At 38.3% G+C, this 288,358-nt stretch overlaps 4 protein-coding genes and 2 long non-coding RNA genes across 27 annotated transcripts in view; 2 read left to right on the forward strand and 4 right to left on the reverse strand.

The window, feature by feature from the left end:
- Positions 1-1,607: 1,607 nt before the first annotated feature.
- On the reverse strand, positions 1,608-19,144 carry LOC310893907. Its single transcript, XR_014579405.1, has 3 exons — positions 17,499-19,144; positions 14,186-14,220; positions 1,608-1,735 (listed from the first exon to the last, which is right to left on the reverse strand). It is a non-coding gene; the product is annotated as an uncharacterized lncRNA (long non-coding RNA).
- Positions 1,730-24,713, forward strand: LOC310893906. The gene is made up of 3 exons (XR_014579404.1): positions 1,730-3,167; positions 22,325-22,423; positions 23,999-24,713. It is a non-coding gene; the product is annotated as an uncharacterized lncRNA (long non-coding RNA).
- A 57,942-nt stretch (positions 24,714-82,655) lies between these two features.
- On the reverse strand, positions 82,656-170,151 carry LOC310894294 (uncharacterized protein). Of its 10 annotated transcripts, none has more exons than XR_014579742.1 (4): positions 167,418-170,151; positions 162,920-163,044; positions 120,829-120,894; positions 82,656-84,994 (listed from the first exon to the last, which is right to left on the reverse strand). XR_014579742.1 is itself a non-coding variant. In XM_083824218.1 (3 exons), exons 1-2 carry the CDS (start codon positions 168,139-168,141, stop codon positions 162,950-162,952), a joined length of 819 nt encoding a protein of 272 aa, XP_083680344.1. In that variant the 5' UTR covers positions 168,142-170,151; the 3' UTR covers positions 82,656-84,994; positions 162,920-162,949. The 10 variants fall into 10 exon arrangements, 5 of the variants coding, with proteins under 5 accessions (XP_083680344.1, XP_083680341.1, XP_083680343.1 ...); XR_014579744.1 differs by lacking the exon at positions 82,656-84,994 and adding an exon at positions 85,005-119,768; XM_083824218.1 differs by lacking the exon at positions 120,829-120,894.
- IL7 (interleukin 7) lies at positions 161,763-183,429 on the forward strand. The gene is made up of 5 exons (XM_083824219.1): positions 161,763-167,350; positions 170,501-170,643; positions 174,297-174,383; positions 175,183-175,335; positions 177,187-183,429. Exons 1-5 carry the CDS (start codon positions 167,341-167,343, stop codon positions 177,337-177,339), a joined length of 546 nt encoding a protein of 181 aa, XP_083680345.1. The 5' UTR covers positions 161,763-167,340; the 3' UTR covers positions 177,340-183,429.
- On the reverse strand, positions 180,977-224,864 carry ZC2HC1A (zinc finger C2HC-type containing 1A). 2 transcript variants are annotated; one of them, XM_083824213.1, is made up of 10 exons: positions 224,396-224,641; positions 224,224-224,287; positions 210,279-210,352; positions 209,533-209,649; positions 209,162-209,297; positions 204,404-204,552; positions 202,942-203,038; positions 201,862-201,970; positions 187,408-187,515; positions 180,977-186,739 (listed from the first exon to the last, which is right to left on the reverse strand). In XM_083824213.1, the coding sequence occupies exons 2-10, from the start codon at positions 224,231-224,233 to the stop codon at positions 186,559-186,561; spliced, it is 981 nt and encodes a 326-aa protein (XP_083680339.1). In that variant the 5' UTR covers positions 224,234-224,287; positions 224,396-224,641; the 3' UTR covers positions 180,977-186,558. The 2 variants fall into 2 exon arrangements, with proteins under 2 accessions (XP_083680339.1, XP_083680338.1); XM_083824212.1 differs by lacking the exons at positions 224,224-224,287; positions 224,396-224,641 and adding an exon at positions 224,648-224,864.
- A 30,715-nt stretch (positions 224,865-255,579) lies between these two features.
- Positions 255,580-288,358, reverse strand: part of PKIA (cAMP-dependent protein kinase inhibitor alpha) — a 43,036-nt gene continuing 10,257 nt past the window's right edge. For 3 of the 12 annotated variants that reach the window (XM_083822649.1, XM_083822650.1, XM_083822643.1), the window contains exons 2-3: positions 262,720-262,897; positions 255,580-257,596 (exon numbers count right to left, since the gene is read on the reverse strand). In XM_083822649.1, coding sequence (XP_083678775.1) covers positions 257,517-257,596; positions 262,720-262,870 — 231 coding nt within the window. In that variant the 5' untranslated portion in view covers positions 262,871-262,897 and the 3' untranslated portion in view covers positions 255,580-257,516. The other 9 variants (XM_083822648.1, XM_083822651.1, XM_083822641.1 and 6 more) reach the window with 9 other exon arrangements.

Consider the following 288,358-nt stretch of genomic DNA (forward strand, 5'->3'; position numbering starts at 1 on the left):
TTGTAAGGAAAAACACCAGCAGGGAAAAGTTCGTCTGTGATCTCCAGCTATTTATGATGAAGTGGTCTCTTGTATTTCTTTCACACGTGGAAGAGGTGTTTGTAGCTCTTGTGTAGGTATGCTTTTTGCCATTCCTTCAGAGAAGAGGGAGGTGGCAGAGGGAGATCTGACCTCAGTCATAGAGACCATGTAGCTTCCTAGAAGATGTTTCACTGACAGCTTTGAAAACTGATGATGGAAATATAGCCCTCTTATGGCAACCTTTTAGAATTTCAGGATAACTGCGGTATAAGGATGAAGAGCTTGCACTAAGAGCAAAGCCATGAGTTGTGCTGGTAGTCCCTTTACCCATGAACACATACAGCAAAGGTTTTAAGACGAGACCTTTATCTCAAGTCAAGACAATTTCCTGTGTTTTCCCTCACTTCAGGAACACTTGTCCAAAAGAGGTTCTGTACATGGGACGTTTCAGCTGTTCGAAGATGAGCCCTTGTCTGTTGCTTCATAAAGCTTTGGAGGAGACCATTAATGGGCTTTTAAAATAAGCTGTCCAGACAGTAAGCAATTTTATTAGCTGAGGACTTCATTCATCCTTCAAAGACTAGAACTCCTATTGACTTGGGATCCTACCTGACTAAAAATTAAGCTTTGAATTCTGACTACACTTCACAAATAATAATTGCATAAATCAAAAAGGGAGTAAAATGATTTTTACAAAAATCTGCAGTACGTGCAAAGTTTCATCCCTCCCTGTGATTTTAAATGTACACACACATTTAGAGAGACCAAACACACAGACACACACATGGAGAGAGGAAAACCATCCGTAGTAATTTTCTGTAGTCATTGACCAAGTACAGGAAACTCTTTTTATGGTTTTAAATGTTTCTGGGGTCTAACATCTACCTAGGGAGGTATCTACATCTATATAGCTGTTAAATGACAGAAATACACTTAGGTAAAATGTAGTATAGGACTGCTGTGAGAGAACAGTGAGTTCTGATGGAAAAACCTTCCTTCCAGATTTCACAAAGGAGTTATTTGTCTTTATATGTTATAGCTCTGTTAATACTGGAAAGTACATGCTCATGAATTGCTACTCCTGTATGATATCTCACTGACTTCAGAGAATATCAGAGAAAATAGGTTTGGAGTGAGGTCAACGTGCCAGTGAGTCTCTCTCTTGCCCAAAAGCAGAAGCGGCCATACCGTAAACAAACAGATTTTGTCTAACCTGACAGTTCTTTAACCCATCTGAACAATCTACCTCAGTTCTTAATAACCTTTATTGGTAGAAACTTTCTTCCTACGTTTATGTTTCCCTTGGTATTAATCAAGTCTATCACTTCTTTCAACACTGCATATGGAAAGTTATGCTTTTCATACTTGCAGCTCTTTTTATTTATTGTTTTAGGATTATCATACAAAAGAAAATTGACCCACTTCTTTCATTTCAGAGCACTATTTCCTTATGGAAACTGTGAGTATCATCTTCCTCATTACCTTCCGCTGAATTCCTCCAAATGACACATCAGGGGAACCTTGGGCTTCATGCGGTGGACACCCATGTCTGCTCATGGCCCAACAGAATCAGTACAGAGCTCAGAGTAGATCAGGTCACAAAATCTACTTCTTTTTCACAAAGGTAGGACGCAGCCTTCATAATTTTAATAATGTGGGGTCTTAAAACTATTTGTCGTCTTTTATGATAATATCCTGTGCATATCAGGTCACCCTGTGGGTAGAAATAATGAGATTAAATTAGGATGATGCCTTGTTATAAGCAGACATGTAAAAAACACTTCAGGAGGCATGGCAAGCACATGCAGTATTATGTGTCAAAGGATTTTTTTTGAAGAAAGAAAGACAAAAAGGCAAGAAGACAACAAAAAGAAGGACAAAAAATTATTCTGTGAACATTAATTAACAACTATCAACTTTTTTTGTTTAATCGTGGTTGCTTTAGAGATTCTTTCTCAGTCAGCTAGATATTGACTGGGCATTGTGAATAACTGTTATTATTGAGTAATGTGGGTTAGAGGTGCAGATGCAAATAAGCAATTCGTTGTTAAATTATATTTTTTTTTCAAAATAAAGACTTGTTATCTAATATCCAAGAAACATCCTGTAATTTCAATATATATTTACCATTGGTAGGGAATATTTTCTTGCCATATTCGTAAGGGTAATATAGGATATGTGAATATTGTGAATATTTTGCTATGTCCAATGTTTCGGCACTGTGAGCCTAGAGACAATGGCTGATATCACTGAAGTAGATTTGATCTTGAACAACAGGTGTAATTACCCCCTGGTACAGCATGGATGTGAATGAGGTTAGAAAGCTTATCCATTTTCTTACGCTACTCTTCAGGACAAGAAATGAAAGGGAATGGTCTAAGTGTTGATAAACTGGAAACTTGTTTGCTGATATTATGTCAGACATTTATTTTGTAATGAAGGAGTTGGATTTTCTAGTGATTGAAAATGGTACAACACCATCAAAGTCTGTAAGGGAGAGGTCTTACATGGCAACAAGGAATTTCTCCCTGTATTTTCAAACTGGGCATGTTCCAAAACTGCTAGGTTTTGATTCTGAATATGCCGGATAAGGGCACTCGGGCACTCAGTTCTTCTGAACTCTTAATATCTTTTCACTGCTCAAGGTGAGCTCATACCCTGTCATCATGCTTGGTTCAGTGCTGTGGTATCAGGCAAACTACACAAATAAATAAATAGAGAGAGAGAGAGAGAGAGAGAGGTATTTCAAAGAGAAAATATGAAATGCGTTTTCTTCCTGGTCATAAAATGTAATGTCATTGTTTCTTCTGTGTTCCCTATCTTATAAAGGCTAATATGCTTATTTTGTTGCCAAGAGAAGCATTATGTGCAGAAGACACATTCAGTTTTTAAAAACTGAATATTTATTGTCATTCTGTTTTAGCAGCTGTTTGTGCATTAAAGTCTTTTAGCAGAATTCTGATAATGCACTTCAGAAAACATTAATTGTTTAATTAGGCATCAAGTTTGGCTGACAGTTATACAGGTGATTTTAATTGTGTTGTGTGTATAATAAGGGAGTTCTCCTCTTGACAATGCATATCTCTGACAATGGAGGAATCTATGTACCCAAACATATTTTCTACAGTGATGTTGAAACATTGTAGGTAAGTGAAATGATTGTTGGTTTTACAAGACGTTGAGTCACCAGATATCTTTGCAATAGTACGTTCTATCCAGATGAAAAACACTGGAATGAGCTAATATTCTACAGCCAATATTGTTATAGGATGATCTTTTAATAAGACATCAAAAAAGAAACCAGCTTTTTATAGTTATTCAGAAAAATTCATAATCCTTTGGGAGCAAAAAGTAAAAAAAAAAAAATAACAAAAAGTTGTGATTCTCTTATGAATATAAACATCTTTCTTATAACCATGATATCTTGGTACATCTAGACAGCAGTCAGTTTGCAAATCAACATATAAGTAGGGAGAAGCAATATATAAGATTGGGAGAAGCAAAGTAGGCTGAGATATTGATTTGCTGGCTATCTGAGATGACCAAATATGCCTTTCCATAATGTAACTTCCCATAAATTGCTCGTAAAACTTGATCTTAAAATCTCTCTTTATCCCCATTCACTGTTCCTACATAGAAAAGTATTTACATAACTAAATTCAACAACAAAGTTCACATTGCTGTTAAGACTTCTACATTTGGATTGCCTGAATTATATCTTCAGATTTTCAGTGTTTTCCTATCTATCTGTCTTTTAATTGTTTTTCATCTTGTGAATATCCATGAAATGTCCTTATTTTTAACCTATATCTCTGCTCCTCTTTCCCTTTTTTTTTTTTTTTTAGTGTTTATGTATTGCTCTTCACCATTAGCATTTGAAGATTTTTCTGCATTAACTTTTAAATGAAATCATAGGTCATTTATCTTTGAATGCATGCTGAGAAGTAATCAATTTTAACATCACTTTATTGATGGTTCTTTGAAAATCTTCCAGAAAAACTCTTTACCTTGTTCTGTAGTTCATTATGATTGGATTAATTTATTCTAAAAATATTTCCTTGGGTTCCACAAAAGCTGCATTATCATGGCTGGCATCTTACTATCCTTCATTGCCAATGACAATAAAAAAGGATAATGTTGCTCATGAAAATATTACAGCCATTAACACAATTTAATTATTCAGATAAGTACAACTGAGTCACTAATAAGACTCTATCATGATGTCAAATACAACCCACAAAATAGGAACATTCTGTCTTATATTCCCATGCAGATTCAACAGACTGAAGCCTTGTTTGTAATAATTAACAAAGAACAATATTGAACACAACAACTGCTTAATTATGAAATAAAAATGATTTCAAATTAAGAGAGTCAATCCAACTTCTGAAACAGGCTAACGTGGTAAAATATTCTTTTTGAATTATTTTCTTTATAACTTCTCTTAATCCCATAGCAGAAAAATCCCCAGAAGAAAGACAGACTCTTATTAGTTTCAGGTTAAGTTTTCATGTGTTAGAGGATGAATATCAATGAACTTTTAAAGAGATAATTAAAATAATCAATATGCCAAAGCAAATGTATGCAGGATAGCTGCAAATGGTTTATTAGAATAACAGCGCTATTGTATTTATAAACCTACAGACATCTTTGAGGGGATGAACGCGTGTCTGATGTGAAAAAAAGCTAAATTGTTTAATATTTTAAGTATTTAATGAAAGCTTTCATTTGAAACAGGCTTTCTAAATTATTTATTGAAAATCTAGTTAGTAAGTTTATCTCTTGGAGTTTGGATTTACTCTTTCTGAAGTGACTGATACATATCTCATACAACAGGATATCAGAAGAATTCCAAAGACTGCAGAAATTGCTAGGAGGTGTTAAAGTAGCAACTTCATCTGTCCATGTAGTAACAACTGTACAATTTCATCTCATTTCCATTAAACAGAAAGCATTAAATGTAGTATTTTAAGAGACCAAAAAAGCAGTAATTTCTCATCTCCCATGAAAGCCCATATTTTTGCACTTCATGAAGGACAAAGTGCCTCCACAAAACCAAAACTATGGGCTGCTGACATGATTTCCTTTTTTATTTATCAACATTTTGATATCAAGTAGTGTTTCTGTGACTCAAATTTGTTGGAAAAAGTTTTTCGTTTTCTGAAAGCATGAATTAATGCAGAGAAATACAGCAATGGAGAACTTTCACTGGTGATGGAATCAGTTTTCTAAAAGGTACTGTGGTGTGTGTAATGCCAGTAGAAGAGAGAGTAAAACTGTTATTAGTCATAATATCTGGAAACATCAAGTGTTGCCTGATAGAGGATTAGACCTGAGCTTAAAGAAGGTTATTTTCCTCATGAAAACTAAACTCAATATTTTATCTTTTCCATTCTCTCTTTTTTTTTTTTTTTTTACTTCATGGGGAAAAAATATGTATATGTTTATGTGTACATGTGCTCATGTGTGAGAGAGAAAGGGAAAAGGAGGAAAAAGGCTAAAAAAAGGCAAAAATTAGTTGGAAGAAAGTAGTTATCTGTATTTGTCAGAAGTAGTGAGTTCTGGGAAAGAATCTGGAAAAGCATAAGTGGTCAACAGGATTTTTTCTCTATATTCATGTGGATGCATCATTTAAAGCATTAATTATCATCAAGAAAATGAAACAATAGGAAGAGAACACGATTAAAGCACTGAGTCATAGTCAAACATCATTAACACTGACAGATCACTGGTTCAAGAAAATATTGAATTTCCAAGATATCTAGAGAGGCAGACATATTATTTACAAAAGATATTTTTTTCTTTTTTTTTTTTTTCTATTAGGTGTTCACATATTGTAAGACTATAATGTCTTCCCTTAGCAAACTATATTTCACAGGGAATTTCTTTGAAAAATGAAATACATCATGGAATAAAATAAAATCCTCAAAAAATCTGAACTGGATTTTCCCAGCAGTTGCAGAAAGCTGTTTTACTAGCCTAGATTAAACAACTGTAAAGAACAATCAGTAGTTTGCATCTAAATACATACTTCTCTCGAAGAATATAAACCCAAGGGTTTTGAAACATAAACTCAGAGTGATCTGTGAAGGGAGGTATGGGCTGGAGGCTTAGGTCTCTGTGGTTTCTCAGGCAGGAAACTCAGATGAAAACACATTGCACTATTCTGAAATCAGGCAGCAATTGCAAGAGGTTATCTGAGAAGGAAGGTAGCTGGGAGTAAGAGCAGGGAATGGCCTTATATCCCTTGCCTGTTTAATACTGGTCTTCTTAGATGTTAGCATCACCTAATCCTCAGCATTGCTAAATGAGGTCTGGGGTAGTTAATGTATGGTGGTTGGAAAGGGAAAATAGTTTCTAGTGCTCATGTACCTAACCCCTTTTTGTGCCTGTGCTCCCACAGCTCAGGAGAGGAGCAGAGGAGATGTCTGTGTTTCTGGAGGCCATGCCTGTGTGCAGCTGGTCTGAGAAGGGAATGGAGCACATGCCACTGTGGTACAGAAGGTTGGAGAGGACAAGGCAGACCCTGTAGCACTTACAGGAAGTATACCTGTGTCAGAATCTAGAGATTTTTCAGAGAGAATATATGTACTTTTAGAAGCAAGATTCGAAAACATTAACAGAGTAAGAATGTGCTCTCTGCATGCTAATGCCAATGGGCTGTGTTACAGACCAGGATTTGTTTTTATTTCCCTGTTGTTAGCTATTGCAGGTGTTTTGTTATGCCTGCATTTTCATATCCTGCCTTTAATATCATTTATCTGTTTGGATTATTTTTTTTTATATTAGTCCCAGGAAATGCATTAACTGCCCTGCTGGTTTAATATTTTCTCCTTGCTTCAGGAAGATAGTTTTCAATATTTTTTGCAAAGATTAAAACATTCAGTCAAAGTGCTTGCCTTTCTTGTATTTATTAAAGGACAGTATTTATCTTGCCTGTACAGTGCTGAATTTTTTTTTCCTAGAAATACATCTTCCATTTAGGAAATCTTAAATTCTAGTACAGTAAATGCAATAGCAGCAACCACAGAACATAAGCAAGACAGACAGATACAAAGTAAGGGAAAGCTAGAAGAAGCCAGGTATTGTTTTATCTTATGGAGACATGTTGTGGTTATTAACAGCTTCTAAATCCCACTGAAAACTCATTATGTCCAGTTAGTTATAGTGCAGCTCTCTCTCCATTCTCTCCAGTAATACAGTAAGCCAGGTAGTAAAGGATCCGTCCTTCCATGTGCTGGGGAAGTGTCAGCAAGAGGGCTGATGGTTATTAGCAATAGTGTTACCATTTAAGAATTCAAGAGGCTCTCTGAGGAGCTGAACCTGTGTCAAATGTGAAAGAAAAGGGTTTTGTGAAATAATTTCATCCTTATAATGAAATCGCTGACATGAAATCTCCCACTTGCTGAATTATTTAGAGGACGAAAAAGTAATAAGTAAATTTCTCTCTCAGAATCTGCTTTTGTCTTTTCTAAAATAATTGCTTCAGTATCTTCTGCTCACATATTTCTCCGAAGACTTTCATCTAGTACAGACTTTTAACAGTTTCTTTTAAAATAAATCCTACAGTAGGAAACAATGAAGATAAGTAGCTTGTTTATTAAGCTTGCTGTACAACACCCAGTAGCTGCAACTAAAGAATCTTTTGGGGCATGGAGACCTGCTAGGAGATCTCACATTCAGAAGCATGGGGTTTCACCCAAAGATCTCTCCCTTCCAAGTTTACATAGGCTGAGTAGACCTTGCTAAAGGTCTTTCAAATGAGATGCAAAAGTTCAGGTCCTGACTAGAGTGGGTTAAAATGTCTAAGCAGTGTTCATGCTCTTAAATGCCAGTTTATCTTTTGGATACTTTTTTCACTTGTTCAGACTTTGTTGGAATGCTGTTTGCAAACTGAATTTCTTTGTGGAGACATGGTTAGCACACAGGCACAAACTGCAGAAGGCTTCTCCTCTGCACCTCTTCAGGTTGGGGAACTGAGATCACCGTAGATGTACATGCTGAAGTTCAGCTGCTTTCCAGAAACACATATTACTGCAACAGTCCTTCTACACATAACATAACATGAAGGGTAACAATCACTTCTGCCAATATGCCTCTGTTACTATTGATTGGGTATTTGACTTCTGTTTGTGTTTAGACATCAGTGTTTTTGACTCATTCAGTTCTTTGCAATTTTCCTTTACACTGTTATGCTAACACATTTAATCTGTGAGGTATTGCAGAAAAAATCTTTTCTAATATGGTTTTCCATCTCCTGTGCATCATTAAACCTTCAATTCCCCTCAAAACTCTCAACTTTTTCACTTCACACCCTAATTATTCATCTTAGCAGTCTGCTGATTTTTACTCAGTCTCTGAACAATGTGATTGCGCTTCTAGTTCATATGGTGTCATTTCTTTTCTCTGGTGGTTATTCACAGAATTTTCAATGGAAGTACAAAAAATAATGACCATTAAATGCTTTTGGAAATATACTGGAGGTACAGCTATTTACATAGGATTGCATATTCACAGAAGTTGAAAGATAACTATCTTGCTCTTTTATAGTATTCTTATTTTCTTCCTCCATTAGAATGCAAGTATAGTGATTATACTGTGGGATAATCTTGTAGAAATGTTGTTGGAACTGGAACAAGTGAGCTTCATCTCTCGATGATAGTGAAGTCTCATTAAACCCTTTTTATTTCTGAGACAGTTAGTAAGGGCACTGTTTAACAGTGCTGGAGACCATGATCACACTTTCTATTTCATAGGATATTTGTAAATCCATGATGTGTCTTTTAGACACAAATGAAGAATTCATGGTTTAAAATAGCTGACAATTGGCTGGTTCAATTGCATCTTAGAGATGATACCATAGACACTGAAGTATGTGCTCAGGTTTAAGTACAAGCATGACTATATTGGTTTCAAAAGGAGTATTATCGGGATTAGATACACATTTATTTAGTGCAATGAAAAGGGCAAGGAGATTTTAATCCCCCCTTCAAGCATCTTCCCATGCCTGTTTCTCTAGATAAAGCTAGTATCAATGAGCGGGGAAAAAAAAAAGTGCACTTTTAAATTATAGGTTTGCTTTTTAATGAGGGAAAGAATGGGGTACAAAGCAACATTCCAAAGAGAAGGCCATAGCAGAATAAACAGTTAACAACAGCATACATATAGACTGAAAATGGTTCCAGTGCTCAACAGAAGGGTTGATATTGAAAGGAAGATAGACAGAAATTATAAAAAAATGGACATTCTCTTCAATTAGCCTAGCCTGAAAATAAGCTGTAGAAGTTCTTGATGGAATTAGGACCAAAAATTATCCAGTCTTTGGTTTAAAACATCATTGATGGTTCTGCAATTGACTTTCCTTCAAAGGTTAGGGAAAAAAATACTTTCAGATGGAGATTTATAAATTCAGAGAAGAGATTTAGAATGAGACTGGATTTGGCGACCCAGGATGCCCTTCCCAGTCCTGTTTTGGTTTAGAGCTTCTTTTATATTTATACTTATTTCCTTCTGGTTTAAACAGATATTTACTCTCCCAACAAATATTTCTTCTTTGTTCTGTGGAATTAAGGAAAATTACTTGAGTTCATGTCTTTAATTTTCATGTCTTAGATGAGGGACACATGTAAACTCTGAAAAGTCCTCAGTATGTTCATGAATCTAAAAGGCTTTTGTAGAACTGGGAGAGCATTTCTTTTTCTATTTCTTCCTCAGGTGCTGTTTGAAAATTATGATTTATAAAAATGAAGTCTAAATTTGGACAGTTTTTCTCTTGTTATTTATCTATTGGGCTATGAACATAAAGGAGTATTTATGAACAGTCTCTTTATATCAGTGTGCAGCCTCTCATTACCACTAGGCTTTATCACAATGTTTGAGGTGGTGAAGGTTGTTCAGCTAGGTCAGTATATGTTTTGTGATTAACTGCCTCTTTTACATCAAAGTGATATAACAGGGTAATCCAGCATAGCAGTTACCTCAGAGAAGACCATTCCTTGATTTAATCATAGAATTTTATCATAAAATCATCAAATCACAGAATGGTTTGGGTTGGAAGGGACCTTAATGATCCCCTAAGTCCCACTCCCCTGCCATGGTCTGGGACATCTCCCACTACACCAGTTTGCTCAAAACCCCATCCAACCTGGCTTTGAACACCTCCAGGGATGGGGCATGCACAGATTCTCTGGGCAACCTGTGCCAGTGCCTCACCACCCTCTGAGTGAAGAATTTCTTCCCTACATCTATTCTAAATCTTCCTTCTTTTAGTTTAAAGACGTTCCCCCTTGTCCTATCACTACACTCCCTGACACAGAGTCCCTCCTCAACTTTCCTGTAGGCCCCCTTTACGTACTGGAAGGCTGCTGTAAGGTCTTCCTGGAGCCTTCTTTTTGAGATTTTTAGTTACTTATTTCTTATAGTTCAGAAGCTTGTACAAAGAAAAGTCCTCTACACTGAGAACAGCTGATAGACTGGAGGAAATTACAGTTTGTTTACCCACGTTTATTTGCGGTCCGTGAGGACTTCCAGGAGAGCACCTTCCCTCTCCCTCACATTGGTTCTGGAGCACCACCTATTCGTTTAAAAACCATCTTCTATTTGAGGCTTCATCATGGCTAAATGTTAGTCTGAGGTGCGCCTTTTTTTTATTTTTTTATTTCCTGGTCAGTACTCTTGACTGCACTTCACTTAGGCCAGTAGGGAAAGGCCCTTTCAAACTCTGTACAAACCAATGACAGTTCAGAAATTCCCATTTGTTCTGCTTTTCATCTGCTGCTTTTATTCCTTGGACTTACACAACTGACTGGGGCATCCATAAACCATGGTAGTAAGCTTTCGATTATAGGCTTTGACACCTCTGTTGACAAACACTTCTGATCTTGCTGCTGTGTCATCATTCATAAGAATGTGGTAGTTAAAATCTAATATGTGTTGCCATATTTCAGTCTTATCTACTTGACTCTCCAGGACTTTTTTACAGCAGTATTACTTTTGAAGCTGTCTTTCACAATACTTGCTGACAGAAATTACACAGATTTTTGGGACACAAGTAGTGCTCTCACCACAAATGAAGAGGAAATCCTTCCTGTTTATACCTGCACAAGTCAAAGGTAAAAATATAAGAACAGTATTCACTAAGGACCCAAGTCCTCCTTGTAAGCACCCTGCTTGCACTGATGTATAGAAGAGGAGATCATACAGTCTTTGGTTAACTTTATCCAAAACCTCTTCAATGATAATTGTAAAATGATTTGGAAAATTTCTTCATCTATAAGTGTCCCCCCATTGTAAACCATCATTACAATCATTCCTGGATGACACTCATAGTGTTATGCTAGGCTGATTCCCCAAACTGGAGGAGACAAGACACCAACCTACTTTCTGGTTTTAAAAAGTGGTCCTTTTGGTGCAATACTGACATAGTGCAGTACTACAATATTGGTGTATGTCTTTGGTACCTCTGTATCTATTAGCTGCACAGAGAACACATGGACAAATGGACAGAAGACACGTTATCTAACAATTTTTTTGATTACTAAATCAATAGGATTTAATAGAGAAAAAAATGGTGTTGAAGCAAATGATAAATGTTGAAATGCTACACATAACATTTTCCTGTATTTTACACATGAAACGTGCACACCGTCATTCTGGAGTTTGTTAGTGGATGATATTAGGTTTGAATTTTTATGATAATTTAACAGGCTCTCTTAAACATCATATAAAAACAACAAAGCTATGTTGTCTGCTTAGTTGTTGTCTTTTTCTGGCATACTAACTTCTCTAAAATCATACATAACATATTGATAGATTTACTGTTCATTATAGCCTAAACTACACAATAGTCAGTCTGTGATATTCAGGAGTTTAAAATCAAGTTTGACATTCTCTTCCGTATTAATGCATCACATCAGGTGGCACAACTGCTTGTATGAAATTTACATGTATAGGTTTATACTAAAGCTCAGCAGTCAATACAGTTTGAGTCTACGATGCAGAGCATTACTCAGCTGTTCTCTGGTGCTTCACTGTTAATTCTCTGCTTAACACATACCATATATGTTACAGCAGCTGTAGAGGTAACTTACTAAGCTTTTTTATTCTAATCTAATCCTTCACCTTCAATTATTTTACTTTTCTTAATATTGTCCTTTAAGCTTAGACTTCCAAGTCTTAATGAGCTTTTGGTTGCAGTAATTCTGACTTTCAAAGGTTCTGCTATTTTTTAATGCAAGTAAGAAAAATAATGGACATTCATCTAATTTGAAAAAATATGCCATTATTGAATAAATTCTTACAATGCCTTGCCAGAACACTGATGCAGAGGTCATTTAGATGAATAATGTTGTTTCTCAAAGATGCTAAACAATTCAGGGGCTCCATTAGATTCCAGAAAGAGTCTGCACCAAAGGTCTCTCACCTGATTATGAGAGATGCATTATTTCCATGGGCAAAAAGAGGCAGCAATGTAAGTGTGGACTAAGAGGGAAGAATTTTACACTGTTGAAGACAGTAGACAAAAAAAAAAGATATTTAGGTACACCTGCCTTGTCAGTTCAACACAAAACGGCAGGAGAACTGGAAACCTTCAAATGACAGGTTCTATCGACCAAAGCAATGTCATAATCTCATTAATAGGAATGGCATGGGAAGATGCAAAGCTGCCCAGGGGCTTCTAACTGTTCTAGTGATATTCGTTCACCCTTTATTTAACACCACCATTAGAAAGCCTAATGGACTGTTTATATCACACTATGAGACATATGGCAAGATCTTTAGTAATTGGAGTGTGATATATAGTAATGGGGAATCGTTTGCTCAGTGCTACCTACAATAAGGCCACTGCTAAATACTTATTTACTGCATGATCCAGATATAACAGCAGAGGAGATAGGCTGCCAGAAGTAAATTTTAGGGTGGGAACAGGCTTTCCTGAGGCCCTAGAAATGGAAACATTAGCTGCTTCTTTTATTTTGAGATATTTTTATTTATTTATTTATTTACACAGCACATTGTGTTATTTGATAGTATCAGCCTGAGGCTATGCTTAGATCATATTTCTTCAGAAAATTGTCTGGAATGTTATGCCAGACAGCAGTGCCATTAAATATATATTACAAATGCTCCAACAGATTAGGTAATTAATTGCAATTCATTTCTATAAGAGAGGCCATTTGATATTACTATTTTTCTTATGGAAGATTAGGTTTGATGATATTGTATTATGATATTCCTTCTGAGCCATTAAGACCTATTACTGTCTTTGGAGAAAACATACTTAAAAGCAGCGTATTTTTTATCACGTTTCAAATATGTTTCTGAAGTAGTAAAGACATTAGCAATGTTAAATTTGCTATTGTTTCTTCTGGAAACCAAATACCAAATTTGCATGACTGAAGGTAAATCAATAAAACCATTGCAGGGGAATTTATTTAAAAAAGAAAACACTCTTTTCCCTCCAAAAGCCCCATTTCTATCAGGGCAACCTTTGTGCTTCTCTAGAGTATGAGCACATCATAGGTTTTAACTGGCCATTTATTTTGCTGTAGCACAGCAATACTAACCAGCAAAATAAGAAGGTCATCTAAACTCCACAACTAGCTACAATTATTAACACCCAAATAACAGTTAAGATTTGTTTTCTGGCTTTTGTAATGAATTGAAATAATGATGTCTACATAAGAGAACAAAGCTCCATAAGGGCTTTGTGAGACCCATCTCTGCTGGGGGGCTGCAGGGGTGCGTTTCTGCAGGAGAAGCTCTGGGGCTATTTATTCTGCAGGGTGCAGAAGCAGCTGTATTGCTCTGGGGAAGACCAAGGTAGGTTGCCTGCACTGATGGCTGGTGAGTTAGAAGATCACACCCTGACAGAGGAGCAGCCCAGATTTTTTTTTTCTTAAATTAGTTGATGACATTTTCTATCTGCTGAGAAATGGAGAAAAGTAGAATTTTGAACATTATCTTCAAATTATCCTTAATATGATAAGGTAATATCTGTACAGAACAATAGGTTGTCTTTAGATGCCATGCTTTGGTATCAGTGACGGCTATGACCTGTTGAACCTGATTTTTCTTTCAGAGCAATTTAATAACATTTGTTGCCCTAAGTGTTCAACCAATAGACATTCAAGTCATAAATAATGAAAAAGTCACATATGCTTACAGATTCCTGAAGTATAGCATCCGTAGGGGTTTTACCTAGGAATGAAGGACAGCAAGGCAATGAAAATGATTTGCTTGAAAGTGAAAAATACACTTTTTTAGTAATCAATGAACAGGAGCAATCAATATCAAATTTAAAGAAGAAAAATCAATAGCACTCAGAACACGTTTCTCTTTCTGCATAGGTTATTCTACTATAATGCTTCCTTATTTTGTGGCTTGGAAAATTCCAGTATATCTGCATATAAATTTTCTTCCATCAGTGGGGTTCAATTGCCTTTTCCAGACATATTATTAGGAGACTTTATGGATATGAATTGTGAACAAAGATTGCAAAAATCTTGAGTCCTTTGTCTCCATTTCTATCACAAAATTTAGAGGCCTGCCTGTTCATGTTTTTTTTTTTAGTAGCAGACCTGCTCCATAGCAACAGTTACTCCAGCTCTTCGTAAAAGGGTAGTATAAATGTTCTTTTGCTTAGTTCCTTTTTACTCAAATAATGTTACATCAGAATGCCACAATGTGGCATCAAAATGAAAATTACTTATTTTGAAAATGTTACAATAAAAATAAAAACTGTTAAATTAATGGACAAGAAAATGATACTAAGTAATTTGCTAAGTTTTGTTAAAAACAAAAAATAAAATCCAGCAGTATTATATGGTGTAGTTAAACTGAAGAGTTAGAGAAGTATCTTATAATGCTGAATTGCTGAGCAATAAAATAAGATGAAAAGCAAAATGCTTCATAAAGAAGAAAACTAGTCCTAACTATATATAGGAAAGGAAGGAAATTGAAAATGGAAACCAAATTAACCAGATTTTTCTTAAATGATCTTCAAAACTGTAAGTCAGTTTTGGAGTTTTGGGTTTAAAAAAGCTTAAATGACCAGGGCTATTTCTCAAGAATTAGACCAACCATCTCATGCCTCAGTACCTCTCTTCTTGTCTGCCTTTATAAATGCTTCAGATCATCACTGACAGCCATTTATGGTCATATAAAAATATCCCAGGACTGAGGCAGTAGATATATAGAATACTGGCTGCATTGGGGAAATGGTCTGTGTCAACATTTTATTCTGGCAGTAGATAAGAGTGATGTATGCAGGTTGCTAGCCCTTGGTGACTGATGCTTTGTAAATTCATGTTGTATATCATCCCATGGAATTTGTCTGTGTGACCAAGTTTAAAGATTCTCTCCTCCTTTGCTTAATTAATTTCTCCTGAATGTTGACTTATGTATAGGAATATTTTCAATGAATAAGTTTAATATGTTAATATGTTCAGAGCTTCTCTAAGAATTTAGTCACATTTGCAACACAGTCCAATGGTACTGAGTAAATGGAGACAACTCTTTAGGTTTTCTGAACTTTCTTTGCTAGAGTTCATCAACACAGTGAAAATGCCATTGTGGGTCTAATTAACATGAACTGAAATTAATTGTGTACCTTAAAAAACGGTTGCAATTGTGATATATTTCCCTTCCATAAAGACAACATTGTGTGCGGTTTTGTCTTTATAAATGCTTTACTCTGCAGCATTTCATGTTCTTGACAACTGAAGGGGCAGAAGGTGAATCATGAAAAGCAAATTCAGATTACTACTACCAGACAGTGACAGAATCATTCCATCCCAAGGTTAAACTAAAATTCAAACCACATCACTAAAGGTCCACACTCAGGACAATTTGTTTTCATCACCATGCTTGTCTTCCCAGTGAAATGTCTGGTAAAACGTAATTACATGAAGGCAAGAAACTTCTCAGCCTTCTGGATAGACAGTTCTCAGAAACGTAATGCTGGTCAGGGTAAAGTGGGTCAATTATTCATAAAGTGTATAGTTCTCCTAAGAAACCTCCAGAAAAGATCTAGAATTTCATTTCTAATATCTGAAATGAAACCAGGAACTGAAAAGACTCAAACATTTTCAAAAGATGGGATTTATTCATAAAAATGTCATTTGACAAATAAAAAAACAATTAACCTAAACATTTTGATATACACTTTACAGCATATATCTAAAGAGCAAAAATACTGAAATGAATGTTGAGAATCAGGGAAGTGTGTGAAAATACAGTACTACAAAGTGAGAAGTATTTTTGAAGGATTTGTATTTAATCAATCTGAAAAACTACCTTTGAAGTCCATCGCTATGCAAATAATAGCCGCTAACCTACCCTTACCATAAACATTAATCTATCTGCTGATTCATTATTGTTTTTATTATGCACACTCTTCTCTTGCTGTTTGACCATGCTAGATCTCAATTCTCAGTTGTAAAGTGCAGTTAATAATAGATTTTTTCTTTCCTCTGCCTTTATTCTGTCTCATCCTTTAAGGTTTCAGTTCTCTAAGAGTCTGGCTCATACTGTGCGATCAATACTTTGGATTCCTAACTGTAGCTTTTGGGCGTTTACTTCTGTGTGTGATAACTGTGGATAAGTGGATAACTATATGCTTACCAAAGCAAGGCAACCTACCTATCTGTAATATGACAGTCTCACTGACCAAGTTCCTCTCATGTCTTGCATTTGCCCAGTGCATGACTGACAGCAGAAGTAAATGTGTCTGTGCTTCACAGTTCATAACTACACAGATAACTCTCTCCTCTCACTGTGCAGCATATTAGCATATTGGAAAAGAGGGATGAAATTTTCTAGCCTCATCAAATTTTTGGTGAATATTACTCCGATTATGAAAGTGATGAGATATTTTGGGGGATAGGGTGTTCCTGATTCTTCCACAGGCTTCAGGTTGCCTCTTCTGTCAGACAAGCTGGGATTTTGTGCACCTTCAGGCACTGTCGCTGGAAGTCACAAAAAGTTTTGGAGATGGTTCTGGAGCAAATGGAAATAGTGAACTGTAGTTACACGGGAAAAAACAAAATCAATGGCTGAATAGGGTAATATACACCTGTATTACTGATATTAATGAGAGCACCTAATCAGATTGTAGCTGGAACACATCTGAAGTCATGTTCCCATGCTGGCCACTGAATATGTCCAGCCATCTCTTCTGTAGCTGCTATATAGGTCCAAAAATTAGTATGGATATATAGCTTCTGGTGTCTGTTTGCTGCTGCTGCTTTATGTGTCTTCCTCACTACGGCCACTGTTGTTACTTGTCAGTAAGTAACAACAAATACATGAGAGTTAGCAGGATCAGTAATTATATTTGTTTGCTAATATTCTTCATTCTTTACTTGTGATCAGGATGTTGTATTCTTTCCAAAACTGCACCTTACTATAATTAATCTTGCCTTTGCCAGCTCAAGATACCTGCAATGGACTTTACACAAAATCAACTATTGACTCACCTGGAAAAGGTCCAGTTTACATTCTTATGAGAAGGAAGTTGATTCCAGAGACACTTGATTGTAAGTTATCGTAACTAGGTAAGTAAAAGTAAATTGAAGAGCATTTATTTGTAAGTACTGAATATTTATAACAGTATTAGGCTGTAATAGTGCATTCCCTCTAAAACACATAAGCCTATCATTAATGATTAAAGTAGTAATCCCTCTTTTCATTTAAAAGAGGCACCTTTTTCATTAAAAAGTCATGTTACTTTTCCTTTTTCAAAGGAATATTTGAAAATGTGAATCAAAGACAGTAAATGGGATGTCACTTCCCTGAGTCTACAGAGAATGAAATAATAGCCCTGACATCAACTACATTCCCCAGGCAGCTCAGTATAATATGAACTGCAATACACTTTTCAAGGAAATACAACAGTGGGGACAGTGTGTGTGTTTGGCAGTATGGAGTGCAGCAGGCCTTGCTCTCCCACACAGCCAGTGCAACTCACCTGCAAAAGCTTCTGTGGCCTACCTGTTGCCATCTGTACCTCTGTGGGATGGCATGTAACAATTCAGTTGTTCAGAAAGGTAGATGGATGGCTTGCTGCCCCATTTGTTGACAAAGCAGTCCCATGGGGGTGTTCTTCATCTGAGCAGCAGAGAGAGTTACAAGAACCAATAAACACTTTTATCTTTAGAATATGTCACAGGATAGCATGTGGCTTCTTTGTGGCTCTAAACAGAAAGTTGTACCACATGCCCAGGCAGGATAAGACAGCCCAAAAGGCAAAGGAACCTCTGCATGACAAAACTTCTATCACTGATCAGGAGAACTGAGAAATACAGAAAGAAAAGTATTTCATAACCTGTCAGAGATTATTAAGAAGGTACTTATCCAGACTATGTGTTAGGATTGTGCCAAACCACACGCATAATAGATATGTTCATTTATATGGTTGTCTAAAGTCCAAATTCTTGTCTGAGCAGGGACAAGCTTCAAGGTCAGAACCTGGGCTGGGAAATCACTAGAAGACAAAAAAGCCTATGACATGAATTATGCTCCCTTATCCCCAAATTGTCACAGATTTTTTTTTAATTGCTGTAATTATAATTTGTTTATACTACTTTTATATTTGAAATAGACTATTATTATCACTGCATTCAAAACTAGGTATAAGTGTTATGCAAGGCATACCTTGGAATAAGTGAGTCATGTTGACATTTCAAAGTATCATAGACCCTAGTATTTAGCAGAAACAAAGGCAAGTGTAAACTTGTATCCTAAGCAAGGCAGCAAGTTTTGAATTCTTTAAGTAGAATTGTGGAAAATAGATTATTTATTTATTTATTTATTTAATTTGTGTTTTGACACCAAAAAGTCTGAGTCCTATGTACATTGATTTTATGAGTGCAGTTGGATGGGATAAGTAGTAGCCCAAAGATGATACCATCTGCAGCCAGGGTAGATGGGCTATGACAGCACAAGAGTTATACCAGCAATGAGTGAAGTAGAACAGAACAGCTTTTCTTGCAGAAAGCAATTTATCTGCAGCTTTCATGATGCTGACAACCTTGGACTGGCTTGCAGGTTAGGTGTACATCCAAACTCGACTTCTTAACATAGAGCTCTTTAGACTGAGGCACATGTGGATGGAAAAGGGATGACTTGCTGAGTCTAACTTGACATGACAGTAGACTTTTAGGTGAATACTCCTCTCTCTGTCTTCTCTCTTAGTCTGCACATAGTTGCTCAGGTTTTCTGGTTTCACAAAGGCTGCTGACTGTATGGTAAGTAATAAAGAATGTTTAGAAGGGTTCAAATTTAGTTGTTCAGATTTAGAGATGGTTTGCTCAGTGAGGAGCTGAATCATTCGATTTGATATAGAAAAGATTCCTCACGTAGACTGAATTTGACTATTTCTGCCATTAGAGTCCAGCACATAAACTGTTCCTCCTTCTAATCCCCAATTTATTTGTGCACATGAATTCTACACATAACAGTTGTTAAAATGAGAATTATACATAAAGTCTTTGTCCGCTATTTATGGCGTGTCCTCTAACTGTGAGTAAAACTTATTTATCCCTAGTTGGATTGTAACAATAAATGTGAGTCAAATAAACCATTCTGCAAAAAGTGGTGGTGCAGCTGTGACTAATAGAATGCAGAAGACATATTTGCATATTTATAGGGATCATTACTTCTTGCTTATGATGGTTCAAAATTTCTGGTTGCATGTAGAACAGTACAAAATCAGTAGCATACTTCATAAGCCAATGAGTTAGACCATAGCAACCACAAAAAACAAATGCCTCTCTCTGCCAAAGAGACATTACATTAAACTTATAGCAACGTGATGACATTGTGCAGAACGCACCAGTCACATTATGATGGAATTACATCCAGTGCTCGAGATGCAAGAACAAATAGAGATTTGCCAGGAGAGGTAACACAGCTATTTGACCAGAAAACTGAATTGTATCAGCTAATTAATACTAATGCTCATTTATGTCACCTGTCCGCAAGCATACTGATAGGGTGTTTACATTAACATTTGCTGAAATGACATAAAACAGACTGCAGGAAAAGCTGTGGAAAAGAGTCTGGTGAAATGATGGGAATGCTAAGGAGGTTGACTGATTTTGTATGCAGTAAACTGTGCTGCTCCAGCCTGTAGAAAAGCAAATGTTGGACTGAGGACTTGGGCAAAGAATAAAACCCAATGGCCTGAGAAGTCTGCAACAGATTCCAGGAGCTGAGAGACAAGAGAAGATGTACACAGGTTGATCTCATCTACATTAATAAATATATTTTTGTGTTAGTTCTGTTGTAAGGAATGATTGGCATTCTTATCCATTATTTATTTGCATCTGACAGAGGATATCAAAAAGTTAGTTTTAAAAGCTATACTCATTATTATTGGTACATTATTCAGTCTGGATTTATTATATGTGTGGGTAGTATTTTCACTTTGTTTTTAATGCACTTTTAGCATCATTGGAGATTCACATACTTCTTCCTAGAAAAACAAAGTAGGATTTTCCTTTTCCTTCTGTATTTTGTTACCTCTATCTCTGTACTAAACATGGTCGAAAGAAGACTGCTAGCATACCCTCTTTAATGTGATCTATAGTTATTAGAACATGTTGTTTTCTTCTGTATAAGCCTTATTCCTTATTCAGTCAATTCACCTGTAGTACTGTAACAGCTTTTCACAAACTTTGATGTCTTCATAAGGCCTGTACACTTTAAAATGCAGTTCAAATTCTTAAATACACACCTAATATGCAGTCTAAATTACATTTTTAAGAGAAATGTTACACTTCTATGTTAAAGAAGGACGTGCTCAGAGTTTTATTTTAGGATTTGAAATGAATACAGATAATTCATTTTCAAGTTCAGCAAAATAGTACTGAACAGTGATTTTTAAGTGTTTATTATTGCACTTTCACCTAGCCATAGGCTTTTTAGATCTTCCTGACTCTTTAGCAAGTTTTGAATTCACTAGTAGGTTTCTTAGTCTTAGCTCCTTGAATGCAAATAAGGGGAAGGGAGAGATGAGATGGTAGGTCATTCACTTCATTCAGAGAGTCTCTCTAAATTAATAATATAATACCTAAATTTCACAGTTTCTGAATAGTTGCACTCCTTCTGGGGGTTCTCAAAAAAATATGATTAACATTTCCCAGAGAAAGTCATGAAAAGCTCTCTGCGTCAAATACATTTATCATAGGAGATGTGCAGAAAGAAAGGTAGTGCCTTTGTGAAAGTAAAACCCAATTAATAGCAAAAAATCAAGAACACACAATTTTGCAGTTAACATACAGCTTTGTTTCAATTGCATCACACGTGTAACAGGAAGAAGCACTCGCTGAATTAGCAAGAACATGGGAAAGACAGAGGTTGGGTCCATCCTTTAAAACACCTTCAATGAGCAATGAAAATAATCCTTATTCATGGGGGAAGGAGAAATGGGGCATGTGGGAAGAGTGGCCTCCGTAACACACTGCGATGTTTCTTCCTGCACTGAATTCTATGGACTCATAAATTTAATTTAATTACAGGGAGGAAGGGAGCAAAAAAGCTCTATGATATGTAGGGTAGATCCTTTTTTTCTTTCTTTTTTTTTTCCTCCTTACTATAAGAGCTTCTGTCTTAGAGTGCATTATTCCATACACTTCAGAAGACAATCAAAACAACTTCATGAAATGAAACTTCAGAAAATATCTTACCACGTTCAAATGTGACAAATTTTAAGCAGGGTATTCATGTGGCTCTCCTCTGTTTCTCAGTGGTGACAGTATTTTAATATTTAAGGTTATGATGTGCTTTGTGTTTGATATTTAACAGCACAGGGCATGTTCTTGGAACTGTATGTTAGTCATCTGTGCTTTTGGTTATCATGAGTCACATTTTCATAGCAATTCAATTGTAAGTTATTTCTTTGAAGAATATGAATGTTACTCAAGCTTTTGTTTTTCTACTGTCTCTGCAGGGCTGACACAAGTATCCTGATGGCATTTCTTATATCTTCATTTTATTCCAGTAGAGGCAAACTAGTTTCTTTCTAGGGAATAATTTCAGGATCTAGATGGAAAATCTTATGAAATGTATTGTTGTTGCTTTTTCTGTCCTCTCAATGCACTACAATATTTGGCAGAACAGTTAAGTCACAAATTTGATTTAAACTGAGATCAGAGAGTTAGCTTGTCATGTAAGTGTTGTACAAGTGCCATCCAGGCAAGAAAACATTAGTTGTTAATTTCCTAGGAAATAACCTTTGTAGTAAATCAGCTTCGTATTAGGTGTATGAGGAAGCCTGCATAATAATGTAATCTCTTTGCAGTTAACTGCTGTTTACTCTACCATGAACCTCAATCCAGTTTCAAGTACAGATCTACTGAAATTTGGGAAGATGTTGCTTGGCTCCATGCTCAATTCAAAAGTGAGTTAAAAGTAATTCTGTGGATGCCTTGCATGCTACAAGGCAATGATATTTTTCTCTGTCAGTATTATTTTCCAACCAGTGTGACAGGTATCTAAAATTCATAAGTGGTTTTTTTTTTGGTTTTTGTTTTTTCTGGCATGGAAAGACATTAAAAATGTGACAAAGTTGGATTAAGACCCTAATTTAGATATTATTTTTTATTAACTTGCCCAGAGATGTCCAGTAAAATGAAAAACCTGTTGCAAAGTTTATATGCTCCAACCAAAGCATAGTTACTGGGACTGGGAAATTGCATGAAAGCATACATTCATTAGCCAACTTGAACACACAGAAATCTTAAGGAGTGAAAGAAGCCCATCACATTTCTATATATCATCTTCCTTCTGTTATTGACAGTCTTGTGTCAGCTTTTCTTGATAGATGCTGTGTCTTCAAGAGTTGAACTGCAAAACTGCATGTCAAATCCTTGAGGATGTTTTTCTGTCACTATTCAGATTTTATTATTTATGAATCTTCTGAAATTGCATATTTTTGTCTTCTTTTTATGCAACTTTTAAATGCCTTCTCATTATAAATATAAGTTGTATTAAGGAGACTGTTTTGATAACTTCAGTTTTTTTCATTTGTGTATAAGCCAAGCAGATATGGCCTGCGTTGGCCACAGCAAACTGAACTGTTAAGGAAAGTGTATTAAACAAAGCCCACAAAGAAAGAAACACTGGATTTTTTGATAATCCATGTTATTTAGGCTCAAGCGAAACATATTTGTGCCTTCACAAGTCATTTAAAATGTTGTATTTGTTTTGGCTTGAATTATCCACACTGGCTTCTACACTCCAAAAGCCGAAGGAATTGGATTTTGTACTTTTGCAGGATAGAAGATATTGGGTTCACCACTTTACTTCAAATAGGAGAGTAGTCATGTACCTCATATCTCCATCTACTCAATGTTTAGGCTAGAAAAGGTACTACTGCTTTTCCATGCATTTCTCTGATAGGGCCTTTGGATCCAAGCTGGTCAATGGGATTTTGACATGCATTATGCAAACCAATTTTTCTCTTATATCTTATATTCATTTCACTGTTCATTGGAATGTATTATGCAGCCCCTATGTCTTTCAGAAAACTCTTGATTTCAGTTCACTGAGTAGGTTAGATAGAGCCTTGAGTTTCCCAAGCCTTTGTAACAGTAGATCCAGTTCTAAATCTTCTCTAAATAAAGCTACAAACAAGCCAGCATGATGTGTGAGTTCATTGGTGCATTGTGGGGATTTTTTTATGTGTCAAAAACACAGACCTGTGTAATGCCCAGAGACAGGGAAATATGACAGCCCTTTCCAAGCTCCTCAGATGCCATCTGAACTTTGGAAAATGCAGTAACTCATCAGGAATTACAGAAACTACCCATAGGGAAACATTAATTAGGTCATATCATAGCTAAGCGTATTTTATAACCCACTGATGGGTGTCTTGTCACTTCAGAGGAGGGGAAAATGCTTTGTGTTTGTTGCACATTATTTTCCCCTTCTATACATTTAATACCCTTTCCTCTGCTTTTTTGGTTGACTGCAGAGCTGGCTTAAAGCTTCTCACCAGACTAGCCAAAATGGAGGTCTGCTGCCTCAAGGACTGGAATAAAGGCAGGAGCATGCTGACACAGGAATGAGAAGTTTTTCTCCCACCTTCTTCTCTCCATACCTATACTTTCCAGAACTATAAGCATTATATTTCATCTGATCTAAAAACATGTCCTAGATCTGGTCTTCCTAGATTTGATCTCCCTGCTCACTCTCTGCAGCCAAGAGAATGCCAAGCCTTTGTCATCAGAGAGCTCAAGATTGACAACTCACTACCCCAGAGACCCCTACCAACCAACCAGCTATCATCTATCTGGGGAAATCTTGCTTTTCAGTACCTGATTTTGATGTCCTGTCAAAAAGCTGTTTATGGCATTTTTATTTCCTCTGAAAGGTATCACCTAAAACTATTATTTCCTTCCCACCCCAAGACATTTTCACTGTCTACAGTGGCAGCTTCCCAAAAACACCCCTCCTTACCAAGAGCTTCGGGCTGCCTTCTTTTCAGACTCCAAGAATGAAATCCTGCCTTGCATCTTGCCTTTACAAGCACCAAGACTCTGCCCCTTATCTCTTGCCCAGCACACATTACCCAGCTGCCTGGCTACCTCTCTCCCTTGCTGCTTCATGCATCCTACCCAATCACTTGGTCTCTGCAGAAGTGACTGGAAACAAGGAGAAGCCGGCAGCAGTGGACCTGCCTCCTCTTGGTTCCACCTGTGCTCTGATTCTGCTCCATGAATTTGCTGCATACCCTGGGGAGGTCTATGGGCCTCTAGCTTGCTGTAATAACACAGCTGGTCTTTAGTGCTCGGCAACGAGTACTGCACAACACCAGCAAGGGATTTTAAGATTGAGCTGTGTTTAAAAACTTCTAATGGATAATTTGTTAGATACTACAACACACTGTGCCCTGAAGTAAGAGAAATATCACCCTTTTGAATCTAGTTTTGACAAAAAAAAAATATTATGAAGGTAAGCTCTGAGTGGTTTCCATGACTACCATCTACTGTACATCAGTATTCTCTGTGACCAGCATTTTAAAAGGCCCAGAGCGAGTCCTCAGTCCATAGATTCTCACCTGTGACATATTGTGTGTCACATTTTAGAAGCCATTTCAGCTGCTGACTGTGACATTGAGATTTGTTATTATAATATATTGAATAAATTAAATTCCAAACAAACATTATACTTGGATTGCAGTGCAGTCAGCTGAACACTGAAGTTAGAAAATGTCACAGTAAAGAATGTGTGATCCCATCTGCCTTTCTTTCTAGTATAGGTAATAAACAGTTTTTTAACAATACAGCTTTTAATGATTATGATGTGTGCTCAGAGGAAGGCGCTGTAGTACATTGTTCTTGTAAAGTTAGGCATGCACATTTTCTTATGAGTTACAATATAGACTCTCTTAATCATAACAGTTGAATCAATCTCTGGTGATCTTTTCCCATAAAATTCTGTCAATATGAACACCTGAAGACTGTTGTCAGTATCTAGGTATCACATATTTTGTCATCACACACCTCCATTCCCTTGGTGAGACAGTGACTATTTCTTAGAGTCTGAACTACTAGAACCTTTAAAATTTATTCATTTGTTTTTCTGTTGGCAAATGTTTTGAAATGAAAAAGAGCAAGCGATATATTTCTTAAAGTTTTCTTGTCTTACGGTGAATGATGAAGATCATTTTGCTGAAGAGTTAGTGGGCTACCCTCTCCATTAAACGCTGACTGAATAGTTGGTCCACCAAATCAGTTCTGGTGCAATCCTCCAGAGCAGCAAGATGAATTCAGGTTAGCATTTATGCGCATGTTCAAAATTGTATCCCTTTACAACTAGGAAAAATAGTTCTTTTTCTCCCAGTCTTACTATCTGTCCAGTTTTGAGGAGGTCTCTAATGTTCCTCTGGTATTTTGCTGTGCTTACACAAGCAGAAAGAAGAGTCTTAATGCTTACTGCTTGTTCTAAGTAGCTGGTCATTATGAATCCACTGGAGATTCAATACAACAGGACCACATATAATGAATATGCTCAATATTCAGAGATGTCTGAAGCAAGTGTTGGGCAGTTATGTGGCACTGGCTGAGCCATAATAAGAAAATTATTTAGGTGAAATGTTGCACAGTAATGAACTCTATATCAGACAAATCAGATGTTAATGTTAACAGGATTTCTTATTATTTTTTTTAATATTAAAGTCTGCAATAAACCGCCTCATTTCTTTTTCAGTTTTGAAGATCTTTCCCATCATGGAAACATCACATTTACATTGCTTTGACCTTTGTATGTCAATTAGTTTTTACCACTTTTTCTCTTATTAAGTTGTGTGTAATGCTTCCAGTTCATGAAAAATGGGGGGCAATGTCATCTTAAATGACTTGAAAAAGTTTTTACCTGTGATTGGACACAGTGGGCATTCACAGAAGATATTACTCCCCAGCCTTTAATATCCCAATACTCTTAAGTTTTCTGTGCACTTATTCTTGTGTAAAGGACTGCCTTTAACTATTTCACTCTTCTCTATCATGTACTAAACCCCTCGTTCCTGAAGTGCATTTATAGTGTACAACTCCCAATTTATTCCACACAAAGAAGAACTAATAAGAATATGATGAACCTATCCACGTGGGCAAGTGATAAAATCAGTAATTATGTTAATTACTTTAAGGAATTGTAACTCAAAATATTTGGCAGATTTTTTTTTTTTTCCCAGACATCTGCAAATCAATAAAATGGGAGAAAAGAAGAGATTCAGTGCCATGACCAAGGCCATGTTTTCCCTGTCAGATATGCTTCGTGCCAGCACTGGCTCCTGAGGGCCCCAAGAAGAGGCAAGGGTATGTGTCCTGTTTCTTTTCCCAACACTGGTTGACTTGAACTTTTACCCATTGTAACAGCTGCTGAAAGCTGCAATAGCTTTCTGTCTTCTGCTACAGTATTTGGAAGGAAAGGGCAACAACAACAACAACAACAACAAAGTTAGTTCCCTGATCAAGGGATATACCACATGTGTGAGGCTGGTTTGCTGCCACCCTCTTCTCCCATTACATGCATGCAGAGAAAATCATTAAAAGGACACCCGTCTTTGTCAGAAAGGTTTAACACAGCTAAGCTCGTTGAGACAAAATAACATAGAGCTTTGTTAAAAATCACAAGGATGACTTGAGGGCTACAAGTTGTCAGATGTAATGACTATGAACGAACAAGTTTGCCCAGAGCCTGTAAACCCACAGCAGAAGCTTTTTGGTCTTACTCACCGTAAGGTTCCAGGCAGTTGCAATTCATCCAGGCCAGCATTTCTGACAGGCAGCCAGATACCTTCACACTTGCACTGTGAGAGGCATTCAGAGGCTGAACGCTAAGCAGTGAGTATCATCGTTCCACAGTGCATTTGACACCAACATCCCCAGTGAAAACACTTAGCTTTGAATAGGAATAAAGCAATAGACAGGGGTGTGGAGAGCAGTTCAGTTAATTGCTTTGATCAAGACAGAATCTGTCTACTCACAGGAAGAGATGCAAAGACTGACATAGTAATGGAGGTGGGAAACTGCCTTTATTTTATTACAAGCACACCAGCAGTCTGTAACCCTGACAGTTGCGCAGCTATCCTTGGCTGAAGCTTTTGTATCAGCCAGAGCTAAGGGTCATCTAGATGTGTTTGCTAAAATGGATTTATCAGTCTCCACAAGTAGTTGTGGGTCTTGTCAGATCTACTGGTGAGCAAGTGTCCACAGACTACAGTGTTACTATTTGCTTAATTGATTGTGTCTGGGAGCACTGTTCTTAGCTACTAAAAACTAGAATCATATCATCATAGAATTATCTCATTTGGTGTTACTACATGCAGTGGTAGTGTCTAGACAGACACTTTAGAGACAAGTCTATCATATTCTTTTCCAGAGTCTCAGATCAAAAATCAGAAAATCCTAATTATTTTTGTTGTTGTTGTTGTTACGGCTTTTTATGTTTCCACAAGTAGTAGACACTCCTTAGATACCAACCAGGGAACTTGCATCTTCAGCTCATATAACAGATGTTTAAAAATGCTAGGAAGCTGACAGCCACTTAGAGAAAATGCAAGAACTTTGCTCATTTATATCCACCTGAAGGAAAAAAATAAATAAAAATAAAAGGTACATTTCTCAGCTATGAAAAAATGAAAATGAAAGGCACAGGTCTTACTGGAAGTCTTTCAACTCTATGCATGTTTCTCAGATGCTTCTAAAAACCTTTTTATTTTTATAAAATCTGTCTAAATAAGTCACTAAAGAAATGAAAATAAATAAATAAGTCAGTGGCTAAACAGATTTTAGCCGTCAGAGGGGATTCATGGAAATTAATGTTATCTATGGGATAGCAAGTAAAATAACTGCAAGAACGTGTGTATGCATAATACATGTATGACTGTCTATACATACACACATATATGTAACATGTATAAAAGAACATCTTTTAGGGGAAGTAGAATTTTGAATACCTCTGTTATTAGTTACATGCTATTTTACATAGAGAGATGAAGACACTGAAGCTAATAGCATGCTCCCCATTGAGCTCAGTGGACTTTAGATCAGGATCTAAATTATTGTAGTGCTGCTTTTTTCCCTACATATTCTGTGAGCAGTAACTCAGACAGGACATTTGTCCAATAAATTTCAGAAAGAAATAGATAACAAATATTATGCAAAGCAAAACAGGGGCAATAGCTATTTTAGTACTGTTATCAAGGCAAAATGTAAGGTTGTTAATGTATCTGACTAGGTTTTATCATGCCTGATAGTAATAATTTACTTTCAATAGACTTAATGGCCTAAGGTATTATACTATTATCATGTCAGTGCTGTATTAAGAGAGAATGCTAGTTTTAGTGCTAGCAGCAGTTTAGTTAGGAGAGTTTCTTCAAAGACCATTATGTTGTAAGCTATAGAAATTGCTATAACATTTTTATTTATAAGGGCATAAGAAGAAAGAACTTATCTAGTGTGTTAACAGCCATTGTCCTAATTCATGGTCTCTAACGTAATAACACTGAATATTATAGTGAGTGGGAGAAGATTAGCTTTGAAATGAGGAAGAATAAGAATTTATTTTAGATAGAGAGGAAGAAAGAACAACTGAAGGCAGATTGTCTAGAAATTGCTGGCAAGTTCTTTTACAAATATGCTGAAAGTTTTCATTTTAATTTTTAAACAAATTGATTTTTGTGTGTATTTATTTTGTATTTCAATCTGAGAAATGTATGATACACAGTATGATTTATGTTGAAGATAAGGAGTTTTGTTTATAAGCCACTGTGCACACTCACATGATGCCAATACTAAAAAGAAATTTGCATGGGCTAATTTTGTGTGAGCTGCTGGCTGCCTTGCAGGGAAGCATTAAACCTTTTAAAAGGCTGACATTCTGCATTACTGTCCAGTGGCAGTGGCAGGGGATGTTGTCAGTATGGGCTTCCTAATAGACAAAAGTGGATGCAGAACCAGATGTGGCCTCCTAGTAATTAGGAGGACAACAAAACAGTGCAAAGCAGCATTTCCTATCATGTGACTAGTGCATGTGGCACACAGGATAATGCTAATAGGGAGCTACTGTCCCCATAGCTCTTCTTATAAATTTGTTCCTGCTCACAGACAGATCTTCTCCTTATGTTAAATTTACTTCCCTTGGGTCACTCTGGGATCTGTCATGCAGGTTCCTATCAGGCATCAAGTGTCTAATTAAATCAATTATATCAATTTCTAAGGCTATTGCCAGACATTTTCTGCCAGCATTGAGAACTTATAAGAAGGATCCCAAGAGCTTAATCATCTCATATACAAAAATCAATAATTTAAAATGTATAAAAGTAAAATCAGCAAGAGCTTATTTAAGTATATAGTTTTTATTCACTTCTTATGGAGACTTTTAAAATTCACATGTAGAAATTTCCATATTTAAACTGGAGAACTATCAGCTCTTCAGCTTCTTCTTGCTACTATAGGAGAGGTGATATGGTATGGCTTAATATTGTCTTATTTTAGCTTCATATCATCTGACAGCCCTCCTAATCTGCAAGGCTTGATAGCATTGTCTTTCTATAAATACATATTCCCTGGGAATCTATTGGGATGGGACTCAGGTGCTCTATCTCCTTCAATTATATTGCTTGATACAGTATGTCTGTGCACTGCCTGCAACAGCTGAGGTACCTGCAACGTCTTCTCTCCTCCAGAGAGGATCAATGTCCTGCAGATGGTGTCTTCAGGCTGTGTAAGGACCAGGTGCATGGGAACAAAGTTAAAAGTCACAGGTGATGACCAGAGTGATGGGAGTTGCAGCATAGGGTGGGGAAATCTGTTGTGGAACCTTGACATTAAAAACCTTCTGTTGTAGGTTCAGAGATGAACCTTGAAATTAGCTTGCTACAGACATGTAACCTGGTGTCTTATCTTTGGGTGGTTGTGCTCATGCAGACCTGTTACTGACTCACTTATCTTTATGAACAGAGTCTTTTTGGTTTTAGCAAGGCTTCATATAAACAATTAAACAGAGGTATTTATGCATAGTATAGATGAGTATCCTTTGGGGTTGACATGTTTTAGAATAGTCTCAGTAAGTAATAATCTCAGTCAGTAGAGATAGTATATGCATAAAATTTTGGAGATATAGATATGTCTGCATATTGGTCAAGTATAAAAATATTAAAAATATCCTGATCTACCTTTCAATCTGATTTTAATAATTTTCAGTTAAACCTATAGCATGATGTGTTTTAGATGTAAGTTATCTTGTAGTAGTAAGATAATTGAAGTGAATGAGGAAAAATGTACTTTATTTATTTTTTGTGTACGTTAAACCTCTTACTGTTGCATTTAGCACAGAGAAAATAAGTTATCTGCCTCCAATGTAAAGTAATTTGCCCTACTAGAGTGATAGAGATATTCCCAAAGGTAAGCTACCACTCTGAAAAAAGAAAACAGCATTAGACATTTAAGGCTTCAATGGTTAAAACGTTTACCTCATAAATATTAAAGCCAAGCCGAAGCTTCTAACTCTCCCACTCCTGTAAAGGATGGTGTTCAATCACAGCGAAGTGGAGAGGGTGTCGGTGAAGATGCTGGAAAGGATCAATACAGTTCCCTAGCAACAGGGCTACGTGCCTGGGGTTCCTGCATCCACAGAGACCTTCTGACCCACTAAATCAAGGCAGCAGCTTTGCCTCTGCTTTCATTGTGTAACTTAGAGCAAACATTTCCACTGCTCTGTATATCTCAGATCAACCCATAGATAAGAGAAATGAGTAGCAGTGGGGTGGGAGGAAGCTAATTATATCACTCTTAAAAAGACGAGCACATTGTCTGTTAGGATAATCCTTGGGAGAGAGGTAGCTTTGTGAAAGGGAAGAAACCTCAAATTCTGTGATACAGCTATTGCGTTCTAATATCAAATGACGGACCTAATGTTAGTTTTATTATAGAGCAATCACAGCCCGTAGTCATGGAGTATAGCTTCTGAGCAGAGGTTATATTAACTGTGTTCACAGGGCTGCATAATTATTCTCATCTGATGGAAAATGCAGACAGTGAAAAAGCATACACAGCTTTTTTGTTTTGCTATCCTTTTAACATTGTTGAACTTCATAGTTAAATTGTGGGTGAGTGGTAGCTTAAAAATAACTTAATTTCCTATTATGAAACAGCATTTTTAGCATTCTTCCATTCTCTATGAGAAAGCACTGACTCAGTATGCATGTCTTTTTTTTTTTTTTTTCACTCCTTCCCATGTGCTCAAAGCCAATGTGGGGTTCATGTGAAATATCTGTTTTGGTTACAAATTTGGTTCCCTAACCAAAAAAAGACACCAAAAGAGGAGAAGCATACAGTTAAATGTCAACTAACTTAAAGTCAGAAGCTTCCTGAGTTCATTATTTTCCTCAGCACATTGCAGGAAGAAATGGGCTACATATGTTTCCTATCAGGATAATGAACATTTTACTATGGTTATCATAGAAGTATGCATTATTCTTGATGCCTTTGACAATGTTTAATGTGACTGCATTATTCTTCTTCATATACAGTATCATGAGTATATTGTCTGTATGTTTTGACGGCTTCTCGCTTTCTGTCTCTCCTCCTTAAAGAAAAAATAAACAAACCAAACAAACAATCAAAACTCTTCCAGTGTTGGATACTTGAACAGCCTGTATGACCTCTACATGAATTGAGTAGGCCTAACAGTGACAGAGATGCTAGATAGTGAAAAGAGCTAATTTATTCAGCAAGGCTCCTTGACGCTAAACCCAATTTTCAAAATGCTATGAATTGCTTGTGAGTTGAGACTTGTTTTTGTCCTGACATTAGATTTTTCTTTGTTGTGATATATATGAAAAACAGTAGATAACATTGGGATCCTTAACTGATTCCTTTGACTGGTTATAAGGATGATCTTATACAGACTGCTTTGAGCCAACTTCACAGGATAATTGTATAAAAATATTCATATTGCTTAGAAGTTCTTCAAAATCTGGTGAAAAAATGCACTGTAGATATATCATTCATTCAGAGTATTGCCTAAATCAAACTAGTTAATATATACAGAGTTCTCATTTTCCCGGCACTGAAGTAATTCACTATAGTATATTAAAAGCGAAAAAGACCAAAGGTTGTAGTGGCAGTGTTGATTATCCCGTTGTTAATTGAATTGTACACGCATAACTGAGAGCAGAATCAAGTGTTCATTCACAGAGGAAGACAAATTTTTAATCTTCTGAAGTCTGTGGCCATAGGCCACTAATTTTAGAAGGAAGTCTCAGGCCAGCACCCCTGTTGAGAGGCTAAATGGGGGTAACAGCAGTTGAAATAAAAGACCAAAATCTAATGATCCCTGAGTTTCCACATATAAGTATATATTAAATTACTGTTGTAATGGCCTGGGCTAGTAACAGTACCCCATGTATAATTATTTTTTAAATTGGTAATTAATACCCAGACTCATTAATTACTGTGCTATCTGTGTAGTATAGAGCATGCACACTTCACATTTATCTTTTACTGTGTTAGAGGGCAACCCCTCCTCTTTTAAGAGAGACGAAGGCCAAAGCAGCGTCACTCATTACCCTTCCTGTTTCCATGTGTGCTGCATTACTGTGAATCACCAGCATCACCCCACAGTGCTGCAAGGCAGATGTTGTCCCTTCTGTCCTCTCTGTTATCCAAAGAATGAGGTTTTATGCTTTGGTTCATGGCTGCAGGATGATTTTTGTCACAGAGTTTTATTGTTGTAAAGGTTGATATAAAGAAGTTCCTTAAAGCTCTGATCTGTCTCTAGCCTGTACAATGACCCCCTGGTATCACCTTGGTGGGACGAGTCCTAAAAGTATCCTAAAGGACAGTAGCCTTGGCCTTAGGAAAATTTGGCGTTAGCAAACTCCCCACCTTAACAAAGAGACAGGCTAGAAACAATTATAAAAGGATTATAGCTTGTCTGTTCCTCACCATGGGATCACTCCAAAGATGTCTGACATTGTTCTAAGTTATGGTGATGGAAAAAAGGCTTTCTCTCAGCTTCTACCAGACAGGAAAAAAAAATGAGACAAGAAAATGACCTTTTCCTCCATTTTAGTCATGTTCCAGATAGTCTTGTCTGGACACCCATGTCACACTCTGGATAAGGGCTCCTTGTCATGGTCCATGCTCTACACATAGCCATCAGCTATGGCCCAAAAAGAAAAGCAAGACCATTTCTTATACAACTTTATCTGAAAAAATATATACTCTGTGATAGGGAAAGGCATCTGTTTTGACAGCTAAGCATCTTGACAGATCCAGAGTGAAAGATGGAAAAACCTTCCATGCCTCCAAAAAGCTACAAGAGTAATTGAACAATTTGTGCTCACTGAGGTGTGGAGGGCACAGCTAGGGAGCGCTGGCACAATTCTTCAGGGCTTGACAGCTTCTCAGGAAGAGTCTATTTTTTAGTAAGTTGCTCATTAATCAGGATTCTCTGTAACACTTGGGATAGGCCCAGGGCATTAATCAATTATCTTTTTTTGGTAGGAAGCTAGCAAAATGAAACCCTGATGACCCCATACTAGGACCGGGTTTTGTATTTGATGGGGTGGGAGGCACTGCATGGGTGTTATATGCAGTTAAACTAAATGTTTTTTTGAGGATAACAAACAGTCAATAGCCAATAAAACATTATGGACTGCCTATTCAGAAAAAAATAATACCTAAATTATGTCTCATTAAAGTACTTCAGAGCCTAATACAGTTCCAAGGAGTCAAAGGAAAAAGGGAAATGAGGCACCTTCCTAGGGTTTCTCAGTGCTCTCCCAAGATCAGAATCAGCTGCCAATATCGCATCAGCAGAAAGCCATAGCCATGGATGGGGACTGACCAGGAGTTTCCTCTGTCACACAGCATCTCCTGGGTGCCACCTGTGAGCAAGAGACCTCAGCCTGGTTCCCCTGCAGCAGCCCCAACTCCCTCTGCCAGCTGAGTGGCCTAGGACCCAGGCACCCCTCCTTTTAATCCTCCCTTTAGACTATGGTGCTGAAAAGAACAGATTTGTAAGAGTATCTGAAAGAAAATGAGAAGGGCTCAGTAATTCACTGATGACAGTCTCTTTGGTGTTTGTATTTTATTCAATGACTTCCCTTCCAGTAAGTGTAAGCAGACCCTCCTGAAGCTACTAGTGCTCCAAACCCTCAAGGGACCATCTTCATACAGTGAGCTATAAAGCCTTTGAGATATATGAATGCAACTGTAAAACAAATGCTTCCCGAAACCTTGGACATATGCAAGAGTAGAGGCAGCAATTTTATCTGTGTTTGCTAGACCCCATAAATCCTGATTATCTGGTCAAGCCATCATTTATCTTTTCCTATCAACAATTTATGTGCTTAGGAAATAAAATGTAATGAGAGATGTAAGCTTGATTTTACTGAATATCCTGGGGTCCTATATTAGAAATTAAGCACTGCTATTATTTTCATATGTCAGCATTGCATATTTTTATATCATTAATCTATTACTTTTTTTTATGTAATTGTAATTTTAATTGGTAGAGATTCTTCATTTTTTTTCAAGACTGTAAAGCATATTTTTTCACTGAAGGCCTACATTGTTTTAATTCTGAATCCATGCTGGTTATGTAAAAAACTGGTCGCTGACATTTCTAAATACAGGGCTCAGCTTATTTGCTCAAAACTGGAATAAACATTTTTATATATGAGTAAATTCCCATGAACTCTTGGGTTAGAGACTCAAACATCCTTGTATGACTAATACAAGGTATCATTAATAACTAGTGAGCAAGATCTGTTATATTCATCTCTTCTGGAGTTTTGTTGATGGATCAACAAATCCTACATTTTCTTATTCCACTGCTGTAAAAAAAATATAGAACCATTCCACACAAACTGTCCAGTCTTGTCTTTGTTTGTTTGTTTGTTTGTTTGTTTTCATAACCAAGTGACCTACTCCCTTGATAAGAAAATGAAAAACAGGTTCGCTCATTTAAGGCCTTGCTTGTCTCAGGTTAAGATTTTTGGGAAGCACAATATAATTTCCACTCCATTAAGATGTTTTTGGATTCATGCAGCTTCAGGCAACTTCAATGAATTCTATAGGGAGTGAAAGTCAGCCACAGCACAAAGACATGTCATTATAGGATCAGATGGAAATAGTGCAAATTAATGTACTTATAAAAACTAAAAAAAAAAAACTGCTAAGGAGGTAGAGATGATAATAGGTGCACTTGATAAAGGAAAATGTTAATGGAATATATAGAAAGAAAATTTAAATTTTATAGTATATTTCTTCAAGCTCATCTTGGTCAGGGACTGGGCAAAGAGTCTTCCTCCTGTTTTAAGGAGGAAGAAAATGTTCTGCTTGTGTAATTTATTTTTGGTTAGACTTCAGCTAGCTGAACAGTAAGTAATAAAAGCAGGACTTTCCTCATATTGTGTTTGGTGGCAACTAATGTGTTTTCAGGTATTTCACCATCTTGTGCATGATGAAGCTGTCCGTGTTTTCCTTAATTAGGGAATTAGTTTTGACCTAGACATCTACACATCTATGAAATTCTAAGTAAGATTTTGATAACTGTTTGTATGTACAGCACAGAGGTTCTCGTATAACACTTGGAAATCCATTTCAGAGGTACAGACATAAATGGGACATCTCTGAAGTAATCTAGTTTGTTTTTTTGTCTTTGACAAAATACTTTGATTTCATTCAGAAGATATTTGTTTTTATCTGTTAAGTACCATGGCTATATAATACATTAATTGGAGTGGAATGTGTTTAGATAGATGATATGGGAGATTTGACTCTGAGGCATGGAGTATATTTCAGGAAGATATATGTTGGTTTTGGCTACTTTGTCATCAAAAGTTTTTTATAAAACTCTCAAAAAAATTTATGTCAATTGTTCATAAAGGTGTTTTAAGTACGGAACTGAAGAAATTGCAAATGTGTCATACAATAATTCAGTAGCATAAAGTATCTCAAGTGAATCACTGAATACATGCAATCAAATAAATTGAAATTTGGAGGCTATGAAAGAGGCTGTTAATGTAAAATGTTTCACAGCTTTATCCAAGATGATACCATTAGTACCTGTTGGTAATTTTCTTTTACAAATCCAAGGAACGTTTACTATGAACAGTATAGGAAACCACTAATGCTTTACTTTTGATGAGTGTTCTTTAAGTCTTGTAATAATTTTAACTTTACGTTCTAAGTTTGTGATAAAATAAATGAATGCTTTCTGTACCACAATGTGGTGGTCACAAATTCACCAGCAAAAGTGGCAAAGCTTACCTAGGTGCTCTACCATCTAAGTTCAGTCAGTAATGTCTTCCTCTCTATGCTCAATTACAACTGTTTCAGGCTTGTCAGATTTATCCCAGCTCCTTACATAATACATTAATTTATTATTATCATATGGATTATGTATAGGTAGCTATAAAACAGCAGTTGTTTTCAGAGGTAACATATAAAATAATGTAGAAGAATATAAAGTGTTACTTATCTAAATGGTAATAAAAGACTTCTTGTGGAAACCCCTACATATGGCCTGAATTTACAATGCACGAGATCAGAAAACAGATGAGCACAGTGCTGATTTGTTGTAATGCTACCATCCTCTAGAAGAAGCAAAGTGCTGATAGGAATGAAAAAAATATTAAAGGACATTGCTTATTTCACATGGGATCTGGTATTACCTTATAAGAAGTAATGTATTTAGCATTTCAAATAGATTACAGAAATGTAAGTAAAAATACAGATTAGGGCCAATAATCTTCATGGTCAGGTTAAGATTGTTCCTGATCTTCTCTTTTCATTATCTACCTGAATTATTTCATAGCTTTGCTCTAGAGATGATAATTCAGTCCTTTTAGCATTGGTCACCTGTCAATAAATTAGGGGAGTGAGATAATGTTGGAACCAAATGACTGTAGACTTCCCCATTAAAGAAAGAATGACTTTTCATTATTATTTTTTTTTTGCTCTAAGGGCAGACAATGTTACCACTATGTCCTATGATTATCATCCTATAATCATCTGTGCTCTTAAATCTATGCCATAAATCCAATTTATATGTATGGATTCATATAGTGTGAGATTTCAGTGGGTCTGTAAGCAGTGGCAAAGAGCAAAGAATGCAGCCTTCTATTTTAAGAAATCTTGATTTATTATAAATACAACTTCCATTTAAAAATCAAGAGCATTTTTTCTCCCATCTACTTTGCAATCAATCAGTTGCAAAATCTAAAATCTAAATCAGTTGCACAGACTACTCTGACCTAGAGATTTTACAACATAAAGCATAAATAAATTTGTTGACATGAACTAATATCTTATACAGTCTGGTTACTCTTCACCTTGGTACTCCTCTCACTGCAAGGTTACATCCCAGGCTAAGGAATATAAAGGAAAGGCTTATTTTTGTTCTTGTTGTCTATATTTTCCATGCCATTTCCTGGGTTTGTCCAGGCCTTGAGGAAGTCTGTGCCAGAAACAAACTTTTTCATCAAACGTAGTAATTTTTATAACTTTCTTCATAGCTTTTAAATTAAATAACTGTTATTGGCCTGTAAAAACATGAGGGAGTAAATGTGAAAAATAAACTTAGCAAAATGTTTTTGTTGACTATGGCAATGTGTAAATTTGTTTTTTGTATGTGATTTATAAGTGGTGGAAACCAACATTCTGGACTTCCGCTAATTTAACCTATGAAATGGGCCAAAAAGGGTGAGCCAGCATGTACAGCAGTGAACCTTGACTTTCCTTGTGTTTATTTTTAAGTGACTTAAATCACAGTGAGTGTCTAACTCTTTCTTTCTTATGGAACAGTTCAGGAAGGTTTCAGCAAAGCTCTCACCTAAAGTCTTTCAGTAGGGATAAATCAACACATACTTCATGCTTTGGTGTAACATTAAATGCAAATTTTCTGGAAACTCACAGTAGCTGTCAACTGTTAATCATTTACAATACTGTCAGTCCAAAAATACACCCACTCCTGCACACATGCTCTTGTGATATTAAAAACAGGGAGAGAAAATCCAACAAGAATGAAGAGAAATTTGGTTTTCTACATCTATCACAGATCTAGTGGAGCTTTCTCCTTCTTCTTCTTTGCTGACTTTGCACTACCAACTATTTAAATTTCATGTTTTCCTTGTACAGTAAAAAGATGTAAATTTAAGCATGCATTTCTATCCTTACTGAAGGTGCTAACTAAAAGGCAGACAATATCAGTAAATGTCACAAAATGTCTTTACTTAAAAGCTACTACCTGGGAACAAGCAATTAAATGCTATTTAGAACTGGTTGAATATTCGTCATTTTTATCTTCCTCATACTGAGACATATAGCTATTTCTGTCCTAGGTTTCAGAGAAATGACTTTAGAAACAGGAATAACCAGATACTTTTATGCCTTATTTTAAAAGTGCTACTAGGATTAATTGCCATGAGAGCAATACCATCTGTCAGTGTCCCATAACAGCATATCATGAGAGCATCCAATTAACAAATTCAGGATGCAGTTTAATTAATCAAATGTAAAGCTTCAGATTTAAGACGCCTTATCTCTCTATTCACTTCAATAATCCCTTATTTCATTTAATACGGAATCATCTCAGCCCTCTTATTTTTTCTTTTTTTTTTTTCTGTTTTCATTAGCTCACCTAGAGTTTGCATCTCCAAGATGCAATTTGAAAACAATATTTTTTCATGGTTTTATGCACTTTGCCTATTACATATATCAAGAGCTAATTTAGAGCTATGGAAAATACTCTTTTGATTCAAAGTAGTACCTAACTAAAAAGATTAATTATATATTTGACCTTCACAACTGAAAGATCAGAATATTTCTGGCTACTGCTGCCTAGGCTTTTTTCACTTATAGGTTCCAATGACAGGAAATAGCATTAAGCACAGAAATAATGTTCAGTAGTCATCTTTATTCCACAAGAAACAGTCTGGGGGACCTGTATGTTTGCATATGTACATTTGTGATTTAGTGAATGTCCATAATATTGTGGTGGAAGAGGATATTTTGAAAATTGTTTTTTAAGCTTGGATTATTTATCATTTTGTAGTAGAAGATGTTGTTTCATAACATTTGACAAATAACTTAGTTCATAAATAAATTTTATTCCTATAAAGCAGCCACAATTTGACAGACTATTTCCAAAGCTCTTATTATTACTAGTGGTGATGGAGGAAATTTTAGATATGCTCAGTTATTTGAACCTGCAAGAATGAATTTATAGTTTCTCCTTTTGTTCAAATGGTCAGTAGCAGATACTAATTCTGTCTCATTGTTTAACCCTGCTCATATCTGAATGATCACAGTGGAAAATATTTTTTTCTGAGGATGTCATGCAAGTATAGACACAGCATTTTATGACATCTGTTTTGAATGGACCAGTGGAGATTCATTGTGAGGTAATGACCAGTAAGCACAGAATCACAGTCTAGCCCCCAAAGCAGGATGGTATATTTTTGAGTATTATGGGGAAAGTCTTGCATTTTCATTTTTGTTTACATTGGAAATTGCTCTTCTTTTTCATCAATTGTTTGAAGATAAATCCATAAATAAATACAGAACAAGAAATATAGAGATTAAAATGACCTCTTGATATTTGCAGCTGTCATTCATCACTCTTTATCTATTATTCCTAAATGTTATTTATCTGTCTTAGCAACCATGGCGGAATATGGTTTGTTTACATTGCATCCTGAAATTAGGGCTATCAAGACAACAGTTATTTTAAAGGTCCTTTGACCCCTTCTGAATATGTACCAATTGCTGGGTCAGTATTAAAAACAAAACAAAAAAAAAACAAATAAACAGAAAGAAAAAAAAAAAACTAAAATGATGCTGAAATGGTTCTCATAACCCTGAATGTTGGCACGATAACATCAGTGACCGAACACCTAAATCTTATTTCCACGCTCTCCCATATATACATGTTCTTCGATCCTTTCTGTGACAGTGGCTGTGAGTAGTAATGAAATTACAGGCTATTCCATACACCAGTTTGTTTAAGACAAAAGCCAAGAGTGATGAATGACTGTGGGGAGAGCTGACCTAAATTCAGTTCTGTGATCAATATTACAAATCAGGGTTGGTTTAAAAAAAAAAAAAAAAAAAAAAAAAAAAAAGAAGCTACAGATGTTTAAGAAATAGAGCTCATTGTTAAGAAAGAATTAATTGTAGTTCTGTTTCTTCCCTGACGTTTCAGAGCAGGCTTTTCAGTACAGAGAATGATACCTTCTATTTCTTGCTATTCCATGCAAATCCTCAGTTATCAGTGAGCCTCAGCTCTTGACCACTGTTCCCTTTATCCTGAAACATAAAGATCAGATTTTCAAAAATGATTCCTTAACTTTTGAATGCAAAATTGTATTTTTCCCTATGTTACTGAGAAAGACTTCTTCCAATGGGTACACATTAAAAGTAGCTGGCAGGAGAACAGCGGGATCAGGCCTAGAAATTGCCCAGCTGTTTATAAGCACATGAAAAAATGAATACAAGCTATCCTTTCAATTACAGAAAAGAGCAAGCTTTTTTTTTTTTTTTCCCTATTCAACTTTTTCTCACAAGTTTTTAAATAACTACAAGCTGACAGTGCACATTAAAGTGGTCTGGTACTCACACCTGCATCACCAGTCTTTCTCCTCTTCTCTCTCCTGTATTAGGAAGGGTCTATATTCAGGTTTTCTCAGAAAATTTTGTATTCACTTGTCACAGTGTAAAATCTATTCTACAGTGCTTTGATATTTCTCATAAGACTAGCTATAGGAAACAATGGGGAATTTTAAAGGTCCTTTTTTTTTTTTTTCTTTTTTTTGAATGGAAAAGGAAACTTACCAAAAATGATAAGCCACCTGAGTAAGGCAAGGAGATTAATTTACAAAGTAATGTATTCGTGGCAATTAGCTGCCTCAAAAGGGCATTCAGGTACGGCTGCAACCTAAAATCAGTCACTCAGTTGCAGTGCAGTCCCACAGGACCTGTCACACTTAGGGCTGTGGAGAAGTGTTTATGCTCTTGTCCACATGGAATTACTGATGTTCATATGTCAAATCATTCATGTGCCACAGACAGTCCTGTAGCACCCCAACCTGCACAAAACACCACCGGGGTGACACTTTTGGGATAGGAAAACATGTTCCATTTTTTTCCAGTGGCTGGGAGGGAAGTGGGAAAATTGATCTGAGGTCTACCACTCGGATACAGATCACAAACTATCATCCCATCCAGTGTCTCCTGGAAATTCAGCCTGATATACCTAAACCAGAGGAACTCTGCAGTCTACTTTAGCGTGAGGACCATCACAGCTACTCTGCCCAGTCTCTGAGGGATTTTCAGGTGAAGACCTGGTCTGACAGGAAATCTGAGGGACAGTATCTGAGTGGCAGCATCAATAATTCAGAGAAGTTCTGGCTTCACATTCCTTTTTGTGCTTGAAAAAGTCAAGCCATTGTGACACAAAGAGAACAGAGGGCAAGTAAAGCAAATATAAGTTCCCCTGTCAGGGAAGAACAGACTTCCTGCAGTCTATTCCTGCTCGTCTAGTAGCATAAGAGATATTACCTTCACCCTGTCTTCAAATGTTCAAGCTGACCCATACTCATATTCTCTATCTCCTCTTGCCTCCTCCTCCTCTCTGCAGAGCCCATTGCTCGCACGTCACAGACCTCCCTCAGCAGGCCCAGCACAGACCAGGAGCTCCTTCTCTGCCATCGAGAGGCAGGGCACTCCACCTCACCTCCTGAAGGACTTATTCTTGTATTATCCTATAGGGCAGAACATACTGGGCAAATATGCAGTTGCCTGTACTTAAACATAGTCATGAAATAGAGGCTTAAGCCTACCAGTGTTGGATTGCTAAATATCACAAGCACATACCTGATCAACCTGATCTAGCGGGAGGTGTACCTGCCCATGGCAGGGGAGTTGGAATTAGATAACCTTCAAGGTCACTTCCAACCCAAACTATTCTATGATTTCATATGAAGTCAGTTAAAAGTGAATAGATTGTCTTGTGTTTGCTGGGGAATCCCATTTCCAGTAGATCTGTTTTCATAATAATCCTAATATTCTGCATCCAGACAAGCATGAAATCTGTTATCTGGCTTTCCCAGAGGACCCACGTGACTCTGCCAACATACTCAAAAAAGTGTTTTTTTTGCTAGCACACAAGTATGTTTTCATTCTATATACATATAATACCACAGATAAGAATAGATATTTCACAAGGAAATTTGATAGGGAGATGCTGACGATCGGATTACCTTTTAGTAATGGGAAAAAATGGAACAGACAATAGTCTTAGGAAGAAGAAAGGTGACCCAGCAAAATACAAGACAGAAATAAAGAGGGGAAAAACAAACAAACAAACAAAAACAAAAACATAAATTTAATGACAAGGGATATGAGGAAGCGGATAACATTAAATCAGCTGTACCAGTTGGTCATAACTTAAGTTTTCTGTGGTGTGATACTATGCTTCATTGATCACATAGAAGTCAACACAATGTTTTGAGGTTAAAGCAAAAATTAAAAACTTGCTTAGACCTACTATGTATACATATGAAGATTAAATAGATGATTAAATTGTTCACTATACCTAGCAGAAAACCAGGATTATCTTTGAAGTAACTATGATTAAATCAGACAATATTAATGTTTAACATTTAAACTAAAGTTTTTGAAATCTATTGATTTTTAAATAAGGTTCAGAAGATTATAGTGGTCCGTGTTTGCCAACAATTTGCAATGCTCGATTTTTATGTCAGTTTTATAATCTATGCACTGACGTAAGAATAGGGATATATCTGCTTCTGTCAACGCAGTGGTAAATGTCATAATATTTGTTAAGACTGAATTCTGCCCTACTGACCGCCAAATAGCTGGACTGACTTTCCTGACTGATTGGAGGATCAGTCTTGGATGGGTGAAGCCTGGTTTGGGTGCAACCTTTCTGAAGGTCATTTGCTTATTCCATGCAAATTGAGATTTTGCAGTTCAGCAAAGTTTGGAGGGTCTGGCAAGCATTGCTTGGTTATATAGTCTGTGATGGACGTGTGGTAACTTCTAGAATGAAAGGCAAAATTAAGTGAGAACTACTCAGAAAAGCAAGCAAACAAAAACGAAACCCACAAACTATAATGATCATCCATTTCTGTACCACATGCATACCAAGGTACCTACACTATTTTATATTAAATGAATAATGCAAGACCTCATGAACAGAGCCCTTTTCCCTATCAAGCTAAATGTAAATTTGAAATGGAAATATGATTGGTTCTTAGGAGAAAGGAGAAGGAGGAACTCCCTCTAGTAAAGCAGTGGAAAAAGATTGCAGAGATACCACAGTCTGGGTGCTATACTTTATTTTATATTATTTCTGTGTTTCAATTTATTGTTACCAAATACCAGTGAAACAGTCTGACTTATAGTTGAAGAAAACTGGCACTGCTAAATGACTGTGATGACTACATTTCATGTTATAACATGTAGATTTGCTTCCCATCAAAGGTGCAAATACCAAAGGTCATGTAAATACCAAACATAAAGTAAATTAAAATATTTTATGTTGAAGCCTATGTACTTTATCCCAATCAGAAAACAAAACCTGCTTTTATATCACTAGGTAGATTACTGTATTACTAGATATTATTAGATTACTATTACTAGATTACTATTACTCTGATTTTTTCCCTACTTATCTGAGAAGCTAAAAAGAAATTTGAAATTTGGAAATGTCTGTCTGTGGATGTATGCATAGCAAAAGGTTGTTAATACAACTATAACCGAAGTTTACTGAAGCTCCACGCTTCTTCAAATACCACATAAACAAAGAGGTCAGAACGACACTACTGTTTTGTTGATGGACTCTACACTTTTATCCCTCTAGGCTGTAGCTTTTCTACAGAAAAACTGCCAGCAACTTGAAAGGATATGTATTTGTCTTGTGTTTTCCACAGACAAGTATTGGGATTATGGTCTCACCATGTCATAACTGCATTGGTTTCAGCTTGGATCAAGAAAGAACACATTTATGCTGAAGTGATTCTAACGAGAAGTTATTGACTCAGTGCTCTATAGTCAGCATTAGAACAGCTCTCTTTGCTTCCTTTTTTTCCCTCTCTGTGATGTGTGCATTTTGCAACACTCATCCTTATTTAGCTAGTTTTGTTCTTTCTCACTTTCTCTCCTCTTCCCCTCCCTTTTTCCTTTTTTTTTTTTTTCTTGCATAACTAAGACATCACTGTGTTTTAGTTCTTTCACATTCAGAATAGGCTACCCACAGCACAAAACATTAAAACAAAGAGCTGAGAAACATGATAATGGTAGGATAATATCCCGCTTTGGACAAGCATCAGAACAAGCTCTGATATTTAATGAATCGATATATAGTTACCATGGCAACCTTCACTGATCACGTTTGACCTTTCAGCTGTGGAATCCTTCTTCTGAGAAAGAGACAAACAGGAATGTTTGCTGCATGAACCTTCACCGCTCTGATTGAAACCATGGGCAGAAGTGGCTTTAGTCACAGAGTCCTAAGCAGCTTGGAAGTATCTGCAGTGAATTGTAAGAAAATACAATGCATTAAGTTGTATCTCCATAACATAGCTCTGTATTTGGAATATTTCTTTGAGGTCATATGTATGGAGGCAAATCGGAATTTGATGTACTTTGGAATCAGATTCAACCTGTATAGAATGAGTTGCAGAAAACAAAACAAAACAACAACAGAACAAACATAGAAGATATTGTCTTTCTGTTTCTTTGGGATTCTACTGTGCTTATTGTAATATCTTCAATCATGACTTTTGTAGGAAGGATTAGCAACCACAACAAATATTCCTCATGGCTACTCTTGGGTTATATGATCTTATATGTCAACAAGAAGCAGAGCTGATGCCAATTATTTTATTCCTATCTTGCAATAGTTAAGAATACATGGTAAAATATGGTAAAAACAAGCAATAAGGAACAAGACCTTCTGGGCGTAACATCATTACCTCCATCGATGCACAGAGGCTAATCAATACCTCCGTTGATGCTTTGAGGCTGAGGGGCTCATAAAAGTTTAAGCTGCCCAAATGGCATAATGACTCTTGACTTGTTATTTTGTAATATTCACCATATGCAGGCAACAGAGTCCCTTCTTGTTTTAATAATGCAGCTCTTGATATATAGCTACTTGTTATTTTCTGATGGTTAATTTTTATGGGATTTCTTTTTTTTTGACTTACTGACACATGGAATGTTATGGCTACATTCTCTTGCAACTGTGCTGTTTAAACACATAAAAAACCACAAGCTTGTACTATCCCTTGGGATACTTTAAAACATCATCTAATAAAAATCTTTAATATGTAGTTCTTGCTCTTTGGGGAGGTTTATGTACAGCAGCTTTGTGTTCTGCTCCCTGGTGAGTCTTGCGATGGAACTGTATCTGACCTCAATATCAAGCAGTTTAAATTATTTGTTCTTTTTATTCTATCCAATTTTGGTTTTCTTTTGTTATGAAAGGATTGTACTATACAGATGCATTAGGCTTACACAGCAAGGTTTTGATAGTGGTGGGGACTGCAGGAGTTTCCTCTGTGACCAGAGCCCAGCAGCTGCCCCATGTCAGACAAGAGCCAGTTCCAGACGGCTCCAAAAGGAACGCGCTGTTGGCCAGAGCCGAGCCAGTGAGTGATGCTGGTTGGGCCTCTGGGAGAGCAGATTGAAGAAAGGAAAGAAATGCAGCTGGGAGAGAGGATTGAGAAAATGTAGAGAGGATTGAGAAAATGTAGAGAGAAACAGCCCTGCAGACACCAAGGTGAGTGCAGAAGGAGGGCAGGAGGTGCTCCAGGCACGCAGCAGCAGTTCCCCCGCAGCCTGTGGAGAGGCCCCTGGTGGAGCAGGCTGTCCCCCTGCAGCCCATGGGTCCCACAGCGGAGCAGACTGTAGGCTGGACCTGTAGCTCATGAAGATAAGCCCACGCAAGAGCAGATGATCTGAGGGGGAGCTGCTGCCCATGCGGGACCTGTGTTGGAGCAGTTCTTGAAGAGCTGCTGCCTGTGGGCAGCCCCCACAGGCTCAGTTCGGGAAGGACGGCATCCCGTGGGAGGGACCCCATGTGGGCAGGGGCAGAGAGTGACCGTGAAACAGTGGCGGAGACGAAGCATCAGGGACTGACCGCAGCCCCCATTCCCTGTTCTCCTGCAATGCTTTTGGGGAGGAGGTAGAAGAGGGTGGATGGAGGGAACGTGTTTGTAGTTTGCTTTTAGTTCTCGCTTCTCTACTCTGTTACTAATAAGTAATAAATTACATGATTCTCCCTTATGCTGAGTCTGTTTTGCTTGTGATGGCAATTGGTGAGTTATCTCCCTGTCCTTATCTCAACCCATAAGGGTTTTCATTGCATTTTGTCCCCATGTTCTTCCAAGGGTGGGGAGTAAGAGAGCGGCAAGGTGGTGTTTAGCTACCAACCAGTGCTAAACCACCACAACAGAAAACTGTAGCCGACAGCTGGAATCAATGCCTCTCCCAGCTGAGGAGAAAAGTTCGTGCTATCGACCTGCCAGTTTACAGGGTAAGAGCAGGTACATGTCACAGCAAAACTGTATGGGTATGGGTTTTCAAATATCAGGAGCTAGTAGGTGATGGAACCTGTGAAATTTCATAAATATGCATCTTTCTCTGCCCTTACTTTTTCTAGATTTAACTCTAAACTGGACTAAATTTCATTAATTTTACTTTTTCTCCTTTGGGAAAACTCCTTTCCCTACAACATAATTCATCTTCAGGCTAAGATAGCCATAAATTTAGAGAAAAAATCTTTGATTTCTAATAAAATGTATGTTTCTCAGTGATTTGACACTTTTGTAAATTTTACTTATAGTGTTTGTTCTATTAGGAACAGGGTGCTAATAGGGTGCTGAGTGTTACACATTATGTAAGTTGAATGCATTAAGACATTATAGACACTTTGCTGTCATTACATCTTCTTTACGAGTAATAAAACTCTTTTTTTAAAAAAAAATTAAAATTTCATAGGTGTAAGAAGAATCTTCATGGTGTCTTTCATTCCTTTTGTGTGCACACATTCTATCAAATTTCCTACCGGTTTTCACACCAGTTGCATTTCTTCAGAGTCACTATGTATTTAAATAACAGTGTGCTATTAATGTTAGCCCATGTGTGTTTTACTTTGTTTATCATTGAACTAGTAATCAGTAGTACAATAAAAACCCTTTTCTCTAACAAATAAAATAAATCACGAGAGCAAGCATCTGTAAAAATTATGTGTCATTGTAGTAACAAAATTGGGCTGTTATATGCAAGGTTTTTAGACCTGTTTAAGTACTACCAAAAAAAAAAAAGTGTTTTTTTCATAGTTTTCTTCCACAGGAAGTTAAGTTTACGTTTTGACACTTTCCCCCATTTTATGGCATTAAATAATCCTCTGATGCTGGTTCATATTATGGTGCAATGCTTTGTTTTCGGGTCCTCACCTTTTTCTCATTAAAATAATGTACGCGATATGGCTAGAGTTACAGTATTTGACCTTCCAAATGACTGTGCTCTTTCCAAAACTGAGTGCAGTTGGCAAGAAGAATAAGGCTTTGATTCAACACCCATGTTTTATGTCAGACTGCTTAGCTTTGTGTGGAGCTAGCAAAGCCCGGCCAGGCTGGTAAGCTCCTGTCAGTATGGAGGCTTCTCATGTGCTGTAACGTTCTGCTTTGAATTTTCCAAAGGCAGGAAGGGCTATCAAAAAAAAAAAAAAAAAAAAAAAAGAAGGAAATGAGATGAATATGGCAAACAGTTTCCTCATTCAGTATTTTTAACACGTCCCAAGAAAGATAAAAAGGCACAAAGATGCACAGAAGGCAGCATGAACTTTCTCTGTTCTATAAAAACCTCTCATGGGATCTTGCATCTTTCTTTCAGTTTATATGAGCACACTGGACTGCTTTTATCTAAGTGCTAGGAGACCTTTACCATGCTCCTCTGCTCCACCCAGCAAGGATTTCTGGGAAGAAACTGAAGTGCAGAACTGTTCTCCAAGAGCTGCTACCAGTTTTGCCAGAAAGAGACTTGCTTTTTCCTTTCTTTTAAGTTACGTCTGGAAGGAAATACTACACAAGTAAGTTGTATACTTCAATATGCTAACCAGTCTTTTGCAGGAAAAAAAATGTTCTTGCCACAAACAGACCACAGCCCACAGAAAAAAACTGAGAATTTTGGTAGTCAGTAGAAAGTAGGGATAGGAAAAAAATCCAGGACATAACACTTGCCAACACTGAAAACTGTCCAGAAAATATGAGTGGAAAGACACTCAGTTTAGCTCAGTTTAAATACAGTGGATCCAGAACATTACTACTTTCAGAGGAGACATGAGAGCACCTCAGAACCCTTATCCACCTGTGCTGTTCTTTGCTGCTATGGATGTTTCCAAACCAAAATGGTGTTAAGTTGAAATGATCATGCCAAATTTGTGCACAAACATAAAACAGGCTCCTGACACAATTTGTAGCATGGAAAACTTGGACTAGAGAGACAGAAAAAGATCTTAACAGTGATAGTGGTTTTTGAGGGCTGAGCAGATGAACTCCAGAGGTCCTTTTCAACAAAAACTTCTTCTTGGATATATATTTTTTCTTCTTTAAATAGAATAAGTACATTCTGTTTCTGGTTTAGTGCTAGTAAGTGTCTTGGCACACTGTTTCTTGATACAAAGCAGTATATCTGTTGCTAAAACTTTGATGTGATAAACCTTTAATACTTAATTTTCATTCATACTTCTTCCATTGATATCAAAAATGTCAAATCATCCCTCAATACATGTTCCCTGTCAACCAAAACTGCTACTGCTTTGAGGTCAATTAGAAACATCTCTAAGGCCATCTGTAAGGTCTCCATTCCTTAGGCTTTCAAATTCTGTGCTACTGATCAGGGTCATTTAGCATCTTAAAGCCTGCTTGGTAATAGGCATTCATATTCTTCCTTCTTTAATTCCTTGTCTGTATTCTTTTATTCTCTAGCATATAATTAGCTGGTTGCTTGCCAACATAGAAGGGTGCTTGGGTCAGTTTAGTGTCTAAGGGAGTGATGCAGATGTGGAAAGGCTGGCTAGAGAGGAAAACATGAGGTAGGAAAAGGAAAATTGAAGCAGCCAGGGAGAAAGATGCTGAGAAGAATGAGCAAGTAAGGTAACTAAATTGCTAACCTGTCAACACAGTAAGAGCTGAAGGTGGAGGCAACATCAACTGTAAGAACTGAAAGGAGCCTTGAAGCCTGTTCAGGTTGCAGGAGCTGGAGGGACTAAGCACATGTGATGGTTAAGACAAGGAAGTAGGAACATTGGAAGCCAGGGAAAACATATTCCAGCCAGAACAAAGCATTAAATAGACTGGTTTTCAACATCTCTTTCTTTCACATAAGTCTCATGTTACACTCTTTTGGGATGCTGTTTGTCAGTGCTGAAGTCCATTAGAATGACACAAGTTTTGCTCAGTATTTTTGTGGTGCCCTGGTCACCAGCATTCACGGAACTCTCCCATCTCCCTGCAGGAACTCCCCTCATGCTTCCTCTGCTCTTCTTCCCCTTCTCACAGCAGGGCAATCCATGCCCCTCATGCTTGAAGAGACATTTATCCTGTTTACACGAAGACAAGTTTAGACATGACACTACTCTTGCTTTTCACAGCTGTATTTTATTCCTTCTGATAGCTTTAACACAGCCAGATTTGTTGACTGTCTTTTCTTACTCGTATTATTATTTTTTAACTGGCAACCTACAACTTAAAAAAGCCAGCCTCGCACAAGGATAGGAGGAATGTTTCAGACAAGCTCTTATTTTGGCTCAAGTCATGCAGCTTTGAGCTGAGTCTATGTTAAATTTGGTCATTAGTTTTACACAACCTGCCCACAAACAAAAGATATAAAAATGTTTGCTCAGTAGCTGTCCTGAGAGCTGAAGAACAGAATATGTAAAAGTGTCTGAACACTTGTCTGTCTTTACAAATACTGCCCAGATCCAACAGATCTTTAATCTTGGTTACAAGCAGCAGGCCTAGAGCTGGAAGTCACTCAGGTCACAGACCACTGGCTGTGGACAGTTTCTGCTTTGCTTTCATTTCTATTGGCTACTCGGCAGAGTGGTTATTTCCAAACCCACCGTCTTCTCTGGGGCCTGAGCCTCCCAGGCTCTAACATGGTGATTGGGGCAAGAAACACCCTTCACCTGACAGTTTTTCTTGTGTTTGCTCAAATCATTTGCAGCAGATTAAACCAGAATGTCACAAGACCTATTTTAAGAGAATGAATCCTCTCTTGGTAAAAATATCAAAAAAAATCATAACATATTATATTTGAAGAAAATGCAATAATTTGCATTAGCCAACTAAATAAAGTCCACTATTATATTGAGATAAAAAGGAACCAAAAATGTGCCCTACAGGTTTTTCATCTATTTTTATTGCATTCAGCAGCTAAATCTAATTATTGTTATTAGGCATACAAAATGAGACTGTGTGCTTCATGGAGAAAACCAGGTGAAACAGCGAAATCCAAAGTGCCTTGTTTCTTTCATTTTCCTTTCAAGCCTCTTCTCCTAAGACCTCTTGTGAAAAGAAGGCTGAGGAAGCCATTTGCAGAGCATGACAAGATTGCTGGTTCTTAGGTAGGATCAAGGCTGTGCATTCTTGAGTGCCATCTACTGGCATTTTATTGACCATCTATAAACACAATCGGGAAGCACTTCTGCAACCTCTGGTGCTAAGCAGACAGAGTGTCAGACTTTGTGCTCCCAGGTATGTCTCAGTATGATGGCTCCTGTGTTAAAAAATAAATGCAGCAAACAGAATCATAAAACATATTCTCAATATAGAACGTTAGAACAACAACAACAAATTTAAAACATAAAGAGAGAAATTAGATACATTTTGCTATTCTTAAATATTATTTTATTTCCTGCTATCAGGAAATAAAATGTACTCATTACATATGCATTTGCCTCCTGACACCAGGAAAAATAATTTTTCTTTAAACCAAAGCTGAATAGTGTTTGTTTGCTTTTCTAAACAAAATACCAAATGTGTTTTGTTTCTATTTTGGTTATATTATACTGATTTCTGAAATATTCTGTAGAGTAACTGAATAATATAATTTTTGCCTTTTTAAAAGGAAAATTCACATAACATTTTAGACTGAGCTGTCACTTTAAAATGAGAAATGATTTTGCTACCACACAGTATTAAACTTATTAATACTGAGAATTTTCAAAATGAAAAAACTGAATTTTATTTCACTAATATGAGACATCCTGAAATTTTCTAAAAACCAACCCTTTTTGTAGTAGTTGTTTTTTTCTTGGTAAATGAAAGGACTGTGTTTTACTCTGCAATTTTTTGCCCAGTCATAGATCCATTGCTCTATGTTTGTTTCTATGGGGAATAAATACAATTTAGCAAAAATTTTGTTGTTAAACATATGCAGACAAAACTCATGTGGTCTTCTCCAAAACAAACAGATAAAGTTCATTGAATCTGATGAGAGCTTGAATCTTTGCTGCCACTTTAGTTTTAGTCTGATTTGTCTAACAGATAATAAAAAATGTAACTGGGAAAAATTTTCAGATCCAATAATCCAATTTTTCACATCTGTGCTCCCAGTTTACCACCACCACTGAGAAGACGTGACAGTTTTATTACAAAGCAAGAACTATCAGAGTAATGCTCTTTTAGCCTGCAAAGCATTTTCGAACAAAAACTACCATCCAAATTTTAATCACCTCCATTGCAGTACGATGCTGGACTTGTCAACTCAGAGGCCAGGGCTGATGTCAGAAAGTGTAATGCTTTAAATAGAGTGCAAAGCATTTTTTTAATATTCTCTCGTCCTATCGTGAAAACTGGGAAGTTGAACTGAAGCTGGGACAAATTCTTTCACTTCTAAACTGATTGAGTGGGTTGGAGAGAGAAAGGAATAAAAGATATAACACTTTTTTCCTCCTTTTTCCGTGCTACCACTGTCAGACAATGGATCCCCAGGATATATAATGCCTTCAGGTTCACAGGTATGTAACAAAAGACCTGGTTCTTATAGTTACTAGGCCACAGGAGAAATTAAATATACTTTAAAAATGTATTTCTATTCCCTCATTGGTGGAATAGCAACAGACATCTTTAAAACAAATGAGAAAAAAAAAAAAGATATAACATCATAAGCTCTTGAAATCAGAGTCATCCACAGCACAATCAATAGCAAGCCTCTACTTGTAGCCCTACTAATATGTCTTTTTTGGCAAGTCTGTAGCTGGAAACCCAAAGAGGGGATTAAAACAGCAGAAGCTACATGCTATGTTTTTCTCAAGGCTTATTTTCTCAACGCCTTTCTGCTCTCCAGCCACCCTGTAGATCTTGCAGCCTCACCTGTCTTGCATATGCGAACAAGTCCCAGTTACAAGAAACCTCTTCTTCACCTTTTTTTTTTTTTTTTTTTTATAATGAAGGAAGTGATTTTCCATACATGGTGCTTAATCTCAAACCCTGGCAAAGCAAGGCAAAACTCCCTTCAGCTTTTTTGCAAGGCAAGCCCTGGCAAAACAAAACAAAACTCTCTCCAGCCTTCCCAATACCAGTGGTCTGCCCAACATACTGTTTTCCAAGATTCTTTGAAACTGTTTGTCTAAAAATGTCATTTCATTTGTCATTGTTGAAATTTATGATGATTCCCCTTGACAGTCTTTTTTGATTTCATTCCATAAAGTTTCCCATCATTAGAAATTGCATAAAACATCCTCTAAATCATTTGTTTAGAGTTTGTACTGGAGATGAAAATGACATTTTAGTCACCCTTTATATGCTCTCTTTTCAGAGAACCATCCTGAAGCTGAAAAGTTCTGTCCCTGGGCAGTTCTCTTCTCCATGGTAGCTTATTACTTGTGCTTCCTTGTACAAATTTTGAGATTCATGTGTTTTACAGCTATCCCCATGATGCTCATTTTGGTCTCTCTTCTTATAAACTGTCATGTGTTTCAGCTTTCCTGCTGTTAAATCTTGTTGTTTGGCAGTCTCACACTGAAAGCAGTTAAGCTGTTTTGCATGAGCAGCAATTTTCTGCAATAGCTTTAAATATATATCCATGTTTGGTGAGTGTGTAATGATTTTTTGTCTTTCTTAGTGCTGCAATCCTGCTTTTATAATAAATTGCATTTTGCTGATTAAGGAGGATTTGTTTCACAGCAGTACACCTTGAGGGAAGCAGACATCCAGTGACTGACATTATTTCAGGCAGTACTCTTTAAAGGCAGGTATGCTATCCTTTCAAGGTAGCAGGTAACAGTCCATGTGACTCAGGAAGCTCTTCTTTCATCACGGTTATTTTTCTGTATTGTAAACTACTGTTATGGATCTGATGACCTCACAATTTAACTTTGCAGTCAGCATAAATGGGAAGAAGACCGAAGCACTGAAACCCCACTTGACCATCATCCCCGATACTCTACATCTCCGCTCACCAGCATATTGACTGCATAGCAATTAAACTTGAAGGCTGGTTAAGCCAGTGAATGCTGCAATTCAGCACATTTGCCTTCCAATCATACTAATTTGGGATTAAAGCCCAATGTACATCTTGTTGGGTTATCCTCATGCTCAAATCCATTGTGAGGCTTGTCGTCTGCCTTTTTTTTTTTTCATTCAACTTCATAAGGACTCAAATAAGCTTCTGCAGTGGTAGTCACGTAGTAATTTATAGTGCTTCTAGCCAAGGCCCAACCAATTTCTTTCCTACCAACTGAAACAGGTTTATCAGTAACATAAATATCATTCAGAATTCAGTTCTAGGAGAAAATGTCATTCCTTCTGCAGCTCAGAAGTAAGCTGTATTTCTCCATAACAGTGCCAGTATTCCAGCACTAAAAAGCCTGTAGGTCTATCTGATTTATTTGGACAGAAAACTTAACTTAACCAGGCATATTCTTAACCTGCTTCTCATGACCCACAGGGGTGTCAGCAAATAGCAAATGGTTCCAAGATTGTCTGAAATGCCCATATGACCTCACTAATGTAAGAAGATAATGTTCATGTTGGAGGTTTTTGCTTATTTGTCAAGTTTATTTTTTATATTAAGCCATTAGGTAAAGCAAAGAGGCTTGGGGGCAGACGTGTTTCAGTCTGTTTACTGTGCTTAGCAGGTGGATTAATTTCCTCCTACTGAAATTTCAACTTCAGGACCATCAATCTTTCTACATCTTGGAACATTAAACAGATTGCTGTTCATTTTCAGCTCCCTTTCTGTGTGTGACTCAAATGTTTTCTTGAAATGGAGCTGATTTCCTGCAGCTCTTGTTGTGGCATAAGGCACTACCAGATTGCAGAGGGTGCTACAGGGTGGTCATCTCACGGTAACCTTCCAGCTGGACGGAAACAATAATGTGGAAAAGTGGCTGATGTCTTTATTGTTTAGCTAAACATTCACCTGCCATCAGCAGCGGATAAGCTGCAGATGACTCCGGTAGATACAAGAGTAAGGAAAATAATTTATCCTTAAAAATAATGAATAACCATTTATTTTATTTTATTTTATTTTATTTTATTTTATTTTATTTTATTTTATTTTATTTTATTTTTTTATTTTATTTTTCACTAGCCCAATTATGGAATTTAGAAGTGCTGTTTCACCTAAATAGGACACTATTCTCAGGAAAAGCAGGGACAAGCCCTGGGACATCAAAGTCTAAGATTGTACTTTAACATAACATATACAAATTTCTGCTCTGCACCATTTATCCCCAACAAATAGTAGAACTGGAACAACAGCTATTAATAATATTTAGAGAATTAATTGCAGTCAATCTGTAGAGTCAATCCATAAAAATTGCAACAAGGAAAAAATGTTAATAATTTTAAATAATGGATAGATTCAAATAAAGCCTAATCTGCTCATAGATATTCTGCAAGAACATATGCCTAAACTGTCCATGTTAATTATTCATTATAAATTATATGTCTACTATTAGATCCCTGTGAATTATTACAATATGGTTTATGAACAACCTAAGTGTTCAGTGACATTTGCGGTACTGTAAGGTATCCTGCCTCCAGCTGCTGGTGCAGAACACAGGTGGCCTTATAGGTGTCATATCTGACAGCCCCATACGGATGTCTCAGACAGCCTGAAGCACATCAAGGGGTATTAGATGCCTTCGTTTAGATCTCTGAAAAAAAAAAAAAAGATATCCCATTTGTTTTCTACTGAATTGGCCTTCAGGAAACAAGTATCCCTAAATCTTGTGCCACATCTGCCATATGAATGTCCTGGAGAGCTGTATAGTGTCGCAGATGATATGAGACACCTCAATGGAGCATGCTAGACCCCTCCTCAGCTCACTGGAGCATGTGGAAGTATTCAACTCATCAGCCACGTTCTTAGAGGAAGAGACAAATCTCCCACTGAACTCCAGACAGATTGTCTTTTTTTCTTCATTGCCTGTAGATTTCTCCAGTGTTTACATGTTATAAGTGAACATAATATACAGTAAAAATGGGCAAAATTGTGTTATGAACTTAAACAGTCATCCTAAGGTATCCAAGCCTTTAAATTTGAGAATATGTTTTTTCAGTGTTAACTCAACGTGAATATTGTGCCATCTATATCACATTAGTCCTGCAAATCTTGTGGGTTTCCTTCCTTCCTTCCTTCCTTCCTTCCTTCCTTCCTTCCTTCCTTCCTTCCTTCCTTCCTTCCTTCCTTCCTTCCTTCCTTCCTTCCTTCCTTCCTTCCTTCCTTCCTTCCTTCCCTCCCTCCCTCCCTCCCTCCCTCCTTCCCTCCCTCCTTCCCTCCTTCCTTCCATTTTCAGAGTAAAGACTGTCCTTCTGCTTGTTGGTATTTGAGGTGGCCAAAATGTTGTGATGCTCTGCAATTTCTACTTCCAATTTGGCAGTGAATGAGATTAAAGAAGGAAGTATGAATGTTGCTGTTATTTCACAGCTGATTGCCTTCCTGTTTTATTCTTTGACTACCCAAAGTAATGCCCATCCAGTCATAAAACATGGCATTTTTTTATAATGCTGCTACAGGTACCACATTGAGCGCTTAAATAAACGAGTTTAAAGTGTATGTACTACTGTATTGCAAGAAGCTGAAATTACCAGTTGGACAAGCTGGACAATAGTTATTTAATTGCAATAGCAAGCCAGGAATATTAACAACACAATTTGTAACAGGTAGTTGATTTCAGAACCTTCTATCAATGAGAACAGCTCTAAGATAGGAACATTATCTGAATTGCTGTTGTGAATGAGTGACAGTGAAAGGACGTCAACTTGCTAGGAGGAGTTTAAAATGCGTTTCAAACATGAAGATGGTCAGCACTCCACAGGTACTTTAAAGGAGGCTGTAGCGAGGTGGGGGTTGGTCTATTCTCCCACGTGCCTGGTGACAGGATGAGGGGGAATTGGCTAAAGTTGCACCAGGGGAGGTTTAGGTTGGATGTTAGGAAGTACTTCTTTACTGAAAGGGTTGTTAGGCATTGGAATAGGCTGCCCAGGGAAGTGGTTGAGTCACCACCCCTGGAGGTCTTTAAAAGACGTTTAGATTTAGAGCTTAGTGATATGGTTTAGTGGAGGACTTGTTAGTGTTAGACCAGAGGTTGGACTAGGTGATCTTGGAGGTCTCTTCCAACCTAGATGATTCTGTGATTCTGTGAGAATGCTGCTATGGTTGCTTAATTAACCACAATGGAGTTCCTCATGACACAAAGTCCATGGCATATAATAAATATTCTACATTCAAGACTATTTCCAAATATTATACTTCTCATATCTGGTATAACACGCCTTGTTAAAAGTCTATTAATGCAACCACAGTCGACATTGAGAGAGTCTCAGCAAATTTAATCGATGTAGCAAGAATGTGTGTCCTTCTAGATTTGATTCATTATTGCATTTCAGTAAAAATACCATTACCACCTGAGGGCAAAGTCTTTTTTATAATAAAATGTTAAAACTTTTTATTTTCAGTATTTGATTGTATTGTAAATTAAGCTTTATTTTGCAGATTTTTTGATTGTGTTTTTATCCCAAAATTATTTTCATTTCACAAGTCTCCAGGAATTATTCTGGAGTTCTGTTTATGAGGAAGTATCAGTAGTTGCAATCAATGTAGCTTAATTTAGTGATTAGAAATTTATCACATAGCAGCATAAAGATACAGTTTCAATATTTCTCTAAACCTATCATAATTTCTACCACATTACATACTTGTCTTCAGTTCAAATAATGGATTCTCCTTTCTCCTTTCCTTTCACTACCTGAAGGGTAGCTCAAGTAGTTCTGCTGCAGTTTTAAGTTAATTTATTTTTTTTTCTATTCAATCTTCATTTCCATCGTATGAAAGTGAAGAAATCTGAAGAGGAATTTTTAAAAGTGCCCCTACAACATGGGAGAACAATTTAAAGGTTCCTGCACTCTTAGATCTCCCAGCTGCCATCAAATACTAAATCTGTGCATGTCAGAAATCAATATGCAGAACAGAACATGACCATCTTTGTAAAATGCAGACACAAAAGCAGGTGGGTATAATCTAACCTTCAATAAATGCATGGATGTTAAAGGAATGTTTCAAATATGCAAATCCACACAGAATTGCCACCCACCACAGTGTAACATGGGATTTGCTTTAACAAAGTGTTCATTCGACTCAAGAGATCATTTCAGACCTCTGATACTCTGAGACCATCAAACTTAATTCTGCCTTTAAGAAAAAACTTAGCATGAAGAAATACATACTTCAGAGGTGTATTGCAATACAGCAAATGGGCCAGAGAGTTTTAGTGCCCTTATAAAATGTGGAGCAAGTAACGCACTTTTACTTTCTAGATGGGTTTGCCAAAACTTCTCCTGATAAACAGCAACTTGAGTTTGGTAATTTTTCAGGTTTCACCATCATTCTGGCAAAGTTTTCAGAGACCTACCACCTATGTGAAACATGTTACCAGATATATATACCAGCATATAGCTGTACTAAATAGCAAGTAAAGCCAGTATGACTTCTTGGAAATACAAAATATAGTGTTTCATACTAATGATTTGGGGCATATAATAGCTCTGTGCACCCAACAACTTCACTTCCAGAGTGCTGGTGAGCCACAGATAGTGATCTATGTGCAAAGTACCTGTAACCATTTTTTTTTTAGCACAAGATTAAACAATGGAAAATTTGTTTTATGTATTTATTTATTATTTATTTTCATGACTCAGAAATCTGTTCAGATAAATCCCTTTTTCATTCTAGCCATAGTTTACCAAAACTTGTCTCAATGCATCCTCTCATCAGATTTAAATATTTGCTTGTTCAAATTGCTGTGCTGACATGTCTCTTCTAATGTAGTCTTGCAGTTCTAGGCATCAATTAGCCACTCAGCCCTCACTATCATGCAGTCAAAGCTGTGCTTATGGGTGACTGAAGCATAGCCAGTAATCAGCTGGTTTCAAATGAATATAAAAAAAAAAAAATCAAATAATGACAACAGGAGGAGGCAATATCTGGAGAAAGTGATAACTTCAAACTTCACTTACCCACTATATAAAATTGCCAGCATGCTGCTGCAACTTGGTACTTGACGAATTTTTTTTTAAACCTCATTACCACACTGCCCTGTACTTTGATTATAAATTCTTCAGGATGTGTTTGCACAATAAAAATTCTGTCTTCTACAAAGCTTCTATTCTGAGAATAGTTAATGTCTCAGGAATATGGATCAATATACTAACTAATGAAAACCCAGACCTGACTGGTCAGTGTGTCTGTGGAGCACATAAGCTTTATGGTGTGCACTACCTACTGGATTCCCAAGGGTCAGGTTCAGGGACCTGACCAAAGTACCTCCAAACTCCCTTCGAAACAATGAACCCAAGTTCACTTTGCAGGAAAGGGTCATAATCGGGTTGAATTAAATTTAGGGTACAATGATGATGTATTTGGAACTTGGCTGGAAAAACGCATCCATGCTCCACAGTGCAGTCTGAAATTTCAGGACACACAAATTAGGCAAGCATTGGACTGCATTTTTATTATGCAATATTTTCAGTTTGGGGTTATGTAACCAAAAATAAACATGTCATGCGATATATAAATTGTAGATTACACAAACTTCAGCAGGCTTGGGTAAGATGTATATGGTTGCATTGTACCAATGAAGCCTCTGGTAGTGTAATTCTTCATCAAAGAAAAAGAAAAGCATTGATTCCAACCTGATTCAATGCAAAAGTGAGATCAGGGGAAAAAAAAAATTAAAAATGCGAGAGCGAGAAAGCGAAAGAAAGAAAGAAAGAAAGAAAGAAAGAAAGAAAGAAAGAAAGAAAGAAAGAAAGAAAGAAAGAAAGAAAGAAAAAGAAAGAAAGAAAGAAAGAAAGAAAAAGAAAGAAAGAAAGAAAGAAAGAAAGAAAGAAAGAAAGAAAGAAAAATTTAAGAAGCAATAAAGCAAACCTTGCTTGAGTTAAGTACAACAACTCAGCTCTAGTGTGTGTGAAAGTAGCAGATAGATGTTCCTCACTAGAAGGGCGATGAATCTAAACCTTCTCAAGTAGCCAGCACTGTCGGCACTGTATCCAACAACTGCCTTCCTGGGTTAAGCGGACAGCTGGTCCTACAGTGATCAAGGGAAACAGAACAGCTTTCCAGTGGTTTCTCATGACTCTGAAAACTTCAGGGTATTCATTAAGACCTTAAAGTAATTACCTGAATTGCCAAGGTGAAACTTCCAGTGTCACAGGTTCCCAAAAGAATTCAGCAATAAGCGGTGTACAAAGAGATAATTTTTCATTTTTGTTGGGCTTATCTTTATATTTCACATGTTCTAGAGTTTTTAGAATTCTTTTTTAAAAAGCAGACTTGAAATAAATCTGTCATGTCTGAATTCAGCAACCAGAAACTGACTGAATAAAATAAATTAATATGTACCCTTCCCAGTCTAGCAATGGGACTATTCTCATTAAGGAACTTCTCAATGCTTCTATATTCCACTGGTGATTTCTTTGGAGAATAATTCCTGCATAGTATTTTCTCATTCCATATACAATTAACCTTGAGAAATCTGACTGGATGTAAGTCAGAATCATTCACAGTATCAGTGTAATTTCTTTCCTGGTTTCAGCTGAAATACAAACCCTCATGAATGACTTTCTGTTCTTGTCTTTTGGCAATATATTAAATAAAATTGAAAGGATTGACTATGGACTTTTGCCATGGTTAACAGGAAATAATTAAAAAAAGAAAAAGACAATCATGCAAAAACAATAAAACTATAAAAACTTTTTTGCCTGTAGCCTTGAACATAGAATGATATGCAGTCTGGTTCACTGGATAACACTGAGAATTTAAGGCATTCTATGGATGTATGTACATAAGCATTTCAGGTCTAATCAGTGCATTTTTTAATTTTTTTTTAGTAAATTGGTGTACCACACAGAGTGGTCTTTGAAGGCAAAATCAGAATTACAATGGGGAGAAAATTCATTCAAAAGATGTACCACAAGTTCCCATTTCACTCCAGCTGTTAATGTGTCTGTTCATGAGACTAGATTAGTCCTCTTAATTAAACATCCTGAAACGTGTTTTAAGTGGATATATGTGATAACCAATTTTTTAACTTTACAGTTCTGCTCCTATTGTACTGAACTAATAGCTAATGTAGACATAACTAAGACATTATTTATTCTTGTAATTTGAAAGGATATTTTGACCTTCAACAAATGAAAAGGAAATTATTTCTGAGATTAATTTTAGTTTTCCTTCTTTCACTCTAAAAATATAGATATTTTCAGGAAAAAAAATAAAAGGAATGGAAGTCATTTTATATGGAAATATTCTGGAGTACAAAGTCCTTTTGTATAATGTATCCTAGGAAATACAATCCTCTCATTTTAAGAAGAGGAGAGGCATTCTAGTTCAGAGAGGAGACTGGAGACATGCCAGAGGGAGATAGCAGGCCTGCAATGGGTTGGTAATTGGCCAAAACATTATTTTTTCCCTTGGTTTTCTGTTTTTGTAAGAAAATATAAATTCTAGGAACAGATACTTTGAAAACAGTATTCAGTGTTAAGCTGGAATTTTCTGTTGATACAGAGTGGCATTTTTTTTGAGTATTTCTGCACATTTTTGTTAAGTTCTCTGACCGTAGATGCTACATCTTTGGCTTCAATAACCACACAATTCAGAATAAATAAATAAATAAATAAATAAATCTCCCGTTAGGTAGAAATAGTAAGGAAAGTTGTCTTTTATTTATATTTCATAGAATCATAGAATATCTGAGTTGGAAGGGACCCACGAGGATCATCAAGTCCAACTCCTGGGTCCGCAAACGACCACTCAAAAACAAACAAATAAATGAGTGAATCGGATCATGTGTTTGTGAGAATTGTCTAAATGCTTCTTGAACTCCAACAAGCTCGGTGTTTTGACCACTTCCCTGGGGAGCCTGTTCCAGTGCCTGACCACCCTCTCTTTTTCCTGTCAGGAAAACAACCTTTTCCTGATATCTAGCATGAATTGCCTCTGTCACAGCTTCAAGCCATTCCCTCAGGTCCTATCACTGGTCAGAGAGCAGAGATCAGTGCCTGCCTCTCTGCTCCACCTCATGAGGAAGTTGTAGATTGCCATGAGTTCTCCCCTCAGTCTCCTCTTCTCTAGGCTAAACAATCCAAGTGACTTCAGCTGTTCCTCATACATCTTCCCCTCTAGACCATATACCATCTTTGTTGCCCTCCTCTGAACACTCTCTAACAGTTTTATATCTTTCTTATTTATACTGTGGTGCCCAGAACTGCACGCTGTACTTCAGGTGCGACTGCAGCAGCACAGAGTAGATCAGGACAATCCTTTCCTTCGACTGGCTAGCTATGCCAGCATTCTTGATGCACCCCGGGATACAGTTGGCCCTCCTGGCGGCCAAGGCACACTGCTGGCTCATGTTTGGCTAGCTGTCAATCAGAATCCCCAGATCCCTTTCTGTGGGGCTTCTGTCCAGTCTCTCATTCCCCAATATGTACATATAGCCACGGTTGCTCCTTCCCAGCTGCAGAATCCCACACTTGCTCTTGCTAAACTTCATATTATTGGTGATTGCCCAGCTCTCTAATTTTGTCCAGATCTCTCTGTCAGGCTTCACCACCCTCGACGGAGTCAACAGTTCCACCCAACTTGGTATCATCCGTGAACTAGCTCAAAAAACCTTCTAGTCATACATTCAAATCATTTTTGAAAGCGTTGAAGAGCGCTGGTCCTAAAATGGAGCCCTGGGGAACCCCACTATTCACAGGTCGCCAGCCTGAGGTAACCCCATTTACAAGAACCCTCTGGGCCTGACCTGTCAGCCAATTGTTTATCCATCTTATTATGCTTTTTCCTAACTGTATTCTGGTCATTTTGTCCAGAAGGATACTGTGAGAGACAGTATTGAAAGCTTTACTGAAATCCAGAAATTTTACATCGACTGGCTTCCTTTGGTCAACTATCTGGGTGATCTTGTTGTAGAAGGAAATTAGGTTTGTTAGACATGACCTTCCCCTAGTGAACCCATGTTGGTTCTGACCAATGATTTCGTTGTCCTTCAGGTGTTTTTCAATACGTCCCAGATAATCTCCATAATATTACCAGGCACTGAAATGCCTGGTAAATATGTGAAATTATTTTTCACCAGTAAATGCCAACCTATCTGGGCTGCAACATATCATGGATAAAGAACTGTCCTGTTCTGTTGGTTTCACAGGCCAGTATGCAAAGCTATCTGTACCATACAGAGAATCCCAGTGTCTCTGCTAGTGCTTGGAATGCAGGAAACTCAAATCTGCATTGCAATTAGTTCTGCAGTTGCCATAGTGCTCACACCCACGTCAGACTTCTCTCCTTCTGGATCAATAGGTTTGTTATTCATTGGTACTGCTGCACTAGTGTAGCCTGGTGGTTTGGCAATGGAGGGAACATCTGGGTCAGTGGTAGATGCAGTCCATAAATCATTGTCTGCTGATGGGGTTGGTGCTCCTCACAGGGAGCAGATTTCTACTACCTCTTCAAGGAACAAGAAAGGGTTACTAGGTAGAGATGGGAAGCGCTTGACAAAGTGGTGCAAAAGCATCCTTACTAACAAGCTTGTTATCCTTATACTGGTTTCCATGAGGGATTTCTCTCCTTGCTTTTATAAGGGGAGAAGTAGGAGGTAGATGTATCTAGCACATTGTGACAAGAGAGGTTCCCATACTCCCATGAGAGAGCAGAGCAAAAGAGGGTTCCATCTCGTGTCTAAAAATTAATTCCTAGGAAACACTGCCTGGGAAACAGGCATTGGGTTTAAAAGATCATGTACAATCCCAGCAGTATGTAATAATTGGGTTTACAAAGACATGGTAGGTAGTTTACAAATGGAGAACTGCACTGGCTAAGTAGAAGTACTTTAGGAAAGACAGGCTGAGAAGATGAGCACTGAGATTGTATTCTACACAAACGAGTAGCTCACATGCAGAGATGTATTGAAAACTTATAGGTCAAGATCAGAGCAGAGGACAACAAGGGAATGCTGTAGCTAGCATTTGCTACAGGTTGTACAAGTAGGGAGAGAATGTAGACACACCTTTAATAACTAGAAAGATCCTCCCAGCTGCAAGCTTGGACTATCATGGGGGACTTTAATCACTCCAATGTCTCCAGGGGGTAACAAGACAGAATATAAGTGATAATTTTGTGGTGTAGGTGTGATAGGCTGACAGGGAAAGATGTTCTGCTGAACTTGCTACTCATGAACAAAGAAAATCTCATTGTCCAACCAGTGACAGTCATTGGGAGCTTAGTCTGCAGTGTCCATGAGTTGAATTTAAACACCAGAGGGCAATGAAGAAGACAAGCAGTAGAACACCATACTAGATTTCAGGAGGGTAGACTTTGGCTACTTTGGGACCTTGGTAGATTGGCTCCATTGAGAGGTTGCCCAAGAGGGCAGAGGAGGCAGGGGAGGTAAAGGCAGTCTCTTTGAGGCACAAGAATAGCCTATCCTACTGGTCGAGAAACAAGGTAGGCAAAGCAAGAGACCAACTAGACTGAACAGATTACCCATGAATGCTTGTGCTAACAGAGTGCAGGCACAAGTGACCAAGGAGGAATGTGAATGCTTTATCCAGGCATATATGGGATGGAGGACCTAGAGAAAAAGGACACCTCTTAGAAAACTTGTCATTACCATGGGAGATTCCCAAAAACTGGCAAAAGCAAATGTCATTCCTATCTTAAAAAAAAAAAAAAAAAAAAGGCAAGGAAAATCTGAGGAACTGCAGGTTGCTCAGCCTCACCTCTCCCTGGAAAGGCTATGGAGCATGTCTGTGTGTCCTGACACAGATAAAAGCCAAGAAGGTGAATAAGCAAATTCACCAAGGGCAACTCATGCCTGAGCAGCCTGATTGACTCCTGTGATGGCTGGATCAGGGCAAGAGGGAAGAGGACTGGATGGTGTGTACCTCAAAACTGGCAGGGTTTTCAGCACAACACTACTACTGATAGCCAAAATGAGGCAAAATGCCCTAAACTGATAGATTACAAGGTATGTGAAACACATGGCTGGACTGCTGTGCCCAGAGAGCTGTGGCCAATAGCAGCCAGTTAGAAGTGGCAGTCCTCAGGTGTCAGGATCTTCAGGCCCAACCTTTTTCAATATCTCCATTATCTACCTGGATGATGGGATGAAATGTACCCTCACTAAGATTATCCATAATAATGAAGGAACATTTTTATAAATGTAGAACTTAAAGTAACCTAGAAAATTAATCCATCCTTACCTCTACAAAATTTCTGTAACATATTATGCATCTACATCAATCCATACGATCATTCTGAAAACAAATACAATAAATAAAATAAAGTAAAATAAAATAAAATAAAATATAAAATAAAATAAAATAAAATAAGATAAAACAAAGTAAAAGAAAGTAAAATAAAATAAAATAGATCCTCAAAGAACCTGAACTGTGCTGTAAAGTGTTGGGGTTGCTAAGATTTTTTTTATCAAATCAGAATTTTTATACTTCATAAAAAAATTAGAATTTATTTTCCTGCATAGATAGGAAAATTATCACTACTTCTGCTCTATGCTGTCCTTTACACTCTTTCATTTTGTATAAGAAAATGGCATAGTAAACTGGTACTGTGTTGAAACTGGAGACGCTCTTGTTTTTTAAGAGCTTTTCTGAGAACTGTCTACTCTGTGCCCAAAAAGCTGTACCTCATTAGTTTTAGCTTTTGACTTTTGCCTTGAGATATGTTTGTCTTGGCTTGGGAGAATTGTGCAATCTTTATTTGTATCGAATTTTTACTGCAGCATACATTTCTGGGGTTGGGGAATATTTTGATAAATCATGATAAATCATTTAAATATTCTGCTTTAGAGGTCTGGGAAACATTTTTGCTTTTTGTTGTTCTGTTTGTTTTGTTTTGTTTTGTTTAGGCAGTCTACTGTGTACTTCATAAATTATTCTTTCTCAGAACCAGAAGGAATAAGAGTTGGAATAAGAGAATAAGAAGGAATAAGAGGATAAGATTCCTTCACATTATGGCAAGCTGGTATGGTTTAAAATTTGAGTCCTTTTTCTACAGCCCCCCAAACAAGAGTTCTGAAATAGTCACACAATTTTTATTGTTCGTGTTTCATTTTATTACTGTTTGGCACAAGAGATTGTTTGTGTAGTGTGAGTTTAAAGTGTGCTTTTAAAATCATAGTGTTCTTGCCTTTTACTCTCTGTTGTAAAGGTTTATGCAAAACCACTTCAGCAGATACTTCTGAGAACTGACAAGTACATAAATGTAGTTCCAGGACAGCCCTGGGAATGAGGTTGAGTACGGTTAATCACCATCCTGCCGGGCCCAATGCTACTGCCTTTGCATAGTGCCATGTATACTCGCATACATGAATGTCAGTTTGCAACAAACGTGAGAAGATATTTATGACAAGTAAATGGCAGATACAGTAATAAAATATTCAAGTCTGATTCCACAGGCTGTTTGGGTACATACAGAAAATTGATGGGGTAAAGAGGACAAGTTATCCATCCTGATTGCAGATACTGAGACAGGATATTTGCCAGGAATTCTTTGGCTCTGTGACAAGATGTCTATAATCCTTGATATCTGACTAGCAGCAATTTTCAGTCTCTTGCCATCAGATATCCTGTGTAACTCTGTCCTAACTCAAGAATAATCTTGGGAAAAGTTCTTCTAAAATAAGTCCAGGTATGTAAATTTTGTCAGGGAAGCAGGGAGGACCTGAGTAGCAAAGGCCAAAGTTGAGTAACGGCTGAAGGGTGGAGGTATGCTTGCTAACTGATCACTGCACCAGCAGCAGATGCAAGGGATGCAGTGCAGACGTGTGCTGAAAACATCTCTGGAAGTGTTTGCTTGGAGATACAATGCTCACTGCACAAGCAAAACTGGGAGAAAGCTTACAACCTTATGTGGAAACACGTGTTTTTTCACAACAGTTAGATACCACTTCTTCTCTAGAGCAAGGACATTTCTTCTCATTATGGTGCTAAAAAATTGGATAGTGATTTACCCCTTATCCCTGTGAGTAAGATGCCTTTTCTGTTCACAGACTGTTCTCCTTTCAACTCAATTTAAATTTTGTTGTCAGAAAAGTTACATTTAATAGTCATTAAATACTAAACTGAGTGGAGTAAAACAACTTGCAGACTTCCCAGTTGACATTTTATTCATTTTCTTTTTAAAGTAGCAAGAGCCAGAACAGTTTGTTAATTCATTCTTCCTGCTTGATCAATAGTCTATGTATAAAACTCTCCAACAGACAGAAAATCTTTTGATTATAATTCTTCAACACTGTTAATCTCCCAAATTAAACTTCACCTATGCACAGATGTCTCATCCCCTTGAGCACTATTTATCACAATAAAAATTAAATATAAGCTTGGCTCACAACAGGACCGTAAATTGAACTGCCTATTAGATACTTTATGTCCCATTGGTTATAAGCCTGTTCACAATCCTGCCTATAATTACTAAAATGCATCACTTGAAATTTTTGCTGAATTTGTGTTTAAAATATTGTGTCTGATGTACATATAACTCTGTGTGTAAGTTAAACTGCACCTTAACTTAAGAAAACGTAATAAATTGCTTCTGTTTCAAAAAACACCAGAAAGTGTCTTCTTCTTCCCTAACATCTGATACAGATACTTATGGATCAGTTATATGAAAAACTGGAACTTCCACCAGACCATTGCTGTCAGTCTTATACGTTTTGAGTGCTATCTTATGTCTCCAGCAGACATTTTCTCTGAAAATAATATGAGGGTAATAAGCTTTTAAAAACCTTGGGCTCAAATGAAAATGTCTGGTTGATAAATTTATACTGTCATTTTAGCTTGGATTTGAGCTCACCCTTGAAAATGAACTCTCTAAATAATCTTCATTCAGATATTAGCCCTGCAGTCACCCAACCAGCTTGCCATGTGAGGAAAGGCAAATGCATGATGGGTTCTGGCTCCAGCTCCAGCCCTGTCCCCGCCGTTCCCCATGGACACAAGCAGCTCAGGCCATGATGAATAGGAACTTACATCCATATGTCTAAAAAAAGGGATATGAAATAAACACATTGAGACCTGTCATTGTCAGTGTGCCTAATTGGATGACATTGATCACATGCCCCTCATTGTAATAATCTTTTCCCCAATGCTTGATAAATTACCTATTGTTCCGTGAAATATTTATTATAATGATAAATGTTAACCAACAGATTTCCATGAACATGATATAATGTGAGAATTTGTTGTGATGTTACTGCTTTACGGAGGAAAATATGACACAGTTCAAATTTGTAGGAATGGGTCCTTAAGAATCAGTATACCATTATAGAAACTAACCCATGCATTGTGATGTTTGTAATGAACCCTGTAGATCATGACTTTCCAAAGTGGCAGGGGAGAATACAGTCTAAACCGTGAAACTGATTAGACCCCCACCAAGATACTGACTGTTCCAAGCTCCCAATTTTTTATGAATCCCACAGTTTGCCTGTCCAGTTATCTAAGTGACTCTGTGACAAAAAGCCATTATAAGTTTGTCTGAGTCACTGAAATTCAATGACGTCTGGAAAGTACAGTCTAGGGAATGAAGCTAAGAGCCAGAGTTTACAAGTCCTCACTGCTCATCTGATTTTACTGCACACATATTGTATATCATTAGGTAAGCTATTTAAATGCCATGCCCTGGTTTCCCATGCTGCACTAATGGAGCAATAAGTACCATGGAACCCAGCTAATTAGAGCACTTCACAGTCCCTCTGCTGCTCAGGCTGGTGAAGGTTTGCTGTACTACAGCTACTAGCAAACATACACTCTTTAGCTATGCTACAGATTTTTTGAGTGAAAATTATTTTTCGACATAAGATGAAACAAAATAAACAATAATTTTTAAGTGCTTGTAATAAACATATTTCTTACAATAATCATTGCAGATAACACAGAAGTTAGCATTGAAAGAACTCAATTATTTACATTAGTTAAAATCCAGAACGAAGATTTTTTTTCTGAGTCTATGCTGCTGGGCATGTTGAAGTGTAGCAAGTTAATACATTCTGCAAAGCACAATTGCATATAATTTTCTGTCCAGCAGCTTGCCTAATATTTTTATGCAAATATTGCTATTAGGAGGAGGCCCAATGAACATGAACACTTCTAATTACTTCCATATTGTCATGTGATTTAAAACTGAATTTTCTGTTTAGTATTAAAACATTTTTCAAACTATAGCACAGTCTGTTTAGCTGCTTTAGCAGTTTTCATATGGTTTACAAAGGAAACAAAAATGATAAATGTGTCATGTGCTGGATGTGTGCAAGCAAGTTGTAAATGTCATGTAAGGCTGTAATTAGGAGATATAACCCACCCCCTCCTCCTTAGCATTACTTTTTCAACCTTTTTCTTTAGCAAGGTCAATGTCCTGCAGATCCAAGACTGCTGCCACTGCTCACAATCATGTCACCTTTACCCTTTGGTTTTCCATCCATCACATCAGGCGTTTTGTCTTCTTGTACTTAGCTTATTAGATTTATAAGGCAGAGACCACCTCTTTCATTTTGCTTTCTCTAAAACCAGTTGGGGCTGATATATTGTATATTCATAAGTCACATTCACCACTTAAATATCATTTATATGTTGCTTCTAAATGCTTGTATGTTATAATTTTCCATCTTGGTTAAGTAATGCAATTAATCAGACTACAGCAATCTAGATTAAATCATATTTAAGAAGAGGGTGGTTGTATTCCGATGTTACAATTTCCTGTTTGAATAAAAAAACCTCTCCTGATTTTTATGTACAAAAGGGGCAAAAATATTTCTGTTTCACAACCAGAAAGGTTTTTTAGCTGTGAGGACAAGAAATTAAGGAACCCCTGCACGTGTGAACTATGGGGCAGTGAGGGTGGAAGGCAGACTGGTTACTGCTGGGAGAATGCAGAGTTGTACCTCCTGGGCACAGCTGTCAGGGGCTGCACTGTCTCTCTGCATGGCACTGGCAATGCTTCTGCTCCACAGCTTTCTGAAGGCTGGCATGTGTGGACCCCTGGCTGATAATTTTTGTCCCCACAGATCTATTCTGAAGAGGGAGGCTGGTGGAAGGGAGTCTCAGATGTCACTTAAGAATAATATATCTAATCAAGAAGACAGAAATTACTTTTCTCTCCAAAACAGGGACTCTGATCATTTCTAACGCATTAGAGTTCTATTACCACATAAAAAAAAGAAAAAAAAAAAAAAGTGTCCTAAGCTACCCTGCCATCTCAGAAGGATGACTGCCTCCATTTATGCCTGTTTTTGGCTTCTTGTCCATGCACGGATGCAAGATCAGTGTCTCGAGCTCAGCCATTCTGGCATTTCTCATAACCATCTCCAGGGAAAGCCAAGTGTACTACCCCGATTCTTTCACAAAGAGCTCAGCTAGAAAGCAGGTTGCAGCATGAAGTTGGTTGAAAGTTGGTCCCAACATGTCTTAGTCAAATATGTCCTATGGCTTCTTCTGGATGCTCCATCTCCACCGTGACACAGTCTCCAGCATTCCCTCTTACCCCCCACCCCAGCACACACACATGCACCACAAGCATAAGCAGTACAAAATCAGCATTCATGTGGAATTCAAAGCAAACAAGCGGAATCTTTGGGACCAAATTAATAACTTAATCCTTGTACTGTTCTCCTGAATTAATGGCATCTGAGTCTCTGTATGAAAAATACTCAAATTTTAAAGAAATCCAACAAGCTACTACATTAATTATTCAAGATAGTCTGCCTTTATTATGTTAATACTTTAGTTTATGTGTTTTTATAAGTTTGTGCTGTCGTCATTTTTCATATTTATGGTTTAATATGAAGGTTTTTTGATGAATTACTTATAATACAGCTAATACTATGTGGATGAGAAAATGTTCTTATTAAGAACTAATGAAAAATTAGAGAAAAATGTTGTGCAGAGCTATATGGGCAATATTTTGAGACAGATTAAGTTACATACACTATCATATTATATATGTAAAAAACTTTTCTGAATTTACATTAAGGTTTTAAATTAGATAGTTGAATACAGACAACTAAAATTATCTATCATGAAAAGACATATACATATATAAAAACTAATTTACAGAGATTTTGCACTGTACCAACCATCAGCAGGTGAAATTTTCAAATACACTCAGGCCTGGTTCAAAGCCACATCACTGAAGTTAAGTTGTGACTGCAGTATAAGATGGATAAGATAAGATACAATTTTACAGGATTAGGATTCTGCAGGATAAGATATATAATATAAGATATAGGATAATATATGTAACATAAGATATATAATTCACAAAAATACTGCACAGCAATTGAGTTCAGGCCCTAAATATGCTCTGCAAGGATAATAGGATATGTTTTATTATTTCACAGTTTATAAGGAGATGTACATAATCTTCAGGTTGTAGCACACATTACTAACAAAACAATATATCTAGAGATTTGGCCACTGTTTTCACCAATGCATTAACACAGAGTGGTAGGAACCAAAAAAAAAGTGCTGGGGAACATTTTCAAGAAAGGAAGTCCTTCGTCCTTTGTCTGCTTGTTGGTCCTTGGTGTAGGTTTGGCCCAAGCCAACGAGTGTTTCCAAACAGTCCCAAATACAGCTCAGGAAATAAAACCATTGATTCCCAGCAGAGAATTTGGACATGGACAGGCTTTTTAGATGGTCCTACTGCATGCATGTAGGTTTTTCCTTGACTGTTGGCCTCCAAGCCAAGAAATGGTATGATTCCATACTAACATAGATGTAACTATATGGTTCATGATAAACCACAGGGAAAAAATGATGTCTTAAACAAAAATTTCATCACAAGTTCCTATGCTATCAGCTCTCATTTTATTGTAAGTACTTGATGCTTGATGTTTTACTTAAAACCTTAGTTTCTGGAAGCGAGACATTTAAATTTTATCTTCCTTTTGAAAAACATCTTGACAGTTCTTTTTTACTTTTATTTTTATTTTATTGGGTGGGAAGAGGGGGGAGAGAGAGGCGGGATGCAGAGAGCCGATTCATACTTAATTAATAAATTCCCCCAAAACACCACTTTGTTGGGGAAGTCAGTACTATGGTGGAGCTGAAGATCACTTAACACATGGGCCTTTGGAAGAACTCCTATTGATCTTAAAAGCCAGATACAACTTTGTGACTCCTTCCAGGTTCTTTAAAAGAAATCTCATTTCATTCAAATTCAGTTCTTGACCTTAAAAGAACTGTGATTTTACAGCAAAAATTTCTGTTGGGTTTGGTGTTCTCATTGACAAACATCAGTATACATGAATTTCAGTGGCTGTCTACTGACACCTACTAAGTGAAAACTGTTTCCAGAATTCTCCCATGAAACATTATATAGTGAAAACTCAGAAGTGAAAAGTGAGCTTGCAACAGGTGTATGATGTTTCTTATGGAGACATAAGAATAAGCTTTAAATATATTTTGAATGTTGATGCTTTATGATATAAGATGCTTGTGAAAATAAGATTACTGTTTTAATCATATCTTTTATTGGCTTTAGCCCAAATTATACTAGCAATAAAGATGAATGTCGCAAAGAATTAATTTTAGTCCCATGTTTTATGCTGACCCTTCCTGACATCTGAGCTTCTGCAACATTGGAAGCTGACATTATTAGTTGTTCAGCTCTATCAAACTGGAAATTTCACCTTATTAAAATGCAGTTGCTATGGAAACACCATAGTTCTGTGATTTTTGGTTGCAGGCAGTATAAAAAAAAATCTTAGTACCAATATACAAGTCAATGCACGTCATTTTAAAATATCTTCTTGATGCTCTGATGCTTTTAAAATGAAAAAATACCAATAGGAAATGTAAACTGTAGTACTTTATCTTAATGTACTGGAAGACTGAAGGACACTTTTCAACAATAATCTCAGGTATATGCCACAGTGAAGTAATACCTAGACAGACAGTGCTTCTGAAATTGCAATTTTTAATGACTTAAAGCTAAGGACAAATTTCTAAAGGCCCAGTTTTGGTCTCTTTTTTTCTATTCATATTTTCTCATTTCATTTGAATATTTTTATTTTAATACCACTGTTCTTGGTGTTGGAAGGCCCCACTTCTTTACTGAGAACTCTGAAAAACTTACTTTTCAAATGTGTGTCTTACATCCTTTATGACGAGAGGAAAGGGGCTTTCACAGTTAGTGAAACACAAAACTCTGATAAGCCATATGCCTAGGATGTACAAGAAGTCCCAAGCAGAGCAGGAATCAAATTGTGTGTGCAACACTGTATACTAACCTGCATTCACTTTAACATGTTAGCGTTATTTGTTTTATAGGCTTCTTTTAGTCTAGTTCTATCTTCTTATTCTACCTTCTGTCATTTAGGTCAAGAATATGTATTCACCTTATCATATTCTTTGGAAACACAAACAAACCAGAAGGTAGCAGAAAGAATCTGGCAGTTATCATTGATGGTGCAAAAGAACTGGACAAAAGCTGGACAGTTAAGGTTTTATTCATGCCTTTAGCACAGATTTTCTGGATATGCAGTAACACAAGGGAACACCTGCTGGGCCAGGGGAAAGGTTTGTGTGGTCATTAGTAGATGTCTAATGACGGCAACAACTACAACAACAAAAGGACAAATATTATTTTTCTGATATTCCTGCACAGCCTCCAGCAACCTGAAGTTCAGGGTCCTCCAGGATCTACTAATGAACTTTTCCTTCCATAATTTAGACTAACACATGGTTCAGTCGGGTATATTTCATATCGTCCAAACTACCCAGAGTTTGACTGGAGACTGTATGAAGAACCTCACAGATTTTGAATTTGTCATCTGATTGTCTCACTTGTTCCTGAATGACAGGAGCCAGTAAGTAACCATGAGCAAGGTGAGTAATCCACCTTCTCCACATGTTCGTGATTTCATAAACCTTTAATACATCTTTTCCAGGCTACTGCTTTCAGGCAAACAACTGCAATTCTATGCTTTTCTACATTTCCCTTTGAAATGGAAATAATGAGAGCATTTTCTTTTCAGAGAATACTTCTTAATGCATATTAAAGAAAGCACAATATTAAACTTAAAATAATAACTATGATTATAGGAATGGATTGGTATTGAATATGTTTAAGTAAAAACAGAAGCATCTCAGACCCTAGCATGCTTGTACTGTGTGTGGTAAAGCAGGACAGGCTCTTCCGTATGGATTTTGCCAGATGCTTTGGGGTACATATAGCCAGGAAAGATGGGGAAGACTGGTGTCCTTGGCAGAGAGCTGATTGCATAAATTTGATTTCTCTGAAAGCCTTTTAATGCAAGAACAGGATGGGCCAACACTAATAGCTTATACCTGAAGTCTCAGGTATCATCTGAATATGGCTTGACCTGTGATGTTTTGGAGATAGGAAGACATTTCCTGGAGTATTCCCCTTTACCTGCCTCTGATTTACGTGCGGCCACCTGGTCATGAAGAGTGCCCTCTCCTCACCCCAGGAGCAGGGTGCTGGTGGGATGCAGATGAACCAGGGAAGCCAGGGGCATAAGGCAATGCACAGGGACAAGCAGAGGTGCAGGGATAAAGCCCACTTCCCCCTGTACTTTCTTGCCCATTGCTGAGGCCCTAGGCCTCCACTTCACACAGCCATGCCTTCCCTTTGGAGCAAGTCTGCCTGTAGGATGCAGTGAATGAGTGAGCCTGGACAGGAGGAAATTCAGAGCAATAAGCCCACATCAGGGCTTTAACAATCTGCTCTGCATTTAGATGTGTACACAAGGACTCTATTTTTTATGTTGTAATTGTCAGCAGCCCAAGGCAACAAACAAATTAAAAACAGCTATGATGGAGCCCAGTGGAAGGGAAGGAAAGCAGCAGAGGGAATACCAGATGTGTGAAGGTTTTGTGCAGTCAAAACAGCCTACAGGGCCATCTGAATAAAAAGAAGAAATTCAGAAGAATATGCATTCAGAATGGAGAAAGTGATTGGAAATGACTAAGAATTTGGAATTTTAAATATTTCATATGATCAGGGAGAAAGGTGACTAAACTAATTTCATCTTTACAGATATTTTTACATTTTGCCAGTCAACCAGCACTTCAGAGAGCCTGACAAGGTCCTCATGTTATATAATGCACAGTATAAAAATTAATCATAGGATTTATTGCCTTACCCATCTTTGAGAGTATCTGAATCTTAAAGGTAGTCAGAAAAGTAATAACATATTACTGTCATAAAACACTTCTGGCATGGATGGGAAGCAAATTTTTCTGCATTCTGTACCTATTGGTTTTATTCATGGATTATGATGCAGAACCATAGGGTCTAGGGTCTTGATTTATTCACCTTTACAAAGTATAAAAGATAATTGATATGAATACTTCATTATACAATATTTGGGTAAAAGTCACTATCTTAGGTATTGTGCTGTTCTGAATATTAAGATAGTCCAACTAATTATTTGACTAAGACCATATAATGCAACAAAGATCCATTTTTTCTATGCAAGTAGTTTTTGATCAAAAAACTAAAGCAATTTTCTGGCACAGAATAAAACAAAATACAACAAAATAAAACACAACAATTGAAGAAAAGTGGGAACATTACCTAGAGAAGGAACACGTAATGTGGGTAAACATCATTCAGTGAGTCCTAAAGGTTGCCTGGCCCAACGAGAAAAATAAATGAAGGCTCCACTCCAGGAGAAGTAGCCTGTCTGCAGCTTGGTTATTCTGGACTGTCTATTTTCAGCTGCCCCTTGGCAGCCTCCACCAACACTTCTGTTCCCTTACATCCTCTGTGGATGTCTATCATATGCCCATGTTTGCTTGAAAACGAGACGTAAGTTTTCATTTGTTATTAGAACTCATTAACTTTAAAGACTACCAGATATAAACCAATCTGTGATTATCCTGCTTGTCTTATTATCCATTTTCTGAAGGACCCGCGGTTTTGTTACACACATTTTCTAATATATCTTGGACACTGTATACACTTTGATAATAACTTCACTATGCCTTGTTTTCTGCTATAAAGCCACAAGACTTTTTCCACAATGGATCCACAGTCACTGACTTGTTAAATTTCCATGCTACAGTGAGGAGATTACTGGACTGGAGAACCCACTTCAGGTAACAAAAGAGATCATGTTTATGATGGTGTTTAACAATAAGCCTTAACAATAAGCTTAACAATATTACTTGCTATTAGCAGTTTTGTAGATGCAGCGAAGCGAATACAGACCCTTCAAAGTGTATGGGTTACATATTAATAATATACACTGGGAATTGCTAGTTTCCTACATTCAGCTAAATAACTCTTTGCTGAAATGAATACAACAGATGCAGGAAATACTCTTAGCTATAGACTTAAGGAATTCACTTTATCAAAAGCTTCTTTCTTCATTTTTATGTTTTCAGCTTGACACCACATTGATTCTCGTTGCTTCGAAGTTCATTCTGATTAATTTCATAATGTTCTATTTTGCCAAATAAACAGCCTCCCAAATATTATTTCTATTCTTAAAGTTAAATAATACTGGCATCTATTCCACAAGATTTCTGAGATTTTCCAATTTCCTTTTTCATAATATCCATTTTTCTCCAGACTGTTGAAATGTTGTCTTGCAGAAAGGAAGGCAAGGCAGGCTTTCATATCTTAATTAACTACCTTAAGCTCCGGATTCTGAATTAAGAAGGGAGCTCTTTCATCTGTGGCCTAACAAAAAACAATAGTGCTTCAAGGGAAGAATCAGAGCAGTGACCTCTGAATTCAAGGCAACGCTGTTCCAGTCTAGGCATGATACACATCCATACGTGATACTTAAAAAACACTACTTCCCTTGGCATTTTCTATCAGATGCATTGTCTATTGATCCACAGGCTGATATCTGTGGATGTTACATTATTATCCCCTTGTTTTGCATATGGAGTATAGATGCTTCTCTGTTATGGATTTTAGGGAGACAAGTGCTTGTGGTTGGACACAGTCACTGAAGCTTAGAAATGCTTGTTTCATTTGTCAGCTTAGAATCACAGAATGGTTTGGGTTGGAAGGGACCTTAAAGATAATTTGATTCCAAACTCTATGCCATGGGCAGGCCCACCTCACTAGACCAGGTTGCTCAAAATCCCATCCAACTTGGCCTTGAACATTTCCAGGGATGGAGCATCCACAGCTTCTCTGGTCAACCTGTGCCAGTGCCTCACCACCCTCTGTGTAAAGCATTTCTTACAAATACTAATCTAAATCTGCCCTCTTTAAACCATTTTTAAACCATTCTCCCTTATCCTATCACTGAGCTCCATGACAAAGAGCCCCCCCAGAGCCTTCTCTTCTCCAGGTTGAACAACCCTTACTCCCTCAGCCTGTCTTCACAGGACAGGTGCTCCAGACCTTTGACGATCCTCATGGCCCTACTCTGGTCTTGCTTTAATAGGTCCATGTCCTTCTTGTGCTGGGGGTCCCACAGCTAACTGCTGCACTCCAGATGGGGTCTCACAAGAGTAGAGCAGAAGGGGAGAATCACCTCCCTCACCCTGCTGGCCACACTGCTTTTGATGCAGCCCAGGATATGGCTGGCTTTCTGGGCTGCAAGCGCACATTGCTGGTTCATGCTGAGCTTCTTGTCAGCCAACATCCCCAGGTCCTTCTCCTCAGGGCTGCTGCTCAGTCTCCACCCAATCTGTATTTGTGCTTGGGTCTGCCCCAGCCCAGATGCAAGACCTTGCACTTGGCCTTGCTGAATTTCATGAGGTTTGTACAGGCCCACCTCTCAAATCTGTGCAGGTCCCTCTGGATGGCATTCCTTCCCTCCAGTGTGCCAACTGCACCACACAGCTTGGTGTCATCGGCACACTTGTTGAGGGTGTACTCCATTTCACTGTCCATGTTACTGACAAAGATGTTAAACAGCACTGGTCCCAACACTGACCCCTGAGGAACACCACTCGCTACTGATCTCCATTTGGACACTGAGCCATTGACTGCAACTCTTTCAGTGCAATCACCCAGTCAATGGCAGCCTGGCAACTTCAGGCATCAGGCATTATAGTGATGCTCACTTCAGCTCAAAAATCTTACATACACTTTTGGAGCTTAATCCTTGATTTAGGCTACCTCAGGAAGATTTTGGTTTTTGTTTAATGTTCAAACATTTGTTTGTTAATGCATACTCCTAATTTAGTGTCATGACAGATGGGTTAGCGTTGTCCTCTCTGGCCCAGTAAATATGGATTCAAGTATTTGTACAAATGGAGAAACCCTAATAGTGAAGCTTGCTACCTAAGCACACTTTATCATTGTGTGCTAAGAACGCCTTGACAGGAAATGGGAGGCTGTTATTCAAGGTCCTTTTCCTCTTCCCTCAGAAAAATGGATCTAAAGGTAAGAAAATTGTAGATCCTGGTCTGACCATCCAATCAAGAGTAAAGTGTGGCCTAAAGAAACAAGTACCTTAACAGTGTCAAGGCTTCGGGTGGTTATGTGTGTGCCAGACAGCCAAAACATCACAGTATTAAATGGCAGCTAAAGAGGGACAAAAGGTGTTTCAGAGGGATAAATTGTAACTGCCTTCGTTTTGCATATTTACTTTCTCTGTGACTATAGTACTATCCTTTTCTTACTGGCCTCTTTACATTGGCAATTTGGAAGGAGTCAAAATATGATTTTATTCCTTTTCTTTAACTAACAGGTGCTAAGCCATACAGTTCATTTGTTTTTAACCCTCCTTTTCTGGTGATCCAGATCCAGGACTCTGATGCAATCCTACAGATAATTTATTTCTTATGGTTTTATTGGTTGTCTGTGCATTGACCTTGCACCTCTGCTAATGCCCTCTATCCTGCTGTACTTTTTGTCCCTTTCCTCATATACATTATTGTCTGTGCATATGCTTGTCTCTTACCTCTTGTCATGACATAAACATATCCAACCACTACAGCTGATCAGTTACCTAAAGCAGACCACAGTTTCTTAGCTTTCTACAACATTTCCTAGCCATTCCACTCTCTTCAATACTTTCTTTTGCCCTGTTATTCCATTGAACGGTTTATACACTGTAAATTTCTTCCTACTTCCCCTTCTATTAAGCTACCATCTGTTATGCATTATCCTCAAATGTTATTTGCAGTCCAACAAACTTCCACTGAAGAATATGGGTAATTTCCCTTCATTTTCTTATTCGCTCCAGATCTGGCTCTTTGTAAAGTGTATGTGCAGCTGTTCAATGCTTTCTTAGAGGTTTATCTGCTACCTCAAGGCTTTATCTGCCATTTCATTTATGTCACCCTTCCTCAGTTTCTTGTTTTTTTTTCATTCTCCGTTTTCTTTCTAGGATGAAAAAACAAGGAATAAGCATGCCCACAGTCTCTCTACAAGGATCTGCAACCCCTTCCACCCTCTGCTATTTCTGTCAAGTCAGATGTCAGAAAAGACATCCTTCCAGCTTGTGTTATGAACTCACTTGCCCACTCAGATACTTTCATGAAATGCGACAAGTTGCCAGGTGAAATATATTTCTGTATTTTAACATTTTCTTGAACAGAACATTTTCTTCCCTTGGCAGTGTGACTTTTCATTTGATCTTGAATTGTGGTAAATACCAACTTTCCTGTAACATTTATCATCTATCCTGATGATATCATCATTTAACAACTATCCTGAAAGTTTTCATTTTGCCACTTCTAAATGAATACTACAAAAATCCACTCAGCTGTGGTTTTCCTCCTGATGAAGGGTACAGATGTGACAATGCCTAACATTGTCTAACAGCGTTTCTGCAGCCAGCCAGACATCAGGAAGGATGAGCACTGTCATCCTCCCTGACTGTCTTTATTCCCATTGCTATTACATGAAAATTTGCTTTTTCACATCTTGCAAAATCTTGTTTACAACTGGTATAACTATTCTTGTAGAATCTGTTCAGAAGCTTGTTCCTTAGACCAGGCTATTTTCTGTAAGCTATTTGTATCCTTATATTGCAGATGGTATGCAACTTGTTCACTGATCTCACTAAAACAGAACAGCTTTCTTTCCCTCTTTTAATCTATATATGGTTCGTTCTTGGCTTTTTAACCGTAGCCTGAACCTCAAAGTTTTTCTCATGTTACCTTTCTCCATACTTTCCTGTTATACATTTTATCCCTTCTCAAACTTCAGACCCAATCACCCTTGGTATGGACTTTTTTTTTTTTTTTTTAGACAACAGGTGGATACATATTACAAGAAACAATGATTCAAACTTAGAGTTGTAGGGGAGATTGAGGGCACTACATCATGCAGTTCGGGTTTCCCCTACCTTATGTGATCTGCAGGCAGATTTGAGGACGTTTGTGAGAAGTTCACCTTGCCCCTTTTCTTCAGGGACTATCATACTGCGAAACCTGCCCATTTAAAGGAATTATCAAAAGAAAACTTTTGAATTCTACAGACGTAGTTCCCCTTAAACCTCACTGCTCGTGTTCCGAGCACAGAGAAAGTATTTATTTTACATGTACAAAATAAAATAATAAATTGCTACGTTACTGTGTCCCTGATCTGGTTCTGTTGCTGTATCATGATTATGTCTGAAACGCATTCCTTTTCTTCCTGAAGTGAAATGTGTTATGGAAAATGTGTACAATACCAATGATATAGATGGTAAAGGTTATGGGCTAAAAGAAAGTAAAACCTTCACAATTATGACTTCTTTCTAGTTATTTCTGGGTTTCCAAAGACAAATGCTATTGAAAACATTCTAAAAATGTTAGCTGCCTATAAAATTTTATATTATAAAGTGTACTATCTTAGATAGAACAATGACAATAGAATAAAAAACAAGAGTAATCATTTGAAAGCAGTAATTCATCTAACATTAGGAAACCTTTTATTTTGTCTTACTTCAGTATTTTCAAAACATGTCTGACATACACAGTAAGTTTAAAAATCCCAAAAGATATAGCATAGCAAGGAATTAATATGGTTTTATATTACATGGTTTACTTAATAAATAAATGGAATTAGAAGTATGATTTCCGTAGGTGGGATTTTGAGCATAGATCCCAGGAACTGCAAGAAGCCATTCTGGCTGCACCCTACTTTATAGATTGGACAAATTAAAATCCTCATAAGTATTCAAGCAAGCCCTTTTCACCCCTTTACTGAGTTTTCAATGAATTTCATAGAAATGCCTCTTCTCACAGTATTCTTGCCACACTAGAAAAAATAATAAGGCTCCAACAAACTGAGAGTTTCTGTTTCTAGTGAAGTTAGTGGCAGAATTCCAGTGTTTTCAAGATGTGTTGAAATGGAGTACAAACATAACACCTTTCAGCAGATCTGTTTAAATCCAGCACTTTCATATTGCAAAACTTCTGGTCCTAGGTTATACTACAGAAAATAAAACAAAATCAAAATTAGCCATCATCAATTCTCTATCTGCTGTTTTGGCAGAACCTGCATTGCTTCAGGTCACAGTGATTGTGTGAAGCCAGAGTTTGAGGTGGCAGGTAGAACACTGCTTTGGCTAGAGAGTGTGAAAGTCTGCACTCTAGTCCCCTACGTGTTATTCACTGGTAGATTAGAGTCAGTCCTTCAGCACACCATAATTTTCCTTAGAGAAATGCACCGCCTAGTATCACTTTTATGCAACACGAACGCAACAGAAAATACAGAAATTGCAGTCCAAATGTTTAAGGGAGATGAACAGTGAACGCTGGTGTTACTGAGTATTTAGTCTTCACTCCAGTGAAATCCTTCTGTAACTGCAACAACACTCTACAAGACAAAATGCAGGCTCTGTTTACTTCATGCTTGAAGGAATGTACATATATGAGTTGGGTATTGACTGACTTTTTGCTTCACTGTTATGTCTCACTAGACCCATGTTTTTTCTCTCTTCCTGATTACCTTTACATATAAAAAAAGGACATGTTCTGGGAAAAGTTACTTAGCAGAGGTAAGGGAAAAGTTTTAAACAACTTGCTTGAGCTGACGCTGCTTTGAGAAGAGGATTTGGACTCAGTTCCCTCCAACCTCAACTATGCTGTGACTCTGCGATTCAGTTCTCTAGCTTGAAAACATCCAAAGTATTGGAAAAATGTCTTACTTCCAAACAGGGTGAAAATCCTATGACAATATTCCATAAATCAACAAAACCAAAGGGAAAAAAAATGTTCTATTAAAGCATTGCTGTCTAACTGAATTTCAGTCACTTGATATAGTTTCATTGTAGTCTTAATATAAGACTTAATATAAGTCTCCAAAGAAAAAGTACTTCCAGAGAAGGAACCATCCTTTAAAGGATGTCCATATATGGCAATTTCAAAATGTCTCTTTTACCTCTCCTCTCCTCTCCTCTCCTCTCCTCTCCTCTCCTCTCCTCTCCTCTCCTCTCCTCTCCTCTCCTCTCCTCTCCTCTCCTCTCCTCTCCTCTCCTCTCCTCTCCTCTCCTCTCCTCTCCTCTCCTCTCCTCTCCTCTCCTCTCCTCTCCTCTCCTCTCCTCTCCTCTCCTCTCCTCTCCTCTCCTCTCCTCTCCTCTCCTCTCCTCTCCTCTCCTCTCCTCTCCTCTCCTCTCCTCTCCTCTCTCTTCTCCTCTTCTTCCTCCTTTCTTTTGAGTCGTATTAATAAATTTCACTTTAAAAGAACATATTTTTGCATTGTAAAACATGTTTTTAAATAATTTCCAGCAATCTTGTCTGCTTTTAAGCTATGAGCATGTTCACATGAATGTATGCTTAGGCTTGCACTGAACATCGTGACATCTTCATTTTGACCTGAGGCAGGAGAGGGCAGGGTGCCAGAACGGTTCATATTAAGGTCAGTTCATGCTATTTCTGATGGCTGTAAAACTATCAAAAAGAACAAAATAAACAGATTGTTTCAGTAGACACTATTGGCGCTATAGAAATATATCCCTGGAGACAGAAATCTAGCTGTGTTGCTTTTGTGGATTTAGTGTGCTAGGTCTGGTCTGCTATAGGTGAGCTCAAACCCAGACCAGTAAATTATCATTCAAATGTGTTGTAATCTTCTCAAAAAGAAAAAATGATGAAGTGAACTGCACTGTTTAGGCTTCCCTCTTGACTTTTTCAAGAAGCATGTGAGTTAGCACAGTCTTTCACTAAAGAAAACTGGTTCCCAGTCCAGACAAATATTTAAGTGTTGTCCATAGTCTCATGTTCCTTCTTTTATTCCTGGTATCAGTCACTTGCTCAAGACTAAGTAATTATGGGCAACATATTTCTGCTCCAACAGAACCTTGTCGTCAACAGTGGTATCATCAGTATATTTACCCAGGTCCCCAGCACCATCTGACACCAGAATGATCAGCTGCAGTCTCATAGCCTTTGCTGCTCTCCTGGCCCTATCCCAGCAGTGAGGAGCTGGAAAATCTGGAAGTAGGCTACATGCCCCTTCCTCTTTTCTGCAGCCAGTGGTACTTCTGCTCTTCCTCCTCATCAGAGTGCGGAAGCAGGGCATAACAGCTCTAAGTGTGGTGTAAGCAAGGTTTAATACGTGGAAAAGAGAAAAGGGAGCACCACTGCTTGGCTAGGTGTTATCAGTGCATTGCTGAAGCACTTCACAGCACAGCCTCCCACAGAGCTGAGTGGAGTCACCCAATGACAGGTCCTGATATCTGACTGATGGGGAGAGGCATTAGGGATGTTTTAAAAAGAGCAACAGAGACCTTCATGAGCAGCCTTACAAAATTTTTCTAGCCCCATACAGCAAGACAAGCTTCTTAGCTAGTTTGTGGCAACCGTGCTATTTGCAGTACTGTGAGAGGCCCAGTAGCGTCACATCACTGACTCAGACAGGATGCTCTTACAAAGGGCCAGACATGAAAACAGCAGGATTACAGTCTGAGTTCACTGAATGAGGTCCAGCACTTCCCAGCTGAAAGGCAGCAACACTCCATTTAATATGAGTTGCAGCATATGAAGCATTACTGTGCACTGTCATTTTTTTTTGGAGGGTTTAACTACTTTGATTTTTTTCACAAATATACAGCTCTTTAGAAGCATCAAAACAAAATACATGTTTGACTTTATCATCTCTGAGTCAGAAGCTCTGTAGGAGCTAGCTCATCTCACAGGTAGAACAAACACCTTCCACCTCCTCTTTGACCATGTGACAAGCAACCAGTTGTTTTCATCAATTAAATCTTTTCTGCTTTCCTTGATGTCTTGAGGGTGTCTTATTATTAAACAGAGTCTTTGCACTCTCCTGAACTATAGGTCCATGGCTGCTCTGTATAGCCTGCAGATGAAGGTGAAGACTCACAGGCTACAACTCTGCCTCCTGCACCAATGTCCTGATCCCAGAAATGGAGTCTGCAATGGGGATTGGTACCCACTAAGAGCTGTCTCTGAGATGTTTTGCATCTTATGAGGCTGCTTATAAACTCTTTCTGACTTTACAGTAGATCATGTCATCCGGTTTTTTAGGATACCCAAGGCCCCAGAAACTTTTTCCAGGGCAGATGGGATAGCTGATGGTACAAGAACTGTCTTTTTTTTTTTTTTCTAGGTTGTATATCCATGTTTGTGGAGCTTTGGTTTGCTACTGAAAACACCATTCTGTTTATCCAACTATTTGTATGTGGGCAGCATAAACAGGCTGTCTACTTAGTCATATAGTCAGGATCACTGTAAATGCAGGTGTAACGATATCTTACTTCCACAGAATCCAGGTATAGTTAGGAAATCTTCAGGTCAAAACCGGAGCATTAGGCATGCTAATGTGTCTAGGAATATTTCAGCAGAGGAATTAAGCACTGCCTGTTCACTGTGTGATGAAAACTTATCTTTGGCAACTTCAGGAATTCTTGAAGATGGTACTTGGCTTTTCCAGTGGCACTGTGTTGTGTCTCCTGAGGCAAGTGTCCCCCAAGGGATCTGCTGCTCCATAACACAGACCTATTACAAAAGAAAGAATTTTTGATATATAGCAAAGAAGAGGTTCATTTACTGGTGATACAGCAGAGGTTCAGACAGGCATATACAAGCGGATTAAGAAAAAGGGTAATGCATAAAACAAAATAAAGCATGGTGGAGGCTGCAGTTACAAGCCTGCTCTCCTGCTTGCTGTGCTGCACCCCATCTTCAATTCAGTCTTTGGGGAGCCCCTGGCCAGTCTTTGTGGAGCAGTCTATGACCCCCTCTTCTTCCTGGATAATCTCTTCTGTCTCTTCATCTCACCTGCACTCCTCCGAGGTCTCCTGCAAGTGACGACATAGACCTGAAGCTGATTCTCCCAGTGATCACATCCCCTGGGTATGACCTTCCTCTGCTTCATTAAAGCCTCAAAAATATTTCAATTTCTCATGATTCCATGTTTAGGGGCCTGATGCAAAAGTATAAGACTTTGGAGGTCCACAGCTTTCTACACATTATGTGCTATGAGAAATATTCAGCACAATTTCATGTTAGCAGACCTCTGCCATATTCTAACTTTTCACACAGAGACTGCACAGCACCCTGAAAGTTTCAGAAAACAGACATCAGACATGCCCATGTCCCTGGGGACAGGCTTCTTCCCTTGCCCATCTTTTGTCATGTCTGAGGATTTCCAGCCTCAGACAAATGCTTAGGAATGATGGGTTGCAAGTAGGGAGCCTAAATTTCACTTAGTTTGTGCAGCTGTGAGCAAAAAAAAACCCATTGCTGGTTTACCCAGCCTGTACACATCCCAGATGGTGCACATTTATTATTATATCCCATTTGTCTTCCAAAGACAGAAATGCACCAATAAACACGTGTATTAAATAGGATTGTTCTGAGGAAGAAAATCAGAAAAACATTCTTCACTTATATGAGATGCTGAAGGCAACCCATGAGGAAACTCTGAGAAAAATGTGATTATGGTGTTTTACAGCATGTACTGTGATAAACTTCAAAATTTAAAAAAAAAAAAAAAAAAGGCAGCTGTAAAAATTTGCAAACAACATTGTCCAGAAACAAAAATTTGGAAAGGGGTTTTTAGAATATCTGGTTTTACACACAGCTCATGACTGAGCTGCTTTGATGCAAATTTATGTTATCTTTGTCAACACAATATGTTTACAATCTGAGCACATTTACTAAACAATTGATTCATCTGTAAAAGAGGATTTTTGAACAAAAAGTCACAATGCAAGTGGATGCAACCAGGATGACTTCAAAGGATACGTGCTTTCTTGTAGGAGAAGCTAGATTGCCATGGTAGGTCTGATTCTTGTTTATGTAAGACCTTTTTATCCCACTCTGGCAATATAGAGAGGCTTTAAGTATAAATGAGTTGCTTTTACATCCATTTTGAGACACATTCACAATCTTTTCTTGCTGTTGCTACAGCAGCTTGCAGATAAAACCCATTCCACCTTTTATTCTCTACCTCTATCTTTTGCTGAAGCCCATCCTGATATCTGAGGAGCTGCGGAGGTGGGAGAGGGGCACACAGGAGATATTTTGAAGGTTTCCTTGCCAAGGAGGATGAAACTTCAGAGTTAGGGCTTAGTGATTCAACACATCACTGAATGGCATCAGAAATCTGCACAGCAAATGGATGGATTTTGGTTTCAAGATGAAAGTAGAAAGGATAGATATGTTACTTATCCCAGGCAAAAAAAATGTAGAAGAAACCTTCAAAAAAAAATCACGAAGTTATGTCAAATTCAACTTTATATCTAAATGCATTAACTTTATATGCACAGCAGCAAGAGCCCTTGCAAAAGGCATAATGTTGGTAAGGATGGGCTCACAATAGCCTCCCATGGACCATTCCCTACCATGAAAATGACTGTATTGCAAAGATTTCCAGAAACTGAACTCTATAGTGGTGGCCCATCCAGGGGATATCTCAGTGTTGTCCTGAGTGCTGCAAAGGAGGATCTCTCATTGTTAGCTCAAGGATGTTAAGCAATTCAAGAATTTGTAGCAGTAACAAGGCACTGCTTTACAGGGAAGCTCTGGCTCTTCAGAATTCTCTGCTAGAAGAAAACTTGAGATTCATTTCTTCCTTTAAATGTGACCTTAATATATATATATATATATAGTTTATACCTGAATCTCTTACTCTGAAACATTTGGGAGACTGTGAGTGAAGATTACTTTAGAACATACAAATGAGAGTGGAGTACATTACATTTTATATGTATTTTACAGCTTTTTCAAAGGAAAGAAATCCAATCTCCTTAGCTGACTGTCAACAGGTAGTGTTATATAAGGAGAGTTTCTCCTTATAATAGGAGACTGTAGTTTATGCTACACATCGTTTTTTATTTTATTTTATTTTATTTTATTTTATTTTATTTTATTTTATTTTATTTTATTTTATTTTATTTTATTTTATTTTATTTTATTTTATTTTATTTTATTTTATTTTATTTTATTTTATTTTATTTTATTTTATTTATTTTAATTTATTTTAATTTTATTGATTCTGTGTAGAATGGATTCCAAAAAACTGTCAGCACAATATCAAAAATAGGAAGGTGGCAAACAAGGCCTGTACCTAGGACTGTGTGGGTTTTCACTGCTCCCAGCTTGGAAATTCTTTTCCATTTTCTGGGCTACCTGTATGTGACAGGTCCTAACTTTGAAAACATTTGGAAAACTCTGCCTCTGCTTCTCCACCTCCCACTCTGGATTTCACTGTAATGTGAATATAACCACCACGTGGCATCCCTAGTTGCCTTTAGCAAAGGTGAGGAGGAAGCTGGTTTCCATTAGGCTCAAACTCCCTATTGCAAAAGATATATGAACAGATTTTGTTCGGGATGTTTCAGTTTACTTTCCATGGATGCAGAATGTGTTTTGCTGCAATGTGGCACATCCATATTTCACAGGCATCACAGGTACATCCCAGGGACACCAACAAGCTGCATTTCTGGGCTTCTTTATGCAGTGCTGACAAGGTTCTCACAGACCTGCAACAACCCGGGCAGCGCTGCTGCAGTGTTGTTGCAGGCAAGAATTAAACTGTCTAAAAAATCACAGACAAATGTAGTAGCAAAAATGGTTTATTGAAGTAAAATACTGTAAAAGTGATTCTTAACAAAGTCCCATGGCAAGGTTCAACTTACTGCTTACTGCACAGAGGATATGATAATAATTCAAATTTACCAGTACAAGGTCTTAACGCCCTGTGGTACAAGTTTTACCTGGTATCAGTGACTTACTAAAGATCTGCACCTGGTAAGGGGGCTCGCAGCTTGGAGGAGTATCTTTGATGTACTCGGGGGGAGATAAACACCATTCATCCAGCTCCTGAGGAGCAAGACCTCAGAAAGCTCACTCAGGTGGTCAAATTTATGGAATGAAGGTTGGTTCCTACTCAGACAATGACAGATGAAAAAGGTAAGCATAAGACTGCTGGTGTCCACAAGTTCTTTTTTTCCTTGATTAATTACTCTTGGAAGACCCTCCTGCTATTCATGTGGTAATTCCATGATCAATATCCTGGTGTCCAAGCTCTTGAACATCAAAGCACACAATATCACCTTTTCTAGCACGCATTTTCAAAAAACAACTTGGAATTTAAAAAATTTATGTTCCGGTCAGGGTCTGGGTCTTTACTTTCTTCAGAGTCCCTGAAGCAAACTACCACTAGTTTGGTCAATGAGTTGAGTGCATCCGCTGCAAACACGCATATAAAATGAATAGATAGACAGGTAGATAGGTTGTACATGTCCGTGTTTGTATTGGCATGTGCATGTAGCATACACAGAACACTCCCCAAGACTTCTCTGTTAAATGTGGATGGAAGTAAACCTGAGCTTTCTTACAGGTGAAGGTATTGATTTGCTAAAAATAAAAAATGTAAAAGGAGTGGCTTGATTTTAATTGGGGGTGGAAAGTTGAAGTGTCATATTTTCAGCATTTTCTATTTGAAAAATGTAATTCCTAAGTTTGAGACACATTTTAGTATAAGAATTTCACAGGAAGTTTTATTGATTTTTTTAAAAGTTGGCCAAAAATGGCCCTGGTGGACCTGAGTGGATAATCCCCCCTTTTTCACTTTACCAACTCCACCTCAGTGCATCAGAATAGTTTCTTAAGACCTCTAATATATGGAGGATAGATTTCTGCCTACCTTCCCTCTTTATCTATCAGTGCAGTCCAACACAAGATGCCCATGAGAAGGCTTAACCTCTCCTATGGTCTGCAGATTCTGCTTAAAATATAGTGTCCTTTTCCACCCCTCTGCATTCTCAGAACTCCAAGCTGTAAAAAATAAAATAAAATCTGTGAGTGGACCTGAGGAATTAAGGTGCTCCCTTTTATAGACTTCTAGTGAACTGGAAATAGTTTTCTCAAGCAGTAGTCTCTCTTCAAGGGAAATAATCAGTTTACTGAGGAAATCTTGAGTGATTTCCCTCAAATACATTTTCTAGATAAAATAGATGCTATGGAACCCAGCAAATGTAACTGAAGCTTACATTTCTCTTTTTAAAAAGTGGAGATTCACTTGTTATAAGTGTTTACAAGGGGAGTGAGTTATCTGCACATGTCAAATTCTGCAATCCTTTCTTGGATTTTATTTAGTCATTTCTCAGTCAGAGTTCTCATAAAAGTCAAAAAGATCTTTGATCAAATTAGGTTCTTGATAAAAATTGCTAAATAATTTAGGTATGCTCTATTTGTCACAAGGGAACATTTTAACTGTAGTAGAGCATTCTTCTAACAGCTGCAAAATAGACGTGTTATATTTAAACAGAATTCCAATAATTTTTGTGCAACATTTGTAAATCCACTGTCAGTAAAAAATCCCTAAAAATTAAATGTGTTTCAGATATTATTTTTAAGTTCTCTCTGACTTTGTGAGACATAACATCCATCATCAGTTTAAAAACCATTTCGTTGATTCATCTGCTTCTTGCAGTGAGGTTACAGCAAGATAATTGCTCATCAGGAGTCTTTATTCGGTATTTAAATGAGTTCAGTTTTGCTTTGCCGGTGTGTGTAGATCCTTTTCAGTATCCTGTGCCTATTCTAGACACCACTATTCCATTGCAGAATATATTCATCTGATGTAATTTTCCTTGTTCATTGACTTATTTTCCTGTGCAAATGTGAAAATATGTTTACTTATTTATGCCTAGAATTAAATGTGGATGTGATTTAAACTGCTGATATTTGAAAGTTTCATCTGTTTCTAAATTCTTCTGTAAAGCTGCTTGAACCTTGAGCTGAAACATCCTATCTGTGTCCTGAACGGTAGCCAGTCACAATGTAGAAAACCTGAAAGGCACTGAAACCTCAAAAGCCCACAGAACACCTAAGTTGCATCTCTTGGAAAGAACAAATCACAAAGGTCTTGCTAGCACACTGTGGCACAGTTTACATCAAAAGATCACAAATAAAATATGTTTCCTAGAAAACATAAGGGAGATGGACATACAAGTCCATCTTTAGCATTCTATATTCAAGCAATGACACGTAAATTGTCAGGTGAAAATCCCCTTCCCCATGTGATTACAAAAATTGTGTCTTACCCCATATTACAGGGGAAGGCTAAAAAATACCCTATCAACAGTTTCATCCAGTTTGTCCTGGGGTAAATTTCTGTTTGATCACCATCCATGTCAATGAACAGTTTAAACCAAAATATGTAAACAAGATCCAAGAATCAGTACAGAAGAAATAGTGCCAACAGGAACACCAGTGCATTTCAATTCACCTGTCAAGCTGTACTTTTTTTCACCTTCTCCTGTGCTTTAAAGGAAGATGAAAACATACTTCAAATATGAAATTATGTAACAGAGGGATCTAAAAGCACAGAACTCTGGAAACCATGGAACACAAGATTAATACACTGGATTTGCAAAATATTGTACAAAACCCATGAACATTAACAGTCTTTCAAATCCTGTTTGAAGATCACTTGCTTGAAGAAACCAGTTGACACTGCTGTTCCCATGCTCTTTGGGTGCTGCTTTTAGCCAGTTGTAAAGTAATCTGACTTTCCAACATTTCCAGAAAACAGGTCATGACCATCCGAGGCAGACATGAGACAGATTCAAGAATCTTGATTTTCTTAGGGGCACAGTTTCACATCCTAACCAAGATATTTTTTTCCAGCTAGTTTTATTTTATAACTATTTCCTATGGGCCTCCCCAGTGAAAAGTGATATCTTATTAGGTGCTAACATTTTTCACTACACACCCGCTGCTCTTTTCCTTTGGACTAAACGAGTGTTTGGCCACAAGCCCTCTGACCCATTATTTCTTCTTTCTTTTCTTGCATTTTGAGCCAAAACAGCATCAGTATAATTCAGAGTGCTGCCTGAGGCAATTTTCCTAATTTCTTCCTTCTTTAGTCCAAAGTCAAAAGTCACATTTCATAGAAAACAGTCACCTTTTTTAGAAAAGCCTGTTACCTCTGCAGTGCTACTAGAGATTTGTTAGTGCATTCTGGTTCATGGCTAGGATGGCCCTAGGGACCATGAAGGATTTGCAAGAAATAACCATAAAAATGATGTTAAACAGTAGTAATCTCCAGGGAAAAAGAGTAGATTTCTTCTTTATTTTTGACTATTTTTAACAAGTTTCCACATTAAATTGAAGACATAGTTGAAATAGTTGTGGCTATCTCTAAGAGCATTTTACTTTTGTCTTTCTCAGAATGGCCCAATGACTAATGAATGTTTGTTCTTTACTGCAGTCAATTGTACTAATCTATCTGCAGAGACTAAGGGGTGGAGTGGGTAGTTAGATATTAACAATCAGCAATAAGAATACATTATTAATTAGAGGGGGTTGTTATTAGCAGGTGAGAAGATACCTATCTCATTAACCAGCATAAAGAGAGTAACCTTCTCAATACATAAATCCCTGAAAATTTGTATTTTTAAGTTCTGCCTACTAAAAGGAGTAATCAGAGCTTAGCTTATTTATTGCACTGTTGAAAGAAACATATCACTCATTCTTAAAGTGACATTGGGAGGTAAAAATAGTTATATAAACAAGTCTTTTTTGCTGTAAAGAAAACACTGAACTTCAGTCTTGCTTCCTACTTTTTTAATCAAATGTAATTTTGTTGTGAACCACTATTTCAAGATAAGTTTAGGGACTGATATTTGAGAGAAGGAAAAAGCATTACTACAGGAAGAAGTAAATACTTCAGAAAGAGATAAAACTGAATCGAAGGGGTTCAAGCAGCCACCTGTAAGATAAGAAAGAACTGATATGCATGCTTTTTTGAAAGCATTTTCTAGATTTAATAATTATTCTCGGCATAAAATGTGAACTAAGATTCTAATCAGGGATTGTACAAGAATGTGACTGCATACTGAATGGAAAAAGTGCTCAGGAGCCAAGGTAAGAAGGGCATGCAAAGCAAGAAAGCAAATAGTAGTGAACTGTGCTTTGTGGTGATGAGAAGTACTTCCCTGTGGTAGCATTGGTTGGAAGAGTCAAGTTTCCCCATATCCCTTCCTTTTGAATCCTGTTATGCTGAAACTGCTACTGTACTCCCACGCAGTATTCTCTATCATGTCACAGAGGTCTCATTTATCCACAGTGAAAAATGGGCATGATGGCATTGTTGTCAGTTTAGGCCAAGCTGTAGATCACTTCTGTAGGTTTTTAGCTGGCTTGTTTTTCTTCCCTATTGGCTCTGCTGTGTAAGTTGCATTTTTGGCAAAGATACATACTATTTGAAACAGCAGAGCAAGCATCCAGTGTGAAAAGTGTCAAAATTATCTCTCTTTTTAAAAGAAGATGACTTTCCATCTGTGTCACTTGATGTCTTTATTTGGCTGCTAGGAAAGAAGTCTTCTCCTTGCTTTCAAGACAGTGAACATGGCACTTGATCTCCTTGTGAGTATCACTCTTGTACCAGAAGAGCAGAACAAGAAAGGGAGGTTGTGCAGATGTTACAGGAGAATACTAAACTACCTTCAGCAAAAGCAGTTTCTGATTTTTCAGTTGGCCTTACTAAAGCTTTTATTTATGTTATATCCAAGGATGACAGAACAGGTTCTGATAAGGTAAGTAATAACTCATGGGATGATATCTCAGCTTCACAGATAACAGTATATCTCCTCTGAGCTGGCAGTCATCCAGGAATTGTTTGAGAGTATCTGGCTTGTCCTGGTTTTGCAGGATGTAAGATGACATAGGAGAACTGCTTTATCTAGCCATGATTCTCATTGAATCTCTTACTGTAGTTTATAAAATTTTTATTTATAGGCAGAAAACACTGCTACACACAGGTCTCAATTTTTATGAAAAATAGCAATTTCCAAGTATAATTCAAAGATAAATTGGTGGTTTACTCTCCAGAGTATTTAATTTTCTACACTAGTTACCATTTCCACCGTAGAGAAGGCATTTGTACTGTAGTAGCCGTAATGTACCAAAGCTTCTCCAGTGTAACAGCTTGCCCTTGTACCTTAATATATACCCATGTTTATTTTCATCTGTGCAATAAAGACCAAAGGAACAGACCAAAAGGATACTTTAGAGTTTTGCTGAAATAAATAGATCTGATAATAAGCATGTGTTTAAAATTTTTGCTCAGGTTAGAGATGACTAATTCCAAAGAAAGCAGAAGACTGTGGGTTTTATTACAATCATTTTAATGTAAGCTAAATCACTTGGGTTTAATGTTTTTAATCAGTGGCTTTACATGAAATCAATAAGAAAAAATAGATTTGTGACCTAAACAAGAAAACACTAATAGAATTGTATCACCTATGACCTCCTCTCTTATTGTCTCAGAAGATGAGCCAGAACCATGCTATATAAAGCTATATTTCTTTTTTATTATGTGCTGTAGTGGCACAACAACAGAAAGGTTACTAAGAAAGCAGTCAAAGTTTCCGAAGCAAAAAATATGGCTGTATTTCAACCTGTCCTAGGAACAGTGATCTTCTAACTAAGGTAGTTTGTGAGCACTCAAATATTTCTATGTTTTATTTTAAGAATTTCATCCAATGTAATTTATAATAAATCATGAAAAATATATTTCAACATCCTGCCCTTATGCATCGTTTAAGATTAAATTTCTAGCATCCCTGAAAAAGTATTTTAATGGTCTGTTAGCACTGGCCTTCCATTGTCAGAGCCAATGAGAGAAGTAAAAGTTAAGAATGGTCTTATAAATAAACTCTAAACCAGGATTTACTAAGTCTTAAAAGCTGATGCAGCATGTTAAATTTTAAATGCCTCTGTCAAATCCAGAGTGCAGTTTAAATCCTACCTGCCTTTTACTACATTGAATTCTTTGGTCCTGAGCAAGTCCAGTCAGTATTTTAAATTCTTCAGTTGAATCTGATAGGAAGAATGCTTTCCTGAATGATAAAAAAGACAGCGATGTAGTATACAGCATTCTAAACAAATGTGCAACCATCATACTTTAGTACCTTTTTTTTTGTTTTGTCACCTTGTATGTATGGAAGATGGTAAGCCAATCACTTGGCTCAGCAATTGAGTCAGTCATAAATTTTGACTGAAAAGATACAGAATTCTTTTATTGGATTTCACTCTCAAATGGCATCAGAGTATGGAAGTGAGAAGACTTCACATCTTTTACTTTCTAGACATTGAAAACTGAAAATCTGTTTTGGGGAGGCAAGATGAGGGAGTGGAGAACTGCACTTCAGGTCAATTTTTCTAAAATCAGTCCAAGACCTAGAAGCAGTTCTGCAATGCAGCAAGTCTTTGTTTTCAAAATCAGGCATGTCCAGTACAAGCATAACAATTCATTCTGTCTGTGTACAAGCAAATGAATTGCTAGCAGCATGATTAAGTTTGGAGCTACACAAACACCAATAATGTTTATACAAACCTTAGCTTGGGTTTGTAACCCTCTGTGTTCCCCAGAATATCTCCAGTTTTCACTAAACCTATATTTTTTTCTACCTGACAGGAACTTCCGAGTAATGTACTTAATTTTTAGCTATATTTCATCAAGAAAGAAACTGCAATCTACTTTTTGAATCTGCTGTATTTTACAGGTGGTCCTTGAAAAGGGGAAGAACATGATTTTACAACTTCAGATATAGGCCAAGAAATATCCATTTTGATTCATAAATTCATAGTGAAATTCACAGCTTTCCACTTCACATCAGCTTCATGGAGGCTTGCATTTCTTTCCTTTCCAGGACAACTGTGATGAGCTCTACCAAATGGACTCTCCTTTGCCCATTCACACAGGGAGGAAGAAATATGAGCCCTTTGGCTCTGTATAATTGAAACCAAATCAATTAAATTTCCCCACAAAATGGAAATTCTGAGCTGTTTTCAGATTTGCAACCGCAATGAGGTTATCCAGAGGCACCCCTTAACATAGCTGTCAGCCTTGAGAGCACCAGGACCTCTGTCCCAGGGAAAAAAGCCACAGAAAGCTCCCCCAGGACTTCAGCAGGAGGATGCTTACTACAAGGTGTTTTCATTGAATTATTCTGTACCAAATGAGTAAGCTTTCTCCAATGAATCACTTTCATCACAACTTTCACAACTGTAGGTGAAGTGCCCAGATCATTATACTGTGAAGAACCACACAATTAAGATGAGAAGGTTAAGATATTTTAAGTTTTAATCCCAGACTCCTGAAGCTAAATCTAAATTCCTCTCTTTTGTGCTATCCCTACAGGGCAGAAGTTTCTTAGCAATGTACTTCCATGCTTCTAAATGTTTTCATGCTGGCAATAACATTTACTCTGTACTGTAGAGAGGTAGGTACCCTCATTTTTAATTCCATTTTAACCTTTGATTTCTTTAGGAATTTCTTTTCTTTCTATTAAGATTTTGCAAACATAATAAATAAGAAATCTAAAGACAGTGTTGCCATATTTATTTTTGAATTGCATAAATTCAAAAATTCCTAATCACTCAGGAATAGTTAAATGCAAGCAGACATGATAGCAAGCAATACTACAGTCCCTCAAGTACCTAGATCATGTATCACTTTTTCCCTCTGCAGCAAGGATTGCCTTTTCTTTGCCTTCTTGTTACACAATTACTATTGCCCACAAGTATATCTGTTTAAACAAGCTTGTAAAGTATAGCTACAGGACTGGAAAAGAAGTGTCTAAAGGTGATGATCACTTTTGCTGCTGTTGTCAAAGCAGCTATTTGACAGCAAAAGCTGCTGTCCCTTGTGGTGATGACATGTCTAATAAGAAGGTGCTGGATGGCAGCAATGACCATATTTGACAAGGAAAGCCTCTGCCTTCGTTCACTCCAAGTAGAATGGGAGGTAGAAGCTATTTTATACACAGACAATGTCTTCACTGAGTTTTTTTTGACTTTGGCTGGAAAAGATGCTTGTCTTCCTGAAGAATATTCATTAGTTCATTAAAATTATTCCAAAGTAGCCTGCCCATAAGGTAAGGCAGTTACCCATGGGCAAATCATGGGTTAATTGTATGACATATAAACAAACATTTTAATTGACTTCAGATGAATCAGCTTGGACCAGAAAGAATGCAACCATCTTTGCAGGTCAGTACTCGCAGCAATTGAATCTAATGTTGGATCCCTCTTTTTTCTTTTTTTTTTCTCTTTTTTTTTTCTATGGCAGCATCATTGGTGGAATAAGTATCTTAATATAAAACAGTCCGCATTTATTCAGTCTATGCCTTTCACACATTATCTCATCTAATTGAGATTTGACTGTGAATGTGTTCCTGGAATACCTAAATACATTCTGTCACCGAGGGTTATATTTCTCATAAATTCAATTTTTAATTAGAGCTAGAAGCCAAGACTGTTTTTTGTGTTTTTTCTTTAAACATTAAAAATAGTAAACAGAAATGAAGCAGGATATGTTTCCTGCATAGGGACAAACTAGATAAACCAAAAATGCATTTGCTGTAAATAATAGCTTAAGGTTGCCATCATTAACCACCATTTAACTATTTCTTTTTCTATATATTTCATGGAGGAAAATAATATGATAATCAAGATCCATTTTCATCAATACTAACATTGAAGACAACTTTAAATGTCTCGATCTCTCAGCATTTTAACAATACCACTTAGACAAGCACTGTAAGTTTTGTTGGTAGTAACAGCAAAATGATTTTTTTTTTATTCCTACAGATTACATTCTAATATATCTAAGATTTCCTCTTGATTTTTTTTTTTGAGTATGTCCAATCCACTTTGTTGTCTGCTGTGGTCTAAATTCTATTAGAATGGAATTATTTTTGATATAGAGATTTTGCTTTCAGAATGTACAATGTCTCAAAAGGGTGGGAACAGAGCATTATCACAGACCTTAAAACATGTACTGATGGATTTCTTCCATTTTAAACAAATAATTCTGAGAATACTTTTCAAAGAACCTGGTGCAGTTCCTAAGAAAGTCAAGCCTTTGTGAAAACTGCTCCTTAATCTTTTGGGAGAGACATTTTTGTTCTTTGCTAATCAAATAGAACTTTTCTTAATACTACTTTTATTGTCTATGCTAAATTGGGAATGACAAAGCCAATGTGTTCTCTGTAAACAAATATGACATCTGAACATCTGCTATGCTGTTAGGTCACTTAGTCCAATAGTAACTTGTTTAAAACAACATATTCTTGGTTTCGGCAGTTGTCCTTTGCTCTAAAACTGCCTTTGATAATAGTGCTAATACTGATTTTCTTGTGGCTACATCTTAGCTCTCAAATCCATTCTAAGACCTCCATGTTAACACGTTGCTTTGGCTGACAATCCTGGTTGTTGTTTGAAAAAAAAAAGCTTAGTTGGAAATATATGCCCTATATAGAGATGGAGTGTTTTCCTAGGAAATGTAAGTCTTTGTCGATAGTTAATGTTCAGTGAATAACATTTTTGTTTTGATTTTGTTTTGTTTTTGTCTTTTGTTGCTTTTTTTTTTTTCAAATAAGCATTCCCAATCTACATGCTTTAAAATATAACCTCTGATCTCTCTTTCTCACATGGAAATTCTATTAATCTTTAAAAATATCAAAAGTTATCATTGTTCTTCATCCCACAAATGCTCTACCTCTGTCATGCATGCAGATTCCTCAATGAAAATTTAAATATTTTTATTGTGCTTAGGTCCCTGCCAACAGAAGTTTGGGGTGAGTGAAAGGTGTCAAGCTCTTTTAGGAGATTAGTACATTTCTGGAGTTGCTTTTGTAGCAGCTTATGAATAAGAACTAGAAAAGGCACTTGCCAGTTTTGTGTAATTTGAATTTCAGCCTGGACCCATAATGGCCATTTTTCCATCCAAATCCAGGACTCCATTTAGAGTCTATGACAGAGTGAGCAGCCTAAACTTTCTCCAGACAAGCTAGATGTAGAGACAATGTTCCACCTTGCAATTTCTCATAATAATTAAAAACAAACAAACAAAAACACATAAATACATAAATATTAGTGGAACAATATCAAGGGCACAGATATCAGCTACCTGTCTGTCTCTATTATAAGAGATAATGAGTGACTGAAAACAGCAGAACACAAAGGTTGTAATCATAAATGAAGAATAATTTTTTCAACATCAGATGAGGGTGAAGGAAAGATTCTCAACAGGGACAAGGCTGGCTTCCGCTGTTGCATCTTACTTTTTTTTTCAGATTTTTGGAGCTTTTTATTTATTTATTTATTTATTTATTTTTCAGAAAAGAAAACCCCAGGGAGCAAAATAGTATAAAATAACAAGGCTGAGAAGAATTACAATTCTAATGTAGATTTGACCAACTAGCCCACAGCAGCCACTTTGTTCTCGCTTTGGCTTTATTTTCAAGTTTTGATTTGGATATGCAAAATTTTAAAAAGTTAATAAATCTTCAAGAATGCATTCCCTTTATATATTTTATTTAAGTCTGTTTCTCAGAGTTGGGTCAGATTTTTATAGCCCCATCCAACTTTTTCTTTACTTGAACATTTCCTGAATGGTGGCAGTATTTACTGCTGGAGATTTGGTTCGAATGTCACTTTAAAAAAAAAAAAACAAAACATATTAGAACAGTGGTCATTGAGTGTATTACCATCTGGTTACTCAAACGTCTGCTCTAAGTGTAAGTCAGGCTGGTGCTGATCACTGAAAGGTTCTCTCAGACCTCTTTGAGCATGGAAGTAGATATCATCAGGACACAGTCCATCCTAGATCTTCATCCTAATTTCTGGACAGAGGATTATCTTTTTCCCATGGAAGGACTCTTCACAACAACCTGCTGTTCAGACACTGTGAAGCACATGTACATCTTCTGCAGGAATGACTGCAGTATCACATGTTCCTGCTATGCGTAAATAGACTCATCCTGGTTTCCATGCCATGAATTGAATTTGGCGTCTTTCTGGCAAGTTATCCTGGTCCTTTGTATCTTTTCAAAGTAAAACATCAAGACATGACATGAAAATAGTGGTATGGAAGTTTGTTTTTGAAATATTTTTCTGTCTTTATTTAAGAAATCAGGAAAAAAAAAAAAAGAGGTTTTTCAATTGAAGAATTTGTCTTTCACCTTACTGTTTAACCAGTTAGTGTTTAATCTCTTCCCACAATATTTTGCTGTCCTGTAGCCAACCTTCCACATTTTTAATAGGGCAGACCAGCAACTATTTTTTGTCTCTCTCCCTTTTCCTCTTTATGCTAGTAATATGACTGGAGAGGAAATACAAAGAAAACAAATACAAAACAAAGCTTAAAGAAAGGGTAAAGATGTCATTACAAATGGAAATGATGATCTGTGAATTACTCTGAGAGAATCAGTAAACATACAGCTTGGGTAGAATTTTGTTCTGTTTTGAAAGGCTTAATTCAAGTCCTTACAAGTATAGAACACTGCTAAACTTACAATGCCTGTATAATGCATGTAGAAATGTTACCCCTCTCACGAGGGATAAATACCTTGTTCACATATTGTAGGTAATTTTCCCAAGAAAAGTAATGCAAATACATATCCTGATCATTTTAAAGAGGAGCACAAACTTGGAGAGGAGATCAGATGTTTTGGATTAGTGATTGTGAAATGGAATCTGCAAAGATGTCCTTTTGTGTCTCTAATCCTCAGAATTTATCCTTGCAACACAATTTGATATGTATGTGACTTATTGCAGATTGGCACTCGGAGCATCAGACATTTAATGCAGCTTGTCTTTACTAAGAATTAAAAGACAAAAAGAAAAAAGTAATTTCTTGTATGAGTGTCACCCTACATATTTTTTACTATAGTCAGGTTCTAATATGATTATCTCACATATCAGAATTTAAAACTTGTAATATGAAACGATGAAGCAATTAACACTTTTAAGGGTTTAGTCTATAAAACATGTAACTTGTAAAGAAAATAAAATTAAAAACAAGATAAAATTATTTTTTGCTTGCTCCAATTAGTAAGAATTGAAAAGAGTTGAGGAAATAATTGGGATTGCTAAATCCCAATGTTTAGATGTCAAGATCCAAAAGAGGCTAGAAATTATAGCTGTTTAAAAAGTGAGTCATAAGATCAGCAACAGCATGCTTCCTGTCTCTCTAGCTAGATTCATTGCAATTGCATGGACCCTACATCAACATGATACTACATAAGAGATGTAACTTCCTTTAGGTTATATGCATCTCGATATAGATTAAAAAGAAAATGTTATTTGGCTTGAACAACGTCAATCTTTTCTCCTTTGTAACAACATAATGTTATATAGTACAAGATCTTAGATGGTAATCTTTATACTCAGACTAGAAGTCACACAAGATTCCTTACATGATCCAAATCGTTTGAAGCTAAGTAGTTGCACTAGAGATTTCAGTTTTCATGGAACTGAGTACAGGATTGAGCTCTTCATATTGCATACTTTTGCCTTTTGTACAACAGAAAATATTCAAGGCTCCCTTACGTATCCACTAGAAAATGCTCTAAACTGGACTGCTACTGTTGCCAAATTTAGTACAGAGGTAGAAATGCCCTCTTCAGCACAGTCATTGGTCTTGATGATTCTTGTTCTTAATGCAGAAATCATAATTCAGATGTAGGCTCAGCTTCACAATGCTAGCTCTGCATTCTTACATAATTCATTGTTTTTTTCAGTGCCACAGGACGAATAGGATTCCTGTGGGTCTTGTTTCTCATAATAATTTCATTAGAGAAAAATATCTCATTAAAAAAAAAAATCATCTAAGAGTTACCTATTCTTTTATCCATTTGCTCTTTCATGCGGAGCATGACATAAGCAAAACTAAAGAGGACTGTAAGATGAACGAGTGAAGTGAAGAAGAATTAGATGTTGGAAGTAAGCAAAGATGAATGTGTTTTTTTAAACTGGCATTACCACTCAGAAAATGTTAACATTAGACTGGAGCTCCAAACTCTCACTGAATGTGTGACCCACAAAGGTCAGCATACTGTACACAGATGCTCCTTGTAGCAGATAGGGGAGTTGGAGAGACTTGCTTTTCTCCAGGTTTTGAATACAAAACTCTGTGTGGGAAGGAGACACCTTCCCCTGCTCAGGCTTTGAAGGCATGGACCAATGGTTCTGCACATCAGCAGGAATAACACCAGTACACTCTGGGGGCTGCCCTGCTGGAGAGCAGCCCTGCAGAGAGAGACCTGGGAGTCCTGGTGGACAGAAGTCTGACCATGTGTCAGCAATGTACCGTTGTGGCCAAGAAGGCCAACAGTATCCTGGGGTGCATGCGGAAGAGTGTTGCAAGCAAGTCGAGGGAGATGATCCTCCCCCTCTACTCAGCCTTGGGGAGGTCACACCTGGAGTGCTGTGTCCAGTTCTGGGCTCCCCAGTACAAGAGGGACATAGAACTGCTGGAGAGAGTCCAGAGGAGGGCTACTGAGATGATCAGAGGACTGGAGCACCTGTCAAACAAGGACAGGCTAAGAGAACTGAGCCTGTTTAGCCTGGAAAAGAGAAGACAGAGGGGAGACCTCATCAATGTGTATAAATATCTGAATATCTGGTGTCAGGAGGATGGATTCAGTCTCTTTTCAGTTGTGCCCAGCGAGAGGACAAGAGGCAACAGGCACAAACTGAAGCACAGGAAGTTTCAGCTGAATATGAGGGGGCACTTCTTTACTGTGAGGGTGACAGAACACTGGCACAGGTTGCCCAGAGAGGTTGTGGAGTCTCGTTCTCTGGGGATATTCAAAATCCACCTGGATGCCATCCTGTACAATGTGCTCTAGGTGATTCTGTTTGGCTGGGGGGTTGGACTAGAAGATCTTTAGAGGTCCCTTCCAACCTCAGACATTCTGTGATTCTGTGACCTCCTCACTGAGGTAATCACTTTCATCTTTTTGCTTAAAGCTCAAAAGAAAGAAAGATACCTGCCTTTATACAAAACAGTTCAGCAACTCAAATATTCATTCACAAGTGGAAAAATCCAAATTCAGGTTTCTCCTGCATTTGCTAAGGTAGCAGCAAACTAAACCAAAATCTCCTACTTGTCAGAATAAGGCACTAAGCTCTGGGGTAGAAGGGTGTCCTGTCCTGGACCACCCTCAGTTGCTCTTGTTAAAGCCCTTTATTTACTACAGATTTCCACTGGAACAAGGGATGGATCATGAGTCATATATACAACTGGATAGCCACCAGGCTACAAAATTCTTGACCTTTTATATTTTTGGCTCAATATTTTTGCCACATGATACTGCTGAGAACATAAAAACTGAAAGACATAGCTTCCCACAGCATCGTAATACAGAATTCCCACTACTTTCTACAATGCTTATCATTACAATCTTAGAGAAAAAGAACTATTTTTCCCTAGAGTTTTCATCTGACATAAGAGAAGAAATACATTGGTCTTAGTACCTAGAGGACTAAGTGGAATTTTACTTGTATCTGTAGTTCAGAGTTAGACTCACAGTGCACCATTTTGAAGTCTTGTATGTTGAAGATCAGACATTTCCTAGAAGATCCAGGGGAGTATTCAGTGGCTTCCCTTGTGTTTTCTCGTCTCAACATCTACTACACAGGTTCTTGTGACTGTGGGGAAGTGAATACGAAGATTCAGGTGGCCCCTTTCAGTGCTACAGTCCTGAAGGCTTCACTTTTTAAAAAAATCTTATTGGAATATTTTCACAACCTATTGGACAGTGAGAATCACCTTGGCTCAGAAAAGCAGCCAAACAACTTCTGGCAACATTGATGGATTTTATTAAGCTTGATCAAAATTTCATCTTGCTGTTTGCATTTCCAGCTCTGTAAAGTGTTTGTATTAATTGCCTGAATTCCAGTGTCATTTATATTGTAAACAACAATTGAGATGCAGTTGTATTATCACTCAGGATATAATAATGCTTCCAAACAATAAAAAATAAAAAGGCACAGGCTTTATTATTGCATTTTCACTGAGGGTATGTTGTTGGTTTTAATGATCTTTACAACCTTTCAGTATTAAATAAAACATTTCCACAGAACCCATGTCAAATGATATTAAATATCATTATCTTTAAAAAGGAGATTTAGGAAGCTAAAAGGAACCAGTTTGGGTTTTCATTCACTTCAGTCTCCAGTGCAACAAAAATCTAAAGAACAGCAACTATTTATAAGAAATGACAGTGGAAGTAGGATTTCTTATCCTTGAAAATGGAATGCAAAGTAAACGTCCTTCTGATGAACTCTTGTTCATGTTTAGATGCATTGACTGCAATTTGTATATAATACCTTTTTCCCCTAAGATAGGTCTCCTTCTGTAGGTTTGGGTTTTCTTTTGTTGTTGTTTGTTAGTTTGTTTTCCTGTGAAATGTGTTCTAGTCACCATTTCTGTTACAAAGGTCTGTATCTACAGCCACACAGAATTATTAGCGATGCTCTTTTTAGTGGGGAAAAAAGTGTTTTGTCCACTTAAATAAGATGCAAAATTTTGCAAAAGGGTTAATTGCTTTGTTGCCATTTGTTTTGGACATTTTTTGTAACCTTCCTCCAAGACCTACCATGTCTCAATATCAGCAAACATTTCTGCCTATGTGCAAGATTCCCTGAGATCCTCCTGGAGAAAAGGTCATCGTACAATCCTGTGGGAGACATGGTTCCATGCTATTGTTCCCTTGCAGAGAATTTCTCCTGCTCATTCCCATATCACGTCACAGATAATGTCCTCACCATAGCATGCCTAGATGATATCCTTCTTCGACTGGAAGTGCTCGCTTCTCTGTCGATCTGTTTTGTTGTTGTTTTTGTTCGTTTGTTTGTTTGTTTGTTTTAACTTTGCTTTTGATAACAGGTCATGTTAACACACTTTGTTTTGCATTCATCTCCAACACACGAATTGCTAAAGAAATAAAGTTAATCTGCAGTGAACATCACAACAGTGCTGTCAATATGTGGTGCGCTAGGATGAAAAATTAATCTCCAGTTATGACAACTATTGTGGATAAATAACTTTCAAAGCTGCTTTAATGATAATTTGCAAGCTACCAGTTTTTGCTTGACTTTAGCTTCTGAATAGAGTTAAGCTCCTCAGTCCATGTATCTTTTGGGTCCCACAGCAATTTAAAATCAAGGTGAGAGAAACATGAATAACAGAAGTAATCTGAACAAATGGTTGCAGCCTCCTCGTCAGTTAATGTTGAAATGTTACTTTCTGGTAACTATTCCCCCCTAATTACCAACTAAATACTGAACTAAAGCCACTTTCGCCTGTTTTCACGTAATATAATATAATTGCAACTACAAAATCCACAGGTTTAAGACACAAGAGGGGAATAAAAACCAAAGACTTTGCATCCACAAGTAATCAGTTTCTAAAGTTCTAAGTATCAAATATTCTTTATGAACTGCCATGGAACTAAAATATCAAACACCACAGGTGAGAGTCCACATAAGTTTTGTTTTAACTTTTCCTCTCAAGCTAGTATCAAATTTTCACTGCGAAGTTCTAAAACAAAGTTCCACTTCCTAAAACTTAGTTTCCATTCACTTGAGTATGTTTTTACACCTTTTCTAACCCTTTTCTCAAGAAGTATACTGTAGGATAATTTTAATCATGGATGCTTGCCTCTGATCACCAAGAGAACAAAAGCTTCACAGGGAAACAAATGAGGAATATGCATTATTAGGTTTAAAACCAAACCACAGGAGCATCTCACGTTTTGCAGAAATGTTCTTTTTTAACTTATTTCCTAAAGCTCTTTATCAATTAAATTTGCCAAAGGAAGAAAATCTCAACCATTTAGGTTTTTGAAACATAACTTAAATTTCCACACAGCACAGAAAATATTTAGGTAGATCAAGAAAAATGTCACTTTCACAGTAGCTTAGTCTCAAAATTCTAGGGTCCTACATCATGTTTGCAAGTCCTATGTATAGGTATTCATTGCTTGATACTTCTTTCTTTATTTTTGTTGAGCACTGATGGAAGACCTTTATGTAATTTTTAAGGCAATTGTTACTTTTAGAAAAGCAATAGATTACAATTGGCTCAAGGGAGACAAAAGTTTGCACCAGATCTCACCTGACACTACCTGTATTTACCGATCTGGAAAGCTAGTTAGAAGTCATACATAAAGCAGATGCAGCACCAGAACCAAATGAAAAACGTACCAGGATTTTCTTTTTATTAAAACAAACAAAAAAACAAATGTACAGACAGAAGTATTTGGCATAGATGGATTTTAATTGCTGTCAAGGAACAAGAAAATATCGAAGAGGCTGGAGAACGAATCAAAGGAAGCCACGTACACTATTGCATATATATGTATCATTCTTCAACCAAAACAGGTGAATCTGTGTACAGTAGAAATATTTAGAAATATGCAGAATAACAGACAAGTAAAAATTTAATAATAATAAAAAAAAAGGCAATGTATTGCCAGAGTTATTTCTTAATTTATTTGGAATCAGGAGACAAAAGTGGAAACAAAATATACAGATATGCAGGAAAAGCTCTGCCATGAAACAGATGGGTCTACCACTGTGACAAGTAAGGTAGGAGAAGAGACCTTCAGGTATGAATTAAGAAACAAGCTCCATAATGGAAGCAGAACACTGTTGAGGGGGTAGCACTTCAGGGTTCCAGAAAACACCTTGTTTGGCTTCAGTATGATCATCTTTAACAGAGCAAAAAAGTGAACACAACATATGCAAAAGACATTTGTGCTCTGTTAATCTTGGTCTTCTGACATTAACAACTTGCTTCTGTATCTAGTATTGAAAATGGGTAGGGGGAAGGAGGTAGTGTGCATGTGGGGAGCTGGGATTTATGGTCTCACACCATGGCAGGCTATCTCTAATTGTCTTCTCTGGGCAGTGTAGAGGCTCTTGGATCCCGGTGTGTTCCCAGGAGCACTGTGGTGTAACCTGGTCACCACTGAGCAGGCACAGAGCTGTGCCCTGTTCCTGCCCCTGTCCAAGGTGCCAGCCCATCCTAGCTTCCTCCACAAATCCCGTGGGAACCCTGGAGGTGGGAGCCCCTTTTTATCTGGAGAGGCCATCTCTGGCTCCATGAGCAGCAGATGTTCCCACTGATTTCCTACAGAAAACATACAGTTGCTAAATAACAATAAATAATAATTAAAAGGCAATGCAGATATTTTCAAATAAATCATAGATTAGCTCTAGTGTTATTAGTCAATATATTTGTATGATATGAAGGAGTTTATGGCAGTAAATAAATAGTCACAGATATGTTACAATTAATAGAATCATAGACTCATTTAGGTTGGAAAAGACTTCTGAGATCATCTAGTCCAACCTTTAACCTAGCACTGCCAAGTCCACCACTAAACCATGTCACTAAGCACTACATCTGCATATTTTTTGAAGATTCTGGGGGATGGTTACCCAACTGCTTCCCTGAGCTGTCTGTTCCAATACTTCACAGTGATGCACACAGTAACTCATAAATTTAATGTAATATTCCTTAAATAACTGGTCTTGCATGACTATGTTACTGAGGATAGTGTTATTAATTAACAGAGCTACCTATTAACAAACAATGGTAATCTCTGTCATATAATACATCGCTTACCAAAAAAAACAAAAAAAAAAACAAAAAAACCTACTGTTATGAACTAAACTAGAGCACACTTCCAGTAGTTCAGAGTATCTTTCCTTTAGGGAGAAAAATTTGTTCAATAGAGGTGAGTGGAAATTTGAGAGAAAAAAAAGTTCTGTCAGGTTCCTATCGACAGTACTGTGCTCTGTAATTACTTTTATTGATCAATGAGAACATTCATGCAGTAATGTTCTTTGTGTAATGGAACAAAACTTGCTCCATGTAAATTCAGACTCAACATGGTTAAGGTGTACAATCTGGCTCATTTGTTTTGCAGCTACAAGCCACTAGTTTTCTAAATTTTTATGGAAGTATCAACAGCTGTTCTCTCCACCCAGCTATTTCACCTCAAGCTGGAACGCACACTAATCCATCAATAATCAGAACCAACTCCTTTGCAGAATATAAATAAGCAAAGAAAATCTCATGGACAATCTGGATATATAAAAACATATTCACAGCCCCAAATATCTTTACTGTGTCCTGGAGAAAATAATATATAAAAGATTCACGTGAACATTCACCTCTGTGAAGAGGAAAAAAAATGCAGAAGGAAATTTTGTGTTTCTGCACTTCATGTTTGAAAATATTTGATGAATTTATGAAGACAGGTTCATACATTCTGACCTGGTCTGTTCACCAAATTACTCATTCATGTTACAATGAAATGGATCATTTATAATACACACAATCAATCAGATCTAAACTTTATTCATTAAGGTCAGAAATATTACATGAGTCCATCCCCAGGATGAATTGCCAGAAGTAGAAAAGGGGAATCACGAGATACACAAGAGGATGTCTGTGAGAACCTCAGAAAGAAAGGAAAAAAAAAAAAAGTGGTAGCAACAGTCATTTTAAAAACAAGCTACAGCCAGGATTGAACTAATTCCTCCTGAGATAAATCCAGGACTGGAAGTAGTGCAGACACACCCAAGATCACCACATGGAAATGTCCACAGACATATCATAAATGGCAGGGCTAGTCAGCTCACAGACATTACAATATAGAATCATAAACTCAGCTACACTGTCAGGGATGTGAGTTTTTAAGTCTACACAGTGCTACACTGTCTGGACTCCATTGTCAACATCATATCCAGCCCTTCTACAGATCTATTTCATGCTGCAGACAAGTCAGAAATCTTTCTAGGAACTGCTTGTAAGAGTTTCCTCTTCTCTTTTCTAGATCTCTACTAGATCAGGATGCCCAAAGCCCTATTCAACCTGAGGTTGGTAGGAAGAGATGACCCTGCCCACAGCGGAGGGTTTGGACTGGATGATTTTTAAAGGTCCCTTCCGACACCAACCATTTTTTATGATTTTATGATTCAATGGTTGTAAATAATGTTTCTTTACTGTATTTTTATTGCACATATAACATTGATTGATATGTGGTCATAGTGATTTCTTTTAGACAGTGTTAGTTTTGCATTTACAAATAAATTATATTTGAAGAGAACTGTTTTTCAGTAAAAGACTTCAGATTTTGAATTAGCACACTGGTGTGAGTTACTATGGACTTACAGTAGCTAAGTCATGAAAGTGTATTTTTTAGTTAAAAACATTACTTTCTTAGACGTTGTATATTTATTCTACTCCAAATACATAAATAAATAAACTTTCTAATTAAAGTGGTTCAAGTTGTAACCCATTTCTATATAAAAATGTATTATTGCAATGAAAACTTCTAGTTCAATTTGTTATGGTTTCCAAAATATTATTCACTATTCACAGTTTATGTCTCTGGGTTCTAATGAAAAATATACAAACTAGCTACTCACCTATCAGTAAACTTCTGTAATACATACTGAGTTGAGGAACAGAAGCAACATTGCATGATTTATGGTTGTACTGCTTACAAAAATTTTGTGTGTATAAAAGGTATCTGATTATTGCAGTTAAAGTATTTCCAACCTGTTTGCAGACCATGGAATAAACATATATTGGAAATATATATATTGGAAAATTAAAGAGTAACTATTGTCTACCTGAATCAGAAGGATATCCTTGCACCACATAAGACAGATAGGTGTAGTTAGTTGTGTAGCATGTCTACTTGATACTGGCGAAAGGCTATAGGAAGAAGTAAGCTAATACTCTCAAGACCTCTAGGCTGTGATTTGAGCAATCCTGTGCCTGTTCTTGAAGCCAAACATCTCTCTTCTTCTCCATGACAGAATCTTTAGCTGATAATTGGAGATAACAAAGGAGAAAATGTGGATCCCTGATGTTTAATGCATTCAGGCACTTATATTTGAGAGGAGTGAGAATGGCATTATCCAACTGTCCTGATGATGGACAGAAATTTGGCCATGTACATTTTTCTAGAATTGCCCAATCCTGCAAACTGCCAGAGCAGTGGATTTTATTGCCATTGCAAGCTCAACTGCCTTTGAATAATACAAGGTCATAAGTGCTCAGCTACAGTTATCAGAAAACTGTCAATGTGAGTGCAATGAGCTATACTAGCAAATAAACAGGCACTAGCCCAATCTATTATCCAGTATAAAAAGATGGACATGCAGATGTGGTCCAGATTACCACTGCTTATTCTCCATCATTGCTATCAAAATGAGAAGTGCTAGCTGCTCTCTCGTATTCATTGAGTAGAGGATAGATAGCAGTGGATTACCTACTTTTTCTTATTACACCCAGATGACACAGGGAAAAAAGAAATGAACCTCTCAAGCCATCCAGAGTCAGAGGAAAACTATTTCTGACCACAAGCCATGTGTGGCTGTAACTGTTCTTTGAATAGAAATTTTTATGAAACATATTTGAAATTACTGAGTAGGTTAGCAAGGTTATTTGGCCTTAGTTTTCAACAGAGGATTTTTAGCTGAATCATGAACTGGTCTGCAAATTTACTTATTCCATCCAGCATTTCAATCCTCAGGCATAGTCCAGGTAATGAATACCCAATGTGAGACAGGCAAACAAACACCAACAACTACAACAACAGACACAGTAAAATGAAAACAGGAAAATAATCTAGTTAGAGAAGTAGGGATTTCTTGCAAATTGTGTTCTAGTCCTAGGAAAAGGAAGAGCTTCAAAAGACCTAAGATACCCACTGTCATCATTTGTGCATTCTTGATACTCTCAAAACTGCCCTTCTGTGGCTGGCAATGCCAAACTGAGGGAAGTGTGCATGCTGTCTCATAGCTCACAGTCTGCTCTCAATTATCTCCCTGGAGTAGGATGAGTTAAAACTCTTTTCCCATACTGTCCAACATTGCAAAATATGGTCTTGTTCCAATGCAGAATGAAACAAATTATCTTCAGATTTTCCTGTGAAATGAACATCCAAAAGTATCGGGGAAGAAAAGATTCATTATAGATCTCTTAATTTTGACTTTTTATTTTTTAATAATTTCTGTCATTTGGCATCATGTCTCTCAAGCATATTAAGCACATAATATATTAGAGGCTTTTTACTGAAGTCAGTAAAAATGCTTAAAATATTCCATGCTTTTGCTGTTTAAAAAAGAATAAAAATCTTTAAGACAGCTGCTACGTAACAGTGACTGAAACATCTTTTCTAGAGCAAAGTGTCTTCGTGTCAATATTGAAATAATTGGCATAAGCAGAAAGCACTTTAAAGGTAGAAAGCAACTAACCAATTTTTAAGGGATAGATATTGCAACATAAAACAAAACCAAAATGATGCATAAGTTCTTTGAAAATCTGAGCCCAAACTCTTAACGAATTAATAGCTTAACAATGAGTAGTGTTTCCTAAACATACAAGAGTTTCTTTTCATCTTCACTTTGCAAAATTAAGCAAAGGTAAAATATTTGTCTGTCAATAAATTTCTTTAATTTTTGTTATTTGTCAAATTAACAGTTACATAGTTTATAACTGTCATGTGATAGACTAGCAATGTGTATTAGAGTAAGTCAGTTGCTCCTCCCTTCTTTCACTCTGATGCGTTGATGTGACTTGATTTACATTATAAACTAATGATGAGCGTTAGGGTTTATTAAGGAGGGACTCTGAAGATATCTTGCATTTCTGTATTTTGTGGACTATGGGGCTGCTATAATACCATGTAATTTGATGCACTGGCTAGAAACCAGATAATAATGTCAGAGAAAAGGGATAAAAACATCAGAAGATAGTACACATTCAAAACATCTTCTGGTCAGTTATTCCACCCACAGTCTGTTGGTTTATTTCTTTGTGTGGTAGAAAATAATGCAGTTTTTATGTCTTTTTCTCTCCTTTTGCACGCACACAAACACCCAAGCACAGCCACACCCACATATGATTTATAATACTCCTCTTATCGATCTTCATTTTAGTGTCCTCTAATTCAATATATTGCTGAGTTTCACAAAGATATGACAAAGTAAAAATATTTTTTTTCTGAGTCCTTCATCACTTGCTTTGCCTCAGTCAAGTGTTTCTGTGTTCTTTGTTCTTTGACTGTCAGATTTTTCTGTTTCAAGCTAGATATTGGCAATTCATTTTCATTTTCTCATTGTAATATAGTGGAATTTTCCCCTACAGAGACCTATAATTCCTCTGTTTTTCATCCAGACTGTTATCCGCAGGAGATTTCTTTCTTAACCTGAGAAAGAGGAACTGTTTTTGACATAGCTGATATTCAGTATTTGTGATTAGATGTAAAACAGATCAATGCAGAGTTTAGAAATGGTTAAAATGACACTTTTTTTTTTCATAACAGAAGTTCACTAGAAAAGCATGAAAAAATAATTATTTCCTTATTTGTTTCTTGGAATTTTTGCTTGCCTCTGATAATAGGAAAAAAAAAAAGCTACTGGAAACTAAAGACTGAGGATGATATAAAGTCCAGCCCTGACAGTGCTGTGACTGTACTTTCATTATTTCCTGTCTTGATGGTTTTAATCAAGTGGCAATCACACACATTTACATCTAAATCACTCAGAGTTTCTAAACTTGATCCAATAGTACCATGTCCTCATGGCTGTCCTATGAGTTTAATTATTCCATACTCGTATAACCAGGGGCAACTCTGGCTATATATACAGACAGGGAGAAGAGAGGCTGGAGAGCAGCCCCCCAGAAAGGGATCTGGGGGTTCTGGCTGACGGCAAGTTGAGCATGAGCCAGCAGTGTACCTTGGCAGCCAGGAGGGTCAGCTGTACCCTGGGGTGCTTCAGGCCCAGCACTGCCAGCCGGGCAAGGGAAGGGATTGTCTCGCTCTGATCTGTGCTGTGCGGCCTCACCTCAAACACTGTGTGCAGTTTTGGGTGCTACAGTATAAGAAGGACATAAAACTAATAGAGAGTGTCAAAAGAAGGGCTGCAAAGATGGTGAGGAATCTAGAAGGGAAGACTTATGAGGAGCAGCTGAGGTCCCTTGGTTTGCTCAGCCCAGAGCAGAGGAGGCTGAGGGGAGGCCTCATGGCGGCCTGCAGCTCCCTCACGAGGGGAGCGGAGGGGCAGGCGCTGAGCTCTGCTCTCTGGGGACAGCGACAGGACCCGAGGGAACGGCATGGGGCTGGGACAGGGGAGGGTCAGGCTGGGGGTTAGGGAAAGGTTCTGCACCCAGAGGGTGGTTGAACACTGGAAAGACTGACGGAGTTCAAGACAGTTGTCTGGACAACGCACTCAGACATATGGTTTGGTTTTTGGGTGGTCCTGTGTGGAGCCAGAAGTTGGACTCAATGATGCTTGTGGGTCCCTTCCAACTCAGAATATTCTATGATTCTGTGAGTGTCTTTGTAGACGATTGCAACATCTAATCATGCTTGCCTCCTTTGACTAACAGATATGTCATGAACAACACATAGTAACCAAAAGAAGCAAGTCATCTGCACTGGGTATGAGTGTCTTTTTCCACCACACAGTTTGAGAAGAAGATCACAAATGCAAGGCTGGCCAATTTTCAGGCCCTAATGAGCCAAGAAGGAATCCCTACAGAAAATGTGTCCTCCTCCTCAAGCAGAAAACTGATAAAACCAAACCAGACAAACCATGGGTTGGAGAGAGATAGATATATGTTTTAGAGCATTTTACATGCCTGGGAAATAAAGAAATTAACAATTTCTGTGACAAAAGGAGCAAAACCCTTTTCTGATGGAAGAGGTTGTGGAATAGGTTAAAACACATCACATGAATAAAATATATGGCTCATGTCTGTGATGCAATATTCTTTGATGTGTTTCAGCAAGATGGCTGAATCATAACTGGGAACTGTGATGAATAACAAAGTAACAGCTAAAAAAGGTCATGAGAAAGGGAAAGAAATATATGCCCAGCTCTGACAAAGTATTAATTTTCTCTCCCACTGCAGGCAACCTCTACCTGCCTGTTCCTGAGGGTCTTTCACCCACTATGCAACTAGCCACTTATATCCTTCATTTACTCCATACAGAGCACATGTAAAAGTATTTTCCTGAACTTTGAAAGTCTAGTTTGCTCTGTCTTTGATATGTAGCTACTGACTTTAACCCAGATTATTGTTTTATAAAAGAACCAGTATATACTGAAAGGTGTGCGAACTGTTCATGACATTTTTTTTTTTTCAGTAAAGTCAAACACTGCTATGGATGCTTAGCCTGGTGAATGATACCTTGCAACATGAGTTACAAAAATACTTTCATGTACAGGACACAATCTGCACTCTTCCTCAGTAGATTTGACAAAGAAAACAAAGCCGTCACTGCCAAAACACAAGATCTGCATTGCCAGTTCCTTACAGAGTAGCCAGGCATTGATACGTTCATTCACCATGTGCCTGGGGGGATCACAACCAACAGCATGTATCAGACTGAAGGGTTGTCCAGATGTGAGATAAGTGCTTCTGTTAACACAAGACAGCAGAATAACTGGTGTATGATGTGTATGATTTGCATCAAATTACTACAGCGGTTGCTTAATAAAAAATGTAGAAGTTGAATGGGAAACCACTGTTTACTCTTTTAAAAGTGTTATTCAAAACATTATTTTTAATAGATTATTTTCTTGCTAACTTCCATAGTAATCTATATCTTCAAGCCAGGGCCAAAGCAAAGCAGAGACTGATTTATTCATGAATCAATAAAAATCAGGTGTTCTTATAAACCATTTGTCTTGCTAGAGAAAAATCACTTTCAAATTTTAAAACCTTTTTGACAATATTAGTTCTTGCAACAGCAGAATACAAATGCAGATACTCAGAGTTTTACATTGTACTAACTCCCTGAGCTCTACTTTCTTCTACCTATGGCTTATTTATAAATAGGTCCAAGAGTCAAAATATGGTATTTGTATGAGAATAGTTTAGTCCCACATTATGATGCAGCTCATCAGTAAGAAGCTGATGCATCTGAATCAATTTCTTACATTGTAGGTTTTGTTTCTTTGAGCAAAATTCTTCTTTTAACAAAATAATCAGTGGTGATTTACTATCCCATTTCTGTCTCAGCAGGTCTCCCCAGTAATTTGTTAGGATTACTTATTTGGGACCTCCATCAACTCCAGAAAAGGAGTGGAGGAATGTCAGAAAGGACGAGAATGCTTTGCAAACTTACATAATCTTATGGAAGTCAACAGGGACTTTCATACTCCCCTTTAAGATGCCTTAAAGTTGACACAAAGATTTCTCAAGCATAGTCACCTGCAGCCATGAAGGATTTCACATGCAGATAACATGCAAATTTGTATTCTTAAAATTTGGTTGCATCCAAACTTGAACAACTGAAACTGCATTCACTGATTCAGCATTGTTTTCAGAAATGTTTTACAGAATCACTGCACAGGTGCCATTTAGTGTTTCTAGAACTCAGTCGCTGTTATTGCTAGAGTATGAACTTGGTTTTCTTGCTGACAGGCAGAGCCTTTTATCTTCCTCTGCTCTTGCCATTCATTCCTCTCTCCCTTGCACATTTTGGCTAAACACCATTCTACCATTACTTGCTCATCAGTTCTCATCATTGCTCTCTCATCTCCTTGTCTCAGTTAACCTTCCTTGTATCCCATCGAATGAAGCACAGTGTCTCAACAGATCTGTCAGACCCAAGGCCATCCATTAAAATAAAATTAATATTTTATATAATATTTCATGCTTCAAAAACCCGAATTAACTTCTGAATTGTACATATATATGGTAATATATTGTAATACATAGCAGCTGGTTAAATGGCATGTTAATAATGCATTTTGGGGTGGAATTGGGGAATGTGGTAGGTAATTAAGGCATCTCACAGAAATAAGGCATAAGGCAAAAACGTTTTATTGCCTGATGTAGCATTTGGCTGTCGCTAGTGCTCAGGATACCTGCTACATTAAAACATTCTCCATAACTATGATAACTGGCCCTAAAACATATTCTGCGCCTGTGGTGGTTAACTCAAAATTTGCTGATTCTCAGACAATGAAAACAAAAAAGTTAAACACTACTTTGTTTATCTCATAAATTTGGGGAAAAAAATGCATCTGCAGAAAGCAAAATATCATAGTTTCAGAAGCTTTAGGCTGGGACTTTCTGGTTTATTGAACATAATAATAATAATTTAATTTAACAATTTAACAATAATAATGATAATTTAATTATTAAGGTAACTATTGTTAACTCATTTAATTTAACACTTAATGAGCAGAAGTGGCTTTGTTTTATCTCATTTATCAAAGAATCTCGAGCAGTAACATTTTGTTTAACACTGTGCTGAACTGCAGATGTGCACTATTTTAAGGTCTGATATTGAAATGACTTATGTCAGTCAATGGGAATCCTTGCTAATTGTTTGCAATTACAAGTATCTAAGAGTCAGAGTAAACAAGATGGTGCAGGGATGACTACTGCCTTCCACTGCAGGAATTACTTAAGCAAACATACTTACCTCATCTGGACAATTTTACAAATATTTTTCAAATCTTTATTGCTTCTATTTCTTTCCTATCAGAGCATGACCGTGCCCAGTATAGCAAATTATGAGCCAACACAGCAGATGTTCTTCACTGGATTTGAAGCCCAGCTTTGATCAAGCAGCATGGGTATTGTCAGAAGCAGAGTAAGCCTTCCAAAAGGACAAGGTTAATGTGTAACATCACAGGCACAAGCCAAAAGGAACAATTTTATTCTTGCCTCCAGACCTCAGCAATCTGATTTCCCTTAATAGTTATAACTGTCGTGCAGAATCTTAATTACTGAACAACCGGATTGCAACATCACTAAAGGAACACATCCAGCTGATTAATTTCTCCATACAAAAGTTAATAGCTTACTTATTGCACAAGTAATTTTAGGGCAGCTGAATACATAGATTGAAATATTTCATGAACAAGGGCCTGGCTGCTATTTGTGGGATGATTTTTATTTGCAGTCATTGTGACAACAGCTATTCACAGGACAGTTTGTGAATCCTCAGCAACTTTAGACAGTCTGTATAAATGCTCTTAATTCTCAATTACAAACAATTCTCTGTTATTGAGTTATGTCCAAACCCCAGCAACTGCTGATAGCAAAATATTTTCAGCCTCGCCCTTCTCTACTTGCAACTGAAGACCTAGGGCTGCTGCACAGCCTCTTGCCAAAACTGCCATGGTCAGGGAGGCAAAATGAGACCCAGGTTGTGATTACAATGACAAATGGGAGAGTGAGGAAGAGACTGAGATATTCATATACTTTTGTACCTATCTGTTAACACACACATTGGAGTTTTTTGCCTGTAAAGCAATCTCAGATGATTTAGTACTTCCAGGTTACATATATTTATCCAGGACTTGCGTCACTGAAATTTACTACTGGCAAAGGGACGGAGTCTGGACAGCACGAAAGCATAGTCCTAAAGCTGTTATGCTCAATGGCATATGCTGTGTGCTCTCCACAGTCTATAATTGTTCCCAGGGCTTCCTGGGACATACTCTGTGTTAGAATGCAAGTTGCTATGGGCAAAGTGTACATGTACTCGGCCATACCTACAGCACCAACATCCTGGCATGGGGCTTGATTGTTTTTATTGTGAGTAATTCGCTATAAAATTAATCACACAACCCAAGGAAGCAAATACAACTAGGCAGTTCCTGAACAACCTGCAGGTGGGAATTATCAAACTATTCAGCAAGCATTCAGTGATTTAAATATGTTCACAGAAATCAGATGTTTTTCATGAAATATTTGTCAAAAGTGAAAAGGCCATATATGTCCATAGCTGTTCATGGCATTGAACTTAACCAGCACTCTTCTTTGTGTGATAAGACTTATAATTTTTCCAAATGTTAAGTTTTATATGAAAGTTTTCTGTTCTACCTATCACGTGAATGGTATCTATTTTCCTCTAATGTTTCTGTCCAACCAAATTCTGTCCCCAATATTCCAACAATTTCTGAGGATGGGAGAAAAAAAAAAAAAAAACACTGTTTGATCTCAATTGAAAATATTTTAACACCTTTTAGGGTTTTGAAATTTGAAAAGGAACACCATGCTGTTTATCATGATCAGAAATGGAAATAAAAGACAATTCTGTTAAGAAATGCTTCAATAAAACCTGTGTGCAACATAAATATTCCTTGAATGTGTTTGTTTAATTCATATTATTTCTGTTAGGACATTTAGCAAAGCAAAATGTCACATATTTTCTGGTTATTGATAAAAGAAGTATATACAGCTTGCTAATAATAATAAAAAAGAGGAGATCCCAAAGCATCTTGTTAGATCTTGTATGTTAGTGACTTGTGTGTTGGTGACTACAGCATATATTAAAAAGATCAAGTACACAAGAAATAATTGTTCTTTACCTATTTTCCACAGAAGAAATTACGTATTCACAGTCTCATTGAAAAATGTGGGCAAATAAATTTGTCTAAAGAAAAAAGCAAACTCTATCCTGGTGGTGCTTGCCTAGTTGCTTACGAGAAGTGTAGTGCAGTTATGAAAAAAGACCTGTCTTCTGTAGCTATGGCCCTCTGGCAACCTGTTCAAAAGTGAAGGCATTTCCATTCCTGAGGAGGGATTCCCTATAAAGTTCATTAGGGTAATTGGCAGCAATTATTGGATTTTAAATATTGCTATTTATGAACTTGCTGAACTTGTTTCTTGTACCTCTTTCCTAATCAAATCTTACATTCAAAGCAATCATTTCTGTTAATCTCTCATCATATCTGGCTGCTCCTCAGTAGGACAAAATACAAAGAGGGCTGAAGTAAAGTCTGGAGCTATAACGACAACAGTAAATACAATGAAGTGCAAGCAACACCACAGTTTACATCCAAATGGATGCAATGTTTTTTCCTTCCACTAGCCCATGCTATTCCTGTCCATGCCCAAGCAGAGATTTTCAGCATAACCATGGACTTAAACTGTTGCTTGGAGAATGCTAGGAATTAAAGAGAATAAGTGACTATGGGTAGTGTTTAAGTCCAAGCATGAGCTATGTGTGATGGTAGAGATGTAGAACTAAATTCAATCTCGGCACTGAGATTTCCCTTTTTTTTTTTTGTCCTGAGCATGAGTGTAGCCCAAAACAGAAACCACACTCAGTGAACAGTTTCTCACCTACACCACATTTCTCTTCAGAAAGAAAGACACTAAAGCAGTGTATATACACTAGGGCACAGTATATATTTATAGATCTATTGTTTTCCTCTGTGTTATTTACAACAAGGTTTCACTTGCTTCAGAAAAGAAAAAAAAAAAAAAAGGTCCGTCTGCTGAACTTACTGAACATGCATGTCCATACATTGCAATAAGATAAAATTTCAAGACAACAATTTCTAAATTTCATTTGAGAAAATTTCTAGAAATGTTAATGAAAATAGAGAATAGTAGGACTAAAATTAGCATCTAAAGAGAGAATTGCAGAATATAATCAAAGAAATCTGAATCCTGTGTTATATTCTTAATATCAATGAATGACAAAAATCTGCAACATCTTTGATAATAGGTTTCTAAACTCAATTTTCTTCATGCAAAATATCATGAAAAATCCAACTTATATCATCTGCCACTGTGATGAGATGAGGAAGTAGTTGGCTCAGTTTTATGTATGTTCATTTAGTGTACAATTTACTGTCGAAAGAGACACTGAGTCTATGTTTAAGGCGTGGCAGAGCTGGATCAAGATCTAATAGTACTTTAAAGTCAAACTGTATAGTAGAAGACGAGCAAGGGATGCACAGCCCTGAAAGGAACTTTAGGTAAAATCTCAGTGCCTCACATCCTCTTTAAATCTTAGGCTTAGTCCCTAGCCTTAGGGACAATTTTATCAATTAATTTTTAGAGGACTCACTAGAGGTATTATAATTGCACTAAATGCTAGCAAAACAGGTACATAACACAAATGACAGAACTTGTAGACAAGTAGCCCTTCAGAGAAAAGAGGTCACAGGAAAAGTAGAACATGCATTTTATTCCTTAGCCTAATAATTCCCAATCAACAGGATGTATCATGGGAGGTGATTACAAAGGCAGTGAGGATTACATATTTTATTACATTTCCTTTTAGCAAAAATATGTTCCTTCCTTTTCTAGTTGCCAAATCACTCTAGCCTTTGATATTCATGTATTCTCTGCCAAGCATTCAGAATACACAGGCTGAAATATATATCTCTACAAAACTAATCTCCTATTTTACACTCTGATATTCACAATGAGAAAAAACAACAACAACAAAAAAATTAGGACATTTCAAACAACTTCCATTTCTGCCAATGGGACCAACCACAGAAAAGCTTCAAAACGCAACAATTCCCTTGGATGTTGCTTGCTCTTTGTAAAGGTGAGTGCTCAAAAAGATAGTTCATGAACAAGCCCCAACTCATTGTCTTCAGCAAGACTTCCAAATTTTTTAGGGCATTTTTCAGCTGGATTTTCTTGTACTTCTACAAAATTCTGAAGATAAGAATAAACAATAACTTTGAATGTAACAGACAGGTGTCCAGGTTTAAAAGAAAACAACAACAACAACAACAAACAAACAAACAAAAACTAAGGAATTTAAAATATTCTGTTTTGTTAATATTAACATTAAATTGTAATGTTAAGAACCGCCCGCATAATATACTTTGTCATTGGAAAGGTCTATTATTATCATTAAACAGCATATGCAGTGATACTCAGCATTTCTGAACACCACAATTTTTTGATTCAGGGTAAGATTGATGCATATACTCAGTAGGAGAAAGCTTGAATGCTTTGCTGATTGGCACTTCATTAAATTTGACTATAAGTGTAACCTGCTTTTTTTTTTTTCCTTCAAATTCAAGAACTGTGCTATGAAAATAATTTTCTATTCCTTTAGTTGAATTGAGGAAAAACAAGCCTGACCTCTATGGATTACAATATTATCTCTTTAAGCCTAAATGCATGAAAAGGCTAGGATTTTCCTAGTTCATATAAACTGTAGGTGAAAATGTAAGCTTAATTAACACCATATTCATCTATTCTAAAATATTTGAAGAAAACCATCTACAAGTGTATTGCTCTCCCTTTCTTTCCCCTCCTTTTTGCTTCCAAATACAATGTTTCATTTAGGAGGTCTTTAAAACCTGCCATAACAAATCCTTTGGGGCTGGTGATGATTTGGCAATGGCTGGAGTTACCCACCTGGTTCAGCCTTATATAGGGAACAAGAAAGCTGCCTTTTTTTTAGTATTTCAGAGCAGAATAACTACTATAATTTTCATGGTATGGCTATTGCTCCCTGAGCACACTCTGACAATGCATATGTGGCTAAATGACATATAATACACTTAGCAGATTTCAAACTGCAAGAACTAAAGGGATTTAATAGCATTTATTGCCAATTTAGAGTCCTCCTCTTCTGTTTGTTCCCTCTCTCTAACCTTTTTCTCAAACCATAAATCTCTGCAGGATTGATGGATTGCACAATTTTCCTCAGGATTATATCCATTGTTTTAGGAAAAAGAGTGTTATTTTTCAAAGCACTCACCCAGAAACTTGGCTGAGAGAGGGGCCCGATCTCACAGGGGTACTGTATGTCCCTTAGGATGCTTCCCTTTTGTTCAAGGAGGAAAAAAAAAAAAAACAAAACTTTTTAAGAAATAACCTTATATATGGCAATGAAAAGGGAATATTCCTTTTGTGAATAATTACAATCCTGAATTCAGTACAAGTATGCTAAAGAGGGCAGTTGAATGCTTGACTAACTCTGTGTGTCCCAAATTAATGTTTTATTTTCGTTCAGGAGTGTACTGCTGAGAGGAGTCTCCTGATCATCACCACTTACCAGCTTGATTCACACAGGGAGCAGACTTTCAGTGCTCAGCCTGAATTCATAGAACCACAGAATGGCTGAGGTTGGCTAGGACCTCTGGAAGTTATCTGGTCCAAACCCCCTGCTCAAGAAAGGACACGTAGAGCTGCTTGCCCAGGACCATGTCCAGATGGCCTCCTTTAACAGGAAACCATATCCAGACAGCTTTCTTTCAGATGAAACAAACCTGAAGATGTGCTCTCAGAGAATGCTCTTCCAACCCCTAAAATATTCAGCCCATAGACTGTAAAACTGTAAAGCAAACTTCCCCTGAAATGCACATGGTATGAGTGCCAGGCCCTTAGCATTCATGGTTGCTAATAGGAACCTTAATTCTGTGGCCTCTTTATGGTACGATTTGTGCACACAGACATGAAATCTATTTGTGCAAATAAGAAAGGCTTTTGCCTATGTCCTTTCTGGGAAACTGAGTTCAGTGTGTGCTCTTTGTCCAAAACACTTACTCTTTAATTGCTGTTCATCAGTATTTGTGAGTACATGACAGAGACTATACATGAGACCGATAAAGGAAGAAACTTTTTGTTTGTTTTTTAAACTCTTAAAATTAAACTTTTAAGACTAGCTTTTTATTTGTACAGGAGAATACTTCTAACAGAAATTACAGTGCTGAGATTTTCAAAAGATGCCATCTTTATCATTCTTTTCATTGTTGTTATACTGCCATGAGTAGCTGCATACTTACAGCTGTCAACAATTGCAAATGGATGAATGGCATTATCTGCAGCCACCAACCCATTTGATTAAAAATAGCATTTGCAGACCCACATTCGCTGTGTTTCCATATGCCTACAAAGGGAAAATCATAGCAATTACTGCAAAATAATTATTGCAAAACCTCATCTACATCTCCAGAAGCAGTCAAACTTTTCTTTGTTGCCAATACGTGTTAACCCAGACACAAGGCACCTAAAGAAAGCATTAGGGACAAGCATATGTTTGTGAACATATGAGGATAATCAGATAAAGCTGGATGAATTACTCTATGAAAGCAGCGGTAGCTAATTATGTAAAGAAAACACAGTTTGGCATAAACAAATATTTCTGTGTATAATACAAATGGAAGACGTGTGAGTTGTTTCAAAAGATGAGGTCATGGTATCATGACAGTATTATATGTTATATGTTATTTTTGTGAATTATATTTATGCTGCTCTTGGGAAAAAAAAAAGTCAGTAAAGAAGAGTCCATATTTTCACCGTCCTTGGGAAACATACAGGTAACAGCTAAATATAGTTACTAATGAGGAAAGTTTTGTAAAAAGACTGTTGCTCCTCATGAAGCACAGAGATGGAAGAAAGAACAGTATGGCAGCATACCAACATACAGAGCTACTGAGGAGGCATTTTTAAATCAGGAAAATGTCCTAAAGAGTGGGAGGAAAAGTGTCACTCTACTGCAGAGATTTCTCAGAGTTGTAAAGCTCTGGATTTTTATGCAATAAATTATGGAGCATGAAATTATTATATGGTAGATATGAACCCGCATTTTTAAGAGGTTCATCATGAAATAATCTCATAGTGTTTTTTTTTTCTTTTTTTAATCCATATATGGTGGACTTTTCTTTGCAGAAATCTATTCTGTAAAACAGGTCTATAAAGCAGTCTCTGCTATGCTAGTGTAGTGAAGTGCTGAGCACTGTTTCAGAGCCAGAGCTACAAAACTCAACAGAGTATGGTATCATATATGACCAGGAGGCTAGTTTAGAATAAAAGAAATGCTATTTAATGTGACTGGCTTCTCAGTTCCTTTTCAGAAGGATATGCTGAAATATTTCAGACAAACTATAAAATATGAAAGATCGTAATGCTGAAATATTTTTAAGGATTTTTTAATTATCTTGTTTCAGACATCTCATACTCCTGACAAAGACTACATTGAGAATTGAAAAACTCCCATATTAATATTTCTTTCAGAAAGTACTATGGGCTGAAGTGAGACATTAAGTTAAATTAACCTACGTTAGTGTCTTCAGAATATTGTTGTCTTTTCCCCAGAGAAGCTATTGTACAGAAGACAATCAAAGCAAAGAATAAACACAGGGTCATTACTCAAACTCTTGTGGTTTCTATGTTAGATTAGAACACAGTTTCAGGGGCAAATACTATATAAGAAACCTGTTGTATACAAACAGAGATTTAATGAAGATGAAGAATGCAGAAGTCTCCAAAGGACTTCAAAGAAGGAAATAAAAACTCTTTGTATGTTCAGGCACAAAATCATAAACTCAGAATTGTATTTTTGATTACACTTTAAAGTTCATTTGAAGTTGGCAGGTCCTATATTTAGCCCAGCATTCTGTAAAATCAGTTATACAAGAGCCTTGTCAGACCCCTAGACACCAGAAAGCAGGTCAAATCTGCTCCCTTTACCATAATAGCTGCCATTTTCCTCCACCCCCTCAATTTATTTGGGCTTTTTTACATGGAGGCCTCTGAAAGGGAGAGTGTGAATTTATTGAAGTGGTATGTTTGTGATGTTTCCATTGCCCATGCAATATTGTCATATCTCATAATGGTTATTCAAAGGCAATCTTTCTAAATGTTCCCTTTCTGAAACTTCACTGTGACCAGAGTCCACAGTTGAAACCATTTGGTTCAGGTAAACTCACTGTTTTTTCACTATGTATTCATTTCATATGGAACAATTTTTCTTTGTGAGGTCAGAGTAGAAGGATGACGGCGGGTGGCAGAAGTATCGCTCCTTGCACTGTGATGCAGAAGTGCTACTGCTGGGCTGCACAGGCAGGTTGGGGCCCCCTGCTAGGATACTGCACAGCTGAAGCAGCAACATCAAGGGCTTTGCAGATGGAGAGATCCTGACACTGGCTACAGCCAATGTTGCTGGAGCTGACTACAATGCAGCTCCTGTGCAGGGACCTCTACAAGGCTCTTTTACCTGACTTGGAAAAAAAAAATCCGACTCTTAATTCACATTAAGATGGAGCTTTGTCTTTTCTGATTCTCCATATTTTCTACGTTCATTGCTTAAAATTGGTCACCCAGTATCAGCATGTTTATAAAAACTGATTAATCACATCTCTAGCAGTTGGCTTGTTTATAACATTTGTTTGTGATTTACAAGACAGGAAATAAAACTTGGCATAGCAAGTAAAATTTGATTGTTACTATTCCAATCATTAATTGTATTTCTAACATATGGAACTGATTTCTTCTAATTTTCATACTGTCAAAAATATATTCCAGTTTGTAATTAGTTTGATAGCCTTTGTTTATTCCATCATATCAAGTTTCCTCTTAATTTTAAATCAACAAAAGTTCTTTTTTTTGTTGCCTTTTATTAGAGAATGATTAGGTTTCCTAATCCAAGGACCATAATTGCATGATAGAATTACAATTACAATGCTGATATTCTTTTCCAAGGAAGTGTTTAATTATTTGGGCTGGGTAGAGAATACAGTATTACTTACTTGATATTTTGGTGTCAGCACGGTGTCAGTTACATATTCTGACCTGGATTCTCATACACGCAGATGCCCACATACAGCCTGGATATTCCATATGCAGAAAAAGTAATGGAAATGTATAACCCATTCCACACACAAGTACATTTGGAGTTTGCATCTGCAGTTACTTATCTGCAATCACAGTTCTGATTTATTTATTTTTTTAATTCCTTACTTTTTTGTGTTGACTGTACAAGAATAGGAAAATGCAGCTATAAATGGCTCTTTCAACAGTTATTCGAACACAAAATATGCAGTTCTGATCTATTTCCTGCAACTTTTTTTCCATTTCAATATGAAGTACAAGTGGGTTCCTTTAAGAGACTACATATTTTTCATTCAAACATTGTGCAAATACAAAATATTAAGAGTATCTCATGAAACCCATCTTTAAAACATAAGTGAAATTGGATAGATTACAAAAAAAAAAAAAAAAAGTGAGTGTACATACTGACAAATACCTCACCCTGTAGCATATTAAAATTAATCCAGTAGAGGTGAACAAATTAGGATAGGAGCCCGATTATTATTGTTTAATGATTATTTATGAATGTTACATAATATGCTACATATAGGAGCCCCTAATGCTTTTTAAATACTTATCCAGCACCTCCAGCAGCTAAGATGTTTTATAAGCAAGGGCAATCCCAAAGATGAAGTATTTTTATAATAGTTTCAGTCTGGTGAAAAGAAACACGGTTTATCCTACCATAAGTGAAACATTCGTACCCGGTTAGGGCTCTAGCTAGGATGACTGCTGAGTTATCTCAGTCATATATATTAGAAGGAAAAAAAATTAACATTGAAAAAAATAGATCTGAAAGAGACTTGTGCACTGGAATGTTCATTCATTTCTTCCCTTCCTGCTCTATGAGCTCTTTCAATAAAAGATATTCTTTCACCCTACAGACTCACTTTTTTTTCTAAATAACTTATAGGTTCATACTGGATCTTATTAATTTCATTTTTATAACAGAAAGTATATACAAAAATCTTGGTTTTGCAAATTTACCCTTATCCTGGATTAAACTGGTTAAAAAATTATTTTCAAGCAGACTCATTGCAAAAACAAAGCCTGATCACTTAGCACATAAAGGAGAACAATCTTTTCTGAAGAAAACTTGCAAGTTTTTATATATGAAAGTAGAATTCATGCTCAAAGAACACAAACTCCTGGGAATGAAAAGACAATTACTTTCAAAGGAACTCCATTCTTTTGCTAAAATATGTCTTAACACCTCCTGTGCAAATTCAACAGGACCACACGAGCTCACTTAAAACTTGTTCTCAGCAAGCACAAATTCCAACAACCTTGAAGTCAGAGGCTGTAAACCATCCAGCCTGTTGACATCCTGCTTTGTACCACACTTTGTCTTTAGGAACCTGCATGCCTTTAAAATCAAAAATTTGCAGGTTTTTCTTATATTGTGCATACTTTTGGACAGATATCCTTGAACACTTACAGTGAGAATAGAGTGAGGGGATTTTTCTTGACTAATTTTAACTACCTCTGTTTTAACTACGATTTAACTACCACTAGTACTACTAACTACAGAAGTGAGCCCTGCAGTTAAAGCTAGTTATCTAGACCTGAAACAGAAGCCAAACACCTCCAAAGACATGGTTTATCCCTGTCTGTTTCACAAAGTTCTTTTGGGCTGAGATGAATCACCCTCTGAGGGTGGCTGTCTCTTCCCAGTGATCAGACGACTGATTTAGACAACTGATCTAGGTCAGATGCCAAAGTTTCAGATAACCCGAGTTAGGTAAATTGAATAGCACTTCCATGCAGTGCTACAAGATCTTGGTTGATAATCTCTAACGTAAATCAGCTCTTACAATAGCCAAGGTTTCTGAATGCAGACAGTCTAAATTTATTTTGACTTCCGCATCTCTCACTGTCTCTTACTATAGGCCATTCAGACCAGTGTGGTTTTATTCTATTCTTTAAAATATCTTTCAAAGACATTTTGCTGGACGAACATATAGCCAGTGTGTAAATCACCTTATTTCCCCCATGTGTAAATCATCTTATTTCCCTCATTATTTCTCTTAAAATACAAACTAGCCTACTGCTTTCATTTAAGCAAGACTAATTGTTAACTGATATCTGTCATGACTCAATACTATATCACCACTTCATTTAACACATAGTGCTTAGATTAGCAGCTATTGTTAGAGCCTTCATAACAACTATTTGTACTGTTACCTCTGCTGAAAGACACCTTTCAGTAGATCAATTACCACATCTAAACCTTAAAAATCTCTGAAATTAGACTGTGGAACCTGGCAAAGAATTTAGCCAACGTAGAATAAGTACTTATACATGGATTTTACACTTTAATATTTTTTTATCTCCTTTATCTGCAGTTTCATTTAAGACATTTGGTGGGCACACTGACGTTCATGTAAGTACAATATGAATATCCGCTAGACAATTCTTACAGTTTACATGTTATATATGATTACCCCCAACAGCAGTTGTAAGGTATAATGAATTACAGGGACTGAAATAATTGTACAGCTGGGACAGTAAGAAGAGGCAGGATCTGTGCAGAGATCCCTGAAGTTATTAAACAAGTGTTCATTATCAGAAGCTGACAAACAACTGGAATGGGAAAGAAAATCAAAGTTAAACACTTTCATGTGATCAGATGCAGAAATTACTTTTTAAGGAGAGGTTGCAATTGCGTAAGTCTGCCCTTTGGGGCCCCTCAGCTTGGGTCTGGTTAACTTCAGAGTTAAATAGAGTTCTTCTCTACTGAAAAGCATTCTTGAGTGAGGAGTTTTGTTGAAAATTGTCTTTGTCTCTTTGCATATCGTGAAAGTTTTAGAACATGTTGCTGTGCCCAGTCTGGGCTCTTTCAACCCACTAGCAAAATGTGAGCATTTCCTACAGCACAAATCAACCATAAGGACTAGTGAATGGGTGTTTGAGATATTGAAAAGCAGGGAAAACCTACATAGTTAGTTGCTATTGCTCTTGGTATATAATCTCCTTACTTAGCTCAAGGCATTAAATACAACTTTTGAAGTTCTCATCCAAAACTATTAGCAAACACTCAACTTTATAAGAAAGAAACATTACAAAGAGAACAAAAGGTAACCACCACTTACTTACACTTTAGCAGCTATTCCTTGTTTGCTGTGACTGCACAAAGTGGCTAAAAGCAGCCAAAAAAGCAAAACTGCTGAAAGCGTAATAGTTCATAAATGTTATCCTATAGGTTTGCTCAAAGTCTCAGTAAGATCCAAGCATTGTGACTATATTGAGATGGGCATTACAGAAAGTACAGAAAGCACTTTTATAAGTAATTTAACAAAACTGCACATTTATAACTACCCATTACAGGTTGCGGCACTAGCCACTGGAGAAAGGCGTGAGTCTCCAAAGACATTCAATATTAGTTTTATTACTGACTTCCCATACAATATCAGTCAAGTTACTTCATTTTTCTCTGCTTTGAGTCGTTCTTCTATGAAGCAGTGATAACCATACCCGTAAAATGTTGTAAAGCACGTAAACAGCTGACAGAGCTGTCTCCCTAAAAGTGAGAGATGCAAAATTAAATGAAACTGATTCTATATATCTTAAGACAGATTTGTAGAAGAAAATTTAAGACATTTCAGAAGACAATCAGAACATCAGAAAATGCTAAAATGCTTCTGACATACAAAGAAGTAAGGTTACCATCAATTAGCCTTTGCTGTCTGTATACACTGATAAACCATTCAGTCACTTAATGGAATTTAAATTTAAGTGCAATTATATAGGTCCCTAGATTGTAGTTAGACTTGGTTTAAAATGCAGGGTCAGAAATGCATTTAAGTTGTGCACTGAACAGTAACAAAATCTGAAAGTCTGAAACCTTTTTATTGATGATTTGGACAAGGAAATTGAGTGCACCCTCAGTAAGTTTGCAGACGACACCAAGATGGAGGGAATTGTCGATCTGCTGGAGGGTAGGAAGGCCCTGCAGAGAGACCTGGACAGGTTGGATTGATGGGCAGAGACCAAAGGGATGAGGTTCAACATGGACAAGTGCTGCCGGGTCCTACACTTTGGTCACAAAAACCCTATGCAACATTACAGGCTTGGGGCAGAGTGGCTGGAAAGCTGGGCAGAAGAAAAGGATCTGGGGGTGTTGGTCAATGCTTGTCTGAACCTGAGCCAGCAGTGTGCCCAGGTGGCCAAGAAGGCCAACGGCATCCTGGCTTGTATCAGGAATAGTGAAGCCAGCAGGACCAGGGAGCTGATCGTCCCCCTGTACTCTGCTCTGGTGAGGCCGCACCTCAAGTGCTCAGCTTTGGGACCCTCACTGCAGGAAGGACATCGAGGCCCTGGAATGTGTCCAGAGAAAGGCTATGAGGCTGGTGAAGGGTTTGGAACACGAGTCCTGTGAGGAGCAGCTGAGGAAACTGGGGTTGTTTAGTATGAAGAAGAGGAGGCTCAGGGGAGACCTTATTGCTCTCTACAACTACCTGAAAGGAAGGTGTGAGGAGCTGGGGGTCAGCCTCTTCTCACAGATAACTAGTGATAGGACTAGAGGGAATGGCCTCAAGTTGTGCCAGGGGAGGTTTAGGTTGGAAATGAGGAGACATTTCTTCTCAGAAAGAGCAGTCAGGCATTGGGACGGGTTGCCCAGGGAGGTGGTGGTGTCACCGTCCCTGGGGGTGCTTAAGGAAAGGTTGGACGTGGTGCTTAGGGACATGGTTTAGTGGGTAATGTTGGTGGTAGGGGTATGGTTGGACCAGATGATCTTGGAGGCCTTTTCCAACATTAATGATTCTATAATTCCATGATTCTTGCAAGAATGCCCTGCCGATTTGTAGGGCTCTAGCAGGAAGTGGGGAAACTGGTAAGCAAGGGCGATGCTCTGGTTTCCTACCTCTAGGCAAGATGTTAGTTTACAGAATGATTTCCCAGCTCTGTCTACTCCAGGAAGAGTCATGAACTCTTCCACAAGCAGAATTCATAGTCAAGAGCATATATAGAACTATGGAGGGACTATGCTATTTTGGCTAAATCTGAAAGACATGTATCTCAACAGTACAAAGAAAAGAAGTGTTGTGACAGGATGATACAAAACTATATATGTACACTGAAAAAATGTGTTGAAATCATCTCTTTCAGGTTAATGAACACACATTGCCTTGGAATTTATTGTGCTGTTCATGCATTCCTTCCCATCTGTGAAGTGTAGGGGCATGACAGAACAGAGTGGATCTCGATCAGCCTTTGCCTGTATATTTTCCTGTGAAACAGCCACTCTGCAAATTAAAGTCCCTATTTGCATTGCAGTTTAATGCTAGAATAGCAGATCCTGACTGAGACTGCTACATTTATATACTAAAATTGTATTGTATTCAGTAAATTATATCTGTTTTATAAATAATTAGCTAAATCTAATGTTAGTCACACTACTAAAAATTGAATAGTTCAGATATGTAGTTTGGAAAACTAGGCTATGAGACTTCTGAATGAAGAGCTAGTCACTTAAGAATGTGTTTGTTTGTCATTTGGCTAAATCAGAACCAGACAATTTAAGTATCACCAGATGGAAAGTATTACTATAATATTTAAAAAAAAAAAAAAGAATGCCGGAAAAGTATATTTGACTATGCACGGGCCTATACTGCTACTTAAATGCTCAATGAAACCTGTGAAATATAGGTTAGTCCTCAAATGTGCAAAAGCACAGAGAATCCTTCACTGAAGGAGTTCAATTTCTTTTGAAAGACAGCATGGATAACTCCCGCCAAGTTTTTTAACAGCTGGGTGAAAGAGTCACAGTAATTGAATTTTTCTCCAGCATAAAAACTAGATGGCTTGTAATCCAGTATTACTGCATCAGGACATATGTGCTGGATCATCAAAGTCAGTTAAAGTAAACAGGTAAGCAGGAAATCCAGACTAGCTTTACAAATCTAAAGTGTAATCAGCTACTTCCACAAAGCTCGAATAAGTGGACCAAAGCTTGGCAAGCTGAAGGATGAATAACGTTTATGAATCTTCCTCATAAATTGTCCTTCACAGAATGCCTGGGCCATGGAAATAAAATGTTTTTTTCTTGTAGGTTTGTGACTTTAGGAGAACAATAATTCTTATTCCATAATAAATACATACATTCTAATCTGTTTTTTCTTTTTTTTTTTTTTAAAAAAAAAAAGCTATCAAAATAAACAAGGCAATAGGGGCTGCTATTGAAATAAACAGGGTAGAATGGACAGGCATCACTAGAAACAATGGCAAATGCAATGACTGAGTGAGGTGAAAACTGAAATCTCTTTTGTCTTGCCCTAAAATTCTTTGAAGGGGGTCATGACTGTCACTTCTGAAAATCCAGTTGTGCCAGCCCTATATTATAGTCATCTGCAGCTACAACATGCCACAGCTGGGAACAACCAGAGCTGTTTCCAGAGTGCTCCATGGTAGAGGAAGGGGCTCCTCCCTGAGTCTGTCCTCAGATATTCAGGAGCTCTCTAAGGCTTCAAATGCTGCATGCAAAGCTTTCTTCTTAGGAGAGAAGTGCTACCCAAAAGCCTTTACAGCCTGATCCTGGGAATCACCCACAAAGCCAGAGAGATCAATGCAAAAGGCTGGAATTAGAGATTAGTACAAAAGTTTGCTCTCTCCTACAAAAACGTTTGCATCAACTTTAAATTTTGAATCTGTTTCTTGGTGGAACAAAATCCACCCAATTTCATTTCTGGCCTCATTCTCCATCTCTCGCAACTCTGGTGAAAAGTCTTGCTTGCTGTCTCTACAGCCACCAAAAAGGGGCTTCAGAAACTGGAACACACTCCTTCTCATTTCAGGTCATATCAGAAATGACAACCCATAAAGATCTTTTACCAGATTGCTACCCAGAGGCTTACATTTTATTACATTATAGCATATTCATGGAAATCAATAAATATTGGTACTCTATTTTTCAGTGGATTTTAATATGGATATTAATTGAAGAAAACTGAAGGAAGAAGGACTATTTTAACCCAATTTAAAGTGCATTGAGGCAGCTAACATTTCTAGGAAATAGTTATCCAGAACACGTGTTTTCAAAGAACATGCTGATAAGTCTGTTGAAAGCAGAACAAAAACTCTGTATCTGAGGCAAAAATACACATTCTGAGGAAGAAACAGAAACAAAGCTGACTACTTAGAAGACAGATGCCATATACTGGTACTTTTAAGTGATGATTGTTATTTATTTCACCTGGAAGCCAACCTGCTATTTTCATATAGTTTGTGGTGGTGTGGCTTTTGTTTTGGTTTTGTTTCTTTTGACCAGTTTTATGCCATTGGGCAGTATCTATAGATGAGATACAGCCAGAAGAGTTGTTTGTGTAATTGTACTTTCAGTGAAGCAGTTAAATCCTCTCCTTCAGCACTCGCTCTCACACCCACATATTCCTATTCGCATGCAGCGCCTTATCTCTTGCTGTCTGGCCTGTGAATTATGTGTCTGCTCCTATGTTTTCTGCCAGCATTTGCTCATCACGGGCTGGTCATTTTTCACCTATAGAGATATACAGTCATCACATTTACTAGTTGTACTTCCATGATAGAAAATGAAAATTATGTCCTTTCATTTCACTATTTAAAATATTTAAATTTGTGCTAAAAGAGACCAAGGACTACACTAGTTAAAACATGTTACTTTCTAATTGAGATCAGTCTGGAAGCTGGAAAATTAGGTAATGTTTCCTTAGTATTTTGTTACTAAAGTTACCAGAGTCTGTAGCAATCTTGGCCTCTGTCCATAAAGTACTCATAAATCACTGCGCGGTTCAGTCTGCTCTTCTGTATTATGGTACACAACAGGCTGAGCAGGGAAAGAGACAAATTAAATGGAGACACACAGAAGTGTGTGTGAGTCTGAGAACACTGCAGGACAGCAAATGGTTTCCTAAAAGGAGCAAGAGGCACTTAATCACAGGGACCATGTGAGTGGCAGGAATTGCTCCCTAAGCTGGGAGATGCTAGAGTATCTGGCTCCAAAACTGTCACTAAAGCACCACAAACCCCACTCCCCCATCATAATCTCCCCAACAAGAATCAGGTACTGGTGGGGTGACCGTCTTACCGGTACTGCCACCAAAAATGCTTCAAGGGCATGTGCAAACAGAGGAAAAAAATACCAACGGGTTGCTTTTCAGATTGAATTACTAGCACAAAGATACATGCATTTTAATGTAAATTCTATTCCCAGAACAGCGTTCAAGAGATTCAAATACCCACAGGAATTCCAGTAGCGTATCTTAAGGGTATTCCTCTATTTATTGTGTCTTTTAATAAGAAATTAATTGCTGACAAATTTATTAGACATCATATGCAGACATCTTTTTATCATATTTGGCTGTGTGTTTCTTGGTTGTCTTTTCTTCTTGACAATATCATAAAAGTCTCTAGGGGTGTCAATAATAATAATGCTTATGCAAATTTCTTGGCCTGTTCAGGCCAAATGTCAGCAGAAAAAAAGACAGGTTAACACTTTGTTAGTCAAACACTGGCTTTGTTTTCAAAGGAAAACAATACAAAACACAAAGAAAAAAGAAAAAACAAAAAAAAAAGAAAAACAGACTTAAATCATTATCTGTTTATGAAATGCTGAATCATGGACCCACATATGCCAGAAAACGTGTCAGGTTATGTTTTCTATCCTGCTCGTCTGTTTTTTCCAGTAGGGCTTAAGGGATTGATAGAAATTAATCATTTCTCAAAATCACCAACTCTTTGGGCAGCAGATATGAGAAAAAGATTTATCACATGATAGCAAACCCATCTCCACTTAGGAAATTACAGTTTGCCAGCCCTCTCGCCTCCGCAACCCCCAGTCACTCTACGGGGCTGTTATTGCTCAAACACAGCCAGATCCCAGGGGCAGCAACCCAGCAAGGAGGTAGCTCTGGGAAAAACAAAACAAAACAAAGCAAAACAAAACCCAACAACAACAAAATAAAAAACCACCACCCTTTGCCAAGCCAGGGCACCAGCAACCTGGTAACGCAGGTGAGGCGTGATTATGTGGTCAAGTAACACAGTGAACTTGTACATTCCTCAGATAGCTGCAGGGTTTTAGTAGGGCATGTTCTGCAAAATTATTGCTCCTGGTTTCTGGCAGACACCCAAGGAAAAACAGTACCTGCAGCAAGGTCAGGGAAGTACTGGATAGGAAAAAACTTCTGAAACATCTCTGGTTAAAGTTTACTTTTATGGCACCAAAAAAAAAAAAAGAAAAAAAAGCTTTTCTGCAGACTTGAGGTAAATCACAAGTCACTCAGCACTTCTTTTCCCATGAGGGCTCCAGGAACAATCAGTACATTTGCTGCAGGAAGGTATAAAAAGCAACATATTCACAAACAGTAGTTATAATTCCTGAAATGGCTCTGCTGCCAGCATGACTTTATAACCTCCATATATTCAGTTTTTAAAGCACCTTCTCTTTCACAAGAGCCAGAATTAGTATGAGAATATTAAGACTACCTGGTGCCTATTAAAGCCATATGCAATCAACATTGTTGAAATAAATATGCAAAAACTCTGTTCTTATCTTCCTCTGTGGTGTGCAGCAGTGCTAGCTCTTACCTTGTAATCCAGAAAGAGTAGTGGAAGCTCAGCTGAGCAAGACAGCTGTTGTAGAACACGGGATGGTATCTTGCACTGCTTCAGAAAGATAGCTCTTTGGCTAAATAGTACTGACAGTGGGAGTTGGTTCTACACAGCCAAAACACAAGAATGGGAACAACCCATGGACACGATACCTCAGGTTTTGCCTTCTTCAGTTCGACCAACCTGTGCTGCTAACACTCTCCTGACCCAAGGCTCATTTTTAACTGTACTGAGAGAAAAGTGTGCTAAATGAGGTATGCTCCTGGCAGACGTATTAAAACCAGGGAATATAGGGGTTTACAAAGCAGTAATCTAGACAAAGCTGGGAATTTTAACGTGGTTTTAATGGTTCAGAGGGGGAACATATGTGCTTTCTGTCCTATTCAGGACACAGGAGAATCCCCATCATAATAGGAAAGGGCCTTATTTTTCCCCTTCTAACTTTTTTGGAGTACAGGTAGGTTGCTTTTTTAGACAATTCCCATTGTGATGCTTTGATAAAACAAGAGGTATTATTCTGCTCATATTTATCAAATACTCAAAAACACTTCCAAAAATTTCTAAATTACTTCTTTCCTGATATCCCCCAAGGGCTAAAGAGCTTTTAAGTACGTGTCATGTAAATGTTTACGCCTATGACAACTATCATCTTTTGCCATTTGCAATTTTGGAGGACGTAGTTTAGTTCCAGTGCTCCTGCAGAGAAGAAAAAAAATCTGTTTTTCTCTAGTTCTAAAGACTGAAACCAATGCAACTATGTGGTTATCTAGTGCAAGAGCCCATTTCTATAATGAACATCTGGAAAACAAACAAACAAGAAGAAACAAACAAACGAACAAACAAAAAACACCAAACCTTTCATCACTGTGAACGTATTCTAGAATAAGCAAACATTTTATTTCACATGTTATTTTGACTTCACAAACATCATGGATTCAAAAAGTGAAGCAGCTGGGATAATCAGAAAAAAAATAAAAACACAGAAAAAGAAGGTGATGAACATGGAATTGCGCAAAGATTTGGAGAAAAGTGGAAACAACCTTCTTCACCACCCGAAAGTGCTGATTCCTGTTGTCTGGATTGTGGTATCAGAGGTGAGCTTTCCAGCCTTGCATGGGAGGCCAATGCCTCGCCTCCTCCCTATGGACACCTCTGCCCACTCAACCCCTCTGAAGGGTCCCACAGCATCCATGCATCAGTTCCCACTGCTGCTAGAAGGCTCCCAGATGCTCGGGTGGGGTCAGCCTGCAGGACATCACCTCCAGGAGGTGAGCAAGGAGCAAAAGCTTGCCCCATAGGGCATAACTTCAGGTGAAGTTCTTGATGTGCTCTTGAGTAAACAGCCTGGAACCCGCTGTGCAATTGCTTCCTATCTGCCTGCACAACAAGGGCTGTGACAGTACCTTTGGACATTGACTCAGGATCTTCCCCAATTCACAACAGATAAGACAAACACAAAGCTGTAAGAGATTACATTTCATTTCCTAGCTTCTGCCAGAAACTGAGATGAAAGGTAAACTATATGTGCGTGTGTGTATATACACATGTACATATCCTCCATGTTGTAGGGAGAAGTCAATATCTAGGGATGCCGGTAACTGCAGTTTCTTTTGTCTTTCTTAACAAAAGCACCAGAAAAGAGAGAGCACTGAAGCATAATTTTGGTCTGACAGATGTAATTACATACTTATGCATTTTTTTCTAGTCAGTAGCTTTCTACCAAGTTTTAAAAGAGCTGTAAGTTATGCCAAATCAATAACACACGGTTGTGTATATGCTCCTCTGAAAAGTGAAAGAAGCTATCATTCCTCATCCACTTGATGTGACTGAAATACAAAAAGTAATTGTGAAAAACAAATTGTGCAGACTGTGCAAAAGCAGACTTGTTGCTATTAAACTTCTAAACGGTCTATTAATTTTCATTACTCAAAATTATACAATTAAGATCACAGATTTAATCGATTAGTTTTCAGTAAGTAGGCTAGTCCTTTCTGAGACCATCACAGAACGTTTTGAACAAATGATTACTGCAAATGCTGTGTGTGTACTACTAAGCTTTTCCATTTCAATCTTTTTATATAAATTGACATTTATTACTTCATTTAAAAAAAAAAAAAACTGCTTCAGGAGTCATGAATACTCTGAAATAACATGCAAATATCTTTCAGAAGAGGTCAAAAAAAATAGAAAAATAATCTGCTGTTTAACATTTAATTAAAACGAAGCTATTTAATGAACTGAAATTAAATGTTAATTTAATTAAAAAGAAGCTATTTTTAGAAAACATAAAAATTAAGATACCCATATCAGACAATTATCCCATGGCCTACTATAACATTCTATGATTCATCAGATACAAAATAGTGTAGAGTGAAATCAATCTCATGCTGCCAGATAAACTGTCATGTGTCATACTGACATGTTACTACATGCTCTCTTACTGCAGTTAAACAAATGTTCCTTTGAAACATAGTATAAACTACACTAAAAAAAAAAAAATGTACAAATGCATAAATGCATGTATATACATTTTGGTGGCATTAGTCTTAGCTCAATAATTAAAACTAAGCTGAACTTTGCATGAAAAGAAGGAATCCACTTAACCTTCAATATTCTTCAAAAGTAATGTCAGCCTGCAAGCATTAGCACCACAGTCAAGAGCTCACAAGCGAGCTTATGCCAGGGATTTAGTTGGCCCATAATTTATTTTCACTTTATTAAAATATTTTCCTTAATTTGCAGTAGGCATCCAAACAAAGAGAAAGATTTCCTAACAAAACAATGAAGCAGCTTTATATGTCTTTACCAGAAATCTTCCTTTTGCTATATGGATCAGTAAAGATGGCTTGCTAGGTTACAATTTTTTTCATTAATAATTATCAAATTTCATGTTACCTGAGATGTTATTCACTGAACACATACTTTAGAGTTTTATAGGCAATGGCAATTGAGTTATTTCTTTAAAACCATGCTTTTCAATAACACTCATTAATGTGTACATCAATGAATTCAAGAGTAACAAAGAATATTTGGCTTCAGTTTTTATTATCCTTTCAAATTTTTGCCTATTCATCCTCTTTTATTTCTGAATCCACTACAGCAATCTATTGAGTCACTGTTTATACATTCCAGAACAGCTTGCATTCACTTATCTCCTTTTAGAAAAAGCTTGTTTTCCTTACCATTTTCCTATTCAGTGCTTTTTTGTTGTTGTTGTTCATTTTAAATTTACTTGAATTATTCATTTCAAATTTTCAGATTACCTGTATTCAGTTTTCACATCTTTTATGTCGTGTTTTCAAACCAGTTTTTGAAAGTTTCTGATTATATCAACACCACTAGCAGGTGTTGAAGTTTGTTAGCACAATGATTGTTAGTAGATCATACCATCCCTGTGATAATTCTTGCAAGAAAGCCAGACTCTTTTGTTCCTATTCCAAAAGAAATAGAGGGGCTTTTTTGTTGTAGATTAAGAGTAGTTTTTTAACATAGTTCATTGGTTTCAAAGTACAGATAAGACAGTCCCTTTCAGCCTTACTTTCTGAGGTTATGTGAGTTAGGATCTGATTTTTTGTATGTATGCGTATACATGGCTTGCTCATTACTATTAAATAAAGAAGAAGAAATTTTACTTCACATTTTGAACTTATTTCATATAATTGAATGTCTCTGTACTGTAATACAACTTTTGTTAGCAGGTTTCCCTCCCTGGAAGCTAAACTGAGATAAATATTTAGTAGTTCATCTATTTTCATACAGGAGTAATATTTTCCCTGTCAAGTATGCTTATTTTCCAGGCTACTGGAAATAAACCATTCTAATGGCACTAACCATTCCAACAATTCTAATTGCTAAAAGGCATTGAATTCACTTTCTCCAAGCACCACCAAGAAATATATTTGCAAACACAACTTTATTTTTAAGGAAATACAGAGCTTCTAGTGAGTATGGTCATTGCAAGACTTTATTGCCATAGGATTACATACAGAAACACATCCTAGCAATAGGATACTTTACCATTGGTGGCTATGCTGTAAAGCTCTGTACAATAACATGAATTTGCTCAAAATTTACATTGCAGTTACAAAAATCTTCCACTAGATGCCGATATATTATAGTAGAAATTATATTGGCAGTCAAATCGTATCAATTTAAGCGTAAGAATAAATATTTTTTCATGTATGTGCTTGTCCTGATTTGGATTAAGACTTCTACAGCTGACACTCCATCAGATTTGTGCTTCTTAACTGAAGGTCATTACGTCTAGTGTCATCTGGACATGGTCCTGGGCAAGCAGTTCCAGGTGTCTCATCTTGAGCAGTGGGATTGGACCACATAGCCTCCTGAGGTCCATTCCAACCTCAACCATTTTGTGATTCCATGATTAGAGAGACTGTCTAACTTTAGTAGGTCTGGTTCTGTAAATTTAGCAGATACCTGGTTAGATCATCTGGTTAGATGATGCTCTGGAACCTTCTGAACAACCACCAGCCTGGTCAGTGAGCCTTGGCAGAGCTGGGGCAGGCAATCACATTTCCATCCTTCACACCCATTTGATCTGCTGTGATCACAGGTGTACCGTACAAATCACGATGAACTGTAGATCCATGATACAGATAAGCAGTGAATCAATGCTTGCCCAACACTACTTACATGCAGCACCAACGAGGAAACCTCAGACATTTTGTACTTGATATTTGGTAGTGATTATAAACTTTGATTCCACAATATCTCTTTGTATTGGAAGATGTGCAAATTCAAGAGCAACTCATAACTTATTCTGAGGAGCCTACACACATGAAGAAAAAGACTTAAAATATCCCTTGGAAATTTGAAGTGTCCTGTTAGCCTTACAAAACCATGGAGATGATCCTTAGAATTTTTTCATTCTACAAACTCGATTTCATTTCTGCTACATGACTGGTGATAACGAAGTTGGGAACTATGCTTTCACTATAGACCAACCTTTGAAAGCTAAAATGCTACCTTTATATTGGCTACATGTGAGGACTTTAAAGAGCACAATGCATGGCAAAGTCTCTGAAGGAATTGCTTGCTGATTGCCATTGTTTGGGGATGCTATATTGCCCTTAGCTAACCATCAGGACGTTAGCACTTCACAGCACTCAGATGCCACTCTCAGCCTCTGACTCCTCTTCGATTTCTGCCCAGCGTTTTTCCTGGCTATGACACTGGCTGGCAGTGCCCTGGCTCTGGCAGCAGCACCTCCTCCATCACAGCATGGGGTAGGCGGGGAGCACCCCCCCATTCCGGGACTTGGCCTCAGGCAAAGGGCAGTGTGTCCCACTTGCACCAGCCCCAGCTCCCAGCACATGGGCTGCAGTGACCTCCCGGTTACCAGGCATGGGACTTGTGGGCTGCTATACAGAAATCAGCGGGATGCGTACCACAGCACTCTTAACTTAAATTGCTTAACTGGAGTTATTTTTAACTCTATGCTTTTTAACATCGGAATGCAATGTTTATCTGGATTTCAAACTCAGTGTGGGAAAGCTAGATTACCTTCCTGCTTGGTGTTGTGCTTACTATCCACCGTGCTGGAAATTTAGGCATTGCAATTTCATTTTTATATCAATTCAGCAATTTTATTGTGATTTCACAACTTCTTATGTAGTAAAGTTCTCCTTTCGCCTTCACTGTTACATGAATTTCATTTGAATTCCTTTGAATGAGAGTCCTACACAACACAAATCAGGCTACAGGCTCATTAATTCATTCTTAATAATAACTTTCACAATCATAGTGTTTTGGCTGGCTCTATAAGAGAAGTTTTAACAAGCAAAAGAGAAAATCTGCAGTCACACAATCCTTGGTAAGGAAAACCAAGGAAGCAAGACAAGCTGCTAACAGATAGGTCCTACTTTGGAAGTTTTCTCTCTTATGATATAACATCAGGATGCCTATTTTATATGACGTGTACTTTCTTTCTCTTGATATAAATATGTACTGCACTGAATTTAGAACTCCCAAATTTCATAGATTAATCACCTGTCACACATTACAATCATTTCATTTACTTAGTGAGCTGCCATAGTACCATTGTCCATACTGTGATTACACCTATATATATCATGTAAATATTGATTATCAGTAACTACTGTTGATATTCAGATATGTGTTGGGAATCAGAAAAGCTTCCCACATAAGTAGACAAAAAGTCTACCTAAAATTTTTGAAATGCAATACAGTGACAAACAGCAGCCTTGCAATACAGAGCAGATATGGAGATCTATGCAATACAATAATAAGTAGAATATATTTGGGGGGATTATATGCATAGTGAGAAAAAGAAATACTGAAAGAAAAATAAATCTTTTAAACTAAAAGAATACTTTGAAACTTACTGGATAAGACTTTCTACTTTAACATAGGTCAAGTGCATAAACTAATTGCAGAAGAGTAATTTATAGCATCTGTAAATGAGATGTTCTGGGAAAGCGCACCTTTAGCCTCAGAGACACCAGTAATGAGGCTGCATTTTAGTCACTGGGGTAATATAAGTTAAACACCCTCCTTCACTACTCTTAACTGCTGATATCTCCCTGCCTGGCGTACGAATACATTCTTTCTCTGTGGATCTATTCTTTCAGAAAGATCAGTACAGCCTCTGGTTTCCCTTTGCCACTTAAAACAAAAAAGAAGTAGCCAATAACTATACTGTTATATTGTCTGCCTCTTGGGCTCCTATGTTTTTTTCCCTTCTCTTTTTAAAGACACATGCTGAATATATTGCATTTATTTTTTTGGCATTTTTAATAAAAGAACAAATAAGAAGAGATATTTATCATTGAAAATGAATTTGCTTTATGATTTCACAATATTTATACACAAATAATCTCTGGAAAAAAACATCTTGATATTTGGCAAAAATTTCTCCATTGCCAGACAGAAAGTTATTTTTACTTAACAATTAAGACGGTTGCTAAGATGCTTTCTCAAATATATTTCCACCCACACAACTACTCTGTCATATGATTGCTAGCATCAGAAAAGAGGATAATTGCAATATACTGGCTCTTAGAGGATGTTTTTGATAAAACAAGCTGACTGAAGAAAAATCTCAATAGAGTTTCAAATTGTTGGGTGCTAATAATTGGATAGATATTTTAAATGCATTTGAGTGCTATATAATGTTCCAGTTGTCTGCACTACCTGTTAATATTAGACTTCGATTGTGTTTTAGCCATGCCTCGCTTTGTTTCTGAGCTGTCGATCCACTTCATAAGAATCTGTCATAATTTATACAGCATGTAAACCTAACAAAGCAGCCTGAATTACAACTTTGTTCAGTGTGATTTAAAGTGGCACTGTTTACATACAAATGTCAATGTTATTCTCTATATGCAAATATTCCCTTTGTTTGCATAATCCTCAAGAGTATCATGTTTCAGTATTTGGCTGCTTTTCGCAGACCAAAGGGCAAAGTGGTGGAGCAACCTGCAGTAACACATATTAAGAGAAGCCTTTGACCAAAAGCTCTTCAATCTTGGCAATACCAAAGTTAACAAATTTAATCCTTAGTTATGCAGAGCTCTGTTTTATGTGTGTCAAGTGAAATTTTCAGGAGTCAAACAAATGAGATGCTGCTTGTCGCACCCTCCTCCCCAACACAGTGTTGTTCTAAGCACAAAGGAAGCCCTGCAACAATTCTACCACAGGGCATGATACAGCAAGTGTTTGTATACCCGTACACCCAGCCCTCCTCCAAATAAATAAGAAAATAAGAATTTGCAGTAAAGAACATATCCCGTCTTAAGGATTTTATTCCCATTCATCCTTTCACCCAGCCTTTGCTCCTTCTTCATGCTGCCCATTGGGTGTATCAGGCACCAAGCTCAGACCAAGACTAACATCACACACAAGGCAAAACTGCTGCGGAGCCTCATGGCAAGGCAGCCTGCTTTGCACACTGTGCTGAGCAGACAGCGGCCAGTCATTGAGCACAGCAATTTGATTTAGGTGTTGTGCCTTCTGAGTGAACTGTAAATGGGGTACTGCTCTTTCACACATGCACACACGTCAAATCCTGAAATCCCCTTCCACCTCATGCCCAAAGCAGAGTGGTTGTTGGTTTGTAAAATATTTCTCTGATGTTCTGATGACACAATAACCAACAGTTTTCAGAGCAAAAATGAGACGCCTGTTGCTTAATTTTGCTGATTTGAAAATAAGAGTATTTCTATACTTTGCCCATTTAAAAGTTTTCAGTAATTTCTCATTCTTCTTATGTACCTATAGGTCTTCATGTGTGCAAACCTCTGCATTTGATGTCGGACACCTCTCTGGCTCAGAAATCTCCCTGGAGAAGCTGTAACTTTATTCAGCTAGGTTCACATTCCCGGTATAGTATTCAGCTTGAGCTTCATCTGTTCAACCAGCACTACTAGCTGACCTTCTTTAGGGACACTGACTTGCCAGAGGAAGTAGAGGTTGCCCCATTTTAGCAGTAGCATTTTGTTGTATCCCTGGTTTTTCTTTCAGACCAGTTAATTTAGTCTTTTTTATTGCTGTTGATTTCAAAACCCCAAGTCATTCAGAAATCCACTATCAGCCACTAACACGCTTTATAAATCTGTTCTTTTTTTTTTTTTTTTCCGCTGAGCACACATATTCCTAGAAGAAGGTCCTAGTTAATGTCTTTGCTGTTTTTTTTGTGTTTAAGTCAGTAGTCAGCTTAGCTTTACAGATTCAAAAAGTATTCTTACCTTTTACTGCACAGCGAGGTGCTGCATATTTTATTTCCAGTCATTCCCATCCCCCTACCCTGGTTTGCCTCCTGCCTCTGTTGCTTCAGATATGCACCACAATAAATGCAGATAAGGAACTGCTTTTTTCTTTTTTTTTTTTTTTTTGGCTAGTTATCCAAACAAGACAGTGAGACGGTTGTGTCTTTGCAATGCCATAGCAGAATTTCTTGGCACTGCTAATAATAATACTTCCTTGCTGTAGCACCTATCAGGTATATAGGAAAAAAAAAAAAAAAAGAATTTGCTTTCTGACTGCAGTTTCACCGGATTAGAGCAGTTCCCCGGCTGTTCCGAAGTGTTTCCCTGCAGCAGCTGGCTTGCACGGAAAAATACTACAAGCGTTTCAAGGATGAGTTTAGGCTGTATTGTTTGGCAGGCTTTCTTGCTGACATTTCAAGACAGTTCTAGCTCCCCCTCGTGGATAATTAACCCCAGGAAACGTTTTCCTTATTAACAGGCTCCACTAGTCACACATTGATGTATAACCTGGACCTAAAATGTGGATGCCATTCAGAGAAACTTTTATGTAAAGCACATTAAAAGGACGTCACTCTCTAATTTCTAACCCTCATCAGCACAATTCCCCATTTTCCCATGATGATCTCAGCGAGGTTTTGGGAGGACTCCCCTCTCTCCTTCCCCAGCTCTGGCTGTGTGATGCCCACCTTGCTGGCCGCGGCACCATGCCTGCCGATGGAAGATGCTCTTCTTGCCACTGCTCTGCCTCAGCTCTTGGCAACCAGCCAAACAAAAACTTCCTCCAGGAGAAACCAAACCCACTGAGCTCTTCTGAAGACAATATTTGAAATTCTTTCTTATGGTTCCTTTCTGAGCTGTTTCAAATATTTTTACAGTACCTCCTGTAAGATAATAGGTGATGCCACCTACAGAAATAATACCCCTTTCCCTGTGCTTCCTTCAGATTTCCATTCAGCTCTCCATAGATGCATAAAATATGAAGATGACATCACCTTGCTAAGTCCTCATGATTATTTGATGGTCCATCATGATCCCATGATTCTTCATTAAACAGAAGAAAAAGCCAAGTGAAACATGGAAGAGGTGAAAAAAAATAAGCACCATCTAGACTTAAAACCTTACAAGGTGCTCCCATGCTGTGTTTCACTGGTGAGAAAATATCTTGCTGCTTCATTTTCATATGAAGACTTTGATATGGTATTCACATAAGGTATTAACTAAAATGGCATATCAAAATAAACAGTATTTTTTTAAGCTCAGAATTCTACCATGTGATGTCACATTCATCACTACATTCTTACAGACCATACGTGAGAAGTCAATGGAAAGTGATTGCATAACAATAGTGTCCTGTAGCACTTAAAATGCCATTCACTACTCCTGTTGTTCATTAATAAACTAAAACAAGCAATTTTTATATCATGTAAATGCTTGGGTTTTGTCTATATAGTGGTAATAGGTATTCCAGCTGAAAAGTAAAAAGAATCACCCACAAGACTGCCATAAGCAAGCTGGATGATTTTACACATAAGCATCCCTCAGAAGAGAGTTCCCTGCACTTTTCCCAGCCTCCGCTGGCCTCCAGTGAAGCAGAAATGCTTCCAGCACAGCCAGGTGCTGCACTTCACCTTCACGCCTGCAAATGGAGCAAATATGACAGCTGCTCCCTCAGAAACTGCAACCAAAATAAGTAATAATGATGTTCCTGGAGAAACAGTGGAGACCTCACACACCTCCCCCATGAATCACAAATGCACACACAGACCAGATCCAGTACAAAAATAATTCTGGTCTGAAACTTCTGTACTAGAGAAATCTGACAGCATATAATAAACATCTTTTTCAAATTCATGCGCCTCATAAATTAAGGATGATACAGAAGCAATATATCTTCTCCTTCCTTTGTTATGTATTTTACTTTCACTTTAATTTTCAGAAAAGCAATTATCCTTTGGAAAGGATCCAATTTACAATGACATGAATCTGCAGAAGCCCAAACAAATCTTTGTAAATAAGAACAATACAGTTTCATTACAGTTCTTGTGACTTGTCTTTCCAATGTCTTATTTCATTATTTTGAGGGAACTCACAATCAGCAAATTCACATCCACCAGGAGTTTACTCTCCTGTTCAAATGAACTGAAATAAATAAGTAGCAGACAACTGATTCTGCCAGTGTCAGTGATGCTCAGACAGCTGGGGTTCACAGCAGAGAACACCTGCACAGATTTTATTTTTATTTTTATATATATATTTTATTTTTACTTGGAAAAAAAATAAATATTTTTTAATGTATTATAGGATAAAAACCAAGCTAAATCAACCAAACAAAATGTGTCTCCTTATTCTACCCTTGAATGTAATTCTTCTACACATTAACTATGCAAGAGGCTTATAGAAATGCCAAAAATAATGTACATGTCTTGCTTAAAAATCTCAAAACTCTGATACAATCATAACTTTAGACTCACTGAAATCACTATGTGCCAAGACAATATTTTATCTGTACACAAGAAATCAAATTATAGTATAATTGCCTGTTGCTAGGCAACCATTGATTTTTTTTAAAAATGAGTAATCAATCCTTGGAGACAAAGAATAAACCAAACATAATAAGTAGTTACCACTTAGCCCTTTAGGTAATCCTTAAAACCAAGAGCCACTCCTTTCTCTCTTCTGAAAACTACTCTTTTTATCTCACAGCATCAAAGAACCATGCCAGGTACATTTGTGCGGTTTTGTTAAATCAGTCCCTGCTGTTAATTATATAGGGGATATAAGAATGTTTATGTCAAAAAAGAAAAATAAAGTGAGCCTGTGAGACAGAATTTAATGTGTTAAATCTTTTCTAAAGCACAGGACTGAGAGGTAGTGTACTGTTGGGCCATTTTACCATGTTTTCTGCAACCTCCTAGCCAGAGTATTTTCATATTGTTACATTTTTTCTGTATCTTTTTTTTCATCTCAGCCACAACATCGCCTAAACCCTTCTTCTAGTGGAAGCTGCTCCAGCGACTTGTTTTCTCCCTTGGTCAGCAGCCATCTTCCAGCGTCTAGCCTGTAACCTATTTACATGCATTTGCTCCAGCATCCATCATCCTTTAGCTTATTTAGCTCTTTACCATTGTGTTCAGCCGCTAGATTTACCTACGAATAACAATCCCTTTCATCTGTATTTTGTTAGGCAAAAGAGATCAGCCTCTTAGCTTCCTTTTGCACCACAGGATCACTGTCCCCTTTAATACCAAGTATCTGCATTGATTCTTGTTAGCTTTTAATTTTCCTGTACCCTTCTTCCACATCTGTGCTTCATCAGTGCCTTACAACTAATATTTCCTCTCTTCATGGGAAATACCTTTCCTGATGACCTGCCAATTATATCTGCCTTCCCCCCTCCCCCCCGCCCCCCCCCAGACTATACAACAAAGGCTATTCTCAGTGAGAAAGAGTAAGATTACCTAGTACCCATGACATGAACCCAAACTTATTATAACTATGTGAGCCTGGGCAGAAATGGAGCAAAGGGAGACATAGGGAGAAGTGAGAAATTTGACAATGATTATTCCTTAAAATAAGTCATACAGGATAGTAAGAAAACAAAAACAGACAGTCCATTTACAGAACACTTTAGACATCTGTACCAGTGAAAGAAATGTGGGAAACTGAATAGAAGAGCCTGAACAAGTTAAATATTAAGTGTGATTATCTATGCCAGTTAGCATAACTGAGAATGGATGGGATAATTCACACAGGTTGGATGTGCACAGAGTAAGCCTGTTGAGAAGACAGCTGGGGTGGAGGAGGAGACATGCTGCTGCTCTGTGCCAGAGGACCACAGGCTCTGCATCTTGGCTCCACAGGGATAGTAGAAGGTGCTCAGCTGGAAATGCTCAGGTAAAGGTGAGAATAGACAGCACCCTGTCAGAAAAGTGACCCATATAGTTGTCTGAAAATCTCTCTCCTAGAGTTGGGAAAGGAAAGCAAATTCTACTAATGATTTGGGAAGGCCAGCTTTGAAAGGAAAGATGAAGAAATCAGCTAGAGAGGGAGACCACCAATGTTCTATAATGCTTCTAGGAGACCCAGCTGTGCATGCAAAGGCAAGTCAAGTAGCAGAATTATTACTTGATAGTTTAATATTTCTAGGGGAAAAAAAAGCGGGGGGGGGGGAAGAACAAAAACAGTTGAAATGAAGACAGAAGATACCAGATTCAAGGAAAGGAAGCTATTTTATTGGCAAAAAAAAAGTAGCACACTTTAAAGAAAAAAAAAATAAAGCAATTGCACCATCCAAAAGGAAGAATAAGAAAACTTAAAAACAGTTTAGCTTGACAAAGTCATGGGTCCTCAATAATCTGAACTCACAAAGCATACAGCAGGAAATGAATGAGAAGCAAAAAAAATTTTGAAGCACGAAGTACAGAATGAGGCTGGGCAAGGCACACAGGCAGATCCAATAGACAAAGAATATACAGGAAATAAAAAAATATACACACATACTGCAAGGGCAAAACCACAGAAAGAGATGGTACAGAAAAAGGTAATGTTCATTCATTGTCTGCTTTAGAAGCACATCCACACATTTGTATTTTGCTTTTGCATTGTCTTACTCCTACTAGCAGCAGATCTTGCACATCTTCCTATTGAAATGCTTATTCCTCTGTTCCTGTGCCCCAAACTACCTTAGCTCATCAAGATCATTTTCAGTATTTATCCTGTCCTCCAGCATGCTTTATACACCTATACACCTTCCAGTTCTGACAACTCCATGATTCCTCCACATCTGAGAACTCCATCAAATACTCTCTAGCATCTAGGCTATTGAAAAAAAATACATATTAGTATCAAACCCAGAAAAGACCCTTGCAGGGCTCCCCAATACCTTTTTTTTTTTTTTTTTTTTTGAGAGTAAGCTCCGTGGCAAGGTCTTTTGAAATCTGAATTCAAAGTCTTGCACCCAGCTAGCTGTACATTACCATTTCTCTAGCCTATTTACTAAATGAACGTCATAAGAAACATAACAAAAACCCTAATAATGCCAAGGCAGATGAAATTTGCTTCTTCCCATCTGTCCAAAAGACCTATTATCCTATCAAAGAAGGAAATAATATTGGCTTGACATGACTTGTAGACTGCAGTTCATCTCATTTTACTCTTTCGAGTGCTTACAGGTATTTGGAATTTTTATTCCAGCATTTATTTGGAAATCAGATTTACTTGACTAGTGTAGAGATATGCATCCTCACCTTCTCTTCCTCTTTTCTTTTCCTGTCTTCCCTCCTACAAAGATTATTTCCAAATGGTTCAGAGTCAGTAACAGAATAAGATCAAAAAAACAACCCCCTGTTGAAATTAAGACTGTTCACATGAAATCTAGAAGTTTGCATCTCACATACAGCAAACATTTAACAGGAATATGTTAAAATAATCAGAAAAAAAAAGTTTATGTTTTAAGCAAGAGTGTATCAAATTCCCTAATTTAAAAATGGCTAGAAAGAAGAGTGGGAACAGAAAGTGAAAAAGATTAATATACTACAATATCATGTTTAGGCTAATGAAGGTCATAAAAAACACATTGATATTATATAATTTATTTCTTGGCATATTTTTGTTTTCTTTCCTCATTTCTGAATAAAAGTACTGGCATAGTCAGGTGCTTCTAATCACTACAATTCCAAATGTAGACCTCAGAGTAGTCTGAGAAAGGAAAGTCTTGGCTGAAATAAAAGATGAGAGAGAAATACGTATCTCATGACAGATGTCTAGTCTTTGACATTTAATTTTTTTGTTCATGCCTGCTGATTCTTGTCTTGATTCTCTCTTTCCTGGAAGTCTTTGCTACTCATTGTTGTGCCCTTCACTCCTGTAACTTTTGAATAGGAACACAATTTTTATCCAGTGCTGACAGCTTGTCATCTTTCTCCCAGTAATTTATCACAAGAGATGCTTATCTTGTGGTATGTCCAAGACTGAAAGAATCTGCTTTTGGTTTTTGTTAAATAAGCTAAAAACTATAAACAACTCTAGTGAATGAAGTTGCACTGAAGTACTGAAATCCGTTTTTGTTTACGCCTTTTTCTTCTCAGTGCAATTCTCTGTTCTTTAATCCTTTATTTAGAGGAATCTTGTCAGTGAAGGAGGGAAATCCTTTCCTGTCTGATGAGAACTTGGAGCTCAGGGTCACAAGGACAAGAACCCATCCTCCCCAAGCTCTGGAAAGAAAGGACAAGAAGAGCGTATCCCCTCTGGTAGATGCGAAGGGTGAACTGGTAATGACAGACATGGAGAAGACCAAGGTACTCAACAACTTCTTTGCCTCAGTCTTCACTGACAGTCAGGCTTCCCAAGTCTTTAACTTCCCTGAACCCGTAGATGGAGGCTGGGGGACTAAAGTCCCACCCACTGTAAGTGAAGAGCAGGTTTGAGACTAAACAGGTACAAGTCTGTGGGACCTGATGACATTCGTCCCAGGGTCCTGAGGGAACTGGCTGATGTAGTTGCCAAGCCTCTCTCCATCATATTGGAAAAGTCCTGGCAGGCAGGCAAAGTCCCCAGCAACTGGAAAAAGGGAAACATCACCCCCATTTTCAAAAACGGTAGGAAGGAGGACCTGGGGAACTACAGACCAGTGAGGCTCACCTCTGTGCCTGGCAAGATCACGGAAAAGATCCTCCTGGAAGCAATGCCAAGGCACATGCAAGGCAAAGAGGTGATCTGAGACAGTCAGCATGGCTTCACCAAGGGCAAATCATGCCTGACCAATCTGGTGGTTTTCTACAATGGAGTGACTGCATCAGTTGACAAAAGAAGACAGACCAATGCCATCTACCTGGATTTCTGCAAGGCCTTTGACATGGTCCCGTACAACATCCCGATCTCCAAATTGGAGAGATGGATTTAAAGGGCGGACCATTCATTGAATAAGGAGTTGGCTTAAAGGTCGCACCCAGAGAGTGGTAATCAGTGGCTCTATGTCCAAGTGGAGGTTGGTGATGAGTGGTGTACCTCAGGGGTACTGTCCTGGGACTGGTACTATTTAATATCTTTATCAATGACATGGACAGTGGGATCGAGTGCACCCTCAGCAATCTGCAGATTGCAGAAAGGTATATGGGCAAGCTTGAGTAGTGGGCCCACATGAACCTAATGAGGTTCAACAAGTCAAAGTGCAAGGTGATGCACCTGGGCCAGGGCAATCCCAGATGTGAGTACAGACTGGGAGAAGAAATCATTGAGAGCAGCCCTGCGGAGAAGGACTTGGGGGTTCTGGTGAACAAAAAGTTCAACATGAGCCAGCATTGCATGCTTGCAACCCAGAAGGCCAACTGCATCCTGGGCTGCATCACCAGAGTGGCCAGCATGTCGAGGGAGGTGATTGTCCCCCTCTGCTCTGCCCTTGTGAGGCCTCACCTGGAGTACTGCATCCAGGTCTGGAGCCCCCAGCACAAGAAGGATGTGGACCTGTTAAAGCGAGTCCAGAGGAGGGCCACAAAGATGATCAAGGGGCTGGAGCACCTCTCCTAAGACGAAAGGCTGAGAGAGCTGGGGCTGTTTAGCCTACAGAAGAGAAGGATCCGGAGTGACCTCACTGCAACCTTTCAGTACTTAAAGGGGACTTATAAAAAAGATGGAGAGCAACTCTTTGCTCAATCAGATAATGACAGGATGAAGGGTAATGGTTTTAAACTAAAAGAGGGAAGATTTAGATTAGGAGGAAATTCTCACTCAGAGGGTGGTGAGGCACTAGAACAGGTTGCCCAGAGAAGCTGTGGATGCCCCATCCCTGTAGATGTTCAAGACCAGATTAGATGGGGCCCTGAGCAACCTGATCTAGTGGGTGGCGTCCCTGCCCGTGGTGTGGGGGGGTTGGAGCTACATGATCTTTGAGGTCCCTTCCAACCTAAGCCATTCTGTGATTCTATGATTCAAGCTCAAGCTTCCCTACTAAGAACTCTGATTTGCAAAGCGGGTGCACACACAGAATGTGTACAGGGCTACCCTACTTCTAGCTACTTGTCACAGTACTGTTTGACTTTCTGTCAGGAGAAAGTCCCCTGGAGTCATCTGCTCTACCTCTTGCTATTCCTTCTCCAGTGACAGGTTCAGAAAAAAAAGGCTAACCTACAGGAACTCTGGCCTTACATTATGCCACCAGCTTTCAAGCCTAAAGAATTGCTGAAAAATACCACACTACTCAGACATGACTATAGAGGCAAAAACTCAGCATCTTGGAGTTTTATTCATATAAAATAATCCTCACTAATTATACTAGGGAAAACATATTAAAAAATATTTCATGCATTAGACCACAATGATGGCATGTGACCCTGAAGGAGATTAAATAAATATAATAAATAATAATAATAAAAAGAAACAGAGTAGAGTGGCTATGTGAAAGAGCAAATAAAAATAATACAAAATCAATGGTTTGTTCAGGCTTCTTTTGTTGCTTTCTTATTAAGGAAAAAGCCTTGGGTGGCTATACTTTTACTGGGGTGGAGGGGATTATCCTTATTTAATATTAGAATATAAGTTCTCAAATGCTTTTATCACAGGGGCTGTATCTCAATATAGCTCACTACTTCCATTTACAGAAGATCCATATCTGCCCTGCAGAAGCACTTGAGATACCATCCCGTAAGCACTTAGTGTCTGGAGCAGCGCCTGCAGAACATGATCAGCCAGCTGTCTTAAGGCCACCTACAAGTGCTCTGCAGACCAGCGATCCCAAAACCCTTCAGTGAACAAATATTTAGAGCATTTGTGTCTACAAAGATGCTTTCTTAGTACATTTTTCAAACCCACATAATAACTCTCTTGAAAGAGAAGTAAAGACTGAAAAAGTGCTCCAGAAAAGACCATTTCAACAGCAGTAGACCTTTTAAGCTCTGCAAAACTTACACATGCATTATCCATACATGCACAATGATACGTATGCATACATGCTTTTAGATGTAATCAATCATAATTCATCAGGGCAATACAGACCTGGACACAAAACCATGAGAGCACTATAGCATCACTCACTTTTGACCCTTCCTGTTTAGAAAAAGGCAAATGACTTCTGCTCCATCACAAAAAAAATAAAATAAAATAAAAATCAATACAGTTCTGATACAACAGTTCAGACATACTGCTAAGCCCTGCTCTTGCATATAATGGTTGTACTGCACCACATACAGAAAACAGAAGCAGATGCACCAGAAATAAACCATAAACCATGGTTTTCTTTGTGTATCTGGTTTGCTGTAAACTGCCAGATTTTATAATTCTCTCTCTTGTGTCAATTATCTGGTGCACAACAAATACACAATTTCATACTAAAGACTCTCTTTCTGTCAAGGTATTGGGTCTCTTCTACCCAGCCACCTATTTTCACAAAACTTGCAGGAATTGCATCTTCATGATTGCTGCCTTGCTACTCACATCAAGCAATTAAACCACCCGACATATTGGGGTATGAAGGTGAAAAACCAATGAGAGCACTGCTGGACAGACAGTGTTAGGCTAAGAAGAGGAGGTTGCAGTGACAGTGTAGTGTGTAGGGAAGGACTCCTTGCACAATGTATTTGCTTACAAGCTAAGTACTAACTGGCTCTAAATAAGCTCTCTTTAGTAAAGTACTGTCAACTATTAAACATTTCCAAAATTGGTTTAAGTTGATTACAGTTCTAAGGTTTGGAAAACTTGATTCTAACTAATCTTATTTATCCTATTGAGCCTTTGAATTTTTTTCTCCTGACCACAAGGGCTAATATCTCATTTATTTTTGGCAGAGGAAAGGGTAGATAATGGGTGTTGTTTGATTTCTTATATAATCCTCTTACTGAAAAGGAATAAGCTTTAAGGGAAAAAGTAAATATCATAGATGTTTTATAGTCTGAGACTACATGAAAAATATTGCTAGTATTCTGGCAGCATTGGTTGCTATTGGTTTAAAATCAACTGTAGAATAACTTAATATAATATATTATATATATATAAAAGGCATAACAGAATACTATCAAGTAAGAAAAAAAAAGACCTGCTTTTTAAAAAGAACTGAAGTTCAGCTTTGTCATATTCAGACAGTAGGTATTGTCTACGGTCTAACTCTGAAAGAAACTTACCCAGCTACATCCCATAACTTCCACATTAACGTATGTACTAGTGCTACAAGAAAGTCAGCTATTCATGTTTCAATAATTCTTGGTACATTAGGGAAGTCTGGTGTATTTGGAAGGAATGAGTATATGTCAAGCTACTATAAAATGTCATCTAATCCATTCGTGAAGCACATAATGTTTCAGAATACAAGTTAAGAAGCTCCACGCAACAAGAGGCCACAGTGCTATAATCATAAATAAACAGCAGCCATAGCCATAGTTACCAAAACTAGTACACGTACACAGCTTATCTGACTGTATTAAACTGGGTATCCATTAAAGACATAGCCTCTGCCAGTTATCTGCTATGGGGAAAGTTTCATACCTGGTTTAGTGTACAAATTTGCTGTGTGAAACGTCAGCCACTTCAATTTCCAAATCAGAAAGAAAATACAGCTGCTTTTATCAGAGCACTGTATTTGGTGTAATCCCCTGAACATGTTTTGTAGCTAACAAAAGGTAAACATGTCTGCACAGAATTTATGTTCACAGCCTGCCTAGACTGCCAAGTTTCAGCTGGGATGTGTTGACCAAAATCTGTTACACTAAACAAGCATTATGTAACACGTCTCTCTCAACCACTGAACTGGGCTCCTCCTACCTAAATTAGGAGATTGAAGATAAGGATTGGCAGGCATTCATGGTTTTTGAGATGAGGATGAGGATATATTCTCATTTACGCAAGTTGATGAATTTAGGCAGCTTATTTGTTAAAGACCTACTCAGATCTTTCATAGCATTGAACAATATATTTAAGACAACCCAAATGTGATTTTAGGTAAGATCAAAGCTGCATTCTGCAGAGGAGATGATGGTCAAAAGCAAAAAGCCTATTTATTACATAAATCTTTCCTTCTGAGCTCAGACAGTTTTTGTTCTACCAAAGCATCTGAAATGACATGGCACCTTGTACAGTTATTCACCTCAATTCAAAAATACCAGATCCTTTAAGACTCTCAGTGTTACTCAGTACCTCGGTGGCAGAGTTCAGAAGTTTGGGGCTTACTGACCTGTTAGACTTGAACCTCCAGCAGAGATAATATACAAGTATCATAAATAATTCTTCTAGTTTCTAATAGGTCATATCCTGTAATTACTTTTTACTTTGTGAAACAGTGAAGCATTCAGTGAAGCATTTCTTTGCAAACCTGTAGAGCATTATTTTTTGGGTCATTTTGTCAGGGTGGGAGGCAAATGACCTGTTAGCTAAAAAATAACTGTATCTACATACTCCTTTTTTCATCTCAAAGGATGACTGTGGTAGTTCTGCACAGGTAGCCACATTGATTTTAATGACAGTAGTGAGTGACAGTGGCACTTAGACAAAGTAGTTAATTGTGTAATTGCTGTGGTGCATGCCATTGGATTCAGTCAGTATCACACTTACCAGTTCATCAGTTTATCATTCTGCAGATCAAATAAACCATCTTCCAACTTTGGCACTCCTACCAATACTACCTTTTTTGCATATCTTATTCAGAAGTATGTACCTCTGAATCAGTCTTTACTCATGTCCCTATAAAGACAGAAATTTGGTTGCATGCCTGATTGCACAGAACAAGGAAAGAAAACAAAATCTTCATCAGTTATTGAAAAGGAGAACGGGTAGTGAGATTGCTTTTTGATACAGGACAAAATACATATTACAAGAAGCAGCATGCAAATGTTTTCATCCTATGCTACACCTTTTATTTTGCCCCTACCTATGCAGAGCAATGAAGTACTTTTCGACAAGCCTCGACCATATGCTTTCCATGCTGATCAGGAGCAGAGATCTTCCCTTCCCATCCTATGGCAAGCACATGCAGGCAGAAACAGCAAACACTGACAAATATCGGCAAAAGCCAGCACAAACATTTTCTACAGCTGACAGATCATATCAAGTTTTAACTGGAACACTAGAAATGCTTGGTGTGGGGCCATGCTAGTTTTAATCCTGCTTGTGGGCAGACAGAGTGAACAAGTTACATACGTCTTAACAAGTATTTGTCTTCAGCACTTGTCTTCCTTTCAGAAGTTGACCATCCTGTTTTACTTAACTTTTCCTAAAATACCCTATCAATAATATTGTTAGCCTGGGAACAGACACACCTTTATTCAGTTTAAAAATTAAGGGACACAAGAATAAAGCAGGAGCCAAGAAGCTGTTGGATCATCAGTTTTACATAAAATTAAAACTAAGCATTATTGGTGTCCAGCCTAATGTGCTCTAGTCCACTTCCTCCCAGCCAAATAAAGTCTTGGACAGGAATCAAAGCCCTTTAACCTTCTTTTTTGGTAAAGACATTTTTTTTTACTAAAGAATGTTTTGCAAGATATCTTGATAATATTAAAAGGCGAGATACATCCGTCTTTGTGAAACATGCTTTATTCACTTTTCCAATGTATGCACTATGTAAATTTGTTTTACATCCTCTAACTATTCAGTGCTTATTACAGAGATTTCTTTGAATAATAGAAGTTACTGTGTGAGAAGATATTGTGTGACTCACTTACAGGAGTACTTCCAAATTTTAAGTGGATAATTTATCTTTGAAAAGCATGGCCACTGCTGGGAGCACCAGCAGCCAGGTCTCTCCTAGTGATCAAGGTATCATATAATTTGATTCTCTTGGGGCCAAAGTATCCTCCATTCCTGATTGCACCTTTGGCTTTTCCAGACTGTCTAGCTTATAGCCTTGTGCCAGAAAAAGCCACGTGATTCACTGAAGAGCACAGCAGAAACAGCACCTTTGCATGCTATACTTGCTAGGAACCCCTTCCCAGCCTGCCTCTTCTTCAGGTACACCAATAGGTAGCTTGGCACTCACCTCACATAGCACAACCAAAGCCTGTCTCACCTCCAGAGCAACACGCGCAGAGCTGCTGGGCTGAGAGATAAGGGTGACTGCCACCTTCCCGCTCCGCTCCTCCTCCTGGTTGCCTGGTGCTCTTGTTCTAACAGTGCCAGTCAAATTTGGAGATGTAATTTACCAAGCAAAAACCAGCCAGCACTGCACGCACATGCACGTTAATGTTTTATTCTTAAGCAGCAACTTGTTTGCTCTGAGTGTAGTGATGCCAACGCACGGGATGAGGGCAAGGTGCTGAGCAGTGACTCAGTCCCTGATAGACACACGTACTCCCAGCTGTTACCCCCGGGGTTGTCAGCACAGGCAAATCATGAACTGACCCCACCTCTGTCCAACTCACCTGTGTCTCACACTACCTCCACAGATATCAGCAGGCTGATTAGCTCTGGCAGGCTTCTTAGGGAGAGATAGGAAAGCTGGCTGGGGCAAAAGAAACATGACAGTCCTTGAGTCTATTCAAAGAGGATCCCCAACCTCTTGCTAATTAGCATTGCAAAGAGAAAGTTGGGCCCACTTCACCTTCTTGCTATTTGTCAGTTTTGTTTTGCTGTGTTTCTGGTTGGTTGGTTGGTTTGGTTGTTGGGTTTTTAACACTGTTTTAAAGTAAATATGTCTGTCACCTTTATGATCTTCATTGCTGTAGCCTTCAATATCCTTGTGCCCAGAGATCATGTTGTCACACCCCAGTTCCCCATGAACACCGGCCACCTTAGCATTCATCTGGAACTGCTTTGTTCTCAGCACTCTCAGGCTGAGGGCATGCATCCCTGGCACACACCCTGGGTGCAGTGCTGAAAAGGGATGGAATGAATCCCTGACTAATTAATTAATGTTTGTTTACCAGCTGTTCTGGCCCTGCCCTGTGTTTGCCTGCTCCCCATGGTTCTTCCTTAGGCATTCATCCAACCTTTGCTCCATGAGTTAGTAGCAGTGACTCCAAACTTGACAGCAGTGAAGCTTTTTGAAGTGCTTCTAGAAAAGGGAGAAGAAGAAATTTTATCAGCACCAGAAGGACCTGGAAGGTAGGTATGCCACGGAAGCCTGAGAATCAAGGGTTGGAAGCAGGCATCCCATTTGAAAGGAAAATGCCTTGAACACTGTCTGAAGCTCATGTTGGAAACACCACCTGGGCAGGGACCTGAAGGATGTCCTCCTCTTACCCTCCGTTTCTTGACTGCCTGGGTAGCAGACCATCCTGGATCTAGACAAGCTTGAAAGTTCACTGGAAGATGCAGATTCGTTGGCATACTGCAAAGTGGTTTGCCTACCAAGAGTTACTGACAACCAAAGGAATCTTCTTGGATCAATGGCTAATAAGGTACCTTATGACAGAGTGAATGAGAGGCAGGTTTCCAGCAATGTAAGCCTGATTCCAGCAACTGCTTTCAGATCATTCCAGGATCCTTCCTCAGGTGGCTTGTAGATGAACAGAGGATGCTTGTTACAAGGGGAACGTGGACTGCAATGAGTGTGAATGCAAAGGACAAACAGGCAGAAGCTGATAATCTTTCAACACGCAGAAGTGGAAAAGCTGGTGATTGCTAGCACTTCCCACATACTAGGCAACTGCTCATAACTTACACCCATATGTCAAAGTCCACGGAGACCTAGCCCAAGAGAGATCAGCCCTTGAGAGACGGAGTCCAACCACTGGTGGTGACAGTAGTGCCCATGCGCCACCATACCTTCATGTTGTACTTTTTGCAGTCCAGCTTCAAGGGAAAACTTCCTGATATTGCAGTCCAAACTTATTTCACAGCGTTAGTTGAGACAGACGTGGCTTTTTAAGACTTTTGTAACCTGGTCATGTAGCACAGGGTTTGTTTCTGCTATTTTACTCAGCTGTGGTGAGGCAGCAGGAGAGGCATGCTGCAGACAAGGGGTTCCAGGTCCCAGGCTGCTGCAGGGACAATGGGGTTCTCTGTACCACACTGAGATCTTCAGTGCTACTTTTTATGGGTACATTATCTGTTTACCACCTCCAAGTGCTAAGAGCCAAGGTGTCTTGATTTATACAATAGAGATTTCACTTTTGCTTTTACTATAATTAAAGCATTTGGTGCTTTCTTTGTATCTTGTCTCTTGACTCACTTCCCTAGAACTTCTTTTCCTGAAAACACAAACCCAGGAAGTTCCCATATCTTCTGCTTGCCAAATTAAGAATAATGGTGAGCTCTGGTTATAGCCTAGAGGCTCTTCCTAGAGAGAAGGAGAGGTTTACATGCCAGGGAAACAAAGGGGGAGCAGTTCTAGCTTGTGCCCCAGGATCTGCAGCTAGAGGAAGCTGTCCATGCAGCTCCTGAATGCTCCACTCCAAACCCATGAAAGCAAATGCTTGAGGTTTTGACTTGCCAGTATATATGCCAGTAAGAGCTGATGAAACCTTTCTGCTCAGGTTCACATGCTGTGTTATAAGCACCATTGGGTAATGTTTACATCCAGACAAGACCATTCGTAAGTAGCGCGGGGAACAAGGAATATTGGGCTAGAACAGGGTAATTGCAAGAAGGCTGCAACATAGACCTGAGACTGCTGTTTTGCTCAGAAGTATCTCATGTATGGGTGCAACAGAAATACCAGGAATGCCTCAAAGGATCTTAGGAATATGAGAACATTATGGCACTGAGCTCACTTTCTAGTGTGCTCCTGAGAAGCAACTGAAGAACATGTATACGATGCTGTGATATCTATGGAGATCTGCCTCCATGGAAGATGCATCAGTTCTACAGTTTTCAAAACCCACTCCTGATTTAGGGGCACAGGTTGCCAGTGATGGACAAAAACTCCCAGAGGCCCATGTTCACCCTGCTACAATGCCCATTCATCCATCCCCTTAAGTGTCACGACCACGTGGTCTTACTTAGCCCATCTTTAGCTGGCTTGCTCACAGCCATGCCCTAATCTTAACCATACACAGAAGAAGGCACAAAATTGCATCATCTGCTTCAGACGAGATAACAGACAACACTGGGTGTGACACACACTGACAATGACACAGCTTCTCACAACACATATAAAAACACATTAAATAAAATGTGGCAAAATGGAATTCTGCCTGAGAAATGGCCTGTGAATTACTAGCATGGTATTTTTCCTCCTAAAACTGTATGGCCCAGAAATTAAACAAATAAACCAGGGGTGAGAAATAAGAGGAATATTTCTTCAACATTTCTAGAAAAGAGGAGTCTAAAACCTGCTGATCCAGAAAACCTGTTTTATAGGACCCTACCTCAAAAGAGACTCAGATCTTCAAAATGAAGTGGTACATTCTAGTGCATTTCCAAAATCACTTCTTATTAAAAATGTAGTAATTGTGGTGTGAGGGAAAAAGAGCTTGAGCAATCATATTTAGCCTTGCTCATCCACCATCATTTTGAAAAATGCAACTGCTGAAAACCTTGATAACAATTTTTGAATGCCATGTAAAAGAATAAAAAGCTACTGTTGGTCACTCATTTATTCCTTTTAGTTTTAGAGTTTACATCACCATTTAATCCATTTCTGCAGATTAGAACAATTTACAGTTCTTCACATGTTTTCATTTCAGGTCACTTGACGTCTGTGAGAATCCATGTCATCTCTACTGAAGGAGAGAACATAAACCAAAGACACCAAAAGTCTCCAACAGAACAAGCACACACATATCCATTCACCGGTCCAAAGTCAGTCCTTTAAAATGCTTGAAATAAAACAAAAATTGCAGTATCTGCACACTGGTCTTATTATGAAATGTGTTTGCTACATCTTTAGGTGATATTTAAATGTACTTTCTCTGTTAATAAATAAATAAATAATAAGATGTTTAAGTCCCAGCATGTGCTACCAGCTTGGATTTGCCAAGTGACATTTATCGGATAAATTGTATTAACACACCATATTTTGAAGGTAATTTTGCTTCTTTCTTAACTTCCCCTTCCCACTCTATGCACACATCTATCTCCCACTCATTACAAATGAAGAAAGGCAAATTTGTTATCAGGATGTTCAAAAAGAAATATGTGTTTGCAACATTTAGGGGAAATTGCAGACAGCATCAAAAAAAGCTCCAAAGTGGAGAATCTCTATTTTCAGCTGAGCTACAAACCTGTAAACTAATATTTTGCTTAAAAATAAGCATGCAAGTCAGGCATGCTGAAATAAGGGCCAAACAGGCACATGTTTGCAGGATTAGGCCCACAAAGTCCAAGTTTACAATACGTAATCTGTTTTGGCTTTTTATTATTATTATTTTTTTCTATCGATTTTTTTTATATCAGTCTGAAAGATTTATATCAACCTGAAGGAAGACAGATTTCCTCTTCATCATTTACTACCATGCAATAAATGCAGCTGCTTGGTAGTAAAGAGGTCATTTAGTAAGAATTTTTAAGTGCATGGATTTAAGCATGCTGTTGGCACTAAAAAGCAAGTCAAGTAAAAGCTGTCAGGACCGGGAGGTACAGTTAGCAAATGAAAAACAAAACTGGAGTTCACAGAAGCCATAACATTAAAATTTATTTTTACCCTTGGAGAAGTTCATTAAAAGTTAGAATTTAGGTTTCTTGTTATGTGTGAAAGACAGAATAACCTCTCCTAAAGTAAACATTATTCAGAGAAGTGATTATACAAAATACTACTAATAAAACAAACAGAAAAAAACAACCGTCAGATGGAAAAAAAAATCAGAATGCTTGTAATGGGACACACATATTTATTATTATACATCCAAAGCATGAAGAAAATAACCATTAGTGCCTTGCAATTTATTTCCAAGATTTAAGGCCTGAAACTTATTCTTAGGGAAGACTCTGGTTCTACAAAATTGCAGATATTTTATTTTATCCCCCTTCCACTGAAGTGCCTATCATGTCTCCTCCCTGCCTCCTTTCAACATCAGGAGAAAGAATCCTGGTACCCTTACAGAAAAGAAAAAAAAAAAAAGAAGAAAGAAAGAAAAAGAAAAAGGAAAAGAGAAGGAAAAAGGGCAAAAGAAAGAAAAAGGAAAAGAGAAATAAAAAGGAAAAGGAAAGGGAAAAGAAAAAGAAAAAAAAAGAAAAAATGAAAAGAAAAAGGAGAAAGGAGAAAGGAGAAAGGAGAAAGGAGAAAGGAGAAAGGAGAAAAAGAAGAAAAAGAAAAAGAAAAAGAAAAAGAAAAAGAAAAAGAAAAAGAAAAAGAAAAAGAAAAAGAAAAAGAAAAAGAAAAAGAAAAAGAAAAAGAAAAAGAAAAAGAAAAAGAAAAAGGAAAAGGAAAAGGAAAAGGAAAAGGAAAAGGAAAAGGAAAAGGAAAGAAAAAGAAAAAGAAAAAGAAAAAGAAAAAGAAAAAGAAAAAGAAAAAGAAAAAGAAAAAGAAAAAGAAAAAGAAAAAGAAAAAGAAAAAGAAAAAGAAAAAGAAAAAGAAAAAGAAAAAGAAAAAGAAAAAGAAAAAGAAAAAGAAAAAGAAAAAGAAAAAGAAAAAGAAAAAGAAAAAGAAAAAGAAAAAGAAAAAGAAAAAGAAAAAGAAAAAGAAAAAGAAAAAGAAAAAGAAAAAGAAAAAGAAAAAGAAAAAGAAAAAGAAAAAGAAAAAGAAAAAGAAAAAGAAAAAGAAAAAGAAAAAGAAAAAGAAAAAGAAAAAGAAAAAGAAAAAGAAAAAAAAGAAAGAAAAAAAAGAAAAAGAAAAAGAAAAGAAGAAAGAAAGAGGGACAGTTTGTCTTGGGTATTAACTACATTATCTCAAGGATGGACGGCAAAGCAAGTCAAGGCAAGTCAAGGCAAGTCAAGGCAAGTCACGGCAAGTCAAGGTAAGGCAAAATGCAAGGAAGACAACAGAAAATTAGAAGTTAAATAAATGCCATTTTGTACTCATACATGTAGCATTGTAAAAAAGAGCAATCACTAGAAAACGTAAGTTTGCACCAATAGTAAAATATAAATGATTATATTTTTAGGAAAACACTCTTAGAAGCACAAAAACAAACCCTCATGAACTCCCAAGACCCCAATATCCATTGACATTTTCATAATTTCAGTACAGGTGAATATTTGCAAAGACCAGTGCTGCTACCAAAAGGAAAAAGAAAAAAAAAATAAAAACAAACAAATATGAAACTGTACTTTTTAAAGTAGGAAAAGCAAGAGAAAATGTATTAGCAAAGCCCTCCTGCCCCAATCCCTTCTCTTTTTCTATGGCTCACTGAAGCAGAAGTCGGATTTGCAGTTTGCCACAGCTGGAATATTTTTTTTTCTCTCCCACTCAGCCTCCTCCAAGGCAGAGACAGCCAGCAACCAGCTCGAAAACTTCCACTTGCTTAACAAGATGACTGCACCAAAGCCCGTCACTGCAACGCAGGGCTCGAGCTGCTCAAGACCCATGAAAAAGAAATAGCTCCTGCGCCCCATGGATGCTGCCCCAGCGCCCAGGAGCAGGGCCGCATCCTGCCCCAGCACCCAGCCGCCGTGGAGTCTGTTGCCCAGCTGGGTGAGCGGGGAGTGTAAGCACTGGGAAAGTTGAGGCTGCCCATTTGAAGAAGTTTGTGGGCGTATTTCTGAGGCATTTCGATAATGCCCTCGATAACGTGCTTTAATTTTTGGTTAGTCCTGAAGCGGTCAGGCAGTTGGGCTCGATCATTGTTAGAACCCTTCTAACAGAAGTATTCTAAAAATAAATAAATACAAGAAATGGAGCCTTTCCCTTGGTGAACTGACCCAGCATCCTTCTTCCTACCTGCCATCAAATAATGATTGCAGCAACTCAAGTGGAAAGAGCTTTAGCAGAGGGGCAAGCAGAGCCCAGAACCTTCCAAGCACAGGTTTGAAGCTACCAATTCCCATCCCAATTTTTCCCCCCAAGTTTCAGGGCATGTCTTATATCCAGGGTGAGGATGCCCTGGTGGGGCACCAGCATCCCCATGCCTGTTGAAAACCCTGCGCCTGCCCAGCAGCCGCTTCCCCACCGGCACTGTCCCGACCTACAAGATCTCCTCCAGCTCTGCACTGCTGCCCTCAGGAAGCGCCCCCGTCCCACCGCTGGTTTGCTAAAATCACGTTATTTGGCATCTCGTCCTTGGTGCTAAAATCTTTATAGGCATCTTCCTGTCCTGCAAAACAAGAAGATAAAATGATTGCCACCTTCTGTTGAAGAAATAAGGTTTTCCATAGCTTGATAACAAAAATTTCCTGTGAGCTTCACATGTTTCCTCAATCCTTATCTTAATAGTTTTCCAGGAATATTTTCTTTTCTTTCCTAGCTTCTGTTGATAAAATTACCTTGAATTCTCACACACACACACACACACAAAAACCAGAGATAGCCACCTTACAGTTGAGTGAATGCGAGTCACAGCTCTGCACTGAAGCAGAGTGGATCAGCCATTTTACGTGTTTTTCAAGCACACGCTCCAATGACAGTGATTTGTACAGAAAAAGTAGCAACTGCAGTTCAACAAAATGGCAGTTCTGGTGCAACAGAATTAGGTTGCTTGCTCTTGCTTAAATATATCAGAAGACTTGAACTTCCCACACATGGATACCAGGGGAAGTTTTGGGTGCACAATAAACTCTGAACTGCAGTTCATCCAGGACCCTTTTGTGGTTTGGGGTTTTTTTGGCGGGTGGGAGGAGGAGGGAACATGTCTCTGCTTCTCCCCCTCCCCTGCAGTTAGATGAGGATAACATAAGTACCAGACACATTTACTCTTAAAAATAAATTCATTCACAGCAGTGACCACACTTTCCTGAGTTGCACCAGGTCGTGACAACTATCACATCTACGTTTTACTCCATAATAAAATAAAAATGTTCTAACTTTTTAACTATTTTTTCCCAATAATAAAATCATTCACTAACGGTACTGAAACTTTGCAAGCAGCCTGAAGTCCAGTCTAAAGGCATGAGTAAAGATCTTCTCAAGCTGACAAGTAACAGCTGTAGAAAGCCAGCAACATTCCCAGAAGTACTTAGTCTTATGAGAATGGGGTCTTAACAAGAAATCATGTGCTTTGCAATCATGTAGTTATCCAGGAATATTGGTATTCCAGTGGATATCAATATATAACGCCAAAATAGCTGATAGTCCAAGAAGCAGATTTTACCAGGTCAAGAGACAATTAGATCTCCTTTAAAATCGAACTAGTTTAGAGAAACCATCCTCAAAAAATGTATGGAACAGAACCATGGAGTATGTTCATCCATGAACAGATAAAATTACTGGTGCCTTTCAGTCGTTAGCAATGCAATTTGAAGTATCTTCTTTTACTGTTTTAAAAGTTATTCCTGAAAGGTGGATGAAGGAGAAAACTGCACACATTTGCACTAATGCCCTGCGTTATACTGCATCCTCCCAGAAGTCACTTATTTTGAATTTTGCTCAGTCAAATTATTTACGTAGTGAAGCTAGCCCATCTCGTATTAAAACAGATGGTTCTATCAACTGCCAGGGTATTAAAAAGAAATAGGACACTTAATGTATGAGAAACTCGACAGGAGTGTTTCAGTTTGACTCTTCCTCCGAAGGTTTTGCCCACCAAGCCACAGCTCCGTCCTGTTCCAGAGGGAGAGCTCGCTAGCTACAGCTCGGCACCAAATGCATTTTGTAAAACGGGCAAACCACCATCACTTATTTAGACTCGGTCTCAGGTGAAAAAAACCTTCAAGACTCCTTTCATGAGTTCTTGATTAAAACTGGCTGTTAAGATGATACTCTGATAATCAGTCAAATTCTTTCTTTTAATATTTCAGCTGGTTGGTGTCCATTCATTCTTAAAAAAAAAATAGGCAATTATATTTGCTGAATATACTCTTCTGAAGATTTGTATTTGATCCTTTTGTAGGTAATCTTTTCTGAAAAATCCTTACTGCATCACTAAACGAGGTGCTTTGAAAACAAAATCCATATAATGATTCCAAACACACACACACAAAAAAATAATAAATAAAATAAAAATAACAGTCAAACCTTGAACATTTAAGCACCAACCACACACAAATACATCAAATAACATCTGCATCTTAAGTGTATACCACAGTCCAGGGCAAGGGCCAAAGCACAGCTCACGCTACTTATTCCTCATTTTGACTAAAGGAAAAGTCCCGCATCCATTCAGCACACGGACTCTTCATCTTACAAAACGGCAAGACAAGACCCTGCCACTACCAAAGAAAACAGCAGAACTGCTATTACACTCCGGCATCACCATTCAGAGTCATGATCCTATTAATATGTAAAGCTACTATGCTGCCTTTTCCCATGAATCACAACGAGCATTGTTTTGAATTTAAATTGAAACAATTATCGGTCCTTCTGATGTTTCAGGTAGCCAGTAAACTAGCATATCCAAACCAGCTGAAGAAGTCTTCCCGTGTGTTTTACACCCTGACAATTTACTAATACCTGCATAAAATACCTCGTGTCACATGTGAGCACACATGTACAATCATAAGAAATTAGAAGGAGGATGTGCCTGGAATAAAGTTGATCTTGTGGATATATTTTTGTATGTATGGAGCTTTATCCTGAAGGTTTTTCAAAACCTTTGAGTTTGTAAGTACCAGACCACGAAAATAGCTAGGCATAAATTTACATTGCACAGCAGCAAATTTAAATGTGCATGGAGGCATGTCTGCAGACAACACTTGGTGGAAGAAGACTTAATAAATAATAATGAAAAGAGTGACAACTTCGGAAACGTTTAAGAATGAGATAACGTATCTATTAGTGGGGCAAAATCCTTGACCAAATTCAAGATCTGACCGATCTGTCAAATACAGCCTGCCACGCATTAAAGGAACAAGCAAAGCCAGGTGTGTGCTCTCTGTATGGAGCTATGTTGGTACTCATCACCACCATCCGTTGCCCAAACAGTATGCTAGTGGCATGAAATTGTTACCAAAGTCGACTCGCTCAAAGCCGAAGTGGTGGAAAACATCCTCACTCTTGAATCTTGTCATAATACTTATAACGAAGGACTAAAACATTTTCCACAGAAAACCTAATGAGAAATATGCACCCAATCCAAAGCAGAGTCCAGTCTGGAGACAAGCACTCTGAAAGTAAAAATTGCTAAGTACCGCCAAGGCACTTGTACGTGAATGAAGTGGCACAATTCCAGAGAGCAAGAATGAGTGGAAAACATCCTGAGAAGTCTACACCTTTGCCAAGTCCATGAATTTATTCCTTGATACTCATGCCCCACTCTTAGGTAAGCAGCCTTACAAGAAGACAGAGGGGTTTTGGAGCCAGCCTTTTGTGCTGGTGCAGCTGAAAAAGGGACAGAGATCTCAAAACACAAAAAGTATGTTGGTGGGAGGCAGTGGGGAGGGGATGCTACAAAGACATTTCATACCCTATTTTATTCCAAGCCTTTTCACTTGCAGCAAAACATCAGTTTTTGCATTTATAGATTGCAAAAATCTATTTTGGATTTAGATTTTAATCTACCTAGGGAAAAATCTAACTACCACAGTGTCTGTTAGAATTTGAGCTGAGTCTACACTACAACACCTTCCCGAGCCATTCACCGGTTTCAGTCAATCCTTCCGGATTTCTCACCGTGCTGGGGAAAATACAAAGCCCCAAGAAAACCACGCACCTTGCTCTCCCGAGCTGATGCCGGGCACCCTGGGGTGAGCCGGCACCTGATGGGGAGCCCCTTGGCAGTCCCTCCTCCCCGACCAATCCAGGCACCGAGCTCTCGGGAGAACGCTGGGCAGCCAAGTCCTCCCACAGAGCCACTCCAGAATCCTTTTTTTTTTTCCTTCCCTCCTTTTTTTTTTTTTTTTAATTAATTTTTTTTTTTTTTTTTTTAGGATTTCCTCCCCGCGGATGAGCGGCTCTTTCCACGCGCACTGCCAAGGTCCATCCTTCCGTCCCTGGCCGCGCACCCGGCACTGGGCGTGTAACCGGGGCCCTATGTAACCCCCCGCCGGCTCTGCCCCGCCGCAGCCGCCGCCCTCGGGGAGCCCCGACGGCCTCTCCCCGCTCCTCGGGTTCCTTCTCCCGCCGGCCCGGGACCTGCCGCCGGCCTCCCCCGGGATGCCTCCTCCCCTGGCGGCCGGCCAGCCGCCCGCACCCTCCTCTCCGCGCTGAGGCCGCGGAGCCCTGCGCCGCCCGCGGAGAGCCCGACGGCAGCTGCGGGAGCAGAAAGCGAAAGTACCTGCGGCCGGCGGAAGCCCCATGGGAAAAGCAAAGCCCGGCCGAGCCGCAGCCGGGTCTGACAGCGCCGCGCCCCCCGACGGCAACCGCCCGGGGTGCTGAGCCCCCCCCTCTTCTCCCGCTCCCCCCCTCAGCGCGGCTCCGCTCGCCCCCCGGCTCGCCCCCTGGCACCATGGGCGAGACGGCGCCGCCACCATGACCGCCGAGCCGCCGCCGCTGCTCCCTGCCACCCCCCCGGCGGACCATGTCCCATGGTAAGGAGCGCAGCGCCGCGCGGCGCCGCGCCCCCCCGGTTCCTCTCCGCACCCGCGCACCGCTCACCGCTCCGCCGCCTGCCCGCCGCCTCCTCGCCTCCTCTGTGGCTGCGCGGTGCCGCCCGGTGCCCTTTTATCCCCGCGGTGACGGCCACGGGGAAATTCCCAGTTTTGCTTTTCTTTTCTTCTTTTTTTTTTTTCTTTCCTATTTTGTCCTTAGAATGAAAGTAAAAGAGCCCCGTTCCCAGCCCGGCCGCTACCGGGAAAGTGGCCGGAGGGGGGGGGGGGGGCGGTTGAAAAAGGTGGGTGGTGGTGCTGGGGGAGCTGCGCGGAGCTCCGCGGGTACCCGCGGTCCGCCCCGCGGGGGCGCGCCCCGAGCAGGTGCCGCGCAGCGCCGGGGGCTGCAGCCGAGCCCCGCGCCCCTTGCGAGGGCTGGGGGCGGGCGGGCAGAAAGCCCCCGCCGGGCCGCTGCCGTCGAGGGTCGCTGCGGGTGTCGGGCGGGCGAGCAGGGGCACGGCAGCAGCACTATAACGCGGGAGGTTGGCGGGGGGGAGCCCGCAGCCCCGGGGCGCGGGAGGGTCGCTTGCACGAAGCGGAGGAATAGGGGATTTTTTGGACCATAAAGAGGGGCTTTTTTCCATTTGGAAATACTGGAATGCTGAGTCTTCCCGGCTTTCCTCGGAGAATTTGCTGGGGTTTTCCACATAAAACTTAGGAGCTTTGCAGGAGTTTGCTGAAAGAATGGGGTTTACCAGCAATGTAAGATTCCTTTCTTCAGAAGCGCTAGCCATATGGCCGCTATCAGCTCTGCTTCTTGGGAAGGTACTAGCTCAGCCCAAAGCTGCAGGGACTCTTTAGGATGCTCATCTAACAGAGGACTCATTTAGGAACGTCTAAACTGGTTGCGTTGGGATCCTGCTGTGGGTCAAGGGGCTTTGTGAGTGTGCAGCATCCCTTTCAGAAATACCCGCTCTGATTCTGTCGTTTCCTCACTTAAAAGATTCGCCACCTGACCAATACAGAGAAAGTAAAACGAGAGGAAGAGAAGTGATTTTGCAGTTTTCATCAGTCACTCCATTCTTACCAGAAAAAAAGTTTTAAAAGTGATGGAATCTGTTACAGTGACTTTAATTTAGAAGGTGGTTATTTGTGTCTCTGAAGTGTCCTTTTGAAGCAACATAGCCGAGTTGTTTGTATCACTTTTTTGGAAGTGTGTATTACAGTTCCTTTTTTAATTTGTACTGGAATCAAGAGGTGCAATGGTATGCTGGAAAAAATGTTGTCCTGTAATTGACTTCTAGCATGCTTTTGCAACATCTTTTTGATATCACAGTTGTACAAATCCCAGTCCTACAAACTGATAATTCTCTTGGAGTAGAGGTAATTAGCATTGAGATTTACAAAGGTGAAGCTCTGTGGAAGTCAGATGTCCATCTGGAAGTCCTATCTGCCTTGCATAGGCACTATTTTTTGTATTTACTGCCTGTAGGATCAAATCTCTTCAGGCTAGATTTCTTGAGATCCTTATAGACAGGTCTGATGATCAGTATCTGAAAAGGTTAGATTGTTTGGTTGTCAGCCAAATGAATTTCCCATGCAAAATTGGCAGGCAGCTTGCCACAAGAAAACAAAAATGGAATTGTACAGGTGAAAATCTTCCAGTCCTGTTTCTAGGACAGAGGTGTACATCACAGCATGTTCACAAGTACACTGTCAGAAAAAAAGGCTTTGGTAGACAGAAAAGTGATACGCGTCCTTCTCTGAAGCAGCAGCATGCGGTAGGGCTGGGCTGGGCTGTGAGGGACTTTCTGTGGACAGCAGACAGTCATGGCATGACCCTGGTTCTTGCATCACGGAGGTTACATGGCTCAGTAAAGACTATGGTCAAGTTTCACTTCTTTCTTCCTTGAAGCTATGCACCCAGAATAAGTATTTTAAAAGTGTATTCAGGGATACATATTTTACTTTCATCTCTAGTGTTCTGCAGTTATTCAAGATTTCTTTCTGAGGCTGGGATTCACAAGTGATGCCAAGTCCAGAGATGCCCATCTCTGAGTGTCTGGCTGGGCTCAGTGCTCCCATCCTCACCAGAGAGGAAGGAAGGAAGCTGTCAGGGCATCCCTTCTGCCTTTCCTGGCAACTCTGGTGTCTCCAGTTACTCTGTGTAGGTTTGTTGGTCTTACTGAGTAGCAGAGATGGGTAGAAACAGCTCATAATACTGCAGGAATTTGCTGTGGTCTTTGATGATCCTCCAACACAAACTTCTAGCTTTTTCTTTTTTTTTTTTTTTCTTTTTTTTTTTCCTTTCCCTACAACCTTCCGTTTAAGCATCATCCTACTCTATCCATCTGTAGGCCAGTGTCCAGTTACTAGTTTTCTATTAGCTTCCTCACTCCCAGCATCAGGCTAGTCACCAGCAGCCTCTAGTTACCATCAGTCCCTTCAGGCTGACCAGTTATTTTGGTCCTTTCTCTCTTTGCCCATCCTCACAAAGCTCCTGTTTTCCTGGATGTCATGCAAGGAGAGAAGACCAGTGGTCTGAGCAAAGCAGGATGGTCCACTGAGGGGAGAAACAGTGAGAAGCAGTGAGGCTTGCTCCAAAGGATTTCAAAAACTTGCAGAGAAAGTTGTATTGCTACCTTGTCTCATGTACAGCCACTAATATGGGTTTCTACTTCTGATCAGCCAGACACACGTGTCCATGAGCACTTGTAGAATTCATTGTAGGAAAAATCACTAGTTAAGGTGGAATTCAACTGCAGACACTTGAATGTCTACATCTGTTTCACTAGGGCACTTATTTGTCTACATATGTACTACTAGATGGTTATGGCCCCATTATGGTCAATGGAGAGACCTCATCAATGCTTTCTACAAAGACTGGATAGGAATTCAGCCCAAGTTGACGTGAAGTGGCTGGTCAGCTTGATTACTGAAGGCTCTCAACCACAGTGGCTAAATCACCCTTCAGTATGAGGAAGTTAGATGCTCAGCTAGTGTTTTACTCAGGAGCTGAATCTTTCCCTCAAGGTACAAGGTTGTATAGAGATCCCCTTTAAACTGTTTTAACAGATTACGGAATATATTTGTTAATACAGGTTATACTCTATGGCATTCAATGTGTACTTAACTGCTCTTGTTGTAATCCAGCCTTTTTTAGATCTATCTTTCGGGTTCTGCCACTACTCCTTGTTCTGTCACCAGTGAATTCATCTAGTTGTACAATGGGAAATAAAACAGCGGAGATCCGTGTGAAGTATGAGAATATACTAAGCCACGACATCGATGAGCTGGTAGGTAATAGCTTTTGGGCTTCCTAATTTTTAGATGATAGCAAATAATAAAAAACAAACAAACAATGACCAAACAAAAAAGCTCTAATGTTAACATTTGATAAAAGACAATTGTAAAATCGCATGTTGTACTGGGATTGTGGCTTTATTTGAGGGCGTGCTGCCTATTTGCCTGTACAAATACATGGCAAATACATGGTTTGTGTTTGTACACCAAGTAGTTAGACAGAAGTACCATTTGGACCTAAGCAGTATATTAAAACAAACAAACAAACAAACAAACAAACAAAACCCACTTTTTAAAGGTAGTTTTATTACTACATGTGTTTTATTTTCTTGTCAAGAGAAGAAAGCATTCCACAGCCTGCAATTTGCTCTACTAACTACAGGCTTCTTGACTAAAGTTTTATGTTGTCCATTGAATACAAATGAACAGAGGCACAAAATTCAAGTCACTGATTTTCAAAACAATTTCTATGTTATATTCCAGCCAGTGAACCCATTCATTGGCCATTTTAAAGGTAAAACCCTGCTATTAAAACTTTAGATAAGTGGACTTGTTTGGATATTTCTGTGTATTGAAACATTTTTTATGGAGAGTGACTAAAATCTTTCATTTTTCAACTGTTTAAGATTTTTGCTTCATTAACAGAGAATATTATCATTTTAATAGTCCTAGATATTCATATCATTATCATCATAATCATTCAGAATTACCAAGGTACCTTTCTAAAGGTTAAGTATTAAATTAATGCATTTGTAGTTAATGCAAGTGATGTAAAACTCACCCATATTACAATAGAAGTTTCTTTCTATTTTACTTATCAATACATTTTATATAACCAACAAAGAATCAAGTTTTCAAGATAGCAGCAGAGAAAAAGTTAACTTTCTCAGTTGCAAGTGGCAACCTCTCCTCCATCACGGCTTTATCACCTACAACTATTACAGCTATACAAACGCACATTGCTAGAGTTTACAGATCCATGCCCCAAACTTATCTTCATCAAGAATTTATTAACAAATTAGTCTGCCAAGAACGCTTTCATGGGAGAAAGCACTTTCCACTCTTGGATTAGCAGAGGCATTTCTACGAAAAGGGGATTTTTCTGACAGTTTGTCACTACAGTAGAACTCACCATTCCGTTGCAGTCTTAAATCAAGATCTGTTCGCATGAAGTGTGAGTGATAGATGGTGTTTTTTCCAAAGGTGAAATAGAGAGCTATTATATTTCTTCACACTTAGCATCCACTACCATCATTCAGAGCATTATGCTGGTGGTTTCCAACCTTTCTTTACCAAGACGCATCAACCCTTCCCTGGAAGCGAAATACCTTTAGGTTCAGGGAAAGATCATTTAATTTTCAAAAACATTCTGATCATGTGTGTGATAATCTTGAGACTACAAAAAGAGAAAGCTACTGCTTTTCTGTCTTCTGCATAGAGAAATCGCATTGTCCTCAACAAGGCACCAAAGACGGCACCAAAGGCACCAAAAAATCATGACAATGTTTGTACAGATAGCACCTTTAGTTTGTCATCTTTTTTTGTGACAAAGTGATTGGTGACCTATAAGAGGTACCAGCATGTCAGGAAGAAGAGCCTCTGGGAAACAGATCCTGCTGTCTTCCTGCAGTGCAGAACCATGAGGCACATCCCAGCTCTGCTAGAGCTGCGGGGCCAGAGAAGCCAGGAGGGTGTTTTCTGTTTAAATAATAAACAAATTAATAAACAAAACTTCAAGCATTAATGTTTGTGAAAGGTAGTGGGAATGTATTGAACTCCAAAGTTCTTACTTGCTAGAATAGACATGCACAAGCAACTGCGGTGTAACTTTCCTCATTTGCCAGTCTATATTTTCTCCCATTTAAGAGAGATTAACTTGATTTTTTATGTAAAATCAGTGTAGAGTCTTGTCACTATAGCTTAACAGCAGATATTAGGGACATTGCCCTTTGGGTCATAGCAACTGTTCACTAGGAACTTTCCTGCAATTGTATAGCCAAAGTCAGTAACTTTCCGTCCCTCAACCTGATGTTTGGACACAGTCATGGAGATGACCAGTGGGTTTTATACTAGACCTTCAGAGATTAATTTGATTTTCACTAATGCCTTTTTTTGAGGCCAGGATTTCTCTCTGGTTGCTTTAGCCACAGCAAATAAACTGCCTTCAGAAATGGTTACTACAATATGCTATAGATGAGGAGTCAGTGACTTCTTAGTGGTTAGAAAACGAAGTTGCAGATAAAACTGAGTTTTAGGATGATTTATTTTATTTTATTTATTTATTTATTTATTTTAGATCTTGGTGCTCTATGATTGCAGTAGAATTTCAGTCTGCTGTGGTACAAGTAGAGATGAGCATTATATTCCTAATGCTTTTTTGTGTCAGTGAATATTTGGCTCCCTAAACTCCTGGGTTTGAAAACCCTTCCTGTAGAAAGTGCTGTTCATCTTGGATGACCTGCTGAAATACAAGCATTATGCAAAAATCTGCAAAAAAGCCCTAAATATGAGGTTGACTAATGTGTTCATATGCACACCTAAATGAGGAGAGCTAATATAGTATTGACAGGAGCTGTCTTCTTTTTTGAAGCTTTTTGGTTGTATTAAGTTATATGGATACAGGCTGAAGAAGAAACAGAAGGGTGGGTTTTTTTTGAGTTAGATTCAGTTGTCATCTGGGTGACAGCCATGAAAGCAGAACAAAAAGCAGAAAGTATAAACCATTGATAAAAGATTATGGCCACACAAAGGGAGCAAGTGTACTGGCTTTGGATTATCTTGAGATGCATGTTCTGTAAATCCACATGTTAAGTTAATGCTAGAATATGTTTAGGTGCCTAGGGCTTGTATTTATTACGACAAACATTGACAAACATTGTGTTTGATGTCTGTGTAAGATTTAAATATTACTGTAGTTTTTTTAAATGCTAAAAGACCAAGTAATTCAATGGAATATGAAGGTTTAAAATGAAAAGACGTGTCCAGTTAGAGGCTCTGCGTTACAAAAGAGATAGAGAGCTACTGGAGAGAGTCTAGTGAAGGGTGAGGAGCAAGGGACTGGAGCACCTCTCCTGTGAGGAGATGCTGAGAGAGCTGGGACTGGTCCGCCTGGAGAAGAGGAGGCTCAGGAGGGATCTCATCAATAAATACCTGAAGGCAGGGTGCAACTAGACAGAGTCAGGCTCTTTTCAGTAGTGCCCAGTGGCAGGAGAAGATGCAATGGGCACAAACACAGGAGCTTCCCCTAAACATAGGCATGTAACATGCAATGAATATAGCACTTCTTTACTGTGTTGGTGACAGAGCACTGGCAGGAAGGCTGTAGAGATCTCCTCCTTGGAGATCTTCAAAAGCTGCCTCTACATGGTCCTGGGCAACCTGCCCAAGGGACTTAGACCAGCTGACCTCCAGAGGTCCCTTCCAGCCTCAACCTTTCTGTGATTCTGTGTGATTCTGTGAGTACCTTTGCAAACTGTAGCTGGATTGGGGTTTTCTTTGCTTGCTTGCCAAGGGAATACACTGACCCTGCTACAACAGAGGAGATCCTACCGAGCAATTTAGTGTTAAGGTCACCAGCTTTAAGTGAGAAACTTGGCTCATTTGATTAAAAATACGTCCATGATTAAACATATATTATGTTTTACAGGTAAATATGTCAGCAGAGTATCGTGACAGGTGCTGCAAGAATAAAAAACATGAACATAGCAAGGTGTTCTTCTGCAATGATACTCAGGTAAAATTTAGCTTCTCAGAAATTACTTTAGAGAATACGAACCCCAGAGGGTTCTTTGTACAATCCACTCCCTGAATAACACATTGTGATAGTGAATAATGTTACATTTTTTAATTGTCAAATAGTGGTGTTCAGGAATATTCCTTTTAGGAATTTGGAATCATAGAATCTGTCCAGTAAATAGATATTTTTTCAATTGAAATATTAAACAATACCACATCAGAAATCTTTTTTATTTTTTTTCTACTGCAACAATTGCTTTAAATTTGTAATACAAATTAGTACAGAACACTGATTGTATTTTGACAATGGAAGTAAACAAAATTTTTCCAACATCTGTTTTTGTTTTTCTACAGAAATCGTGTTAGCTAACGTTTCCACTTCAGATCTGAGAGCTTTAAAATTAATAGTCTGGGCAGATCTTAAATAACAGAAAGCACAATTGTCCGTTGTAGCTGTGGATTTTATCATGACTTGGTAAATGGACTGAGTTCAAAAACTGGTCAGCATTTTCCTGATTGCGTCAGCTGCTTTCATTAAGGCTAGGATTTATCCCTAGTATCCTTACTAATAATATTATTGCTAGCATTATTATTACTAATTACAAATTGATGTTTTAAATATTTTGAAGAGATGGCAATTGGGTCAGATTAGTCACGCTTTATTGGAACAGACTGTTGTTATGCCAGATAAAGAAACTAATGGTTACTGATGGAGCTTTTGTTTTAAGACAAACACTACACGGAATTAACAGTGCACAGACTTTTCAGCAAGTTTTTTTTTCTTGCTCTCTTCACAGGAAATAGAATCACTACAGAGTATGGCATGCAACATGCTCAAATTCTTTAATAAGCAAAAAATCAGCAAAGAATTTAGATGGAAAGCAGCATTAGTCTCATGTGGGACGTTACAAGTTCTACAGTGCAAATGTGAAAGACATAAAAAAGAAAAGGTGAGTGGTAGTGATGGTCTACAGTTTACTGGAAGTACGTGGCTTACTCCTCAGCTCTTCAGCACAGATTATCACATCTACCTCTCAAAGGTATATCTATCTATCATGCACATGTTACATGCATGACAAATCTTGCTCTGTATAGCACGTCTTGTAACAGACATTAAACCCGGTGCAAAGACTATTTAAGTCAGTGATCTGGATGTCTGTAGTCAAGATATGTACTCTGGTTTAGTAGTGAAAGACCTCAATTAATTCTCCAGTAAAAGACAAAGATCACACTTATGCAGAGATTTCCTTTAACTTCCATATATGTCAAATCACGCTTGCTACTTCACATTGGGTTTCTACCCTAAAATTAATGTTTAAGGTGGCTTATTTCAACAAATAATTAATGGGAGTTTCTCTCCTTTCCATAATCCCTTTGATTATTGATCTTAATTTTATCCACAATATCTCAAACTCAACAAGAGTAGTTAGATATGAAAGTATTTATATTTTTAGTTAATGGCAATATCAACTCTTTAATATGTCAGTCAAATCTAGTGCAATGATCTACCGGAGAGAAGGAAAAGTGTTCTTTTAAGTGTGGCCTGCAGTTTTACCTAATTGGCCAACATCAAAAAGCCTCCTTGTAGGCACCAAAGGTTATAATTCTTTGTGGTTGGCTTACACAGGTGGATTGGAGGCTACATTTAACTCTTTTTTTTTTTTTTCTCCTTAATATGGAGAAACATATAACCTAAGAACCAGATCTTCAAAGTAAACAGTGGTGTCTATATTTTGCTTATACAACTCTGGTGAATCTAACTTTTGCCTAACCGTAAAAAGTCTCCTAGTTCAGTAATAGAAGCGTCACCTAACCCCATCGATGCCTGGTTTTATTTAAGGACCAATTACATTAAAGTCATTTGATAAAACTCTGTGACAGTCTGTAAAATCTATAACATCTTATAAAAGTCCATAATATCTATTATTTCAGCCTGGAGAAGAGAAGGCTCAGGGAGGATCTTATCAATGTGTATAAATAGCTGAAGGGAGGATGCAATGAAGACGGAGCCAGGCTCTGTTCAGTGGTGCCCAGAGCCAGGACAAGAGGCAATGGGCACAGACTGGAACACAGGAGGTTCAGGAAGCACTTCTGTACCGTGCGGGTGACAGAGCCCTGGCACAGGTTGCCCAGAGAGGTTGAGGAGTCTCCTTCCTTAGAGATCTTCAACAGCAGCCTGGACATGGTCCTGGGCAGCCTGCTCTGGGTGTCCCTGCTTGGGCAGGGGGTTGGAGCAGGTGGCCTCCAGAGGTCCCTTCCAACCTTAACCCTTCTGTGTGATTCCGTGAAGTCACAATCATAGAATGTGCACAAGAAGCCCAGTCTGGTGAGACCCTGAACTTTAGGGCCAGCATCTGGAACAGGACTGTTTGGCTCCGTCAGCCTCAACGTACCACACGTACAGGCATAGCTTTTGAAGCTTGGCTCACAGTTTAATTGGCTTTGTTCTTTGGGTCCTTAAATTAATTGAGGATAGATTTTGAACTGCTGACAGAGGACGTAGGTATTCTCAATTGCATTGCACAGACTGGTTTCAGATGCCTTTACTTGCAGAGCATTAAGGCTGTGTTCTCCCAAATCAGCGGGAAGCGGCGGCAGTAGGGCTGTGTTCACGGTGAGAACTGATGCAGGGTGGGCCCCGCTATGGCACGTTTTGTGAGGAGCCCAGCATTCTGGCTAAGTTATCATGTAAGATACCTGCGTTATTTATTGAGACGTAATGAAATTAGTTTGCTTTAAAATATGTCTGTATAAAAAGAATTAACACTTCTCAATTAACAATATAAACTATCGTGTTTCAGGTTTGCACGCAGGTAAACACACATAATAATGAAGATAGAGAAACAGGTGAACAGTCAAAAAAGAAATGTAACCACGAATTTTGTGAACTGAAAGAGAATATATCTAGCCTTCGATCCTGCTGGAATAAATTTGAAAAAATAATTTCCAGGTGATTCCAGATGAATCCTGCTCTTTTCTTTCAAAGTGGCATTACTTGGTATCTTTGCATTTCATATGCATCCTATGAGTAACTCTGTTTGCTTACATGAATACCGGAATTCGGATGTAAAGCTACCATATTTTGATCCTGGAGATGGAATAAATAGAAACAGCTAAACCAAGCTGCTAAAGTCCGAGAAGGGGAAATAGAGACCAGTGTTTGAAACAAAAAACTCCGGAGAAGGTTGTGTCCCACCTTCATGCTCTGGAAAGTACTTTGAATTTTCTGATCTTCTGAGTGACTTTGTGATACCTTCATATGAAAGCAATCCACTTAGATGTCTACTGCAATTTATAAAAAAATCTTAGAAGCTGCAGACCAAAAAAAAAAAATCAGTATGGAAGAGCAGCTGATTTCTTTCTACCTATAGAAAACACATCAAGGACCAAAATGAACAATTTACCAAACAAGCAGCAGCTCTTGAGTTTGTTCTGCTGATGCAATAATGTTTTCAGTGTGAGCATCTAATGGGTTCACAAATTGATTTAGGTTTGAAAAATGGGAAAAAGGTAAACTTTTTTAAAAACCTTGGAAGGGTAGTGATTTTTGAGAGATTTAGCACAGTTCTGCTGGCTGAAGCAGGAGCAAGACAGCGAGGCATACGGAGGGCGAGAAATGGGATGCCTGAATGTGAGTTTGCTCAGCTGACTGGAAACAGCAATAGCATTATGCATTTGGTTATTGGAGTTAGCTGACAGAGGACCTAGAATTTCTTACCTTTGGATTGTGATTTCTTATATGCAATTATTTTATATAACGTGTTTAACGTGTTAGAAAAACGTGACTCAAAATGTGTGAATACTTTCAGAGAATAATATATTGGCATTTAACTAATAAAGTGTTCATATTTAATTTTGGATAAATAGAGGTATTTTTATAGATGTTTATAACTCTTTTGCAGTTTCTTACATTGATATAACTCCTTTGATAATAAAATATTTGTCTTCTATGGAATTGGGCTGTTGGCTTTTTGAGTGTCATTACTCCTTTCTTAGCTTTTTTTTTTTCCACTGCTAGTCATTAAAATCACAGTGCCTTTGTAAGATCCAGCTGCATGAGATTTCCTATTATAAAATATCTGTTTCTTAATTGCTTATAACCCTATAATTTAGGTAGACAGTTCCAGACCAGCTGTCCAACTTGGACTAAATATTTTGGGAAATCTTCAACTAAGCCCGTTCTTTCCTGATTCAGAGTGAAAATTTTCTGTGGAACTACTCAGAGAAATCTTTGGTATTCAAAACACAAGATTGAAAAAATGGTGGAATGTGATTTAAACAACTGTATGGACCTCCTCTGACTGGAGTAAAATCTGCTGACTGAATCCATTAAACCCAGTGTGCCCTATTGCTAATGGTGAGGGACCCATATCTAATTATGGCACGGAAACTTCTTGAGTTTGTAGTATCTTTGAATTGGATCTTTGTAAATATGTGACTGAGATTTTCACATATTCTCTTTAGCTCTTGATTTAAGGGATTGTAACTTTAACTTCAAACTGGGGAAAAAAAAAAGCGATAAAAAAATCAGCCCAACCCACAACCCTTTTATGTAATAGGAAAAGGAAACAGATTTCCCAATGTTGCACTGCAGCTCAGAGAACACAACCATTGTAGGGACTTCTGAGGAAATCACTTCTACTGAAAGAAGTCCCAGTTGGCTGAGGACTAAATTTTTCTCTGAGAGTGACTGAAGAATACCAACTATGTTTTGGAAACTCAGGAACGATTGAGAGCCAAGATTGATTTCCTAATAACTGCTATCACTTGGCAAGGAAAGGGCAGTGTGAGTTAAAAGAAAAATACACAGGTGCAATATTAGTTACTACAAAATTGAAATCACAAAGTTCAGTTGGCTTAAATGACTTAAGCAGCAGCTCACAACTCAGATCTTGAGGCCAATCAAACAGTTTCTGGCCTATCCTGAGGAAAGACTGAACATAGATCCAGAACAGAAATTTGAATTCAGTGGTTATGAAATTGTGGTTTTCCTGATTGCTTCTCTTAATAAATATCCTGCCTGCCTGATTCTTCCTGCCAAGTTTCTTGAGTCATCACTTTTATGTAAAGACTAACTGCTAAACCCAGTGATTTGTGCTCTTTGATTTGTTCCTTCTAATTGAGAACCTTCTCCAGCTTCCACTGAAATCAGGAATCTGGCAAAACCAAACTGCTTTGCAGGAAATGGGCTAAGGGACCTTGCAAGGTATCACCACCACTCCTACCTCCCTTTCATTTTTTACCATCTTTTTGTTAGTTTGTTTTAACATTATGACACTGTAAAAAAGGAATATGAGTAGGTCAAACATGTAATTTAGAAATGCATGGAATTTATGGGAAGGTAGCAAAGGAAGCAAGGGAAGACAGGTATTAAAATTAGTGAAAATAATTTTACCACTGTCGTTACAAGGGACTGTGAATTGAGCAGATTAACCCATGTGAGCAAGATAATGTTGCATATTTGAATGATTTCTAACAGCAAGTTAGGTGCTCTGCTGAGAAGAATTTCTGGTGTTTAGGAAATCAGATCAAGGAAGGTCACTGTTTTGACATCTTACTTTACACCATTAAACTGCTGAAGTTCCTCAGCTAAGGGTCACTCCTGGCTGATTTTAATTTCCCTTCCAGTTTCACCTCTTCAGCTTTGTGCTGAGCAACAGAGATGGTGGCTTTATGATAGGATTCATGAAGCATCTGCTTGGTTCTTCTGGTTCTTCTTTCTTTTTTTTTTTTTTCGCCTCCTGCTATCTGACTGGGATAGTTCATGATAAACTAAAACAAAGAGGAAGCAAGCTTGGTGGCTGGCTATCATGGAATCTCAGCAGTGACAAGATTTTGCAGCCTTTTGGCACATGAGTTTTATCCAGAATTAATGGAAAATAGATCTGTTTTCCTCTGAAGAGGGTGTGGTAAAGTAAACAAAAGAGACATCAGGAGGAACTTACCCCTAAAAAGAAGAAAGAAAAGAGGAACCGGTCTCTACTCAGCCCTATTCAGCCAACAAAATCAGGAACCCAAGTCCTTATTACAATTTCTGGTCACATAAGTGAACTTTACAGGAAAAATATAACTTCTTCTTTTTCTTCCTTCTTAATCATTTCATGAACAAAGCAGTGATTGGTCCTCACAAAGCAGAACAAACCTAGATCAGGTTTAGTTACAGGTTATACCTTACAGCCTTATTAAAAATAAATAAATTAATAATAATAATGATTTACTACAGGTTATCACAGTGATAGGCACTATATTAACTAAGCACTCCATGTAGTTGGGAAAGGGATAACAGAATTTTTACATGCGCAGCTCTTACTAACTTAAATATGTGGTACAGAGTATTTTTCAAGGTGACTAAGCAATACAGATCTCATCTTGCAAGTCAATGAAAAAAATCCTATCCTTTGAAATGGATAACTAAGTGGTTCTCTACAAACCACTAGGAGAAGACTTTGGATGGGTTCTCCCATTAGGTATGGTTTCCCTGAGACCAAACACATGACAATATTTATAAGGGTGAAATGATTTTACCTATCCCTATCCTATTTTTAAAGACAATTTCACATTTGGCTACAAAAATGCATGGATTTCCAGAAGTTTTATTGGCATATTTCCTTTATTGTTAACAAGTGGCAAATTAGCATCAGGTAGTGATTTACATTTATTAAAACAGAACTGGTGGTTTAAAATAATATATCAAATAAGATGGAAACCCAGGTGTTCTGAACAAAAAAAAAAAAAAAACACTGGATGGTCACAAACACAAATATTCAGTGTACTGAAGGACAAGGCAAACAAAAAATAATAAATGTAATGCTGACAAAATTAATCACCTCAAATACATGAATGATCACTTCATTTAAAAACATAGAATATCAATAAATAAACTTATGAAGATATATACTAAGTATTGTATGAAGGATGAACACCTAGAGAGTTACAGCAATTATATAAAGTAGGTATTGTAACAGTCATGGAATACTTAACACTTTACAAGATCAGACCCAAATCCATCTGCACTTCTGCCAGAAATCCAAACACAAATATAGAACAATGAAAAACCATGCACTTGCATTTAGACCTTAAGTTCACTATTCAGCAATATCAACCTGAATATTTGATTTACTGTCTCAAAAGCTACTGTTCATATTGGAGAAAACTGATTTCCCTATTGATTAGTTTTGTGAAAAAGTACTAGTTATTTAAAAGAATATATGAATAGGTTGTTTTCTGGAAACATGAAATGGGGCTAAATAGGATCCTCCAGAAAATGGGTATTCTGGAACAATACATATACAAAAAGAAAACTAAAATTCCCATTAATATGCAAGATTAATCCCTTATCTTGTGAATAGTGGAAAGAAAGCAACGACCAAATAACTGCTGAATACAGCTAAGAATCTTTTACTTAACATTTCTTCCAACAACACAACTAGATAATTCAAACCAGCAACTTAAAAAAAAAAATCACAAGTTGGAATGAGCTGTACTTATTCCAAGGCAATAAAAATATTTTCACCAAAGTCACCAAAAACAATTTCAAAGATGGAAATTCCACTGTCTCATACAATCCATATGATTACTTATAGCTTAGTCATACTGAAAAAAAATAAAGTTGTAACAAGTACTCTTACAAAACACCGTTTTCTGTCAAGATATAAAAAAGATTTGTTCATTGCACAGATGCAAAAGTCATGTGATGGAAACCAGCAGTTCTTGAGAACTTTATAATATGTTGACAATGCCATTTCATTTTATATTCAAACTACTTACATAGCCTACATCAAGGTGCACTGCTACATGCCTTGATCCTTAGAGTTCAAACTACTGCACCATACCTCCTCTCGCTGACTTTGATAAGCGTGCATCATGGAACTGTTCTTTTCACACACTGCATTTCAGACACTAACTCTTAGTTGCAATGGTGAATCAAGAGCTAGTCTTACCCAGATGACAGAACTTCCATGACGGGTCAAGATTAGCTCTTAAAATACATTTTTTTGGAGTTCCTACTTTGCGTACCTTGCTACCTGAGGGTCAGTGTTAAGAGCACCATGGAGAGCTCCCCAGGCTTCCAGGCCGCCTCCCAGGCCAAGCAATCCCTCAGGTCAAGCTTTTCAAATCCGCCTGTGGGAGGTTAATGGCTCTTCAAGTCTCTTTGGCAAATTTGAAAAATTCTGCTTAGACGTTCACTTCATAGGTGTAAGTTGAAATGATGCTAAAGTTTGCTCCTCCTCCTGCTGCCCACTTTCCTGTAGTGGTGTGGGAGACTAAGAGTCTAACTATCTGCATAACCATACATTTATGTTGCTGTGTGGTTAGAAATACCCTAGATTGTTTCAGACCTGGAAACAGTATTATACATAAACTTGTGAAAGGTAAATTATATAAAGCCTAGGCCTTTTACTATGCTGCTTTCACCTTTGGAACTAGTATATTTCAGAATTTCATTCCACTTGCATCACTACAGGCCCACTGCTCCTACACTCCTTTCTGTTATGTAGACTGTCCTAGTAAATCACATATTCGCAAAAGCAAAATAGGAATGCAAACACTGTCAGCCAGGACCTCAGCAACAGCCTTCTTGCTTTTTTACGTGGGATCACTGACCTTTCTTTTCCTTTTTTTCCCCCCGATCCACCTCCCCTTCCTATTGTTTTCTTCTCTGTTGATTGAAAGACTCTTAGCAAGCAATTTAGGAAGATATAGTGGCAGACAGTAAAAGAAAGTCTGACATATGGTCAGACACTGTTAGTAGGTAACATTAAAATCACGTCAATAAATTTCACTTTCAGTATACAGCAAGTACATCAGTCAGCTGTTTGGGGCTTCACAATCCCCCAGTAATATTCAGTACAGTTTTGTATTAACTCTGCTTTAGTGAAACAACTTTTTGTTTGTATAACAAGAGTTCTCACAAAATACACATGCACACACACAAACACACAACTGGAAAGACAGATGGTAAATGGAGTAATCACATCATCATAGATTTACACATTAAATCTAAGGAATTTAGGCTTTTAAGTTAAATATCTTTCAACAAGGCATCCAGCAGATGACACTAGCTAAGTTTAGACTCCTCAGTGAAGTGCATCAGGGCTGCATAGTTCACCTAGGTGTTTTATCTTAACAATTATTAAAATTTTGATTCTTGAGGCATTCTGGAACACTACCCTTTCAGCATCTGTATTCATGATTTTTCCTCCCATGAAAAAGCAAGGCATAAGGGCATTGGGAGGAGTAGGGCAAGATGTTTTGGACCTAGGTCTTGTTAATAAATTGAATTCAGGAATTTCTTCACAAATGTAATATACCTAAAGATTCAAAATTCGGAGGCTTTACTTGTCTCCCTTACCAGTTTATATTTTCCTTAAGTGCTATAATCAATTTATTTTCCATATTCAGTTCTGCAGGGCATTATGAAAACAAATCTATTTGCAAATAAATATTTAGATGGAATTACTGTGATCTGTTCTGATAATGTGTGTAATACAGCCTACTGTTGGTAACAAAACCTGCCATTCAGTGACAAAACCAGGTGAAAGCAGAAACACACCAGCCTTCTGATAGTCTCACTATACAGTAATAAACTGCATAGTCAATTATATTTTCATTCTTTTCTTATCTTTATTGTAGATTCTATCGCATACACATTACCAAATGTGACTATCAACAGTCATTATCACTTCAATAGACTTTCCTGTAAAGCTAAATTAAAGTTCAGGAAATCTTTTTTAAAGTTTTTCCTTCAGTTGAGGTTAATCCCCTATCTAGTTCTTGCCATAAATCACAGAAGCATAAAAAAATATAAATGTGTCACTCAAGTAATTTCCTAAATGCTACATTGGAAGCAAAGAGTTACACAAAGCTCAGAAGGCAGAAATTATCATTGTTGTATGTGAATTGGTTTAAAATTAGGAAACCTAAATGGTCAATATATTTTTCAACAGTTCCATCAATTCTTGAAAACCTGTAATATATATATTTCCTTAAAAAAATTCCCTTGTAGAATGTATTTTCAGTAAGGGGTGAAAAGCTTTTTTTTTTTTTTTTCCAGCAGAAACAAACTGGAAATTCATCAAGTCAGATAAAGGAAATGATTCTTTGATAAATTCGCTAACCAATCAAACCTATGCTGGATTTCTATCTTTTCTGATGGACACTCACAACTTCCAGTAATTCAGTCTGCAGACTTCCATGGCCCAAGTCCAGGACAAATTTTATAAAGCAAACTTATCTATGCTAAAGATGCAGGATTGCAATTTTTCCAAGTACAAATATGAATGTGCCAAAAAGGATCCTAGAACCTAAATTATGTAAAATATAAACTGGCTAAGATTTGTCAGGTCGCTCATTAACAGTCATCCATCCTATCATGCTCAGCCGCCAGCTTATGTAAATTACAATAATACAAGACTACATTGAATGAAAAGATAATTTCTAGAAATAATTTTGTATAAAAAGTGTAAGACAATTTCATATAATTCATATTGTATGAATTATATTATTTCCATGGAAATAATTCTGAAATATCAAAAGTTTATAGCCTGCACGATGACTACATCAAGCCTCTTAAATCTCTTATCCTCCAAGACTGGAACCTGTTTTGGAGATGCATGTCTTAAATCACTGTTTCTCCATAATTGGCCCCATTGACAATAATCACAAATTTTGAAAATGCATTGAAGTTGCTATAATGCAACACTGCAGCAGATTTTGCAAAAGCTACAAAGAAAGTATAAAAAACAATTCTAACGGTGAGCTCAAAGTAACCATTTCTGACAAAAAGAGTGTATTGTGAGAAAGGCACAATTAAGGTCTTTCAGATTGTTCTTCCACGCATAGCTAAGATGGTGACAGTATTTCAAAATAAAATTTCACAAAACAAATTACTACAAATTACTACATTCAGATACAAGTTAAGTGATTCAGCTTGTGAATAGCTCTGATAGATTGTGTCATTTATTTTAAAAGAATGAAAAAAACAACTTCCAGGGCCTGACCCTTCTAACCAATGAACTGATGTGAAGTCTGTTACTAACTTTAAGGGGCTGCTTTGAGAGCCCATGAACATACAGAATTGAAGAGAAAAAAAATATCATGTGTTAACTCAAGAAATATGGACCTGCTGTTTGCACAGGGAGAGGTATAAAAGCAGTTGCTACTTATATCAATTTCTACTCTTCTAATAGCATACATTTTATGGATCTCTTTTTGTATTGGATACATCAAGAAGGTTGTTTTTAAAACAAGTTCAACATTTAGGTACAGTAACTACAGACTCTCCTTCAGGAGACAAGGGAAGAAAAAAAGAGTAGGACTTTTGGAAACCTTTAAAGACAAAAGCAAGAGCTTTTACACATGCTAGTCATGGTGGAGAACACAAGAAGACGAAGACAACTATTTTGGAACAAAAGGAACTGATTAAAATGAGGATATCATATTTCTTCTTATAAGTACATAAAAATATTAACAAGTTCTTATTCAAAAACAGAATGGGGAAAGTTACACAAATTTTGTTTTTCTTGTATGTGAATGGAATTTTCAGACTTTTTCCTCTTTGAATAATTAAAAAAATCCTTGGAAGTAACTGTAAAGTCCAGTTAGGATATTACTGTGAAGTAATTGTTTAAATAGTTTGAAGGGTTCCAGTCTTTTTGCACTTTTAACCAGAGATTTCTAGGGAGTTGCTTATGTTGTTTTCACTTAGAACATAGATAACATCTACTTAATATTACATATGAAGGAAATGCCTCCACAAAGAAACTTTTGACACAGAAGTTTTTCATCGTTAGTTCCCTATGGGTGAGTTAACCTACATAAGTGATTTAAATAATGCCTTATCTAGTAGGATTATATAAGAAAAATAACACTGAACCACTTCCGCTACCTAAGTTACTTAACATGTTTTTATACTTTAAAATATTTCCAGCAGAGATTAAAGAATATTTCCATGAATGGCACAGTTTAAGGTACCTGCTATTTTTATATACAGTATATATATTTATATATAAATTACTACGTAACCGGAAGATTGCACTCAGAAAATTACAATATGATGTTTCAATACATTTGCAGCATGAAGTCTAACTGGAAGGAGTGCTCTAGCTTTCCATGCAGCAGTACACTGCAGATGCTTCCAATTTCTCTTTTTCTCTTTGCTGTTAAGAATGTGTTCACACAACCATTCTTCGAATTCCACACTCACAGCAAAACTTTGCCCATTCCACTGGATACCTTGTTCCACATTCATGGCAGAATTTAGATAACTGTACAGGTGAATTTCCTTCACTGCTTTTTGAACTTCCACCATTGACTGAGTAGTCTCCACTGTCATACCCTATTTTACCATCAGGCCTGAAAAAAAAAAAAACCACCAAAAAAACAGATAAAAAACGTTCACTATAACTCAGTTCAGTATAACTTGATGCAAAACTATTTAAATCCTTTCAGGGAATTACTGCTATTGTTATTGTCATTTTCATGCTTACACGTTGCATTTATTTGCCATTTACCACCACCTTGTAAGTTTACCCAGATTCCCCAATTTTTAGGAGCACAATGAAGTGTTTGAGTCACTAGTTAGGTTAACCAGATAATCTGGAAACATAAAAATTAGCTTGTCAAAACAGGAAAGGCAAATAGCCTAAAAAATAAATATAATTTCCCTCCTGCCCTTTAAAACGGTATGTGCCGGACAATTTCTTTTTGTGCTGTGGATGTAAATTTCACTTAACTTCAAGTGAACCACTGGCCATTTGAATGATCATTCACCCAATTTTTCAATGACTAAGAGGTTTTTGACATTTCTAAAAGTCTTCTGTGCACATCTTATCTGACAGTGATATTGTATTAGATGGCAAATAAGGAAAATACATTCTGAGCATCTAAAACGGGCATCTAAAATTGACCATGAATTCTCCGTTAGCTGCAGAGAACAGCATTTGCCTCTACTTATTCTGCAGTGAGTACTCCCCTTAAATGAAGGTTCTACTGCTGGGAAAAATAACAAAAACAAAAGCTACCTTGAGTAACTGTCTGAATTACTTGTTTTTCTTTTGTTTGGTAGAGCACCCGTGCTCATGGTTCTTGCCACACTAGGAGGGGTTGATGTCCGTGCTTTTGATACACCTCTAAAACAGAATAAATATCCAATTAGTTATATAAACACAAATTTACACAAGGAAAGGCATTTATAAATTATATACAAAAATTAATTCAACAATCCACAACAATCAATTCACTGTATGAATAATACAACTTATTTCCTAAAATAAAGACAGAAAAGCTTTGCCATGAACTTACCTGCATTGGACTAAATATGATTCGAATCTTACACTGCCAAGCTAAATTGCACAGCCAGTCCCTTCCTGTTTCACTTGTTATCACACCAAAATATGGGTAGAACCCGCACTATTGATTATTTAGTATATTCGAAGGTCTTCTTTGACAGACTACAAGTCACTTTATAGTGTTGTCAGGGCTTTCAGAAAAATACAGGGTAGCTGAATGCAATGCAAAAAAGAATTTACAGAAGATACCATATTTGCAATATTTTGTGACAAATATGAAACAAGTAATATTTTCTTAATAGCCACAGACTTGACATAGGACGCATAATTCTCAGATAAAGCTTGGCAGACCTTCTTTCTCCAAAGCATATGTATGGGGGGGATGAAGAGGGGAAGGAAGGTCTGTCCAGCTGGACATTAGGGCCTAGTTTTTTTCTAGCTTGCCACAGTGTTTCAAAGTTGGCTTCAATAGTACATCCACAGAGCTGTGAAAGCTACCTTCCTCAAGACTCATGGGTTTTATGAGTCATTACACAATTAACAGCACGTCTTAAACATGCAGAACATTTTAGTGCTTGCTCTGGTCAGTGGTAAGAACATCAGAATTCCCTGTAAAATCTCAGAAGTACAAGGAAAAAAGATAGGAAGGGACATTCTTTTATCGTCAGTGATCAAGGACAGAATTTTTCTTCATTGCTCAAGAGAATTACCATTCACCAGGATTTCTTCTTGTTTGGCAAGGCTTCAGAGTGACTATGACATCTTGTGCCTGACCACCAAGTTTTTCTGTTCACATTCTTGAGCACTGATGCATAAACTAAATTTAAGTTGGGACAATCTCATGGACATTACGAAATATTAAAACAAGATCTCACAAAAAGTTAGTCACCAAGAGCCCAATCAGCAAAAAAAAACCCCAATAGTGATTTTTTCCAGATGAACCTAACTGCTCCTTTCAAAACTATAAACAGCTTACTCTTGGCTTGCTTTTCAAAATATAAAGAAAAGCATTCAGTTCCAATAACTTCAAATACAGCAATGACACAACTGATGATCAGTGTCATAACTCCTGAATTTTAGACGATTCATTGCATAAAGCCCGTTTTCCTTCATGTTGTGAATATAAGCTAAGGATGGTTTTTCAGTTCCTTCCACTAAGAACCAGTTACTCAAATACTTCAGTGGAAGAATGATCAAATGATTAAGAATAAAAATGGAAACCAGGAACTAAATTTAAGAGTAAATCAAGTGAAAATTATATTTAGAAAACTTAGTCAAGTTTAACAAGAATAGCTTTTACATTCAACAGGTAAATTGGAACTATCAAAAATTCTGTCTCACTGGGCAGAACACCAGCTTTCTCCTTCAGTTCTCTTTTGCGCCCTCTTACCTGGCAAAAGAGATTCTAAAGATGATTTTATTTAAAACATTGTGTAGACTGAAAAGCACTACATAGGTTTTAATTCTGAAATAACATTAAAAGTTATGTCAGTTTTTCAGAAGCTACAGAATTCCAGGATAAAAGTTCTAAGTGTAACTTACATTATGATGTTACAAGTACACATAACAGTACAGATGCTAAAAACTATCATGCGTTATTTCCTCCATCTCATTTTAGATTGGAGACAGACCATGCCTTAAATACAAGTAAAATTCATTAAAGCTCAATAGTGCAGAAAAATATACTGGACTTTTATTTTATTTGTTATGGAAGCTAGAAAAATGTATAAAAATAACTCAACTGCAGACACAGAAATGGTAGATCTCATGAATCAGGGATGATCAAACAACAAGGACCATAATTGTGTCCCACTTCCTGTTTAGAGAATTCCAAATAATTTAAACCAAACTGTTCTAACCTATTAATGAATCACAGTTTTCTTCAGATTTCTAAATTTGGGACCAACACACTACTTTTTCAAAACTGAGAGCATTAATTTCTTAAATTGAAATCTGTTCAGGATACACTTTGAATCAATAATTTCCTACATAACGCAAGGAATACTTAAAAAAAAAAAGTCCTAGATATTTGAAAGAAATTAACGTGAAAAATAGTGCACTTCTCTTTCCTGTATTTCAGCTGTTCACTTCTTTAAAATACATATAATAATATACCCTTACCTTTCTAGGGTCTCTAAAAAAAGTCAATTGATACTTTAATAATATATGTATATTAGAGAAGATTCCCCAAAATCAGTGACTTAAGAACATGATTTGAATGTACAATATGGCACATCGGTTACCAATGAAACCAGGAAAAAATAAAAAACAAACAAAACAAACAAACAAAAACACATTGAAAGTGCACTGTCTATCCTGTCTGTTGAGCAAGGTGGTCACATGAAAAGTTAGAACTTTATTAAGGTTTAACAGGGCTCCATAACTCCAAAATACTCAAAAATAGATTTGTTTATATGCAGATATATTTTTCTTTCTAAAAATGCAGGAAAAAAAAAACCAGCTATTTTCAGACTGAAATAGAAGCTTAATATTAGTATTATAGTTAACTGCAATGATTTCTGCTATTTCAACAAGTAAATCAATAGCAGAAAGCTGCTACTGTCTAAAACTTCACGCACCCCAGATCTGGACACTAGAATTAGCACCAGGTTTAGTGTATATTTGATTACAAATCTTGAAACTGGATCCATAATTTGCAATCTGATCTATGGAGACAGATGTCTTCCAACACTGCCAGACATTCTTGATTATCTCCGTTTCTGTCACTACAGCTTGGTCTCCCAGTCTGTCCAACTTCTGCTATTTCTATCCATTTGTCCAGTAGGTATAAATACATAACTACATACATAATTATATATTCTACATATTAAGTAATGTAATATATATATGTGTGTGTATAATTATATATATATATATGTATATGTATACAACATACATATATACCTGTTCTAAGATGTATAATGAGAAATACTGATGGAGCCTGACAGCAGGTGAAGCTGTCACAGTGCTATCTTTAATCCTTAAAGTTCTGACATACCTTTACAGGCATTTATTATCCTGTGCAATTTCAGAAGAATTAAGACTGAAGGTGACCTCTCTTCCTAAGCAACCTATATTATGCCTCTAGTTGAATTGCCACTGCGTGCAAAATCCAAAGCCTAAACAAATTTGTATGAGAAGCATACCTTTTCCATTCATACACTTGCAATTTGGTTGTATTTTGCAATGGAATATTGAAATATCAAGTTTGCTTCCTAGACAGGGTATTTTCAGATATTCTTGATAGCTATCACCATCACTCACAACTGCTAATACTTCAGTGCAAAATCGTATGCCTCCAATGACTAACGGCATGCATACCAAAGTCCAGGAACCTCTACTATAAACTGTCATCATCTGCATTGCTGTGCTGAATTTAACAACGGCTAGTAGCTATTCGCATTTGTCCAGTGCTGTCGGCAAGTAACATACTCAACAACCTCCTGCAAGGAAGACACATTCAATCCACAATTCCAGTGGTCCTTTGAATAAGTACAACATAAACAGTGAGGATGTGAATAGCAGAATAAATGCATATACTCCTAAAGAAATTCTGTCAAGAAGAAAAGTCAAGTCCCTGCTCTACAGAGAAGGGATACTTGTAAGCACATTTAGGAACTCACCAAGCAGAATTTTCAACATCTTAGTAACGTATTATAAAATGAAAAATTGACCTATTTTTGAAGGTACACAGACAGGATTCATGACTAACCAACTATGAAAAAGAACACACGCCAAAAAAAAAAACATCTATCTAAAAAGCTACTCATTCTCCTTTATTCCTTTTGCTTCTTAAAATAAGAATTCAAGTTCAAACATTCTCGCCTTGTCTAAAAAATACCTCGGCTTTGGTTACAACACTACCACAGCATTACAAGATTTAGACATGTTTCTATCTCTTAAACCATTGTATTCCAAATATGGGCTATATAATTGGAATTTATACAATTTATTCTAGTAATTACTCCTAATTACTCTTCTGTAGTATATTTTGAGGTATTATTTATGAAGAATCAGCCCATTTGAATTTGGCACCTTCCAAATTACATGGAAGCATTAACTACAATGCAACTATTTCCTTTTTAAAAGATTGGAACACCTTTTCTTTCAAAGCAGCTTTGATTTTAATCTTTCATCATAAAGCCTGCCTTGCTTACATTCTTGGACTATCATAGCTATCTTACAGAAGGAGGGAAAGTAAATATTTGACTTTAAAAACACAATAAATTTCCTTTGTCATAAAACATTTGCCTGTGAGGCAGATATTTGTACAGTTATCAGTTGTTCTACAGGCTTAAATGTTTACTTCAGCTCTGCATCATATAACTTCATTTTCACCTCGGGTTTACAGAGTATATTACTCTTAGTCTAGAATCAGTGACGGAAGAAATCAAATCTGAAAAAGCGGTTTTCATCACCTTTCCATTCCTACAATGAAGCAGTTTACCTAACAGATACTTATACTAATTATATTCCCACAACATTTATACTGAAGACATACTGGGCAGCAGGTATCTTTCAAGGTCACACTTTTACTATTCAAATGGTTTTGAGGAACGTTTCTGTAAAACAGATAAACCAAGCAGATTAGTAATACTTCTTTATAGGCAACAACTCATTCGGTCTTTTGATGGTACTCTTTGTTTTTTTATCAGTGTCATAAAACCTTTGCACATGTCTTCCAGTTTGCAGTGGTTGGCCTAACTTGTCCATCTTACTATTAAAATAAATGAAGGGGTACTCATAACTTAAATAGCAGTCTGTGAATCTCCTTATCACCAAAAAAAAAAGTACAAATATTTGTACTTCCAGAGAATTCCTATTTACTAAAAAAGGCATTTACCTGGCACAAATCAGACTTTAATAATCGAGCAAGCAAACGGGGTGTGTGTGTGTTCTTACATTAAAAAGAAGAATATTTCATAGACTTATAATTGTATTAGGTCTCCAATATACATATTAAAAAACAAATAAAAAAAAACTGTTGCTAGTTTTCCTTACAGTCTGCCCAACGCTCTCACATTTAGGCTTTTTTGTTTTAAGAATACTTTTTATAATGTCAAATTCATCACACCTAGACAAGGAGGCTCATATTTACAAGATATACCAACTTTATTACAATGGTAGAAAGTAAAAGATATAAGTACAAGTCTTGTGGACTTTAGGGTTAACAAGAAGGAAAAAAAAAATCTTTTTTTTTTTTTGTAAAGGCTTAATGTTGTGCCAAAAGACAGTAATATGCCTTCCATTTTCTTTTATAGAGATAAAAAAAAAGACCAGACAAAGCCTGAAAGAAAAACAATTGTTTTGATTATCAGAACACCCACTCACAATAGACAGCACCATATACACAGGCAATACTTCTGGCAATACTTTTTTTGTTTTTAATACTACTATGTATAACAATTCCACAATGGAAAGCCTTGGTAGAGTATCAAAGACTAACAAACCAAAAAAAAAAGACATTATCCCCCCCTCCCACCTGTGATCATAAGAAAAACTGTATCTCTTGAGAAATCACAGCTTGTATGAGGAAAATCAAGACTTCATGTGAAATTTTGCTTTATTATGTCAATACAGTAAACTTGCAAAAATTAAATTATATCTTCACTCCCATCTTGGTAATGTAATAAAATGTTTCTTCTTATTGCCAAAAAATAGTATATAAGCCCCTAGTGAAACATGATGAAACAATCTGAGCATTTTTATTGATCTTTCTGAAATCAGAGAACTATAAACAAACAAACCAAAATTGATGGAAATGTCTGGGCAGCTGAAGATTAGCTTTTCTACAAGTTTTCTACCACTCAAGGGAAGTTATAAGGAAAACAATGAACAAAAATAATAATGAAAAAGCTATACTTTTACACCAAGAGAAATAACTTTCTAAACTTACTGTGGAGTTCTCTGACTCTTGTTATATAACCTTAATAAACTGTAATGCCAGGAAAATTACTAAACAGCTAATTACTGTCAAGGAAGCTCACTATTTTTGATATAGCTTTTAATATCTCAAAAAAAAAAAAAAAGAAAACAAAAGAAAAAGGAGCTTGTGTACCTCCAACATTTATATCATACAACTTCTCATGCTGCTTCTGCAATAACAACATATTAAAAGTCATTGAGCCTATAAATTTTGCCAGGTAATTTGGGTTTTGGAAATCTTCTCTTGGGAACCTTGCAATCCGTATTACATCTGTAAAGAATCAAAGGAAATCTCCTCATAAGGAACAAAATTCAACAATACTAAATGATATTCCTTCATTATGAAGCCAGAAGGGAACACCGAGATTTCGGTCTGACAATTTAGCCCCCAAACAATGCGGGACATCAGATAAGTTCCCCTACTGTTCCTCTTCCCACTGCTCCTCCCAAACAGATGTTCTTGTTCAAACCAATTAACTCCGGAAATGCTTAATCAGTTCCTGTTTGACCAAATACATATTTCCCAGGGATCGAGAAGCAGGACCAAGATTTTTGACACTGCATGACACTTACTCCTACCTGTCATGATTGTCTTAGTTCTTTCTGAACTTTAAACGATCAACATTATCTGCAAACTCTGGGCACCTGCAGTGTAGAATACTGTAGACAGTAACCTAGCAGCACTCACAACTGCCAAAAGGAAGAACTGCAGTATCCCTTCCACACTTAAAGACACACACACACACACACACACAAAAAAAAAAAAAGTGAAGCCCTTTCATGTACTAATGACCAAAAGTGCAATCATAAGAATCATAAGAATCTTCTGAAATGCGAATACCACTACAACACTTATTTACCTTTATTTCACTGAACAAAGCTGTGGAAGTTACAGTCTTATTGAAAGGAAGTGAAGTACTCTAAAGATATGTTGTTTTTAAAGGCTGCACATGCTGTATGCAAACATAAGTGGAATTTAAAATGTATTGACACTGGTTAGGTAAGCAGTTCACACTGCACTTCAGCTGTACTGGGTGTGCCACTGACAGACATGACTCCCAGTCATGGGAGTGGGCTTAACATCAAATAGCAAAATTTATCTGAGAAAAATAAAACAAAATAAGTCATTTCTAAGGGTACATTTGCCATACTGAAAAACGTAACAATTTTCCAAGCCACAATAAAAGAAATATTACTGTTCACATATGAAATATGCAGAGATGAGAAATTAATCTGTATGTGCAAAAGATCTCTGGCTGGCCACAAAGAGTTTGTTTTTGCTATGGAAACATGGGGGGGTGGAGTCTGGCTGTTTGCTTAGCCTTAGGAAAAATTGGGTAGGTTCTTCCTATCCTCCTGAAGTTCGGATTATTTCTAACAGCTCACAAGAACTGCCCTACCCCTTAAAAAATGCAATACACGCTGCTAAATTCTGTGCTCTTATAAAATAAGCATCACACTTTGGATTTTAACATCACTCACTGTCAGAATATAAGCCCAGCAATTTATGTAGAATTAACTTTTCTTTTCCCTATTCTTCAACATGAAAAAGATGAAATCCTGTATTCACTCAAGTGAATGGAGGTTTTCCTACTGACTGCAATAGAGACCCACTACTCTTGCGCTCTCACTTGCTTCTCCAGGACTCATAAATGATGCCCTTATGCCACACTCCCATCCATATTTATTAACTGGACGTTACCCTGTTCAGGCAGAAAACTCTTTACAGCTGAGCTCAGCTGACCCATCCTGACCTACATGTACCAGCTAAGTCTCACTAATGCTAGCCTAGCTTATGCTGATGATGTTGTAGTGCAGTCCTTTACTTGGGGAGAAAAAGAAGAGAAATAGTATTTGAAAAAAAAGTTTATATAATCTGGTTGCATTTCTGTTCCTATAAAATAAAAATTAATAGTGTAATATTGGAGTTGAATTTCATATTAAAACAAGCTACAGAATTTTTCCTTTATAAAGCTAAACACTTGAAAGACCCAGTTTGTTTTAGCCTTCACCTTTAACAGAAGTGTATCAATAGCTTCAGATGCCTGTCACAATAGTTTCAGACGGCAGTTCAAGAGTGCCACCTAAAGAGCAAGAGGAAAACTGCATGCCTGTGTATTTTAATTACTTGTGGTTGTTACATTAGCCGACAAAGTTGTTTCTTGTCCCTTCACATATTCATCACAATGAACTGGTACCATGATTCTACAGAAAGAAGCAGTGTTTGATTAGGCCGCCCACCTTACTAATATCGATCTAATTCATCCTTGACATCGCGCATTATAATTGTAATTCTATCAAGCCTTACTACCTCTGTGTCAAATCTGGAATTACAACAATCTACACAAAAAATGGAAGATTTCACTTTATACATAAAACCCCACAAAAATAGGGAGTGAATAACACTTCAGGAGCTCATTTCTTATACCAAAGACTAGAATTCAACCAGGTCAAAACAAGTATGTAGGAATATTGAATATTTACCAAAAAAAAAAAAAGTAAAACAAAACAAACAAAAAAGCATTGTCTCTCAACATTCTGAACATTTGAAAAACTGCACTTAAAACAGGATATTTGAAACACCATGCTCAGTCAATCAGATCATTAGCAGCTCATAAGGAAGAGCTATTTTCATTCTGACTTTAGGATACTGACTGTTAGTGTCTCACTCCCTACTCTGATGTAATTTTATCACAGGTAAGTATAAATGCTGGAGGTATTTCAGTAGAACCCTAAACATTTCAACCCCCCCTTTCTCCCCCAATACTGAGGCTGAGAGGATTAAGGTCAAAATTGTCACTAGTGACCAAACTGAGACGCCTAACTTTTCCATGTTGTTGGTACTCCTACATCTCCTTGCTTCAACATAACTCATGACAAATTTGTTATCAGAAGTGAATACAGCATAGCCAAAAGAAAGGGAAAGAATTATTAGGTTTCAGAATGCTTAGGAAAGGGACACATTAAATTGCCTTCTATCGATGACAAGGCCAGTTAGTATAATGACCAAGAAATCACATGGACTGCTTAGCAAAGATGAGAACTTTTTTTTTTTTTTTTTTAAAGAACAGAGAAGTGAGAAGGACTGCAGGCAGAACACAGTAATCACATACTTGTACTGGGTCTGACTGGGATGTGGAGATAACTTTCCCTGCAGCAGCCCATACAGTGCTGTGCTCTGCATGTGTAGCTAGAACAGCATTGGTATCACACCAGCTTGTGTCTATTGCTGAACAATACTGGCACCACATCAGGACTCCCTCCAAGACCCCAAAAGCCAGCAGGCTGGGGTGGGCAAGAGGTGGGGAGGGGACATCACCAGGGCAGCTGACCTAAACCAACCAAAGGGATATTCCATGCCATACAGTGTCACACACTTAGCAATAAAAGGTAGGAAAAGGGAAGGAGAGAGGGGGCTCTCGTTATGAAGATGTCTGTCCTCCCAGACAACCGCTACGTGTATTGAGGCCCTGCTTCCTGGGACATGGCCGAACACTGCTCATTGATGGGAAGTAGAGAATAATTTCTCTCTCTGTACTTCTGTGCAGCCTTCACTTGTGTCTTTTCTTCCCTCTTCCTTTTCCCTTTAATTAAATTATCCTTATCTCAGTGCACAAGGTTTTTTTTTCTTTTTTTTTTTCTTTCCAGCATACTTTTATCTCCCCCTCTTCTGAGGAGGAAGGGGGATGAGAGCAGTTGTGGTGGAGCTCAGCTGCCCAGAAAGGTAAAACCACCACAGTCTTTTTTGGCACCCAACGTGGGGCTCAAGGAATTTGAGATAAGGAGGATATTTCACAGAACTAATGGGCAAAACATGGACTGGATGTTGTTTATGAATGTAATAATTGTGAAGAATGTGTTTTAGTAATGTGAATGGACAAGGGGTGGAGTTTGTGTAAATTGTCAACTTTGTGATGATGTTATGTCTCTTATGGTGTGGGGTATTTTTTCTTTTTTATGCAAATGAACTTTGTGAAGACTGTGATGATTGTCATTTAAGAGTATATTGTGATTATTCTTAAATATGCTTTTCACAGAGGTGAGGTGTGGAACGTATTGGGTTTATGTAGCAAGGTTTTGGTAGTGGGGTAGCTGCAGGGGTGGCCTCTGTGAAGCTGCCCCATGTTAGATAAGGGCCTGTTTCAGCTGGCTCTAAAGGGACCCACCACTAGCCAGAGCTGAGCCAATAAGCAATGTTGTTTGCACCTCTGTGAGAGCAGATTTAAGAAAGGGAAAAAAAAAAATCTGCTGCACACAGCAGCTGGGAGAGTGAGCAGTGAGAAGCAGCCCTGCAGACCCCCAGGTCAGTGCAGCAGGAGGTCAGGAGGTGCTCCAGGCACGCAGCAGCAGTTCCCCTGCGGCCTGTGGAGAGGCCCCTGGTGGAGCAGGCTGTCCCCCTGCAGCCCATGGGTCCCACACGGAGCAGATCTCCACGCTGCAGCCCGTGGAGGAGCCCCCGGTGGAGCAGGTGGATGTGGCCTGGAGGAGGCTGCGGCCCATGGAGAGCCCCCGCAGGAGCAGGCCCCGGGCCGGAGCTGCAGCCCGTGGAGAGGAGCCCACGCAGGAGCAGGGGGTCTGGGGGGAGCTGCCGCCCGTGGGGGACCTGTGCTGGAGCAGTTTGCTCCTGGCGGGATGGACCCCGTGGTATGGAGCCTTGTGGGAGCAGTTCTGGAAGAGCTGCTGCCTGTGGGCAGCCCACACAGGATCAGTTTGAGAAGGACGGCATCCCGTGGGAGGGACCCCACGTGGAGCAGGGGCAGAGAGTGACTGTGAAGGAGCGATGGAGATAAAGCGTCAGGGACTGACCTCAGTCCCCATGCCCCTGCACTGCTTGGAGGGAGGAGGTAGAAGAAGGTGGATGAGAGGAAGGTGGTTTTATTTTTTGTTTGTTTGGTCTTGTTTCTCACTGCTCTAGCTTGTTAGTAATAGGTAATAAATGTCTTTAATCTCCCTACGCTGAGTCTGTTTTGCCTGTTACGATACTTGTGGAGTGATCTCCCCATCCTTATCTCAACTCTCGAGCCGTTTTCCTGTCTTTTCTCCCCCTTCTCTTTGAGGAGGGGGAGTGAGAGAGTGGTTGTGGAGGAGTTCAGCTACCCAGCTGAGTAAAACCACCCCACTCCCTCACAATAATCTGAATCACTTTTACTCAATTTTACTATTCTGAAGGGAAGATACAGGAAAAGACAGCAGCAAGAAGAGAAAAGCAAAAGTTTGATGCACGGCAAAGAAAACCAAAGGTCTCACAATACAGGGCAAAATAAAAACCCGTTTCCAGTTCCAATGTGTTTCTTCATTTAACACTGAGAATAACATTCCTCTTTGATTTCAAAGGCTTTCATCCTGACCTCTCAGTGTCTTCCCTTCATTTTCCACAGTTCTGATGTTCAATAAAAGTCAATTTAATCTTCACCATGCCCTGTCCCCTCTGCCAAGGCTGCTGTTCAGAACTCTTTCTACGAATAGGAAGGCCACCTTGCATAAGCTTGCTGTAAGGGTATGAACAAGGAGAGCGTTTGCTCTTTTATCGTATCTAGTCGAGGAGCTTTTCCAATACAACGACGGATAATAAGAAAGGGAGGCAGTGATGGGAACCAAGTCTGGTGAGTCACATTAATTTAGTAGAGCAGGTGAGAATGCAGGAATGTTTATTCCAGCAATTATCTGATTGAGGACTTCTAAGTTGGTAGACAATCACAAGAAACAAACCTCTCAGTCAAACTATTTGGTGGGCTAACAAGCTACAGGTACCACTTTCAGGAAGGATGAACCTTGTAGCTGGTGAGACTGTGAAACACAGGGCCCCAGATTGGGATGATGCAGGAAACTGTAGAGCTCTGCAAATCCCTAAGGGATGTATAGGGAGAAGGGCGAACTGGAAGAACAAAAGGGGAATACATAGAAAAGAGTATAAAAGGGCTGGCTGGCTGCATGTAAAACAGGGCCAGTCACACTTGTCTGGCCAAGCCCTGCAACTGAACAGAGCAGTCTGTCCTATTTTCTCATCATCAAATCTTTTCTTAACTCTGTATTCACACTCTCTTTCCTGTGTGTGTGCTGCAATGCAGGCCAGGGATCTGGGCAGGGACGTTGGGTGTACAGAGGGGCCAAACTGGTACTCAAAGAATCAACAAATGTGTGTGTTTGTGAACCCTGACAGTGCTGCATGTGTGCCTGTACTAGTAACCTCCCTTCACTATGAGCCAGAGAGGAGGAATGGATCTTGGCTGCCTATGTCTGTTTTACATGAGTCTTGTTGAAGGCAGCCCTCGGCTGGGCAGCCTGCCTGACCAGCCTTGTCAGAGTCCTGTCTCTATGTGTGCCTGGGGTACGAGCTCAGCTTTACTGCTGGTTGAACCTGAAATGTGGAAAGCTGCAGCTGTACTCCAACACAGCCAGGGCAGAGATCTCAGGTCCCTGCAGGTGACAGGAGAAGCAGTCCTGGGCCAGAGCAGCTGGAGGAGGCAGCCACTGCCTTCGCTTTTTACCTCACTTAATGTTTGCCTTTTAGTAAAACCGTATGTCATGGTTAGGACACTTAACTTATTAGGATACTGGAGAAAATACACTCAGACACTCACTCCCTCAGGTCTGTGCCTCAACGACACAGTATGAGTGGGCAGAGCAAGGAAGAACAGAACTGTGTCCTCATGCTACATGGTGTTAGGATCGAAGGATAAGAGCTGTAATTTGTACTTGTGCATAACTCATAAGACTTGAGAGTGATAAATGAAAAATCACAAATTTTATGCAATAAATAAAGCTGTTCATCCCCATGAGTTATTTCAGAATATCTTTTCTTCCTCACAAACTTAAGCTGCTGTTTTTCTCCATCTTATACAGAGTTCATCCAAATTGATACTCATACTTTATCGGAAGAAATCATCTTCAATCACCAATGATATAACTGCAAACAGTTTCTTCTTTTATTTTTATGTTTTCTCTCACTGCTTCTTGGAGCCCCTCAATGCTCTTCAAAACTTCTTGAAGCCAAAACTTTACAGAAAACCCTTGGTATCACCAGCAGGTGAAGAGAGGTGATCCTTCCACTCTACTCAGCATTGGTGAGGCTGTACCTGTAATACTGTCCGTCCTGTCCCATCCCGTACCTGCCCCAGTACAAGAGAGGCCTATACGTAACGCAATGAGTCCAGCAGAGGGCTACCAAGATAATCAAGGGACTTGAGCATTTCTCTTTTGAGGAGAGGCTGAGAACTGTTCAGCCTGCAGAGGAGGCTCAGGGAGGATCTCACTGCCTATAAATACCTGAACGGAACGTGCAAAGAAGACAGAACTAGTCTCGTTTCAGTGGTGCCTAGAGCCAGGACAAGAGGCAATGGGCATAACCTGCAACACAGAAGGTTCCGTCGCACTATCAGGAAGCATGTCTTTACTGTGCAGGTGATGGAGCCCTGGCATAGGCTGCCCAGAGAGGGAGATCTTCAACAGCTGCCTGGACATGGTCCTGGGCAGCCTGCTCTGGGTGCCCCTGCTTGGGCATAGGAGTTGGACCAGATGGCCTCCAGAGGTCCCTTCCAACCTCAACCATTCTGTGATTCTGTTGCACTACTTTTTTTTTTTTCATTACATACATTTCTTCTGTGAGAGTGTGCACTGAATATCCCCCTAACAAATATCAGTAACAGCCTTAAACACGTTACCCGCAATTACCAGCCTTAAACCCGCAATTTCAGGGAACTCTAGTAATGTACATCTACCATTTCTTGTTGCTGTTGTAGAGCACGGGATTCTGTTGCCTTACTTCTGCTCATTCATTCGTTGCCTCTTATGCATTTTAAGGGGCAGGTAGGAGTGAAGGTGTGCATCCTTTTGTGTTAAGAGGAAAGATCCTGTCACAATTGGCTTGTGGTCCACGGCAGAGGCCTCTTTTATTTTATTTTCATGAAATGAGAGAAGTGGTAGTTTGGCAGTATGCCTGGTAGTTTTCTCCTTTTCTCTTTAAGTCCTTCCACTTTTACAAAGAAAAAAAAAATACAGGACTCCAACCATTTTTGTCTGTTCTATAACTTCCTAATTTTCATATCTAGTTTTATCACTTTACCTCCTTTGCTGTTATTTTAACATTACAAAATGCAACTTTGCCTTCTCCAACATTCCTTAAGTATTAACTGCATTTATAAATAAAGGATGAATTCAAAGCAATGCACTTCTGAAGCTTGCAGAAAACAGAAGGAACACATAACCCACAGACACTTCTAGAACTAGCACAAAGTATAAAATAAGCTATAAATAGGAACTTACCCTGCTTGTGGGTTCACCATTCCCAGTGAGTTTTTATGAGCTGGTGATAATGTCTGAATTTTGCTCCCACTGGACCCAGACGAAGACAATGCTTTACCTGAAGAGGCACCTTACAGTTGAAAGTAATAAGGGAAATATAAGAAAGCATAAGATTCTGTTATTGGAATGATACAATTAACAATATATTTATTGTAAAACTCAAAAGAAGAGTTTTAGAAATATTATACATTATATACATATAATAAATACATTCTTCTTGTATTAAAAAATATCAAGATACTAGCACAAAACAAGTATGCTTCCAAAAGTGTATAGCAGATATGCAATTGAGAAAAAATATTCTAATAATTGGATCTGTTTCTTCAGAAAGAAAAAGGAAAGAAGTCTAGAATCAGTAAATGTACATACAGAACCCTATTGTTATCTGAAAAAAGAATAAGTCTGCAAAATATTTTTATAAATTTATGATTATATTCAGCATACAAATTAGTAGAGAATACAGCAATAGAAAAATCTGATGTAAAAAGATCAGAATTAGATATAATCATGCATTACTTCACAGAATGATTTTGCAGGTTCAAATCAGAAAATTCCTTATTTGACCTGATATATAAAACAAGAGCCCTACATGCTTAAGAGTCTTGTTGGATAGGGGCCAATCTGCAGCCATTCCATTTGTTTATTTTGCAAACAAATGCTTGCAGTTCAACAATAAATTTGGATGGGGCTTTGGGCAACCTGGTCTAGTGGGAAGTGTCCCTGCCCATGGCATGGGAGTTGGAACTAGATGGTCTTTATGGTCCATTCCAACCCAAAGCATTCTGTGATAGACATCGTATAAGTAGTTAAAAAAAAATCAGGTTACAAAAAACATTGATTTAAAAATTGTATCTGGAAAAACAGAAGCCATCTTCTCCTCTCATGAAACACTAAGCTCCTCCTGTGAATTTTTTACTCCTTCAATTTAAATCACTGAGCAACACTGCAGAAATCCTTCCAGCTATTATACTATTTTTACTACATAGTTTGATAACTAGTATTTAGAAAAGAAATGCAAAATTGCTAACATTAATTTCTTACCTACACCTGTTTTGCTAACACCACTTGGCTGTGGTAAGCGTGATGATGATGGTGTTGATCCTGCAGAAGGCGTCTTCTTAACTGCAGCAGGCTTGTACTGTAACAAAATACAGCCTAGAAATTTAAGCAATTAAATCAAACTATCTATGTAACATGATAGGTAGTTATCTCAGGCAGGAAGGGAAAACAAACTATGATTACTTAGTAACTAACTTGTTTCTGGTACAGGGGTCACACAAGCAGTTTCTGCTGGTCTTCTTTCTTATAAAGAAATGATACTAGTAGGAAAGATTGTCCAACTTACTGGTTTTGGTTTTTTTCGTTTAACTGCATGTTTTGTGTTTTTTCCACTTTTCTACTGCTTTTATTTTTTTCCATTCATATCTCACAAGCTTAACATTACCACCTCATAACCTGGTAATTTTAAAAAGAATATTCAAGGGCAAAATCATTTTTGCCTTTTAAATCCTACTCTCATGTGTGCTCTCAGCCAGTCCAACGTGCTTCAGAATAAAGTGCAAGAATCACCAGACTAACTGCTTGTGTCTGTTTACTCTTCAAAGATTTCAGAAAAAGTTTCACCACCAAATGAAGACACACGCTTTAATTCTTCATTTGTTTTAATCACAACTTAACTATTGCAGTTCTTACCCTGATTTGCTTGACTTCTCTAAACCTCTATTTAAACAAAAATATAATAATGCTGTACCTTTATTTGTTTAGTCTGGAGAAGAGAAAACTCAGGAGAGACCTTATTGCTCTCTACAACTACCTGAAAGGAAGGTGTGGGGAGCTGGGGGTCGGCCTCTTCTCACAGGTAACTAGTGATAGGACTAGAGGGAATGGCCTCAAGTTATGCCAGGGGAGGTTCAGGTTGGAAATGAGGAGACATTTCTTCTCAGAAAGAGCAGTCAGGCATTGGGATGGGTTGCCCAGGGAGGTGGTGGAGTCACCGTCCCTGGGGGTGTTTAAGGAAAGGGTTGGATGTCGTACTTTGGGACACGGTTTAGTGGGTGATATTGGTGGTAGGTAGACGGTTGGACCAGATAATCCTGAAGGCCTTTTCCAACCTTAATGATTCTACGATTTTTATTTGTCCACTTAAGCAACAGCCTTGAACTGGATTCAGAAGACTTGCACAACAGAAATTAAACTGTCAACAAAAACTACATTTACACTTCCTGCTACTACCCTTATCTGTCATTTTCACAAATCTCCAAATTACATCTATGACTGTTTTTGGCTTCTCAGCTGCTGCCATCTGATTTACAAATCTCCAGTTGCAACTCTCATAAGAGACCGAAAACCTCTTCCACGCTTAGGTTCTAATAAAATAATATTTTAGTGTCTAAAACAATAACATTACAGAATAAAATGGTTAATTTAAGGGCAACAAAATATTAAACAAGTTTGATTTTATATCCAATGCAAATTACAATTTAAGAAAAATGTTTCTGTTCACCTGTGTTCTAGTAGGAAGCTTCCCTTTGGTATCAGCTGCCAGTTTCCCCTTATTAGTAATACGTGCTGCTTGTTCCTTACAGAAATTGATGTGTCTGTCAGCTGCATTTTCATTAAATCTCCTCTGACAATATGGACACTGAATGTAATCTTAAAAACATAAAAGTCTAACATTAATAATGCATTTTAACAAGTGTTATTTAAAAAACAAAGTGTTTTAAAGTCTTTTAAAGACCAGCCCCAGCCCAGAGAAAATCAGCGTCTCTTAAATCTGAAAATGAAACACAGATTACTAGGGAAAAGATTATTGTCCACATGTAACACACAAGGTTGATGGATAAGAAGGAGAAGAGTGGTGGGGAATCAGAAAAAACTTATCTGAAATCAGAAATAGTTTGAGAGATGCTACTCAGCAGGGAAGGTGACCAAAGAGGTAGATCAACATGGCTGGGAATTTAGCTGGCAGAAAGTAGAGAAGAGGTTTAATAAAGAATCACAAATACAGTTCAGTTTGTTCAAGATATGAAAGTACATTGAAATCTTTCCCATACAGATAAGCTAAAGACAACAAATTCCCTTTCCTCTGGCAATTTTGAAAGAACTGAGTAATACCAACTGAAATACTGGAAATGACCATTTAAAAATAAATGAATAGAACCAGAAATATAACCTGATAACAAGATAACATGAATCAAAGAAAACACAGCGAAAATTAGGAGATAGGATAATTAGTGTCTGCATTATTTTTTCCAAGATAAATTTAGTCACACTATGAACAGTAATGCCTGCAGGAAATACTAACATTGGGAAAAAAGAAAAAAAAAAAGAAAGGCTAAGTATTTAAAATCCTAAAAGATCCCTCATCTACTTCTTGGAAATATACCCCTTAAAATACGCTGCCCATCAACAGTAAAGTGTTTGGGCTGCAGTTTCAGACAGATGTTTTAGTGCCTAGAGATATGAATGTTGAATTCCTCAGAATACAGTATTCTAAACCATAAACATCAACTTTGGAAGAGCTAGACACGAGCACAGCAGTTTAAATTAGTATGTTCCCAGGTGATTTTACAAGTGTATTAAAGAAAACAAAGACTCGTCATTGCCTCCAGAATGAATTAGATATTATACCATCCAAAATAAGATTGAGATTACGTTACTACTCCAAATACAGCTGATCTAGTTTAAATAGTTAGCCCTTACAATAAACAAAATTTCAAATAGGTCCAATGTTTAATGGCTGGCAAACTATGAATAGTGACTCAAGAAGGGAGAGCAAAGGCCACAGGAAGAACACAGAAATCCTTCACAGAAGTGATGGCATGGGGATCTCATGTGATAACAGCAATTGTTTATTTTTACATAAACTCCACTACTGTCAGAATACTCAAATACAAACTACACCTTAACAGATGGAAAGTCAGAAGCAACAGAATTAATAACCATGATCAAACTATGACAGGCCCCAGACAGAGAAGAAAAAAAAAAAAGGAATAAGAAATCCATGAAGCAAGCAACTACGGAAGCCCCTAAATCATGAAAAAGGCCATTTCTAACTAGGGCATGGCTCAATTCCAACCGAAGACCTCCAAAGCCCACTAAAGTAAATAGATCAGACAATAAAGGATTAACATGTACTCTTAAGTATGAGGGATTTTATGTTCATCCTTTGTAAAATGCTTAGCACCAGACAGCCACCTGGCTATCACAGTTGCAGAATGGTTGAGAATGAAAGCTATCTCTGAAGATCATCTGGTTCAACCCCCCTGCTCAAGCATGGACACCTGGAGGAGTTTGCCCAGGACCAGACAATACAGTTGGTACAAAAGAACTGTTAAGATTCAATATAAGCTTTATACAATACAAACTAATCAGATTAAAAACAAGCAGTATACATAACACAGCCAAGTTCAATGTAAATAGCGCTGACTTCAGAACCTTCTCATCATCTTCAGGCTATTCTGCACTATTTCTAAAGAAAATCCAACTGGGTGGCCTTCTCTGATGGAGTAACTGCATCAGTCAACACAGGAAGACCAACTGATGTCATCTACCTGGACTTCTGTAAGGCCTTTGACACAGTCCCATGTGAAATCCTGATCTCCAGTTTGGAGGGAGATGGACTTGAAGGGTGGACCATCTGATGGATATGGAATTGGCTGGATGGCTTCATCCACAGAGTTGCAGACAATGGCTCTATGTCCAGGTGGAGGCTAGTGACCACTAGTGTCCCTCAGGGGTCTATCTTGGGACTGATGTTGTTCAGTATCTTTATTAATGACAATGTCAGTGGGATCGAATGTACCCTCAGCAAGTTTGCAGGAGAGACCAAGCTGAGTGATGCACTTGATACAACAGAAGGAAGGGATGCCATCCAAAGGAACTTAGACAAGCTTGAGAAGTGGGCCCACATGAACCACATGAGTTTCAACAAGTCCAAGTGCAAGGTGCTGCACCTGGGTCGGGGCAATCCCAGATGTAAGTAGAGCCTGGGAGAAGAACTCATTGAAAGCAGCACTGCAGAGTATGGAGAAGGACTTGGAGGTTCTGGCGGACAAAAAGCTCAACATGATGAGTCAGCAGCATGCGCTTGCAGCCCAGAAGTCCAACTGCTTCCTGAGGTGCATCAACAAGGAGCAGCCAGCAGGTCAAGGGAGGTGATCATCCTCCGCTGCTATGCCTTTGTGAAGCCCCACTTGGGGCATCCAAGCTTGCGGCCCCCAGCACAAGAAGGATGTGGATCTGTTAGAACAGGTCCAGAGAAGAGTCACGAAGATGATCAGAGGGCTGGAGCACCTCTCTGGTAAAAAAGGCTGAGAGCTGGGGACGTTCAACCTGAAGAAAAGACTCCGGGGAGACCTCATTGCAGCCTTTCGGTACTTAAAGGGGGCTTATAAAAAAGATGGAAAGAGACTTTTTACACATACAGATAGTGATAGGACAAAGAGGAATGGTTTTAAATTAAAAGAGGGGAGATTTAGATTAGATGCTAGGAGGAAATTCTTCACTCAGAAGGTGGTGAGCCACTGGAACAGGTTGCCCAGAGAAGCTATGGATGCACCATCCATGGAAGTTTACAAGACCAGGTTGGACAATGCCCTGGGCAACCTGGTCTAGTGGGTGGCATCCCAGCCCATGGCAGAGGGGTTGGAACTAGATGATCTCTAAGGTCCCTTCTAACCCGAGCCATTCTATGATTCTATGAAAATGTGGAACAGGAGATCAAAGAACAAGCAACACTGCCTTTTTTTTTTTTTTTCCAAACTCAAAGCAAACAGTTAAGAAGTATTAATACAGAACTTTCTCCTTCAAAAGGAAAAAAGTCTAGCAGCTACTAAGAAATAGACATGCCAAAGAAAGAGCTGAGTAGAAGAGGATGGATATACTCCATGATACCCCATGTAATTCCCATTTCCTCCTGCATGTAAAGTGGAAAAGAAGAAGCAACTGTAGCTACCCTTGCTCTTTTTCTTCTATTTGTGGGAAGGAGTCCACTGATTAATTAATGCATCTTCTCTTCATTCCTGGTTTCCTTTTCCTAAGTCTTACCCACTGCAGCAGGATGAAACCAGGAGGCTACAGACAATAAAACTCAGCTTGGGAAAGTAAAACAGAAGGAGAGAAACAGAGGTGAAATATCTTTCTCTTCCCATTACATCCTCACATTCTTTCAAGCAGATTGAACAGGGCTACTTTCTTCACTTCAAACTCGCTTGCAGTCTCTTACAGACTGGAGCTAATGGAGCACAATTTCAGTGACTTTTACAGGGTAGATTTAGTTCTGTGTTTCTCTGCTTGTAATTCAGAATCCATACAACTAGTTTATTAATGTAATTTTTTTCCATGATTAGGCATGTTTCTTAGCGTACTGAATATTATGACTTTTCACTTCTAACTATGAATGCACAATTACAATCCTAATATCGGGACTAACTCACTTCCAGCGGAGAAGCAAGGTGGGGAATACTTAAATCCTTACTTGACCATGAGCAGCCAGAAGCAAGTAGATGATTGTGTCTGTTTTTTCCCAATCTTTCTGAAAATAACCACTGAGCTGTTCAAATTGTTTAGCTCTTATGACAAGAAGGAATATATTCTCCACCCTATTATCACATCACAGAAGTTCACTGAAAAGTGTACTTCCTTCCCAATGACACCAGACTGCTTCAACGCTTTACCTAACCTCAGTTCTGAGGCTACTCAAGGACTGTCACTCACTTGCTAATACAAGCTCCAGATCTCACACACCCTAAATGCAAGTATCCCCCAACACATGACTAAGGGTCACGTGCTCTAGAGCAGTTCACTGCACAAGGTGCATACACAAAAATAAATTTGAATCTAGCAAGAAATGGAAGAGACTACACTCTAGGCTGTCAACATGTGCGTTCCTACAAAACAAAGGTTGTAGGTGTCCAGAATCAGTGGCCAATTAAAAAAATAGTCTGCTCTTCCTAAGCAGATCCACTACAGGAGGTAGAAATATGGTGCTGAAAGAATTTGTCCAGCCTAGTGGTTTATAACACAGTGGCAAGCTGCACATTGGACACAACTTTCATTGCATTGAAAACAAAGTCACAGGCATTGAAAACTACAAAGGATGCTAGCCAGTCACAAGACAGCATCTGCTTAGGGATAATCATACAATAATCTTTATGAACTCATGAATATTGTGTTCCAAAAAAATTACTTTTTAATTCAAATTTTTACAAATTGTTTAAATTACAAACAAGTCTTTAAGAAACTCATTTGTTTTACATACCAGGGTCATATGATGGCGGAGGTGGTGGAGGGAGTTTTCCACCATCTTTAAGATTAAGTCCTTTGGCTGCTCGTATAGTTGCTATGAACTCCTCGTGCTTTCGTCTCCAGTTGGATGGTTTTTTGGGAGGTTCTGGCTAAGAAGCCAAAAAAGAAAGAGCTTTATATGTTTGAAGCTCTTACTTTATGCTAGGTACATCCCTTATTTTAATACACAATATTATGGTTACATTTCTTCCAGATCCTAGTTGATCTAATTTATCACAAATTGGCAGCAGAAACAAACCTTACTACGAAGCATACATATTTTGCCTAAAATGTTCATATGCAGAGTAAACCACCAGAGTAGTTTACATATGCAGAGTAACATACCCGTGGCTTAAGAGGTTTTACTGTGGGAATGTCAGTTCCTTCTGCTCTCTGTCGGCTGGAATCAAATGTCTTCCTTTTCTTTGCAGAAGTTTTTTGGCAAATTGGTCCATGCTTTTTCTACAAGCAGAAGAAATACAGGAAAATGCAGAATTTTCTCCTGATGAGTACAATCAGACTGCTTTCACTCAAATACTTATGCCAACCATTACTTTTTGAACAGAACTACAGGAATTCACAAATGCATATACATGATCACAAAAACTCAGGAGCTGAGGAAGAAAAAAAGGGAGGCACCTGTACTTGTTCCTTGCAAATAAAAAACTGATGGTAGGTAGGCAGCATTTGCATTTGAGGGTCAAGACAGATCAGTGTCTGAAATTCACATTGACATTAAGGTCAATTTAACTTCTATTGAGACGGAAGAGGAGGGCATTCTGAAGATGGCCAGCAGAACACTTCAGTTACTAGATAAGATAGCATGATGCTCAGGCTTACGTTTGCAGAGAAAAGGAATAATTCTGTGGCACCAGAGCAGACGCTTTTAGAAGGACCCGAATTTTCAGAACATGACAGGATGCCGAAATAAAATTCACCTTCTTTTAAGGAACTTCAAAACTGAGATGGTTGGAATTCTTAAGTATTTGAAAAAACAAACATCTAGATCTACTTTATTTAGCTATACTAACCATTACTTAACTCTTGTTAACTTATCAGACCTGGAAGTCAACGGTATTCATACTACTTACCAGTGCTGCTGGAAAGAAAGTCCTTCCACAAATCCTACATGGCAACAGATCTCCAGTCTGCACTGTAACCTCACCTTAAAAAAAAAAAAGCATACTTCTGTAAGACTGTTTAAATTTGCAGTAAAAAAAAATTCTTCCTAGATTGCTAACCTCATACGCTTCACAGTAACAACAGCTGTCACTGTAAAAGTATGCATTCTTTGAACCACACAGAGGCTGTGCAGATCAGAAATGAAAAGCCAATATGCAAGTCCTTACATACTTTTCGAAGCAGTCAGGCCCAGTAACAAGCCGGCACGAAGTCTGATGATTTACAACATGACACTCTGCACTTTTAAAGAGATGCCTGCATATCAGCATGCATATGACTGATTCACTGTATGTCGTACTGACAGCTCAAACGGACATGGAGAGCAATGATACTGGGTATTCCTGGTTCTTTGAAAGAGAAGCACCTGTTACAGCATCAAATGGAAGCCACATCCCATCACTTATTTCTCTCTATTAAGTTAAACTATTCCACTTGCTCTTCGAAAGAAAAATTCCTGAAGGCTCTTTTTACAATCCACTTTATACAGGTTATTACTGACAGTTTACATAAGCATTTCAGAAGTGGCAATTCAAGCACTGGTACAAAAATGTAAACATTATACTTGACATACAACTGGTTAATAGAAACAGATAAAAGACTAACAAGCCAAAGTATCCAAGTCTGGGCAAGCAGGTATGTTCATATAGTATGCATTAAGCAATGGAATTGTGTAAGAGATGAAAAACTGCAGTTTCCAAATGACAGGTATCTACTATATTTAGTACTGTAAAAGAGCTGTAGAAATATTTTTATACCATGTGTATACATCTATCAAGAGGCAGTAAATTTGGATCAAGTTTAAGACTGGTTAGACTGAGTACAGAGGAAGAAATTGACATCTGCAGATGATACAGCTCCCTCTGTTTATACTGGGAAAACAGAAGCACTTTCAATTAAAATAGAAGCACTTTCAATTGACTTGTACTTCAGGCAAACTAACGCTTGAAACTAAAAGTTAAGAACATAGGAAAGTTCAAAAGTTTGATCAAAGTTTTGTTCCCAATTCCTCAGTGGAAAACCATTTTCCAACTAAACATACATACTTGCCAATTAACTGTAGGACCAATCCTAAAAAAAAAAAAGAAAACCTAACAAAATGGTTCAAGGCAAGCAAATGCACATTCAGGCAGCCTTGGTTCCCCAAAAATACATTTTTTCCCCAAATTTGAAGGTTAAAATTGAATGAGATTTCTGGTACCAATACAGAACTGTTAAACCTATTCCTGTCTTTTTCAATTACTCAAATGAAATACATTATCAGTATGTAAACATGCATGATGTATCAATATACTACAAGTTTTAAGAACTACAAATGATACAAAATGCATTCTGCAATTTTACACATTTCTGTTCATACCATGTTTTCATTATTTATACACCTTCTCCATGTAGACATGAATAGACTCTTATCATACCATAGGAGGGCTGCACTGAGCAATTTTGAGTCCTAAAGCTGAAGTCATAATTAAACTTCCTTTTCTGTCATCTAAATGCAAGTGTATTTGCATGCACACAAGTAAGGGGAAAGTAGGAAAGAGAAGATATTGCAGATAAATCTTGATTTTCTTCTGTTCTTGCATCTGACTTACGTTTGCATGTTAGCAACACTTAATGGGAACTTTTTAATTTTTTTCCCTCTCTATTTTAAATAATCATGTCTGATTTTTTTTCCATAAGCCTCTTTCTGTAAAAATCTCAAGCCTGAGCACAACATTAGTCACAAGTAACAACATGCAAGCTGCTCGTGCATAGTTCAGATGGCTGGAACCTGCCCTCATCTTTTTTTTTTTTTTTTTCAAGGGTGAAGTTGTGATGTCGTGGGCTTTCTTCAATTTTCCCAATCAAAAAATACAAGGTATGCACAGATTATGTTTTTTTCACTGCTTTATTCTTCACAGTTCTCAGCACTCTTAATAATGCTAGCAGACATCACTGCAAAGTCTTGTTAAAAAGAAAAAGCAGAACTTTCTTTTATCACATTATTCTAATTTAATTCTCAGCTTTGAAGAAATTACCAGTAAGAGATGTATTTCAGGGAAATATAAAGTGATGCCATTTGTGACTTTAATAAATTAGCTGAAATAAATCACAAGTAGTGATCTTAAAATCAGGTGCATAGTACAAGATTAAGAATTTGAAAGAATTCTTACAAATATCTGCCTTAGTAAATGAAGAATGGCTTTTCCACCCCCTTCTTCTATTCACTGAACTCTGGAATTCAGGTTTGCATTTAAATTCCCCATAGGAAAAAAGAAAAAGAAAAAAAGAAAGAAAGTAGTGCTCTAGGTGATCCTGCTTGGCAGGGGGGTTGGACAAGATGATCTTCAAAGGTCCCTTCTGACTTCGGCCATTCTGTGACTTGATAGATGCTTACTGCTCTAGCAGTATGTACACACCACATACCAACACATAGTAACAAAAGCAAGTTAGCGCTCCGTGCAGCTACAGTTACAGGGCTGTACTTCCCTGAGGCATTCCTAACCCTCTGTCGCTGCTGCCAGGCAAGATCATATTTGCCAGGAGATGTTGCTACTGCCACACCTTTCCTCCCCATAATACAGATCACTGACCCAAAACCAAAAGGAAGTTACTTTAAAAAAAAGTTGAAGCTGTACTGAAAATGGGAAGCCCACAGTCCTTTAGATCTGCACACCTTCATTCCTTTCTCAATTTCCTCTTCTTTAAAGTAAAAAAACAACAACAACAACACCACCACCACCATAAAATCTTAACATTTCTCTCTCCTGGGCTCCAAGTCTTCCCTTACAGAGAGGTGAGCTACACCAACAAGAAACCTGGTAATTTTAAAACAAAACATGGGATTGAAATTGTTAAAGTAGGAAAAGAGTTGGTGGGGAACTTTTTTTTTTCCTTGAAGACATTCATGTAAGATACCTAATGCAGTCAGTCTGTATACTTGTTATGCAGAAGCTATGTAAGTAACAAGTGACATAAATGAACAAAATAAAGGAGAGAAAAATGCTTAACATTTTTTCAGTAATGTTAAAAGTTAGTATTTCCAATAACTAAATAAAGAGGATAATCTGGCATTTAGGGACATGGTTTAGTGGGTGATATCGGTAGTAGGGTGATGGTTGGACAAGATGATCTTGAAGGTCTCTTCTAACCTTAATGATTCTATGGTTCTATGATGATTCAAAACAGTAGCGTGTAAGCAACTACGGATGGCCAATTTCTTGTATTAGGACCGAGTTTCTGTATCTGAATAATTTTCTGTTATTACAAGTAGCACTGTGTGGTAGGTACCATCCTATTCTTTATTATTATTATTTTTATTGCAAAACAGCCATTTTGGTACATGGTAACTTCCGTGTGCACCTACCTGCTTACACCAGAAAGCACACGGGAATTAGGTCTGAAGATGCATCTTGCTTCTGTTCTTTTACATAAAGAATAGAATGAAATTACCTCAAAGCCAGTCTTAAAAATAAACCCAGGGCACAGGATGGGAGGTGGAGGTCAGTCCCTGTGGCTGAGGGGCAGCCTTTCTCTCTGGCAAGCCAAATGGCCCAGGGGAGCCAGCCCCAGAAAAGGGGCCCTCAGCCCCCCCTAACCCTCCTCCTTCTTCCACAAGTGCATCTTCCAGGCCGCTCCCAACGCAGCTGCCTTTGGCCACGCATCACAGAGGCTTGCTGAGGTCACAGTGCCCACCACTGCCCCGCTTTTGCTCCGGGCCCTATAAAACTGGACCCCTACAGCTGGCCCACCACCTAGCTTCTAGGCCCTCTGACAGCCAGCTCGTGTGGCAGGAAGAAGACCAGAAGCAGGAAGGTAAGTGGCAGCCCTCCTCGGTGTGGGTAGACAGAGATGCAGTCCCAGAAAGAGAAAAAAAAATCAGGACGGCCAAAGCCCAGCACAAGCTCAACCTGGCCCCTATGGTCAAGGATAACAAAAAATGTTTTTATAATTAATTAATGGAAAGAGGAGGGCCAAGGAGAATCTTCATTCTTTACTGGATGCAGACAGGGAACATGACTACTGAGGATAAGGAAAAGGTTGAGGTTCTTAACGCCTTCTTTGCATGTCTTTACTAGCCAGACCACTTATCCTCGGGGTACTCAGCCTCCCGACCTGGAAGTCTGGGACAAGGAACAAAAGAACCCCCCCACAGTTCAGGTGGAAACAGTTAGAGACTTGCTGCTCCACCTGGACCATCACAAGTCCATGAAGCCAGATGGGATCCACCCAAAGGTGCTGAGGGAGCTGGCAGATGTGATTGCTGGGCCACTTTCCATTGTCTATCAGCGGTCATGGTCATCCGGAGAGGTCCCAGATGACTGGAGACATACTAATGTGACGCCCATCTATAGGAAGGGTCATAAGGAGGAGCCGGGGAACTACAGGCCGATCAGCCTGACCTTGGTGCCAGGAAAGGTGATGGAACAGGTCACCCTGAACGCAATCATGTAATGTATGTGGGACCCCTGCGAGATCAGGCCCAGTCAGCATGGGTTCATGAAGGGCAAGTCCTGCCTCACCAACCCCATCCCCTTCTAAGACTGGGTGACCCGCCTGGTGGATGAGGGAAGGCCTGTTGGTGTAGTCTGCCTAGACTTCAGCAAAGCCTTTGTCACGGTCTCACACAGTATTCTCCTGGAGAAGCTGGCAGCCCACGGCTTGGACAGGTACACTCTTTGCTGGGTTAAAAACTGCCTGGACGGCCAGGCCCAAAGCGAATAGAGTGAAATCCATCTGGTGAGCAATCACCAGTGGCGATCCCCAGAGGTCAGTGTTGGGGCCCACCCTCTTTAAAATCTCTATTGATGACTTGAATGAAGAAATTGAGTGCACCCTCAATAAGTTTGCAGATGACACCAAGATGGAGGGAAGTGTCAATCTACCACAGGGTAAGAAGTCCCTGCAGAGGGATCTGTACAGGTTGGATGGATGTGCAGATGCCAATGGGATGACGTTCAACAGGGCTAAATACCCCGTCCTGCACTTTGGCCCCAACAACCCCATGCAATGCTACAGGCTTGGGGGAGAGTGGTTGGAAAGCTGGGCAGAGAAAAAGGATCTGGGGATGTTGGTCAATGCTCACATGAACATGAACCAGCAGTGTGCCCAGGTGGCCAAGAAGGCCAACGGCATCCTGGCTTGTATCAGGAATAGTCTGGCCAGCAGGATCAGGGAGGTGATCATTCCCCTGTACTCAGCTCTGGTGAGGCCGCACCTCGAGTGCTGGGTTCAGTTTCAGGCCCCTCACTACAAGGACGTCGAGGCTCTGGAAGGTGTCCAGAGAAGGGCTACGAAGCTGGTGAAGGGCCTGGAGCACAAGTCCTGTGAGGAGTGGCTGAGGGAACTGGGGTTGTTTAGTCTGGAGAAGAGAAGGCTCAGGGGAGACCTTACTGCTCTCCACAACTACCTGAAAGGAAGGTGTGGGGAGCTGGGGGTCAGCCTCTTCTCACAGGTAACTAGTGATAGGACTAGAGGGAATGGCCTCACGTTGTGCCAGGGAAGGTTCAGGTTAGAAATTAGGAGACATTTCTTCTCAGAAAGAGCAGTCAGGCATTGGGACGGGTTGCCCAGGGAGGTGGTGGAGTCACTGTCCCTGAGGGTGTTCAAGGAAAGGTTGGACCTGACACTTAGGGACATGGTTTAGAGGGTGACATTGGTAGCAGGGTGATGGTTGGACCAGATGATCTTGAAGGTCTCTTCCAACCTTAATGATTCTATGGTTCTATGATCTTTTTCATTAATTATTTTGGCCATAGTTTTCCAGCACAACTACGACAAAAAAAAACAGTAAGAAAAAAAAAATCTTGTTCTGAGTGATTAGCCTGATAAAATGAAAAAGTAGTAAACAAAAACAAAAAATTTATAGCTGAAAACTTTGGGGTTTCTAGGAGAAGATCAGATCTCTTTTTTTTTTCATCTCCCTAATGAAAAGTTAAAAGAAACAGGTTGCATTGACATCACAAATAACTTCAGTAATGTATTTTCTAAAGCAGCAACTGAAAATTTAGCAGTGGATGGCTGAATTTAGCAGTCTTTAAGGAACTATTTTCCTGATATGCCACTCCTCAGTGCATATAAGCCTCCCAAATGAGGATAAATCACACATGCGACAAATCTGTTAAGGAGCACTAGCTTACTCTTCTGGTACTTCATGCTTCCTCCTAGTTGTACTAGCAAGACAACCCTGAAGATGAACCAGGAATTCACTAGCCAGCTTCATGGCTGTGCACTGGAAATCTCTCCTGCCATGGCTACTTTCCAGCAACAATGCAGGGATTGCTCTTATTTTGATTACACAACCACAGAAGACCCAAGACTCAGCAGCTACATTTCCCTTTCCTTTTCCCTATTTGTAATATCACTTATCACCAGCAGTTTACATGCTGGTGTTAAACATGAATAAATTCAGTTAACTTAGAGAAGGACATAATTATTACTGTTTAGATAAACACACTTCGGGAGAAGAGAATTAGGTTCAGAATGGTTATGTCTATACCAACAGAAGAAGTATTTTTGTTGAAGTGATGCCAGCACTATGATATACAGCTTTATACCCTACTCTCCTACTGTCTGCCTGAAACCAGCTCTTAAAAAGAGAGTTCAACTTACTAAGATGCTGGCTGTCCAAATTAAACAAACTGACTGGGAGTTTTATTACCAACACTCTTTGCTTAATTCTCAGACTCTTATTACCTGTATTTCTAAACTGTCCTTTTCAGAGCCTTGCCTCCATCAGCTAATCGCTGAGTACAATGCTGAGTAAACTTTTTTCCTACCTGCTCGTGGAGAAGTCACTGCACACTTTCCTTTTGAATATGGTCACTGTCCAGTCACACATATAGGGCTGTGGGGAAATATGCTGATACAGTCAAAGCTAGCATAATGCTAGCTCCGACTGTCACGTTTTAGATTTAAGCAGTTGTGTAAACAGACTCCACACCTAGAAGGAACAGAAGCCTTCAGTACTGCTGAACTGCGATTGAAGGAAGTTTTGTTACAGCTTTCTCTTTTGGAAAGCTCTTTGTTCCCATGTCATGTCTGCACTTAGATACCAAACGCAGAATGCTCCAAAGAAACAAGGCTGCAAAGATTAAAGCAGCACTTAGCCTTAATAACAGCATTTTGTCATGTGAAAACTGTTTGACTATCCTTCAAAACCTTTAATTTATCTGCAGCAATGGCAGTACTAAACGTCTTTGGTCAGACAACTGTGATGATCAGAACACCAAGCCTCACTGCGTCCAAACTTGCAGAAACACTCCAGCACAATTCCAGCTTTGAGATCACCTACTCAAACCCAAGTGGTCTACAACCACTGAAAGTTAGTAGTCAAAGAGTGCTTGCCAAATTTTTCTTCAAAATTTCATTTATTACTTTTAGCGCAACTCCCATCCCATCTCCAAAAGCAAGTCATTTTTTCCACTTAGTTCTGTATACTTCAGGTACAAAAAAAGTTTCAGTGCACATACTCCCCTCAGTAACTGAGGAACTGCATCTTCAAGCCACAGCATCTACGCTGTCATTCTCCAACCTATGTCCACTAATCAGCACTGACTGGGTTATATTTTTTAATCAACACAGTAACTAACAGCATTCATCATGGAGAAGACCGATGATAAATAGCATAAACAAGACTCACCCCAAAAAAAATACTGATGCCGTGATACAGATAGTGAAACACTTGTCTGAACAGCTTAGCTTAGTACACAAATTTTAATGAGCATTGAATAATTAAAAGATTAATGTACAAAAGTAGAAAAAAATGAAAAAACAGGATGTTAGTTCTGCAAATTTTTGGTATTTTGATAAAGTTAATTCTGAGGTAAAAGTGAAAGAAAAGGACATCAAACTGCTTAACAATGGGCAGTACTTGCAATATCTTGCTGAAGACCGTTTGATGGGAATGATTTATCCCACCAAGCCAATCCTTCGTAGTCTATGCCATTCACTAGTTTGTGGGAAGAGTTAGAGAAAGCAAGAGGAAATCATAGTAAGCTCTCTTCCTATTCAAACTTTTTGTATACTTCGAAGTTTTTATGCAATCGGGTTGTCCACAACGAACAGCAAACCATTCTTCTTCTGTCTACTTCTATCTGCACTTAATTTTACAGGAAAGACTGACGAACTCTTCATCTAATTCTGTATTGACAATGGAGTCTAATCTTGTGTAAACCTGTCACTTCTGCTTCCAAAAGATAACAAAAAGCAGCAAAACTTCAATTTCTTCAAGCTGAAAAGCTTCAGTAAGGCTTTCATAGTACCTCATATGTTTTTATGTCAGCTTTCCAGCCTGACAATGCAAGTGCACTATATTTGTCAAAACTGCTGTTCTTGCACTGAACACGAGCCTGATGATGGTAAGTTCTGTATTACTTCCTTGAAAATAATATCAAGGGGAGCCCCACTGCCTCAAAGTGACAACCTGGAGGAGGATTCTATGAAGAAGTTATTTTTGTGACTGAGAAACGAATTGCATGCAGTTATGAATGGTTGTAATAGCAGCACATGCACAACTCACATGGTATGTTTCTCTCTTCTCTGTCTACCCTGCCTTCTTCCCTTCATTGTATGAAGTGTAACTTCTGATGTGAAAACATGCTGATGTCACACTAAGTATCCTTAAAAACAACCAGCTCTCCTGGATCCTCTTCTTTCTAGGACTGTCCCTCATGGGATTCTTCAAAGCTGATCCCTAAACAGGCCAGAATCTCCTCAAGTCCAGGTTTGTGATCCTGCTTTTTGCCCCGCTCACTCTTCTCAGGATCCTTCATTCAACCACCTCATGGTCCCTGCAGGTAAGGCTGCCCCAGCTCTCACATCTTGAGCAAACACTTCCTTTGTTGTGGCTCTGAAGTGCCACAGGAGTGCCTCCTCTTGTCACCCCCTTGATCAGCTGGGTCAGGAAGTTCCCATCAACACACATGAGAAGCATTCTGGCTCATTTGTGCCCTGCTGTGCCATCCCTCCAGCAGGTAACAGCATGGGTAAAGTCCCCCATGAGGGCCAAGGCCTGTGAATCTGAGGTTCCTTCCAGGTACCTGAAGGAGACCTCACCTTATTCCTGGCCAGGTGGCTTGTAGCAGACACACACAACATGTCCCACATTGGTCTGCCTGCTAACCCTGATCCATAAGCTCCCAGCTGGCTCCTCATCTGTCCCACAGTAAAGTTCCACGTACTTCCGCTGCTCTCCCACATAAAAGGCAGCCTCCCCACTTGCCATCCAACTGGTTCTTCCTGAAGAGCCCGTATCCAGCCACCGCAGCACTGCAGTCACAACCACCTGCGTGTGATCCCAGCGAGACCGTAGCCCTGTAACTGCGTGCAGACCTCCGATTCCTCCCATCTTCCATCATCCTCCCTTCCATATCGCTCCCCACGCTGAGTGCTCACATACAGGCACTTGGGAGAGGCACTCAGTCATGTCACCCAACCAGAAAAATCTCTGAGAGCTTCCCCTGTAATGCATACGGAGACACAGCAAAGCTCAGGGCAACTAAGTAGCGCTATTTGATCGATTTGACTTCTGAATACATTATTTGGTCTTCTGTTAATGAGCTTTAACATCAACCACTAGCCACGAGAAAGCACGTGACCCGTAAAAAAATCAATGTATGGTTAAAGAGTTCTATTTTGGCATCATGAGCTTGCTGTCCTCCTGCGTTCGGCTGCAAGCATCATGACAGCAGGCAGGCATGCAGCAAAGACTGGCCTTCTGGCTCTGACCTTACGCCAAGGCAGCTCCAAGCAGCTCCTAGTAACCGCACACACTACCACTACTCAAAAGCACTTGGACAGAACAGTCCCAATCTAAGTCTGCCTGTTTGTCAGAGTATTACCTGGTTAACGGACTAACACAATGTGGTAAAAATAATGTTGATAATAAGCTTCATTTATAATAATAATAGTACTCAATATATTATTTTTAAGGAATTTCTTTAAAAAGTAAGCTCTCCTCCATCAACTGTTGAACATAGTCCTGGAACCAGATTTTAATGAAATGAAACAACAGCTTTTGATAACAACCACCCCATAGTGTGCAGGTAAAATACACTCTTCTTCCCACTTTATTTAACCCATTGAGTTCAATGACTAGATCAAGCCAGTTTCTGCAATTTAAGTTAAAAATGCACAGGGATATGATCCATTAGCTCTAAGATGCTGAAGAAACAATAATCTGAAACAGCTGAACTCCTGTATATGCATTTTCCTTCCTTTCCTTTAAAAGTGAAATATATTCTGATAACACACTTCCCCTATCACAGAAGCCTACGTTTAGTTTTCAGAACTGTTCTTCAAGTAAAACACTTTGTTTCAGTTTCTTCTCCAAAACAAACATTAACCAAAAATATAATTGCCTTGGAAAAAGTAAACATGTCCACAGTTATTCAGCATATTAAATGTAAAAATTAGATCACTCAGCAGAGGCGCAATTATGCATAAAAGAGCAGTTTGATGCAAAGTCATACTTATTATTGTGCTTTAATAGCTACCAGACTAACAGATTCTTCAAAATATATATACCTTTTAAATATATATATATATATACACCTTAATAATAGTTTTACATTTCAAAATGTCTTTGGTAGTTTCCAACTTGCCTTTTTTTTAGAACCATACCATAAAATTAATTTTAATTCTGCCTTTGGACAGATTACACACTTTGAGGAAAAAAAAAAAAGCCAAAATGTAACAAAAAGGCAGAAGGCTCTCTTAAATGCAGCTTAAGAAAATGGCTGCCAAAGTAAGGAGGCTGCTGTACACATCCAGAGAGGCAAGACAAAGATGTACGCTAAAGGAAAAGGAAACTCACTTTAATATTATTTTGTTTTCAAACAGAAATAATTTCCTACGGTATGACAAGAAAAGAAAAAAGGAAAGGAGAGTGGGCATTGGCTCTTTCAGAAATTCTGTGAAAGCAAGCATGTGTGCTTGCATCCAATGGTTTTACTCAGATAAAACCCCACAGCAGAACGCCTGAACCATTTGGGGTGGGGCATGTCAGCCACGATAAGCGAAGGGTCCAGTGACAAACGCTATTTCAGCACAGATCCCAGCTCCTGCGAGAAGGTGCTGTACAGCAAGCCTTATTCTTAACAGACCTCCAGGGCACACCCAGATTGCTCAGAGACTAAATGCTTAATCACAGCAGTCCCTGCTTGGCACCCGCAAGGGAAAGCTCTGGGCTGGAGACTGCAGGCTATTTCCTGAGCAAGCAGCCACCCGTCCCTTTCCAGCCACAACCAGCCTGCACCAGCTGCTGCAGCGAGGGCTGGAGGAGGCCAGTGGGGCTGGGCAAGCACAGCCATTACCTACCACAAGGAGCTGAACTTTCTCCCTCGGACACAGCTACCCCATGCCCTTTATTCCTTAGGCAGCAGCAGTGCTGACCCGCTGGGTCGGGCTGTGAACAAGTGTGAGAAGAGGCATTTCGTCAGCTCAAGCAGCTGTTGCCGGCATCCTCCCAGAAAAAAAACAACAGACTGGAGAGCAGTCAAACGTGCCAGTGTGACAGTGACAGCTTCTTCCCTGCCAGCCAGCAGTGACAGCCACAAGCACATGTTGGCCCGTCAAAAACGGTCCTGCCATTCAGCACGTGCTGGACTGTCCCGGACAGGGCTTTTCAGCTCACCTTACTGTATTTTGCAGGCACAGAGAGCCTACTGCTCTAAGCATTTAGTGGTGAAAATTAAATGGAAATCGAGAAACAGCCAAACACCAAGGCGGCAACAGAGTAACAAATGTCACACTAGGAACTTGAGATTTAAGTTTTGAAGTGTACATCAGACTTGTCACTTGTAGTGACGTGTGTGCACTAATTCCTTTTTACAAAGCTCACAATCCTAAATTTCACTTTCAGCATCAGTGTAGTAATACAGCAATGCTGGTGTACAGATAAAATAATAAAGCACACTCCAAAAAAAAAAAAAAGTGAATTTGGGAAGATACATATAAGTCACACAGAAACCTATTTTGCTATTTCACTGAACTTTTAAACTTGCACACAGCAAGAAAAATGCAATCACAACATCAGAAATATGAATCAGCTTTTAAATGTCACCAATGCATATCCACAATCCAAGTAATAAGCATTCAACTCTCTACATCATGGAAAGAAACGTTATTAACTGTGTAAAGTTATTCCTTATTAAAAGCATGCTTGCATAATCAGAAATAGATCCCACATCTATATTGCTGAGCTTCAGAAAATTAGCGCACCAGCTTCGGAAGGCTGAAAGCCCAGGCCAAGCACCTCCAGCCTGAGGGGGCCTTCCACAGCCATAAAAACACGCCAGCAGGCTGCAGCCAAAAGCCCAAGTCCTGCCCCCACCGTAATTACATCCCTCACACTCAGAACTGCCAGCACCAGCTGTACAGATCAGCTCTGAGAATTCATTTTGCTAAGCCCCAACCCAAGACAGGGAGCAGGCAGACAGATTTCAGGAGCAGCCCATGCTTCCACATGCAATAAATATGACTGTGGAAGTGTGCTCCTAAGTACAGGCTTAATCTAAAATGGCAACCAGCAACGTTCTGCTGACTGCCAGTAAAGCAATAACAACAAAAGCATGATACCCAAGTGAAATAATTCATTATTGCTATTGGCTTTGCCTTCATTTTCCTCTCTTGAGGCTGCCTCCCTACACAAACTGCATTCGAGCCCAATCTATGTGCATCAGAGATGGCTTAAAGTGAAAAACTGTGCAAAAGCCCTGTTTACTTATGTACACTGCAGCTCAAGCAACATTGACAAATCATGTTTTGAAGAAAAAAAAGTATTTTGTGTTTTGTCAATGTTTAAAGAAAAAAAGTACAAACTGACCCACAAAGATGCAGAGAATTATACTGCTCAGTTTCAAGAACTTTAATACTCAAGGACACTGAATAACAGGGTGGGATGTGAGTCTTCAGAACCAAAGGTCACCTCGAGTTTTAGAAACGTATTATTACCTGAGCTATTCTTAAATTAATCTTGAGTGTTCAGAAGGAACATTCCACATCACGGAAAACAACATTACTTTGATAAGCCTAGCTTCTGAAAGTACTTTGAAGAAAAGCATCAGAGAGTAAACATGAGAGTTAGCTCTACAATTTAACATTCTTCCTCCTACCACTCCCTGTGCCTACTGAAATACAAAGAAAATGTAAACCAGCTCCAGAAGTCAGAACAGTGAGAAATTCTACCCCAAGAACAAAAGTTTTCAGGCTTCCGCTGTAACCTGTAGATCATTTTTCTTCCCACCGTCTGTTATGAAGGTACCAGAGCTTATAGAACACAGCTGGCATAGCTGGCCTTGCTAAGCTAGCTCACAGCCAAACCAATTGATTGATGAGCTGCAGATGATATGCAGTCCCAGCTGCAGTCAAACACATTGCTGACTCAAAATTAAAGCAGGCTTTCCCTTTCTGGACAGGCAGCATGGGATTGTCATCAGTCAGAGACAAAAAAAAAAAAGGATTATTTGATAAAGCACTGGACAGTCTTTCAAATTTAATTAATAGACGTTAATAGTAAGCAAGGCATAAGAGTAAATTAAGTGAGAGAATCTTTTTGGATTTGAATGCCAAATCATGTTGCCCAGATTTATTGCCTTGACGAAGTCACTAGCCACAAGAACAGTCTGACTGTGAAATCTATTAAGGAAAGAAGACAGGTATTCATTGAGAATTACCTCTGTTCTCCAACTGTGCTAGAAGGGACACAGAACAAAGGCTAGCTGGTGCTCCCTCCTATTTAAACACTCAATTACCTTTAGTGAAGCACAGCCTGGAAGCCTTAATAACTATTTTGCGACAGCTACTCAGAACAGGCCTGTATTTTTCTTTTTTTTTTAATATGGCTAAAGCAGCTCGTAAAGCACAGTAACGACAGACCTACTGACATGTTCTGAAGGCGAGCCGCAACTTCTAGAATCCCAAGCCGATACCGATGGATACTCTGAAGAGCAACGACACCTTAATTCATCCGGCACAGCGTGAAGTTGCCAACAGTGCCAGCAAACACACACCTAGCGCACTGACCACTTCCCCAGCATTATGAGCGTACCCTGACACCCAGCTCAGTCCTCTGCCTGCAGAAACAAAAGGCAGCAGGCACGGGCTCCACGCAGCCCTCCCGGGCCCCAGCACCCCGGCAGCGGCCCGGGGGCAGCGGGGCTCCCACACCACCCGCGGCCGGGCTGCGGCGGCGAGGCAGGGCCGGAGACAAAGCGCGGCCCTGCCCGCCGGGCTCCGCGCGGGGCCGCCGCCCCGTTTTCCGCTCGCCACCCCAACACCGGCGCCCGGCGCGGCCCCTCACCTTCCAGCCCCTCCATGGCGCAGCCCCGACCGCGGCCACCAACGCCCGGCCCGGCCCGGCCCGGCCCAGCCCCGCCGCCGCTGCCGTGGCAACGCCGCCACCGCCCGGCCCGCCAACATCCGCCGCTGCCATTGGGCGGGCGGCGCGGGCGGGCCCGGCCCTCACCGCCCCTCGGGGCTGACAGACACCAGCAGGGCTCCATTGCGCACCCGAACGCCTCAGCTGGTTTTTCCCTAGCTCCTCCCGATTTTTTAAATCTCCAAATATGTAGCAGCAAAGCATTTCAAGATTTTTTTTTTTTTTTCTGTAAAGCCTTATTTCTGAATTAATTTTTAACATCTTTCATTTGAGTTGGTGGTAGCAATCTGCTATGAGCAACTAATAAAGTTTTTCTGCACAATCAACAGTAAACCTTACTGAAATTACCACTGTCTTTAGACACTTGCCAATCATTTCTCTGGTTGTTCCAGACAAGTCAGTCCCTACAGATTTCCTTGTCCATAAAACCATGGCCACTGTCACAATCACACCTGGGAATGCAACTCAAAGCAAAATAAATACATAAAAACTTAAATACAACCTTAGATTTTGGCCACGCTGTCTTCTCTGCGTTGCCTTAGCACAGGACGCACATCCATGTGCTGCATGCCAAACAGCCAGCATGTAAGCCATGATAAACAAAGAGTTTAAATCACCCTTTGAGACAAAAAACTTGAAGTACAGTAATGCTACAATTTTTCTTGGTAGTTTAGAATCATGCTGAAAATACATTTCAAATTTTCCTTTGATCTATCATGCTTGTAAAATTACAGGCCCTGCTAGAAGGAACTAGTTTGCCACCATGTTGCAGACTCCTAACTTTTGCAAATTATCTACTAAAGCTTCGACATAAAACATAAATGAGCCAAAGTTTGCCATAGCTGCCTGTTACCTAACCATGATGGTAGCGCTGCAGAAGGTCTCTTCCTTTCATGATATTTTCATATTTGGACTGGAAGTTCAAAAGCAGAGGCCTGGGATAATTTCATCTTTCAGCAGGCAAATCCTTTATAATGAAACCATACGCATAACTTTTATCTTGTGTTTGCGATTTAGTGAAGGGTTTTGTATGAGAGAAGTGTTTGGTGTAGTTTCATTCCTTGTTTCTCTTTGAAATTTGTGGTTATTTTTATTAGAAGTTAGGGCAGGGGGTAACTTCAGCTCACCCATTGTTAAGTGTCTTCAACGTGGTGAGCTAAGTTAATTGTTAGATTTCTCATTATAGCCAATAAAGATTTGTCTCTGTAGTTCATGCAGTCTATGGGATAGAGGGCGAGATCTGTCTAGCCAAACATAACACCTGTTTCTGGAGGAGATGAATCACAGCCTAAGCTCCAGCCAAGAGGAAAATTAGCCTTACTGACTAATTCAGCACCAACTACAAAGTGAACAATTATTAGTGTCACGTGACTAGCTCAGATGCAGGCAAGTAAATAGTAAACACCCATATTAGAGTAGTCAAATCCTAGCCTAGATGTCTTCAGACTGAATCCTGTACCAGAAACAGACATACTGTTTAGTTTTGCTCTGCCACAGTGCCATCGATCCACTGTGTCATCTCATAATCACTCATTATTCACTCATCTGAGAAGTGAAGGAAATAAGATCTGGCTTATAAAGTTAGTGGGCTTGTGACCATGCTACTGCAAAGCTAAAAGATTCTCCTGGCTTCTTTGGCTGGTGTATGAACATCCATTGTGTAATTGATAGCATACCTTAAAAGACTCCTGATGATGGGTCTTTCAGCTGTTGTGAACATATGGGAACTGGTTGTGATCATATGGGAACTGGTTCTCTGTTATCATTGCCACTGTGCCACATGAATGCCTTCATAAACTTACCTTAGTTCCGTATTGAAAAAACACAAGCCTTTGCTATTTCACTGTAAATGTACTACTCCAAGTGCAAGTCTGTTCTACAATGACATTCCTATAATATTCAGGTTTTCTTATCTAAATTCCATGCTAAATTTATTAATTGTTAGTTTGCAGTATGCATTCTTGTGCCAACATCGGTTTCTGGCTTAAATATTTTCCTCATTGTTTATCTCTTTGATGTATTTATAGGCAATTAGCATACATTCTGTTTCAGTATTTGCCTTCTTAGCTGAAACAAAGTAGAGCTCTTCTAAGCTGTCCTCATAAACCATGCTTCCCATTTCCATAGTCATCATGGTACCCTTTTTTTTTCACCTATTTCTCATTAGTTTGTAATTCATGTGCGATCAACACATTAAACCATCCCTTAGAGGTGATCTTACTGTATCACTTAGAGTTCTTTACCTCTTTGGGAATATTTCTACTAATGCATCTCACGTTACATTTGCTATGTTATTGTAAGCTTGTAGGCACCACATCTATATTTAGTTCCTTTTCCATATCAGTTGTTTTGCAGGGGCAGCAAGGGTAGGAATTTTTGCCTCTAGACAGTCATATAGTCTGAACAGTGGCTGTTCAGAATCTTTGGTATCTCTGAAAAGGACCAAGTAAACATGGCCCTAAGTGCAGCAGCCACATCTTTCTCACTCATACTTTATCAAAAGAGTGGAAATATAAACACTAGCAAAGACAAAACTAGGCATAGACAAATGCCAGGAGGAACTCCAAAGAAGAGAGATGAGAGTTACACTGTGGTAAGCTCAGACAGGAGTGTAGAGGTACCACCTTAGCTTCAGATTCAGTTTCCAAAAAGACTCAGGTCTCTTTCAGAAGGCCAGTCATGAGAGTTTCTCAGTTTTAGTTGGTATAAAAGAGGGGGTTGCTAACAGGGCGAAGTCCCAAGTTGGTGACAAATTATGAAGGCCCAATTTCCCTACCAACTGTGGGCATAAATGCAAATCACAGCTTACTCTGTATCTTTGGTTGCATAAGGCAACATTTTCAAAAGTGACAAGAGGCTGGGAATTTCAGTCTGAGGTTTGAAAGGGTCCTGAATTTCAAAATCCAGGGAAGCTGTGATACCAGATCTTTCTATCAGAATCTGTCAAGGCCTCTTGAGGAAGAACCGGAGGAATGTATGCACAGGTCCCAGGTGTGTTACTGGTACGCAAGGATGTCTCTTCGCTTGTGTGTGATACTTGTGACTGGTCACACAAGGAACTCTAGTCCTTTCTTTTGTGCAAGCCCTATTTGTCACGCAGCTCCTCATGTGATAGAGATAACCAGATTATGATCATCTGAAAGGCACATATTGATCACAATATATTTAGTAGAATGCAATGGGAATAAGATTCTGGGCCTTAGAACAATTTATATGGGCAACAGTCACCCCAGGTAAAGAAGGCTGCAGGAAATGGACTGAGTCTTATAAATAGTTTGGGCAGGTCAATAGGAGCTGTAGAATAAATATGGTTTCCTGTATATTCTAATATAGATGATCACCTAAACTGAAGCACTCAAAAATCATCAGTCACTTCAGAAAGTGCAAATCCTGGGATCCAGAGTTTGGCAATACATTGTCCTAGATCTTTGCAAAGCTTTGCAAATCCTTCATTTTGGTCAAAAGTGTTATAAAAGGACTAAGTCCTGTAAAATGATCAGAATTTCATTAACATTTCAAATGCCTTTCTTCACCATTCGAATCCTTGTCACGATGACTAAGATATTCATAGAAAATCAAAACCTGTTCACTATCTTTCATGTTAATAATGAACATTGGATAAAGAAGGATTTCCCAAAGTGGCATTTTAATTAATACACTTTGCACTAAAACTAGCTTCTGGGAATTCAGATATGCTTGCACAGGGGGACTTTAAAATTTAAATATTCCTAATAAGCTTTTTCTTACAATTAACGCTAATTGAGGACTGCAGACAAGAATGATTACTCTCCTACTAAAATAATTCCTCAATTGAATTAGTACAAGAGTGCCTTTTGTTCTTCTTGTGTGGATTATAGTCCTGATTTATATACAGAACTGGAGTATTGTGATTTTGCTATCAATCTTTATAGCAGCCCAGCCTTTTTTTCAGTACTCTTTATAGTTTTGTTTGCTCTGGGACTCCCACATTAGGCAGAACAAGACCAGAGGCCACAATGAAAATTGGTGAGCATTGCTGGAGTGAACAGATTTTGCTCATGAATTGCTCAATGTATGAAGCTGCATCTAAATTGGAAGTATTAGAGCAAATGAGATGTAATAATGCCCCAAACACCAATAAAATAGCAGTTTAAATTCTGGAATGCCATACTGTTCGATATATTTTGTTGAACCAAGTAGCCAGTAATAAGAGGAGGCCAAGGACTGTGACTTTATCTGGGGATGTAATTCTTCAGTTGGATACCAAACAACAAAAGAAAAGCTATTTTTTTCCATCAGGCTGTCTACTGCTGGAGAAATGCCATATGTTCATGATCAGTAAAACACCACTGCCACCAAAAACAGTTGTCCTCTGATGACCATCATTTCTCAGTTCTTCATTCTGACCCTTGTGCTGGTCAAAGTGTTGATGTACTCAGGTGGTTTGGGGATTTATCCAGTTAGGACTGGGTAAGTGACGCTCAACCATCATCTGTTCTGCGCATTTCTCTGGTTCCCTGCATGGCTAAGTGACCTGCTGTGCCAGCACAGGGAAGGGTGCCTGCATCAAATCAGAATGGGTAGCCAGAGACTTAGGGGAAGACACTGACACTTCCATTGGTAGTTTCTGGTGGTTTAAAGAGAAGATAACAGGAGTTTTTCTCAGGCAGTAGGCCTGCAAGTTTCTCATCTCCTACCTCAGATGTTGCATAACCTTCCTGATCTCTTTTTGTTTTTCAAAAGAATGTCCTTTCCCCATTAAAACGTCTCATTTCTTCCTGATCCAGAAGCACAAAAAACAAAGTAATTGAAATACAGCCCTGTGTGTAGTGTAGGGCTGTGCTGGATCTAAAGTGCTATATGAAACTCTAATGGGTCCATTATACAATCAATCTCATAGGACTGTTTTTTTTTGCTGTTTTTTTGTTGTTGTTGTTGTTTTCCAATGAGTTCTAATCCTTTCATGGTTTTGTAGCAGCTATTTTAATAATTGAAGGGACAAAATGACAAGCAGGCATTTCTGTTTCTTGTTTCTTAGTGTGGCTAAAATATGAACTGTTGAGTGTTACCCGATAGATGAACATTTAGAGGCTGGACCAAAACAGCAGCAGTGGAAAATCCTAAACAGAGCAGTAGCAAGTTTTAGAGAATTAGTTTTCTCAGACTGTGTTTCTGCCAGATGTGTTCTCTCATCAGCCTTTCTCCACTCCTCAGAGTACCACCACCCAGAGAAGAGTGGAGAAACCAGAGCTCTAGAAAACAAAAGCTCTGGAAGACCAAATCCGTGGTGTTCAGAGTTGCAGTTCAGGGTATGGTTTTGTTATTCCCTAGCTAGGATAATAGTTTTCTTCTCCTACCTAAGATGTGCTTGCGGTGTCTATAAAGCTGGTACTGTAAAGCCGACGTTTCAGAATTGAAGAAACAGGAGGATTCTTAAGTTCTTTCCTTGCAGATTGCTCATACTTGACATATTTTCTTATATTTTCTCTTCTAAAACAGGATTGCCCCCTCACTCCCCCAGATGTACCTTTCTATCTGAAAGAGCCTTATTTACTTTGCAAGGGCCAGGGCTCAAAAATTCAGTAATTCCAGATTTAGGCAGTAACCACATATATATATATCTATAATTTTTATTTTTTTTTACAACTCTGCATTTTTGCGTTCAACTTTCAAATAACACAATATACACACTTTTCAGTATAATCTCTGCTTTTAAATTCTGATTAGAGACATGGTTAAATTTTCACAGGCTATAGTAGCTCTGCCATTTTCTTATTTCTATATATCAGCATTTGCAATCTATATAACAGTCTTCAAATGTTGGGGTGTTTGTTAGTTTTCACAGTTCTACTAGCAGGGTAGTTCTTAAAAAAATGAGTGGGAAAATCAGAGTGCAGAATATGTAAGCCAAACAGATTGACTTTCGGTAAATCCCCTGCACCATTTGTGTTTTATTTCCAACACACTTCCACTATTGAGCTTGTTGCCTTAGGATATGATCTTGTTTTCTAAGGCATGGCACAAGCCAGAACTGAGATTACTGAGAAGCAAAGCAATGCTGTAAAGCTGATTTAACAAAGCCATTTTATATGAGTTTCTGTGCAAAGCAGTTTATGTGTTTCTGTTCCTTAAGTGCTTGCTTAGAAAACTGACTTTTCTGGGAAGGCATGTAAGAATTGGTTGCATTTATGTATTTTACAAAGCAATTGCCCACACAGATGGTGAAATATTCTAGTCTTCTGGAATTCTCCAAATGTCATACAAGGCAATTAAAATTAAAATTATATATATGTATTGTGGCCCTGTGGATAGAATGAGGTAGTTTCACCCTTTTATGAGATATTTGTTAGTTGATAAGTTAAACTGGGCATTTTTATCTTTGTTTTTAATCATGTGATTTTTATAGCATTCTTTTTTTCTATATTCAAAAGAAAATGTTCTGTTAAATCACAGTAACCAATGATAAAATCATTCAGAACTGGACTTGGATTTCTTTCAAAATACATATTTTGTTATATTTTTTCCTTTTTTTTTTTTATTTACCACTTAAGATACTTAGCTTCTTGCAATTTTCTGTCCCAGAATTTGATCTCATGATTCTTCTATTCTTAGACAAAAAAATAGAGAAATTGTACTGTGCATATCATCCCTCATCACCTTGTGCTATGTGACTAAATTTACACGTTCACAGTTCTTCTCTTTAGGAATGTAGTCACGGATTTGGTGGTAAAATTCCCTCTTAAAACAAAGCATTTTTACATAGTGCTTTGGCAAAGAAGGGAAAAAATAAAGCAATAGTCTAATAGCACATATAGTTTTGTCATTACATTGGATGTGCTTTCCTTATATTAAACAGAAAGAGCCAAACCCATGGATTCTCCAGGCCCTCTCTAGGTGTAGCTGACCTCCTGGTAATTGTCTCTCATAGTATTTTTCCTTTCAAGGCCACAACCTCACTACATATATGTCTTTCTGTGCTCTGTCCTCTCTCCTCTTTTAATAAACATTTGATACATGGCCATGATGAAAATTCCTTCCGTTTTATCATGATTTGTGGTTTGTTTTGTTTATCCAAATTCCAGATATCCGCATTCACCATGTTTTTCTGTACTAAGAAGTACCAGTGAATACATCTACTTATGGTGCAGGGTGAAAACTGGTTCTTCAGCCTTCCTAACAGCAATTCAAGGCATTGCGATAAACTGCCTTTTAGGTGTAGATGAATAAACTGAAAGCTATCAAGAAACTGAATGTAAATGTGGTGACTTTTGGTCTGAGCTAGGTTGAGACTGCATTCTCTGTACAAGTCAGCTTTGCCATGTAGTAAGACACTTGGATAAGAAAAAATAAATCATTTCACTATACGATACAATACTACTGATACTTCCAGATTTATATGAGTATTTACTGAAAAGTCTTGACCCATTTGGCACAGACTAGATTTTAAAACACTATTCATGAAGATGAATAGTTGCTCATGAGTGACTTTAGTAATTACTACACATTCTAATATAAAGAACACATACAATGTTGCACTTTATTTTTAAATTTAGATTTACCATATGGCGTGGAGTTTTGTTTTCCACATCTTTATAAGAAGTCACCAAATATACATGGGCTACAAGAAGAAACACAGAAATATTAGTCAATGCTTTCATTTTGGGAAATGGGTCCACCATACAGATGGCATCATACTGGACTAATTCAACAATTTGCATTCATTTTTCATCATAGAAATCAGTAACAGAACGGACTCATGTTAGTGCAAAATAATTTTCAGAATGTATTCATAGATATTTTGTGTCATTTGATCAAATTTTAGGATTTAGAAGTACAAAAATCTTTGATTATTTGATTCACTGGAGAGTATTTGATTAGATGTAGCTTAATGTCTCAGTCTGTCCAGTTAACTGTGAAATTTCATATTGATTTAAAAGATTTACATATATTGGTCTTGAAACTGAAATCAACTGAGGATTTCAATTTTTATTCTGTACTGTAAGACATGCTTTGAACTCAGAGCCTGAATTGAACCGATCTTTGGTCTAAAACACTTAGTCTAAAAAATAAGTATTTGGATATAGAAGCTATTACTTACAAAAATAATGGCCAGCAGTTAAGGAGATTTTTTGATCTCAAAATACTACTGAAGCTGGCAGTGTAAGACCTGGAAAGGGAAAGTGAAATCACACACACACAAAAAAAACATATGCAGTGCTAAGAGTCAAAATTATATTCCCTGACTCCCACTCTGTGTCCTGGCATCACAATCATCTTGCTTTTTGCATAAAGAAAGCTGAATCTTTGTTGTAAAATAAAAAGTGAACTATGTGAGTTTGGCATTCATTTAATACTAAGTACCAAAGGAGATTTTGAGAAGACAACCCTACGCATTGATGTAATGCTTTTAATAATTACAAATCCCAAATTTGCATTTTTTGATATGATTTTTGTGTGCGTGTAACTGCTGCTAAGACAGCACAGATCATTTACAGCTCTAGGATACTGACTTGTTAGAGCTCTTGAAAAAATCACAATACAGTATTCTCTTTCCTGCAGCTCCAGCTGCCTTCCTTTTGTTCTTGGGACCAATTCATCTGTTTTCTGCTGGGCTGAAATTCTTGCTTTATTCATTATCTTAATTCATTACCTAAACTCATTACTGATAGAACAGAAACACATTGTTTAACAATGCTTCTCAACCAACAGTTCAGGTAGAAACCCCACTGAATTCTATTACTCTTTTGAAAAGCTTGAAAATATTCCTCGTGTTTCTTTCCTGATTTGACTTTCTCCAAATCTTTCAGATTGTGCTGTTTCCTGTGTCCTCTGTCCAATTTTTCCAGCTTTTCCTCACAAAGCTTTGCACATATGAAGACTTTCTACTACCATATTGCTTTCTCTTCCTAGTTATCACTTCCCTCTGTTTATTACTCCCCGCACTGATTTCACCCTCTTTCAGTTTAAAGCCATTCCCCCTTGCCCTATCATTGCAGTCCCTGACAAAGAGCTCCTCCCCAGCTTTCCTGCAGGCCCCCTCTAGGCACTGGAAGGCCGCTGTAAGATCTCCCTGGAGCCTTCTCTTCTCCAGGCTGAACAACCCCAACTCCCTCAGCCTGTCTTCACAGGAGAGGTGCTCCAGCCCCGTGATGATCCTTGCGGCCCTCCTCTGGACTCGTTCTAATAGATCCATGTCCTTCTGGCACTGGGGGCCCCAGAGCTGAACACAGCACTCCGGGTGGGGTCTCACCTGAGCAGAGCAGAGAGGGAGAATCACCTCCCTTGACCTGCTGGCCATGCTTTTATTGATGCAGTTCAGGATACAGTGGGGTTTCTGGGCTGCAAGCACACATTGTGAGAGATTTGGGAAATTTTGGGAGAGCAGAGTCAGCAAAGACTTGACTACTTGTATCAACTTTATTTCCTGCTAACTAACTGAAGCTAAAACTGCATACAAATGTTACTTGACCTTGTGAAAGGAGATTCTAGGGCACCTCAAAGTACCCCAATTTCTCACATCAGTCCAGTGTCAAATATAAAAGCACCATGTGCAGTTGTGATACATGGAGTCTCTTCAACTAGGCTTTGGGAGCTAGGGCTATTTGCACTTCAGATAAATATGTGACTAAATAGGTTTTAAAATGCATGCAGTAAATGCAGATATATGTTGAGTTTTGCTTTGGCTGAGTCACTGTCAAGCAAGTTCCATTGGTGTTCTTACAAGTCAGCAGTCTGCACACTTGCTGAATTTAGCCTTTAGCCTATACTTAAATGTAGATACATCCTACCTACTGACCAGTCCTACAATATCAAGGCACATCAAGGCTTCATGCCTCATTCCAAACAAACAAGTCCAATAAAGAGTCTGGTAGAGTCTGGACATCCCCTTACATTAGCATTTCCATGCTAGAGCTACAGTGAATTTTGGGTGGATAGATTTCTCTTAGGTCATCCAGTTTCTCTACATTCAGACCCCAAATGTATTGTAGTTATAGTCCAGACAAACACCTTCGGATAACTTGGACCTTGGATTTGAACAACCACTTTTAGCTCTTCCCAATTATGTGTTTCTATAAAAACCTCAAATGACATTTCCATCAGCTGTGTTTAATCATCCATTATCTTAATCAGTCATTTTTTTGGTGTATTCTATAGTTGGGTGTATGCCAGTTCAGTTAATATGCCTGCTGCATAAACATCTGGTAATTGCTAACAAAATGATTATTTTTTTGCTGTAAATAGAAACAAAAATTAGGACCAAGTGCTGCCACTAACACTCTTTGAGGTAATTGGTTGTTGTTGTTGTTGTTGTCACCATTTGATGTACAATTACTATGTAGATATTTTTGTATATAACAAAATTCTCAGCCCTAGTAGAAGGGTTGAATTCCCTGTCACATATCTATATGGATCCTATATGGATACGGGCATCTATGGGGATATGGATACTGGACATGGATTGGCATGTACACCATATCATTACAGTAATACAAATTGCTATATTACTTGATATATTAATTTGCAGGAGCTCTGCGTTTTTCTTACTTGCACTGTGAATTTGGGCACCTGCATGTAACTATTGAAATGGCATATGCACACCCTTCAATGCAAACTCTCCTTTTTTGTTTGCTTAAAAGAATATATGTCTTTCCAGGTCCCATCACAAGCCTTGTGTTTGCAGTTTTTGAACTCCAGCTACTCCCAGTCTGAGAAAACACCATGTTAATAGAAAATGCTGTTTAGTTATGAAACATACACATTACTCCTACGAATCATTAAAGCACTATGAAAACAGCAGAGGGGCTGAATTTGTATGCTGATGTGGTACAGATGACTAATGTCCTAATCCTGGTATCAGTAGTTCTTTGCGGAGTGAAACTGACAGAAACAAGGCTTTCTACAGGTGTTGGAAACCATGATCTGATTGTAGGATTTGGCAAGGAAATTATTTTGGCTTCATTTTCAGAAAGACAGGTACTTCCTTTTCTTTTAAACAAACAGCAGAAACAGAAGAGTCTTTTTGTGAATGGAAGCACAAGTTTTAAGGTATAATTAACTTTGTGGTCCAGCTGGATGCTAAATAATAAAGCCTGTAAAGTACTGTCCAACCATGAAGCAACACCAGGTGACTCAATACGGGCATGCACTGTTACCAGCACAATAAAACAAGTTTAGTCTTCTATTTTCTCACAGCAGCTCCCTAATTCCAGTAATATTAATACTAAGATGTTAGTCCATGCTTCAGAGTAGGTGAGAAGTACCGGTTTTATAAGTCTTGATCTCCCTGTTTCTGGCTATTCATTTATTTGCCACAAGGCAGAACAACAGAGACTGAGAGATTTGGTTTGCCTTTTTTTTTTTTCTTTTTTTTTCCCCATAAAGTTCTCTCTCTTTTTTTTTTTTTAAACAACAGTATGTTACCTCTGTGTAAAACAATTGAATACATACATATATAAATATATATATACATACAGTCAAAAAATACAGAAATGCTATGGCATTTGGTTAATATATTTGTTAGAATTTTATTTTATTTTACTTCCTGAAGAGTGAATAAGAGAAAAAATCGTAGAATCACAGAATCACTTAGGTTGGGAAAGACCTCTGAGATCATCTAGTCCAACCTTTACCTTAGCACTGCCAAGTCCACCATTAAAACCTGTCACGGAGCTCTACATCTACACGTTTTTTGAGAACTTCAGGGCTGGTGACCCAACCACTTCCCTGGGCAGCTTGTTCCAATACTTCACAACCCTCTCACTGAAGAATTTTTTTCCTAAAATACTAGAATATTAATCTATTATTTGGCTCTGCCTTTAATTCTGTAAGAAGGCTTTTTTTGTTTTGTTTTGTTTTTTCTCTTGCTTAATAATTGAACAAATGTTATTTGTGTTTAAAAGGTGTTGACCTCAGTGCTTGACTTTCTGGCTAAGGAAGGTTACACCCATGTAATTGGTATAGAAAAATGTGACCCTTTGTTATTGGTAGATGCTAACAATCTCTTTTATCCTTTTCTGTGTTCAGGACATGCTTCCAAAACCCTCAAAGATCTGACCTCACATTCTTACAGTTTCTTACACTATTCTTTCTTCTTCCAGCTGGAATGCAAACCCCACCTTCATTTCAAAGATATTGCCTGAAGGAATTGGGCATAAATGCCCATATCCTTTAATCAAAGATGAATTCCTACAGGCTAAATTGAAGGTTCGGTTCAGTTAGGAAACTCGTAAGTAGGAGTTGAGAGTGTAACATAATGATGTGGAAAATGCCAGTTCAAAAGCAGTACTGCTGTTTACCTAACAACCCTTCCAAAATTCTCAGCTGGTCTTGATACACTATTCCTTTTACCTATTATGCAAGCTATTATAATATTATTTTAAACAACAAAGACATTCTCTCCCAGAGCTTTTTAGAAGTGCAGGAAGGGATTGCTACATAGTCCTGTCCTGTTTCTACACTGTTTATTTAACCAGTAAGACATAATTACTTAGTGAAGTTAATTATTCTGTTTGAAAATCTCACTAAAAAGTGCTGAGAAGCATATATCACCAAGTACAATTATTACAATTGTTATATATATATATATATATATATAAATTAGTCAGTCCTTCCAAATTCATTAGCCTGTAAGTTGGAAATGTGAAGGTAATACATAGAGCAGCTTTTTACAAGTTACTACTTACAAAAGTGTCAATGGTAAAGCCTGTGCCACCAGAGGGGCTGTGAAGTCTGGTGTCTGCAAGCCTACACCTTGCAAGAACATCCTTCCTGTCTGGCAGTGCTACCTCTCCTTTCTACTCTGGTCCCTAGAAGCTGAAGTTGCTGTTGTTTTGGGCATTTTCAAAGAAGGTAGAGAGCACTGGCATACTGGAGCAGCTTTGTAAGTATTCTCTCCTTGATGCAATACAGTCAAGCAAAATGCTGTGTATTAGAATCATAGAATCATAGAATATCCTGAGTTGGAAGGGACCCATAAGGATCATCAAGTCCAACTCCTGGCACCGCACAGGTCTGCCCAAAAGCTTAGACCATGTGACTAAGTGCACAGTCCAATTGCTTCTTAAATTCAGACAGGCTTGGTGCAGTGACTACGTCCCTGGGGAGCCTGTTCCAGTGTGCAACCACCCTCTTGGTGAAGAACCTCTTCCTGATGTCCAGCCTAAACTTCCCCTGCCTCAGCTTCACACTGTTCCTGCAGGTCCTGTCACTGGTGTTTACAGTGAATAGGTCACCTGCCCCTCCACGCCCCCTTGCGAGGAAGTTGTAGACTGTGATGAGGTCCCCCCTCAGCATCCTCTTCTCCAGGCTGAACAGGCCCAGTGACCTCAGCCGCTCCTCATACGTCTTACCCTCTAGGCCCTTCACCATCTTCGTCACCCTCCTCTGGACACTCTCCAACAGTTTCATGTCCTTTTTGTACTGTGGTGCCCAGAACTGCACACAGTACTCAAGGTGAGGCCGCACCAGCGCAGAGTAGAGCAGGACAATCACTTCCCTCGACCGACTAGCAATGCCGTGCTTGATGCACCCCAGGATACGGTTGGCCCTCCTGGCTGCCAGGGCACACTGCTGGCTCATATTCAGCCTGCTGTCAACCACAACCCCCAGATCCCTCTCTGCAGGGCTGCTCTCCAGCATCTTGTCACTCAGTCTGTACGTATAGCCAGGGTTGCCCTGTCCCAGGTGCAGGACCCGGCACTTGCTTTTGTTAAACTTCATGTAGTTGGTGTTCGCCCAGCTCTCCAATCTGTCCAGATCTCTCTGCAAGGCCTTTCCACCCTCATCTGAGTCCACAATTCCTCCAAGTTTGGTGTCGTCGGCAAATTTTCTCAAAACACCTTCTAGTCCTACATCCAAATCATTTATAAAAACACTGAAGAGGACTGGCCCTAAAATGGAGCCTTGAGGGACCCCACTAGTGACCATCCGCCAGCCAGATGTGGCCCCATTTACCACAACCCTTTGAGCCCTGCCTGTCAGCCAATTGCTCACCCATCGTATGATGTTTTTGTTTAGCTGTATGCTGGACATTTTGTCCAGTAGGATCCTATGGGAAACCATGTCAAAAGCTTTGCTGAAGTCCAAAAAAATCACATCAGCTGGTTTCCCTTGATCGACTAGATGGGTGATCTTATCATAAAAGGAAATCAAATTTGTTAGGCAGGACCTACCCCTCATGAACCCATGTTGGCTGGGACCAATGACTGCATTGTCCCCCAGGTGCGCTTCAATAACTTCAAGGATCAGATCTAGATCTAGATGCCTTGAAAACAAGTGTTTATATTAGAAGAAAAAGAAGAGTCAGTGCCATGAGCCATGATTGCCTTATTAGTTATCCATCTGCTAAGTAACAATAAAGCACACTATGCAACATTGCTATGCATATAGCTACATAGCATGCTACTATCTGCTATGTGACTACATAAAAGGTGACTACAAATGGCTTTTTAAAACTCTTACAGTACCTTGCTCTGTAACTCAGTCTTGCTGGACGTAAAACATGAGATGGGACAAGGTGCAATGTACATGGTGGAAAACTCATTTATGGTTATTAAGGAAAACAAAATTCCAGCTTAACTGTACAATTCTTGGCAGGTGCTTCAGTCAGGGATGTCTGTCTGCTCCACACCTACCAAAGTGCTGCAACAGAAAGCCAAAGGCCTGTGTGCTGCTGGTGAGGTCCAGTCGCAGCTGAAGTGGAGAGGTGACATATTCTGCACCCAGCAGGGTCAGAGATAAAATTCAGCACTTCTAGAGCTGGAATTGCTAACAACAGACACTTCAAAAAGAACCAGGCTGGGAAGTCTGAGGTAAGGTATTCACATAAATGCTAAAAAAAAATAATAATAAATCTAATTGTTCTACTGTTTTTAATTTTAATTTAAACTATTTTTAATAATACTGTAAGCCAGAAGTCAAACCAGAAACATGTTGTGTGTCAGGTTTTCCAAATCTCTGCGCACGCTTTCTAACTGTGTTCTCTGACCTTGTAAATTTCCAAGCATCCTCTGTCATCTCCCTGAAAGCATTCAAATCATAAAGTGTTCTCCAAGAGATCTCAACTAAATACTATGACTGTGTTCAATTGGGAAGTGTTGACAAAGTTACCTTCCACTTTACATACTGAGTTAAGAAGAAAATGTCCCACAGTGTACCAGATATTATATCTAAGAAAGGATCTGATCTTTAAGGGTCTAGCAAGCATGTGATGAACTCACCTAGAATACAGCACTGAATGTCTAAGTTGGAGGACCCAGACTTATGTCCTTGTGCCCCTCAGCCCCACATAGAGGCAAAAATTTTGTGTTTACCAGCCCAGTGTTCCCTCTCACCTTGCTGCACTTTGCAGATGTCTTCCATTAGAAGGAAACTGCATTTTTTGGCCTAAAAGGCCTCTGTTCTGGGTGATAAGAATGTCAGGTGTTCCGCAGTAAAGAAAAGATGAGGGTGAAGGAGAGAGGTAGCATCACCCAGTTTCATGGGTTTGTCAGTCACCACGTGAATATGTCCTAAGGGTAAAACTTGGAGGCATGTAGAAGATGTCTGTTACTGATAAATACCATTATATAAAACTAATTACATGCCACGTAATAAACACATGCATACAGTGATTTTATTTTTTCTCTTATGGAGATGACACAATGTTTCTATTTAGGTAAATATTTTGTGAGGAAGTCTAGCAGACTCAAGATATGATGAAAAAAGGAACTCAGTATTGTATTATTATACCTCATTATTATACTGTATTACCTCAGTATATTAAATGTTAATTATTGTTAGCATTAACAATCATTAATAATTATCATCTAATACACTGAGGTATAACAATGCCGTAATAATAATTATAATCCCTCCTCGTGACTCCTCAAATAGCGTCTCAAAGATTAATGGCAAATAAATATGAAGGGAATAAAGTAATCAAAGTTTTGTCTGGAGATTTTTTGTCAGCTTGTTTTTGTTTCCAATTTATTGCTTGGTCTTCTGAACTCTAAGAACAATATGCTATTCTCAGATGCTGCTATCTGTCTGTGACACTGTAAGCAATAATGATACTGTATTCATATGCTCAGGGAAAGAACTGAGCTCTAAAATATCTTTGCAGGGTTCCGCTGAGGATAATTTTTTAGGATAAAGACATTTTGCATATGTGGTGGTTTTACCCTGCTGGGCAGCTGAACTCCACTATAGCCACTCTCTCATTCCCCCTCCTAAAAAGGAAGAGGGAGAGAAAATAAAATGGAAAGGGTTCAAGGTTTGAGATAAAGGCAGGGAGATCACTCACCACCTACCGTCACAGGCAAAACAGTCTCAGCGTAGGGAGATTAATGTCATTTATTGCGTATCACTAGCAGACTAGAGCAGTGAGAAACTAAAATCAAATTAAGAACACTTTCCTTTCCCCTCATCCACTCTCTTCTGCCTTCTCCCCCTGAGTGGCAGGGGAGAACGGGGAATGGGGGCTGCAGTCAGTCCCTGACTAGGTCAGAGGATGGACTCGGTGATCTTGGAGGTCTCTTCCAACCTAGATGATTCTGTGATTCTTCACGGTCACTCCCTGCCCCTGCTCCACGTGGGGTGCCTCCCACGGGATGCCGTCCTTCCTGAGCTGAGCCTGCGGGGGCTGCCCACAGGCAGCAGCTCTTCCAGAACTGCTCCCAAATGGCTCCATACCACGGGGTCCATCCCGCCAGGAGCAAACTGCTCCAGCACGGGTCCCCCACGGGCGGCAGCTCCCCCCAGACCCCTGCTCCTGCGTGGGCTCCTCTCCACGGGCTGCAGCTCCGGCCCGGGGCCTGCTCCTGCGGGGGCTCTCCATGGGCCGCAGCCTCCTCCAGGCCACATCCACCTGCTCCACCGGGGGCTCCTCCCCGGGCTGCAGCGTGGAGATCTGCTCCGTGTGGGACCCATGGGCTGCAGGGGGACAGCCTGCTCCACCAGGGGCCTCTCCACAGGCCGCAGGGGAACTTCTGCTCTGTGCCTGGAGCACCTCCTGCCCTCCTGCTGCACTGACCTTGGGGTCTGCAGGGCTGGTTCTCACTCCTCACTCTCCCAGCTGCTGTTCCCCAGCAGGTTTTTTTTGTTTGTTTTTGTTTTCCTTTTCTTAAATCTGCTCTCACAGAGGTGCAAATAACATCGCTTATTGGCTTGGGTCTGGCCAGCAGTGGGCCCCTTACCTAACATGGAGCAGCTTCTAGATTCTTCTCGCAGAAGCCACCCCTATGGCCCCCTGGCTACCAAAACCTTGCCACATGAACCCATTACAGCGGGGTCTGCAGAAGTCATGTGCTGACAACTGAGCTACATGAGCTTGTGATGAAAATACACAGGGGGTGCTTCAGACCTGCTTGTCAGGGATGTAAATCTCTCCCTCTGGGCTTCGGGGTGCCTTTCTCTTCTTTGGCTTGACTGCTCATATTAAGCATGTAAATCTCTTTCAGTACTTTCCTTTGAAGATCAGCTTATCGATCCTGCTCTTTTTACTCTTTTTTCCTTTAAGAAAACAACCGGTGTAGTTTTGGAGCAATTGTCAGGTAGTCTAGTGATTAGGGTACTCACCTGGGAGAAGGTGAAGCCTTTCATTTCTTTTTATGTAATGGGGAAACCTTTAAAGTGAGGGCTCGGAAGTCTCTGCACTAGATTAGTCTCTTGCCTAGAAGGTAGATGGTGGAGATTCAAAGCCTCAGGCAAAGGATAGGATTTATTCTGAACCTTTGATGTCATGGGGGTCAAAACTTTAATCTTCAAACTGTTGGGAAAAAGGACTGGGGAAGGAGGCATTATTGTTATAACCTTTGATAAAATGGTTTCCTAGGAAGACCAGTATTACTGAATGTTAGAGTAACACATGGTGTACTTTCATGATCATCTGGTCCTTATTTTGTTTCAAGTATGCTTGACATACTTTCTTCAAAAAGTAAAATGCTGCAAGGCTTCTGTGGCTTTTGGCAGGAAAGGGGAAGGGTTCTCACCTTCAACCACAAAGAAGCACAGTATCCAGACCTGCAGCTTTATTCAGATGCCTTATTTAAGGTTTTGAGTTTTGGCCTTAAAAGGTCAGCTGGGAAAAATGATTTTATTATGAATAGTTGTCTAAAGGAGAAGAACCCAACTTTCTGGAAGAACGAAGATTTTAAGAGGCAGTTCTTATCTCAGTAGGCTCATACTCAGAACACGCATTTAGAGCTTAGTCAAAAGCAATCTCTGGGGAGAACTCTTCCCTCCCTTCCCACCCCCCAACATCTATTTCAGCTTTCTGGTAAGGAAAAGTGATTATGTCAGCTTATGGCTAAAAGATAACAACTGAAAGAAAGGGTTAACTTTTTTTTTTTTTTTTTAATGTGTGAAGCTTCAAGGGTATATACTACACCTTCAGTTCATGTATAGCACATTTGTACTTCCTAATGGTACAGCCTGACAGACTAGTTCATAGAAATCACAGATTTCAAAGTCTAAGCTGTCAAACTACAGCATGAAAGCTTTTAAGACAAAATTGCTTACTTTTCCTGTGATGTATCTGAAAAAGGCGTACTATCTTTACTGCAATATACATGCTAACATGACATTACATCTCCATAATACACATGTGATCAAACATACACCTTTGAATTAAATAGTTTATCTTTTTAAACAAAGACAAAAGAAATCTCAGCCTGCCTGGACTAGTTAAGTATTGTAATGTTCATGAAAAAATGTGTTCTGCTTTTCCTTTTGCTGAAATTGAAAAAATAATGACTGAATTGCCATGTGATTTTAGCTGGTGAGTCAAGTGATTTTTCCAGTTGGAGAAGTTGCGCTGTTCTACTCATTAAAGATGATAGAGATATGCAATATGTAATGTATATCCATAATCTCTCTCTATATACGGTTATATATATTTATGACAAAGATGTATATAAATGTAGTTAGTGTATCTCTAGCTATATCTAATAATCTTTCTTGCATCTAATATCTATAATCATATTGATAATAGATTAGATATAGATAGCTACAGATGTTTTATTGATGGACCGCAAGGTTCAAGAAACAAGTAATAGAGGGAGCCTTTCAGTCTTCTGAACTCATTCAGCACTTAAGTTGGCAAAACCTATTCCTCCGGGCTGAGTAGTAGAATAGATTGATGTTCTTAGTTGGAAAGCCTCCATATAACATAAAAAAACTCACTGAGATCTTTCTGAAACCCTTCCTATGTGTTCTCTGTGCTGTAGACAAAACAGAAGAATAACAAAATCTGAGTTTTCACCTCGAAGCTGTTAGATACGGTGCAGACACTTCTCTGAAAGAGTGTGTTCCATGTGTGAAGATAAAGTTCAAAAAAGCCTTTTTTTTTCCTTTTTTTTTTTTTTTTTAACTAAAAGAGGCCCTAATGGGGTAATCTTTACAGTATTAAAAGTAGATGTCTCAGACTCAAAGTCAATGTATTCAACGTCTTCAGAAAGTCGAAAACAAAGTAAAAAGGCTGAAATTTCCCTACAATGTATTCAAGAAAGGTAACTACAGATTGTGCTCCTCTCATTTAGAGTCTCAAGTGAGCAGTACGGTAGATCTTTGAGACTAGCAGAAATCTTTTAAATGAAATATATATTTTTGTATTTTTTAGTATATGTTAAAATGAAACATATGGATGAATTCCAATGCAATATCAATTGTAATAAAAGATGAAAGAATAGAAAATAGAAGTCTTTCAATAGTTCATCGACTTCTAGGATTTAAGGAAAAATTAATGGATTTATAAAGAAATCAGAGTTTCTTTTGTAATACTTCATCAAAGAAGATGCTGGCAAAAGATCTGCAGTTTTCCGGTAAAGATAAAGTGTGTTCATATATGAAATGTCCAAAGAGAGGTGCACTGTTTAAAAAAAAAAAGCAAAATACTTTATTACAACATGCCAGATTGCTCTGGGAATATCAACAAGAACATCACAATCTACCAGACAAAGTATACCATATAAGCAGAAATTTCAAGGAGTCTTGAAACTAAGAATGCAGAATAGAACAAACTAAAGACTGAATCCTAGCTTGTGGTAAAATCATTCTTGTTAGAAGTCCTCTTTCAGTTTTCTCTGCCCATAGAAATGGTTGTGGCCAAGTTATCCACCAGAACAACTGCAAACTCACATGGTGAGTATTGAACATAATATGTTAAAAATAAAGCAATTGCTGTCTGAAGTGGGGCTGTTGGTGTTCAACTCGCTAATGCATGATTTGGTAGAGAAAAGAAGAGCAGAACAAAGCACAGAAAATGAATGCTATTGAGGAAAAAAATATTTAGTCATTTTTGTGGGGATCATATCAGGGACAGATATATAGGTGGCACAATAACAAAAATAGAAGCAATGACAAAATAAGTTATTGACAATACAAGTCAATTTACAGCACAACAAACCATTCTGATGTCTCATGTTGTTACAGGGTTCTGTAAACCATACCAAGAAGAGAGGAAAGCGTCTATATGAAGGTCTTGGAAACAGCAGAGAGAAATGTCCATATCTGGTAAATAGCCAGAGAAAAAGATCACTTTACTCATCTATAAAAAAATGGATTGGTAAAAAAGTAATAGATTATATGCAATTATATTGAACCCCCATGCTAAATACTGTATTCAATTCCAGACATTGCCAGTGATCTATTTAGTTATGATAGTTGTTATGTTATATTCACTTTGCAGCACTATTCAGTTCTTAAAATAGTAAGGAACGTGATGGTAAATGGAAAGGAAATATGTTTCAGTATGACATACATCTCCCTTCTCCTTCTACCATGGAAGTGCAGAGAAATGTAATATGAAATACAATATTCTCATCATGACCCTATAAATCAAATAAGTGGCACAACCCAGTCAACAGTTTTATCATACATGAAAATGATTTTCCAGTTTTCATATAAGAACAATTTTCAAGTTCATGTCCAATATCATTGAAAGTTTAAAAGTAGAGATTTGTCTGCTGCCACTGAAAGCACTTAACTGGCAGCTCAGTTGCATACTTCTACGTGCAATATGGATGCTAAAGTGAGCAGACTCCAGATGCCTCTTACCAGAGATATTAATATGCTTTTTTTGACACCTTGCATGCCTGCTCAGATGAGCGTCTTTTTGGGGTACTGCTCCGATTACATCTTCCAAGGTTTTTTATTTTTTTTTCAGCTCAGTAGATTCCTATGTGTTGAGTAGTAGTTTCTGTGTGCTTATCAACTGCAACTGCATTGTAAATCATCTTCTTTCTATCTCTGCAAAGCCTCATTCACCCAGGGAGAAAATGCAGTAGCTCCCCTTTAAATATTTTGCAAGTTCAAGTGCTATATTCACCATGTGGCTATAGTGAAACTGGTGTGTATTTTTGAAGTAGCTGATCCACATTTGGTATGAGCCCTTGCTATCTTGCTTCATGCAAAAGGATAAAATTAATAAAAAATTAAGATGAAAAGACAAGTTTGTGGGTTCTGATTCTCCACCACGTAAGTGTAAGGAGATATTCATGCCAGAAACTGAAGGTAACTGGTTGGGTAACTAAGCCAGGTAGTCTACCCAGAGTCTTTTTGCGGAAGACAATTCAGAGAAACTAATCTAGGTTTTGTTTTTTAATTATGCCCTGGAGAAACCTCTGTTTCTCTGTTGACTATGTACCCATTCTGGTTATATGGGAGGTAGGTATTAATTGGTTTTAAATTGGGGCAGTTTATTTAGTGAAAGCTCAGGTCAAAATATACTTCATTAATTTTCCTTGTGATTGAAACCCTCACCAAAGATGGACCGGCTGAATTTGCTGCTGGTAGTCAGAATTCCTCCACATGAGCTTTATAGTGGTGTAAGTCTATTGGCTTTGCTGGAAGGAGTTTGTTTTTAAAGATTGCTTTATAATCTGTACAAACCAGATCCCCCCTTTTTAAAAAAAAAGGTGTTATTTTTGCAGAATGTACTGAGCACAATCTACCTATTATTTTTGTATTTGTGGTGTGGTGTAAATCTCAAAGTAGTTATTTGCTTCTTTTCTAGCTTGAATTTAGCTGCTCAGTTCTTCTCATTCACTCACATTCAGCATTCCTGTGAAAATGTTTAGCAAACTGGAATATCTACTGGATAGTCTCAGTTGCCCTAAAGAAATAAAAGAAATGGAGAAAAAACAACATCCAGTTTTAATATGGGACATAGAAGTCATGTTTTAAATGTCTTCACAACACATGAGTAAAAATCACTGAAGTATTTCAAAGAAACAGAATAATGCTTCAGAGAACAGAGCCTGAATATTTCGTGGAAGACAGCAGGGAAGGACAAACAAGAGCCTGTGAGCTCTTAGGAAGACGTTAACTGGCCTCGTGGGTAGCTGACATGAAAGCAGGTCTCCTGCCAGTCAAACGCTTAGAGAAATATTATGTTGGGTTGCATCTGTGTCCAAGCTTTGCATCAACATAAATGGTACTTAGACCACTATTAAAGAATAAATTCAGCAATGACAAGGTCTTCAGAGAAATACATTTACAGGTAATAAAAGCAACTGGCAATTACATCAGATATTTTATACCCAAAATTTGGTAAAAGAATACTGTTTAGTAAAGGGTGTGGATTCTGCTGTACTATTAAAAATGGGAACTTGCTTTGCTTTGACCTTTATAGGCCAGTAACCAGTACAAAACACATTGAAAAAAGATATGTGTCTATTTTTTCCACTCCTTGATATTTTTATATATACATCAGGATTGTACATAGCTTTCAGCTGGGAGATTTATGATTTTCAACTTTGAAAAAAAAAAAAAGAAAAAAGAAAGAAAGAAAGTTTTAGGGAAGCATGTGCTCCCAAACAAAAGAATCAGGATCCACAATTGATAAGGTAACAGGTGGTTACATACATTTAGGTATGCCAGTAACTCCATTGTAGAAGGCTGTGCATGTGGCAGAACTGTGTTTGGAACAGTTAAACAGCAATTTCTATTCTTCAAGTGATAGAAATATAACATTTTGCTATGTTTGTGAGTACTGTTGTATAAGAAAATACAATTACTGGCATAAATCATAGTATTATGATGTTCTGGGCATCCTGAATTAGTGAAAGAATACATAGGCTATTTTGAAGAGAATGTAATTTTTCTGTGTGCTTTTGTCTCATTCAGAACTGTTTCATAATCCTAAAAATTATTGGCCTAAAAACTTGATTTTGAAGAGGGAACGTGTTATAATCAGGGTAATGAGAAATTTGTTAATACAAAATGGAATTTCCAGTTAAAATGTTGCCTAACATGGGGTCCGCTGTAGCACCAGGTCATTTTTCAGACATCAGGAGAAAAGGTAGCAGCTAGGTTTACTCACCAGAGTTGTGGCAATACTGATGGAATGTTATCAGAAGCAAATGTTTTGTGGTTGAGATGAATGGACAATCCTGTCACTGACAATTTTTAGTTTGGCAAGTATTGCCTTTAGGAAGTATTTTAGATTTTAGGCTTCTCCAGAGCTTCTAACACCTGACAAACCTTGAAATGTGGTAGCATTAACTCTGAAATGAAGCTAGAAGCAGTAAGAGAATACCATGGTCTAAGGGTGATCTGCTAGAGAGTTACTTTGGACTGGAGGCAGTAGGAAGCTTTCTTCTTCTTAGCTGTGTGTGTATGAATGTGCAGCAGTGTTGGTGGGGTGAAGAAGCTTCTCTGAAATTTTTTAACTGTTTGCTTCATTTTAGGCATTTGAGTTTGACAGGCCATCTTGGGACAGTTCAAGTCCTTTGTAAAAGCATTTTGAAAAGTTCTATTCCCCCTTTGAAGAAAGAGAAAAATGAAATTCGGATGTGAGACTGTGTCAACAGCAGGACACAATTTGGCAGGTGAGGTAGAAAAGGTGGTAGGACTCTTAATTGCTGCATTATATTGTTAATCTGGAGAAAATAAGCTTTCAGGCTTTCTGAGACTTCTGTACATGTGTATCAGAGTAACAAGCAAGTGTGTATTAGCAGTCTTTTCTGGTGTCACGCCTGGAATTAGTGATATAATTTACTAGCACATTGTGTCCTTTCCTATCTTCCAACACTAAGCCTCTTTGTGAGGAAATGGCAGGCTTGTTTAAAGATTACTAAAATGAAGTGGCTTCTTATCCATCTTTGCATATGATTTTTTCTATTTTTCTCCAATAAAAAGCTCTTGTGTTCCTTTTCTCCTTGAAGCATCCTGGGCTACTTATGGTAATAGCTACCAAATCCCTTCATTATTGGCCTCTTTAACATCTAGTTTCTTGGCCCTGCTCATGGGATTAGTACAAGGAAAGAAAGGTCTATCAAAAGTACCCCGTCGTGCTTTGGAATCTCCCTTTTTGTTCTGAATTTGACTTGATGATGTTTCTATATTATTATTAATTTGTTTTTCAGGAATTCCAGTAGGCACAAACTTCCCACAAATGTCAGAAGAGCATTCTCTGCTGTAATGACTTCACTTAATTTAAAACCTATTTGATATACTCAGATTCATAATTTTTTGATAGTACAGGTCACCAGGAACGTACAATTTTGACTGTGCTGTCAGATTGGTGAGCCCAGGCTGGGATTCTGTGGGCTGTCCTTCTAGCAATTCGAGGCTGCATGAAGACAAGAGGATACTGCACTTCTGATTTCCGTTCATCAGCTGGAATCAGCTGCAAGGCCTGCATTACAACCTGAGGTTTATTTCCAGCAGTTACGGAGATTAGTTTTGAGGGGTATGGATGGTTTCCTGGGAAAGCTCTGAAGAATAATATGTGTTTTAAGAGGCTAAGGACAAAAGTCAAGCCCCCATTTCTTTCTTTTTTTTTTTTTTTTCCCTCTCACCTCGATGCCTTCGTCTTCCCAGCTCCACCACGGCTGTTCAGATCTCTGATTCTATACGTCGGTTTAATTTCTAATCCTTCTATTTAAAATACTATCCAGTGCCACCAGGAGGTGTCCGTGTGCTATTTATCGGTTACTTTCCAGGGTGCTTGCATTTCTTAAGTTTCTTTGTTGAAGGGGGCTCCATAACAACACCACAGTGGTGGGAGCTTCTGTAGAATCTTTATTATTATATAGCATTGGTGTTTGTACTTCCAAACAAATAAGGACATCATATTTGTGTTTGGAGAGAGTGCTTAGTTCTTCCCCTAGCAGAGAAAAAATATAGATGAAAAATACCTATTAAGTCATCCTTTTTTTTTTTTTTTTTCCTTTTTCTTCCTTACAGCATGCACTGTTCTCTGAAATATACTGTATAATGTATTGAGGATATCATTCTGTTGCTAGGGAAATGATGACTATAATGAGATGTTACACAGTCTACATTTTGACTGCATTGCAGGATCAAAGATGATGCTGTGGAAATGAAGATCTCTCAAGGAAACGTGTCATATCTGCATTTGTGTGTAACTTCCAAGGTTAGTAAAAAGAGATAAATGTGTACAATATAAAGCTAAATATCACAGCATTGTTATGTTGCATATCCCCGTTTGTTCTGTGATATTTAACTGGAAAATATCTAATGTATTTTTGGTGTAAAAATGGGCATAAAATATGTAGAGAGATGTAGAGTAACATATAGGACAATAATAATTACACCTACCTAAAATAGTGCCAATATTTATTACCACATGAACATTTACAAGCATACCTTGGAGTAAATCTGATTTCATTTGAACATCAGATAGGAAAAAATAGTTGGTTGATAAAATATGATCAGCCCTCCATATAATGTTGCCATAGGTTCAGATCTAGTTGATAGTGTCCCTGTTCGAGCCAGAAGTTAACTTTCAGTGTGTTACTACAGTTGCAAGCACTACCTGCAGATGTTGTGCGTGACGGGGACATGCAGGACTGACACTTTTTAAATGGAGTCAGATTGACTATTTCTGCTTTCTAATGCATCTTGCAATCAACTTGTTTTGATAAAGTGCATGCCATCTTTGCTGAGAAATCACTAGTCTAAGAACGGTTTCCAAATACAATAATTTGTTGTACAGGCCGTGGCCAAACATCTTGATTTATCAAATTATTTGTCAAATTTAATTTAGTGAAAAAGTTAACATTTCACTGAAGATATGGCTTTCAGGGTACCTGAATAAACCTGCAACTTCTCCACCCCATAAAACCCTCCCTTCCTGAATTTATCTGTATTCTTGGTCCTTTCTATTTGTCTTTAACACCCTTCCACCAAAAACCTTTCATGGCGCATACAGAAGTGGTTATTGGATGCCCACCAGAAAAGGCAGACCCAGAAAGTTTCTGAGTAGGTCCTGACCCCAACGAGTCATAGATGCTCTGTTCGATAAAGAGAAATATTAAAGCAGCAGATAGATATTATTGTACGAGTTGTTAGCTTTCACAATGTGTGTTCCTACATCAATAGCCAGCTAAATAGCTGAACTGAGAAGAATGCAGACAGCAGAAATCATTTTACAGGCAAATGAGTTGACTGAACTAGTAGAAAATGTGGTGAAACTAATGGAAATGAATGATAAAGCAGACTTCCCAACACAAGATATGGTCAATACATTGGTGAGATACTTACCATTTGTGGTCCCAAGTGATAGTGGAACACTGTTATGACAAATGTATGGTTCTGCTGATGCACACAGTGTGATACTGAATTTCTTCACCCAATTATTTGTGTTCTCTTTAAAAAAAAAGTGACACTAATGGTAGCATACTAGTAATGAAACAGACCTGTCAGCATGCTACATGATGATTGCTTTCTCCTTTGCTGCCTTGGAAGCCACTATCTGTTCATACTTAAAAATGAGTTCTGTATATGTTTGCAACATCCATGTTTAACGAACACAGTGAGAGTTAATTTACATTCTACTGCAACACCACAGATGTAGAATAGATCAACTCACGTGCAAACACAATATTCAGGCCACACTAGTACTGACTGAATGACACCTACCTTTACTCCCCTGATACTGGTTTGCAGAGCTGCTAAAAATCAGATGTCCCTACAAATATCTCACTTCTATCTCTCAGATGATAATGTCACTATATACTATAAATTAATTGACTTTTATTTCCCCTCTCATCCCCCCCCTTTTTTTTTGTCTTCTTAAAAATAGTGATTGATTTGTCAGGATATATATATATATACATATATATATATATATAAATAAAAGGAGATTTAAGTATTAACTGGTTAACGACCTATACAATAGGTTTATTATTTAACAGATACAAAACACTTACTATCTGCCTGCTAGTGAGAGAAGGATTTTTGCAAACATTTTTGTCTCAGACATTCTGGAAGCACTCAAGATGATCTGCCTTGGTCATGTCTGTATTGGGATATCAGCTGTTATAGCTGTTACACTATACTCATGGACTAATACTAGAGAATTTCTTAATGGCAAATAGGATTTAATACATATACTGATGCTAATTTGCAAAAAAAAAAAACTTACTTAAGAACCTGTAAGCTAGACATCACCAGCATCGGTCCTTTTATATGATACTGAAGCATAATGCCTGAAAATACCAAGAGATCCTTTGTACATGCACACATAATGAGTCGACAAGCCTTTCCTGCCTCCATCCTAAAAACTCAGCAACTCCAATCCATAATGCAAACATCGATGTAACAGGGCAGAGCATGAAGTTCTGCTACTTTCAGAAGACCGGGATGCTTCTTGACCTGTGCAGTCATGAAGCTTTACTCTCTGCTTTTAAGATTCGTTCATATTTTGTTAACTCAGAATTAGAATTAGTCACATACTTAGGAAGGAAGTGATTCAGTACCCTGCTATCCTCTTTGAGCAGACCATTGTGTTTGACCATTATCTACTCTCATCAAGATGTTAGCAGTACATAACATAATGATAGGTACTAAACATCTATATTGGCCATCTCTGTCCTTCACATTCAGCATAGTATCCTTTATCATGATAAAAAAAGGCAGAAAAGAAGGAAAGTCAGCCTGTGAGCCTGCAGAGAACAGTGAGAAGGTTCCCACTACTATCTTAATTTCTATCATCTTCCTAGTTGTTAAAAGTTTCTGCCTTTTCAGACTACCCTGCATTCTAAATTATCCAGAGATCTCTCATTCTCTTTCATTAGAACCTGATGGTACTCATTTGTCTCAATGTTAAGATCCACAGAATTATGTCAGCTTCTGTTCTAGTGTACGGCTGAAAATCTGGAGTTGGTTCTGATGTCAAAATACCACCTTAAGTTGAGCGCTTTCCCTGTTTGAGCTAAAAACCAGCACATCGCGACTTTCCACCATGTGATAAAGGAAGCTCTTTTCTGCATTGGTCTCCACCTGCCTTACTATGACGAGAAGATATCCTCCTAATATTGCTGGCCTGTCTTCCTGACTTCATGCTTCCTTCCTGGCTCTTTTGCTTCTCTTGTGTTAAGAACTTTGTGCGTTGATCAAAAGAATGAAGAGGAACACCCTTTCCACTACAAGACTTTAGTAAGTTAAATATAAAGAAAATCCAATACAGTACTCCATATCCATCTATTTCTCAGGTATTATTTTACTTAAGGGAAGCAAAGAACAGAAAATAAACAGGGCACAATGAGAAGCAGAGCAAAACAAAGAAACAAGTCAGGGCAAAAATACAGCAGTTTAACAGGAGACTGCTGCTGAGGTAAAAGCAAACTGTCGAAGTTCAGCTTACATTCCTGTGCTTAGATTCAACAGCAATTCTCAGTCTTTCTTCTGAGAAAAAAAAATCATTGATGTTTCTGAAACATTAGCTATAAACATTAAGCACACCTGGAATTCTTCACTGTGTTTAGGAGGAAGACATACATGCCATGGAGTCTCAGTACCACTTTGGTACTCATTCCCTCCTTCTGATAATTTCATCACCCATTTGCATGAAATCTAATGCCTCAGAAACTGCCACTCATACCAGGGTACATTTTTTCCACTTGAAACTTTAAAACTATGAAAAAAAAAAAAAAAGTGGCAAGGGAAATACCAGGGACAAGTAGCAGATATACTGTCTGATACTTATTTAATAATTGTTGTATAGAAGATTATGATGAACTTTTGGCTTAAAATGATAGTTTGACGTAATCCTGGTATCTTTTAATAAAAGTTTAAAGCGTATGAACAGCATTAAAGGCAGTAAATAGGAAAAAAAAAAAGGACAGTATCTTTGCTCAATTCTAGTTTTACGTTCACTGTGTTTAAAGTAGATGGAGAAGGTAAAACCTCCAAGTATGGTGGCAAGCATAGTCATAAACTTTACCATGAGCAACAGAAACATGAGGACAATTCTGGGGAGCAATGATTCTGTCAGGGGGGAGGAAACACACCTACAGGGGGAAATATACACCTACAGAGACAGTGAAAGAAATAAAAAATAAAATAAAATAAAATAAAATAAAATAAAATAAAATAAAATAAAATAAAATAAAATAAAATAAAATAAAATAAAATAAAATAAAATAAAATAAAATAAAATAAGCAAACAAAAAACAAACCAAACTAACAACAAAAAGCTGTAAGGTATATTCTATTAAGCTGATAGTCCAGACCTAACTTTGCTGAGTTTATTTAGCTTTTGGAGAGATTTTTCTAACATAATTCCAGATTAAACAAGCATTTGAACATTTTACCTATCATGAGAGCAGGAAAATATGCAGAAGATACAAAAACAGAAGTCAGATTGGAAGGTTTACTGAAAAAATAACTAACAAAGGGAAAATAACACAATCAAAGTGTGATTCTACCATCAACATCCCTGTTATATGGTGCAATTACACTGCAATAGAGGTGTGACTATACTCGAACCAGTGCTTTTGTAATTGCTTGAGTAGTAACAGTACTGAAGATCCAGTAGCATGATTTAGAATGGACAAACCCCATATATAAACATTCAGGGGGCTGTGATGGATATTATCGTACTGGTAAAATAAACGTTCCTAGGATTTGTTCTCCAGCACTGAGAATAGACACCAAAGAATGATCTTTACCTACATTAACAAAGGGGACCTCCAAAGCAGAAAGGTCGCATGCTAACTGCATATTGAGAATCTTCTACAGTCTATGAACGGTTGCAAGCCCTTAAATTTTAGCTGGCATGGGTCAAATACATGCTAGAGAGCTAGGGGCATAAACAATCAAATTCCAGTGGCTAAGAACATTCCTTAAAACCTTTATAGAGCTCTACATTTGAACTGGTTCACATGAAGTTAGAGTACTTTTAGATGCTGCAGAAAAACAAAAAGAATGAACAGAATTCAACTGATTAAGGAAGCACTCATATACTTCTCAGGGAATGAGGAACATAAGCAGCCTTTTACTCTACCAAAATTAACAATGCTATTTTCCATCATAAAGAGATCCATCAAAAAATAGTGAAGGCCTCCATATTTGCTTTAAACACAAAGGAAAAGAAGAAGAGAAACAGAAGGAATAAACAGGTAGAAAGCAGAGAGGAAAACCGGAAATGTATTTTATTTCACAACAGAAAAGACTTAAGAAGAAGAAAAAATGTACTGAAAGAAAAGCATGTTAGGAAAATAAGGAAAAAAGCAACACTTTAATGTACTGTATTACTTATTCCATTATTAACTTTTTCCATGAAAATTTATTGATGGTGTTTCATGTATACAAAGCCCCATCATCTTATTTCCTTCTGATGTTACTGTTAGATTGATGCTAACTAGTCATCCAGGACAGAAGGACAACCAGTCGTTTTCTTTATTGAAGACCTGATACAAGATCAAGGTAGAGGTGGGGGGAATCAATAATAATGTGTTAACTTTGAAAGGAACACCAGGAGAAACAAATGAATAAATAGTTCACAGGTAATAATATTTTCAAAGCAAAGGGACAACTTCTGTTACCAAGAATATAGGGCAATTGACAGCTAATAAGACAGCGAGGCATTCAGCTTCCAAACAATAAGAGGTGAAAATTAATATTACACTAATGAACCACAAGCATACTGCTGGCTTGTTTTTTTATTAACATTAATAAATGAGCTCATAATACTGATCAGAAGTGTTTTTTTTTTCTCCACACATCTCACAAAAGAATTTCATGTGACAAATACTATGATACATATGGTAGAAACAAATAACTGTGGCCACAAATATGTTTTGTTAACTGATGATTAATATATTCAGGAAGCAATCACACTATTCATTAGTAAAAGTTTACAAACATTAAAAAGTGCATAACATTTGAAACCAACAACAACACAAAAATATATATAATATATATATAATTATATATAAAGAAAGTGACATCACCTCCCGTTAATAAAAAGAAAAAAAAATCTTCTGACTTTGCGATTGGTACTTATGTGATTGCCATGGTTTACTAGTCAGTCACTCTCTTTTCTCACCTCAGTCACACACAAGTATAACTGCCCCATTTTGCAGAGTTCAGCCTCATGTATGGCCTTGTCTGCTGGGGCAGGGGTGGGAAGGAAATCAATCAGCATAGCTATGGCAGAATAGGTTATTAATTTATAGGTATTTTAAGTAGTCCCCTGGATGGACAAGCTAACCTGGTATTTTAGTAAACGTCCAGTTCAGACTGCCATTTTGGAATTGCTGAAATAGGAAAAATCTAGTATTTTGGGTGCTAGCTTCTAACTCTTTCAACGTCCTTTTCCACAACCTGACCAAAAGGCTGCTGGGGCAGCTTCTAGCACTTGGCTGTTCCTGGTACATCAGTAAACAGGCTACTGGATGTGCAAACTCAACAGCCTGTTCAACTGAGGCAAAGCCAAGGAGTAGAAAAAGGTAGTTCCCCTGGCTGGATCTGGTTGATGATCCACTACTTGGACTATCCTGCAATCTAAAACTCATTCCAGAATAGATAATTGGCCATAACCTATGCCACTTATTTTCCCATGTGTATACAAGGACCATCTTTAACAATGTGAACCAGAAAAATCTCTAGCACCATGGAATTTGTTTGAATTTTAACCCATATAAGGTTATAAATGTATTCTTAAAACTACCATTACAATAAAATACTAGGACTAACATTTTAAAAAAATAGCTTGGAGAAAGATTAAGAAATTGGGAGTAAAATTAGAAAATGGGGAAGAATAACATCAAAGATTCGATTTGAGTCTCTGATATGCAACTAACTACAGGCAAGTGGCAAAAATGTACCAAGGACACAAAACACACCGAAGTATTCACATTAATGAATCGTTTTGAAGGCTCATCTAATAACAAATTAGAGTGTTGCTGAGTCATTTAGGTTTAGGCATAATCAATTTAGCGGTTGACGTTTTAAATCTATCATGTGCACATCACCACATTATGCAAAAAAAACAGCCCTTTCAAAACGCGTGGTAGAAAAATTCACAGTAACAGAAATATTCTTCATAAGCAGTTGAGAAGGGGCAGTGTGGAGCATCTAAGTCGTACAATACAAAAACCATTGTAAATAACAGAGCTGTAAAACAGACGCAAAGTTCTAAAAACAGTGCTTTCTTTACAGTTCTTTTAATGGGTGAACACTTTGGCCAGAGAATTTTAAACTCTGAGGATCACACAAGCCTTTGCTTAAGATACACTATTAGATCCTCTGATGTTTCAAAGGCCATTTGCTACAAGATTTACCTGTTTGTTCTACTTTCTAAAAGTGTTCCCATCAAGTAGTCATTATGAAGGGATCCATCTGATGACACTATCCCAAAAATCAATACATGTTCAACCATTGCTAATGACAGAGGTAGAGAAAATTCTGTCTTCTGCCACAGCTTGTACCCCCATTTTTAGCATTGTGTTGACTGGGTTCCAGCAGTGAAGACACATGCACTTGCTTTTCCACCAGCTTGCTCATGGAAACAAATTTGTTCCAGCATGCTCTTGTAGCTTGAAAACATCCAGCAGTTGCTCCAGTCGGTCAAAGTCGGATGTCAGCTTTCTTGCTTTGCTGCCTCCCCTTGGGCCTCCCCCGTTTGCTCACTTGGATTTCGTTGTGCATCTCCTTCTCCTTCTATAAGATACAACAAAAGGATGAGTGATCCACCCTAGAACAGAGAAATCTTGCTTCCAGAACCCCAACTGTTCTTCCACCAGTCTCAAAACAAAGTAAATCAACTGAAACAAAACAAATCTTTCATTGAATATAAAACCTTTTACTGCTACAATACTCATACTATGACTTCAAAAACAAATCCCTAGCTCCATCAGCCACTATCATTTCAAGAACACACCTAAAGTGGTTATAAATGAAAGAAGTTAAAATATCTGTATATTTTTGACAATTTATTTACTGTAGTACTATGACAACAGAAGAGAAAAGCCTCATCACACCAAGTTAGAACAGAATTTACTAAAAAGAGGTGGAGCTTCAATATGTGCAGTAGTTTGTTAAAGCTCTGTTCATCCTTTGCCTTCATTTTCAGTGCCATGCCCCAAGGCTTTCAGCCCAGCTGTCTCACTGCAAACCACAGAACGATCTGAGAACTAGAAAACATCTCACAATGACATAGTGAGCAGACAACTCAAAGCCTGTCTACAGAAAGCTAATCGGTGCCTTGACAATGGTCTATAAGTACCTATATGCAAAGTATTGTATTGTACCCTACCTTCTGCCTAATGATTAAAGACCTAGCAGGTCCAGATGACTGAAAGCTATGTGCTAATATGCCACAGACCTCTGAACGCTACAATAATTAGGTATCGGTACGTAACAGTAAAGAAATAATTTAAAGATTTAGATGTACCCTGTATCTTGGAGGAATTCTGAATCATTTGCATTGATCTGGCTTAACACAAAAGTTAAGGGAAGACAATTCCAAGGACAAAGTTGCAAGAGGTCAAAGGAGGCAGTAGTTAATTTTTAAGTCTATACCTTTTTTCATAGGTTACTGTACTATTTGAACCCAGGTCTTTAGCATAAGGGTAGGATTCTCAGCACAGATATTTATCATTTCCTCATTTTAAAGTAAACTGTGCCTCAACAGCCTTATTTCTGCGTATAGAAACAAACTCTGTAAATACCTTCTCTTTTCTACACAGAAGAAATAGCATATTGGTAATGGAAAAAAGAACATTGCAAAACATTCGGACTTGATAACTCTGTTTTGTGAATGGACTAAATACTTGTGCTGCAAACTGCCTCTGAAGTTATTGGTAATTACCAAATTCAGTCTGATGAGAAGTTGTATGGAAGGTTGATTAACCCACTAAAACAGTGATGTTTATTCTGTTTACTGAGGGTTAAGTTATAAATAACAATTTGCTTTGCAATCCACTTTCTAAGAAAACTCTCCTTATTTCTCCTTCTTGTCTCCCACATCTCAAAGGTTTCCAGTGATTGATCTACACACTATGATTTCCTATTGGACAGAAATCCCTTTTGCCCAAGTTGTCCAAGCACTTTCTACAAAGCCTCCTACATTTGTTCTGATACTATAAAAGAACAGATGAGTGGAATTTCATTTTTGATTCCTTTTTACCTGCTCCATCCTCTATTGATACTGACAACTAAGGAGTTTTTAATACCCCTCATACTATCCAAGCAACTCAAGCTTTCCTGAAAGGATTTTTATTTAAAAGCAAAACAAAAATACAAACAACAACTCAAAGAGAAAAATACTTGCATGTATTTGTGTTTAAAAGAAGAATCATCCTTGACACAAAGTCTAGACATTTCACAACCTAAACATTAAATGTAGTGCACAAGAATTTAAAGAAAGAGCGCTAGAATTTTAATCTGCCAGTTCTTCAAAGTCAACCCTCACAAGTAAGCTCTCATAAACTCACTGAAAAACTCACAAGTCTACATCTATTTAATCTACAATACACTTTCTTGGTACTACAAAGTTGTCTTCTGCTGACAGAGTTCCCTTACTAAAAAACTTAAAATAGGCTTGGAGAATCCAAAAATTCACTAAACACATTCTGGAACTATTCTTCCTTCAAAACATGATTGCTATAATCTCTTAGAAGAAAGAATTGTGATTTTTATGCAGCATTTTGATTCCAACAGTTAGTATTAAAACAAAACAAAACCTTGCCAAATAATAAAATACTTTAAGCCATAGTACAGTTGTGAGAGTTGGTTAGCTAGCAACAGTTATTAGTTCTGTTAATGTCCAGCCTTTTTTTTTTTTTTTCTCTCCAGGTTACACCTTAAACATTTCTACTGTGATCTAAAATCACTTTTAATGACAAACTTCTACAATCTGTCCTTCATTCCAGTGCGGTACTGTAACACCTCCACTATCCCCATTTTTTGTAGATGGCTGGACCACCACAGCTCTTACAAGGAAGCCTCCTTCCCAGTTCTGCACTGAATTCTCTGGCATATCTCCAGACCCCTGGAAAACTAGCAGCTTGTTTTAGAGATTAAACTTGCAGAGATTGGTCTTCATTCTTCATTATATTTTCACCTTACTACATTATTTAGCTATGATCACCTCTAAGATCGTCTGAACATAAAGTTTCTTGGAGTTGCAGTGTATACTCAGAGAGAAAGTTAAGCAGGTATCTGGAGTACCTGATGACTTCCCTACCAAAATCTTTCTCTTCCCTTCAGTCAAGACTAAGGATAAAGATGTCCCATGATTTTTATTGCATTTTTCTACTCATCAGATGTACACTGGGCTTCTACTAAGTTCATATAAAATGCATTGCCAAAGAGAATCTGAAACCTGTATTTTGAAGTACACTCTTTGGTAGATATGTTTACTCCATGAATATGAATATTAGAAGGTCGTTAACTTATTATGGACAAAGAATACTGTAATTGTACTGAAGAGAGAATATTATACAGCCATTATATGCAGCCAACTTTGGTTTAGCTGTAGTTGGCTTATCACTGAGGGGACAACCACCACTCACTTCAGGTATCAAATAGTGCGTGACAGAAACTTCATTGCCTTCGAACAAGGCCTCACTGCCTATTGTTGTTCAAAGCTGTTTCTGGTCTTAACAGGAAATGTATCTGCATGCTTTTCAAAGTGGATATACTAAATATGCTTGGGTAGCTTAATTTACATATATTTTATAATACCTTTGTTTTTCTTCATCTCCATTATCCTACTCTGTCATTAGTCTGTGCAGTTGAAAACTGTGCAATTGTGCTTGCATTTTTGCAAGAATATGTATATAGCTGTAATAAAAATAAGATAAAAAGAAAAAAAGAATCAAAACTTGGTGTATGTATTTGTATAATTAGGTACCACTTAGCATAAGGTGTTTCATTGACATATACCTTGAAAGAAATAAGATGTAACCCCTAAACATTTGTTTTTCTCTTAACCCCGTCAGGTGTGATGCAAATCTACATCCCGCAAGCCCTAACGTAATCTGAACTGGAATTGGGGATGCAAAATATTTTTCATCCTCTCTTCAGTTTGGAAGGACATGACAGGATAATACAGTAATACTCATAGGAATGATAATGCAATGCATTTTCCAATATTTGTGGTTTGGAGGCTTTTGTCTGGCACCAAGGTGTACTAACAATACAAACGTTAAGTATATTTTCATTGTGTCTAATTAAAACTGCACTCCCAAAGAAGTATGCTGGCATTTTTGTGTATCTACCACCTAATGTAATTTTATGAGCAACTCTGTATACTTTTCTGCAATGATTAACAGTTACCCAAGCTGCAAAAAAGGTCTGCAAGAAAAAAAAAAAAGACTCCTGAATAATGTATTAACGTTTAGGATAACAGTTATTGAAACCATTCTCAATGCTACAGAGCTAACTGCATGTGCAAAATGCATACTGACATATATTACAAGTACAAACTCACATTCTTTTTATAGCTCACAAAAGAACACAGTTCTGGCTAATAATCAATCCTAACAGCTAACTGAAAAGTAGGAATTGTGTGTATGTTTCATCTTGTCCATTTAGAAAATAATTTTGATAAGTGTAAATTTGAGACTGAAGAAATAAAGCAGGGAGGAAGGTTGGCACTATGCAAGTCAAATACCACCTACTTTGTGTATTTGTCCAACATTTTAGACATATCCACACATTAGAACAAATAGTCACACCTACATGCATGGTCATGTATTAATAACACTTTTTGTTTTAAACAGAAAGAAAAATAAATGCCCTGCAGAACTAGAAGCACGTGCATCTAGAAGCTATAGACCCAAGGGCAACAGCAGAAGGAATGACCTAGGATATATGTTAGTCTGGTAAAGCCAAAAAGGAACCACCCCCCAAAGAGCACCACAACCATCTGAACATCTTACTGCCACATCTGATTGTCCAGTGATGAGATTGCCTCTCAGAACTCTTGCCTTTTTCTCTCAGAAAAATATGTGCACAAAAGAGGACGACTGCTTATCAACAGTTTTTTTGCTGTCTATATTCTTCTACTGTTATTAAAATAAGCTTAAGACTCCTTTCCCAAGATCTGAAAAGGCCTTTCAAGTATTTGAGAGATCCATTCATTAACGTCTACCCAAATAACATTAAAATAAATACACAGCCATATTACTGTTTTTATTTAATCTAAAGCCTTTCACCATACACTGTCCCTCCTTTCTCTCAGCTGAAGGTGCATGACCAGCTAAAAATTTTGTTAGCATTAGAGGTGGAGTAAGATTTAGGATTGTATAAGATTTAATTGCCTTAAAAGAAGGACAAAGCATCAACATAATCTGGAAACAAAGATACAAATGAAAGAAACATCAATGAATTGCTATTGATCTGTCCCTCTGGCAGATGAAAACAAAACTAACCTCTGCAAACATTTAAGCAGACACATGGCCTCTCCTACAGGCTTTGAACCAAGGAGCTTCCTTTAAAGGATACTATGAAAAGTTGGGTATTAATTAAGACTTCCTTATTTTCTTTGTTATACTTATTTTTTTATAAAATTTATCCTAACGTGGACATGCGCTAGCCACTCACTGCAGAAAGCATTTTCTTGTTTTAGTAGTATGTTGTGTTTGCAAATAAGAACCCGTCTCTTTTATGAAAACTGGGCTTCTTATTGCAGGCAACCCCTGCTCATATTAGTTTCAGAAAAAAAAATTGTTGTTGAGGGACAAGGGAATAACGTATGCACATAAGCCATTTTTTGTGTACTATGTTTTTCATCTTAAGTCTTAAATAAATACACTAGAAAAGCAAAATGTACTCACCTGCTTTGTTTATATCAAGCTCTGATAACTTTAAGGCTAGTTCACTAGAGTTCCCACCCGGAGAGGACACAAGTATGTCATGTAGTGCATTTCTTCTACCTGTTCTTCCTGAAGCAATAAAGTCTGCATATGTAGATTCCACATCAGTCATTGCTAACAAATATCCACATAGCAGTACCTGGATGAGAGAAAAGAAAATACCAACACTCAGAACACCAGAAAAACAGATGATGTTATGAAAGGAGAATAGAAGAACTAGAGGGCTCTCATCGTGGAGTAGACTGGGTATATGCAGTAATCAACAAAAGGAGATGCCTCAATCTAAACATTTGGAGAAACTAGAGCTGAAACGGAATGGAAAGAAAAAAATGTGCGTGGATTTTATGCAATCTGTATTCAGCAGTATTTTAAACAACTTCATTTATAATATACTTCATAAAACACTAGTGAGTACTTTATAAAAGCAATGACCTCAGCAACATAACTTCTCTATAGAGCCATCTCTGCTTTTGATATTAGCTAGGAACTAGGAGGTAGGTAGGGGGTGGAACAAAGTTCTTCTCTACACAAAAGCAGAGCATAAGGATTAAGAAAGCACAAATCACTTTGCACGTAGACCTGCATGCTTGTGCACAGGCACAGAGATGTTTACTGCATTTTCCTTTCCTGTAGTACAGTTAATTTCAGCATTGTATATACACCTCTTCAGACTCAATGAATTTAATTTTGTGTGGTAGCTGCACCAAGGTCAATGTGTTACCATAGAGTCACTGAGATGAGTGCAGACAGGATAACCAACTACAAGAAGAGCTAAACTAATGCAGGATTAAAAAGCTAGGCTCTGTAACCTAGATATAGCTCAGAACTGTTTTTCCATTGGAAAATAAATATTTCTCATGTCATTATGGAATAATGTGATGATACACCTTGATGTGAGATCTGCCGAAGATACAAGGAAGCTTGTATTTCACACTCAGGAAGAGAAAGATATGCACCCCTGCTGGAATATCTGCTATAGCTCAAACCTACTGGATTGATTTTTATTTTTATTTTCCCCAAATTATAGAAATGTAACTATAAACCTTGCAGGGAGAACACTTTCTTTTGCTGATCCCACTTTTACTGTAGTTCCATTTGCATTCGTCTAAGGCTTTCTGCAAAAAACTAGATTACCATGCTTCAAATGCAACATCCCTCACATTTTATGTTTGGATGTAGGAGGGAGATCAGGGAAGCTTTCTGGTAGAGCAGCATTCTGAAGAAAAGCAGCACTAGGGAACCATGGAACAGAAGCAGCACCCCCACAGCCTTCATTTCTAAGCAGTACTTCTCTGGTTTTGTATACTGCAGAGAGAGAAAATGGCCATAAGGGAAACACTGCACGCAACTGCATGCAGTGAGAAGGCTTAGCTGTTATTTCCAGAGAAGCTTAATATTCACATTTGCATAGAGTGTACAACTATTTTTATCCAGATCCTACTATATGCACTCGCTGGCCACTGAAGAAGCCCCTAAAGTCATCAAACACTAGCAGCAGCAAAAGATTTGACTTTCTCTCTTTAAATAAAAATAAAACATTTTTTTTTGTATAAACTCTCGTTTAAATAGATACACAACAGCCAACTCATTCCCACACTTAGTTCTGAACAATCTTCACAAATTCTGACCATTCTTCATCCTCATGCTATTCCTTACCTCCCAAACTTCAGTCAGCTGTCTGAGGGTGTACATAGGAGTTGTCTGAGAAGTCAAAAAAGGGTTCTAAACCGTATTTTATTTAGACTAAATATAACTATATCAAGTATCATTGCAAGAGTGACGTATTTAAAAAGAAGTTCAGGGCTATCAAGCTTTGGTGTCCCATGTCAAACACTCGATGGCCGACAGGATAATTTTTCTCCTATGAACAATCACTGTGAAACAGGAAACTACTTTAAAAAAAATAAAAAGCTAAAACCTAACAACAAGCATCCATGGAAGTGAAAGAGGTCAGCACTGACTGAAAGCCTGCCTGACAAACATAAAATGGTGTGGCGCCTCTCAATTAACAAATGCCTTCATGAGCATGAGAGTATGCACATTTCTTCCTGTGCTCCCTTTTTGAAACACTGCAAGAATACTGAAGGAAATGAGACATCTACCATTTGTTCTTCCCCCGAGGCGCAGCAGGCACCAAATATATCAATGATGGGGTAATGAAGCACGTAACATCCAAAAGTGAAGAGAAACAGTGAGGACCTGTTCCCTGAAAAATATCATGCAGCTAGATCAGAATGCAAAAGGTCTGAAGTGAAACTTACTGGAGTTATGTTTATTCATTCCTGTTATTGCAGTGGGCTTGCAGAAAAGGAGGTACAAGACCTGTAAGTCAGCAGCGTGCAGCTTGGATTTTGTCCGTAGTACAGCATGTGTCCAAAGTCATCACTGCTACCACTCCTGCCAAGTTACTGATTTCATTTAGTGAGGGTGAAAAACAAAACAAAAAAATAGAAAGAAAGAAATAAAACAAAAACCAAACCAAACTAACCAAAAAAAACACCACAGAAGAATATTCTTTCATAACTTTGGCAGCTGCGTATCAGTGCATCAGGCACAGAACGAGCAGAGAAGTCTATGGCTGAGATGAAACAGGCTATACAGCTCTAAGGGCAGCAAGACAAGGAATGCTGTACTCCGTGAGCAATTCCCCAGACTGTACAAAGTTTGCACTGCACAGAATACTCTTCGGAGAGATTATATTCTTCATGAAACACTCCATAAAACAAGGTGAGCACCTGGGGAATTCTCAGGCTTGCTAATTTAATTTTAGCTATGAAACAAGCTATAAAGCCATACAAAAATCTGCTTGCGAATAACCTTTATTTTAAAGGCTTGTTTTCTATAGGCTCAATATGGCATTACTAACAACATTCAGATCAAAAAAATAATGTTACCAAACATACATTTATTAACACTTCCAAGTTTTCCTGTCTGCATCTTCTCTTAAATGTCAAACACCATTCTGTTGTGTATTGGCATTATCTTGAGACATTACTGCATAAATATGGAACGCCACTGACATCAGCCGAGAGCTCCCCTTCCAGTGAATGGCGCAATGCCCAGCAGCCTCTAATACATTCACTGAACCAGTCATTAAGGAATTACCATTCACTCCAAAAAACCTTTTTTGTTTATTCTCTGTGGAAGGAATAGAGTTTGCTAATAATTCTGTGAAATGTAATTTGAATTTCCTAATTGCATTGACAGATACTCCTGCATAAAAGATTGTGGTCCCGGTCCCGTTATTTCTAGTGTTTATTTATTTGAAGTTGTAAAAACAGTATTTTACTGCATGGTATTGAACTGAAACAAGAAGGCTGCAAACCTTACCGCTTCTGCCAACTGAACCAGCAAGCTAAAGAAAGCAGAAACAAGAACAAGAAAGCAGTTGTGTGAGCGTAAGAACGTAATGAAACCTGCTGCCACAGGGCTGGAAAACGTGGTGAGTGGTAAGATACCATCTGAAGTCTGCCACAGCTGCGCTTTCCCTTTCCCACAGCGTTCTGCATGACAAGTTTAGAATTTGAACTGCAGCACTGGAGATTTTCATATAGCATCCTTCTTTTCCTCAGCTTCCTAGTTTCATAAAACTTTAGAAATATGGGTATCTTGACTTCTGTCTCTTTCACCTCCCAACTCCTTACTCCCAAAGGAAGTTGTGTTGAAAATTTCTTGTAGGCTCTTAAACAATTATAGAGCATGAGGAAGAGGAAGAAAATAAACAGGCATAGCATGATCACAGGAGACTTGCTGTCTTGGATTTTAGCCCGTGTAATAACACATCTTTGTTATTTTTAAAAATAACAAGTAAACCTGCAAAGGACCTACTTCTATATCCTATGAATGTATAGTTTTTACTGGTAAGCATCATGAAGAGTAGAATTACTAACCGGAGAACTCAGGAGGAGTAAAGAAGGATGACAAGAACAGTGTAATTTAATACACACAGAATGAATCGGTATTTATGTTTTCAGAAGGCTCCCTGAACACTCCACAATCCAACTCCTCTGGTAAGTTTTCCATTTCCATGCTATATATAACACATCCACCAAGTTTCTTAAGGTAACTGTCAAATTTCTGCAGCTGTTTTCCTTCTTCTATGTACTTCAACTCTGTTGAAAGAACAATTAAAAAAATCTAAAATTTAGTGATGGCTTTCACAAATGAAATCCCAGTTTGACTAGATCCCATAATAACTCAATGAAACAAGGTTTTACATGGTGACATTGTTATCAAGAGTTTGGAAGTGAAAGAACAGAAATTATGTGAGATACCAACATAAATTGAGCCTCTGTAGTTTTGGGGCTGTAAGTACCTAGAGTTCCTGAATTTAATATTTTTAAGGGACTATCTACCTAGAAGAACTACAAAAGCATTTAATTAAAAAAATATATCAATTAGCAAGGATGTTTTATTTTAAAAAAGATGACAGTAAGAATGAGCACTTGACACGTGGCTTGTCTAGAGGACTTGTCATATGTTGCCCGCTAGCACCGGGGAGCTGCCATTTTCTTGGTGAAGCTGCAGTGTAAGACTAGGAGGTACAATCCTTCAACGTTTACTCCTCCTCTTTCTCCATACATGCTTAATGATGGGGTTGAATAAGGGATTTTCAAATAAAACTCTCTCAGGCTTTGGCTGCTAAATGTTGTATCACGATCAGCACATTATTTAAATATAATTATCTATATTCAGCTTTCATAAGAGAACAAAAAAAGCCAAGAGAACTTGTCATTTAATAGCATGTCTGTTTTAGAGAAGGTGTATAATTATGCTTTTAAAATAAATTTTGGTTCCAAATCTAGCCTTAGCTTAGAGACAGGGCTCTTTCCAGTGAGGAGATAGCTCTATTCCACAGCACCCTGCACACTTTTAAGATTTCCATCTAATTCATGGTCTGTTTTGTTGAAAACAAATGAAACAGAGCAACAACTAAATAGAAGTACACTTTTTCCATGAGAGATGATTTATCTTGCTATAGAAGAGCACTGTTTTTGCACAGACACACAGTTGAGCAATCAGTGTTAACTCCTGAAAGCCAAACAAGCTTTTAGTGAGAGGGCTATCACTTAAAGGAAATATGAATTTCCATGCCACCTTATGAGCTGCACAGCATTTTAATCTTCAGCTTGAAAATTGACTATGTATTTTGTCTGATGCTTCTGAAGTGACTGCCTCTATAAGAGAGATGTACAATAGGTCACTTACCTTTTTGACAGTTACATATTTTTACTGTGAACACAATATATATAGTACTCCTAGTCCTGGAAATACCTTAATGGAAATTACAAGGAAACTCAACCGGTAAGACAATAAAAACAGAGCAAAGATTACTATCCTAGACTTTTTCAACCAGAACAAATTCAGAAACTGCTTTAAATCTGCATTAAAAAAGCATTATGAAGTTGGATATCCTTAAGCCCATAACAAACGTGAAGAGATCATTCAAAAAGACAATCAATGTTTCCCTTCTGGGAAAGTGATGTTTTAGTATAGCCTGCCTAAAGAGATCTACAGAACTACAGGCCAGATATTTTAATACTCTGTCTACGCTTGAGCAAAATCCACGATTCCCATGACCATAAGGATTTGGTCTCTCATCTACCACTTAATTTCAGTTCGATCTTCCTTTCTGCAGAAACAAGAGTAGATGCAGCAGGACTTTTACTGAAGGGAAGGAAGTCACGTGGGCTTTGCTCATGAAGCATCTCTGTATCTTCCTAACCTTGCCTTTAATGCTGCAAGCAAGTTCTTTCTCTTGAACACACAAGTGCTAACCTGCACGGACAGTATATTAAAGGTATTGACCAACACAATTCTCATTAGAAAACGTAGCTGAGTCTCTGATACCTATTCTTTTCAAGAACTTGTTATAAGCACTGTAATGAGCGTTTCTGAAACAGCCACATCTTCTCTATTCACTGCTACATACAACAGTATCTATATGGCTTTATGGGGGGAAAAAAGAACAAAAAACCTGAACTGTCTTGATTGGTAGTCTGCAAATTTTTTGGACTAGACTGCTGTGAACCACTGTAATCCTTATAGGCAACTCTCAACTTTTTTTTTTTTTAAGATTTAGCCGATTTTTAACTGAAAGTGTAATAGCAAAATAGCACTGTGAATTACCTGCAGACTATTATGAACTTTTTAAACAACCAGTTTACTGGCGATAATGTGGAAGACACTCAGAGAAATGATTTGCTATCAAAGTCAAACTTCCAATTTTTGACAGAAGCGTAGTACTTTGGAAGGGACAAAATGAGACTTACTGACTAATTTTAAATGCCTGTGCATACATATGTAGGTAGGTACTTATATGAGGTGATTCATTCAATCTGTATTAAGCATTTGTTTTAGAATGAATGCAACTTAGCATCTTCAATGTGCTTATCTCTTCCTACTGAGTAGAAAAAAAGTCCAACAGGTAAGCTGAGATCTTTACTATATATACCGGTTAAATTACATTCAACCTACTCTAGATGATCTAAAAGAATTCTTCTGGTCTATTGAGTTTTTAAATTCTGCACATTTAAATGCTTATCCACAAATGACCTATCCCCCTTGATATGATTTTCCTCTGCAGATATATACCTTGCTAGTTATTACTTTATTAGTATGCTTTTGAGGTTCAAGTGAGAGAGATTAAAAAAAAAAAAAAGACTACTTGATTCTCATGGTAAAATATAAAATCAAACAAGAAGTGGCACACAGACAACATGCAGCACACGGCTGTGTACTTTTCCAGTTAAATGGAACCTGGCTGTGTTTTTTAAGAAATAGTTCCATGGTGCAAGAAAACTTCAATTCACTTCTGATGGCTGAAACATGCAGCTGAATTATAGATCTGAATGGCTGAAGATTCCAAAATAATACCCATCCACTATATTGCTGCAAATCCTAAAAGTGAACAATGAAACTAGCACAAAGATTTATGACCTTTAGCTAGCTACAAGCCAAATAACAGATTGCCTCTGCCATACTAACATATACTCAAACTGACCAAATACCTAGCTTTGCTATGCAAGGGTAAGAACTAATGTGAACCTTGCTCTTCATTGTTTTAAAATGTCTGTAAAGGTAATGATTAGCAAAAATATATTAGCCAGCACTGCCAACAGTTATCTATGTATCTCCTGGGTTGGAGAAATACAGTGGAATTACAAAACCCACGATATGGGTGTGAAGAATTAGACTTCAGGTGTGGAGGTATCATCCAAAAGAGTACTCTGTCTCGGGGACAATACCAGGAAAACAAAAAACAGGTGAGGGGAAGCAGCAATTGCCTTTGAGAACTGTGAGTTTGGTTAAAGAAACTAGTCAAACCTGAACAATCAGGAAGATAGCTTCCACCGTGGTAGATCCCTCCAGCTACTCTACCAAGAGGAACCTTGGGCTAATCTGAGTCAAGGACTTCACACAGGGCTGCTGAGTTGAATGAGGAGACTGTATGTATTTTAGGAGAAGGGAAGCAGAGGAAGAGACTTCAGACATCTTACAATAGGAGGATAATGTGGTCCGGTGCCTACAATATTTAAAAATAATTCTTTTTATGGCACCCTTCTATTGCTACTCAAGAAAAAGACTGTTTTTAATATCATGAAGCCTATTTGTTATGAAAACAGATACTGCTTTCCTGCTCCTGTATGACTCTGTCTTAAAAATACTTTTATTATCCTTCCCTGGAATAGACTAATTCCACTTCTCAGCACTGGACAACAATCTAACATACTTACAGCATATACTGTATTTCCAGGCAATACTCTATCATTCCAATGCCGTTTTCCTCTAAGACAATCTCGTTCAATATAATTTTAGAAAGCCTTCTGCCTTTTAATCTCACTGCAAGAGATTTCACTTAATAGAGTCATCCTTCTTGTTACATTGCTCCTGTTCCCAAGTGAATCAAAGTTTGCATTTTGTGATGTTCTGCATTCTGACAATTTGATTGATATGTTTACAGCATCTTACACTATCAGCTTGTAGATAACATAAGAAGAAGAAGAAAGCATTCAGTTAGAACAACAAAAAGAAAGTGTCTAAATACCAGTATCATGACAACATCTAAAACGGATTATATATTGATCCTGTGTGGAATGGAGGATGCATCGACACTTTTAAGAGGTTTCTTCCAGACCTATTTACTCTGATTCTTTAATGTTTCAGTGCAATGTATAGTCTAGTTAACAGTATTCAAGATACATAAATGCTCCAGTTCATAAATCCTTAAACTCTTTCTTAGCATTTTAAAAAACAGTCCCCTTCCAAGACACTTTCCTCAAATCTTTAATACATTAATCTACTGGAGAGATTTGTTATATCAATAATCTTTTCAGCAGGTTCTGGTGCAATAGCTCAACTGCATGTGACTACCTTTTAAAATCATGCAGTCATGACTCACCATCAAAGTATGTGTTGCAGCATCCAGAACAGAAGAGCTTCAGCTTATTACTGTATCTTCTAGGGCAGTGATAAAAACAGCACTGAAAGGAAGGAAATTTGTCTTTCTGTTGGCATGATCATCCACAACTGTGTGCTACCAAATATTAAATACTGGCTCCTTTATTTGTTTTTAATAAAAAACAAATTACCTCTTGCAAAGTTGCTAAACTACAATGTGCTTCTGCTGAGATCTCACATTTCACATGCAGGCTTGGAGTTTGCCAAGAATACACCCAATGACACTGTACTTCTCAGTATCTGCTTAGATAAATACCATAGGCCAACTTGGAGACCTGTGAACGTGAGACAAATAGCTTTTTAATAATAACCAATTTGTGCCACAATACCTTAATCAATATTTCATTCAAAGTGTATTTCATCAACTTTTGGCTTGTCAATAAAAAAATCCAACATCTCCATGCATTTTTTTTTCTTGTGGTAGGCATTTAACATCTACTTTACATTTGAATTAGCTTTCCCAGCCAGCAGACATTCTGCCGTTTTTTTAATGACTATCTAGAAGCTCCAAAAAAAAAAAAAAAAGAAAAAAAGCCCAGTTTAGCTGACAGCATTTCAGTTTGACTTAAAAGCAGTTCAATTTATTATTTCTCCCACGATACGTTCGCATTCTATATTGCGCATCACTTCACTTCAGTTTCCCTTACTCTCAGCCTTACATTTTTCAAGGTTTCCATCATTTCTGCATTCTGCTCCCATGTGTCCGCTGACTGCTTTGGAGTCTAAGGACTGCCTGCTTCTGTTGCTATGCAACAGCATAGCCTACTTAAGGCTTCCTGAAATAATCGTCTCACATGCGCTTTTTTTAGACTTGTTTCCAACAGGAATACTTTACTCTTTCATTATAATGGACCACTGATACTATTGCCATAAGATTAGACAACGGTCACCTGGAAAGTTTTGCTAGCTACCTTAGAGGACAGAAAGAACGATATTGCTTACAAAATTGATGACGTACCTCCTGCATTGGCACACGAAGGTGTAAATCTCAAGTATTGCTATATTCTTGCCAGATGTTCTCCAGGTGTATGAGAGCCATATATTTCTTTACTGGGGAGAAATCTTAATTGCTTTCTTTTTCCTACTCTATTTCATTCAAAGGAAAAAAAATAATAATCTCTACCTACTGTAGAATAAGTCACCAGACAGGAAAAACACACACACACACACACACAAAAAAAAAAACACAGTACTTGTATATGAAGTCCATTATAAATTTAATCAGATCAAGAGGAAAAACCTGTATGCGAATACTCCAAGTTGTCATTCATTACAACATAAGCTGATTTCAGAAATCCCTAGGGCAAGACTCCACGTTTTTAATATCACGTGATGGATGCCATGCAGTGGGGCTGCATTTGCTGTTTGAGGTAACATTGTGCTGCCCTTGAGAAACTGTCCTGTGAAATACTCAGTTTTTCCAGCCTCGGACGGCATTTTTCTCATTATGTTGCTGCTGCAAGGGTAAACCAACGTGTTTTGTTTTCTCATTGCTGGCTCATTTGGGAAGCTTAAGTTAATTTATTTCTGTAACAATATGTAGAGCAATATAAACACAGGGCTCTTGTTAAAGCATCAGTCAGTCAACCCAAGAGGGCCAAATGTCTTATTATGCACCAGACTAAGCAGACAAAGGAAGGTCTAAAAGTACAAAAGCGTTTTTAATGAAAGGAAATTCGTAATTACGTCATACTCTTTTTTCCCCCTTGTCCATTTTAGCATGCTCAGCAGCAGTTATGTCTATAGAGAGCTACGTGTCAGCCCAGCACTGAGGTAGAAAGAGGAAAGATGTTTCCCAGCCCCAGAGAAAACTGATGCAAGGTATGAATTAAGGTCCCTGCAGAAGCAAGCCTGCCTGCAGTCTTTGAAAGGGAAAGTGGGAAAGAGAGCAGCGATTTCCTGCTGTTTACAATGCCTTCAAGTCATAAAGATGACTTTTTCTTTTAAAAAAGTTCCGTGGTAGGCACAGGAATGGACTTCTCAACAACAAACACATGAAGTGGTATACAGCAGTAATTTTCCATACGCGTATGCGTAGCCACAGACACGCAGCGAAGCCAAGCTATTCAAGAACACGATTGTGCAAGATTTAGCAAGCATGACTCCCCCTGAGTGATGTATTTCAAGTGTTTATTCTTTAAAACAACTGATATTAAAAAGCACATCTGAGACTCAAATCAGGATCGATACTATTTTGAAAGCCAAGATGTTGAGACCTGAAGAACAACATTTAGAAGGATGTCCTTTATCATAAGCAGTCTGAAACCTGAAAATGATGCATGAGCAGCTGGAGGAAAGAAGGGCATTAGCACGGAAGTCCTTTAGCATATTCAATTTGCATTTTATATTTTGTAGTATTTATAGGCATTTCTGTTACAAGACAGGTTATAAAGAATTTCTAACATAAAAAGACAATGGAAAGTCCTCATGTTTGCCGTGGTAAGTTTGAAGACAGGAACCTTAAAGATAACTTTTACAAGTCCCAGTGCAAAAAAAAAGAATCTAATTAAGCAAAGACAGAGAAAAAGCAAAACAAACAACATCCCCTCTTCCTGAAGAACCCTTCAGATCCAGGAACATTTTGAACAGTTGTGACTGAAAAAAATCTGCATTTTATAGAGCAAGATCCTCTTAACAATGATGACAAGTTTCTGTGTACTGGTACCAGATGGAAACTAAAAAAAAAAAGCTTGCCTATACTAATATTTCATTAGCAAATGTGCTGCATTACAGAATCTGTCCATGGCACTCAGATTTAAGATGCATTTGTAGATGCCAACCCAGGTACCCAGACTAATGTGATACCCCACAGCAACTGGAGAAAACAGAGGCCCTGCAAACCACAGCTACATAAAAACTGTGCTAGTTACAGCTTTGAACATGAGTGGCCAATATTGCTTTTGTCCCCAGTTTCAAGTCAAACTAAAGCTCAAATACTTGAGTCTTGTTTCTCTGGTGACCCAGTCCTTCATCTAAGAGAAGAAAGGCCCAAATGGAGGAAGAGGGGCGTACAAGAGGGGATGGTGGAAGCATATAAACAAAGTAGAACTTCCTCGACTCTTGCAGAGCTCAGTGATTTCAGCCAACCATAACAAAGTGCTCAAGCACATTAATATATGGGCTATTAAAAAAGCAGTGTCACACAGTAGATGTTTTATACTCATGCCAATAAAAGTTATCCAACTAAACTAATAAATTTTCTGCAGCCCAAGCTCCAAATTCTAGCTCACAACAATTTCACAGCAGTTGCTTAGTACTTAGAAATGCTAAAATAGCCTAAGAAGAATCTGAACATGCAATTCTTACCCATGTGCATAAAAACAATAAATATAATGGAGTGTGAGGCATGTTTTCTGGATATGAGCCAGGGCATAAATAAATAGGTATAAGCAGAGACTGAAGAACTTACTGCTGCACTAAGTTCCCAAGGAAGGAATTCATGTTGTCAGAGCACATGAATATATTCATACTTGACCTGAGACCATGCAAACACAGAAGTCCTCCTTCCTTTCATCTACCTGTTGGTGTACTGTGGATATTGAAAGAAGTACCAGCTGTCTGCTCACAATAACAATATATACGTGGGCAGAATATTTCCTAAGACTTCCAATTCTGAAATCTTGTCAAAGGGAAGAAAACCTCTCAAGAATAAGAATCACCCACAGAGGTGAGTTCTTGGATACCATTTTTTTTCCATAGAAGTCCAGTTGCCTGTATAACCTCAGAGACAGAGGGTAACTGTATAAATGGTTTTATGTTACTCCAAATCTAAAGCAATAGGAAAATACACAGTTGTTAAAGTCACAGAAGCACAGTCTCGCATTGTTAAGTAAAAAGTAAGCTTTAGGAATAAAGAGAACAAAAAAAAACCAACAAAAAACAAACAACAATAACAAAAAAAAAGGAGTAACTGATAACCAGTGAAGAAAAAGGACAAACAAGCAGACAGTGGCAAGTATATAAAAATAAACCTAGGTGGACTTTAAGACTGAGCAGGAAGAAACAATCAAGATCAAGTGCCTCCTGGCAAAGAGAAAGAACCACCTTTTATAACTATTGTTCCTCCTTGCAAAGACCTTGGGATGCTGACAGCCAGCTGTAAGCCTCTCCCTCATCCTAACTAAAACTGTCCATCTTTAGAGCTAGATGAACACGGGAAGGATCATATCACCAGAGGAAAGCAGTATACACCAGTAAATATTCGTAGACAAAAATTTGAACTGTACTATCAAGGCTTTTCTCTATCAATACAGACAAGTATTAATAGTTTTGTAAATTAACTGTGTCTTGTACTTTAACTATTAAAACTTTATTTCACATCAGGTATGTTTCCCTTTTTGCTGGTAACACAGCCAAGAGTCATGACAGCCCTTCAAAAGAGTCGACTAGACTGCAGGCAAACTGTAGGAACTGTAATGCTGACAACCCCAAGTGAACGTTTCCACTCATATAAGTGGAACAGAGAAAGTCGCCTTAACTCCACCTAGCTCTCCCTACTACCATGCAGCACTACAGCAAAAGAATGAAAAACTGAAGGGAATTGTGATTACAGGGAGCCTTTCACCTTCTGTTAAGAGACAAAGAACTGTATTTTGTCACATACTGGTCTATTCTCCTTGATCCATATGTTAACAGCCTGCATTCAGCTTTCTGCCTGGCAGAGCCCAGCAGCTGCCCCATGTCAGATCAGAGCCAGCTCCAGCCGGCTCCAAAAGGAACCCACTGCTGGGCAGGGTTGAGCCATGAGCGATGCTGGTTGGAACTCTGAGAGAGCAGATTTAAGAAAGGGGGGAAAAACCTGCTGGACAACAGCAGCTGGGAGAGAGGAGTGAGAAAATGTGAGAGAAGCAGCCCTGCAGCCCCCAAGGTCAGTGCAGAAGGAGGGCAGGAGGTGCTCCAGGCACTGGAGCTGAAGTTCCCCTGCAGCCTGTGGAGAGGCCCCTGGTGGAGCAGGCTGTCCCCCTGCAGCCCACGGGTCCCACACGGAGCAGATCTCCACGCTGCAGCCCGTGGAGGAGCCCCCGGTGGAGCAGGTGGATGTGGCCTGGAGGAGGCTGCGGCCCATGGAGAGCCCCCGCAGGAGCAGGCCCCGGGCCGGAGCTGCAGCCCGTGGAGAGGAGCCCACGCAGGAGCAGGGGGTCTGGGGGCAGCTGCCACCCATGGGGGACCTGTGCTGGAGCAGTTTGCTCCTGACAGAAGGTACCCATGGTACGGAGCCATGTGGGAGCAGTTCTTGAAGAGCTGCTGCCTGTGGGCAGCCCCCACAGGCTCAGTTCGGGAAGGACGGCATCCCGTGGGAGGGACCCCACGTGGAGCAGGGGCAGAGAGGGACCGTGAAGGAGAGGCGGAGATAAAGTGTCAGGGACTGACCGCAGCCCCCATTCCCCGTTTCCCTGTGCCAGGGTGCAGGTGGAAGAGAGTGGATGGGGAGAAGCTGCTTTTAGTCTACTTTTAGTTCTCACTGCTCTAGTCCGTTATTAATTGGCAATAATTGCCTGTGTGACATTTTTTGTCCCTTCTTAAAAAAGAAGGCAGAGGAGGAAGGAATAAGAAGAGTGAGAAACAGCAGAAGGAACCCTAAGGTCAGAGAAGAAGGAAGAGGAGGAAGTTCTCCAGGCACCAGAGATGCCCAGGTTTCCTGCTGGCAGCATCAGCTCGGTGGATGGGCCCATCTGTACCCAGCAGCAGGGCTGTTGTGGAGCTGGCTGTAACCATCTACGTCCAGCACAGGGCAGGCTCCAGCCTCTTCATCACAGAGGTCACCCATGCAGCCACCCCATTGCCAATACCCTGACACCTACACCCAGTATACCCACAGACAGAATTTGTATTTATCACAAGACTCTATGCAGATATAAATGGCCATGACAAGCACTTAGTAGGCTTTCCAGTGTCTTCCTTAAACTTCCCTAACTTGCTGAGACTGCTCTTCAGTCACTTTCTTTCCTCTTCAGACTGGGAAATCACAGGCACATGGTAAACTCATTTGTTACACATCCCTAACACCACACAGCTGATGTGCGACAATCTCATTCCAAGAGAAGGCTGTGCATTAGGTATGTTAAAGCCATGAGCAACAACTAAGGAATTATCTACACACCAGACTTTATCACCATATACCAAGGAATTCTCAATCACCATGATGCTTATCTTATAGCCATGATTTCTAAAAACAACAAAAGCAACTTGTTTTTCCCAAGACTGAAGCTGTTGTTTTACATGGGAGAGGATGAGGAATCTTTTCTCTGTTATTTAAAATAACTTAAACATGAAATTAGCCTTGACATTTTTAGGTTTCTGTACCAGAAGAAAAAAGGTGGAAGAGAAGTATATACTAGCTTTTCAAACCTATATGTTGCTTACAAGAAAGCATTCACTATAGTAACAAAATTAATATTTTTTTACATCACAGCACCTTATTCAGTTGAATTAATGCCTGTCAGAAGAGCACGAAGTACCAAGTATTCAAGCATGTTACATGAGGTGACATGCTTGCTTGTAGGTTAACTCTAATCATTCACAAGTTCAGGTGAATGAACAGTGTGTAGGACATCACCCATTAAATTTGAAGATACAGTGCTAACTCCAAGACCTGTTCACACTGATGAAAACACAGTACAATTTCAGTTGAGTTAGAATTACCCTTACTGTAAAAACATTAAGGGAACAAGGACGGAGGGGAGACAAAGACATTTTTCTCCCTACTACTAGCAGGCATTTAATGCCTACTTTTTGTAACATGACTATATTGGATTAAAAACTTTGGTGAATATATGCTTCATCAGCAACCTTTAGGTAAGTAGATTTTAAACTTTTAGCTCAATGTCTTTGAAATTTGCCATCCTAAACTAACACCAAAAATTATCTTTTCTGCCCTTATCTTGAACAAATCTTTCCATTGCCTCATAGCTCAGCCCTGCTACCTATGGCCTTCTCATGATCCAAGAGAAACAGCACCAGTATTTTCAAATAAATAATTCTGATGTTTGTATAACAAATAATCCATATTTATGCTTTCATCATAGACTGCAATGAAATCGGAGCTGAACTAAATATGGAAAAAACATGAAGTATCTTCATTTTAGAAATTTTTTCAGTACAGTGTTATTGAAATAACCTTCAGATGACAGTTCTTGGATATAGACTGCTCAGCCTCAGTGTCCTTGTGCTTTAAATCTTTCTTTCCAAAATGCTCCTCTTCCCCCTAAGCAATTTGTTCATTCATGCTTTGTCAGGAATATCTTTAAGTTTGACTTTCAGAATCAGGCAATATTTTCCCCCTTTTATATATTGCCTCTCTTCTTGCTCAGTATCCTACAGGGATTATTGAAATACTACTAAAATATTAAAAACAATGAAAATTTAAAACCACCTAATTCTACTCAGTTATAAATACCATTATATTTTTAAAAAAGTCCAAACACCTGAAACACAGAAAGCAAAAAAATATTGAAGAATCCATAGGCTAAGTGAAACAGAAACCTTTCTTTCCCCTTAACTGACCTTTGGATGGAGACACATACACTGAACACTTCCCTTTTATGTGAAACACTGCTGAATCCATGTTTCAACATGTGTCTCCTTTCCACAGAGCTATTTAACATGATGTCATTACTGGAATAATGATCTTGTATCTAGACAGCTGTGATCTACATGTGCCAAGAAACTTTTTGGGAATCACAACAAATCGTTTAGTCATTTGAGACACATACCAAATGAAGCAAACTTAGCTGTAAAGTCAAAGGGAATCTGGCTGTTTACTTGAAACTTCATGTTATGTGATATGATTTCTTAGGCATGTTAAAGCTACTACTAGGTGAATTATTATTCACCTCCTGCTTGGTATACCTCAGTATGCTGGTTAAGGGACTACCAAAGCCAATGGGTTCAACTGAAAGTGAAAGCAAACTTTATCTTCCCCACCAAATAGTAAATACAGAAGAATTCTTTCTTCTTTAAAAGTATACAAATAGTTTGCAGAGAGTAAGCGTAAAAATGCTCCGAGTCTCTGAGTCTGACAATTGAAGACATTACTAGAAGACAAAAAAATTAAAGCAAAGAGCTATGCCATTCCTGAATAGCGTAGACAAAGACAGCCATCCTTACACACCTTAGGAATATAAGCAGAAAGATGGAGGTTTATGTTAAAAACAAAAAACAAACAAAATAAACCCCAAACCCAAACAACAATCAAAAAAATCCACCACCACCAAAAAAACCCTAAACCACACTCCCAAGGAAAACAAACAAGTAGGGAAAAAAAAAAAAGCCACAATCAAACCACAATGCTCCTGCTTATCAGGAGCATAACCCCAAACACAAATACTTCTTACCCCATGAAGCCTATTTGAGACATCTTCAGTTGACTTTCCAGTTAACTGATAACTTGAATAAAAACAACAAAAACAAACAATGAAAAAATACCATACAAAAAGCATATAAACTATATAAACTAAACCAAACAACCCTCCACCTCTGATTTGATGAAATACAGATGGTGATCAGGTTGCTAACAAAGACAAACTGTTTTAGCCTGATTATTAAGCATGTAACCAAATACTCCAGTGATCTCTATTAATGCATAAACTTTCTGTGAAGCTGCATAGCATTATACCTTTTAGATGTAACTACAGAAGTAATCAAGTATCGCAGAACTAAACCTTACCAATTCGAGACAATTTTTTGCGCTGCTCAGCTTTAGATTTATTTCTTATGCATTTCTTCCTGTTAATCCTGGGTACTCTGAAATAACAATAATAGGACAGGATCTCTGTAGACAGAAACACACATGATGCTAGATTGAGAAGGTTCTTAGAAACTAGGGGCTGACAAGATACATCTATAAGAATAAGTAGCTTTTAGTCAGCTGATGTCTTTCTTTAAGAAAACTACTCTCCTTACACTAATATAAGAGTGAATATCTTTTTCAAGACACACACACACACAAAAAAAAACACGCAAGGGTATTTCTATTTGCTGTGACAAATCCTCAAAAATACTGTCTTGATTACAGTTAAAATCAATTAGATCAGCATAAAATCTAGTAGTTACAATCCTATACTAATTTTATTCCAAGGAATCAAGAATTATAAACAAAGACAATGTATAAACTAAAGAGTTCCTTACGACTAGACTACAAATCAGTGCTCTATATAAATCAATTATTTCATGTTATGACACTATGGACCATACCAGCAAATATACCTTCTTTTCTAGTTCTTTATCCAGAACAAGTATTTTTCAGTAGCTTTCCTTAACAAGCCTGTGTAGAAAGTTTTTCACCTTCAGTATTCGTTGAAGGTGAATACCCTTCAGGAGAGGAAGCTACAAGGTCTTCTAGAACAATGCTGGCAACATTCACAAAAAAAAAAAAAGAAAATGTTGTAATGTTGTTTTGTTGTTTCTTGTCCTACACCAGTATTGTTTGAAAGCTGAATGATACACAGGTATTAAGTGTACTCTAATTAATTTAATTTACTTCTGAAGATTGCTTTAGATTTTCAGATTTCAGCATGTGATGGAGCTTTTCTTGAGTATCTGTGTGGGTGGACTTGACAGAAGAATAAGTTTAGTTTGCAATGCCTGTTGTCACATTATCTGTATTTTTCTGCACCAGCGTAAAGTACATTAAACAATGACAAGCTCATTAATACAGATTTCAAATTGCTTACTTGGTTTGCTTCCCATTGTCTTAGTATCAATTTCACTTGACATGGCAGCCTAAGTAAAGCAAAAGCAATCTCTTCACAACGATGTATTACAGGTCCAGAACACCAGCTTGCTGTAGAAGCATGCGAACCACATTGCCCTGGCACTTGCATATCGTTATACTGGATTAGAGGCTTTCTGTGGCGCGGGTCTAACTGAACCTCTGTATCTTGCATGATCTAGATATTCCTGTAAAACATGCACTGAGTGACAGAACAGCTTGTTTTGCACATGGCACCTAAAGCTAGCAGGACTTCCAGAGCTGTTCATCTATTTTACTCTAGAGGCAATTAAAAACAACAAAAATAATCTGGGAGCAAAATCCTAAAGTGGAGGCTTCCTGTTTTGCAGCAATCATATGACAGTCAGGCATCCTCTAATCTGCAAAAAGGCACAGAACCAGCAGGAAAACAATTGTGCCTGTACACAGTAAACCAGTTTCAACTGCTGACGAAGAACCAGCATGCTGATGGTTCTGTCCTCTGCTGGGACAGAGGTTCAGGTCCCTTGAGCTTGAGGACAGGCTGGAGTACAGGTCTCCTGCTTCCTTTACATGGGGCCATTGTATTGAAGACAAGCAATGCCATTCTCTTATTCCCTTTCCCCATGGAGAAGGTATTACCTTAAACTTAAGTCTAGACCTTGAGTTAGGACTGCTAGGCCTCTACAGGCACACGTAGTAGATCAACAAAATCTCTTTGAATCATAGCAAAATTTTGACTGGAAGTGACATCTGGTGGTCATCTAGTCCAACAAGCCCCAGCTCCATTTCATGCAGTTAGAATTTCTCTCATTGCAACTTGTGACTATTGCCACTTACTCTTTTGTTGAGCACCTCCAAGAAAAGTCTAAGTCTTCTCCATAACTGCTCCTTACATATGACAATTTCCTCTCCTTGTACCGTCTTCCCCAGACCATAGAAAACCAGCACCCTCAGCCCCTTCTTGTACATCATGTGCTCCAGACTCCTAATTGGTCTTGGTAGCCTCCAGTACACTTGACTTGGCATGTCAACACCCTGTTTCGATCCTCAGGGGTCCAAAACGGGTGACATTACTTTAGATGCCACCTCAAAAGGGTGGCATCTGTATCCATGTGTTTAAAATAAAAAAATCTATACATACATATAGTGTCACTTCTCTTGATCTGCTAGCTTCAGTCTTTTTACTGATGAAGTCCAGCTTTTTTCCTGGTTTGAGAGCCCAGTTTCATTAAAAGCAATGCAGAAAAGCAAAGGATATTAGTTGACAGAAACATTATTTAATCCACGCTTATTACATTTAAAAAGTTGTCACTATCATCAGCATCATGACATAGATGAATATAGCCCTCTACTTACACACGGATCTGAGTCTTGGCACGATGATTCCCTGGCACTAGTTTGGCCTGCTCTAGAGTTGCTTGATCCTGATGCATACTTCAAGTAACCAGGTATTTACTTTTTAATCACCTCTGCAGAGGTTTACAAAACCAGCTTTTAGCTCTGTTGCTGGAGGGTAACAGCCAAGTTCAGACTGCAGTTGACTCTCCTTTGCATCCTGGTGCAATTCAAAATGTTAACATTATGGGCCAAAACCGTTGATCTACAAAGGATTAATCTACAGCCCCAAGCCACCACGGGTGAGAGTTCTAGCTCATCACAAAGCAGTCTGTCCTCTCAGCTTGTGCCCTTGGGCAATGACTACCTCAGTCTCTGCTCACGGGCCTACATCTTACATATTCAGACTGCCTGCAGGAATCAGTCACTGGAAGATCCAGCTGTGAGATCAAGACAATTTGTTTTTAATTACAGTATGTGTAACCAGGCATAGTAGAGGCCACCTTCTCTCTTGTAGAAAGACCTGTTAATTACTTTGCTGTCTTCATTCTGCTGCTGTTTCTTGTCCTCAAGGACAAGCCGACATTTACCTCTTTCTTTTCCCCCTGCTCATACCTCAAAGTCTATTTCTCTTTTGGAAAACGGGACCAGTGTCTACTGCTCCCCTCCCCAGATACCAATATTCAATTAGGAACATGCCCCTTGATATTTTTAAGCCCAAAACATTGCTACAGATTGAGTAACCATTACGTTTTGATTAATTAAGGCTGCAGAAAGTAAAAGTATAATCTGATACAAAATTAATGCAAAGTGTTCTCAGGATACCAGCTTTAATTAACTTTACTGGAGAAGTTTTGCTGGTTGAATTCTCATCAGATTCTACCCACGCAGTCAAAAATATTTAATTTCTCAAGAGAAGATGAAGATTTGCATATTTAACTCCTAAATTTGCAAGAACACACAAACTTTGGCCTTGAGCTTGGTGGTAAGTGGAAGAGACATACTGCTATGTATTTTACTACTAACACATACATAGTCTATAGAATAAAGTCTTACATATGCATCTTATCTACAAACTGGGTAACATACTACAGGAGGAAGAATGATGATCTCCATTATGAACTGGAACATGAGAAACGGTTTTAGGAACACGCAGAGCAAGCAGGCATTGAAATAAGATTCTGTTTTAAAATCAATTCTTGAAGTAGTAAAATAAAAAAGCAATAAGAAAATCCATCTGTTAGCATCTGGAAGAAGGTACATACAAAATGCTTCTTTGCAGTGGGGTTCTCTCATTAGTATATTGCAATTATGAACTTTTAAACCTTTGAGTTTTGTTTTTTTTTTAAAAACAAACGGACAAACCAGAAGATATATAGTATGAAGCAATCACTCAGACATACGGTCCAGAGCACAGAGCTGACCTTCATCTCTGTCCTTTGTGAGAAAACAAAAAGAAAGGGGAGGGGACAGCTAGAGGCTGAAGACAAAGGATTCCACAAAAGCACCTCTCATACAGAGCTCTGGCCACAGCAGTAAAAAACAAATAGTTTATAAATTTGTTTGTTGCTGTTTTATGCTTTTAAAAGCTGCTTCCCAGACACTCTTTGAAAGATCCTACTCATTTTAATTGCTTACTTTTTTCCTCATTTCTTCATCTTGTGTTTCTCATGCCATTTTCAATAATTAATTTGAAAGACCCAGCCAGAATCCTCTAACTGCAACTTATACAAGAGGTTCTCTTCATGCTACTAGGTATGCCACAGCTGGCAGTCTTCTGTTTTCACAGCAGTCAGGTTTTCATTTCATCTACTGCAAGAGAAGTAGGGAAGATAATGTGACACTAAACTCCCCTCTTCATCTTCAGGCAACATACTGATGATGTCTGGAAGAATCTCACTCTGTTGTAGATGGAACAAGTAGCTTCAATGGAGAACAGTCTGTACCAAAGTTCAAAATGCAAAAAGATAATTGAAACAAAGTTCCTATTTTCCAATACAGAGTAGAAAGAACCAAGACACGCAACGTAATTACAAGGGATTAATTAGGTATAAAACATTTAAAAGGGGCAAGCAAAGTAATGTCTCATATGGAAAGAAACATAAGTACCCGGTTTCAGCGTTTCCACAGTTTCAAAGGTTTCTAGCCAGAGAGGATCATTTTGGTGGACTTATTACATGAATTTATGATGAACATGAAGCCAGATGGTTGTAAACAGATTCATAAAGGCCAAATTTAACATTTTTACAAGCAACCTTAGAATTCTGCTTATTCTGTTGGTTAGAACAACAACAGCTAAAAAAAAATCAGTCTTGAACATTATGGAAAAAAAAAAAGGCTTAAAATGGATTTTTCAGAAGCTTTCAGGCCACTAAAGCACAGTCCTCCTTCCTAGCTTTTTATTGAACTAAGGCTCCTGTAAAATTACTGGTAGGAGGAGGAACAGATTTTTTACCAGCTTTGCAATGTAGCCATCAAACACACTTGGAAAAAGTGGTCTTTTCTTGGTCTACATTAAACATAAAAAGACAAAAAAAAAAAAAGAAAAAAAAAAGCAACGTCATAGAAGCCATTAAGATGGCCTTGGAGAATGCTTAATTCTGTTTGTGCTGTCCTTGAATTCATCTAACAATTAAACATACTTAGTGAGCCCTATAAAGACATCTGTTAGGATACTGTTGATATATTTGCTATATTTAAACAACATCCTGAATATCAAAGCTTTTGAACAACTAATTCACATTTCTTTGGCTTCATAGTTTTATTTTAAGAGAAAAATGGAATGTCTGTGTGCCAAGGTAAATTATCAATAAGAAAACAATTTTTCCATTGTGAAATAAATACAGAAGCTGTACAAAATCATGCAGCTCTCCAAATATTCAGAGCTCAACTCAGAGTACAACTGAATTCTATTTCTACCTTCTACTGCAGGAAAAACCTCCCTCTGCTTTTCTTTCTCAGCATGAAGGGGGAAGTCAGGGAGAAGAAAGGTAAGTAAGGAAACACCCAACAATATTGCAGACCATTGCAGAGACTGAGCAAGAAAGGGAATACCATTTATTACTCAGTAGATATTCATCAGGTAGGTATGCTTTGGTATTTTCTACGCAGGTAAAGAATCTTGTAACTACATCATTTTTTAGAAATCTTTTTACAGTGAACCTAGAAACAGCTGCTTCATCTGGGTTAGTGCTGACCTAAATGCAGCCACGGACTTGCTGGGAAGACATGCATCACACCTCTAAGACAGGCACAAAGAAGTTACAGTGGGTAAGACATAGGTGTGAATGTAACACATCATATCTTTTGCTCTAACTATCTGCCTGGCATCTGGAGCAAACTAGCAAACCTGGCAGATAACATACTAGAGATGTTTGAGTTGGCAGACACAAAGTGGTATTAACTGCAGATTTCACTGAATGAAATACACTACTAAGTCTATTTCCTTTAGCCAAACTTGCAACCTCCAAAACCACATAAAGCCAGCATGTCACAATCTCTTTCAATCCTAGAATGGATTGGGTTGGAAGGGTTGTTAAATATCCTCTAGTTCCAACCCCCTGCCATGGGCAGGGACACCTCCCACTAGATCAGGTTGCCCAGGGCCTTGTTCAACCTGGCCTTGAACACCTCCAGGGATGGGGCATCCACAGCCTCTCTGGGCAACCTGTGCCAGTGCCTCACCACCCTCTGAGTGAAGAATTTCCTCTTAACGTCTCATCTAAATCTCCCTTCTTTTAGTTTAAGCCATTCCCCAGTTCCTGTCATAGTCTGCCCGAGCAAAAAGTTTCTCTCCATCTTTTTCACAGGTCCCCTTTAAGTATTGAAAAGCTGCAATAAGGTCACCCCGGAGCCTTCTCTTCTGTAGGCTGAACATCCCCAGCTCTCTCACCCTTTCTTCATAGGAGAGGTGCTCCAGCCCTCTGACCAACTTCACAGCTCTCCTCTGGACCCACTCCAACTGATCCACATCGTTCTTGTGCTGGGGGCCCCAGACCTGGGTGCAGCATTCCAAGTGGGGCGTCACAAAGGCAGAGCAGAGGGGGACAATCCCCTCCCTCCACCCGCTGGTCACACCTCTGTTGATGCAGCCCAGGATGCAGTTGGCCTTCTGGGCTGCAAGTGCGAGCTGCTGGCTCATGTCGAGCTTTTCACTCACCAGAACCCTCAAGTCCTTCTCTGCAGGGCTGCTCTCAGTGAGTTCTTCACCCGGTCTGTACTCATGCCTGGGACTGCCCTGACCCAGGTGCAGCACCTTGCACGTGGACTTGTTGAACCTCATTAGATTCACATGGGCCCACTTCTCCAGCTTGTCCAGGTCCCTTTCGATGCCATCCCTTCCTTCTGTTGTATCAACTGCATCACTCAGCTTAGTGTCATCTGCAAACTTGCTGAGAGTGCACTTGATCCCACCGTCCATGTCATTGATAAAGATATTAAATAGTACCGGTCCCAGGACAGATCCCCTGACGGACACCACTCTTTCACAAGGTTCTTTATTTTTTTCCATTAATCATCAGTGATTGGCATTACCTATAGTACTATCCTTCAAAGATTTAAGTAAAAGGAATCTTACTGTTCCTACTATTTTGCCTGGTAGTAATATCAGACTGATAGACCTTGGCAATTGTAAGTCATTATATTTATCCATTTTGAATAAAGATGTAACATTAGCTTTCTTTTTCTTTGTAACTGTTATTTCTACTGTTCCAAAATATCTGAGGGAAGAGTAGAAGAGCATGAAGGAAGGAATGGTGGGCAGTTCCATTTAAATTTGGGTGACACTGCTTTTTTTTTGAGCAAGCTGTACCCAACAATGTGTGACAAACAAATTCCACTCTTTTTGGTAGCTTGTATAAACATAGCTACAGAAACAGACTAGCTAATGGGTCACAGATGGCCCTTCCATTAGAAGATGAGAAGGATGCGGTAGGAATTCCACAGAAATGAATGGACTTCAAGAGCTTGTAAGAAATACGCCCTTGGAGATAAAAATTTCTTTCTTGCCTGATTTTTCTGCCCAGAAATTTTGGAAAGGAATCAGAATTATTTCAGTGGATGATATGAAGTATCTTGTCATAAAGGCACTTCAAATAGTCAAGACTATAAATGACAACTTGGCAAAGCCATTTTAGCTCCCTCACAGCACCTGGCAGAATGTTTGGATGTTGAGATAAGCCTCACATGTGTAAGTGTGCACTTTTCCTTTGGCTCAGAGTAGATGAGAAAGCATATCCTCCTCCAAACAATTGCAGAAATAAAAATTACTTGCCAAATCGGATATTTTCCATCAGAAGGCTAGGAGTAAGCCACACCATCTGAAAGGTCCTGCTGCAGCTGATCCAGCAAACAAAGGGGCTAGAGTATTGCTCAGTGAAGTAGTAGAGTGACTTCTGTCATTCTGAGATGAGAAGAAACTCATAAAAGACAAAAACAAAAAAAAACTTGCCTGCAGAGAAAGTAGGAAAACATGCCGGTCAGTGAGACTAAAAAAAAAAGAGATCTCAGTTATGTTACAGTTGCATGCTCCACAACTACTTTGCAGATTTGTCATAATTAAATGTCAGGATGAAACCGAGACACTCCCATTCTCTCCATCACCATCCCAGTTTCCATGGAAAAACAGACATCCACTTGAAGTAGGTGTGTTGTGGATGATCCAAGTGCAGACAGTGAGGCACTGAGATGGGCATTTTAGACCTTTTTTCAGTCTCATATTCCTCTTGTTTTCAGAGATACAAGGATTTTCAGAGGGTAACAAAGGATCCTTTAGGAGCAATTCATTATAGCATTGCTGTCTGCAATATTGCTGTGCTCACCTTTCCTAGGTGAAACCAAACAAGTGACTACAAAAGCCGGGGTGTTTTCATCAAGTTCTATGTGGGGATCTTGAGACACTCAGTAAATAGGGAAGGAGAGACAAAGAAAACAGCCTATGTTCAGCTTTGGTTAGGTTTTGAACAATAAGCAATGCATGAAGGAAGAAGACCTGGACAGAACTTGTGGATAGTTAGTCCTTCCAGTTAATGGACAAGCTAGCAGTCAGCAAGGCCTTACATGCAATTTTATTTATAGAAGCATACAGATAACTGACTTCATCTATGTCTCGCACTC

Source organism: Anser anser (assembly GCF_964211835.1).
Source record: "Anser anser genome assembly, chromosome: 2".
Classification (NCBI taxonomy): Eukaryota; Metazoa; Chordata; class Aves; order Anseriformes; family Anatidae; genus Anser; species Anser anser.

What these genes read in the sequence shown, in the direction of transcription:
- LOC310894294 (XM_083824214.1), bottom strand. Translation starts at nt 168,141, where the DNA reads ATGGCTAGCGCTTCTGAAGAAAGGAATCTTACATTGCTGGTAAACCCC. An exon ending in GGCGGGCAGGCGGCGGAGCG is followed by an intron (nt 106,443 to 167,417) that starts GTGAGCGGTGCG and finishes TGTTTTCTGTAG; the next exon opens with GAAATCAGTGGGAACATCTG.
- IL7 (XM_083824219.1), top strand. An exon ending in GCCACGACATCGATGAGCTG is followed by an intron (nt 170,644 to 174,296) that starts GTAGGTAATAGC and finishes TATGTTTTACAG; the next exon opens with GTAAATATGTCAGCAGAGTA. An exon ending in AAAGACATAAAAAAGAAAAG is followed by an intron (nt 175,336 to 177,186) that starts GTGAGTGGTAGT and finishes ATCGTGTTTCAG; the next exon opens with GTTTGCACGCAGGTAAACAC.
- ZC2HC1A (XM_083824212.1), bottom strand. Translation starts at nt 224,849, where the DNA reads ATGGAGCCCTGCTGGTGTCTGTCAGCCCCGAGGGGCGGTGAGGGCCGG. An exon ending in CTTTCTTTCCAGCAGCACTG is followed by an intron (nt 209,650 to 210,278) that starts GTAAGTAGTATG and finishes TTCTGCTTGTAG; the next exon opens with AAAAAGCATGGACCAATTTG. An exon ending in AATTCAGACAGTTACTCAAG is followed by an intron (nt 186,740 to 187,407) that starts GTAGCTTTTGTT and finishes TTTTTTTTTCAG; the next exon opens with GCCTGATGGTAAAATAGGGT.